Source organism: Siphateles boraxobius, unplaced genomic scaffold, assembly GCF_051911475.1.
Source record: "Siphateles boraxobius isolate OS27281-9 unplaced genomic scaffold, OSU_SipBor_1 66, whole genome shotgun sequence".
Classification (NCBI taxonomy): domain Eukaryota; kingdom Metazoa; phylum Chordata; class Actinopteri; order Cypriniformes; family Leuciscidae; genus Siphateles; species Siphateles boraxobius.
The window spans coordinates 7255553-7543910 of record NW_027509193.1 but is presented as its reverse complement, the minus strand read 5'-3'; the positions used below and the strand labels follow the sequence as shown (position 1 = coordinate 7543910).

General features: G+C 37.9%; 12 protein-coding genes and 4 long non-coding RNA genes across 25 annotated transcripts in view; 12 read left to right on the top strand and 4 right to left on the bottom strand.

Moving 5' to 3' along the window:
* The first annotated feature begins 4408 nt into the window (after positions 1–4408).
* On the top strand, positions 4409–7306 carry LOC143722405 (uncharacterized). The gene is made up of 3 exons (XR_013196880.1): positions 4409–4587; positions 4893–4974; positions 6494–7306. It is a non-coding gene; the product is annotated as an uncharacterized LOC143722405 (long non-coding RNA).
* Positions 7307–25407: 18101 nt separating this feature from the next.
* ntn1b (netrin 1b) lies at positions 25408–94788 on the bottom strand. 3 transcript variants are annotated; one of them, XM_077211912.1, is made up of 7 exons: positions 94577–94788; positions 93361–94410; positions 67575–67763; positions 47159–47308; positions 44701–44754; positions 39074–39148; positions 25408–27799 (listed from the first exon to the last, which is right to left on the bottom strand). In XM_077211912.1, exons 2-7 carry the CDS (start codon positions 94373–94375, stop codon positions 27477–27479), a joined length of 1806 nt encoding a protein of 601 aa, XP_077068027.1. In that variant the 5' UTR covers positions 94376–94410; positions 94577–94788; the 3' UTR covers positions 25408–27476. The 3 variants fall into 3 exon arrangements, with proteins under 3 accessions (XP_077068027.1, XP_077068028.1, XP_077068026.1); XM_077211913.1 differs by having other exon boundaries at positions 93361–94405; XM_077211911.1 differs by having other exon boundaries at positions 93361–94788.
* A 1406-nt stretch (positions 94789–96194) lies between these two features.
* Positions 96195–130079, top strand: pik3r6b (phosphoinositide-3-kinase, regulatory subunit 6b). Of its 4 annotated transcripts, none has more exons than XM_077211905.1 (21): positions 96195–96360; positions 102628–102784; positions 104030–104095; positions 104861–104965; positions 106141–106232; positions 107427–107495; positions 107695–107827; positions 109729–109798; positions 110249–110435; positions 124360–124501; positions 124773–124859; positions 124951–125338; positions 125435–125528; positions 125628–125741; positions 126772–126885; positions 127039–127153; positions 127592–127662; positions 128301–128391; positions 128859–128914; positions 129026–129129; positions 129258–130079. In XM_077211905.1, the coding sequence occupies exons 3-21, from the start codon at positions 104083–104085 to the stop codon at positions 129409–129411; spliced, it is 2199 nt and encodes a 732-aa protein (XP_077068020.1). In that variant the 5' UTR covers positions 96195–96360; positions 102628–102784; positions 104030–104082; the 3' UTR covers positions 129412–130079. The 4 variants fall into 4 exon arrangements, with proteins under 4 accessions (XP_077068020.1, XP_077068021.1, XP_077068019.1 ...); XM_077211906.1 differs by having other exon boundaries at positions 96212–96341; XM_077211904.1 differs by lacking the exon at positions 96195–96360 and adding an exon at positions 101103–101189.
* Positions 130080–130455: 376 nt separating this feature from the next.
* On the top strand, positions 130456–134248 carry mfsd6l (major facilitator superfamily domain containing 6-like). Of its 2 annotated transcripts, none has more exons than XM_077211915.1 (2): positions 130456–130608; positions 131504–134248. In XM_077211915.1, the coding sequence occupies exon 2, from the start codon at positions 131527–131529 to the stop codon at positions 133153–133155; it is 1629 nt and encodes a 542-aa protein (XP_077068030.1). In that variant the 5' UTR covers positions 130456–130608; positions 131504–131526; the 3' UTR covers positions 133156–134248. The 2 variants fall into 2 exon arrangements, with proteins under 2 accessions (XP_077068030.1, XP_077068031.1); XM_077211916.1 differs by having other exon boundaries at positions 130482–130608; positions 131475–133287.
* Positions 134249–140269: 6021 nt separating this feature from the next.
* LOC143721495 (bMERB domain-containing protein 1) lies at positions 140270–159241 on the top strand. Its single transcript, XM_077211923.1, has 6 exons — positions 140270–140496; positions 149577–149700; positions 151105–151178; positions 153158–153272; positions 156120–156190; positions 159065–159241. Exons 1-6 carry the CDS (start codon positions 140418–140420, stop codon positions 159181–159183), a joined length of 582 nt encoding a protein of 193 aa, XP_077068038.1. The 5' UTR covers positions 140270–140417; the 3' UTR covers positions 159184–159241.
* Positions 159242–165984: 6743 nt separating this feature from the next.
* Positions 165985–181247, top strand: tom1 (target of myb1 membrane trafficking protein). 2 transcript variants are annotated; one of them, XM_077211917.1, is made up of 17 exons: positions 165985–166298; positions 166820–166930; positions 168713–168797; positions 169414–169492; positions 170134–170283; positions 171941–172075; positions 172246–172347; positions 173476–173592; positions 173715–173848; positions 175203–175242; positions 175317–175440; positions 175536–175587; positions 177857–177923; positions 178127–178195; positions 178642–178701; positions 179298–179328; positions 180058–181247. In XM_077211917.1, the coding sequence occupies exons 2-17, from the start codon at positions 166879–166881 to the stop codon at positions 180150–180152; spliced, it is 1392 nt and encodes a 463-aa protein (XP_077068032.1). In that variant the 5' UTR covers positions 165985–166298; positions 166820–166878; the 3' UTR covers positions 180153–181247. The 2 variants fall into 2 exon arrangements, with proteins under 2 accessions (XP_077068032.1, XP_077068033.1); XM_077211918.1 differs by lacking the exon at positions 178127–178195 and having other exon boundaries at positions 166014–166298.
* On the bottom strand, positions 181244–193185 carry LOC143721496 (uncharacterized). The gene is made up of 4 exons (XR_013196743.1): positions 192917–193185; positions 191326–191403; positions 190174–190269; positions 181244–183678 (listed from the first exon to the last, which is right to left on the bottom strand). It is a non-coding gene; the product is annotated as an uncharacterized LOC143721496 (long non-coding RNA).
* Positions 193186–194832: 1647 nt separating this feature from the next.
* Positions 194833–199807, bottom strand: LOC143721497 (uncharacterized). The gene is made up of 4 exons (XR_013196744.1): positions 199722–199807; positions 195298–195375; positions 195030–195136; positions 194833–194947 (listed from the first exon to the last, which is right to left on the bottom strand). It is a non-coding gene; the product is annotated as an uncharacterized LOC143721497 (long non-coding RNA).
* Positions 199808–207634: 7827 nt separating this feature from the next.
* Positions 207635–216256, top strand: gcat (glycine C-acetyltransferase). 2 transcript variants are annotated; one of them, XM_077211919.1, is made up of 9 exons: positions 207635–207953; positions 209994–210124; positions 210670–210771; positions 210873–211019; positions 212414–212568; positions 213141–213223; positions 215117–215288; positions 215591–215712; positions 215809–216256. In XM_077211919.1, exons 1-9 carry the CDS (start codon positions 207731–207733, stop codon positions 215958–215960), a joined length of 1287 nt encoding a protein of 428 aa, XP_077068034.1. In that variant the 5' UTR covers positions 207635–207730; the 3' UTR covers positions 215961–216256. The 2 variants fall into 2 exon arrangements, with proteins under 2 accessions (XP_077068034.1, XP_077068035.1); XM_077211920.1 differs by having other exon boundaries at positions 207677–207953; positions 210037–210124.
* A 1466-nt stretch (positions 216257–217722) lies between these two features.
* Positions 217723–228227, top strand: mcm5 (minichromosome maintenance complex component 5). The gene is made up of 16 exons (XM_077211903.1): positions 217723–218091; positions 218544–218670; positions 219021–219149; positions 219303–219475; positions 222565–222720; positions 222806–222975; positions 223056–223227; positions 223329–223440; positions 224278–224421; positions 224512–224577; positions 224689–224865; positions 224961–225073; positions 225443–225571; positions 225755–225897; positions 227580–227707; positions 227800–228227. The coding sequence occupies exons 1-16, from the start codon at positions 217922–217924 to the stop codon at positions 227899–227901; spliced, it is 2211 nt and encodes a 736-aa protein (XP_077068018.1). The 5' UTR covers positions 217723–217921; the 3' UTR covers positions 227902–228227.
* Positions 228228–228258: 31 nt separating this feature from the next.
* hmox1a (heme oxygenase 1a) lies at positions 228259–232977 on the bottom strand. The gene is made up of 7 exons (XM_077211922.1): positions 231980–232977; positions 231859–231901; positions 231560–231671; positions 230342–230557; positions 229966–230238; positions 228845–228893; positions 228259–228753 (listed from the first exon to the last, which is right to left on the bottom strand). The coding sequence occupies exons 2-7, from the start codon at positions 231897–231899 to the stop codon at positions 228629–228631; spliced, it is 816 nt and encodes a 271-aa protein (XP_077068037.1). The 5' UTR covers positions 231900–231901; positions 231980–232977; the 3' UTR covers positions 228259–228628.
* foxred2 (FAD-dependent oxidoreductase domain containing 2) lies at positions 232960–241603 on the top strand. 2 transcript variants are annotated; one of them, XM_077211908.1, is made up of 10 exons: positions 232960–233092; positions 233494–233713; positions 233979–234284; positions 236083–236334; positions 237064–237396; positions 237471–237637; positions 237723–237888; positions 239832–240058; positions 240203–240373; positions 241019–241603. In XM_077211908.1, the coding sequence occupies exons 2-10, from the start codon at positions 233499–233501 to the stop codon at positions 241225–241227; spliced, it is 2046 nt and encodes a 681-aa protein (XP_077068023.1). In that variant the 5' UTR covers positions 232960–233092; positions 233494–233498; the 3' UTR covers positions 241228–241603. The 2 variants fall into 2 exon arrangements, with proteins under 2 accessions (XP_077068023.1, XP_077068024.1); XM_077211909.1 differs by having other exon boundaries at positions 233446–233713.
* A 525-nt stretch (positions 241604–242128) lies between these two features.
* Positions 242129–247634, top strand: ankrd54 (ankyrin repeat domain 54). The gene is made up of 8 exons (XM_077211921.1): positions 242129–242812; positions 243620–243667; positions 243761–243859; positions 244783–244854; positions 244976–245023; positions 245132–245256; positions 246786–246893; positions 247284–247634. The coding sequence occupies exons 1-8, from the start codon at positions 242446–242448 to the stop codon at positions 247356–247358; spliced, it is 942 nt and encodes a 313-aa protein (XP_077068036.1). The 5' UTR covers positions 242129–242445; the 3' UTR covers positions 247359–247634.
* A 122-nt stretch (positions 247635–247756) lies between these two features.
* hmgxb4a (HMG box domain containing 4a) lies at positions 247757–268515 on the top strand. The gene is made up of 13 exons (XM_077211910.1): positions 247757–247903; positions 249909–249989; positions 250071–250210; positions 252948–253026; positions 255823–256455; positions 257433–257645; positions 260085–260260; positions 260350–260431; positions 260519–260583; positions 261991–262093; positions 262209–262384; positions 266100–266222; positions 266384–268515. Exons 2-13 carry the CDS (start codon positions 249947–249949, stop codon positions 266426–266428), a joined length of 1878 nt encoding a protein of 625 aa, XP_077068025.1. The 5' UTR covers positions 247757–247903; positions 249909–249946; the 3' UTR covers positions 266429–268515.
* Positions 268516–269799: 1284 nt separating this feature from the next.
* Positions 269800–275276, top strand: LOC143721482 (GTPase IMAP family member 7). The gene is made up of 4 exons (XM_077211902.1): positions 269800–270039; positions 270299–270401; positions 272074–272228; positions 273380–275276. Exons 2-4 carry the CDS (start codon positions 270308–270310, stop codon positions 274160–274162), a joined length of 1032 nt encoding a protein of 343 aa, XP_077068017.1. The 5' UTR covers positions 269800–270039; positions 270299–270307; the 3' UTR covers positions 274163–275276.
* Positions 275277–287150: 11874 nt separating this feature from the next.
* LOC143722404 (uncharacterized) overlaps positions 287151–288358 on the top strand; it is a 5346-nt gene continuing 4138 nt past the window's right edge. Inside the window, exon 1 of the long non-coding RNA XR_013196879.1 lies at positions 287151–287311. This is a non-coding gene — a long non-coding RNA (uncharacterized LOC143722404). The remainder of the gene's footprint in view (positions 287312–288358) is intronic.

Here is a 288358-nt window from a genome sequence, read left to right as displayed (position 1 = left end):
TATATTAAACAAATGTGTTTAATATAGTTGGCCATATTTTCATTTATGCAGTTTTATTCAGGATGAAGACATTTCATGTTGGCATCTGTCTAATTTGATATTTTGTCTAGTTACAGAATCATTTATTTAAATATTTAGAGTTGAATACTTTGACTGGACTCATGGCCTTTAACGGTAACAATAAAAGATATGGAAAGCTTATCATCCCCTATTTTTTGTCATCCTAGTTATGCACAATTATATGATTAGCTGCATTTTATAATTTTTCTGTTGCATAATTTTAATCAGAATAGATCTGCATCTCATTTTTGTGTTGCGATCCACTATTTGAAATGGAGCTCATGTCATTATATCAAGTCTATAAACAAAAAATAGCCTACATTAGAGATGATCTGTGTTGGGCATAACGCATTACAAGTAACATGCATAACGTAATCAGATTACTTTTTTGATGTAACGATTAAAGTAAAGTAACTATACATTTACACATACATATTTGAGTTACTTTATTAAAAATTAATGCATGTTACTTTTCAGTTTAATTCATTTAAAATTCCATTTGAATTCTCTCTTCTCCATATCGTAATCGCTTAGAGATGCACAATCATGCGTGTGAAGGAACAGACAAAGGGCCCTATCTTGCACCCGGCGCAAATGACTTTGTACACTGACGCATTTGTCATTCCTATTTTGCACCCGCGCAAGGCTGACTTTTCCCTCCACAGACACACGTCGGTTAACTGAAATACACTTGCGCTCCCCTTGGCGGTTCAGCGCAAAGAGGAGGCTTGTTCCGGCGCAAACTTTCCCTCATGCTATTTTGCTGTTCTATAAAACAATTGCGCCACTGACCAGAAAAAAAATAGTCTAAAGTCAATGGCGCGTTGCGCGTACATTCAGATGCTATTTTAAGCGCGCATGCTTGGCCATAATACAGACTGTGAACAACGCGCATACACTGTAGATGATTCTCTCATATACACAGATGTATTTAACTTTTTGCAAATGATACATTATTGTAAGGAAAAATATTAAAACACGAGGGAAATCATTGTTGTGTCCATGACGATGGGGAAAATAGGCATAAAGCTTACACATTTACCCAAATTATTATATGCATGTTTAACCGAAGCTAATTTGGGTGGGTTTGTCCCATCCCCAATGTCACTTCTCTTTCTTTTACGGCCCTGACGAGAACATTGATCTCCTCGGCTGAGAACCGATTCTGAAGCGCGCCTGGTAAATGCGCCGTTATAATAGTATTGTGCCATGGAACAAGCGCACCTCGTTCATCATACTCTTAAAGGGAATGTGATATAAAGCTCTTATTGGTTTGTTTCCCGTTACGCCCAAACCACACCTATGAATAATGAAGCTACTTCAGACCAACCCCTTTTAGATTTGCGGCAGGCGCAAGAGGCATTTATCCCGCCGGGAAAATAGCAACAGCGCCGGGATCCGCCCACAAAGTTACTTGCGCTTTGCGCTTTGACACTTGCGTTTCAGATCGTTAAAATAGGGCCCATAAAGTACAAAAGTAAAAAAACATTTTCAACTTTCAATAAAGAGAGTTTTAGGTAATTTAATTTAAGAGGTATTTTGTATGGCATACAAAGCTCAAGGGGTCAGGAAATATGTTTTACTTTTTAAGAAAATGAAGGTGTATGTTATGTTTGTTGATGAATTACAATACTGTGTTAAACTTGCAAATTACACACACACAAAAAAAAAACACCTGCAAGGAAAGAGAGTAAGCCTCAGCCAGGTGAGAAAAAGTAGCGCAAAAGCAATGCAACACATTTCTTTCCATAAAAAGTAACTATGTAATGAGTAGGCCTACATAGGAGTAACGTGATATTAGCACCTTTCACACATACAGTCTTTACTGGTAAATTACCGGTAATAGATCATGTGTGAACAGGACCGTTTCAAAAATATACTGGTAAATTGGTTCCGGCAATTTACCAGTAAGGGAAGTTGTAACATTACCAGTAAATTATCAGTATATGCTCCGTGTAAACACGAAATGAAGATTACCGGTATTTTGCACGTACGAGGGCAGATCGCACTGACATAAGAAGTGATTTCGGCCAATCAGAAGCCTTTGAAAAAGCAAGAGCTCTGAGCCATTCAAAAATTGTGACGCGGATGACGTGTTTTAATTTAGCATTGTTTACAAATGTCTTCAAATTGCAGTGATACCGAAACTAAAGCGTTTCTCCTCGTCCGGGCGGATGAAGAGATTTGTAAACGAGGTCACCTCCAGTTAATGACATCATCACAGAGTTTACTGGTATTTTGGAACTGATGTGTGAATGGTAAATTACCGGTAAAATGGTATATTACCGGTTGCTTGTGTGAACAGCACATTTTTGAATTTACCGGTAAAGTCGTTTCTCTCAATTTTAGGCTACACTGTAAAAAATATTTTTGCAATTTAGTTGTTTCAACTTATTTTTGTGAGTAGAGATAACTAGATTGTCCATATAACAAGACATTTTAAGTTTTCTTGTCCTCAACTAGGCTGAAAGTTGAATGAACAACCTAAATTGTTATTTTAACTCAAAAATGAATGTTGAAACAACTGCACAAAATTTTCTGCGGGTTTTACTTCAATTATAGCCTACTATAATGCTTTAATAGCAGTAAATTTACTTTGTAAACTAAACTTAGTAAACTAAACTTATTATGTATATTGCTGTCTGGTAGACTGCATTAAAACCTAAACTTCAATTTTATTTTAGTTTGTACATTAAAAACATTAGCCTACTCTTTACAATAATGAGCACATATTAATTAAATAAATGTAATTAAATTACACTAAAAATTTGTCTAGCTGTTTCAGTTTTAATTCATGGTCAGAATTAGATTCAATCCATCATGGGCGGATTAAGCGATTCGTGAAAATGAACCTCTCAATATGATTCGGTGAATAATTTTTTTTCTCTGAGAATTTTCGAGAGGAGCATTCGGCAACCGGATGATTTTCTATGTTGGACCTTACATGCGTCTTCAGAAGAGTAAGTGTGACATTTTATATTGTGAAAGTGGATGCACGTTTTTAGTTCAAGCGTTTTATAGTCTTGTGTTATCGAATATTAAAGATTTGTAAAGCACACAATTAAAAGTTTGTTACAGTCACAGTGTAAATATTGTTCACAAATACGTAATTTCTGATATATATATAAATCATATTAAATTTATAAGTGCAAATGACAACTAGTAAAAGCAGATTTTTAGAATTATAGTAGCCTATCCATTTCGAGTCAAAGTGTTTTTGCACAGAAGATTCGCTGATTTTACTTGCTTGTGTTCAAGGAAGCGCCAGATAGGTACGTTTTCATAACAATCTTTGAATTAATAAAGTAACTGTCAAATTTAACCGATATGGGTGATATAAATATTGCAAGTAATACGTCGGTGGTTTGAAATGTCACGGTTTTCATTACTATTCAGTGTAATATTAAGGCAGGAACACACCAAGCCAGTTTTTGTCCGTCGGCTGACTAAAGCCGCCTTTCCACTGCACACGACATTCGCATACGATTGTCGCATTTCGCCCCCTAGTGTCAGTCGCATGGAACTTTCATTCCTATCGTACGCGGCAACATGGGAGAGAAGTTGATTCTCGCAGTCTCCGAATACCCCATTCTTTATGATATTACTCTTGAATCATACAGAAACGTCAGCAGGAAAAATGAAGCTTGGAAGAGAGTTAGTTTCCTCAGTGTGTTCCGCACCGTCGGCCGAAATTGCACCTCGTCGGCTTTGTTTCGGCCGATTCGACATGTTGAATCGGCGTCGGGCCGTCGGGGAAAGAGGGAACTCTGATTGGCTGTTCAGTTTAGTGAAAGAGTCAGTGCACGAGAATAAAGCAAAACGGCGAGCAAAGTCAAAACGGTACGGATAGAAGGCTGTTCTTATGTTACGTCATGATCGTCATCTTACCTGAGTGTTCCTTGGCGAATATTTTAATATTAACATGAGCGGAGTGGAATAAAGAAAGTGTTTAGCAGGATTGATATTCAAAACGGTAAGCACGCACTGCTTTGTTTACGGTATGTGTATCTGCAGCCGGCAGCATCGGTTTCCTTTTTTGAATGACGAATATTGACTAATATATCTGCAGAAATAGACAGTTGTCTCATTTACACGCAGGCGCAGAACGCGCCTTCTAGCTGACAGTCGGCTGTAGTTCTCTCGGTGTGTTCAAGTGCAGCTTTTTACCCCGACGAGAGGCGACAACACAGTCGGCTTTCGTCGGCGCTAGTTCGTCGGCGTCGGTTTGGTGTGTTCCTGCCTTTAGGCCTATTACTCGTAAGTTAGGCCTCGCGCCATTTCGTTGCGCTTTTGTTCATGTTTTAAGAAATATTTCTAATAGGGTGAATTACTCACGATGTTGTCACGAATGTAATATTATTGAGTGTATTTCAGCACATAGAAGATTCGCTCATTGTACTTCCTCGTGTTGACTCACAGGTTCAGTCAAGTACTTTGACTAAAAGCTTGTTCACCAACCGGACTTTTGTTAACGTTAAGTTACCTCAGCCACTTCAATTCGACTCAGTTGCAGAGCACCGGATATAGGTAAGTTTTGACCACAATCTTTGAATTAAAAAAGTAAATGTCAAATTTAATCGATATGATATAATTAATTGAATTAACGTAATAAGTTACGTCTGTGGTTTGAATGTTTTCATTATTAAGTTACTATTCGGAGTTTGGATGTTGCGCTATGTCGTCGCGCATATGTTCATGTTTTAAGAAATCTTGATAATATGGTGAATTAGTCACGATGTTGTCACGAATTTAAGATTATTGAGTGTATTTCGAATCCGAGTGTTTTGCACATAGAAGATTCGCTCATTGTATTTCCTCCTGTTGACTCACAGGTTCCAAGTTGACTCAAAGCTTGTTCACCAACCGGATTTTTACCTCAGTCACTACATCTCAGTTGCAGAGCACCAGATACAGGTGAGTTTTCGCTGCAATCTTTGGGAATTCTTAAAATTAACTATCAATTTGAATTGATGTGGGTAAAATAAGTAACTTATTGTAGACTATATATGTACTTTTAAATGTGACTGTTTTTATTAATATTGGAAATGGCTGTGATTGACACTGCATGTTTCAGTGATGCGTGTTTTAATATCACTTGTAATTTGAGAACAAATTTCAAGCATCTTCCTAAATTCATCATATGAATCGTTTATAAACCTGTTGTCTGAAGTTTTAGTCATTTGAAATCAAAAATATTAAAGGGTTAGTTCACCCAAAAATTCTGTCATGCATTAATCATTTATTGTAAAATAATTCTGTAATTACTCACCCTCATGTTTTTCGAAACCCCATAAGACTTTCGTTCATCTTCGGAACACAAATTAAGATATTTTTGATTAAATCTGAGAGCTGTCTCACTCTTTCATAGGCTTCTAGGCAATTTCATTCTGCCGGTCCAGAAAAGTTAGTACAAACAATGTTAAAATAGTCCAAGTGACTACAGTGGCTCAAACTTAAGTTTATCAAGCAACAAGAATACTTATTGTGCGCAAAAAACAAACAAAAATAACGACTTTATTATCACTCTTAATTTTCTTCCGTCTGGGCCTCTGAATGTGAGTTCACGAGAGCGCAATGATGCACGTCTCACTGAGAACTGAGAAGATGACGCAGATGGGTCTCAATATAGTGTTTAAAATGGTTCTAAAGTGTGCATTTCCTAGATTTCCGAATCGTGAGAAACCAATGAGAAAACGTAAAAGTGCCTTACCAGTGCTGCAAAATGAATGGCTTACCTTTCACACTTTCCTATCAAATGATTGCAAGCGTCATCTTCTCAGTTCTCGTGGTGCTCTCGTGAACTCATTCAGAGCCCCACACAGAAGAAAATAAATTATTATTTTTTTGCACAAAAAATATTCTCGTCGCTTGATAAACTTAAGGTTGAGCCACTGTAGTGACTTTGACTATTGTCACGATGATTTTACTTTTCTGGGCTGGCAGATATCGATTACCTAGCAGCCTGTGGAGTGATCCAGCTCTCAGATTTCATCAAAAATATCTTAATTTGTGTACCGAAGATGAACGAAAGTCTTACGGGAACAACACATTTAATGCTTTTCAGAGTTACTTTTTGTGAATGTTGTGAACAGGATGTTTCTTTTGTTGGTATGTTGTTGGAGTGGCATTTTAGAGTGTTTAGTTTAATTGATGAATTTGTTGAAGCTTGAGAGCATAAATAATTGGTAACTTAGTTGATAATAAAATGGCATTTAAGCCAATTCATAGGTCTTTAATGTGTTTAACAAAGTTTTAACGGTTTCTTTTGGAACAAAGGGTGTTTCTATATTGAATGCTGTGGGTTGATCTTGTTTTCTGCAATTTCATTGTAGTTTATTGCAAAAAAAATGTGTATTGTATATAACACCGATGTACATGTTATATCATAAGAAGAATAGCATTTACGCTAATGTTAGCCTTTGTTTATTCCAAGGTTTACTGAAGTCAGCCGGATCCGGGCCGTATCCAGATCAGGTGGTGGACCTGCACCGGGACCAATCCACAACACATCCCTGTGCCAGTGTCAGCCTCATCAGCCCTGTGAAGGCCTCATCGACATGACAGCCATAAGCACTGATCCTCAACAAACTCGTCTCCATACCGGCGTTACTCCGACTTCCAATCAGATGGAAATGGATAAATATTCTAAATGTTCTGATCAAATCTGACTTCTGATCTATAATGCTGCCTGAATCATAATCATACACTGTTCGTTCATTGGCCAGAGGAGAACTAGCCCCCAACTGAGCTTGGGTTCTCCCAAGTTTTTTTCTCCATTCTGTCACTGATGGAGTTTTTGTTTCTTGCCACTGTTGCCTTTGCTTTTGGCTTGCTTAGTTGGGAACATTTAATATTTAAAGGGACATTGTGTAGGAATTTCTCCCATCTAGCAGTGAAATTGTATTTTGCATTCAAACGAATTGTGCTCTCCAGCACCTCGCTTTTTCAAATGCGTGTTGCATCTACGGTAGCTTTTATGTACCAAAAAGCTATGACAGGATGTCTTCTAATAGCACTTCGTCGAGTTTTCCTTCGGGTGAACAGGTTTATTTCAAACAAACTGCAACTTGACACAACGAACAAACGAATGTTGCAGTATGAATAATAACAGTGCAATGCAGCCTTTTAAACTTGCCGGGGCAGCGACAAGCGCCTCTCACTGCTCTGCTCCTCCGTTTCTGCTGCTTTCAGTCACGTCACGCTGGCTCTGAACGAAAACGCGTTGTGGAAACGCGTTGGCCTAGTACTTTTTTGTCCCTCTGCTATAATAGTTTTTCAAGATGGCGGAACGACATGGACGCCTCCGTGGATCTACCCGTCACAAGTATATAAAGATAATAAATTCTTTGTTTACGAGGAAAAGTCAGATAATTGGCAGAGGTATTTGTACACCATTGAGGACATACTGTATTTATGAATAAAAATATTGATTTTAGATAATAAAATACCTAAACATCCACATATTGTCGCTTTAACAATATTATTGATCTGCCTAACTTAAGGTGGACGATGGCGCAATTTTCTTCTAGAAACAAACTTTGTTGTATTATTTTCATGTTATCACTGTGAATCTGCTTTGATGCAATCGGTATTGTACAAAGTGCTATATAAATAAAGGTGACTTTACTATTGTAAATTGTATCAGTGATTGTTAATTTTCCATATATATTTTTTTAAATCAAATGTATTTTACAAATTAATATTCTAGTAGTAATTAATTATTAGGTACTGCTGCAGGTTTCAAAACACCACTTTAGTTTGCTGAACTTATTGGATGCAGTTTAGAAAACTTAACTTTAGTTTGCTGAACTTATTGGATGTAGTTTAGAAAACTTAACTGTAGTTGGCTGAACTTAAATTCGAAGTTTACTTAACTAAATTAAATCAGTTCATTGTACTTTAAAAATTGTCAGGTAAACCGTTCTAAATTTGTCAGGTACACTTTTCCAAATAAGTTAGTTAAACTAAAAAAAAAAAACATGCAAAAGATAACAAAAAATAATAAGTTAAGTCAACAAAACATTTTTTACAGTGTAATTTACCGGGATTGCTGTGTGAAAGCGGCTATTGTAACTCATTACTTTTGAAAGTAACTTTCCCCAATACTGGAGATTTAAATAATAAAATTTTAGCATAATAAACTTCCAAGAAAATGCGTTATAAAGAGTATGCGTATATAGTCAGTTCCCTTCTGAGAGTACTCTCTTTAATTCAAAGAATATTGTGTAATTTGCTGGTGTAAAGTGAGCTATTTGTCCATGAAGTGACTGATGGATGAAGTGCTTATGGTAAATCTCAGCAGATCCTGGCCCCGTTCCCGGTCACACCCTCACATCCAACTTTCCTCTAGCTAACATCCCGTTTCCTGTTCTAACACCTCACCAACTCCGTCTTCTCCTTTTTCTCCCACACATTCCCTCACTCTCACTTGTCATTCCTCTTTTTTTCCCCTCTGACTATCTCTCTTGCTTCCCTCAAGGTCAGTCGAGACGCCACAGCAATAACGCAGAGGGTGACACACAGAGCTTTGAAGTGGTTTTTCAGGGACAGAATCACCTGGAGTTGTGAAGTTGTACGTAAGGACTAAGGTATTTTTTCTGTTGCTGCTGTGGTTATGTGTCTCTTGGGTGGCCCCCACGGGCCCTTGAAGATTCCGGAGAGAGGGAGCAAACGGACAGGATTAGGGCCAGGTCCAGCCAGAAGTGGAACTAATGGGTCCATGTGTGCACAGACACTTCTGAAGACCAGATGCTGAGGGGAGAGGGGGGTCTCGTTCTCTCACACCATTGTTCCTCAATAGAGACAGGAAGTGAGAAGGAGAGTAAAAATAGTTTTAAGTAGTGTGTAGTTTAATAATACTATGATGTTTGATATCACATATATATATATATATATATATATATATATATATATATATATCAAAAGTTTGAAATCTTATGATTTTTTTTTAAATGCTTTTGAAAGAACTCTTATGCTACGTAGTAACAGTAGTAAACAGTCCTATTGTGAAATTTTATTACAATTTAAAATAGCACTTTTCTATTTTAATATATTCATTCATTGATTCAATCATTCTCCAAACCGCTTTTATCCTCTGGAGAGTCGCAGGGATGCTGGAGCCTATTATTTTAATATGTTTTAAATTTTATTAGCTGAATTTTGTCAGCATCATTACTCCAGTCTTCAGTGTCACATGATCCTTCAGAAATGATGCTGAAAATGCAGCTTTGACATCACAGGAATAAATTGCATTTTAAAACACATTCAAATAGAAAACAGTTATTTTAAATTGTAATAATATTTCACAATATTGCTGTGTATTTTCGATCAAATAAATGCAGCTTTGGTGAGCAGAAGAGACTTTCAAAAACTTTAAAAAAAAGTTTGCAGTACAAATAGTTTTACCGTTAACTTAGTTATTTCCCTATAGCGGTTAATGCAAGTTTTACAAATTTACGGAAAATAGCTTACTTAACCGTTTAAAAATAAGGTGGATAAAGCTGAAAAGAAAAAAAACTGATTGCAGGATCAAATCCACAGTAGGAGGAACAGTAAACATTCACAAGTAACCTTGCTCTGTGCCTTGATTATTGAAGTGAATTTGTGTATTTTACATTTTAAAATATGATGCCGTATTGATTTAGAACAAATTATGTATCGTATTTTCCTGTGGATGAGTCAGGTCTTGGCTGGGATGGGGATTGGGAGGTGGTGTTTTTTGGCTGAACGGTTCTTCTTTCACTTGGATTAATCTCTCTCTCACCCTTTTCCTCCCTCTAAAAAAAAAGGTCCTGATAATGGTTTCTGACTTAATGGCCTAGAATAAAAAATGTGTGTAATGTGTGTTAAAAAATAAGTGCAGCCCAACAGATTTAACATTTGTAATCTACCAGCTGTTGGAGCGTCTTGAACGTGCAGCTTCAGGCTAACAGAGGGCAGCGTCTTCCTGTGGTAAAAATGCTAAGTGTTAGTCATTCGATAGTCAGTCATAGTCAGAATCCATCTGATTTTTATGCACTTCTATGCGGTCATCATTTTCCCATAATTCTTGTCTTAACACTTTGTTTTAGATCATAGTTCAGGCTTGACATCAAATCCTGAAAATCTGGGAGCTTTTAAGCAGAATTGGGATCAATCAAAAGGTTTCTACATTCTGGCTTGAAATAATCAATGCCTGACTTGAAACACTTTACAAGTGTACAAAACATGCCCGAAATCTTCTCTTAAAGCACTGTAGTAGGTAGTAACAGTTTGATATGTCATTTAAGGCATTTTGCTGGTGATCTTATCCAATATTTAGCTTGCTCTTATTCAGAAAAAATTACAAACATCTTTTAGTGTTTTCATGTTAAATCTGGCATAGAAGGAGAGAGAAACTCTGACACATTTTAGACAGGTGTCATAGGATTATGTTTTCATGCATCTTGGCGCTTAATGTGATTTTAGCAAGTAGAACATGTTCCTGGATCAATGTCCTGGTCCTGGAACAAAGTTTCTCTCAACCACTCAGTTTTTCGGGATAAGTAAGGAGTTAGACCTGGGATTAGGAACTTTAGGAACATTAACAATGTAATTTTTATCAATAGGTCTAGGGAGGGGAATCTTGTTATATTCAGTCCTTTTCAGTTCTTTCATCATCTACAGGTCGATATCATAATTTGATTATGACGCATTCAGGAAAACGCTACTAAATATGCAGTGTTTGTTTCAAAGTATGTCATGCATATCTCAAGCTCTTTGTTTAGGAGGGATGTGAATGGGATGGTGATATTTGTCAGGCATCAAATGGAGATGCGAGCGCTCTGTTCATCGTCAGCTGGCTGAGGACATCGCCTCCCGTGTGTGTTTATCAGAGTCCATCCCCCGTTACGGTGACAGAGAAAAAACTGAGGCAAGGCCAGATGGGAACTATTACTATCCCTCTCAGTGTTTCAGTCTGCTTTATTGGCATTACAAGATACGCTACATGTGTATTGCTTAAGCAGTTGCGGGTTGGCTGCAGACAATAAAAAGCATAAACTAAACAAAGCAAGAAAAAATATTAGTAGTAAATCGAGGTTACAATAAGAAGTCAGAAAAGTAGTCCACAGTACATTCAGAAACATTTTAAATCATTTAGGCACTGTCAGAACGTATTTATTAAAAAAATAGCTCATCCAATAATGTATATTCATCATTTACTCACCTTCAATCCATTCCAAATCTGTTTGACTTTTCGTGTAGCGATCAAAAAAGTATATTTAATAAGTAATAAAATAGAATACAAAATTGTAAACAATTATACAACAATTGTAAAATATGTATAGAAAATGATAAACAATATATAAAAATATAAAATTAAAACAAAATTTTCGTAATTAAATATGTTATGATTTTTTATGATGCTTTTCTATATTGGCAAGTGATTATTTGTCTCTGTCTTTTCCTTTGTGTTCATCACCTGCCACATTAAGGCACATTTTGACAGGATGTAAGGTGGCTCTTAGCCAAGGTCGGTTTACTTGGCGCCATGACCAAGTATTGCGATGTTTGGCTTTAGCATTGGAAGGCAAGCGTAGTATGACCAATAAGTTGCTGCCTGTTCTAGCAAAACATTACACACAGAAGACAATATTCCTCCGCCCAGGCGAGCAACCACCAAGAAAAGGTGCTAACACCAATTCTCGCCCAGGACAACTGGAAGCTGCTAGGGACTGGAAGATGCTGGCTGATCTTGATCAGCGACTTATATTTCCACCTGAGATTGCCACCACTAACCTACGGCCAGATATTGTTTTGTGGTCTGGATCAGCACGCATTGTTCAACTGATAGAGTTAACAGTGCCATGGGAGGATGCTGTAGATGAGGCATATGAGAGGAAGAAATTGCGGTATGCTAATCTGGCCATTGAAGCAGAACAGCGAGGATGGAGAGTCCAGGTTTATCCAGTGGAAGTGGGTTGTCGAGGTTTTGTGGCACACTCTACAACCCAGTTCCTCAGAGACGTCGGATTCAGTGGTCAAGAGTTGCGTCGCACAGTAAAGAACTTATCTGAAGCAGCAGAAAGGAGCAGCAACTGGCTGTGGTTGAGACGGAAAGATTCTAGCTGGCTGTGTACAGGCCTCCACGCTACGGTTTCGTAGAATTCTTGTAAACTTGAAGGGTGTTGGTTTATTTGTATAGGTTGTATAGTATTTACAGTCATTACGTTCCTGTGTATATTGCGTGAATGACGGGTGGTTGGGCAGATATTGTGTTTTGCGGTAGGTGGTATGCCATACGGAACCGTTGCCACTGAAACTGCATATTAACGCACCAGTGGGGCTCGACAGCCTTAGTCAAACGGGTTGGCGCGTATGGTTGGGTTGCGGAGAGATTGTGAGATTGTGGTTAGGTTTCAGCAGCAAGAGGGAAGTAGAGGTCAGTAAGCTGGGCTGAGTTGAGTGGGGGACGGAGGGGGGTGACTCTGGGACGCCAGAGTCACTGTCGAGCCCTCTTGAGGTATCGTGGGCTAGTCGACGAAACACTGAGGACGGAAGGTGCCCACTTGAAGACCCTAGAGATGTTCCCTACTCCGCTCAATCCAGAGGGTTGTTATGGGGGGACCGCACTGTGGTTGCAGCCGTTGTGTGTGCTGACGCGCAAATTCACTATTAACACCAGACAGAAGGAGATTCACGTCACCAGATGGAAAGAAGCGTAAATGGATGGAGAAGCATAGGTTACTGTAAAGCTACGTCTTAGTTGGTGATTATCTTGGCGAAAGCCGAGTACAAATCAGCATGAAGTTTTAACATCTACTCTCGTGTAATGGAAATCATTTTTGTGCTTTTAAATTGATCTGATTGTTATTTTTAATGGGTTTTCATAGTCTTATGATGGCTAGTTCTAATATGATACAATGTTTATATGGGATCATTTTTTCTTAAAACGTCAGGAAAATTGTACAATATCAAAAAATATATAAATTACTAAATTATATATGCTATTTTGAATTGGATAACTCAAATTCAAGTTCATACACTCTTAAAAATAAAGGTTCTTTATTGACATTAATGGTTCCACAAAGAACCTTTAACATCCATGGAATCTTTTCATTGTACAAAAGGTTCTTTACAGTGGTAAAGGTTCTTTAGATTTTTGAAATGTTCTTCACACTAAGAAAAATGGTTCTTTTAAGAAAGGTTCTTTGTGGCGCCAAAAAAGGTTCTAATATGGCATTGCTGTTTTGTTACCTTTATTTTTTTTAAGAGATGACTGAGAGCAAAAAATGTTGACAGGTTTGTGTTGATGCTAACAATTTTGCATGTCCTTCTTCTAAATGCTATATGAAAGAGGTTGATAAGGATGAAAGTTTAAGTAAGTGTTGAATTTCGAATCTAAATTCGTTCCGCAAGTCGTCCAGAGGTCTCTCGTGCTGATTTAGTATTCATCGTTTGAGATGTCAGTCCCGCTGAGAGAATCTAGTGTATGTTCTGATGTGATGGCCAACTTCAGGTGAAAAGAAGCATGATGCAATATGACTCACCCTCAGAATTGACCGAAATGAATTCAACAGCAACAAGCCAGCCTTCATCTAGTGTTACACTCCCTCCATCATCCAGAAGCGCTGGCAGAGAAGCAGAAAGAATGATGTAGGAATGTCGGAGTGAAATCCTTTGGCAGAACTGGGTCTTGTTTGCACAGTAAACCTCACAGTCCTGTGTAGCGCCATGAAGGGGAAATGCCCACATTGTTGAGTTGGGAGACCCTGGTTACGGTGGAGCGAGGGGCCTCCACCAGGCAAGTTTGGAGAAACAACAGGATGAAGGTCAGCTAATATAGCAGTTAATTCCACTTCCCTGTCCCCATGGCTCCCAGCTGGGGTTTATTTGAAGATCCCAGACGTCAAAGTCACCGAGTACTTTGTTCGGCTGGTGAGTGCCACAGGCCAGTGCCAATACTTGGGAATATTAATGTATTCTGATTAAATGGGGGTCAATAGGGATTGCCTGTGAAGGATGGAAAATTCCATACTCTCACCGTACTGTTGTATTTCTGTCCACACTTTTTTGGAGTTGCATTCCCATTGGGCTGTTAATCCAACAGCGCTTGACAGTGGACTTTCCTTTTTTTCGCAGGGAACACGCCGATCTGATATTTTTTAATGTCCGATGAATCAGTGCGTTAAAGTTTTTATCGCCTTGGGGCCTCAGTAATGCGTGGTTTGATTGGTTAACTTTTTTTCAGTGGTTATATTTCTTGAAGATCTTTCAGAGAAGATCTTTTACTTGTACTGTTGTGCTACAGTCATGAATGTCACCTTAAATCTTAAAGGCCTTTTGAGGAAAGAGATCAAACCTTTTTTGCCTCGTGGATGATAAAACGGGAGAAGAAATCCCTTAGACTTACACTTAAGAATTCATTATTTTAATTAACAAATAATATAATGACATTCTGCTTCTGAAGTATATATTTTTATATTTATTGTTATTTGAGGAATGTTTAGACATTTTTACTGAAACCAATTAATTTTGTAATTTTGTTGTGTGATTAAAAAAATATTTTTGAAGTGTAGCATATTGCCAATTTTTTCATGGGCAAGCAGCACTCGTGTTTTTTTTTTTCCAGTCTCAGAGTAAAAAAAAAAAAAGGTAATTGTGACTTTTGTACCTGCGGGTGCAAGTTGATTCTCTTGTTCATGTTCTATGTAAGGAATAATTGACTCAGGGCCGTTGAATTATTGAAAAATAATGCACACCCTCTGGTATGCATTATTTTTCAATAATTCAACGGCCCTGAGTCAATTATTCTGCTTATACTACTGTTACCACACCTTAATATATTCTTCAGATCATGTATTGTAAGACATTTGTTAGGTTTTTGTCCTTAAAACTCTCTTTTTTTTGTATGACTAATTTCTTACGCATCTAAACCAAGCATCCATTGTTAATTCCAAAACGTAATTTTAGAGCTAGTAACGGAGGCTTGAGCCGCTGATATTAGAGAGAGAGTATGTGAATTACTTTGTGTGTCTCTCAACATTGTTTAGCAGCGTCTCTAATAATAGCGAAACTGTAAGTTTATCTTCTTAAGATAAACATCTTTAGCTACTTTAGCTGAGCATTTCCCTGAAAATAATTACACACCTTAGAACGTTCGTCAGCCAATCAGATTCAAGCATTCAACAGCCCTGTTGAATAAATGTGCTGAAGTTACAGTTTTGTCAGCTATGTATAATTACCCTTAATTGTTGTAATATGTCATATTGTAAATTCCAATTCACCATTTTGTAGCAACAGTTGTGGGTTTTCCACTGTTATGAAATTATAAGGCAGCATAAAGATAATGATATGACTGATAACTAGAGTACATCAATAGATACATACAGTATATCAATATGTACATGTTATTTCTCATAACTGTCACATGACATCTCATAATTGTGATTTTTTTTACTGTAATAATTTAATATAGCCATGTCTGCATGCAGGTCAGATCAGTTTTAGCCTACATTCTGGTTGAAAATGGCAATTACTGTATATAGAATTATTTTCGGTAAGTAACTGAGAAATCGCACTACGGGATCTCTAAAAGTCTTAAAGAAGGAATCCAATTAAAAGTGTATGTTGCATCCAACTTGTGCTTTCAATCAGGTGGAAATGACATAAAATTATTAAAATTGTATTATTATTTTTTTCACTCCGAGATAAAACAGTCTTACCTAAATTTGAATTTATAAATTGTATAAGTTGTTTTAATGTTTTTTGTTTTTTTTCAGCACTAACACTTAAGATTGTAAATTATGGCCTGGAACGTGAAGAGCACATCTTAGTTGTTGTCCCAATGGCGAAACAAGAGCATCGAGCTCACACCTGCCTTTGCCCTTTCTTGAAAGCGTGTGAATGAAAATTAAGAGTGCTTGAGCATTAGCCAATTGTCTTTTTCGTTGTTTACTTGCAGCTGGCAAGAGCATAGCTATATCCCAAGGAATGGCTGACATATATAACATACAGGTCCTGAGGGCCAAGTGGCTTAATCCTGTATGGAAATGTTAATGAGATAAAAGCAACCCAACCTCACATTCCTGTGCACGATGAGGAATCCCAGCCACTCTTATGCACATAAGAGGCGGCTTTGTGCCCGTGTCTCGTAAGCCAGAAATTAGTACTGAAAGAGAGGGGGAAATGGAGAGAATGAGTGAAAGGAATAAGGGAAAAGGACAGAGAGAAATGCCAAGGGCGTAGGTGTCAAACACTTGGGCCCCTATTTTGTGTGCATGTGCATGTGTGTGTGTGGCTGGGTGAAGCGCTTGATATTGAGCACCTCTTTGAATCCTGCTCTGATTTGGACTCCATTAAGGCGCCTGGGCATTTGTTTCTCATGGAGCAATTCTCAAGGCTTTGGGCCATTCTGTGACAACGATGTGAGAGAAGAGAGAGCGAGAGACGGGGAGAATTAGAGGGGTGGGAGAAGGAGAACTGGGAAGTGCACATGTTCAATGTGTATTCGCTTTGTTTCCAAACTGGCAACAAGTAAACGCTGAACCCTGATGCTCACGAGACAAGACACCAGAAAAGCATTGCGACTGTTTGGTTTGTTTTTTAAATGAACGTTTGTATGGGGTTTAAAGAGGGTTGATGCCCAGCCAGTGGCGGATCTAGAAAATTTGACATGGGGGGGCAAAGGGGTGGCAAGAGGTCTTGGCAGGGTGGCGGGGCAGACGGTGGGAATCCCTATATGTGAATTGCTTTAACAAAACAAACACAAAAACAAAGTATTATTGTTTAATCATGCCCTTACACACTAAAAAGGTTTTTAATTCACAACAGGAATAAGCCCAGTGCAGTGTTCAAACAAAACAAAACCGTGCATCTTTTAAAAAGTAAAATTATAACAAGCAAAATGAAAAAATAAAAAAACAAAGAACAATAATTGTGTCCAAGGACTTTTAGCCTTAATGGTTAAGCTGCAGCTACTTTCTTCAACTATTCTTGCCTGCAAAAGTCAATATGTGAAAACCTCTGGTTATCCTTGTATTAGGGGTGGAACGGTACACAGAAGTCACGGTTCGGTTCATACCTCGGTTCAGACATCACGGTTCGGTACGATTTCGGTACAATGGAGTGAAAAGCAAAACAAAAATGCAGAAGGCATTTTTATAAATGTCTTAAGCCTTGTATTTTTTAAATAAGTTTTATTAATAAAGGCATAGAACCAGTTTATTTGTAGTGCACTGACAATAGTTTTATATAATTTAATTAGTTTATTAATTAAATTAATAAAAAGGCAAAGACCTTGCGATATGTTTGGTATGCAGTCTGTTCAATATGCTGCGTTCAGACCAAACGCGAATTGAGCGAATTTTATCGCTATTTAGAGTTTTATTTATTTTTATACCGTGTATTCTACGTGTAAATTCGTGCACCGAACCGTGACGCCCGTACCGATTACCGTTCCACCCCTACCTTGTATTACATTACACTGTAGGTCCATGTAGCTAATAATAGCCTATATAACAAATATAAAATCAGAAAGATTTATCACATGCACACACACCAGTTATGTTTAGACTACTAAATATAATAATCCTAATTGTATTTGTTATTTCCCCAGTTGTAACCTGGTTTCATTGCTGTGATATCTGAGAGGAATTGGATTTGCTTAGCTAATCAAATGATCGATCTCCTAACTGGCACTGTATTGTGTGTTGTAACGTAACGGCGACCATCAGTAAACGTTATTGATACAAACAATTTATATTTTTTAGTAAGCTGTGCTTGTCTTTACAAAAATCAAAATTAGGCTAATCAAAAGGAAGAGTGCTCTTACAAATCACGAGGGAGCCGCTGATTTTGGCTAACGTAATAGACTCGCTGTTTTTTCTGATGCTGGATCGTCTTTAGCATACACTGCATTCATTAAAAATGTAACTAAGTTAAACGTGTGTTTAACTACACCTGGGGAAACTCACTTCACCTTCAGAGGCTCTGGGGCAGCTCAGTCTCTCCAGTCGGGTTCAGGCCCACCGCACCGCAGCAGACTCGCTGTGTGTGTGTGTGTGTGTGTGTGAGAGAGCCAGACTGAGCGAACGCCGCTCTGCACGTTTGAATCAGGGACGTACTAAGTATTTGAGGGGGAGGGAGGGGCTTTAATAAAAATTAAATTGTTAAATTTTGATAAATGTATCGTTTAGTTCACTGTTTTGAGAAGCTTGCGAGTTGTTTTTACAAGTACATTATTTGGATCATCAAAGTTAGGGGGGCAGCTGGGGGGGCAAGGCTCTAGAGTGGGGGGGCACCTGCCCCCCCCTTGCCCCCCTGTAGATCTGCCCCTGTGCCCAGCTTCTGCCTTGCATGAGTATATGCTGGGGTGAATTAGGGTAATCTGGAACATAATTGAATAAAAAGTAAATAATAGGTTGAAAGTGCAAAACCTCCCAGCCAGGTAACCTTAATTCCTCTGTAAAAAATTTACCTGAAAAATACTGGCAGCTGTGGTTCCAGTCATTTACCGCAATTTTACGGTTTCAACACCGTTTTTCCATTTAACGGTTTCAACGCCGTTTTTCCATTTTACAGCTTTGCTGTAATTTCAGTAAAATACTGGCAGCTGTGGTTCCAGCCATTTACCGTAATTTTACGGTTTCAACACCACTTTTACATTTTACAGCTTTACTGTAATTTAACAGCAAAATACTGGCAGCTGTGGTTCCAGCCATTTACCGCAATTCTACCATTTCAATACCGTTTTAAATTGTACTAGCAGCAATGGTTACAGCTATAATTCTAGGCATCTACAAATTGGCTGAAACTGACCCAAACTGAATCTCAGCATAAATACAAACAGTAAGTTAAAAAGGAAAATAGCACTTTCTTTAACAAACACGAATCCTTTAAAGAATTTGTCCAAAAATGTAATTCTCATTATTCTTTTACCCTGATGCAATCCCAGATGTGCACAACTGCTTTTCTTCAGCAGAACACAAACATTTTTAGAAAGAAATTTGAGATCTTTAGATGCATACCATGAAAATGAAAGACTGCAATCATTTGGAAAGTCCAAATGTAATGCATGAACCTGATCAATGTAGCAAAACAATAGGTGTAAAAATAAATAAATAAAGATTTAACAAAAAAGCTCTTTCTGTCTGCCCTCAATTCATTGCGTAGCTGTGCAACATAAGTATATTGGCATGTTTATGTGAGTAGAAAACAATGCTTTTATTGCAAACAGAAGAATGAACTTCAACCAATGAGAAAAAAAAATACTTTAGATAAACTTTTTTTGTTGTTTTTACTTCTGAAGTACAGTACAGGCGTGAATTAGCGTTTCCTTTTGCATTTGCACTTCTGGTGTAAAAGGGCCTTTGCATTTGCCAAAACAGAACTTCACTCACTGCTCTTGGCTAAATATCTTTTGTGGCTTTATAAGAATCAATTTACATTCATTTCAAACAGTGAAGTCTATGCAGTGATTTATTTTTTACGTTTGGTTATTTAATTACCAGTATTTCTCGTTGTAGTTAATATTTTTTGGTACTGTTAAATAGACTGTAAAAAGATTAAAGCACTCTTCATTTATTGTGTATATTTCATTTATTGTATTTGTCCTATTGTTTTTAACATTACTCATAATTGTGAAATAAGATTTCGGCCAAATCTTCTATCGCCTTACAATCCATCACGCTCTTTAAGGTCACTAAACTCTGGGCTTTTGATAGTACCTAGAATATTTAAGTCCACTAAAGGAGGGAGAGCGTTTTCGCATTTGGCTCCTAAACTCTGGAATAGCCTTCCTGATAATGTTCGGGGCTCAGACTCACTCTCCAAGTTTAAATGAAGATTAAAGACACATGTCTTTAGACTAGCGTTCATATAATGCATCTCCTAACCTTATACAGCGATATCAGGTCAAATGCACATGATTATCCTTGCTTAATGTTATGAACAGCAGCTATGCTAATTATTTTCTATTTGCTTCTCTGTTTCATCTTGGGATGCCAATCCTGAGGTAACTAGAGAGTTAACACTACCTGGACGGGGCAGAAAAAGGAATCTATCAACGGCTGAGAGATGTAAATGCATTTACCGAATAAATTCTGATGTATAGGCGAACATTAAACCCACGTGACTAATCGGCTGTTTTCTGATGATGGGAATTACGGCTCTTTATAGTCCCTGCTGGATATGATAGTTTTACCTTACACGTTACTTCGTTTGCATGTGTTTCTCATCTCTTCAGTGTGTTTTCTGACCCGATATTAAGGATGCCAAACTGCTCGACCACACGCACTCCATGCAGTGACTGATGTTATATTAAAGGGGCATTCGGCAACCCTAGTTATTCTTTGCTGATTTTCACTTTTGTTGTCGCATGTTTCCTCAACGAGCTCCCCCTACAGCTGTGAGGCGTATATTTCACAACAATGTCGTAAAAAAAACTCACTTGCGGCACCCTCCTCCCCCTTTCTACCGCTGCTCATGTGCATTTGTTATTATCGGAGCCGTCCAACTATATTGTGTGGAGCTGTGTCTACCGAGGTGGGAATACATCATACACATTGAGGGCGTCGTGTGTGTTCATGTCGAAATGCCATAAAGCAGTTTGTGTTTCTCGCTCGTTCTCGCTTCTCACGAGACTTCCTATTTCCAACTTACCGGGACGTTAATCCTCATGTTGCAAGGTTAGTTTTTCGCCTAGGAACTTTGGGGGGAGCGGGGAAAGTCACCATTCTCACCAGAACAGGTTATTAAACCATCCAAATAATTTCTAAACGGTTTTATTAAGCTGAAATAGTTGCTGAATGCCCCTTTAATGTGTAGCCTACTGAGTGTGTGCGACAAATCGAGAGCGGTGGGGTAATGTCATCACATGAGATCGCACGCACATACACATCAAAACAACATTCAGTTAGTGACTTCTTGACGTGTGGCTAAGCAGTGTAGCAAAAGGATAATCATATAATTCTCTCTTGTATTAATATACAAAAAGGGAAAACGACTCTCAAACGGGAACCGACTCACTGTTCACTTAAAGTAGACGGCTCATAGAGCCGACTCGTTCATCAATGACACATCACTAATGTTTGTCATGGCTCCAGTTTGGATCCAGCCTATTATGAAGACTTCAGAAGCCCAACACCTGTGAAGAGACGGTTCCAACCCCCGCAAAGACTTCAGATGACGCAAACTCTGAATCAACATGCACCAATGCTATATTTTCTAAATGTCATAATTATTTGTTAACAAACAAGTATTCATTACTTCAATGAGCTCATTGTATCTGCATTAAATTACTACATTGTTTAAAATTAATAAATCTTAATTAACTGTGATTTTGCTTATGTACATTTCTGAAATACATAACTTAGACAGTTGCCTGATAACAGAACACTCTAAATTGTAATATGGACTCATGCACGTTCTGTAAAGCTGCTTTTAAATTATGTGTATTGTGAAAAGCGCTATACAAATAAACATGAATTGACAAATAAACAATTTAATTACTTATCTTTGAACTTGAGTTCCAGCAGGGTGTCTGTACTTCAGCTAAAGTATTCTGAAATTGTGCCATTTTGGTTGCAGTCTTCATGATGGCTTCATTTGCTAGTATAGCATAATTGCTAGCTTAATCACTTTATTTACTTACCAATGATAAATGATAAAGTTGTTTTGTGTTACATAGCAAGATATACAGTTGTAATTGAAATTATTCAGCCCCATTTTAAATCTTCTGTGGCTTATTTATATGATTTTTAGCACTTTTCTTGTGCTCAAAATCACATAATGTGCCTTTGGCTCAGTATGGTGTAAGTCTTGGAGCTCTGGCATACATTTAGTACGCACTTTACTGTGAAAGCTGAAACCTCAGTAGCTGGGTTTCCATCAAAATGTGAACCAAATATTTTCAAATTTAGCAAAAGAAGAAGAAAAAACTAATGCGAATTATGTGCGTTTCCATTAAGTTGTTCGAGCAGATGACGGAGGTATTGGTAACCTAATAACCAACCGTAAATAAAACAACATGAGCGGAAACCACTGTTCCTTTAACTTCAAACTTCCGAACTATGCTTCCAACAATGTCTCTAGGAACATTTAGTGCCTTTGCTATCTTTTTGTATCCTGTTCCTTATGAAGGGACACTCAAAAATACCTAGCCAGATCATATATTTCATGTGTTCTAGCTCAAGCACACCTGGTGCAACTAATGAAGCCCTTGATAGCTTGAAACAACTGTAGATAACATCTGCATGTCTATACAAAAATATTTGCAAATTAATGGCAAAAAAGGAAACTCAATAAACTTCACGAGAAGTTTGCTGAGGGTTAATACTGCAGATGAAAGTCCAGGAGCCCCTCAGGACTGAAAGAGATCAAAATTGTAGATCGTTTACTGAGAGAGAAAGGGAATCTGAGATTGAAAAAAATAACTAATTAAACATTTCTCCTTGAAATGAAAGCGGAATGAATGTGATCTACAGTAAATGGGCAATGTTGACTAACCTCAAGAAGTTTAATGAGGTTTCTTATGGAGTCATTTCCTTCAGAAGCTGAGGCTGAGAAACCACAAACAGCGTTGATCCGTCCTTCCCGTCACAACAGCACACGGCTGAGGTTCAGCTACCCATCTGATGTTCTGAGAGCAAATACGCTATTTGGTGCTTGCGCTGGTGTAGTCGTGTCATGGGGTGATCTGAATTTGACCTTTCCAGCCCTGCACACACACTTGCAGACATTCCGGAAACCGTTGTTTTAGGAGGTGCCTGATGGCTGTTAACAGAGACACAATGGTGGGAGTGTGTCTAAGATAAATGTTTTGAGAGCAGGTTTTAGCTGGTGCTTCACTTAGAATATCTCCCTAAATTATTGGAAATGCACACTTTCCATTTAGTCATATCTGTTTAAAATGTCTCCTCTGTTGCTATTGGTTGTCCTGACACTGACTGATGTAATTCTTTAGCAGTATGTTCAGTATATACGCATGCATCCCCCATACATCCACTTTAAAAAACATTTTTTTTTTAAATAGTTTACTTCTTTGTTAAAGGGGACATATCATGCTAAATCCACTTTAGCCCGTGTATATTTTGGAGTGTTTATAAGTACAGAAAAGTTGAAATTAGTCTCTTCAGGTGCTTCGTTGACATCTTTATATTCTGTTTTGGTCATATTTTGCAACCTGTTCCGATTTTTCTATTCTCTATGACGTTTTTTGAACAATAAGGTCAGTATTTGCAGCGGAACTGCCAAATAAGGATATCGACTCCCGGCCCAACACGTCGAGCAATCCGCCTTTTTTATTTCTCGCTGTGATTTTGTAGTACAAGCTCAAGGATGCAGAAGTTACAATAGGGTAAGTCAAAATGTTCGGTTTTTGGATGTAGTAACCCACACGCTTCATTAAACCGTCTCCCAGCATCAGAACCTCTTCGAAATGCCTGGTTGAGTTTTATTTTTCATGGAAATGTACCCACATCTGTGGGTAAAGTCATTTTTGTTTGCTCGAAGCACTTCAAGGATAACTACTTCAGCAACCTCCGCCAGTATAAAGAAGGATTTGCCGATAGATGTCGTCTGATTGAGGGGTCAATTCCTTCTATCTTTGGAGACGACGAACAGAGCACTTCGGTAAGCTGTAAATAAAGTTTTTACGTGCAATAATAACGTGCTTTTCTTTAATTGTTTATAATATAACTTATATTTTGTTTTGTGAGTGTTAAATAGTCGTTGTAAAACATGCAGTATTGTAGTAGTGGGCATGGATGGAGAAGTTACTGTAAATACAGTAACATACCATTGCGATACATCCATATGAAGACGTTGTTCTGCAGGTTCGTCGTCTTCATTTTCATCTCGCTCCGGTCCGGGTCTGGCTCGAACATGTAAGGCATGATGGACAAGTCTTCCGTTGTTGACATTTTGTTAATAACGTGTGAATAAAAAGTTTCTGTGCTGCTAGATAATCGTATCTCTGCTATCAAACTACAAAAATGATCGAACAGGGTGGAGTTGAAACGAGTGTCACCTCTGCAACCTGGGGAGGGGGCGGGGTATGAAGTGTCTCATTTGCATTTAAAGAGACCGCACCAAAACGAGTTGTTCTCAGACGCACATCAGAAAAGAGGTAGAAAAGGGGCCTGTGGAGCTATAATAATGAGGAATTCAGACCCAAGCATCGCAGTTCTGCTTAATATAGACCACAAATGTAGGATTTATATGTAAAAAGGAACGATTTAACAGCATGATATGTCCCCTTTAAGAAAAATGCCTTTGTACTTTTATACACCTGTTGTATTGCTCAAAAGGATGTTTAGGATAAAAGGCAACTTCCTCCATGCAGAAGATTTCTGAAAATGGCTTTGTTTTCATTTGAATAAGAACCACCAAGTGCCCAGTCTGTTACCAGTGGTCTGTTTTACGTGTTTGATATATCACTGGGTTAGTTAAAACTGAAATACACGGGCCCTGACATTTACATGTTGAAGCCCTTCTGAAAGGCTCTGGTCTTTATTGAGGTCCAGAAAGCCAAAGTAAATGATGATGCAGCTTATCGCGTCTGCTGCTGGGTTTTGTCGCAAAAACAGAACTGTATTTTACTTCCATTTGACATTTATTGTTCACACTAACTCTTTGCTTCGCATTTAACAGTCTGTGCGGCACTTGACGTACAGTATTTAGTTGTGTTTAACTTGGCTTACTATTCTGGCTTTCGGAATTGTTATAATTATACTTTTGTATTGTTATTTAGTTGGTACCGTTAAATTAGCCTAGAGTGCTCATCTGTGTAGTCTCTTTCTGGCCATGATGGAACAAAATGATATCACTAGGACATTTGAAATTTTATGATGTTCTATTACTACTACTATAGAATAAATAAATAATAATAATAATTATTATTATTATTATATATATATATAAAATGTATGTGTGTGTGTGTATATACATTTTATTTATATAAATACACACACATATATTTTTTATTTATTAATCTATTATATTATTATTAATCATAAGTTATATTATATAATAAATTATATTTAACAATTTTAATATAATTATAATTACTATAGCAAAAATAATAATAATTATTATTATTATGAAATTAAAACAAGTATTATATAATTATAGTTTTTTAACTACGTTCATCCATATGAAAAATGTTGGGGTTTATAAAGTGCATAACCATTTATTTTGCTTCTATTAATGGACTTTTTTTTATTATTGTGCCACAATATAATTGAATATAATTACAATAAGTATACAGTTTGCAGATTTTTTTTTTAAGTTTTCTTTTTTTCTTGCTCATTAGTGGCTGTACTCAAAACAACTGAGATAATATATAAAATATCATATTTGGGACCAAAAATAAACACACAGACATGTGAGTTCATGTATCATTAAATATGTTCATTTATGAGAATCATAATATATTAGTATGCATTACAGGACAATACACAGCTTTTGCAAAGTACACAGTAAAACATCATATACAGGAGGACCATGAACATTGTAAATGTCATCATCAAAAAAAAAAAAGAACTCTGTTCAGAGTCATTTTCCAAAATGTCAAAGTCACTGACTTTCAGTTCGTAGTCGCTGTCAGAGATTCAGAGCTGGACAGTGACTGGATGTTAAAGTGTGTGTGTGTGTGTGTGTGTGTGTGTGTGTGTGTGTGTGTGTGTGTGTGTGTGTGTGTGTGTGTGTGTGTGTGTGTGTGTGTGCGTGCGTGCGTGCGTGCGTGCGTGCGTGCGTGCGTGCGTGCGTGCGTGCGTGTGTGCGTGTGCGTGTGTGTGCATATTTTCATGTCACATAGACATAGTACATCCCTCTCTCTACACTATCAACTCGTGTAAACAAAGAAAATCTAAAATTCCTTTTCTTATTTTCAGTATATTCATAAAATAAAAAATGGTTAATTGCATGTGAATATAATCTACTAAATATTGTACAAAAAAAGAAAACTATACAACTATACAAAAACAGTAGAGCATATCACTGTAGTAAAGAAAGGTACCACACAAGTGATAACACAGAAAATTGTTTGCTTCCCTAAATAACAAGAGTCATTTTATCCGATTTATTTTGGTACGATGTAACCTTACGTTTGCATACACTGGTCAACATAGCCATGAAGACCATTCAGGCTTGTGTTCGTTGTGCGGTTATATCCTTGATCCCTGTATCACTAAACCTTAGCAATGACTTAAAGTATGTCTCAAATTTAGTATCTAGAGCATTAAAATTTCATCAAACTCGAGTCATCTTGACATGCTGAAGGACGTTGAGCTTCTCTGATTCCTCTTAATGATGACAAATCTACTTTTGGGGAATTTTGTGATTATTGCATTATCAATATCTGGAAAATCTCACATTTGTTCTGTATAATATAATAGGAGTCTGCAGTAAAGAGGGAACTTGTTGTTCATAATGAAAAATACACTTTTGTTTTTCAAATTAAAAATCATAAAGTGGTTAAAATAAATCATACTCTATTTGTATATCTAAACTCATACTACAACTAGTTATGGAACAGAAGGTAGACTACACATTTTAATGATCACCACAGTTATCAAAGTATCAAAGGCCAAAAGTATCAGCATAGCTTTTGGCACCAAATAATCCTTATGGTGTCATACAATTTTGAACCAATCACAATTCTTCCAAACAGCAACAGTGAGGTATTGTCAACAGATTTTCTATCTTAGAGGAAGGAATGTAAAGGATGTTATATCTAATTTTAGCATGTATTGGCTCAACAGATCTTTATAGTTCCCTCATAATCACGTGTGCTGCATTCTCATAAAAACTGTACAGTGGGGCCCAAAAGTCTGAGGGAGATGATAAAAGTGCTTTATTTTATTTTATTTGAAAGAAGGGGAATGGGATTGCAACATCATCCCGATGAGTCAAATGTGCACCACATGTCAAATAATATTTAATAATAAATTTGCAGATTCATGAATATTTTGTCATTTCAATTCTTCAATGTTTTACATTTCTACAACTATGTATAATTCCAGGTTTTAAATCCAAATATTCAATGTGCCTTCAGACTTTTGGACCCCACTGTATGCGCTTTTAAATGTCGACCACCAACACCCTTCTTCTGAAGTGAAACGTTCATGTAGATACATTGACTCAGTAGCTTGGTTCTTTTTATATTTGTGGAAAAAGGCAGAAATCATAAAGGATCACACATAAACGACTTTACATATATGTATACTTAGTAGTAGGTGCAAATTCTGCAAAATTGAAGATATGAAAAAATAAAATCTTGATGGGAACAAAAAAAAACAAAAAAACACACTAAACGGCGGAAGGCAAAACTGCACAAGTGGTTGTCCTTCACCACAGTTCTGATCAATCGTCAATCAATCTGCTCCGACTTGTAGGTGCTCGGGTCATTACTTTGTCTTTCCTTCTCTCCTGTTCTTCAATCCCTCTATGTTTCCCTTCTAGCATTTGCCCCTCTTGTCACGCTGCTGGAATTTCCGAAGCCGACGGGCCCACAGGTCCTTCCACGGGATGAGCAGGCTGCCCTTGTCCGCCACCACGCCGCTCTGACCGCGGGAGTCGTCGCTGTCAGAGCCCATGAGCAGGTACTTCCTGCCGGGTTTAATTTTGTGGCACTTGCAGGCCACGTCTTTAGCGCGGACCCACAGGGGCTGGTCTCCTCTGCGAATGCGGTGTCCGCCCTGCTTATAGACGGATATGATGTTGATAGTGAATTTCCACCATTCACCCGCCTTGTCTCCTTTTAGTACGTGAACCTGGACCACTGCGGAGAGAAACAATCAGATTAAAAGATAAGGGAAAAGCAAAATGAGGACACTTTTAATTCAGGACCCCAAAATATGTCTCAGGTCTGTTTTAATTGGTTTATGGACAGCAGGGGAAAAATCTAAACATATGCAGTATACATATATAGTATATATATATATATAGGGCGGAAACCTATGGAAGCTTGTTTCTGCCACGGAATCATACATTGAAAACATTGAAGATAATTGCGAATTTTCCTTAGAGTCGGACATTCTAATGAGGGACAAAACACTGGACAAAGCTATTTGAGCTTGATTTTGGTCAAATATTTATAATAAAATGTCACATGCAAATGACTGACCATGTAGCCACAATATAAACTTTGACAAAACAGTGTTTAATAATGTTTAAGTATTTTTCCATTTCCTGAAAGTATTGGTTTTGGAGATGCAAGGGTTTTGCCCGACAGTGTCCATCCATCCATATATATATATATATATATATATATATATATATATATATATATATACATAACAATTATATGTCAGTATAATGCAACAATATTATAAATAGTCAATTTTTCACACAAAAATCATAATGCATTTTAAAAGATATACGATTATTTACATTATTATTTATAATATTATTTTTATAATTAGTTTTGTTTTGATTATATGAATAACAAATTATGGTTATTATAATTAAATATATATTTAATTGAATAAATATATTTCATTTTGAATTTTCCACACACAAAAAAAAAAGTCAAAAATTCATTATTTGTTGTCCAATATTAAATCTAGGTCCTGAAGCAGACCCAGTTGAGCCACAGTATATTTAAAGTGATGTTTGACCACAATGGAAGTTGCCATAGAAATGCTTTCCTTCCATCTCCTGATACTGATAAAACGGAAAAGATGGAGACCCGCCCATTCCGTTCTCTTCATTATCTTTTGTGTGAAACTTTGAGCTTTTATGTGACTTTAAGACAGGGGTGGGGAACTCATTGGCCGGAATATCACATCCAGCGGGCCGAGAACAGTCAGAACAGCTACAATCTACTGTAATACTGTACATGTAAATAAAGTGTTAAACGTTCCCACCCAAAATGGATTTCTAAAGTAGATAAAACAGCCACAGCTAACACACTACACAGAGGATGAAACTGAGACAAGACTGGACCTGTCATGTCACCACATCAGACTGAAATATTCATTGTAAGGAAAACAGCAGCAGATGCACAATGGAAAAACAATGAGAATCTAAGATTATCAGACAAATGTTGTTGAATGAGTATACATTAATCCCTATATCTGCGAAAAGTGTAATAAGAATGATGTAATCGTAGAAAACCTATATGAAGCTTTACTTGTAAATATGAAGATATGTATTTCTGGCCACCCTTGGAATGGGTCATTCCATTACCTGAGCACTTTTGAATGTTTTAGGATTTTATAACAGTTGTTTTTTAACTTTTCCTTGAATTGTTCAAAATCTTAAAACATTCAAAAATAATGTATCGAAAATTATACCATCATAATAATTTTAGTTTAACTAAAAACAAGTAATATACAATATTATTCCCAGAAAAATCATTCAAATTCCTAATATGTTCTTTATTTACAGCTTTAAATCGAAAAAGAAAAATCTAATTTTAATGTGTTCTCAGTATTTTGGACACTAAGTATCCGCAGCTATGGAGCAAACATAAAAAGACATACTACATCAGATGTTAACATCCAGCCCATGTGGTAACGGCTAACAAACCCAGTCGGCAGAAATCCCCTCGGGTCATGCATTTTAACTATCATCAGACTCGCAGATTGCGAGCTAATCTGTACTTGACATGAAGTGTTTTCACACGGGGAGGACGCCCAGAGGGGGGGAAAGACCTCGATTACGCATTTAGCATGGACCCGGTGTGTAACGGGGAGGCATCGCAGTGCTGCCCTGAAACACTCACACACACCCTGCAGCCAGTAACCCGTGAACCAGTGGCACATCATGTTTAAGAAATATGCCATTACAGCATTGTGTGAAAATGACACAGGAAGTGCTCTTTCTTTCCTAGCACTTTTTCTTTGCGCTCTTGAATGTGAACACTCTCTTTAGAGAGGGAGGCAAGGATCGCCCCGATCGCTGAATGGAATGTCCCAATTGAGCAGCAGGGGGGGAGGCTGCGAGCAAATTGCACCCAATTTGAGAGAACGCACTCCCACAGCCCCTCTATTCATCGCCTGTGTTTCTCTGGGCCGGAGCCCGCTTCGCCATCCAAATAACAAGAGATAAAAAGAAAAGAAGGGTGTGCGGAGGGTAGCGTGGCTGAGAGAGGAGGGGGGCCACTGTTTATCATCCCAGCCACAGAGAACTTGCCAGAAGAATTGCGGATGTGTTTCGACCTCATGAGCTATCTGAGCCCGGCCGGCGGTGCCCGGTCCAAGAGCAGCGTGAGAATCCTGCTCCGGGTCTCGCTCTTGACCTGCTCTCGTTTCTTCACAGCGGGAGACGGCAGCGAGCCGAAACCCGACTCAAAATGTGTTGTTGAGCCTATTTAAAAAGGTTGAAAACAATTGCTTTGACTCATTAGTGGTGTTTGCTAAATTGTGTTCAGCTTGTATTAGAATTGCGAATTTTAGTTTTTTCTGATAAAATTGCCTAAAAAGTTCCATTTTGAAAGTGAAAATCATACCATATACTTAATTGACTCTTTATGCTTGTTCCCAAAAGTACCCACTTATAAACCATCCAGAAACAACTTAGCAGCCGCATAGCAAAATCCTTGCAACCACTTAGAATATGTTAGCAACCACATAGCATTGTCCTTGTGATCACCTCGAACCCAATGTAGGGATAGTTATTTTTAAAAGTAATGCGTTTCAATATTGGATTTCTCCCTAAAAAGTGACTATTTGCGTTTTTTTATTTACTTTTAATGGAAATTCATGCATTACGTTACTTTTGCATTACTTTTTCTCACCTGGGCTGGGCTTGCTGATTTTAAATTTTTTTTAAATTGTATTTTTGGCAAATGTAAAGGCACTTTCACACCAAAAGTGAAATGAATAAGCCTCAGCCTGAAGGAAATGTATTTTTATGCCTGTACAGTAAGAGGACGCAGCTTAAACAAACCTTTCAGCTGTTCTGCCGTTGTGGATCACTGAAGAATAGGAAACAGGAGAAGAAAGTTCAACACTCTTCAGCAAAAAAAAATTCAAATGTGATGTTTTTAATAATTTTTTTAACATTTAATAATTGCAGGTTTTCATAATATTCAGAGTTTGAATTTAACTGTTTTTATTCATTTTGAGAAATACTGAATCTGTTAAGTGAGATGAGTGAATGCCTGCTCATATTTAGTCTGAACCTACACTAACTTACATTAAAAGTAATCTGATTAAGTAACTTGCGTTACTTGAAAAAAAGAATCTGATTACATACTGTAACTCACGTTTCTTGTAATGCGTTATTTTACTGGAAAAAAGTAATCTGATTACATAACTCGCGTTAATTGTAATGCGTTACTTGTTACTTGAAAAACGTAATCTGATTACATAATTTGCGTTACTTGTAATGTGTTACTTTACTTGAAATAAGTAATCTGGTTACATAACTCGCGTTACTTGTAATGCGCTACGTTGCTTGTTACTTGAAAAAAATCTGATTACGTAACTCGCGTTACTTGTAATGCAATACTTGTTACTTATAAAAGTAATTTGATTACATAATTTGATTTACTTGTAATGCATTACTTGTTACTTGGAAAAAGTAATTTGATTACATAACTCAAGTTACTTGTAATGCGTTACCCCCAACACTGCCTAGAACACCTAAGCGACCACATAACAACATCCTGGCATCAACAGAGAATACGTTAAACTGAAGTCACACAGAATATATTAGCAACATACAGTAGCATCATCCTGGCCTCCACATAAAACACCTTAGCACCCACATAGCAACATCATGGCACCAACCTAATATACCTTAGCAACCACATAACAGCATCCTAGAAACCAGACAGAACACCTTAGCCACCATATACTATAGCAACGTCCTGGCAACTAAACAAATATGTAAGCAACCACATAGCAGTGTGTGTATTACATTGCATATATTGTATGACTTTCAAACAAACACGAGGAGAACCAACCTAAATGCTTTGTGCTGAAAATATATTAAAAGTGATGTCATCACTGTTTATTTTACACATACTGAATAAAGTGAGCTTATATTGAGAGTATGTTACTATAATATATCAAATCCTTCTCTCTCTCTGCACGACGCTTTAATGCTGTGATCACTGGCACTGGTTCCATCGTACCCTGCCAAACTGGCACATTTCCTGTCTGAATCCAGTACTGAGTCTCAGATACGCCATGCGGGTGGCAAACGCTTTCCAGATTTGTCCAGGTACTAAAAAAGACTATTTTCTGCGTCAAATGAAAGATTTTGTTCATACATTAGTAGGACAACTTTGTTTCTGACCATGATGCAGCTATTGAGAGAAAATGGGAAAGAGAAAGGAGATATTTTTAGTAGACAGATTCTTCTAGTCAGCAATGAAATTAAAAGGAGAAAAAGAAAGACACCAGTAAACCAAAAATGCGTCTCCTTTAGAGTTTCGGACAATATCTACAGTGTCTAAATATCAGCTCAAACCTTTCTCATCACAATCTTCCAAAGTCCTCTTCATAAATGATACAGATGATGCTATCTAAAAAAAATTATATACATTTTTTTCTCCTAACATATTTTAGGTTTACAAAGTTTATATAAATTAAATGTTTAAACATTGATCAAAATTAAATACGACTTAAATTAAAAATAACAGAGAACTCCAGTAAGTCCTGTGAACTCTGAAAAAGCAATAAATGTGCAGTTTTTAGATGAACTTGAGCAATAAAATTTTCTTTTTCAAAACATTTCATTTCTTGGAATGAATTATTTTGCAACAATTTATATTTGTGAGTCGGTGACAAGAAATGCTTTCACCTGTGGTTTGCAGGACATGCCATAGTCCATCTAACATGACATTTTGAACCACATTTTGTTAATTATTTCATAATTATTAAGCATGTTGCCTTTATGAGCTCATATTAACTGACTGACTACATTGAATATTTGTATTTTTTTTTTAAAAGTAAAAATGTATTTGTCACACTGCAGGACAATAGAAATGTAGGCTACTAGTGATATGAAATGGAAGTTGAAATAGTATTTTACTTCCCTATTGTGACGTAAATCTGAGTAAAAAAAGCTTCTCGAACAAGAATTTTTTTTTGTTAGATAGATGTCATCTGATTTTGTCTGTATGGATGTTTATAGTTTATACGCGCCGGTAAACGCATCATAAGAGAAGTTATTTTGATTAAAGATTGAGGACAAATTAATATAAAAATGAAGATGTGCACAGACAAATGATTTATAATAAACTGCACTATTCCATAAAAGACAAAAATGAAATTTTTATTTCATTGTGACTTGAAGAATAATGAAAAAAAAAATTCAAACAAATTATGGTATATATATATATATATATATATATTAAAAATATAAAAAGAGAAAAATAATTTGAATCTAAATCTTAACGTTAGATTAAAAAGGTTGACCTTTCTATATTCTTTACAAATGTACTTACTATGTGGCATAAAATCCTGACATATCTTGGTGTTAATATAGAATAATTGGCTAAACATATCACAAGCCAAGATGCACAAAAGTGTAAATATGTAGGGCCTGTTTAATCTGGCAAGTTAAACCCTCTTTTGCATGAGGCCACACGGCACAGGCCAGCAAGACAATCCCTCTCCAAAGCTCCATGAGATCGGCTGAATGGGATGAGACCACTTTTATTTCCTTTCACGACAATGCAAAGAGAATGAGAGAAAGAAAAGAGTTAGAAAGTAAGGGATTTCTCTCCTGATTGAGAGAGAGAGAGAAATGAATTTAAAAAGAGGAAGAGGCCCCTAGATTTGCCAGGTGTCCCGCTGGTTTTCTGTGTGTGCAGTCAGTGTGCTGGAACACGACCCGCACGCGGTACACAAGCCGAGCTCTAATCTAATTAGTGCGCCTGATTACCACACTGAAGCTCCTGCGAGTTCCCCGCTGGGACGCCCTACGCCCAGCCGCTTACGCCAGGGTACTGACTGCTGCCTCCGCCGTGTGTGTGTGGCAATGCTAAGCAGCTCCATGCACATACTGACACACACACACACACAGTTCTTTGATTCATTGTCATTCTCCCCCCACCCAAGAGTAGGAGAATGCGACCCTTTCGGACCGCTGTCTCCTTAGCGACGCCGAACAAAAGCGGATCGACGGGGAGTATTTCTTTCTTTCTCGCGTCTCTGTCGGTCTCATCCGCCAGCGCTGGACAGATTTAAAACTTCACCAAGGCCAGGACTGAAATGTCGAGCTGGATGCAGCAGCACTAACCAGTAGTGTAAATGTCCTGTGAGTTCTGGACAATGTGTACCTCTTTGATACAAACATTCACTGCAATTTCACTGAGACTATGTCATTGCACAAGGGGGTCTGGTCTGGTCGCTGGTCTGTCGTATGCTATATGAGCCCAGGTGGAAATTTTTCTAGAAAACCTTTTGTCCAACATCTTATTTGAGGTTGTAGAGTTCCCTCAAAAATTTCCTATGGGTTTTTAGAATGGGGTTTTTCAATTTATGAGTAAAATAAGGTCTGTGATAAACTTGGAAAATTATACTTTTTTCTCCAACATAAACTGCACACAATCACACCCCAAACATTCTTATCTAGTTACTTATTAAAAACACTTTCAAATTTTGCATTTCCGATATGGGTGAAAAAGTTCAATTTTTAAGTACAATCAACTTAGATGTTTAAGTCATTTCAACTTAAATTTCATTAAACTGGCTTTAAAATGAGTTGAATCTTGTATAACATAAAAAAACGTATTTTGGTGAGTTAAAGCAATGTAAAAACATATGTTGTCATAACTTATTGATCATATCATTTCTTACAGTGTAGGCCTACTGTAACGCTAGCCAATGGATGCAAGAAAAAATGGATCCTGTGTTAATAAAACATTTTACATGTTAAATTGACAATATTATACACAGAACGTAACAAGTCTAGGCCAGACTTGCAAATATTGCTTATGTTGTGTTGTGTGAGTTTAGTGTCCAATTCTCACTCTTAACTAACTATTGCATAACTATGACTTTTGCCTAAATAAACTCCTAATTACTGCTTATTAATAGTTAGTAAAGTAGTTGTTGAGTTTAGGTATTGGGGTTGGATTAAGGGACATATAGTCAATCAAAATAAGGCATTAATATGTGCTTTATTAGTACTAATAAATAGCCAACATCTATAAGCAGCTATAGTTGATAGTAAGAACAGGACCCTAAACTAAAGTGTTACCAAAAAAATCATTGGGTCTCTCTCGCACATGGGGGCCGGTTGAACGGGGACACACCATTAGCCCTTCCATACACCCCACCCAATGAGATTTATACTGCAGTCAGGACACTAGGCTTAGCCAATGTTACCTGTCCTATATAACATCAACATGATGAATGACTTCCCTAAGAGAGCAACCTCCGAGTATGAACACTTGTGGCTGAGAGTGAAAAACGAATGAAACTTAATATCACAGCCTGAACGATAGCAGCTACGGAGGACCAGCAATGCCATTAATAGTTTGTTCTCTCTCTTTCTTTGCTTCATTTTATTGTTCAGTTAGTCTTCGTGGTTGCTGATTCAACCTGTGGATATTATCTATATTAACATTATCCTGATTAGCCCCAGGAGATGCCTAAAAATGTTTTGGGAACCATTGTGACAGCAGAGAGGGATTGTAAATGAGTCATTTAAAAGTAATGAGAAGTACAGAGATCTTAATATAGATAAGGTGCTATATTAATGAGGATATTGCACTTTAGATGGCCTGTGCGATTGGGATAATTGGACATGTGTGGTTCTCTCTGTGTGTTTATAACCCTAATTCTGTGTGCAATAGTTTTAGCCGCAAATTCATATTTCAGTATGTGCTACAGTAGATGCTGCATACATGCTAAGGCCTTCATATACACTGGGGTCCAAAACTCTGAAACCACATTGACAATCTGGAATGTTTTTCATTTAAGGAAATAAACAGTTTTGCACATGAAAGTGGCTTCTGTACTATTTCTAGGTAACTAATCAAATAAGCAAATGTGTGACAATGTGCATGCAAACTTCTTTGTGCAGATGTTTTTGCTTCCAGTGAAGCTCAAGATGCTCTTTGGATCATTTTCAAATCATGCTGGAGAACATGATCAGCGAGTTTTGCACCTTAATTCAACTTTAAACTTTCAATTTCAAAGATAAAATGTAATGCTAACCAGTGTTGGGGAAAGTTACTTTTAAAAGTACAATATTGCGTTAGTCATTTATGATGTACAGAAGGATAAAAGAGCCATAGTTTCTTCCGCAATTGCAGTAGTTTCCTTTTTTATTAGATATTTTGCACCAATTTCCCAGGAAGTGATGATTTTACTCTCTTGAACACATGAGATGAAAACGCTAGTTCGGCTTTGGATGGAAACCTAGCTAATGTTTGTTTATAATTTTTCCGGTTTCAGTAAGGACAGAAAAATGACTGCATTGCACCATTTTAGGACGTGTATCTGTCTTGTCTCTCTTCGTTTTAGTTTTTCTTTCTAGCTTGGCAGTGTTTTTTGCAGAGGCAGTGCAGTCCTCACTCTTGGACACCGCAAATCTCAGATGTGTTTCCAGACCTGAGGCCAGTAAGGAATGAGTTTATGATATCACACTGTGAAATCAAACATCTTTTCTTTTTCTCATCTCTGCGAACAGCCAGAGGACATGTGTGCAGTCAAAGACAGATTCTGCCTCTACCAAATATGAATGTAAGAGCCTTTCATATTTGGCCCTGATAAAAGGTGAAGTATAACAAATATAGTTTGTATGTGCATTTATGAATTTAACAGACAATTTTATCCAGAGAAACTTCAAAAAAATGTAAAATAACATTCAAAGTATACATTTTGCCAGTATAACTATATAGTAACTATATCAAAAGTTTGGAGTCAGTATCATTTTTCTTTAAAGGAGCTGTATGTAAGAAATGTATTTCAAATAATCATAAAATGGCCCTGATATGTCACTAGACATTAAGAAATCATGTTCATTTAAAATACTTATATCACTGACAACAGTAGTCCGGCCAGGATATTGTCATTTAAAAAGTGAAGTTGCAACCTCAACAAATGTTGATGTTGTCATGTTGTGTTTTGGATCTGATGCGCCACCCTCAACTTATCTACCAATCACGAAGTCAGTAGTGTTGCGGCATCGGGTTTGCCAGCTCTGTTCTAGTTACCACAGCTGCAGCTACAAACGTGTCGGAATCGGATTAAAAAAAAAGTCTAACGTTGCGAAACCAAAAAAAAACTCGTTATGAATCCGAAATACTTTGTGACAAAGTCCGAAATTAAACAAGGATCTGTATAAGAGATGCCTTTCGAATATGGAGACGACTGAAAACGGAGAAGAATTTGAAGACAGACGCCAACGTTGCTAATTTTCTCCTGGACAGGTAAGATTCATCTATGTTTGGCTAACTTGTACTTGATGTAAATGGACATTTCAAATATTCATGACAGACGAACAAAGTTATGCATGTTCGTGCAAAGTAACGTTACGTTAGCTCATATGGAGGAGGTGGGTCATCGAATTGAAAAGGTAAGGAATTGTTTGGGTAATAAAAATGGCGAGTCGTCATTGCTAACATTAGCAATGCATTATCAGAGCCCGTTGCTCTGTCATAATGCTGAGACGCTGAGGAAAACAACATTAGCACGCCCATTATTGTTTATCATGCAAGTTCTACAGCCAAAAATAATAGAATGACATGTTATCTTTCACATCACATATTTTAGCGTTATGGACGTGCACTGCAGGGTAAGTTAAAAAATACAGCTGGACGCTTTCACTTATAGCGTTAGCTAAATGAATAGCTGTATCTTTGATATCGGTTACACACAGTGACAGGGACTTGTGCTTGTACTTACGTTAATGACAGACACCTACCGTTACAAGTTAGACTAACAGCTACTGTTCTAACAATGTACTGTCACATACGAGCGTACATCTTTACGATTATATTAGCCATTAGTGCATTTTTGCGATACATAATTACTTTGCAAAACATCTCTCATTTGAAGCATAAACATAATTAACAGCAAAAGCTTCTTGTAGCCGCCTACGTTCCTGCTGGATCCTGCAGCCTATCTGGCAACCTCGAGTCAGGGAGGAGGGAGAGGGGATACACCGCTCTACAGTAATTTGAAAGTGATTGCAGTACCAGTTTTGGCCACATTCTTACATACGGCTCCTTTAAGAATGTAATACTTTTATCAAGAAAGCATTTATTAAATCGATCTAAAGTGACAGTAAAGTAATTTATAAATTATGTTACAAAATATTTCTATTTTAAATAAAAGCTGTTCTTTATAACTTTCTATATCAAAGAATCTAAAGGTAATATGATTTTTAAATTTTTACTTCCTATATAATAACAATTCTTGATCATTAAATCTGCATATAAGACTGATTTATGAAGGATGTGACACTGAATGCTGGAATAATGATGCTGGAAATTCAGCTATGATCATAGGAATAAATTACATTTTAAATGGTAATAATATTTCACCATATTCCAGTTTGTACTGTATTTTTTATGAAATAAATGCAGCCTTGGTGAGCAGAAGAGACTTATTTTTAAAACATTACCAAATCTTACCGACCCCTTGTTCAACCAGTTGAGCTATTTTGGTTTAATATAGTTGAATAGAGTTTGAAATTAGAATTTTTTTCTTTGTAATCTGTTTCTCATGTGTGGTACCACAACTTTCTCAAGAAGACGAAAAAAACTTGAATTTACCAGATTTTTAAGAATCTGTTATGCCACTTAAAACCTACAACTACATTCTTGAACTTCTATAAGTCCTTTATTATATTAACTATATTAGTATTTCAACCTGTGAAATCTCTGCTTTGAACAGGAACCAGCTGTCCCCTTTGTCCTCTAGATGCTGCGAGGCAGTTTGAGCGTGTCCATCTGGAGAAACCTGCTGAGTTCACACGCTTTGATGCTATAACATAAACCTTTAGCCTCTGAATAAGCTCTCAGCGCTATGAGGGAGGGGGAACACATATAGTGAGAGAGATAGAATAGACCTAGAAGAGAAAGATGTCTAGTGACGTGAAGTGAAAAGACAGCAGGCGTTTCTAAATAACAGCTACTTACCGAAATCTTTTTTGCAGTATTTTTTCATGGTGACCTTCATCTTACCCTTGGGGCTCTTACAGTGGGAGTCACAGTCTGAGGAAGACAGCAGACATATAACTAGTGAAACACAGGTAAAATATTCTGTCAGAAACAACAAAACTAGGTTTTCAGCTGTGTTTGCAGGAGGAGAAACATCTGCCATTTTCAACATCTTTGGTACTTTCCCCTGTAAAGCCTGACATATGAAATAATAATTTGATGGAAAGAGTTTATTGAACCTTGAGACAAAATCTAAATTAAAAAAAAAGTATGCATATGCATTTTTTTTGTGTTGAGTATCACATTTGGTACATCAGGGTTTTATGGCTCGTTTAGTATGATATATGATAATCTAAAGATCATTGAGGAGGAAAAAAACACCTACATTTAATTCTGAGGCCCAAACTGAGCAAAAGTTTGCAATTCGGTGCAGTTGCTGATATTAATATTACCAAAAAAGTAAGCTGAAATTCTGATGGCTTGTAATGTAAATCAATGAGTTATTTATAACAGTATAAGAGACATAAAATGCATATAAATATCAGTTTATGTTTTACCCTAAATCTCCCAATAATATGTCTTAGTAAGAAGAAGCTAGTTTTTAATTGTGGGGGTAAAACATATTGCAATGCAATACAATGATGATTGAGAGGTGAACAAATAAATGTTCCTCAAAAGCCTGATGTATCATATCATCTTAACATGTTTTTTCTAGAAAATGATGATTTGATAATCAAGTAAACCTATGTTGTTTCAGTCCAGTAAGTGTTCATCTAGAAATATTACAAACAATATACAAAAATATTCTTATATTTACGTGATAAAAATCAATAAAGATTTCACAGCAAAAAGACACATGTACCACAACCTTAAGGGGGAAGTTTTTAGAATTACATTAAAAAATATTTTACTCACTAAAAAACAAGTATAAACTATCAATCAGACGACAGAAGGCATGTAGTAGATTGAGTACAACAGGCTTTCCAGCAAAGTTTTGATAATGTCGATAACGTAGAAGCCTTAGAAATTCGGTTATTAATTATGATACAGTAGGCTTTAGGGTGAAGTTATTGAAAATTGACTTGGCTGTGGCACTAATGTATTAATATCATTGCATTAGATAACAAAATATCAAACCAAGTAGCATTTTTTTTTTTCAAGAGAAGAAATTTGATATGCTATTTCCGTTTTCAATACATGCACTAAAAGTCATCTCGGGACTCATTGGTTAAAAGTTACTACAAGAGCATAATATGTCTGCCAGTTTTGTATTATGCACTTTTAAGTGCGACTCAAGTGTCCAGATGATTTTGTGGCAGCTGTATCATTCATACATTTAAAGAGAGTTACGTTAGACCTAATTAAGACTTAATGGGTATTTAATCATTTATTCTTTTCTTCACTCAACCCAGTCATTTTCTCACCCTAATTATCAAGCGCCTCGCCATATCCCCCCACTTACTCAGCAATGTCAGGGCAGGGGGTTCACAGGTCATTTAAACTTCATTCAGACACAGAACACCCCCGTCACAATGCCCATAATACCGAATCCTCATTTAAACGCAGCTTTCCACATATAAACCTCAGAGACGGCATCAAGCGTGCAATGATTTATAGCTCTAGCGCTCAGCGGATCTATTCGACACCACCATGGAGACCCAAACCCCACATTGAGCCCTCGGCGATGGAGTCGCTTCAAGACCAGGCAACTCTTGGACTGAGACCAGAGTGTTTAAATGGCTCAGTTCTCCTGTTGCAAACCGCAACCCGAGAGTCTCTCGTCACAGCTATTTCACATAGCGTAATAACCTCGAGATTTCTGGTGGACTGGAAGAGATGGGAGTGAGGAGACCTTTCAGCTTTCGCCTGAATATGGACAAACTTCATTATATTCTCCAGCCCTCTGTCCAATCCACCCTTTTCATGTCCCTTTATATTCCGTCTGAATGAGGTTACCTGGGCAACGGCGAAGCAGGAAAGAACCACCAACCCGAATATAAAAAAGTTTGAAGGGGAAAATAAAAGGGGGGAAGGGCTAGAAGAGCGAAATGTCTGGCAGCTTTGGGGGGTGGTGGTAACACAAAAAGGTGGTGCGCAGAATTAGGATGTGAAGGACCGTATGGAGAAAACTGGGAGCAGGGAGTGAGAAAGTGCAAAGAAGGGGGTGGAGTCGCAGAAAGTAAATGATTCTGACGAGTCCATATCAGCCACGCCTGATTTCCATGTTAATGCATGAACGGAGGACGGGGCGGCTTTTGTGTGGCGATGGCCCTTGTCCGCCTCATCCTGCTTCTCTTTGATAAGACTGGGCGTCCATTAGGCAAGCAGCACAATGCCTGACGCTGCCCATTACACCCACGTCCCCCAAATAATGGACGTCCCCTGTGGAGGGACAAATTCTGCTTAATAGAGTCCCTCAAGCCCAACTGTGCTGCTCCACCGGGCAGCCACACCAGAGCATTCTTCACAGTAGAGTACAGCAGGACAGGTAAAGTGAATAATGACTTAAGTGGTTAAACTTACTATTACATTTAGGTTTTGCCCTTTTGCCCTATATAGTATGTATGATTTGATGAAAACACTTTTGAAAACCTATTAATATCCTTTTTTTTCAAGATTTTTTCAAGAATAGAAAGTTGAAATGACAGCATTTATTCGAAATAGGAATCTTTTGTAGCCTAACATTATATATGTCTTTACTGTCATTAACGTATCCTTGCTGAATAAAAGTAGTGAAAATCTTACCGACCCCAACATTTTTAACAGTAGCGTAAAGCATTTATGATATAGTGATTATTCATGCCATTCTCTCATTAATTTCCTTTATATATTTTTTTCTTATTTTTTTCCCTCAGTTCTCTTTAGTGCTTTCAAAAGTAAGTATGACAAAAAACCCAAACATATTAGCTGATATAAAAAGAGAAAAAATAAGTGCTCTGAGTCCACTTACAAGGCCAGTGACAATGTGAATGCAAAGTGAACTGTTCTTTTTCACTCAGTTCACTTATCGGTGTGAGCTTAGTTATTTTTGAGGACGTTCGAGATTTAATGCTTTGTACAATTGTACAGTTTCATGATGAAAAGAATAGCTGGTGATGAACAGAGAATTTTATTTTTTCAATTAGTAATAGTCACACTGACCACCACTACTGTGTCTGTTGCATGTGCGCTAACCGGGGAATTGAAATACTCATACTGAAACATCTCAGAGCCAGAAAGTGTTCAGCAGCTGAGTTTGGCTCCATGGGACGACTTCACGTCACTGGCGTTACTCCCACAGCGCAGACAGTGATCGGGCAGCTTGGGTAATTGAGTATGAATGAAAGTACAAGGGTGTATTTTCCCTCACGGCACAGCGCTGCGAGAGCATGACGGAAAAGCAAACATGTTCAAATGAAGCATGTAATCAGATTAAGGTCCCAGCCAGTTTCGATGGTGACCGAGACAAAGCATGTAGAGAAGGAAAGCATTGGCTTATGTTGATATCACCAGATCATATGTGTGAAAGATCCACCAATACATTTTTATGGTTCTGTTTTGGCAATCCAAGATTTGCAGTACACACACGAGAGGACTTGTATCACCCTGAAAATGTGTATTTGACACAGGTAGCTGATAAACATAAATGGATATGAAATATTGATCTGTTTTGGAGTGAAATGAGAGACAAGCTATAGTAACACAGTTACAGTAGGCTATGTAGAGAATTTGTTGTTGAGACATTCAAATATTTGTACCGAAGATTAATATACTATTAATATACTATTTAATAGAATTAATGTGATTCACGTATTTAAGGTAAGACATTTCCACTCATAATAGTAAGCATGTTATTGTTGCATAAACTTCATATTGTAGCTACTAGTTAAACTGGTGCCAGACTAAAATGTATGTGTGTATATATATATATATATATATATATATATATATATATATATATATATATTTAGACAGAAACATGTTGAAATAGGAACTATAGACAGGCAACGACAACGACACAATGATGTTTTTATGTTCGGTAATAAAACAGCATGATATAAAAGTAGGATAGTATGAGTGTTCACTCTAATATGGTGAATATTATAATGTTTAGACCAGTGTTTACTGTTAAATACTGTGTTTGTGGATATATGCTCAAACGTAGATATGTATAATGTGGCAAAAATAATGTTTCATAGTTTGGAGCGGCTCGATCTCTTCAGTAAATGTTCTCTGCACGCGCTGTGCGTTTGAGTCACTCGCGCTGTGCGTTTGAAAAGCAAAACGCGGCAAACATTAGGCTTCATGTGTTTACTCCAATCTCATTTCAAAACGTCATAAGGAATGGAAACATTTGAAGTAACATATGATAATCCGTATCTTTTTTCTCTAGAGTAGTGTTACTGAAGTGTTCCTTTATAACCATTTATAGGCCGTCTGCTACAGGCTATTGTTATTATTATTTTATGCAGCCCTACAAGTATATGCCTACAAGGCACAACAAACCTGGTGTTTATTATATATATTTTTATTTTTTGGTAAATTTTTGAAATGTTGTAAAAGTGACACAGAGATGGTGTTTTTATTACTCAACAGGTGAGTAAGGTATTTTATTTTAAATTGCCACATGTAGCTCTGTAACAGAGTTCATTGTAAAGCATTATCTATTGTGAAGGGTCAATTTATTGTGGTTGTTGTAGCGCAGTGTATCGTGTCTATGAATGGGTAAAGCTACAGTGACGTCTCTTCAGTGAGTCAGCTTGAGATCCTTTCCATCTAAACTGATTACAGTGCCAAGCATAAATGAACACACCCATGCTAAAGTTGACTAAAAAGAGGAATAAAAAAATAATCTTGTGGAAATTGAACTTAATGCCTTTATTTAAAAAATGAGGAAAAATCCAACCTTTAAGGACACCCATTTTCTTTGTAAATGAATAATGTATTGTAAATAAATAAATGTTCTTCCTTAAAATACAGGGCAAATAATTCAGGACCCACCTATGTTAAATTCCCATAGAGGCAGGCAGATTTTTATTTTTAAAGGCCAGTTATGTCATGGATCCAGGATACTATGCATCCTGATAAAGTTCCCTTGGCCTTTGGAATTAAAAAAGCCCCACATCATCGCATTCCCTTCACCATATCTAGAGATTTGCATCGGGCACTTTCCATAAGATCATCTATCAATGCAAATCAAACCAGCTATTAGCCTAACTGAAATAACACCCTGCCAATTAACTGCTTGAAGCCCAAAAGTTACATAGTGAACCTTTTAATTTAAATAATGTATTTATTATTAATTACATTATTATTAACATTGTATATTCCATTTTATTAATCTTATTAACTATTACGCTTAAACACATTGAAATGATGCTTTTAATATCACTTTTTATTCTTGTAATTTTTATCTATAATTTTGTACTTTATTTCAAATTTTATGGAGAATATATATGAATATATCCCAAATACAAATTTGTTTTGATTTTTTTATGCGTGGATTAAAACATTCTCTGCAATGCTTAAATGAGTACCGCATATGTATATAAACAAAGTTGTATTTGGGATAGTTTACCATATAGAGCTTGATTGCTCAGTAATGGTTTAATTTATTTTGGACTCACCTGTAGGCTCTTCTGAACTGCTGTAGGTGGCTGTGGGTGCAGCAACAGGAATTTCTGTAACAAACAGTCAACAACAAACAATCAAAACTTCATGCCGTACATTTTTTTCCAGGCATTGTTGCTTTCAATATACATTGCACCTGGGTTTGTTTTTCTGGTTTTTTTTTTTGTTGTTGTTGTTTTTTTTTTGGGGGGGGGGGGGGGGGTCATTTGCATTAGTTTTTATTTTAGTAATAATTTTAGTAGACATATCGTGATTTTTAGACATATAACTGGTGACATGAAGACGTGGTGGTGTCTAGTTTAATGAGTTTCCTCTCTGAAGCCCCTTCTTCCTCTTTTAAGCATTCTGCTGTTAGATATACGCCGTTGGGGGATTCGAGGCTTGTTAAAATGTGCAGTTGGCAAAATGTGTGATGTCGCAAAAATTTAATATCAGGCTATTAAAACAAAAGCACGTTATATCACAAAATATATGAGAAACCAAATATTTTCCACTCGATTGTCGGGGCTCCCTCTCTCTCACTCTATCTCTCTCTCTTTCTTTCCAGATTTAACAGCACATTTGTTACTTACCCAGAGAAATTAGGGGAAATCTAGTTTATAAGGGTTTCATTTGTCTACGTGAATCCTTGCCAAGCAAATCTGAATGGCTTCATGTCTATAGTTGCTTTTGTCAGAGGGCCAGATCAATCTTTATTTCGATGTCATCAGTTAGTGCATAATAGAAGCGGTTCATATTAATAGCCACATATTGTATTTCTCTCCCAGTGAGTATCTTATCGAGAAATGCCAGCTGCTGTGTGGGCCTGTCCTTAATCGCCACAGAGACCGTCTGCTGCCTTGTTGATACTGCCAATAAACATATCACCCATCATGCCCCTGGAGCAGGCATGAGATTTATGAGTTGAAAGGCCGTCAGCAAGGTTCAGGGCTGACTAGGTCATGTCAGCCAGGGCTTTATGGTCTGTTTGACTTAGCGGAGGGCAATCAGCGAAATGTCCATCCAAGGAAATAATGGAACAGGGGACCGATACGGAAATGAACTGGGTCGGGGCCATGAAATCATGAATAATAATAGGTGTTTATGCAAAATTTCTTTGGAGTATTATTATTAATGTCTCTGTGGGTGGTAATGGGAAAAAAAACTCATGCTGCACCACCTCATTTAGTCCAAGAATCATTTTTAAGGAAGCTGCATAATAGTAGATTTCTTTCTCTTTAAAAACAACCATTTTGTGTCATTCTGTTATTTATTTGTAGGTCGCACTAATTTTTCAAGAGGTGGAGACAATGAAATTTAAGATAATTCAGAAATGTTTTCCTGAACAGAATACCAGACCAAACAAGTGAACGCGTTTGTAAAATCTTTTCTTTTCCATTTTTCGTGTTCAGTGTTTTTGTTTCCTGCTTGCACCATGGACTTTCCGGCAGTTAAACTCATGTGCCTCGAGCAGGGAGAATGCTCTCTCGAGGAACATTTAGTAAAATTTCTGGATCTTGCCCATCAGACCACCTTCCCTGATAACTGTCTAAGTTATCCGGGGCGGTTCCTCGAGGGAGCTTCGTAACATATGTGGAGTGGGTGCTGGCGTCCTGCGGATCAGCGTTCACCGTCGAGGATGCCGCCAGCCTCACTCCTCATCCAGTGCCCAGCCAGAACCACCCAGACGGCGAGGATCGGCGGCCTGAGCCCACCGCAGGTAGCACGACGGAGACCGCCGCGATGAATGAGCCCGCGCCCACAAGAGCGACCGAGGACCACATCTCCATGGAGCCCGAGCGTGCGCCTGACCAGGTGTGTGAGTCGGCATCCATCGCCGAGGGAGTGCTGGTGGACGTCGAGGGTTCGGAAGTGAGGCACCAAAATGCATAAGTTTTCCATTTTTAGTTGAAAACAGTGTCGTGTAAATGGCCCCTATTTTTAATTTAATATAATAGAACTACTGTACAAACATTCTGAGTCAGCAAGAGTTTTTAATGTTTTTGAAAGAAGTCTCTTATGCTCACCAAAGCTGCATTTATTTGATCAAAAAATTAAGTAAAAAAAGTTATATTGCAAATTATTATTATTACAATTTAAATAACTGATTTCTATTTTAATACATTTCTGTTCTGGCGAAACTGAATTTTCAGAAGCCATTACTCCAGCCTTCAGTGTCACAAGATCATTTAAAAATCATTCTAATATTTATATATTTCTGGAGACAATTTTATCCAGGAAAGTCCAAAAGAACAGCATTTAATTGGAATATATTTTATCGTTCGTAACATTAATGTCTTCGCTTTCACTTTTGCTGAGTAAAAGTATTAATTTCTTAAAGTATATATATCTTGCCGACCCCAAGCTTTTGAATGGGCAGTGTAATTCAAATTGTTGATTTTCGACACTAAAAATATTAAACAATTTTTTTGAAGACACAGTAGGAGAAATAGAAAAACAAGCCAGCTAACTTACTGATGCAAGGGGCGATAGGTGATCTGCTTTGCTGGTATCCTTTAGCGCAGCGGTTGCAGGTGATGCCAGCCACGCCATCTTTGCATGGACACTGTCCAGTCGTCTGGTTACAGGTCTTACCAGCTGCACCGACCGGATGACAATCACAGGCTGAAGAGAAAACATCAAACCAGTGGTTACTGATGCAGCACTTTAATGATCTAGTGACTCATATTTGCCCGATTTTACACTTTTGCAATACTGTACTGTTGCTCTACATACATGTTTACACTGCAAATTATCACACTTTTAAGTGATGCATCACTCAAAAATATAGAGACCTACAGAAAATAATAATAACTTTCAGCTGCGTAAGCATTGGATGTTGATTCAGTTACAGCTCTATTGAAATCAGTCCAGTGAAAGAATTGTCGACTGATTCAAAATGCTGAACTGCTTTTAAGCTATTCATTCTTTTAAAACAAAGTACCATAATTTGTTCGGTAATCAGACTACACGTCATGCTGTATGTTTTTGATTCAGTAAAAAAGAACCGGCTAATAAGGGTCATTTGTTTGGGAATCAAACTACACTAGTAGCACTGTATGTTTTTGATTCCCTTGTGTTCTAATTGATATCATGTTTCATACCTATAGTTCTTCAGGTATTATATACTCTTGTTTAATTTTTTTATGTCTTTGTCTTTATTTTCTTTAAATGCCAGTTTAATGTTTTAAAACAATATCAAAAGCAAGGCTTTATTTTTGTTTTCTAAGAGGCACAAAGTAGATTTCTGTTTTTTCCAGGAAAGTCACTCACCAAAATGCCAAATTTTGGAGGTCCCAGTGGGGCAATGATATTTTTTGTCACATGGGTCAGAACATTGTGCTGGAGTACGGATTATGAGGTACAATTTTAATGGTAACATTTTGGAAACCAGTATTGATCCTTCAGGACACAATCATTTTATATTGATTATTGACAATATCTATGGTTAAAACTCTGTTACAGAAAACTGTGCTTTCTTTAACACACTAGATCAAAAACTTTCATATGCTTTAGGCCAATATCCTTCTGCTTCTCTGATTTTAGGTGGTGATTTTAACATAGCAATGAATGAGATGGGCACCCTCCAAGAAAAACTTAGTTGACATCTGGAGAGAAATGTATCCGGAAGTAATATAGTACACCTGGAGTAACAAAGACCGTTCAAGGCAGTCCAGAATTGATTATTGGTTGATTTCTAAAACATTAAGTAGCAATAATATCTCTATTGATATTAGCAACAGCCCACTGACTGACCATAAAGCCATTTACATTTCAGTTAATTTATCGCAAAATATCGCAATTAATGCCTGCAAACCTTTGCTCTGGAAATTAAATAGCTCTCTCCTTAAATATGAAAAGGCCAAGCAATAGATTATTGAACTAATTAAAATGTACTGGGAAAGGGCTAAATCACAAAAAGCTTATGGATGTAAATGGGAGCTTTTAAAATATTAATTAGGGAAATTATTGTAATATAGGAAGTAATATAGCAAAGCAAAATAGATTAATAGAGGATAAAGTTCTTTCACAACTATCTGCTATATCATTTAAGGAAACATTGACAGATAGTCAAAGCATTGAATATTCCAAACTACAAAGTAAATTAGATGAACTCTATTGTTACGTGTGGGTTTTTGTTGTGTCTTGTATATCACGTGATCCCTTGTTTGTCATGTGATCCTGCCATGTGTCTTGTCTTTTGTTTGTTGTTGCTCAGTGTCCACAGGTGTTCCTCGTCCATGTTTATTAGTCTCCCCAGGTGTTCTTATTAACCACGCCCCCTTGTTATCTTGTTCAGCTTGTTTGTCTGTGTATTTAAACCCCTGTGTTTCAGTTGTTGGCTGTCGGTTGTTGTTTAATGTTACTTCTGTCCTGTTCTGAGTTCCCTGGATGACCTGTTTATGTTATTAAAAAGCTTGTGATTGGATTCACTCTCCGTTTCGTTCCTGACTGGTTGTAACATCTATAGATCCAAAGCTAAAGGAGCCTATATGTTAGATTCAGAAAAAAATGGTTGGAAGATGGAGGGCAAATTTCAGCCAATTTTTTTTAGGTTGGAAAGATCAAATGCTGTGAATGAGTTCTCGAGAATCCTAGGGAAATAGCTTATTTTTGCTCCAAATTCTATAATAACTTGTATACATAAATATTGTGATAATTCAGCCAAATCTTTTTTTGAATCTATTATTCAAAAAAAGTTATTCCTTTAGAAGATAAGAAGCTTGTGATAATGATATATCCCAAATCAGAAATTCTACCAGCTATTAAGAGTTTAAAAAAATAATAAAAGTCCCAGCTGTGATGGTTTAACCTCTGAGTTAAACAAGATGTTTGCAGAGTGCTCATCCCCTTTCTTACTAAAAGTGTTTGAGGAAAGTTTGGAATCGGAAGCACTTCCACCAAGCATGACTCAAGGTGTCATCACTTTGATACCCAAACCCAATAAAGATAAATAATGTTTAGAAAATTGGAGACCGATTACCCTCTTGAATAATGATTACAAAAGTCTAGCTTTAATTTTAGCAAAAATAATTAAAGATGCCCTTAATTGTATTATCGATGAATCGCAATCAGGTTTTATGGAAAACGTCACATTACGAATAATATAAGATTAGTCCTAGATATTTTAGATTACGAGGATCTCGTCCCTAATGATAGTTACTTGCTTTTCCTAGACTTCTACAAAACCTTTGACTCACTTGAGCATAATTTCACATTTCAAGCCCTTACCATTTGGGTTTGGAGATTCGTTTTGTAGAGACATCAGGACATTGTATATAAATAATAATAGTGCTATTAAATTAAAATTTGGAACCTCAGCAAGATTCGATTATTCACATGGAGTGAGACAAGGCTGCCCTATCTATTCTTGCTTGCCTCGCAGTTTTTAGCTCTGCATATTTCCAGTAGTAATTTACAAGGCATTACAATTGACGATAGACAAATTATTATTAGCCAGCTGGTTGATGACACCACTTTGTTTTTGAATGATGCCTCTCAAATCCCTTTAGCTTTAAGATTCATTGATTCCTTTTCCAGAGCTTCGGGTCTGTATCTAAATATTAACAAATGTGAGTTAATGTCAATTAAAAGCTGTAATGTTCCCTCTATATGCAATATCCCTGTGAAAGATCAAGTTACATACATAGGAATCGTAATTAATAAAGACCAAAAAACAATATGTAAACTACATTTCGATCCACTAATTCTGCAAACCCAAACGAAGCTCAATTCTTGGCTGCAGAGAGACTTGTCGATAAGAGGAAGAATTCTGCTCTCTAAAGCTGAAGGATTGTCGAGACTAACATATGCAGCGTTCTCCTTAGAGGATGATAAAGGAACATTAAAAAAGGTCGATACTGATAGCATGTTAAATCATTGTGTTTGGAAAAATAAAACCCACTTCATTAGAAAATCAGCACTGATGAATTCAATAAAATTTTAATTTAGATTTTACTACCTTAAACAACACTTTTAAAATTAATTGGTTTAAAAATTCCCTTAATAATCCCTCTTCACTTTGGAATATTATGCCTAATTAGATTTTCTCAAAAGTAGGTGGCCTGAATTTTCTCATACTTCGTAACTAATGTTACAAAGATCCCCATAAGATCTGCTTATGAAAACTCTCTGATTTTCATAAGCAGATGCTCTTGGCATGGTCCCTAATATACAAACAACTTCTCCCCACACAGATATTACTTATGGAACAATATGGATATTGTATCCATGGCCATGTACTTTTACTCTTTGAACTTAACTGACACAATGATCGGAAATGTATGCTTTTCTTTAGGGCAACAAAAAAGAAATGATCAAATCAGAGCTCTCTTCCAGAAAAAGATAATGACAATTCCTTAAGTAATACCACACTGGAATTTACCGTGGTAAAAAGTATGGTCTTTGTCTCATAATTATATGCTTACTGATAGAGTAAAATAAATAGCATTAATTCACAAATGTTACCCAACCAAAGCCTTTCTTGAAATATAAGTCAGACAATGTCATTCACTTGATTTGGCAATATATCCACACAGAGAAATTTTGGTCAGATTTGTTAATGTTTATCCAATCTAATTTTGTAAGTGACTTTTTATTCTGTTTTAAAGATGTTTTCTTTGGTTTGTTTGACTACTTAAAAGAGAAAACAGGACAATATTACATAATTAATTTGTGTTCCCTTCTAGCTAAATTTCGCATACATGAGCAAAAATGTACTGGCTGTAAACCTCTCTTTTCTCTATTCAAAGATGATCTAGACAAACACATGGAAACTATCCAAAGCTCTGTTAATCCCAAAGCATTGAAAACTGTATCTCTATATTCATCCTTTTTGTCCTCTTAAGGTAAATGCATTGCATTGTTCTTGTTTTAGTTTTGTTACCCTGGCAACTTCTTTGTGTCTGTGTATCTTCTTGTCTTTTTTGTTTTTTCCATGTTTATCTGTATTGCTTTAATGCTTTGTAATGTTTAATACATTTTTGATTCCTAAACAAAGATGGCTTGAGAGTCATTTGTTGGGGAATCAGACTACACTAGTTACGCTTCTATGTTTTTGATTCAGTAAAAAGAATTGGCTCATAATATTAATTTGTTTGTGAATGAGACTAATGGTTGCGCTGTATGTTTTGATTCACTAAAAAGAACTTTCTCATGACTCATTTTGCCTTGAATCGGACTACACTAGCAACGTTATATATTGTTTTCTCCCGCAAGGAAACTTCATATAAAGACATCTCTCACCATTATTTCACAGATCACTGTCTTCAATTACATTGCATTCTATCCAGACTTCAAACACACATCCGTAACTTAGGTAAAATATTATTTCTGTTGCCGTGGCATAGAAGATTTCACAGCGGGGGAGCGCAAGGTTATACCTGGGTTATGCCCCTTTAAATAATATATCAAGTCTGGTACTTTACTTTGCCGTATCACAAACCAGAAACTTCAGTTTGAAATAAATTAGTGGGGTTTTAAGAACAGTTATGGCCCACACCTGTGTCCATGCACTAGGTCTGGATCCTGTCCAGAGTGTGTATGTGGATATGGTGGATACCCGCCGCGTGGAGGAAACAGACCTGCCATCCGTCTGTGTATGCAGTTATACTTTTCACGTTCTGACACAGCGCTGTCATTCCCATAGGCCGAGCACCGTCTGATCAAGTTTCCAATGTAGAGACTCTTGGCAACGAATAACCCTCACAAATAAAGGCTGAATAATGTTCTCATTAATGACGGAACGACGTCTACTTCAAAGGTGCTCTGGCTGTTCTGTTAGTCGAGACGATCACACGTTAAAATGTGAGAATTTCTTTGTGCGCTCACGCTGCCAAACGTTTACCATAAAGCTGCTTGTTTGAAGTCTCAACTTAACTCTTCCCATCAGGCCTTCAGCCGTTTTTATGTAGCCAGGGATTCATTTGGAAATTATATAAAGTGGTCCAGCCGTAGTGAGAGCTAAAACTCTTGGGACTAAAAAAAAAGTGATGAATATTAGAAGTCACTTCTTGAATTAGAAACAAAGGCAATTGTTCGTCTCAGATTTATGTCTGCCCTGGAGAAGTGGTACACAGTCTTAGCAGTGCCAGAACAAAAATGGTTGTTCTGAAGAGACGAGTTATTGCGCCGTTAATCATTTGGCTTTTTTTCTCTGTGAGTTTTATGCAACCTCACAAGTGACTAATCTGAACGCACTAAATACTGTAGACACTTTTCAAGCATGCGTCTGTCTGTCTGACAGGTGGTCGTTCTATCCATTTATCTGTCTCTGTCTGTCTGTCTATCCATCCATCCATCCTTTCTGTCTGTCTGTCTGTCCGTCTATCCATGTCTGTCTGTCTGTCTGTCTGTCTGTCTGTCTGTCTGTCTATCTATCCTGCTCTACCTGTCTGTCTGTCTGTCTGTCTGTCTGTCTGTCTGTCTGTCTGTCTGTCTGTCCATCTATCCTGCTCTATCTGTCTATCTGTCTGTCTGTCTGTCTGTCTAACTATCCTGCTCTATCTGTCTGTCTGTCTGTCTGTCTGTCTGTCTATCTATCCTGCTCTGTCTGTCTGTCTGTCTGTCTGTCTGTCTGTCTGTCTGTCCGTCCATCTATCCTGCTCTATCTGTCTATCTGTCTGTCTGTCTTTCTGTCTGTCTAACTATCCTGCTGAATCTGTCTGTCTGTCAGTCTGTCTGTTTATCTATCCTGCCTTGTCTTTCTGTCTTTCTATCTATCATGTTCTATCTATCTGTCTGTCTGTCTGTCTATCTATCTATCATGTTCTATCTATCTGTCTGTCTGTCTGTCTGTCTGTCTATCTATCCTGCTCTGTCTGTCTGTCTGTCTATCTATCCTGCTCTGTCTGTCTGTCTGTCTATCTATCCTGCTGTCTGTCTGTCTGTCTGTCTATCTATCCTGCTCTATCTGTCTGTCTGTCTGTCTGTCTGTCTGTCTGTCTGTCTATCCTGCTCTATCTGTCTGTCTTTCAGTCTTTCTATCTATCATGTTCTATCTATCTGTCTGTCTGTCTGTCTGTCTGTCTGTCTGTCTCTCTATCTATCCTGCTCTGTCTGTCTGTCTGTCTATCTATCTGTCTGTCTGTCTGTCTGTCTATCTATCCTGCTCTGTCTTATATAAATTATATAAAGTGGTCCAGCCGTAGTGAGAGCTAAAACTCTTGGGACTAAAAAAAAAGTGATGAATATTAGAAGTCACTTCTTGAATTAGAAACAAAGGCAATTGTTCGTCTCAGATTTATGTCTGCCCTGGAGAAGTGGTACACAGTCTTAGCAGTGCCAGAACAAAAATGGTTGTTCTGAAGAGACGAGTTATTGCGCCGTTAATCATTTGGCTTTTTTTCTCTGTGAGTTTTATGCAACCTCACAAGTGACTAATCTGAACGCACTAAATACTGTAGACACTTTTCAAGCATGCGTCTGTCTGTCTGACAGGTGGTCGTTCTATCCATTTATCTGTCTCTGTCTGTCTGTCTATCCATCCATCCATCCTTTCTGTCTGTCTGTCTGTCCGTCTATCCATGTCTGTCTGTCTGTCTGTCTGTCTGTCTGTCTGTCTGTCTGTCTGTCTATCTATCCTGCTCTACCTGTCTGTCTGTCTGTCTGTCTGTCTGTCTGTCTGTCCATCTATCCTGCTCTATCTGTCTATCTGTCTGTCTGTCTGTCTGTCTAACTATCCTGCTCTATCTGTCTGTCTGTCTGTCTGTCTATCTATCCTGCTCTGTCTGTCTGTCTGTCTGTCTGTCTGTCTGTCTGTCTGTCTGTCCGTCCATCTATCCTGCTCTATCTGTCTATCTGTCTGTCTGTCTTTCTGTCTGTCTAACTATCCTGCTGAATCTGTCTGTCTGTCAGTCTGTCTGTTTATCTATCCTGCCTTGTCTTTCTGTCTTTCTATCTATCATGTTCTATCTATCTGTCTGTCTGTCTGTCTGTCTGTCTATCTATCTATCATGTTCTATCTATCTGTCTGTCTGTCTGTCTGTCTGTCTATCTATCCTGCTCTGTCTGTCTGTCTGTCTGTCTGTCTGTCTATCTATCCTGCTCTGTCTGTCTGTCTGTCTATCTATCCTGCTGTCTGTCTGTCTGTCTGTCTATCTATCCTGCTCTATCTGTCTGTCTGTCTGTCTGTCTGTCTGTCTGTCTGTCTATCCTGCTCTATCTGTCTGTCTTTCAGTCTTTCTATCTATCATGTTCTATCTATCTGTCTGTCTGTCTGTCTGTCTGTCTCTCTATCTATCCTGCTCTGTCTGTCTGTCTGTCTGTCTATCTATCTGTCTGTCTGTCTGTCTGTCTATCTATCCTGCTCTGTCTGTCTGTCTGTCTATCTATCCTGCTCTGTCTGTCTGTCTGTCTGTCTATCTATCCTGCTCTATCTGTCTGTCTGTCTGTCTGTCTATCCTGCTCTATCTGTCTGTCTGTCTGTCTGTCTGTCTGTCTGTCTATCCTGCTCTATCTGTCTGTCTGTCTGTCTGTCTATCTATCCTGCTCTATCTATCTGTCTGTCTGTCTGTCTGTCTATCCTGCTCTGTCTGTCTTTCTTTCTATCTATCATGCTATCTATCTGCCTGTCTATCTGTCTGTCTGTCTGTCTGTCTGTCTATCTATCCTGCCTTGTCTTTCTGTCTTTCTATCTATCATGTTCTATCTATCTGTCTGTCTGTCTGTCTGTCTGTCTATCTATCCTGCTCTATCTGTCTGTCTGTCTGTCTGTCTATCCTGCTCTATCTGTCTGTCTGTCTGTCTGTCTGTCTGTCTGTCTATCCTGCTCTATCTGTCTGTCTGTCTGTCTGTCTATCTATCCTGCTCTATCTATCTGTCTGTCTGTCTGTCTGTCTGTCTATCCTGCTCTGTCTGTCTTTCTTTCTATCTATCATGCTATCTATCTGCCTGTCTATCTGTCTGTCTGTCTGTCTGTCTGTCTGTCTATCTATCCTGCCTTGTCTTTCTGTCTTTCTATCTATCATGTTCTATCTATCTGTCTGTCTGTCTGTCTGTCTGTCTGTCTGTCTGTCTGTCTATCTATCATGTTCTATCTATCTGTCTGTCTGTCTGTCTGTCTGTCTGTCTGTCTGTCTATCTATCCTGCTCTGTCTGTCTGTCTGTCTATCTATCTGTCTGTCTGTCTGTCTGTCTGTCTGTCTGTCTATCTATCCTGCTCTGTCTGTCTGTTTGTCTGTCTGTCTATCTATCCTGCTCTATCTGTCTGTCTGTCTGTCTGTCTGTCTGTCTATCCTGCTCTATCTGTCTGTCTTTCAGTCTTTCTATCTATCATGTTCTATCTATCTATCTGTCTGTCTGTCTCTCTATCTATCCTGCTCTGTCTGTCTGTCTGTCTATCTATCTGTCTGTCTGTCTGTCTGTCTGTCTGTCTATCTATCCTGCTCTGTCTGTCTGTCTGTCTGTCTATCTATCCTGCTCTGTCTGTCTGTCTGTCTGTCTGTCTATCTATCCTGCTCTATCTGTCTGTCTGTCTGTCTGTCTGTCTATCCTGCTCTATCTGTCTGTCTGTCTGTCTGTCTGTCTATCCTGCTCTATCTGTCTGTCTGTCTGTCTATCTATCCTGCTCTATCTATCTGTCTGTCTGTCTGTCTGTCTGTCTATCCTGCTCTGTCTGTCTTTCTTTCTATCTATCATGCTATCTATCTGTCTGTCTATCTGTCTGTCTGTCTGTCTGTCTGTCTATCCTGCTCTGTCTGTCTTTATTTCTATCTATCATGCTATATCTATCTGTCTGTCTATCTGTCTGTCTATCTATCTGTCTGTCTGTCTGTCTGTCTGTCTGTCTGTCTATCTATCCTGCTCTGTCTGTCTGTCTGTCTGTCTGTCTATCTATCCTGCTCTGTCTGTCTGTCTGTCTATCTATCTGTCTGTCTGTCTGTCTGTCTGTCTGTCTGTCTATCTATCCTGCTCTGTCTGTCTGTTTGTCTGTCTGTCTATCTATCCTGCTCTATCTGTCTGTCTGTCTGTCTGTCTGTCTGTCTGTCTATCCTGCTCTATCTGTCTGTCTTTCAGTCTTTCTATCTATCATGTTCTATCTATCTATCTGTCTGTCTGTCTGTCTGTCTGTCTCTCTATCTATCCTGCTCTGTCTGTCTGTCTGTCTGTCTATCTATCTGTCTGTCTGTCTGTCTGTCTGTCTGTCTATCTATCCTGCTCTGTCTGTCTGTCTGTCTGTCTATCTATCCTGCTCTGTCTGTCTGTCTGTCTGTCTATCTATCCTGCTCTATCTGTCTGTCTGTCTGTCTGTCTATCCTGCTCTATCTGTCTGTCTGTCTGTCTGTCTATCCTGCTCTATCTGTCTGTCTGTCTGTCTATCTATCCTGCTCTATCTATCTGTCTGTCTGTCTGTCTGTCTGTCTATCCTGCTCTGTCTGTCTTTCTTTCTATCTATCATGCTATCTATCTGTCTGTCTATCTGTCTGTCTGTCTGTCTGTCTGTCTATCCTGCTCTGTCTGTCTTTATTTCTATCTATCATGCTATATCTATCTGTCTGTCTATCTGTCTGTCTGTCTGTCTGTCTGTCTGTCTATCTGTCCTGCTCTGTCTGTCTGTTTTTCTATCTATCCTGCTCTGTCTGTCTGTCTGTCTGTCTGTCTGTCTATCTATCCTGCTCTATCTGTCTGTCTGTCTGTCTGTCTATCTATCCTGCTCTGTCTGTCTGTCTGTCTGTCTATCTATCCTGCTCTGTCTGTCTGTCTGTCTATCTATCCTGCTCTATCTGTCTGTCTGTCTATCTATCCTGCTCTATCTGCTCTATCTGTCTGTCTGTCTGTCGTTCTGTCTATCTATCCTGCTCTATCTGTCTGTCTGTCTGTCTATCTACCCTGCTCTGTCTGTCTGTCTTTCTATCTATCCTGCTCTGTCTGTCTGTCTGTCTGTCTGTCTGTCTGTCTGTCTGTCTGTCTGTCTATCCTGCTCTGTCTATCTGTCTTTCTATCTATCCTGCTCTATCTATCTGTCTGTCTGTCTGTCTGTCTGTCTGTCTATCTATCCTGCTCTGTCTGTCTATCTATCCTGCTCTGTCTGTCTGTCGGACAGTTGTTCTATCCGTCTCTCTGTTGGTTGTTCTGTCTGTCTGTCGTTCTGTCTATTTATCTGATTGAGAAAAATGTCTGTAGAAGAAATTTCAATAATCATTTTAAAATGCAATGTGTGAAATTCAGGTTATGTAGTATTTCAGTAAAGTATTTGCATTCACATTCATATATAGAATACGTCTTGGGCCTTAGCATTTGGCTAAAGAGAAGAGTATGCACTCTGCATATTGTTTTCTGAACAGAAGGCACACATGGAAGAACTGTAGAAATCACTGCAGACACATTTAAGGACAATGTTTTAGCAGTGCATCAGTTTAATCTGGATTGCCCATCACTGATGATTTGGCTGATGTTAATAAATGCTACACAAAGTGGTGGGATGCTTTGAATTTCAATGCCCACTTAACATTCGGTTAAAAGCAGCTAAAATTCTGCTCTTAAGCCACCCACCAACCAGCCCACCGCCTGCTAAATTACGACACCACTCTTACGCCTTCACAGGCGACCCTACAACTCTACAGCACATAATCTAAACCAGAGCTACTAATAATTCAGCAGTAGTAAGAAGAGATGCTGGGGAAATGAGCGTGGGGCAATGCGGCATAGACTGTAAGTTCTCATGGCTGTTGAAAACCCCTCTCCAAGTTAAAGGAACAGTTTCTTTCACCCGAAAACTTTAAATTCTGTCATCATTTGTTCACGTCATTCCAAATATGACACTTTCTTCAGTGGAGCACGAAAGAAAAACGTTTTTTCATTTTTTTCTTTCAGCTCGCTCATGCAATTGCAATTAATGGAGACTTCAAAAAGGATACAAAAGCACGATAAAAGTAGTCCAAATGACTTGTGCATTATATTCTACATCTGAAGTCATAGTTATTCACTAGAAGTCCTGCAGAGGGCAGTTAATCGAATTGAGATCTACTCATTTAGATCTATTTTGTGAACTGAATTAAACGACTCATTGAAAAGAGCCGACTCAAAAGAACACTTAGTTCACAAACCAGATGTTGCTACTTTCTTTAAAGAAATCAGCACAGAGATCTAGGTTGGATTTTTACGATTTAAAAAAAATACATTTCAAGTTTGAATTTACTGTAGAGCTTTAGAATACTTACCGTGATTTTTGCATTGTTTTTGTATTATCTTTTCAATGTAACTGCATAAAAAATTATTTAAATTCCAAATTTCTCCGTGTTTCACAAATGAAAGAAAGTCAAAGATAGGGCTCTATGATTTAGGGGAAAAGCTAATTGAAAATCTTCTGATAAAAATAGTGATTGGGACTTCGGGTGAAAATTTTTTTTAATACAATTTGGCCCAAAATTTTTAGAATTTTTATTAATATGACTATACAATAGTCTAGAAAATTATATGACTATAAACTATTGTTTGGATTTTCTGCCTAAACTCATGCTAAAATAAAGCACATGCAGAAATGAGTTTGTGTGGAGCAGCATTTACTGCAAATCAAGCCATTTCGAGACTCTGGATCATGAGCTGCTTGCATATAAAAGAACAAAAAAAACAAAACAAAGCAGTGTCACGTTGCACTCTGATTATATTTATTCCGTTAAACCCCAGCCTTTACAATTTGATAGTTACACAAAGGCATATAGTGATTTTGGTTTTATTTTGATTAGTCGAGCAGCCCAAGTCAAAGGGGTTAATAATGATATGAGGGTGAGTAAATAAACAGTGACAGATCTTTTTATTTTTGGATGAACTTTTCCTTTAAGCACAAATATGGGACAGAAAGAAAAGTCGTAGTTCTGGAGGGTGACATGGTGTTTATTCTGAACTCAATGAGGGATGAAGTTGTTAATCTGGTATATAAAGCATTAGGTGTTCCAGACTGCCACTGACAATGGATCTGGTGTTTGGTCTGATTTGTCTTGTTAGGTGCTCTGCCGACTTGTTATTTACAAACGATATTCCTTCCTTTTCCAAACGACCCCCTATAGAATTTCCGTACGCGCTGAACACTGCTGGCATGATGTTGCGTTTACCATCCAAAATAAGCACAATGAGATGGTTGGCTGACACGAACAATAAATACAGCAGTCCGCTACACGACGTTACAATGTTGAGGAGTTTGTCACCTGAGACAAGTGAAGCAATCAGCTTGACAATGGTGACTGGAACTCCTCAGCGTTTCCCGGACAAGCTTTGACTCTACCGGCCATATTCTGTATGTTAAGGTCATTACAAGACCTTACAAGCCCGTATCCCTCGCATCTGGCCTCCGAGCATCCCATATATAGCCCGAGTAAATGTTTTGGCTGGCAGGGGAAAGCTGTTTAAAACCATTTGTAACCTCCCCTGAATCAAATGCATTCATCTTGTGATAACACACAGCAAAGTCAATGTAACATGGGCAGTGTTTGCCATCCATCACATCTGCACATTAGAACTTGACAGTCCGCAAAAAAAAATAAGCTACCCCAGCGATTGGGTTAGCAGCCTCTCATATCAATTATGCAGTGGTTTGTTGAAGCTTTCAGTCCGTCAAAAGCTGGGTCCGCTAGAGTCAGATGAGAATACAAGTTATCTTGGCTCGAAGGTGGGAAATATGCAATAGCAAAGAATGTTTTGTGAGTGAATGGACTATGGGAACACGAGGGACTGACATTGTGAAATTCATCTGTGGACCAACCGTGGATAAAATCCATGCATTTAAAACTACAGCCGCCATGGAATGCCTGATTTCGTAAGGCTGTGAACAGATTTCATATTTTATATGAAAAATAATATATATATATATATATATATATATATATATATATATATATATATATTAAATAATATAATATAATAAGTCTTCCAAGAATATCTAAATTTAGGCATGTATTTGCACAACTGTATGCTCATCTTTTTTGTTTCTCATTTCATGTCCACAATCAGGCCCCGTTGCAAAACCTACAGTATTGAGTAGGAAAGTTGCATAAGTGACTGATTTGGAACGTTCTACATGGGCAGCAGACGTGTCATACGAATCATGGTCCTCATGTGAAGTGCATGGGAGATTCCACTCACAGTAAGATTCCAACAGAGTGTGCAACAAGAGCATTAGCATAAGTTTGCCAAGACAATTTCAAAATACTATAATAAACATAGAAATACACACTGGAATATTATTATTAATTTAATTTAGAGTTACTATATATAACTATTTTTATCAATATTTAAAACATTATTTAAAACATTATTTATAAACAACATTTCTCTCATTTATCCATCTTGAATGGTTCTTTTCACTAAGCTTTTCACAATGCATTGCTTTGTTTGCAAAGGATAATCAGTGCTGCATTAGAAATTGGCCAAAATGAAGAATAATCACGCTACTGTACCTTTTGATACTGTATATCAAAAGGCCACGATATACTTCAAACGAAATCGAAGAACGAACTGATGTGACGACATTTCGAACAAAACCAGGCCGAAACGAAGTTTGTTTGGAGTTCATTCTTGGAGTTCGAAACAACTTGCCAAAGCAAACTTTCTGAAAAAGTTTGCTTCGGCTGGTAAAGACCTTCGTACTACCATTGGTCCGTGGTGACTACGTAATAGTTAGGTGTTCGAGAGCTGCTTTATAGTAGAAAATGTAGTAGTACTTCTGATGAAATGAGACACAGTCACTGTTTTTCATGTTTAATACGGTAAAGCTGCTGGATTTGAAGCAATCTATTGCTATAATAAATTGCTTTTGCTATAATATTGCTATAATCTAAGCTATAATATAATTGTGACGTGACTTTACTGGAGTGCCGATTCCAGAGCTTGTGCAAACAAACATATCCACGTTGCTATGATCAAATACTTTTCTTATGCTTTATTAATTTGCTTGCTAATTTTGTGTGTGTTTATTTTGTTATTGAGAGTAAAGCACGCTGCACATATTTACATATTCAACTAAACGTCGCTCTCAGCAGTGTGGGCGGCGTCAGATGTTCGATAACAAAATATCGCTGGTCACGTATTTCGAACTTCGTTTTACCCCTAAACGATGAACGAGAAAGAACTTTTCTCTGAGTATATCGGCGCCTTTAATTAGGTGTTCAAGCACGAAGTGCTGAAAACCTATTGTAATTGCTATTTGAAAAAAAAAAAAAAAACTAAAACGCATCGTGCAGCCCAAACCGTAAGGCCTAGAGACTTGAAACCTGGCCAGGTGGTAGGGCCTCAGTTTGGGGAGAACCTATCAGAGTATGACCCCGATTGGCCCATAGGTGGCGCTACAGCAACCAAAAGTACTAAATTGCTCATAACTCCTAGACCGTTTGACTTGGAATCAAGCTTTTTGCACCACTGTGTTCCTTGGCTCAAGACGGACAAGGTGTATATCTCGGATTCTCGATTTGAGCAAAACAAATTTGTTATGGCCGATTTTGTCCAAATCCTACTTTTGCGAACTAGTCCCTGGTTTTTTGCCTGATCGGAACCAGACCAGTCTAGGACAATTCTCTGGACTCTCTAGATCAATAATTATCAAAAAAAGTTGAACTTTGCCCTTTGGTTCACTGTAACAGGGTCGTTTAGAAAAGGGGGCGTGTCAAAATACACTCAAAAGCCTATAAATCATAAATAAAAACTCAGAACTTCACAAAAACTGATGAGCACATGTGTCATGACATGGTGAAGAAGCATGCAGAGTTTCATGGAGATCGGACCATAGGTGGCGCTATAACTGTCAAAAAGATCGCCTATTATTAGGTGTTCAAGCACGAAGTGCTGAAAACCTATTGTAATTGCTATTTGAAAAAAAAAAAAAACCTAAAACGCATCGTGCAGCCCAAACCGTAAGGCCTAGAGACTTGAAACCTGGCCAGGTGGTAGGGCCTAGGTTTGGGGAGAACCTATCAGAGTATGACCCCGATTGGCCCATAGGTGGCGCTACAGCAACCAAAAGTACTAAATTGCTCATAACTCCTAGACCGTTTGACTTGGAATCAAGCTTTTTGCACCACTGTGTTCCTTGGCTCAAGAAGGACAAGATGTATATCTCGGATTCTCGATTTGAGCAACAAAATATTTGTTATGGCCAATTTTGTCCAAATCCTACTTTTGCAAACTAGTCCCTGGTTTTTTGCCTGATCGGAACCAGACCAGTCTAGGACAATTCTCTGGACTCTCTAGATCAATAATTATCAAAAAAAAAGTTGAACTTTTCCCTTTGGTTCACTGTAACAGGGTCGTTTAGAAAAGGGGGCGTGGCAAAATACACTCAAAAGCCTATAAATCATAAATAAAAACTCAGAACTTCACAAAAACTGATGAGCATATGTGTCATGACATGGTGAAGAAGCATGCAGAGTTTCATGGAGATCGGACCATAGGTGGCGCTATAACTGTCAAAATGCTTATATACCATTAAAAGAGATTTTCACAATAACATATCCCGTGTGTGTGTGTGTGTGTGTGTGTGTGTGTGTGTGTGTGTGTGTGTGTGTGTGTGTGTGTGTGTGTGTGTGTGTGTGTGTGTGTGTGTGTGTGTGTGTGTGTGTGTGTGTGTGTGTGTGTGTGTGTGTGTGTGTGTGTGTGTGTGTGAGTGTGTGTGTGTGTGTGTGTGTGTGTGTGTAAGCATGCATAATATAGTTAACAACTGGTTTGTTTTAGTGCAGAATACTGGTGAAATCAAGTGTGTTCAAAATGAAAGTGAGTCAGTAAGTGGTCTTCTACTGCCCTCTCTACTTATTAATAGTCTTTTCACATGTGCTTTTGCATTCATATGTATAGACAATAATAAATCACTTATACAACAATTACTATTATAACACAATCATATTTTGTCAGAGTTTATCACTTCAATTGTTCTGATGCTTCACATAATGTCTATCAACGTGGTAAATCATGGTAAATAACGCCAGAAACATGGTAAATCATAGTAAATAAGGTAAATCATGCTAGAATCCTGGTAAATCATTCTAGAATGTGCTATATCATGGTAAATCATCCTATAACATGGTAAATCAAGGTAAACTAAGATAAATCATGGTAAACTATGGTAAACCATGTTAGAATCATATTAAATCATACTAGAATGTGTTCAATTCTGGTAAACCATGTTAGAACAGGGTAAATCATGGTCAATCATACTAGAACTTGGTATATCATGGTAAACTATGGTAAATCATACTGGAACATGGTAAATCATACTGGAACATGGTAAATCATACTGGAACATGGTAAATCAAGAAAAATCAAACTGAAATGTGGTATATCATGGTAAATCATGCTAAAACATGGTCTATTCCATCTATGATGTCAGTGGTTAAATGCTTGCTACATAAAACTTAATGTCTTTTGATGCTTTTGTGCTTAACGGCCTTAAAGGCCTTAACTGCTTGAACACCGCTAAATGCTGCTTGCAGCTTTAATTAACATTGGGATTGTGCCCATGATGCTTTAAAATGCTGCCTACATAGGAAGCTCACTATGTTTTTTAACAGAACCTTACAGCCCATCTGACCTCTAAGTGTGAACATAAGGTCTAGAACATGTGCGTAATCTCTGGTGTCTTTACATTTATTTTCTTTAATGGGTGAGTGAATAATTGGCTTGTTTCACTATTATTTTTAATATGCTCTGTTGTCCCAAATTCCATGGCAGTCCTCCTTGTCTGCATGGCCTGTGCTTATTCTATTCAATGGCTTATTCTAATCTCTTTCAGCTCAAATTCATTAGAGTTCTGTATATCATATAGCAATTAAATACAATTTTATATAAAATAACCTGGGGCCTATTTAGTCAATATTTGTTCATATGAAGAACAACGCAATTGTTCCAACCCAATTGAATCAAAAACCCAAATTTAACGTTTTCATTATGTAGTTGATCCTCAAAATAATTTATATTCAGAAATGTATACTTTTTATATTCATTTTATATTTCATTTTATATATTAATTTTATATTCAATTAATTTATTCTTTATTTAATTAAATAAATTCTTCTGGATAAAAACAAAAAACATTTAACTGGCTTAATAATTGTTCTAAGTACTGCTACTTTTATTTGCCCATAAGTGTATCCATGTGAATGCAAAAATGTCTTATTCAATTTAATTCTTACATATGGATTCTTTACATATGGACTATTAATATGAAATGCTCATTTAAGCAAGGCTAATAGTGTTGTGTCTTTTCTCTACTTTCTGCATTTTAGTTTTTGCTTTTGTAACTTAGCAATTGCTAAACTGTGAATAATTTTGAATCTCTATGATAAATTGAGTGTGATGTCCTTTACTTAAAGGTGGGTACCGTATATGATTTGGAAAACGACCGCCAGATTTTGAAAATACACAATTCAAATGGTCCTACCTTCTTTCCTCCAACGCTGGCTCTGACTCCACCCATTCGAAGAACATGGACGCCCAATCATGCCCGAGCGAAAACTCAGATGCGCGAGAGACTGTAATGACGATTTACTACTAATCATTGGACCGGCTTTACTGACGAGATGCGCATGCGTCACGAGCTTTGAGTATGCGCACGAAGGGGGTCACGCGTGCTGGGGGGAGGGGGGTGTGGTACGACCGTTTGATTGATGAACTTACTGTCCAATGATTCCAGGTGGTCTTGGAAATGATTGGCTGGAGTTTTTCAAGTCCTGCCCGTTCCACAGATGATTAAATTGCTTAATTTTCAATACAGTGCATCTAACTAGGTGGGTTAGGAGTAGGATTTAAAGTTATTTTGAAAAAATGGACAAAAAAGAGAATCACATACCCCACCTTTAAGTAGCTTTGGATAAAAGCATCTGATTACATGTAAATACATATTACATAAATACACAGACCTTAATAACAATGATCATCTACAAACCTCATTAAAGTATAACTTTGATGATATTCACCCCGCTTTGTATTGTTACAATGTCAGTAGTACTATATGCTCGTTTCGCCGTGTCACCAGGACTGAGAAATTCAAGTTATTTGTCAGCAACAATTCAGGGCTTTCATAAAAACTACAGAATATACTTCTGCATACTTGTATCCACAGACAGTCGGATTGACAGAACAGTTATTGTAAGGGTATGTTTATCCAACGCTATCTCACGACCAATTCGTACGAATTTGTACGAGTGATTAAAAAGTGGCTAATTCGTATGAATTCGTACGACCTCACTCGTACGAATTTGTAGGATTTGTCTAAACCCACGTGATGGGTAGGTTTAGGGGCGGGGTCAGGGGTAGGTCAATCGTACAAATTCATATGAATTCGGCAACTCGTAAAATATGTATGATTTAGCAAAAATCGTACTAATCGTACGAGTGAGGACTTATGAATTCGTACGAATTAGCCACCTCGGAAAATTCGTATGAATTGCCGTGAGATTGGGTTTATCACTGAAAATTGCATTGTTTATCTACTCTTTAAACAGCATTATGGTAAAAATAGGACCTATGGCAGTAGCTTTTTTACCTGTATTCGCGGCGGTGTTTTTCTTTGAGGGGTTCGGTGGGACTGACAGAACAACAGTTCCCTTTAGAGTTTGATTCTCTCGACATTGTGTCAGTAGCTGACGCTATGGGTAGACAATTTTCTCAGAGAATACTGAAGCCCTATGAAATCTCGCAGACAATGGCGTTGAAGCGCGAAATAGAGGCGGGCTCTTCTGCTCAATAAGGCGCCGCTGAACGTTATTCTCTCAGAATCTTTCTCCTTCAGACAGCAACACTGTCTTCAAGAAGCTACAGCTCGCCGTTGAGGTATGCTCGCCAGAGGACAGTGCCTGGATTGCCGCTCCCCCTGTAGTATTTCCGTGAGTATGACATTATTCTTTCAGATTCCTTCAGGACAGCTTTTTTTTTTTTTTGCCGGGACGATTCCCACTCAGAAGCACTGCTGCTCACCCAACCCTTCAGGAAACAAACCCGGCTTCTCACACTCTCTCTTCTGTGGTGGAGCTGCGAGCTGAGCAAGGAGACTACAGCTAAGGGTTCTCTATTTCCACAGGTCTCTGCCATGTAGCCTACAGAAGAGAAAGCATTTCCCGCCGCTCACTCATTCACACTATATAAGCCTCAAAGCAGTGGTCGGTTGTGTACAAAGCACAAAAAGCTTCCGGCCGCTACGATATTCACCCGATATGGCCTGCCTTGCATAAAGCGTAATGTGTTTCTGCTTAGGGCTGGGCGATATGGCCAAAAAAAATATCACTATACAATTTTTCATGTCAGTCGATTTCGACAAAGATTTTTATCTTTGCCACTTTTGCCTAAATGTCCACCATTCTTTTTTATTCTATATTTTGTTACTTTGTAAGGTTCTGTTTTTTAAATAGGGACATAAGTTTGCCTGTACTGCTCAGTCACTTGCAAAATAGTAAAACCAAAATGAAAAAGAATCGTGATAAAATCATGAATCGTGATTTTCCTGAAAAAAAATCTTGATATGATATAGTTGCCATATCGCCCACCCCTATTTATGGGTGTTTTAAGTCTTCCTACCTATTGAGCAAAAGGGAAGACAACAGCTTTTTTTCTCAGTTTTCTCAGGTCAGGTACCATCGATTTAAAAAGAAAAACAGCCTTTCCTACTGTATAGGCATGCAGCCAAGTTTTATCGAAAGCCCATTTTGCCAGCCCTTTAAGTGCAGATGATCTCTTGACATCACTATACAACAACAGTAGTCAGACAGCAAAGCAACAATCCCATTACTTTAAGTTACCACATCATTTATTCATGCTGTTGCTGTGAACTCTCAAAATGCTCAATCAACAGCATTGGAATGTTTTGTTCTCTTTTAGGCTTTTTTAGGCTAGCTTGGACAAAATTTTGAGGAATATTAACATGTTTTTTAATTTTTTTATCTAGATTTTAAGCACATTATTTGCAGTGATTGCTTACCTTTGCAGGCTCGTCTGTGTGAGATGGCCTTAGTCATGTCTCTGTAGTAGCCCTCTTTACAGTAGTGGCAGTGCCGTCCGGCTGTGTTATGTCTGCAGTTGAGACACACTCCTCCACTCCTGCGGCCCGATAGCTTATACAGCTCCATGTTGAAGCGGCAGCGGCGGGCATGAAGATTACAGTGACAGACTTTGGAAGAGATGGAAATTGGGAAGATAAAAAAAAAACAAGAGATATATTTAGTGGCAGTTGTTCAATTCTCACAAATACATTACCTTGTCTGTTTCTGTTTAAAAATATTTTTTTACACGTTCCTTTTGAGAGCTTTAACTGACAGGAAATTGCGAAGGGGAAATTGACTGCAAGATCACATTCCAACATTTTTACAAATGCTTATCTGTAAAATACCCATGAAGTACGTTTCTCACACATCATATATTTTAGTGAACAATCATACAATTGCTTTATTGGTGTTGAAGGGTGTCCCACTTCTGGTAAAGTGGAGTCTGAATCTGATGTGATGTGAAATGATTTTCTGTCCCCTGGTGATCATAGAAGACCCTTAACATAGTGAGCGAGAGAGTACATGCCAGATTCATCATATGACTAGTATCCTGAGAGAGCTTTTTTATTTTAATGACATCTCTGGGCTTCCGTCCATTTACAACGTTTCATTAAGAGACAATGGCTTTATAAAACTACTCGCTGCAGATCCGGCACACACACACACCTGCCCATGGCTTTGACCTCTAACCCTTACTGGCAAATGGTGTTCAAGCTTCATCTATTTCTACAGGGGTTGGACAATGAAACTGAAGCACTGGCCAATATAGTGTTGGAGGTTTCATGTCTGTATATTCGAGGCCTGATGGCCAATCTTCACTGATTGCACATTCCATCAGTAAGAGCAAAGTGAAGGTTGAATTAGCAGAGCAATAGCACAGCTGTACATAAAATATTGCAATCCACACTACATAACGGGAGACTAATCAGAGTTAAAAAAAAGGCATATTGTTGGTGCGCGTCTCACTGACTCATCTATCTATCTATCTGTCTATCTGATCTGATTGATACAAGTGGGCCGCACAAGTCCTGAAAAGTGAAGCCAAAACTTCTTGATCACCCCCAGGTGGCTGGATGCAGTATAGGTCAAAATCCCTGCCCTCTTCATATAATCGAATGGGACGTAACACAAACTAAACCCTCAAATTACACTTCAAATTAATTTTTTCCAAAGGTGTTTTCTGTCATTTTCAGTAGTTTTTAATCATGCTGATGTAACTTCAAGTGTTTTAGTTAGTTATTTAATGCTATAAAAACGGGGGTGTGACGTCATGATTGACAGCTGAGATTGACAGCTTCTCTGAGGGAATTAGTCCCTGAGGCACCAACGGACTTTTTTCTGGATTTTCGTGAGGAGATTGGAGCTTTAACTTTCATTTCGACATTTCCATTACTGTTTATTTCACTCCAACATAATGAGTTGTTTGAAGAAAACTGTACTAACTGATTCTGCGGGAGTGTGGGCGGGTACTTGATAACGTGGCTTTACTTTTCTATAATGGAAGAGAGTGAAGCTGCGTAGTCCATTTTATTTTACAGTCTATGGATCGATATAGAACAGAGATGGGCAACTACATTCCTGATATACAGTATATTGAAATAACCACAAAAGAGAAGCCACATTCGTACTGCTACACAGAGACTGCAGGCACCATCAAACCTGCAGTGTGACTAAATAGGGACATGTCACACAGAAAAGAAGAGCTAAGCAGCTGTCATGTTTTATCCTGCCGACACCTAGAACACTTCAACCACTCATCATAGTGATAACAAAGCCTTGACTATCTCTCTCTCTTTTACACACGATCTTCCATGCTACGTCTGATAGCGACAGAAATTTAAAGAATAAGTGTGCTCATACTTTGTCAAGTCAGTTCTGAAATGAGGCCTCCATGTTGATATCATTTTTTGTGATATTATTTTTTCAGCTGGAAAAACACAACACAAATTGATATAGTAACAGTAAAAGAGAATTTAAATTAATTGCTCTCCTTGCACCAGCACCAGGGCACTTTCTTCTTCTTTTTTCTCTGAAAAGAATGAACATGTTTTTCCATTATCAAACCCTAATTCATTATGATTTTATTTGCGCCGACATTTTTTCCTCATACTCAGCAGATCTGTGCATGTGTAATGTTTGTCAAAACATTGTTTGCACATTAAATCTCCAGCTTGTTTTTACTCCGTTATCTTCTGATAGGATCACAATATTATAACAAATATGTCAAAATGTCAGTTAATCGGACATTGAGGAGATGATTTATTATTGATTGCCTAAACTAGCTGGAAATGGAAAAAGTCTGTTACATTTGTCATTCATCCAGGCACGCCAAGCTTGCATGTGAAAAGACATTCAGCCAAGCATGGCTCCATTATTCACAACAGAGACCAGCTCCTCTCGCTACGAAAGCCTTGCAGGGTTTTTTGGGTGAGTGACTGGTAATCCTCAGTGAACTGATAATCTAAAGCAAGAGGTGTAGAAATGGGGCAAATGATCAGGCTAAACTCAGATGCTATAAACATGGTTAAATGAACTAAATCCTGCCATTATTGTTACCACTGAGTGATTCCAAATGGTGCATGTGGACCAAAGAGGGCAGATGCATTGTAAAAAAAAAAAAAGACGACCCATCAGTGTTTGCACATCTTTTGTGCCCCCAAAAAAAGATGTAATATATATATATTAGGGATGTGCATCTCCATAACTGAGGCCGATGCGATACACATCTCGATGCATAGCCAACGATACGATACATTAAAGATACATATATATGCAGCTACCGATGCGATGCAATATGATTCACTAGGCTACTACGATGCAATCCGATTTCGATTCGATTCAATGCGATGCTATTCAATGTAATACATACAATGCAATGGAGAAAAATATCATGCTATGCAATTCAATATGGTATAGGTAGTTAACTTTTATTTCTTTTGTTCAGACATACAGCGAATCATAAAATAGCTTAAGTGCCATCTGACTTTTAACTAAGTATGACTCTTTCACAAACAAAATATTTGGTTTTCACAAAACTAAAAGATTAAATAAAAACAGACATTCTTTTTCTGTCCTGTCTCCAGTTATACTTTTAACAGCTCACACATTTAATAGTGAAAAAAATGTAAGATGAATGCTCAGGGATAAACAATGAATAAATGTTCCATAACTTGCCAGCAGGCTAATGTGATTTCAGCAGGTAGGCTAAATCTGTGAGCAGAAAGCAGGTGCTGTTTCAACATAAACAATAATAAATACATTTTTTTTTTAAATCACAAACATGTCTTTCATAACTGTATGAAAAAAATACTGTATGAAATGTAATATATGTATATACATTTATGAAAAACATTTAAATGTATTAATTCAGACATCCCAAGTCTCCCGGAAATTCCGGGAATCTCCCGCATAGCGGCTCCCTGATGCACGCAAATTAGTTCAAATCTCCCGGAATCTAGAGCGAGCGAGCGAGCAAGAGCGCGCATGCGAGACAGAACAGACAGTGAGACAGTGCTCCAAACCGTGTAGCGCGCGCACGGCGGAGAGGGAGAGAGGGAGGAGAGACCTTGCGTGTGTGCCTCATGAAGCGCATGTAAGACAGAGAGCATCCTGACTGGCCTGTTTCGGCAAGTCAACCAATCAACCAACAATTTATAATTATTTGGTGGAAGACAGAGACCTGCCATGTTGATCTGTTCTAGGTAGGTGACTCTCAGGACACGCCTCGGTCTCCGAATAAATCGTTTTATTAAAATAAATCGTTTTTTACCGATGCAGATATGTTAAAACCGATGCATCGCGATACAAATGCCAACTTGTATCCGATGCACACTTATTTAAATCGATGCCTTTATGCCATCGTTAGCTTTTATGCCGATGCGAATCGGTGAATCTTACCATCCCTAATATATAGCTGCTAAATAGCCCTTATTGCACATTTTACTACACCAGCTTCTTTAAGAGTTTAACTGCAGGTCCTTTTTTTCAAAGTAGCAAAGGTTCCAGGAAAATTACTGTACAATAATGAATCATATTTATCTATCTGGAATGCTTTTGGAATGGCCTTAGATAAATGTAAGCTCATAGGAAAAAAGAGTTACTCATCTGTCACTAATATGATCATTGATATCATAAATTGCCATGTGAGTTTTTAAGTATTTATATGGAAAGAAGTTGATATACAGTATTAGGGTTGACAATTTAGCAACTTTTACACTAGATTAATGACCTTTGAACTTTTCACACACCTGTAGCGAGCGACTTCATTAAATATGTAAATGCGAACAGCTTTATTGGACATTCGGCTATATTAATATTAAAATACAGTAAGCCTATGTGCGCACGGATTAGGGGAGACAGACCGTTTGCACGACTTTTTGAGCAGGTTTTAGCACATTGTTAATAGACTCTTGCTTTTTTTCATTCCGTCAGAAATAAGAGTTAATATATCTGGTCGATGTAGGTCTAAAAACACATGATTTTAGTTGCTACCAGCTATTTGAGTAGCTTTGGAGCTTTGGGGTAAAATTAACAAGTCAAGCCCCTTTCACACAGAGATCCCGGAAAATACACGGATAAAGTGACCTGGGATTTGACCCGGGTTCGCTTTTACTTTGGTTCATTCACACTGCAAGTGATTTCCCGGAATCAGAGATTGCGTTCACACTAGGGCTGGGCGATATATCGATATAAAAAATATATCGATATATTTTTAGATGCGATATGGAATTAGACCATATCGCATATATCGCGATATAGTTCAAATTTGCGCTGTGATCATTGCTCTCTGCACTGCTTCCCGCACACCCGCCACTGCTCCTCCTCTTTCGAGGGGGGAGGGGCAGGAACAGACGCTCAGCCACTCTTCAACAAACATGGAGGAAGCAACAACGTCTGCGGAGCGTGCGGAGGAATTGGTTAGTAAAAGACGAAGAAGCAGCAGTAGCACCAAAAGCTAAGACACTGGCAAGCTTCTTCAAGCAGCGCACAGCCGCCACCACCACTGTACCAACCAAGAGGGGGGCTATTGAAAATGAACTGTCAAGTTACTTGCAGTCAGCAAGTGTGGATAGTGACACTGATCCCCTAAAGTGGTGGAAGGATCAAGAAGTTGACTTTCCAGCTCTGTGCCAACTGGCAAAAAAGTGTCTCTTGGTACCAGCTACCAGTTCACCCTCCGAAAGGGTTTTCAGCTGCAGTGGCAATATCGTGACCTGCCACAGAGCATCTCTGAAGCCGGATGCCGTTGACAGGCTGGTGTTTCTCGCACAAAATCTTTAAATGAAGGAGGACACACTTGTCTTTCTTCAAATGTCTACCTCAAGACAGCATTACTGTTTATCAAAGTAAAAAAAGAGGGGGGAAATGTTTGAGTTGATAGTCTGTTTCTGCAACTGGTTGAGACTGTTCAGATAAGAAATTGAGTTAACAAAAAGGAAAAGGTTATCTCAAGCTGATGTTTTAAAAAAAATCTTAAACTGAGCACTTTATTTTGTTCTTTCTTTATATATAAATGCTGCTCATACTAGGGTTTGTCATATTTTATTATTTTGTAATGTTCGTTCGTTATTTGCATCTGTGGATTTGTTAGAAAGGAGAAGACAATCTGTAATTTGATTTTAATAAGTCATTTATAGTTGTCAATCTAAGAAATGTTTGATATTGTACTTTTCTCATAAAAATATATTTTTTCAGAAAAAGATTGGCCTATTTTATTTTATAGGCTATTTTTATTTAAGATGTTTTGTTATTTAAATGTGCACCTTATGGAGCTTTGATTTAAAAAAAAGGTACTCCTGTTGTTATACAGTATACTGTTTATGTTTACATTTTATTGTTATTTGAACAAAGCATTTAATTGTGAACCAGGTGAAGGAACCCGTTTATTATTTATTCATTTGATTTTGCAACTGTTCACCGAAATAGCCAGTTTCAATAAAACTACTTGTGACATGTCATATTTGGCTTTGACTTTGACTGAACATTTGCTCTCACTTTGCGGAAAAAAATATCGGGATATATATCGTATATCGATATTCAGCCTAAATATATCGGGATATGACTTTTGGTCCATATCGCCCAGCCCTAGTTCACACACAACCCGTAAAAATCCCGTAAAGACACGTGACATCGATGTGACATGTAATGTCTCAGCAGCGTCTATAGTTTGCTTATGAGCTGCGATTTCTGTCTCGAGCATTTTTTTCTCTGATTCGATCATAAACTAGCGTATTACGCACCGTTTCACTAGCCTGTTTTCTCTTAGTGAATCGATTAATCTTAAACGAATCTCTCTCTCTCTCTCTCTCATACTTTGCGCTGTGTGATTCATTCTGAATCGATTAATCTTAAACGAATCTCTCTCTCTCTCATACTTTGCGCTGTGTGATTCATTCTGAATCGATTAATCTTAAACGAATCTCTCTAGCCATGTTTCCATCCTCTTGTCAACCGAATTATCTGAAGTTCGGTAAAAAAAACTCATGCGAATAAAGCTGGTGAAAGTGTGTTTCCATCCAACGGCTTTAAAGCGAATAAAAACCTGTACGTAATGACGTCACATGCTGTTTTGCGATCAAATTGGTATATCGAATTGATTTGAGACATTTTAAGGTGTTTCCATTCATTTTCGCACTGAATCGAACAACATTCAAGCAAACTTTTGCGAACAAAGTTTTGCTAGACAAAACGGAGCCTAATAGTGCTTATGTGCCAGCTGATAGCGACATATGTAAGGGAATGTATATGCCAGGCGGTTGTTAGCCTGAAGGGGTTGTATTCGCTAACAACCGCCTCGCTGTACATTATCCTGCTTATTACATGGCTACCTACGAAATAAATCAATAATTTGACACAAAATATTAACTTAAAAAGGAGTTTATTGATTTAAAACGAGTAGTGCTTCTGCTAAAGAAAATAGTCTGTTCCGTCTCTGAACTGCGTCCATGGCAACGGTGTGTTATACTTAGCAGCTCCGCAGTCTGTTAACTAGAAATAACACACCGCATTCTACATTAGAATTCAACCAAGCCACGTAATAACAAGCAAACCTAACATAAGAAAACAACGACTCTATAAACACATTGCTATGATGATGCAGATGCACGTAAATGCCCGACGACAACGGAGGCAGCCTGTGGTGTGGGGACGACAGCGCTCCATCAGTTCTGGGAGATCGTGGTTCAGAGACACTTCACGGAAACCCTTTGGTTGAAGCATTTTTTTGCTTTGTCCACTTACATCTGTCTTTGTTGACATCCGCCATGTGTGCGCAAACAGAGCGGGAATACTGGCCGGAAATGAACTCGTCTTCTTCTATGTTTTGTGGCGTGATGCAACCATAAAAGGGCCTAAAACTTAATCGCAATTCATTATTTATTCGGCAAATAACGTTTCCATCAGCTATTATCGCATTTGCCGTATATCGATCAAGATAAAATCCGATGAGACCGAACGTATTTCATTTGAGTCGATATTCATGAAATTTAATCGTATTTTACTGTTTCCATAAGGCATTTTTCATTCGATATCACTTAATTCGGATAAAAAGGTGTGGATGGAAACATGGCTTCTTTCTCATACTTTGCACTGTCTGATTCATTCTGTTGTGATTCGATTAATCCTAAACAATACTCTCTTTCTCTCATACCCAGCAGTGAAAAGTCCAATTAAGTTAAGTGAATCAGTTTATTCGGCTAGTTCAGGTAATGTAAATAAATAAATAAATAAATTCTCATGATTCAAGTCTCTGTACTAGGTATTGTATATTTTCGGGGGAAATTAGGGTGTATTTGAGTTAGCAAAAAATCAGCTCTGATTAAATTATGAAATATATATTCTTGTGTTTTTTATTTAGGCGTATAAAAACATATCGCCCTCTTGAGTAATCTTTTTTTTTTTTTGAAATTGGAAAAGGTTTCAGAGGTCACTGTTATAATTTCACTATTTGTAATGATTAAAGAACTGTTTAAAAAAAGATGCAAATGCTCTCACAAACAAAACGCTCTTCTTCAAATAGGTTTGCTGCTTCTCATTTTTAAAAATCTGTCCTCTCCCGCGTGGCCATCTGGAAGAGCCTCTGTCCGCCTGAGTGTGCTGTGATGTAATGACGGGTGAGAATTAAGGGGGAGTTTCCGTTATGGGCCTCTGTAATCGTTTGCCAGCACCAATTAGCACGGCAATCGGACCTCCCTGCTTTTTGTTTGTGTAACTGCTTGCCACAGTTGCCTAGTGAAAGTGATATACAATGTCTCAACAAATACGATCTGACCAAATAAAGCCACAGCGTGTGCTTAACTAGCAAAAGACAACAAAGAGCTTATTCTGCCACTGTCACAAATCGGTATGATTTTGCACGTTTAAAGCAAAATTGTATGTGACCTTTGAATGGCCTCATCATTTAACCTGCTTAAGTATTATTGGATTACAACATAGATTGTTAGTCAGCCTACTACTTCATGTGATGTTTAATAATTCACTACCCTTTTGTTATGTTCGTGGCTGAAAACAGGCACTACTTTAAACTGCTGTAAAAATGTATCAGATAAATATTTTTTTCAAATTGTTTTGCATAAATCTATTAATCAACCTCAGTCCTGATCAAAACTACTAAATGTTGGGGGAAAAAATCACGATTTTAACTCTTTAATTGCCAAATTCATAAATTATGACACTGATTTGGGGGGGAAAACGCACAAAATGATTATGTTCAGTATAAAATGTGGTTGTGAACACAAACACACACACACACACACACACACACACACACACACACACACACACACACACACACACACACACACATTAATATGCTATTATACTAATCAGAAACTAAGCTTTTTTAGCACAGCCCTATCTAAAGGGTTAATGGTGCCACCTGGTTATCAACAGTAAAAATGACAAATTTTACCTCTTCCCAACAGGGAAAACCACCAACAATCAAAAGTGCATGATTATATGGTGTCATGGCTTTGCAATCAAAAAATGTGATTATAATGGAAGTCAATGGGGCAAAACCAGCCACGAACAGTAAATGAGGGAGAAAAAGTTAAAATCTGATGCTGCACAAAAACTAACAATGCATCAAAACCAATGTTGTTTCTAATCTTTGACATGTCCAAGACTGTGATAAAAGGTAAAAAAAGATCCATTCCACAATCACATTTTATATTGAAAATAAGTCATTTTGTTCCCCCCCCCCCAAATCAGTGACATAATTTATGAATTTGGCAATTAAAGAGTTAAAATCCTGAATTTTTTAAAAACATTTAGTAGTTTTGATCAGGACTGAGGTTGATTAATTATATTTATCTATTCTATATGTATGACTGGTTTTCAGGACCCCCCCGGAAAACCCCACCCCATGCCATGGGCCAAACCAAGTAAAAAAAAATAATAATGTATGACTTAGGGAACGTTTACACGACAACTATGTGCTTAAAACAGAGACGTTTTTCCTTTAAGTTTTCTGCGTACAGACGAAAACATTGTCAAAACGATGATGTGAACATTGTCACACGGATCTGCGAAAACGACCAAAAACCCTATATTCTGCTGTTCGGCCATTAGATGTCGATGAAACGCTATAGACTGAACACGTACAAACGCATGTGCATGACATCATCGTTTTCAGAGATTCGCGTTTTTGCTGTTTACATATTGTTGTGATGTAAATGTGCCCTTAGAAAAGGCCACTTATCTAGTCTGAGACCAAAAGGGAAGGTGCTTGAGCACTACTTTGGGTCTATCTGTTCACATGGCTGAGGTCCAGGTCTACATTTCTTTCATGAATAAATCTCGCTAGTGCATTGTGCCAATGATAACAACATGAAATGGATAATAATACATAATAGCCAGAATATCTCTGGCCATTTCTCCTGTTTATAGTGCTGGAATTGGCCCAGGTTATCCCGTAAGGAATCCGGCTGGTACCATTACTACGCTCAACTCTCAGAGGGAAGCGGTCCAACTGTTCTCCGAATCGTAACTTGTTTCTTATGGCCTGTGTATCTTCATGTCACACTCTATTGACTCCTCGTAGAACCCCTGTGCTGTGTTATTAAACCTCTCTGAGGCTTATTGAATCAGAATGGCATTGAGTATACGAGACCTTACAGTAAGAGTGACTTGACTGCTTGGGCGGGCAGGCACTGGAAAACATTGGTCCATAAAAATTTCCAATTAAATCACTGGCTGACACATTAGTCGTGCTAATATTTCAGGGCTTCTGAGCAGTTTGTGAAAATAAACAAAATAGGTGGATGTGTCGGCATGTTCTGTTGAGGAGAGTATGTTTCGTTTTGGAATATAATCACAGGAGAAATGTGCCAGGGTGAAACTCATCGCAACCGCGCTGACTTATTGCATCAGCGAATCATTGCGCGGCTTGTTAGTCATTTGATTTATCTCCGAGTTTTGCCTGTTTGTTTTCATAAATGCAACACACCCATTGAGTAATTGGTGATTAATTTGCAGCACTTTAAGTTTTCTTTACATGTACAGTGTTAAGAGTTTGAGAGCAGCTGCAAAACTCAGGGAACAGTCAACCTGCCAACGGAGCTGTTGCGCTATAACTTTGCAGCAAGAGTGGCTTTGGAAACTTCAGATGCTTTTCCAGTTCAAATGAAAACATCCTGTCCAATTAAGACGTCTAACATCAAGGAATATAGAAATCTTGCAGGATCCATACCCAAGATTTAGCATGTCTAATTGGACTTTTACTGATTTTCCTGTAGCTTAACTAGTATAGCATGACGCACAAGCCAAGGTTACGGGGTTTCTTTCACAGGGAGTGCTCGAGCAGGGTTGTGCCCCATTCAGAATTTAACTGAGAATATTTTGAGGTAGCCAAAGGGACGAGGAATTGACCTATGGCTAAGCCACGCCCCCTCCACTCACTCGGACAAACAGTCAACATTGGGACACTTTAACAGAGCAGTGCAACATGAAGGTAACATTTGCAAACATCTTTTTTCTTTTTTTTTTCTTTCTTTTTGAAACATCATAAGACATGTGCTATCGGGCCTATACTGTTGTAGGCTATTCCAGGGTACACCATACATCGATGGAGTCGCCCCTGCCGAAGCCAGCAACATATCATTTTATGATTATGCAAAGCGACTTATAAATTCGTTTTTTTAATGCAATTGAAGACGAAAAGTAAAGTCACGAACACAGTTTTTTCTTCCTTTTTTCTTTACAGCAAGATGATGTTTAGGTGATCATTAAATAAAGTACAGAATTGTTTATTTTTGGTGTTTTGTCTATTCTGATTTGTTTTGCTTCGCATTCAAAATATCAAAAAACAGATTTTGTAATGTTGGCATGGTAATGTTAATTAGACCATTATAGGTTGAACTGAAAGAAAAATTGGAATTTGAATAAAAAAAATATAAAAAAAACATTGTAGCAATATAATATCACATACTATTTTTCAGAAGATAGTTCAATCTGTAATTGTATCCCTTCCATCGCAATGAGTTTTTTTGGCACATGCATTAAGCAGGGAACGCAAATATTTATTAGATCATTTATTTGGAGACCGTAATATTGCATCCTATTGTTTTTAATTGCATTAGGATAAAGGCCTCATTATGCTTCTGCGTCAACTCCACGGCGTAGCTACGCCATCACTCCTACGGCGTCGTTGCCGTTTTATGGTTCTGCGTCAGGTTGAGTTGCATTGCGGTGCATCTGACCAATCACAGCCCTTGTGGTCTGCGTCGCCTCGATGCGTAGTTAAAATTTTTTGGAGGTGCACGTCGAGCTACGGCGGAGGGGTTCGCGGCGACGCAGAGGGGTCTGCGGGGGTACGCCGTCGATTCGACGCAGAAGCATAAAACAGGCTTAAGCGTGCGCTGTAGGCTACTCTGTGTGCGGGTGTTATACGATCTTTCGAACAGCAGGAGGCGCTGTGTTCGAAAAACGAGGGGTCTGAGAATGCGGGACTCTCGGTGGGGGACTGTAGATGCAGGCTCCGAGTCTGCAGCTTCATAATATTGCGCTATATTTAGTTATGTTGAAGAGGAGTGAAAAGGCTACATGTTTTGCTATAAAAAAAAAACACAAAGTTCCCCAGTTGTTTTGGTAGAAAGTTGTCTAAAATGTTGTGCTTTAATATGTAATTAATGGTTCATGATCAAATTAAATATGTATAGGTCTAAGTTGCATACGTTTCCAGGACAAGCCTTTTTACTAAGAGTAAGTTACCTCTCCGTTAGTTTGGTGCTACAGTATTTACATTTCAGTACAACACTGCTAATATTTGTTATCTCGGTTATTTACAGATACTTTAATGAAGCTAACTGACATGATGTACAACGCAGCTAGAAGCTAACGTTAAAGTTTTCAAATGTTAGGGTAACGTATAACATTCAAATACTGTACGTTGTTGACTTAACGTTACCTTAGAACAGATGTAGACATCCTTGTTTAATTTATCCACGTTTAGTTGGCGTTGTGGTCTACCGCATAACTTAATCCAGAGCAGACACTTATCTCCGTAGTGTTGAGATGTGGCTTAATTTGGAAAGGGTAAAAAATACACACCGTCGCCCAGCCTCTCAGGATAGGCTACCTAGTGTCGGGGTTCCATGCACACCATTTGAAAATATTAAAATTAAAATGACAAGAAAAAACATATAAAAACGAATGAAAACTGACTAACTACAATGCATTTCAATGGACGTGGAATCAGAGAATGTCCGAGTGTATTGGGAGCTATGCGCACTGTGATTGGCTCATCGCGTTTGGGGGCGTGGCTTAGCCATTGGTCAATTGTAATTAGAATATGACTAATAATTCAAAGAAATTCTGGAATTAAAAAAACTGCCATTTGTAATTAAAAGGAAACTTAGAATGCTGGCTTGACAAAGCCTTGTTTGAAAGTTTTGAAAAAGTTCTAAAAAGAAGCTTAAAATCATCAAATTTGTATGCAGATTGAGGTGTTGGTTTGAAGTATAATTCAACAAATTCCTCTTCATTTCAATCCATTTAGCAGAATTCATTCTGGTACTGAGAAATTCTGGAACTTTGCATGAAATTGCATTTGTTGCATTAACAACAGTCGTGAAATACAACTACTTGAATTGGAAATCGAAATTTCTGATTGGCAAGTACAATGTATTCTCCCAGTTTATGCATTTGTCAGATTGGCTTTTATTTCAAGACACATATTTTATCTTGATACTGTGTACTTCCAGGGAAATCAACCCATGGCGTTGTTGGAACCATATTATATTAAGTTGAGCAACAGGAAAAACTTATGATCCAGCATAAACATTATCCTAGTTTTTTTTTTTTACAGTTAACATAAGTTTTGCTCGGATTTCTCACTTTGTTCTTCTTTGTATTTACTGTATTACCCTGAGTAAATGTTCCTTCAGTCATTCAGTAAACTTCAATAAAATATCTCATGTTGTCTCAGAGTTGAAAGCTGAAGACAAGTGCAACTGGTGGAATGGAAAAAATTCTAGATTGGAGCTAAGTGCAAAAGATAAAGACATTTGTAGCAGCACTGGACACCAGACGCTGAAGAATTTGGCAAGACTGAATAGGCTTCCCCATGGAACATAAATCAGTTTGAAAGAGGGGGACCGCAATGTGAGCGCTTCCCATCTTTTTGGCATTCCTTCTGTTTTTCGAGCCTATGTAAATCATCCTCACGACAGGCCCGGGCTGCAGATGTGTGGCCAATCGGTTCCACCACAGCTGGAGACTGGGGTCCAACTCCCAAATGATCCGTAAATAGGAATCTCCCTCGGACCACGCTGTGATGTGGCACGGGACGGAGGGATTGTGCTTTTCCACCGCAGGTGTCGTCACTCTGGTCTCATTGTCTCTCACCAGCTGAAATTTACAGCCCTTGAACGGCACTACGAAGCCTCATTGACACTGCATTACTGGAATGCAGCCCCACGCTGAGGAAAGGCCTCCATGATGAGCTTTACAAGGTGTGCAGTTGATGTGGATGATTGAAAGGCAATGAATGACTACAGTGTGCTTAACTTAGTGGTATCAGTGGCAAGTTTCAGTGAATTCAGAAGGGATGGAGGCCTATCAAGATATTTATTCACTTAGAATGGATATTTAATTGTGGATGCTCATTTCGCTAACTATTTTAATTTCAACTATTCAACCATTTTATCAGCTTCATCTCAAAATCAGGTCTAACAGTCATATTTCATACTGTACATGATAATATTGTGATGGATAAATTCACTTAATTATTCACCTAATAACATTGGTTCGACATTGACAAAAAATATTAATTTGAGTTTTTTAGAGTGTTTTCTTAAGGAGATTGATGTTGAATTGCAATTGAGTAAAATCCTCAGAATATTTATTCTGGTAATGAGAAAACATAGCACTTGGATGCAATTTGCTTCTGTTTGGATAAAAGTGACTGCCAAATGCATAAAGGATTTTGCAGGTATACTAATAATTACAGAAATCTATATAGATGCATTAAAAAACAGTAGCTCACAGTTCTACCTAAAAGTCACACATTAGGGGCAACATGCAATTTATTGAAACATTGGCATTTTGACGGATACTTCCATAAAATTGCATTTTGTTAATTTGAGTGTTTTTTCACAATAATTTTTATTTGTTCCATTTATTGGTTATCATCCATTGAATATGCTTTCACTTATGCTTTAAATTCGACTAAATCCATTGCACCGATTTTCCTCCAAAATCTGCACAGAATTTGCAGGGAAAGGCCCTTTAATGTCTCAGTGCCCAAGAATGTCTTTAAGGGGTCATATCATGTGGAATCAAATTTTCCTTGATCTGTTAAGATTTTTTTTTAAAGAGAGTTTAATGGACTTTGAAACATAATGTAATTTCAGAACTCAAAACATCAGTGGAAAAAGTCTTTTATTGAGGCTATAAGCTACAAAAAAAAGGCTTGTTCCAAACATAAGTGGAATTCTTAATGAAAAAAAGACATATGACCCCTTTAAGATCTTAGACATTTGTATTTCAGCATGCTGGTGATCTATTTTTAACATTTAAGTCTATTACAATAAAGAGCTAGAGAAAAAAGGACAATGCTAGGAAATGTAGCTCCGTAAGCCAAACCTAACAAGGGTGAGTCTAGTGCTATTAATTAAAAGTTTGCCTGAGGAACAGAGAGCAATAGCCTGCTATCAGTCAGACTCAATTATAGAAGCACCAAGAAAATGAGATGAATCTCTGGAAGCTGGAGGTGTATTTTCAGTAGACGCCACAGCGGGCTGAACCTCAACCAATCTGCCACACACTCTAGCTGTAGTTACCCCACCGCGGACAAGAAGCCGAGTAGCAGAGCTGTAAATTACAAACTCCAGGAGGCCATTCATCCTAACTGTGCTTTGACTGTTTTGTTGCAGGCCTGTCGTACATAACACTACAAACTCCTCCTGACATATGTTGAATTGTGTGAGTTATATAGCCTCTACACGCAGTACCGACACTTCTATATTTTAATCTGAATAAATATTTAATAGATATGCACCAATATAAAAAACATGGCCGATACCGATAACCGATAAATCTTTATATTTGAAAGCCGATAACTGATATTTTGGCCGATAAATCTAAACCCACATTTTTATATAATTTTTAAGAGCCTGATTACAAAAACAAAAGTCTCACCATTAAAATCCATGTCTCAAGGACACAATTATAATGTTTTCGGGAACACTTTACAATAAAGTTCACTAGTTAACAATAGGTAACCACATGAACTTAGAATGAACAATACTTCTACGGCATTTATTAATCTTAGTTCATATTAATTTCAACATTTAATAATACATTATTAAATCAAATGTTGTATTTGTTAACATTAATGTACACATGAACAAACAGTGAACTGAAATGGCAACTGTGTAAAGAAAGCCAAGCCGCACTGTGCCACATACAGTACACTTTATAATGAGACACACTTGTAGCTAGGTGGCTTCCAGCAACAGGGTGGGAAAGGAAGAGGGAAAGAGCTTCCTGCTGTGAGCCAGAAGTGTGTAGTCCCAGGAAACACACTATAGCCAATTACATCCTGAGCAAGAGAGCACACTCAATGATCTGACCTGCGCAACTGTTTGTCTGGTAACCCTGGGAAACACCAACATGCAATATGTCATCATCGCTCTCGGACCGGCTTTCTGCGTCTGTCAACACAATGTGGTGCATCAGCTCCACGGAATATTTGAAGTGTTTGGAACACGAAATGAGTTGTAGATTCGACAATTTGCACTGCATGTGTAAGTGGCACATCATTACTTCAGCATGCCTATTAACAAGGTGCAGTATTCACACTGGAAGTAGTCGACTTTTAAGTTGTATGTGTGTTTGTGGGCTGTACATGCATTCAAGTTTTGGGTATTTATAGTGTATAAGAGTGTGGTAAGGAAATGGCGAGTGTTTTAGCTGGAGCAGCTGTTGAGTGATCTTGACGTTTGTGTTTTGTTTTGTCGCACACAGGACACAGAATTCACTCCGTTTCCCATTAGAGAGTTTAGAGGGCAAATAGCATATCTCAACAGAGATATCCTGCGGAAATAGAGCTTGCTATCTGGACAAATATACCAGTAATAGGGCGCGAGCCTTTGGCGTGATTTGAAATGTCTCCAGCTAAACGCTTTGCTTACACAGGAAGGATTCACCAGTTTCCAAAAAGTATGTTTTTCTGTATTAATTTACTGAACAGAAAAATTATGTTCCTCTCTGAAAGTGAAATGCTGACGTGAAGTGATGAAAGTTATGATCCAGTGGGATGTAGTGAGGTTTTTATCAGTATGGGTGGAATACCAGTAAAATATGAGGTAACACTTTTTTTCAATAGTTCACTGTAGACATTCTAACTACAAGTTTCTTTGCAACTACATGTCAACTAACTCTCATTAGAGTATTAATAGACTGTCTGCTTAATATCTGCTAACACTTTATTTTGATGCTCACAAACAGACATTCTACTGAACTTTGCAACTACGTCAACTTTATTCTACTGACCTGAACCCTAACAACTAACCCTAACCTAACAGTCTACTAATATACTTGTTTTACAGACAGAAAGCTGATCTTCTAAGATGGTGTAATATGCAGAAAAGCAATTGTGGCTTGAAATCCCTTAAGAAAAAGAAGTATACTTCAAGTTCATTTTATGAAGTATACTTAAGTAATGTTCAAGTATATTTGTAAGTATAATTATGTAGTAAGTATACTAATGTCAATATGTACTAGTAGTAAACTTGTAAGTATACTATTTTAATACCGCTTTGGACTAAATTGGCCCACTTTTAGTATATAAAATTATATGTTTAAGTGTACTATACGTGTAACACTAGTAAACTTTAAGTGCACAACTAGTTCATAATTACGTTTATCATTTGTACTGCAAGTGAACTTATGGGTATACTAGTAGTTTACTATTTTAATACTTGTAGCAAATTTTTAGTTTATGAAAGTACTCTTTGAAGTATACTCTCAGTAAACTACTAGTTTAGTAGTTTTATACAAGTTTTCTTTAAGTGAACTTAACATTATACTTATAGTTTACTATTTGTATATAATTTTTGCACTTGCCGTAGGCCTATACTACTATGTTCAAATGTTATTTTGTATACTTGAAAAATACCTTTAACTGTGCATTAATTTTAAAAACATTTTATTATCTTCATGCATCCTTTTTTTATCAACACTTGAATATTGGTAAGTTTCATAAAGAAAGGCAACTTTTTAAACAAAAAATTTTGCTTTCTCTTCATGTGTAACGCTTCATTTCATTTGGAAACATTAAGCAGTTTTGATTTACAGGCTGTTTAATGTTTGATGATCATGTTATTTTACATTTGATTGAGCAATCTTCTATCACTTGTTTCAGCTTCTTCTTCTTCTTCTGCTTTGATCCGGAGATTCTGTACTAGAAGATGTGTCATAGCGCCCCCTACCGTATAACAGTGAAAACATGGATAGCTGGAAAATTCAGTCAATGGTGAGGAAAGAGTTAAAGTAGAACTAAAATTCATATTTGCAGAATTGGAAACATATCTGTTTTCTATCAATATTTTCAAACAATGTAAGTTTCATAAGACTGTATATGAAAAACTATGTAAAAAAAGTATATTTAATAGGCTTCTCGATCAAAAGAGTTAACACAACTACAAGCCAAGTGTACTTTGAATACTTAAATATACTTTTAAGTATATCTCGATCAAAAGATTGAGTACAAGTATTGGCCAAATATACTTGGACTTTTCTCTAAGTCAAGTATTCTGAAGTGTAATTTTAAGTATATTTCTGAGAAGTACATAAAGTATATTTCTGAGAAGTATATAAAATGTAGACTGAAAGTATGCTTTCTTATGTTTAGTTGAAAAGAAGTATACTAATAGAACACCTGAATAAACGTATTTTTCGTAAGGGATTGCCTCTACTTTCTGACAGTATTAAAGTAGGCCTGAATCATCTCTCAACAGCCAATGACAGAAGACCTTCATCCATCATTTCCTCCTCATTGGCAGCCATTGCGCAGATGTAGTCATGATTGGAATGCATTCATTTCTGCGTTTACTGCAAATGCAGCCTTTGATGTTGCTTGTAGTGACTGTAACAGCAGTGTTGGGAAGGCTGGTTTGAAACTGTTAGCCAGGCTACAGCACAAGCTACTCATCATTTAAAGTAAGTCAACTACAGTCAAGCTAAATGTCAGCTTTCCTATCAGATTGATCTGAAAGGATTTTGGGGTAATTGGCTAGAAAAAAAAGGTGTGTATTAGTAAAGGATTCTGATTATCTGTGTGTTTCTAACCCTGGCTTGGTCATGTGGCGGCACAAAATGTTTTTTGGCGGCGTGTCCATTGTGTTAAGTCTTGAAGCATGAAATGAATTCTGTTGGTGTGTGCCAGTGTGTGTAATCCAAAAAAGTGTGTGCGTATGTGCGTGTGTGCGTGTGTGTGTGTGTGTGTGTGTGTGTGTGTGTGTGTGTGTGTGTGTGTGTGTGTGTGTGTGTGTGTGTGTGTGTGTGTGTGTGTGTGTGTGTGTGTGTGTGTGTGTGTGAGTGAGAGAGAGAGAGAGAGAGAGAGAGCAGAAAATGTGTCCATCTACTCTAGGATTCATTATTCCACCTTTTCTCTCTCTAGCTCAGGGTGGTCCTGCCTTTAGCCAGGGCGCTATCGCAAATGCAGGCCATAAAGATTCAAACCTGCACAGCAAAACCAATAGAAACATACATCTCACCATACACAAGCAGATTTTGACTTTCTCAAACATACACAACTATGCAAGACCCTTTAACCTCACATTACATGTTTACTTCTGAGCTGCTGCTGTTGTTGTTGCCCACTGAAACAATGTGAGCTCGGTCAACATACTGCGTCATCGGTCATTGGCGGAGTTTGGGCTGGCTGGGGTGGGGACAGCAAGAGTCCCCCAGGCCAGAGCCAATGATTTTGTGTTGAATGAGTAAAGCTGTTTGTTGTTAGGAGGACAAAAAGTAGAAAAAGTTACATTTTTAGGTAATCTACCTCAGCAGTCTAACAGCACTCATCAATGTCAAAATGATCAAGACGGCCAATCAAATCAAAGAAGGCGGGTCTTACTATCTTATTGTCACTTATTTTCACGGGAGTCATCTCCTTACATTTCTGAATCCTTGCCGAGTCTAACGATACCATTCTAGGTTTTGCCTTATGGTTAGCTCAATGTTGTAAATTAGCGCTTAAAAAACATTTGCCAATATCTTCGAAACCTTTAGACCAATCGAGACGAAACTACCGTAGGAAGTTTGGAAAGAGGATGTTGGTAATACGGTAATGCTCAAATTTCCAAATTTTGATAGTAAGTGGCAAAAAAATCTAATCAAAGTCACCCATGGGTCATTTTTTATTTTTTATCTCATATATATAAATGTTTATAACTATTAAACAAAATGAGATATTTTTCCCAAATTTGACATACATATATGGGCTCACTCTGAGAACAGTAAAAAATGCGGTGGAACTGCGCCACCTGGTGGCGCTATAATAGATCAAAACAAGGACATTGCCATTGATTACAATATAATATCATGATATAAAATGCAACAGTTTACGAATGCATTGGTATACCATTACAAAACTTGGTATGTGTCTTAATAGTCCATTAAATCATACTTTTAGTGGATTTTAGTATGGATTAAACCAAAAAAAGACTTGTTTAAGATAATATTTAATCAAATTTACATTTTTTTTTGTGTGTTTTTTTATGTTTATTTTGTTGTTCATTAGCCTATGGTTATTGGCCTCTCAAAACACAAAAATTGCTCAAATATGGGCTGTTTTATTTCCCTGGCCTATACAGTAAATCCATGTCATTCATTCAGTATCATAGTAAATATCAAAGCGACGTGGTATTACCATTTGATATCCATACTGTACTAGGGTGCAATGGTGCCACAGAACCATTTTATTCAATTACAGCATTTCACAGATGATGTTTAATTTTCCCAAAACAAGTGTATTTCAAAAGTGACATCATCACAGGACCTGAAAACTGCCGGAAAGCTTTGGCAAGAGTTTCAACCCCTGGGAAGAAACACCGGCACAGACATCCAAAAAGAGATTCAAATAATACCCAAAAGGCTGATCGCAAATATACACTGACTGACAGGGGATTCAAAACATAAATATTAGGGGGGAAACAAGCAGAAGGCCAAAGCAAGCAGACCCTTCCACCAGAAAATGGACCACCTCTCCTAACCACCCTCTAAACCCAGGATATATCGTGTTTTCTCTGAACTCCCATAAAGCCAAACAAAGCCTTTTGGCTCATAAGTCAAGTGTGTTTTGAATTATGAGCTCAACAAATCAAAATCCCTAAAACATGGAGCTCTTTGCCCAAAGGACTGCAGATACACTCGGGTTTGGATTTTGAAATCCCAAAATGCATCCCTTTTGTGTTTTCTTTGTCTTGTTCTATTTTGTTTTGGGGTTTTTTTCTTCACCGCAAGAGTACAAGCCTGCGATCCTACAGTTTTGGTTTTTCAAACAATGCTTGTGGTTTAGAGGATGTTTTTAAAATGGCTATAAATAAACGAAATGTTACATTAAAGGCTTATTATGTAGAAGACAAAAATAGCATAACAACGCTAAAGCACGTAAGGGCCTGAATATTATAGAGCCATTGTTTTTTGTTTGTTTTTTACTTGTGAGCAAAACCATATCTCTAAGTGTTAAACTACAGTGCATAACTTGTGTTGAGGACAGATGTGGCACAACTAACTAGGTGGATAAAGCAGGCAAAGAATCCCATAGACTTACACTGAAGGAGGGTCCTACTTTGGAGTAGTGCGCCTGTAAACCTTAGCAACCACATAACAACAAGATAATAAGCATTTAGAACACTTTGCAACCACATAGCAACACCTTGGAAACCATCAACAACAGCCTAGCATTACGGTGGCTAATTTTTCTTGTGAAATCGAGTTGTCTTTTCAAGAAGTAGCAATGGCAAATCATAATACACTAAAGTTTATTTCTGTTTTCTGTTCCAACAATCATCTTGAGAATTGAATGGTTTAACCTGAGGAAGTCATCGAGTCACCTGACTACAGGGTCCCGCTGGGGTATATCAGGAGATGTGTGAGTTTACATGTATCAGGGTCAGAAGCAGCTCTAAAGTACTGACCAGCAGCCCACCTGCTTCTGATTAGCAGCTCTTTCTCCTTTTTTTCCTATCTCTGCATGTTTTCATTTTTGTTGCTTAATTTTCTTTTCATTTAGGAAAAAGGATCACACAGAGGTAGTTTTATGAGATTTGAACAATTTCATTTCCTGTTTTTAACAAATAACTTTTGATTTTCTTGAGGCACATTGGTAACACAAGGTCATAACCAATCTTTCCCTCCACAAATTGCTGCGTGGCAAGAAAAATTCAGTCCCAATCAGAGGATATGATTGTAGTTACGTGTAGAAGGATTTTGGATGTCACAAAATGGTGGGGCTGTACTCTTTTACATTTATGCATTTAGCAGACCCTTTTATCCAAAGCGACTTACACTGCATTTAAGGTGTACATTTAAACACTTACACATACTGTCTGAGTAGGTACTACGTTTGTAAACTGTAGTTTACTATTGGTACTTCGCGGCCGTTAAAAAAATATGTTTTATAGGCTATATGGGTAGTATGAATAAAATCCAGACGTACTACATCCGCCATGTTATCATTATCACGTGACCTACCAGCGTCAGTTCACTGTCATTCACAAATCCTCTCCCGTGGCCATATAAAGTGTTCATCAAATGCACTTCAGAATCTCACCGGAAGTAGTAGGCTCACCTACTGTTTTTCAAATGCTATGTATTCAGACATACTACTCTGTTGGCGTACTGCTTTTCGCATACTATATAGTAGGGAAATATTTGATTTCAGACACATTATTAGTGCTATCCCTGGGGATCAAACCCATGACCTTGGTGTTTTTAGCGCCATGCTCTATTGTCTGAGCTATTGTCTGTCCTTTTTACTGAGTGTGATGCTGCAGCAATGGAAAACTAGTAACTGATCAACAAAGCTGGGAAATTTTTCAAACAAAAAATGTGTTAAAAAAAATGTGTTCCTGAAGCCTCATTTAAAACACACATGAGGAACTGAAAATCATTGTTTTCTGTAGGGGGACCCGAGAGGTTTTATGACATCACCCTTTTGCACAATTCTTTCATCAGACTTGAGGTCCGGCAACACCACTGAGAAACCCACAGATGGTCCACAGACCTCGAGCAGCTCTTCATGGTAGCCCAGAAATCTGCTCACGGTTCCTGTTAGTCTGCTCACATGACAGCAGGCCAAAAACTCTACAACTCGGAGGACCAGAGTGGAACAATGCAGAGAGATCCAACGGCAAGATAATTCCAGCCGTCTGCTGTGTGTCAAGTGCTGCGATGCACGTCTGGCTCAATCAGCTTCCACCCGCGGGTCAACTTGCTTATGTCTACATTTCTTCAACTCCTGTATAGTATACTGAGATCACTTAACATTTTATTTTATTAACATTTTTCTTAACAGTTTATAAAAGGTAAAATGCATCAAAATGCTTTTTATGCACTTCATTTTTGAGGTGCCAGTGTCAAAAAAAATATTTTACCACAAGCCTTTTTTTAAACTATTTTGTGTGACACAATTTTCCATCCGAAACAAAGAATCTTTATTAGACTGGCCAAATGTACACATGCTAATAAAGTATTTCTGTCACAGCATGTCAGAGATTTATTAATAATTGCATTTTACAAAAATGCATGCCAAGCATGTTTAAAAGATGCATTTAAAATGAATGCACACGTTTGAATGATGGATCTGATTGTGAAATCCAAAAACAAATTTTAAACACTTTTTGCGTGACGATGATTTTGCGTCATTGACAGCTGAGATGTTTGACAAGTATTTCCTATCAAATCATTTATAGAGTTTATTGACAATATCAGTGACATTAATTTTAACCACACCCTTTGAGGATAGACTTCCTGACTCATTGCCATCATGTGTGGCCATGAAACTAAATGAAGACATTCTATTCTGTATTCTTAAAATACTGTGGTGATAATTAATGCATTTTCAAACAGCAAGACTTGTTTTAGTGTTTGCTAATGAACTAAGGTGAGATCTTTAAAGTTGTATCTATCAAGTTACATTATCATCATCATGCACAATGTAATATATAATTATAAAATAAATACATTTATCTGTTCAACATGACATATATTAACAATGTTTTTTTTCCTCTCTGTCTGATATGTGGTGATAATGGCTTTTTGCTCTGTGTGTTTTGCAAGTTTGGCAAGAATTGTACAGAACATACATCAATGCTGGAAGTATATATCTAGATAACATTCCTATCATCCTGTGAATGCTACACCTAATTTCCCTCAAATACCTGACTTGCCCACCTCATTCCCCCGAGAAGAATGGGAAGAATCCGCACAGAGAGACTTAATCTTAATTATGAATAATTGAATCAAAGCAAATAAATTCATACCAGATTATAACAATCTCTTTGAAACTGTTTGAGACAAAACTTTTTCTCTTTTTTTTTTGGGATTCTGTCACAGATCTCATGCAGCTTCATCATCAAGCCTTCCTGTTCAGCTCTACATTGTCGCGTGCAAAAGCACACTGTGAGAAAACAGCTTCTGTCAGTCATCTCTCATATCATGATGGTGCCCTCATTCTCCATTCATGGGAACAAACTTGTATTTATAACCACAAGCCTACTGACACACATTAATTTGCTGCACAACAATGTTCGCATATGCGTGACGGCCATCTGTCAGGAGTGTTTCATATCTATTCACACATTTTTAATTTACTTTTTGACTTTGCCAAGTGACAACAACCTCATCAAATAGAGCCTTTGCTGACAGCATAATGCTTTTGTTATGGAGTGGTGCTTAACACGGCATGGACGGAATAGAGAAAATCTTTTTATGGCAGTAAACGTGACAGACCAAAAGAACAGCAACTTATCATGAAATTTAAAATCACAGATGTTGATAAAACACCTGCAGAAGCCCATTTTAAAATTGAGAAAGTGAGAAGAATCATTCAGTCAGCCCAAGTTCTTTCGCAATAACATCTTAATGCTCATAGATATTATTTTCTTCTAACTTTTCATCTGGAAACAAGCAGTTTACTTCTAACTTACCAAAACAAACAACAAAACTGATGCAATCTTTCCTTCAATCTGATAATGACACCTGCCTTGCAATAACACGACAAGCCTTTTCTCTCCCTCCACAATGTTTCCTTCCACAGAATGGATGTTGAAAGGCACTTCCAAACTCAGTTACACCCACTCACCCATTGAACTGAATAGAACTATGGACACTGTAAAAAATATTAATTTCATGATTTGTTACCACAACTTTTTTTTCTTTTGTCAAGTCAACTTAGATTATTTATGTGGTTCAGATAACATAATTTTTTGAGTTTATGTTGATTAAACCAGTCTCCTTCATTGTATTAATTCAATTTTGCATTATTACTTTTTGAACTTAAGTTGATTAATACATCAAGAAAAAAGAATGAAAGCCAAAAAATGACAATTCATTTAAACAAACCTTCATACTTTAATTAGATTAAATTATTAGCATGCATAATAGGATATTGGCTCTTTATTAGTACCTATAAACCACATATTATTTGCCTTATTAATTACCATATTCTACATCCCTAATCCTACCCAATACTGAAACTTAACAAATAACTTATTAACTAATAATAAGCAGTAATTAGGAGTTTATTGAGGCAAAAGTCATAGTTAATAGCTATTTAATAATGAGAATTGGACCCGAAACTAAAAGTGTGACCCATATTTTTTATTAAACTCTTCTTCCAATCTTTTAAACATTTCGGAAATGTCTACCTCTGGGTGAGGTATCCAAAAATCTGAGGCCACTAATGAAATGGTGTTTATTTTTCTTTTGTCTTATTTAATACGCAATGTTTTTCATCACAAACTACACTAATTTAATTGACAATTGCTTTCAATATCCAAGAAACCCGTTCATTTCCAGGTTTGAATTAATTATATGTGTGGTCTCTCAGACTTTTGGACCGGGGAAACACTTAACAAAGATTTAAAAAATTAAAATAAGATATTTGATTCATATATTTTCATACTGTATTTGAATATGCCATCATTAAAACATTTATCAACGAAACCTATTATGAAGTGTTTCCTTTCAAAGAACCATCAGCACTTGACTCACCGACACATTCGTTCGCCTCTCTGGCCGTCGCGCGCTGCCACGGCCGGTCGTAGTGGAACGGCTTACACCTGTCACACTCCGGTCCCGCCGTGTTGTGCTTGCACTCACACACTAGGTTCCCTTCCCGGTCCTTTACGCACTTCGACGCGTGACCGTTACACTTGCAGCGACCGCCGACCTGCAGGTCAGACACCGCGTAAAAATACGAGTCCCTGGCGAGCTCCGAGTCATCCTCATTCTCATCCCCGAACGTGTGCAGCCGGTTGAAGGTCACTTTGATATCGGTGGCCGTGACCCAGTCCTGCAGGACGGGAGAGTTGTCGAAGTCATGCGCGGAAGGTCTGCCATCCAGCGTGCTGAATGCGATGAGCCCACCTGTTAACGGCTGCATGTCCGTGTGAGAGTCCGTGCAGATCGCTTCCTGCTCGTTCTGCTTGGTGATCGCAGCTTTGCTCGGCTTGTTGTACATTTTCTTGCACTGGGTTGAGTAGAACTGAAAAGGCACCCAGGTTTTCCCATAATCCATGGACTTGAGGATGGCCATGGATTCAGGACGAGGAGAGCAGAACTGGAGGCTCACATATGTCACCTCGAACTTCTTCCCCAGGGACAGCGTCAAAGTCACATTTTGGGGGTATTGCACGTAGTTCTCCGATTGCCAACAGGTGAGGTTGTGAGGGTTGTTGAGGTCTGTGAGATACGCAGGTGGATGGGTCTTCTTGGGGTCCGTGGCGTCGCAGATGTTGCAGTCCCTCGATCTTTCCTCGCCCTTCTCGGTCACCACGCAGTACCGCGACGCCGGGGTGCCGCAGGTGCTGGAGACGCGCACGTCCTTTCCGAACGCGGAGTTCACAAAGTCGGGGATGCAGCGTCTGGGGTTGCCGTTCTCGTCGTAACACGGGTCCGGAGGAGAGGATTGAGCCGCGAACATACTCATTCCGTATCCACCACGACCACCAGCCACCATCGCGGTGATGGACACCATGGAGACACAAGTTACCAAAATCCTTAACATTGCAACCCCTGGTCCTCAGTGTCCCTGAAACTGCACTGAACAGAAAAGAATCGTTTTTTGCATGTAAAAAAGGACTAGTTTTGCAATGCAATATGCAATCTAGCATGGAGTTTCCTACATCCTATGTTGAAAGTGTGTGAAAGATTTGTGCGTAATTATAGGCGACTTTTCTTAAAGACAAATCCACAAAGTGCACTATACCTCAGAGAGACTGCTTTATTCGGGTGGAGAAGTATGTCAAACCCCTCTAAAAAAGAAATTATAGGGTTCTCTCCCTTTCTTTTCTCTCTCCCGGATATGTTGTAATCTCTTTCTCACTTTCAACCAAAATGAAACAGAAAACCTGCTATTACTTTCCAAGTCTCCCTTTCTTCCTCTACCTAACTCACTCACACCTCTGCCTCTCTGTGACTGAGTGTCGCAGCTCAGCCCTTCTCTCTTTCTGCTGCTCTGCCTGTATTCAATAGGAAGGGGGTTCAGTCATTCACCATTCTTTCTGTGCGCCTGCATGAGTAAAGCGCTTTATTGCCCTGTGTGCAAGCACAATGGAATTCTGGTCTAGTTGCTGTCTAGTTGCATTTTGAGTTATTGGTAATTATAGGGTAACGTTCGACTACTTTCAGTCTTGAACATTTCCAACTTAAACCGTTTTATTTATGCGCGATGACACCAGTTTTGTGGAGAGCATTTTTAGGAATGCAATTTGAAAGCACGCAGACCAAATTATTGAACAAAAATGTATATTTTTTTAAGTTCTTGTGAAAAGGTGCAAAGTAGAATTTCCCCTTAATAACACTTTTTTTGTCAATTTGTAGATGGGGATTAAAAAGTCAGTGTTGGGGACAACAAGCGCGAAATAGAGAAATTCTGCCAAATGTCAACATCTGAAATTCTGAAAAAAGAATTAAAGTGACACAATAAAACGTCTTGATCTGTGTTCTTTTCCTTACAACTAAATGAAAAAGTAATTAACGTTATTTTTTATTTAATACCGTATAGAACAACATTTCCCATAAATAAGAACCAAAACAGCAGCCAATATATACTGCAACAAATCCTAAGGTAAAAAAAAATTTAAAGGATGGATGGATGGACATACAGATTGACAGATGTTCTTGACAAACTTTTACATTGCATGCAAAATAGAACTTTTCAGCTACACAATTGCAAAGTTATATAGCCTACATTGAGTTATAAACCCTAACCCTTTTTACAGAATGTTCCGTTTAATCTTTGAAAACGGAAAAAAATAGCATATGCACATCATACATGTACATTAAATTCCAGACGCAGTTCTGATTACGCAACTCTTGACCACCCACCGTGCCCAGTTGTTCATTCACGGTTCCTCACAATAAAGAAACAACGACACCGTGTGGTAGAGTGGAGAAAAGTCCGATCAACAGCTAATCACTAGACTAGAGGTCTCTTCACTTACCTTTATACGAGAATAAAGTAGCCTAGTCTACTTACTTTACTTACTTTTACAAATTTTCTAATAGCTAGCTTGTAAAATTAATCTACTCTGGATAACATTTAATATTCGGCTTCTCCCAACTTTTTACTTGTTTTACTTGTTTTACTTGTTTTAAATGCCCGGTGGGCCAACGTGCTTTTTGGGCCGATACAGATCATTCTTTAAAAAAAATCTAAAAAATTTTGTGCCGGTGTAATGCACTGGACAAAAAACGTCAGCGTAGGTTTTTTTTTTAACAGACCGACCCATGAAACACGTAGATCAGCGGCCCATTGGTTCTTTTCTTGATTGGCACTAGGCTGGTCCAATCACATCTTTAAACTCCTCCCTCTTTGTGCTCTCAGCGCGCGTGCAGTGTCAGTGTGTATCTGTCAAAATTGTCAGACATGGAGAAGAAACGCAAGGAATGTGCAGAGAAATAGCGTGAAAAAATGAAACGGGCCCTTCAAGTGTCTGATGATGATATTGAGGAGGATCAGGAGAGAATGAGTGAGTGTAGAGAACTGTGGTAAGCAGAACTAGGCAACTTTCAGAACACTGGGGCGATGAGTGAGGAACCCATTACCCAGTTACGCATTATTTACACATCGGCATAGTTGAAGATTACGCATTTTACTAGAATTGTAATGAGACGCGTTTGTAAACCATGTTTTCCGCCAAAACAAAAGATCATGTGTTTATCTCTTTCAGGCATAGAAATTAGAAGGCTACAAAACTAAGTATGAAAGTCGCTTTTATTTTTCAGTGCATTTGTTTTACAATAAATGGCTATTACTGTCATGGGATTAATATTATAACTAGTATTATGTAGTAGTGTAATGCAGACAGACACTATATCACAGCTAAAAGAGTTTTGAGTTTTTCTTTGTTCAATTTGAACACTGCTAATGGGTTGGAGCTCTTAATTTTTTTTTAACTCTCAAAGTGCACCAGATTGATGAGTTTAACATTAAAAAGCAAACATTTTTCTTAGGGGGGGCTCCCCCGAACCCCCCTAAAGGGACAGAGGTCCACCCACCACAGATTAACCAAAAATCCTGTGTCAAACACTGGTATTGCTATGCCAATGCAGCTTATAGCTTGTTTTAGGATTCATCATTGTGGAGTAGTTTGATTGTATTTTACTATTAGTAATAATTTAATCTATTAACTCTTACTGATTCCTACTCACTCATTACATGGCATTAGTGGTTTTAATAGGAGTACATATTCAGGGGCGTGAAAAGATCGCTTGTGTTTATGATTATATGTAGTGTGCCAGTCTGGGTCAAAATGCCCAGGCCCGGCGGGCCGATTTTTAGTCCCAGTCCAGCCCTGATTATTGGCGTCATTATGTGTTCAAGTACAGCTCCACTGAAAGCCACAAGACCACAGGCAACCTTAAAGTCACCATGAAATCAAAGTTGACACTTCTTATTATTTTTATATTTATGTGTCTTCGTAATGTTTAATCCCACTCTTTTAACAACATCTGTTCTCTGATGATGTGTTTACTGACACGAGGGCGGGACAACCTGTCACTAAGGCTACATCACAGAAATAGCAAACCACAACCATCCAATCAATTCCTTGTGGACAAAATCAAGCCCCGCCCTATATTTGTTCTTGTCCAAGACGCTGTTTCACTCAGATATAGGCCTACGTCACAATAGGGAAGTAAAGGCCATCACAACTTCCGTTTTTATGCCTACTTTAAAAAAGCAACAAATTCATAAGCAGAGAATCTTCTAAAAGCACTAAATTGGATCACATGTGTTCTTTGTGTTTCCTGGCAACAGATGAATGTATTTATTTATTTATTTTATCCTGCATGTAATTTTTTCTTGCCACTGTCCTTGGTGCTGAAGTCACGGACAAACTGGAATAATATCATCATCACAGATCTCAGAGAAATAGCAGGTTTTCCATCATTACCAAAGATTTGTCTTAATATTCAAATAGGCTACTAAGACTGAGGTTCACTGAAACTGCGGCCCTCTTACACGTCATTATACAGACTCTATTTTAGTACTGATGTGTCGTGGGTTGCTTCCCACTTGTGTGTTATAAGACGACTTCAGTTTTTTCCATCAGTACTGGGCTTCATTCGATTCACGTAGGCACAATGGATTTTTATGACAACTGGCCTATATGACTCACACATGTGAAGAGCATGAATACAGAATACAGGTCATTTTAAAACCACTGAAATAAGGAAATGCATGTGCATGCAAGGCAGTGTCCGGTTTCTCATGTCCTCTTTTACATCAGAAAAGGTTAATGTGGCAAATTTACTTCTTATTTTACCTCTTTGGTGGTAATGTCATAACTCTGCCTACTTCAGGTGGAAGTTATTTGTTACTTAGTGCAAATAGTGTTTAGTTCCCATGTGCTATGAATGGATTTTTAAGAGCAGGAGCTGGTATTGTGGTTGTCATTGTAAAAAAAAAAAAAAAATGCACGATATGGTTATCCATCAAGCAGCTTATCATCTTGGTTTGGGGTGAAATGAGAATTAAAAGCTACATGTGAGGTGTTCTCTAAGTGCAAAGCAGGGTTGTGGTATAGAATAGGAAGTACACTGTTTCCTCACATACAAAGAGAGCTGTGTGTGCAAATATAACTGTGTACAAAATGTTTTCCCTTTTATGTACATCTGACTCGTGTATAGGGGGGTTTGCCGAGTCTGTAATCTTAGAAAGCAGATATGCATATTGGATTGGTTATCCAAAAATTATATTTTATTATTATTTTTTAGATATTTATTTAAACATTAGCCTATATGTGGCATTTTTTCATTGAAATTTATTGTTATTTTTTATTTTATTGATTTATATTATTCATTTGAGAAAAGTTATTTATCTAGTTTAGCCTATTTATTTACTTAGGCTGTTTTTATTTATTTGAGTAGAGTTCCTCATTTAGTTTATTTATTTATTTGAAAAGAGTTCCTTATGTACGTCATTTCTCAAAATGTTATCAGTCGATCAAATGATTTCAAAGACGTTATTTATTTGCTTTGTTAATTGTAATGGGAGTGCTCTAATGGGAAGTGACGTGATCGATGTGGGCGGGGCTATACAAACGCTGAGCTCATCGAGATGGTCCTCACTGCAGAACACGAGTTTCCAGGGGGCGGGGTTGGATCCAGATCTAACTCCTCCCACTATATGTACTTCGGTGAGTTGCAGCCCGTGGTCACCAACGTTTGCTCTTAGGAATGTACGTCTACATTTGATTAAAGTCGAGAAAGATTCATAATTTAGTGTCCGCCTGTAATTAATGATCACAGTTAAATATGGGTTAAAGTTATGACAGTGATACCTTTTGATAACGCCAAGACATGTCCGCTAACCATTAACATTAAAAGGTAACGTTAGTGCGAAGGTGTATAACTCTGCAGAGGTGGCCTATCTAGTTAGCTAAATTAATGAGCTTTAGAAAATACGCCTGGTGTTTTCATAGTTCTGCCAAATCTGTGCTGAGGATGAATGAGTAATTTTGAATGTCCTGTGGTTTCCCTCTAATGTTGGTGTTATGCTGTGTGTGCTTATGATGTCTTCCTAATGTGGTTTTCCGTAGGTTTTGCCTTCAAAGTTTCCCTACTGTCTTCAAAATGTCTGTTTTACCTTGTGTGTTTATAAACTTTTTTTGCGCTGGTATGCATTTTGCATGCATTTATGTAAGTGAGATGCTCTTATGTTATGTAGGCTAAATTAGATGCACCGATTACAATTTTCTAAGCCGATTCCGATTTCCGATTTTTCATGAGTTTGACCTGCCGATACCGATTTTAGCCGATTCCGATTTCATTTTTTCTAACCACTTTACAGCAAACACAAATATGTATTTTCTATCTTTTCTTTAAAAGAACATTTTACATAGAACATAGAACATTTTTTGAACAAATTAAATAAAATAAAACTATATAAATTATTACTCCTGGTGTGGGAAATTCACACATATCTAAATGCAGAGTTATGGTATGGAAGAACCATTTTCATTTCCATATATTCAGCTAAAAAAAAGTGATATATTTACTTATTTACGAAACTAAACTTCTGTATGAAAACAGGTAATGGCAATAAAATAATATATAAATAGCAAATAAAAATAAAATAAATATTGCCTTGCGGTATAAAGATGTTTCTCAAACACACACACACACACACACACACACACACACACACACAGCCTATTGCAATCACTTGTACATCAATGGCAAGTTTTATTTCGCAAACAGTTCTTCTCTCATCTGCCACATTTCCAGCCAGGCTAAACAATCACTTTAATTGAGCGCGAGCAGCGCAGCAAAAATAGACTGCACCGAAACCCCGCTTCACTGCTGCTCACGCGACGCTCCTGCTCGACGCTCACGCGCTGCTCCTGCTCTCGGTGTGAATGCACTCATTGATAAACATGCACGCCGGGGGAAAAAACCCCCTGCGCTGCTCATGGTTGCCGTGTGAAACGGCCATAATTCAAGAGGTTTCCTACATGTGCGTTCTATGTGCACGTGTGATGCTGATTTTGCGCGATGTTAATCATGTGGCGCCCGAGTGCATTTGACCGGCAAAAAAAAAAATCGGCATAATGTCAGACTGACCGATCATGGCCGATCACGTGAAAATCGGCCGATTCCGATCACCAGCCGATCAATCGGTGTATCTCTATAAATTAAGTCAGATGCCCTTGTGAAATCATTTATAAGTATAAAATTAGTGCCGCTATAATTTAGTCACTTACAGTTGCATAATCAGTGGAAAAAACACACATATTTTCTATTTGATTTTGAACTTGATTTAATATTACTCAAATAAAAGTAGAAGTGCCTGCTTATTAATATATCTAAGTATTTGAAGTCAAAGTGCATGTGGACTAGGCTACTGATAGGGTCAAAGGATCAGCCAATCAAAGAATACACTTTTTAAAGATATATTTCTTGCATGTAACAAGGAATCACAGGCTTTTCAGGGAAGATGAAATGTAAGAATTTTTTATAATTGTTTTGTTTATGTTTTGGAGTAACATTAAATGTTTCTCCAAATGAAAAAAAAAATAGATTAAAATACTTGGCTATTGCCCACCACTATACGTAATTAAAGGTGCACAATGTACAAACTACAGTGTCTTTAACTTTTTAAAACGTTATTAAATAGTCAAAAGAACAACTATCTCTAGTTACGACTCAATGCGGAAACGATTGAGCAACAGCACGAGGGTTGGGAGTCTGACGACCAATCAAAATGCAGTGGAAGGAGATCCAGCTCCGCCCCCTGGTCTTGTGTACTGCAGTGAGGTGCGCTCATCTGTCATCCGTAAAGTGTGAATGAACTAAAGCGAAGACAAGCACGAGGGGTAGGTCGATTGAAAATGTTCTGTGAATTTTCATAACTAGCTTTTTGTGAATCTCATGGCAAAAAAATCTGCTTCCTATGAACTTCGGTTATGTTGTCACGGTTATTATAACTTTCATTCTTATGTGTTGTGTATAGTATGAAACTTTTAAGATCCAAAGTATGAGAAGAGTTAAAATAATAACGATGCAAATGTATTTATTTATTTTTGTTTGTTTTTTTGCCTCAGTCAAGATGCTTTACATGGTGTCAACGTAATAGATCTAAACAATCTTGCTGATTATTGTTGACATTTTAATATAGTGATTCAAAATATATGCTATTAGGCCTATAACACTTACGCTTAAAGTATATTTATATAGCCTATTTATGTAAAAGAACAAGTGTTGCTCACAATCATTTTTGAATCTCTCGTTCAGAGAAAATTAAGAAAGAAGTATAACAAATACATTACACAAGATTTTTAAAAAGAAGTCTAATTAATATATAGACATGACTGATTAAGTGTGGTAACTGACACAATGTGGTATAACTTTATTTTTGTATTGTTGTTACATATGTTACTTGTAGTTGCTATAGTAATAAATTATGCATAATTACATGCAACTAACCCTAATCCAAATGCAGATCCTAACCCTATAGTAAAAGTGTAACCCAAAATGTTAAATATAAACAACTCCAAATCAAAACTGGACCAAGTTTATGAACCTTAAACACAGTCATCGTGTAGGGTCATTTAGGTTGGTCAAGGTGTAGGAGACATTTTTAACATTGTCGTTAATAAGTAAGGAAAGATGAAATTTAAATATTATATGACTTTCCGACTGAAACTACAGTAGGTTCAGATGTTTGAAAACCCCGTGTGGGTAATTCTTTAAACCACGGTTGTCATCATTCTGTTTCTGTAAAGATTTAATTGGCCAGTAATGTAAAACCAGAATGACCACATCCTTTTTTGATGAATGTCTGAATGTGCTGAAAGTTATTTATTAGTTTGTTTGTTTTTTCCAGAAACTCGTTGTCAGGGGTCATCTACATAAGTTGGGCCAGTAAACCATCAGTATTGGTTATGAATGCTATCATACAGTCAGATCACACTCTGGATCAGTATATCTCATGTTACTGATTGTTCCCTTTTCTTTGCAAGATCAAACAGGGGTGAAGCTCAGGTTTTGGTCTCTGTAAAATAGTGTTTTATTTGCACAATAAAGGAGATAAAAACACAGTATGTGTGACGAGCATGAGGTTTTGAGTGAAGTGGGCCTGTCTGGACAAAAGGCAAAAATAAAATGACAGTGCTAAAAATATATCCGCTTAGCTTCATTTAGCCACACATTGGTGTGGCAGGAAACCAGCTGAGTCTAGTCTTCAATGTGAGAGAGAAAGACAGCATTTGAATATCTTGGCAGTGAAGAGCCTGTTTCTTCCTTTTATCACAGGCAGGCGTTCACACAGATGATCAGACTGAGGAAAAGAGACTTCCTTATGAGCAAGATTGTTGTCAAGATTATTCAAATACCTTCTGCTCTCCCTCGAGGACTGGGATTATCACATTTTCACTGTTCCTTATAGGAACAGCAGTTTTATGCATGGCAGGTAGGCTTGTGTAATGTAAATTTACTGTGTATTTCTGTTTTGCTCATAATTGTTTGTGTGGATAATACAATAATAAGCAAAGAATCATTTATTAAAATGTACAGTTTTTAGGGATAGGATGAAAGCAGCAGCATTTGTTTCAGTCTTATTATAAAAAATAAAATAAAAAAAAAGTTTGTTTAGTGCAGTTGTTCTTAGTTAGCTAACGTTATGGCAATGTTATGAACAAACATTCTTCCAGTAACATTAATAGAATGTTTCGTTCAAAGTTATCTGGTCTTTAATGGTGTTCTCAAAACATTAGCACTAAAACTTTATCTATGCATCATTCATAAAGCGTTGTTTTTTTTCTTTTCTGAATCGTTTCAGTTAGATGTTTGTCTAATGTATTTTAAAAGTTACTACTTGTTTTGGAACGTTCAGAGAACTTTCAAAAGTAACGTTCCCATAATGTTTGAAGATTTATAAAATAGAAGAATGTTCCCTTAACATGTGCAAGAGGGGGAAAAAAAGTTTTTAGAGAACGTTCAGAGAACATTCAGAATATTTTTTTCCCAAAACTTACTCTAAGAACATATTTTTGTTAGCTGAAGTGGCAACCCAACACAAGGCCAAAATTGTTTAGTATAGAAAAGTAACGTTTAAATCACAAGTTTATTAATTTTACGATATTACGATGTGCTAGCCCAACACATGGAACAAACACTTGGTTAAGTATTGTATCAGCATTATTCATATTTTCAAATGTTGAATTAATTTGTGGAAACGGGCAACACATCCTTTGACGTGAATTACTAAAGATACTGGAGGTGTTTTCTTCTTACTTTTAAAAGTTGCCTATTTATTTTGCCATCCTATGTAAGATTATACGATTAATTGCATTTTATTATTGTATTTGACATTGTCTTTTCCCTGCTGTCCTATAAGAACAAATCTGCGGCCTGTTTCTGAGTTGCGACTCACCAGTCGAGAACCGCTGGTTTACTGCATGTTAAGCACATTCATTTGTAAAACACAAATATGAGATTATGTCTAACACATGATTTATGAGAAGTAACAACATTTCTCTCGCAGCATTTTCACCCCTTTGAAATCTGCTTCCTGTGCCGAGAACTGTGGGGTCTTTTCTGCATCCGTGTTGTGCTCTCTAAATATACAAACTGTAACCTCAATCCAGGAAATGCAATATATTTATGTGTGTATGCGCTCACACGAAAGTGTGTTCTCTTTATTTTGTGCTTGCAGACATGAAGAACCCTCAATGACATGTGGATATTATCTGAGCTGTGAACCCCACCATGGAAGAAACATGTACTAAAACACTCTTTTCTAACACTTGCTTTTCTGTTATAAACTCACTTCCATTTTATACATTACGTTAGTTTTATTATTGCACGCAAACATCTGAAGGCTTGATTTGATTTCAGTTGTATTTTATAGTTTTAATTTCAATTATTTTAACATAGTACAATATTTATTTAGTGGTGTGTATGCAATAGTACTACCACATATTACTGTAGTACTTAACTATAATGTATTATTCAAGTTTGCTTATATATCACATAAATTCTTTAGAACTTTCTATTCATCAAAAGAATCCTTACTAAATCTATCACCACGGTTTCCAAATATGAAGCAGCACAACTGTTTTAAACATTGATAATAATAAGAAATGTTTCATGAGCATCAAATCATCATATTAGAATGATTTCTGAAGGATCATGTGACACTAAGGACTGAAGAAATGATGCTGCAAATTCAGCTTTGAATCACAGAAATAAATTAAATTTTAAAATATAGTCAAATAGATAACGGCTTAGTTTAAATTGAAATAATATCTCACAATATTACTGTTTTTACTATATTTTTAATTGAATAAATGCAGCCTTGGTGAGCATGAGAGACTTCTTTCAAAAACATTCAGAAATCTTACCGACCACAAACTTTTGAAGGGTAGTGTACTGTATATATTTACACGTTTCATTTCTTATTAGTCTAAATCTGCTAATGGATGACTGAAGTGTTCAAACATCTGTATTGTTGATGTTTCATGAGGTTGTGCGAACTGTTTTGCAGTCGGTGGCGTCTCCTCAGTCGTGGAGTCTAGTCTCTACCACAATGTCCATTCAATCCTCAGAGAACTGGACTGTGAACCTCAAGCTGGATCAGCCTGCAACAAAGGTACCGACGCTGTTCTAACAATCTAAACTAATAGGTAATACAAATCTATGCATGTTAAATCCCCAAAATGTGCCTTGAGATTAGGGCTGCACGATATTGAAGAAAAGTGCGATCTGCGATAATTCATTAAATAATGCAATATTCGATATGCGATACGATAATGCTTAAAGTGTGTAAAATAAACTGAAATTATCTTTAAAATATATTTTAAAATTACGTTTTTCACATTCACAGTAGCATAAGAAGGCTTATTTTAACATCAGTGTAAACCAAGGGGTTTAGGGTTTCAGGAAGGCCTACATTAGGTATAATGTAATCAATAAATTAATTTATTGATTAATAATCAAATAATAATAATCAAATTGATTATTAATAATCAATTTGTAAAAATACAATGTAATTTTTGAATTTATACAAAAATACAATAATCAAATGTAATAATACTATGTATTAATCAATACAAATAATCAAATGTAAAAATAAAGCACTGCTTAGTTTTCACTGTATGAATGAAATCTATACTGATTCTTATTAAAGCTACAAAAATGATTCAGCCAAGACCAGTGAGTGATTTTCTCTTTGTCTTTTATTCATGACCCCAGTTATTACAAGCTGTTGCGATATGCATATTGCGTTATATACATTTGCGATATTTCGATAATTTCGATATATTGTGCAGCCCCAATTGAGATATCATGCGTTTCACCCTGAATGATCCATGCTATTTCCTTGTCCAAGATGTGAAGATTAACCCTCTGCATTTTACCTCAAAACTATAATATATAATAATTTCTAATGTTTTTATTCCATCCAAATAGTGTATTCTGGGTTTGGGTTTCCTTTTGGTTATTTCGGAACCGAATCATAACATTTGTGGAACCTTCTTTTGACGTAGTATTTTTATAACCAAAAATACACAATGTTTATATACAATTCACAATCAAATAAAAACAGGACATACACATAGAATTATGGGAAAGGTTCATTGGTAATTGCCTATGATGACTTTTCGCAGTGGACATCATCATGCTTCAGAGGTTTAATGAAAACTGTTCCAAACCTAAGCATTTTTGAAGACTTTTCTCGCAGCTCAATATTATAGTTGATGCTAATCACATCTGAAAAGGCCAAAAAAGTATACGATTTAAGTGTATATGTTATGTTGTTTTGAATAGGTATGTTGAGATGGACTCTCCATAACAGGGTGGACAGAAACCCATCTATCAGTGTCCCTCTAGTGAGGGTTCTGATAAAAGAGCTCGAAAAGGTTTGTTTCTTTAAAGTTAAATATTCAATTCAATTCAATTCAAATTTATTTGTATAGTGCTTTTCACAATAGACATTGTCTCAAAGCAGCTTTACAGAAAGTGCATTTCGGAAATGTACATAGAAAAATACAGTCAGTTAATCATGTATTAATTTAGGGCATAACATATCGCCGGCGTTGAGTCGTCTCTTCACAGGCGTCGAGTCGTCTCATCTCAGGTGTTGGGGCATCTGACTAGCGTCCCGAGATAACAGCAGAAAGGCAGATGGGAAATAATTAGCATAGCTGATGTTCATAATGTTAATGCTTTCGAACTGATTCAGCAGTAGTATTAAAGGTAAGCATTAAGTGAATGCTTGGTTAAAGAGATGCGTCTTTAATCTAGTTTTAGACTGGGACAGCGAGTCTGAGTCTCGAACAATATCAGGAAGGCTATTCCAGAGTTTAGGAGCTAAATGTGAGAACGCCCTCCCTCCTTTAGTGGACTTAGATATCCTAGGAATGACCAGAAGCCTCGAATTTAATGATCTTAAAGAGCGCGATGGATTGTATGGCGATAGAAGGTCTGTTAAATACACAGGAGCTAAACCATTTAGGGCTTTATAGGTCAGTAGGAATACTTTGTAATTTATACGTAACTTAATAGGTAACCAGTGTAGAGATGATAAAATTGGTGTTATATGATCATATTTTCTTGACCTAGTAAGAACTCTAGCGGCTGCATTTTGCACTAACTGTAGCTTGTTTATTGAGGATGCAGGACAACCAGCTAATAAAGCATTACAGTAATCTATTCTCGATGTCATGAATGCATGAATTAGCTTTTCTGCATCAGAAACAGATAGCATGTTATGTAGCTTAGCAATGTTTCTAAGGTGGAAAAAGGCTGTTCTTGTAATATATGAAATATGATTTTCGAAAGTCAAATTGTGGTCTAGTATAACACCCAGGTCTTTTACTGTAGTGGATAAAGTAACAGGACATCCTTCTAAATTAAAGTTGTATTGTAAGGGATTTTGTATGTACTTTTTTGGACGAATAAGTAATACCTCCGTTTTATCTGAATTTAATAGCAGGAAATTACACGTCATCCAGCATTTTATATCATTTAGACACTCTGTCAATTTAGTCGTGCAATTTTCACTGTGAATGATGATCTGATTATTTCTCTCCTTTTTATATGATTTCTTCCAGGCGGAGAGAATCGATTCCAAGATTCGCATCATTCCTTTACTTCACACACTTGCCTACACAGTCCTACAGGTCAGATTTCTGTGAATGCTTTTGTTTGTTATGTTATTGTTTCCAGTCAGTGATGTGGAATGCATCTGCAAGCAGGTTCCTGGCAGATGTGTTATTGTAGGAACAGTTCCTTGTTGCTTAACTGGAAATCAACATGGTTGGATTGTTTTTTAGCCATGTGCGATGCATGTTGCTCATCAGATTCTCTGCTTTATTTCAGTCTGTATTTATTCCAGAAGACCTCTACCAAAGGATGTACATTTGCCTGAAAAGTTTAGTTACATTACCTGTACCTTACTGTGCAGTTGCACTCAACTATGCAAGACAGATGAAAATGGAACAAATTGCACCAGGTAGTTACATTAAGGCATGGGATGCTGTCTATGTATCGAACTAATTGTTAAACTGAGGTTTTGGAGTGTTTTTCAGTTTCATTTTTGGTAACATTGTTACTAGCATACACTCATTCAACCCCGTTTGGTTTGCATGGGTATTTCTTACTTAACCACCATTGGTGCAACTGTAACTCATGCGAGGAGATGGCAAGTTTGGATGTAGTTAATCTAAATCATATTTACGGCATTTAAAAGATGTACCAAAAAGAAAATATGGACTCAGATACAGTTGTGGTCAGAATTAATGGCACCCCTGGTAAATAGGATCAAAAATGTCTGTAAAAAATAAACCTGCATTGTTTATTCTTTTGATCATTCATTCAAAAAAAGTGCAAAAATCGAACCTTTCATTGAAGTAAAATCATTTAAACTTGGGGGGGAAACCACATTATGAAATAAATGTTTTTCTCCAAAACACGTTGGCCATAATTTTTGTCACCCTTTTATTCAATACTTTTTGCAACCTCCTTTTTCCAAGATAACAGCTCTGAGTCTTCTCCTATAATGCCAGATGATTTTGGAGAACACCTGACCAGAGATCAGAGACCATTCCTCCATACAGAATCTCTCCAGATCCTGCAGATTCCCAGATATATGTTGGCGCTTCTTCTCTTCAGTTCACTCCACTCATCAGGTCAAGGAACTGGGACGGTCATAGCAGAAGCTTCATTTTGTGTTCCGTAACACATTTTTGTGTTGATTTTGATGTTTGTTTTGGATCGTTGTCCTGATGGAAGATCCAAACACGGCCCATTATACGATTTCTAGCAGAAGCCTTTAGGTTTTGATTTTTTATCTGTTGATATTTGATAGAATCCACGTTGCCATGTATCTGAACAAGAAGTACAGGACCTCCAGCAAAAAATATGCCTACAACAATAAAGATCCATCGGTATATTAAATTGTACACATGGGGTACTCCTTATCCTTGTGTGCACCAAACCCATCTAACGTGTTCGCTGGCAAAAATATATATTTTTTTGTTTCATCTGACCACAGAACCCTGTGTCGTTTAAAGTTCCAGTCATTTTGACAACTGAATTTGCTGGAGTTTGTTTTTGGAGGAGCGAGGAGGCTTTTTCTTTTTTTTTTTCTTTTTTTTTGGGGGGTAGGCTTCTGACCCCCAAGACTCAACTAATCTCTGCAATTCTCCATCTATGATGGAGAGTATTTGGCCACTCAAACGTTCCTCCTCACCGTGCATTAAGACATTACAGACACACGTCCTCTTCCTGGCAGATTCGTAACATCTTTAGTTGATTGGAACTTCTTAATTATTGCCCAGATGGTCAAAATGGGGATTTTCAATTCTTTAGCTATTTTCTCACAGCCACTTTCTATTTTGTGATGCTCAACAATCTTTTGCTGCACATCAGAACTATATTCTTTGGTTTTACTCATTGTGATGATGATTAAGGGAAATTTGGCCTTTGTGTTTCCTCATATTTAAATTCCTGTGAAACAAGAAGTCATAGCCTATTCACCCTGGTGTGCTAAAAAAAGATAAATATTAATGGGAAAATACTTCAGAAATTCTAGGGGTGGCAATAATTGTGGTCAACATGTTTTGGTGAAAAACATTTATTTCATAATGTGATTTACCCCCCCCCCCCCCCCCCCTCCCCTCTTTCAATTATTTTTCTTCAATGAAAGGTTTGAAATTTTTTGAATGAAAGATCAAATGGATAAACAATGTAGATTTATTTTTTACAGCCATTTTTGATCATATTTACCAGGGGTGCCATTAATTCTGACCACAACTGTATTTGCTTTCCGATAGCTACTTCATATGTGTATTTCTTTCTGTGGAAATCCCATCCTGCAGCAGCTTTCAAAGTGCTGTTTTCAATCTGTTCCAGGAATACTGTTTCAGAGAAGAGTCATTGCTGAACACAGCCTACGTAATGATCTTTATCCACTTCATGAGAAGTAAGATGATGCCTGTATATTAATATTCCTGTACTTTTTTATACACTACCGTTCAAAAGTTTGGGGTCGGTACGATTTTTTATTTTGAATGAATTAATACCTTTATTCAGAAACGATGCATTTAATGGGTCAAAAGTGACAGTGAAGACTTTGAATTTAACTCTGATGAATAGCTATTTAAATCCTACCCATGTGATCTGCCCACATTGGTTAGTAAGTCATACCATCGTGACTCATTTATGATTTTGTCACACTTTTTTACATTACATTCTAAGAAATGCCACCTCATTTGTAGTATGCATTCCTCTTTTTATTTCAGGCATATGAAATTAAAGTGTTTCAGTGCCTTTTTACAAGAGGGAAGTTTTAGTGATTAATTGTTTTTATTTGTAAATGCACTTTATGGTCTTAATATTCACTGTGTGTAACTCTCTGTGTTTCTTTGATCAGGGTGTTTGTGTTCATAGATCCCGCTGTTTTTCCTCTGTCTCTGCTGAATGCACTCAAGGTGGACGTGGAGTCTGTGAACACTGATGGTGGAGACCCGTTGATCTGCAAACGCAGGGTTTTACTGCACACAGTGATAGCTGGATTAGGAAAGCAGTGCCATGTTGACCGGCTCGCACATGCTCTAGAGGTTTGTGTGCGATTAAAAACATCTGTAGAGCATCACTATATATTTACAACACATCCCATGGGATTTCAAATGATTACATTTATATATACTGTACTGTTCAAAACTTTAGAGTCTGTAATATTTTTTGAAAGACGTCTCTTATGCTCACCAAGGCTGCATTTATATGATCAATAATACAGTAAAAAAGTATTTTCAGCATCATTCCTACAGTCTTCAGTGTCACATGATCCTTCAAAAATCATTCTAAAATGCTGATTTGATGCTCAAGAAACATTTCTAATAATTATGTTGAAGTTGTAGAAACCATGACACATTTTTTAGGATTCTTTTATGATTATAGTTAAAAATAACAGCATTTATTTTTAATAGATTTTTGTAACAATGTAGAAGTCTTTACTGTCACTTTTGACCAATTACATGCTTGCAAATGAAAAGTTTATTTAAATAGAAAAACTCATTGGTTCCAAACCTTTGGGATAATAACAACAATATCTATTGGGATGGGTGCTTATATATATACAGTGTACAGGCCGCCATGCTATGGTTTCGTAGGATTCTTGAAAACGTGAAGAGTCTGTTGGTTTATTTGTATAGGTTGTATAGTATTTACAGTCATTACGTTCCTGTGTATATTGCGTGAATGACGGGTGGTTGGGCAGATATTGTGTTTTGCGGTAGGTGGTATGCCATACGGAACCGTTGCCACTGAAACTGCATATTAACGCACCAGTGGGGCTCGACAGCCTTAGTCAAACGGGTTGGTACGTATGGTTGGGTTGCGGAGAGATTGTTAGATTGTGCTTAGGTCTCAGCAGCAGGAGGGAGGTAAAGGTCAGTAAGCTGGGCTGAGTTGAGTGGGGGACGGAGGGGGGTGACTCTGGGACGCCAGAGTCACTGTCGATCCCTCTTGAGGTGTCGTGGGCTAGTCGACGAAACACTGAGGACGGAAGGTGCCCACTTGAAGACCCTAGAGATGTTCCCTACTCCGCTCAATCCAGAGGGTTGTTATGGGGGGACCGCACTGTGGTTGCAGCCGTTGTGTGTGCTGACGCGCAAATACACTGCAGCTATTAACACCAGACAGAAGGAAATTCACGTCACCAGATGGAAAGAAGCGCAAATTGATGGAGAAGCATAGGTTACTGTAAAGCTACGTCTTAGTTGGTGATTATCTTGGCGAAAGCCGTGTACAAATCAGCATGAAGTTTTAACATCTACTCTCGTGTAATGGAAATCATATATATATATATATATAATCAGGTTTAAACCTTTTTATCCTCTGAGACGTACATAAAGTATTTAATGAAAAACTATACTCTAAAGCAGGGGTTATTAATCTATTAAATTATAATTAAATTAGATTAAAATAAACAAATAAAATGTTTGAATAATAAAAATAAATACAAATTTGATCAAAGTTTGGCATTTAACAGTATATTACTAGTGACTATACAAAATATACAATAATGTAGCTTAATAGAAACTAATTTTAGATTTATAATATAAAATTTTCGGTGTATAAGTGTTTATAAAAGATAGATACCTTTCAGGATGGGGGTCCCTCACACGAGGATGCTCATATTTGAGGGCCCTTGGCATCTAAAAGATTGAAATATCCTGCTCTAAAGAACACTATGGCCCAGATTTTAGTGTTAAAAACAGGATTTAATCAGGATTTACTAAAGACATGCAGTGAAAAATAAGCGCTGATAGGCATGGTCAGGGTTATTTTTGCAGATGAAATTATTGCATATGCATTTGTAGTTTTTTGAGTTTCACTTTCAGACTAAATTTATGGGAGGAGAGTCTTTAAAGGTGACATATAATGCCCCTTTCCACAATATGTAAATGGATGTCCCCTATCATACATGTAAATGTATGATGTAAATGTATGGTGTCTGTGAAGTTTCTGCTCAAAATACCCCACAGATCATGTATTATAGCTTGTCAAATTTGCCCCTTTTTGAGTGTGAGCAAAAACGCGCCTTTTTGTGTTTGGCCCTTTAATTGCAAATGAGCTGCTGCTCCGCCACCTCCGTTCAGAAGACGGCCGATCCTTTACACAAGCTTCAGATACTCTGGCAATAACGAAATACCCGAATAATCTCTCTCATCCAAAATCTCAGAAATAACCAGTAGTGGACTACAGCCTTAGGAGAGACTCAAGAAGAGGTTGCTACTTTTAGACACACCTGGACGTTTCTGAATGGTTATTGGATACATTTATGTAGTTGTTGTGGAGTTACATTGATTCATCTCATTGACTTGCATGTACAGTCATGTTTATCTTTTACACAAGTTGACACAGTTCCCTTAGGTCTTTATAAGACAGCTGTGGCATTTTTGGTCTAATCGAGCACTGTGCAGCCAACGACAGAACAGTTTACATGCTTTGCACGAACTTTTGCCATTGAGTTAGAACTGGTTACACTGTTGTTGCTTGCGTAAACCAAATGGCGGCGCCGTGGGTGTAAACGTGCAGATTAAGGGGCGGTAATATTATAATAACAGGGTTTGTAAATCCTTGAAAATGCTTGAATTTTGATGTTGTGTCAAGGTTTGAAAAGTGCTTAAATTTAGAATAAAATGCTTGAAATTGTAACTGTATTTCTTTCACAACAAATACATATCTGACTGAATAGTTTGTTTATTAAATGGAGAAGTAAAATGTAGCCCTTAACAGAGCAATTTGCGCTACCTGGCCAGAGCAAAAGTAGGCAGAGTTTTCATTTTGATTTCCGCGCTTGTTTGGATGCTCCGTTTTTATAGAGATTGCAAATGTGACGTCATCGTGACGTATTACCAGTGGTGAACGCAAAGCATTTTGGGAATCCGCGGCACAAACAGAAGGTGCCAGACTTGATTGCATGAAGTGAAGAACGCAGTGTTCAAGATGCCGTCTACCTGCTGTGTTATAAACTGCAATAGTCCTTCTTGCACAGTTTTGAAAACGAACGTTAGAGGTTGTTTTAAAGACATGTTTGTGTTTGCTCGTAGACAGCCACTCTGAAGCGGTCAGAGGCGATTCTAAAAGATTCAAAAAGTCGAGACAGGACCTATCGTCAAAATTCTACCCACCGCTCTAACTTAGTTCATCCAAAACAAACTAGAAAATAGACTCAACGTGCTAAATACCTGATTTATCCTTTAAGAATGGATCAATAAATTTGTTTTCCTTAATTAACCCTAACTTTATTCATGCTTTTATCCAAAGCGACATACAATTGCTATATTTCAGAGGTCGCACGCCTCTGGAACAACTAGGGGTTAAGTGTCTTGCTCAGGGACACATTGGTGTCTCGCAGTGGATTCGAAACCGGGTCTCTCACACCAAAGGCATGTGTAATATCCACTGCGTAACCCACAGACTGTTTTGAAATGGGGTTGGTGACAGTTGTAGGTTACAGCTTGACAAGAGTTTAGAGTGTGAAAAAAGCACAATGTTGTGTTTTATTGCGACTGTAAGTTACACAAATATAAGTAAACACTTTGCAGTTTGAATGATAATCTCTATGAACAAAATTACAGAGTATGTTTTTATGTTTCCACTGTTCGATCGCGCCCGCCTCTCTCTCTCTCTCTCTCTCTCACACACACACACACACACACACACACACACACACACACACACACTTCGATCGCGCCCGCGGCTCTCTCTCTCGCGGGTGCACACACACACATACACACACTCCAGCATTGCAATCTTGACATGAATTCTGACTGCATGCAGATAGATGAGAGAGAGCGAGGAGTGTGGTGCTTAAAACATTAGCATACTTTTGAACGGACGACAGTTTTCTGGTATGGTCCGACAATGTTTTCTTAGCCGGCTGCATTTTGTAGGATTATATTCTGTATCTGTTTTTCACGCTATTTTTTTTTCATGCCCGAACACTAGCCTGCTATGCCAGCCCATGTAAATGGGCCAAACGTACCCATAATTCTTCGCGTTCTGATGACGTTGCCACCCAGTTGGTCACATGTCTTAGCGATCTCTGATGACCCCGCAGGTAATCGTCACAGAGCGCTGCGGCAAAAGTTGAATTATTTTTAACTTTGACCGCGGCGTGCGCTCGAGCTCGCCAATGCTGCATGCAACAGTGACTCGGCAACAAAACGTCCTCATGCGGCGCAAGCCATTGAAATAAATGGGTTCCATAGACCAGCGCATTCCGCGTCCTGTCTGAAAGGGTCATTAGTAACTGAAAGTACTTGGTGTGATAATGTAATGTTAGTATTGCATGTCCGTTATGGAACGTTCATTTGTGGAATATGCAGTGAACATAGCCAAAGTTACAGCACAGTAAAGGCTGATTTATACGTCTGTGTCGGACCTACGCCGGAGCCTCTACAGCTACACTATAGACTACGGTTTTCTACGGCTACACTATAGAGTATAGGAATGGTGTGGTGATGGCGCAGTGGATAAGACACATGCCTTTGGTGTGAGAGACCCAGGTTCGAATCCACTGTGAGACACCAATGTGTCCCTGAGCAAGACACTTAACTCCTAATTACACCAGAGGCGTGCGACCTCTGAAATATAGCAATTGTAAGTCGCTTTGGATAAAAGCGTCAGGTGAATGTAAATGTACGCATTGGTTTTCATTAATACTTCTGCGTCGTTGTCCGCGTTGACGCGCAATTACACATGCAGAGGGAGCATGTGAAACCCGAGGGAGCGGTTCTAGCAGACAATTCACAGCGCTTGCGTCCGCATAGAATTGACGCGTTGTTACATTTTTGGGGAGGTGCACATCAAACTGTAACGTTAACTACCCGCAAATTAAAACCTGCAGATGCACCGCGATGCAACTCAACCTGAAGCAGAACCATAAAACGGACACGATGCCATAGGAGTGACGGCGTAGCTACGCCGTGGAGTTGACGCAGAAGCATAATGAGGCCTTTAGCCCAGTGCATAACAACAATCGCTGATTGCTAAACAGAAATCGTGTCAGACAAGTAGCCTGTAAGGTTGAGGATCGGCTTATGCAATATTTACACTGCTCTATTCCAGTGGATAAATGTATATGTGTTGGCAATGAAATATTTTTTTTCAATTAATATGGTTTATTTATCAGGCAGGTGCCTGTACACTGTCAGAGTCTTCTGGGTTAAAATGGAATTACAGGTTGTTGTTGCACTATCTCAGATATTGTTCAAACCTTGTCTATATCAAGAATGTGTCCCAAAACCAAGGCCTGTAAAATATTTCTGTTCTGTTCCTGTGTCTTCCCAGCAAGCAATTTTGCGTTTAAAAGACGTCTAATAGCCCTCTAAACACAGCCCTGACGTCTAGTCTAAAACAAGGCTAATTTTGGGCTGTCAGTGAAAATTTAATAGACGTCTAAACGTAGCCCAAGAATAGACTAGACGTCAATTAGACCGCTATTGAACGACTACATATATACGTCTAATTGATGTCTAAAAATAGCTCAAGAAAAGACTAGACGTCATTTAGACTGCTATTGTCACAGTGTCTGGTTGTGTTCCCTTGTTTATCACTAGAGGTCCTCGTTTTCACGGTGTCCTTCACATTTGACTTCAATTCCCAGCATTCTGTCTGTCACTGTCACTCATCAGTTCATTGCACTCAGCTGTTCCCCGTAATTATTGTTCCCAGCTGTTCTGTGTTAGTCTTGTTAGATATGTGTATATATTCCCTGTCTGTGTTAGTATGTGTACGGAGTCGTTGTTAATGTCTCACACTTCTTGGTTTGTTCCTGCCTGTTCCTTGTGTTCGTAGTTATTGTTCGTTGTGGTATTTGACCCTTGCCTGGACTGGATTACGTTTCACGGATTACCCAATAAATATCTCACTGCACTTGGATCTACTTTCTCTCTCGTGTGTGGCGTGACAGAACAACTCCGTCCCGATGAATAGATCCAGCAGTTCGGGATTCCATAACCCTTCTCCTGTGTATGGGGAAGGAAGGGGACCACAGAGAGGAGGTCCGCAGGTCGGGGAGGAAGCGCCTTGACTAAACATTTTTCAATGATTTGGCTAATGGCCCCAGCAGACTGAGGAAGCAGCGGCGGCTAAGGCTTCAGCGAACTCGTCCATCAGAGATGGTGAGTCGTTTCTGGGGACTCGTCTGGCCAAGTTCTCCGGAATTCGGGGAGGTTGCAGGGGTGGAGGTGGTCGACAAATTCCACGACACCGTCCTCCGCCTCGCCATTCTTCTGATCCGGTGCCGCCGGACTGGTCCAGTACAAGATCCTCGCCGCTGGTTCCTCCCTGCACAAAGTCATCATCGCGGGGCTCATCTAGCACAAGGTCCTCACCACTGGTTCCGTCCAACACAAGATCCTCACCGCTGGACCCGCCCAGCACAAGATCTTCGCCGCTGGACCCGTCCATCATAAAGCCCTCGCCACTGGTTTCGTCCAGCCCAAGGTCCTCACCACTGGTCCTGTCCAGTCCAAAGTCCTCGCCGCTGGTCCCGTCTAGTACTGAGGCTGCACCTCACCATCAAGGACGGAGGAGGAGGAGAAGGGCCTCTTATCTGCCCAACACCCCAGTGGTCGTCCCTGTGCAGCATGCGGTCATTTCAGAGGCCGTCCCTGTGCAGCGTGCGGTCGTTTTGGAGGCCGTCCCTGTGCAGCATGCGGTTATTTCAGAGGCCATCCCTGTACAGCATGCGGTCATTTTGGAGGGCATCCCAGTGCAGCCCGCTGTAGTACCGGTGGTCCAGAGTCCGGTGGTCCCGAGTCCGGTGGTCCCAGTGCCGGTGGTCCCGAGTCCAGTGGTCCCGAGTAAAGTGTCTGCTGTTCCAGAGCCGGAGCCAGTGTCTGCTGTTCCAGAGCCGGAGCCAGTGTCTGCTGTTCCAGAGCCGGAGCCAGTGTCTGCTGTTCCAGAGCCGGAGCCAGTGTCTGCTGTTCCAGAGCCGGAGCCAGTGTCTGCTGTTCCAGAGCCGGAGCCAGTGTCTGCTGTTCCAGAGCCGGAGCCAGTGTCTGCTGTTCCAGAGCCGGAGCCAGTGTCTGCTGTTCCAGAGCCGGAGCCAGCGCCTGTTCCTGAACCAGTGTTTGTGTCTGTTCTTGTGGCTGTTACAGTTTTGGTGTCTGTTCATGAGCCGGTTTCTGTTCCTGAGCCGGTGTCTGTTCCTGAGCTAATGCCTGTCCCAGAGCCGAAGCCAGTGCCTGCTGTTCCAGAGTCGGTGTCTGCTGTTCCTGAGCCGGAGCCAGTGCCAGTGTGTGTTCCAGAGCTGGAGCCAGTGGCTGTTCTAGAGCCGGAGCCGGTGCCGTCTGTTCCAGAGCTGGTGTCTGCTGTTCCAGAGCCGGTGTCTGCTATTCCTGAGCCGGAGCCAGTGCCAGTGTCTGTTCCAGAGCCTCTGCCATGGTCGTCCGAGTGGTCTTCATCACCCTGGCCCCCGAGGGGTCTTCACCGCCCTGGCCGCCCGAAGGGTCTTCACCGCCCTGGCCGCCCGAGGGGTCTTCACCGCCCTGTCCTCCCGAATGGTCTTCACCGCCCTGGCCTCCCGAATTGTCTTCACCGCCCTGGCCTCCCGAAGGTTCTTCACCTCCCTGGCCGCCCGAGGGGTCTTCACCGCCCTGGCCGCCCGAGGGGTCTTCACCGCCCTGGCCGCCCGAGGGGTCTTCACCGCCCTGGCCGCCCGAGGGGTCTTCACCGCCCTGGCCGCCCGAGGGGTCTTCACCGCCCTGGCCGCCCGAGGGGTCTTCACCGCCCTGGCCGCCCGAGGGGTCTTCACCGCCCTGGCCGCCCGAGGGGTCTTCACCGCCCTTGCCGCCCGAGGGGTCTTCACCGCCCTTGCCGCCCGAGGGGTCTTCACCGCCCTGGCCGCCCGAGGGGTCTTCACCGCCCTGGCCGCCCGAGGGGTCTTCACCGCCCTGGCAGCCCGAGGGGTCTTCACCGCCCTGGCAGCCCGAGGGGTCTTCACCGCCCTGGCAGCCCGAGGGGTCTTCACCGCCCTGGCAGCCCGAGGGGTCTTCACCGCCCTGGCAGCCCGAGGGGTCTTCACCGCCCTGGCAGCCCGAGGGGTCTTCACCGCCCTGGCCGCCCGATGGACTCTCTGTCTTGCCCTGGCCGCCCGATGGACTCTGTGATTCGCCCTGGACGCCCGATGGAGTCTGTGTTTCGCCCTGGATGCCCGATGGACTCTCTGTTTTGCCCTGGTCCCCGGTTAAGCCCTCACCCCTTGTTCCTGTCTCCCTTCACGTACCTGGCCCACCATCCCTCCCCCTGATCCTCCACCGTTCCACCTCCCTCCTGAACTCTTGTGTCATGTTTTAGTGTTGTTGTGGAGCGTCTGGTAGCCGCTCCGTAGAGGGGGGGTTATGTCACAGTGTCTGGTTGTGTTCCCTTGTTTATCACTAGAGGTCCTCGTTTTCACCGTGTCCTTCACATTTGACTTCAATTCCCAGCATTCTGTCTGTCACTGTCACTCATCAGTTCATTGCACTCAGCTGTTCCCCGTAATTATTGTTCCCAGCTGTTCTGTGTTAGTCTTGTTAGATATGTGTATATATTCCCTGTCTGTGTTAGTATGTGTACGGAGTCGTTGTTAATGTCTCACACTTCTTGGTTTGTTCCTGCCTGTTCCTTGTGTTCGTTGTTCTTGTTCGTTGTGGTATTTGACCCTTGCCTGGACTGGATTACGTTTCACGGATTACCCAATAAATATCTCACTGCACTTGGATCTACTGTCTCTCTCGTGTGTGGTGTGACAGCTATTGAATGACTACATATTAACTGTCTATTAGACATATATATGAGTCTAGGCTAAAACAAGGCTAAATTTGGGCTGTCAGTGAAAATTTAACAGACGTCTAAACGTAGCCCAAGAATAGACTAGTCATCAAATAGACAGCAATGAATGACTTCATATAATAGACAACAAAATACACTTATGATTTATTTTATACTCACACATACATGACAATCCATCCAAAACTTTTATTAAGAACAATATAAAAATTAACACTTAAGATAATAAATGTAAAAATATACAATTATGACACTTATTAACTATACAATTGCAATTCTGAAAATAAAATATAAATACAATAACTATATATAAAGATTATATAAAAAAAAACATTGGAAATCAATTTAAGATAAATAAAGAAAGACAAAATAAAATATTTTAAACAACAAGTAGGCCTATAGCTAGGTATAAACTTACATAACTGTAAAGTTTGGGTTATTTATTCTCTTAACTCTTCAACAGTGAATAAATGATTAATTGGTTTAATTTCTATACCCCCCACCCCCTGCTCTCCCAGGTGCTTGTTTGAAATGCTCCCCAATTACATTTCTCAAGTCAAACTCTTTTGCTGCCGGGAAATTGAAGTTGATCATCACAACCACATGAACGACTTAAGTATTGACAAAACTAAACAGAGAAGTATTCAGTTTTTATGCACCATATATCTGGAACCAACTACAAGAACACTTTAAGTTAAGGCTAAATACTTCTAGTTTTGTTTGCCACTACCTTTTGTTAATTGGACAAATTATTATTATTTTAAAGTGTTTAATTGTTTTCTTATATTGTATTTTTATATTGCCTTGCTGTTGAAATGTGCTTTACAAATAAACTTGCTCAGTTAAAAAGTCCTATTTTCATATCATAATGATCTTGTAAGACTGGAAAAACTTGAAGGACTTTAAGAGAGGGCCACTCTCTGAGAAAACAAAGGAAATTAACATTTGAACTCCCCCTCATGCACTATTGAGACGAAGGTCTCACCTCCCTCATCCTAATCTACATTTCTCTCCCCCATTCTTCATCCTGGCAGAGGTCTCCCAAACTCACACAAGAATCTAAATGGTTTAATGTGAATGATTATCATCTAGTTTTATACATATTTGGTATTATTTGAAATGTCTCGGTACGACTGGTACAAATGTCTCATTCCCAAAGAAGTAAACCCAAAAGTTAATAAAGTTCTTAGGAAGTTTAGAAATATCTTCCACACCCTCCAATACTGGAGGGTGTGTCTTTGAGTTAACACCTTCGACCATTTGACTGAATGCTAATTTTCCACTGCTAGCAAATGGTGACTTACAGGTAAATTTCCACTGTGAATGATGTTTAAATTTGAATTGAGGTCTGGGTATATAATGAAACGCAGCGAGAGCTCAGGGCCTTTTTTATATCTGAGATCGGCCCGTGAGGCTGAGAGTTGCGAGTCTCTCTGCCTCACGCATTTCTTGTCGGGTAAACTTTTTCCTCTTTGTTCTAGAGCATTTGATGTTTTGCATTGATTATCCTTGAATTGATTCTGAAATTATAATGATACATTTACCTGACATATTAAATTGTGACATTTGATTATTCTAATTGACTTTGACATTATTTGCATTCAAGAGTTTAAAAGAATAGTAAAACATTCGCTCACATTTAATGATGCACAGATATCATTGAAAAACCTTTTCATTTTATGGAGTCAGATGAAACGAGTTAATACATAAGATAAAAATGTATTGCATTTAACCAAAAATACTTTGCCACGACAAAAGACTGTAACACGCAAAGACCTTCACCGCTAATTCAAATACCGCCATTGGATCGAGTTAGACGGCCTTACAATCTATAGAAAAGAGTAAAATATATTTGTGGCTTTCATAACACATTATAATAGGTTGCACATGGGGTTACAATACACCTGCATGTACCATGTTAATATGCACAGGCTTACTCTAGTCTTCACTGTTACCCGCTAAAATGTCACAATTCCAACAACACATGATAACAAATAATTTGGTTAAAAAATGAGAACGTCAAAACGAAAACACAGATACTTACAAGACAAAAGTAGGACTTTATTTTACCTCTTCTCTGCATTCTGTCTCATTTAAAATGTTTCAAAATGGTGGAAATGTTTATCGACCGATCGCGAGAACAGTGATCTCTACTATCCAAGGGGGTAACCCATCAGCCGGAAACTGAAGCCTCCCAGGAGCCCTAATTGTAGCAGACTGTCACCTGCTGTTATCATTCCATTGACTCCCTTTCATTTTGGCGTCACTTTGACAGAGAATAACTTTACATCTGAGGCGTCTAAAGACTTAATTTGTCCATTATTTATTTCTAAAGAAACACGACAATGTATAAAATGCTCCATTACTTTGTATCTTACGTTATGGCCCCCTGGTTTTTTGTAAAAATAGGCTAACGATTGTGTCATAACTACGCGACTTTCTGTTTAGACAGAAATTACCGTGTAGACAGGAGTAGAAGCTGGCAGGCAATCTTTTACTGTCTATGAGGCAATCGGGGGGACATAGAGGCATAAAGTGAAGGGAGAAGCCCATAGATAGAGAGTCCATAAAATCAACAGGACAAAATATTTCAACAATGTTTTTGAGGAATTAGGCGATTCAGATTTGTCTTGGCACAGCTACTAGAAGATTTACAACTGTCAGACTGTCGTCAAGCTCAGTTTGAGCCTGCGCAGTCGCTCAGCCATCAGGAAGTGAGTGCTCTAATCGGGCTTCAGTTTTCTCTGTTGAAATCAAGGGGGTCGCTGTGTCCATTTCTTTTACTGGCTATGCTACCAACTACTAAGTCTTATTCTTCTTGTTGCTATTTTACGGCGGTTGGCATCCAGCTTATTGGTGCATTTCCGCCACCTTCTGCTCCGGAGTAACTATCAAGTCTCACGGTGCCAGTAGTTATGTCTCAGTAGGCCTGTTGCCATCTAGCGGTTGAGAAATGTAATTGCATTTTTATTTCATTTAAAATTAAAGACAGTCAAATAATATCGAATATTGTGTATAAATGTTATGTGTGACAGCAAACATGAAGCTGCGTGTGCGAAAAACATGTAAACAATTATTAGACTATTTTGGATACTAATTGCTGGTCTAAATCAGGGCTGTAGCCAACCCGTTAAACGTAGACCACTGATTGCCTTGATTTCGCCGGGTGGACTAAAAGCAGACTGCACATAGCCCATCCAATTCAGAGCTAAATCGTCAATACGTTCGACCATTTAATGAAATAACCCTTGCACCTTGTAGATATGATCAGTGTTGTGCCTGAACGCGTTCATTACATGATACGTATATATTTTGGGTGAACGTGAACTGAACATACTGTATTACTGCCTGATCAACGTTACTGTGAACTCGTTCATTCTGGTGTCTGTGAATGGCAGCACTCTCCGTTTAACTTCGTTTAATAGGGTGCAAGATTTCTATAGAGCCTTCCAGGCGAAAACACGACTAAAACACACCATAAACAGCCCTTAATATGTAGACCTTAATATGTAAAACACCCAATCTGGCAACACCCGCAACCAGTGTCGCAAAGCCGCATCCGTAATCAAAACAACAAGCAGCAAGGAAGGAGGTGTCGTATGATCATTTAAACAAGTTTTATGACAAGGTCGGTGAGGATGGGAAAAATCGTACATTTCTGTGCAAACTTTGCCCGCCGATAAAATAACTGCTGGTTCTGTATGGGCTGTGGCAATAATTTTGAAAAATAATAGCTCGCAGCAACATATGGAAAAAAAGAACTATGAACTAGTTCAAAATTTTAAAGTATGAACTATGAACTGAAGTAGTTCATGTAGAAAGTGAACTCTCCCAACACTGGATATGATTACCAATGAGAAACATGATGGGATATCAACCATCTCATGCGCTGCCTGGCCACTAAACTACAATTAATCAGTTTTGACTATATTTGGGCTACAAATAGCCGGTTTGACTACGAGCTAAATAGTGGGTACTCACATAAGAACGTCAAAGAAATGAAACCAAACACCTTATAATCACAGTTGACTTTGCTTATATGATGGAATATCACACATCTTGCAAGTTATTTTGGAAAAAATTACATGTAACCAGATTCAATGTTATTTTGGCTAGAAGTGGGTTACTCATAGCCGGACTATATCGGGTCTATAGTTAAAGGAACACGCCGACTTTTTGGGACTTTAGCTTATTCACCGTATCCCCCAGAGTTAGATAAGTCCATACATACCCTTTTCATCACCGTGCGTCCCGTAACTCTGTCTGACGCACCCACCGCTAGCCTAGCTTAGCACAAAGACTGGAAGTAAATGGCTTCAGCTAGCATACTGCTCCCAATAAATGACAGAATAATCCCAACATTCACTGCTACTTGGGGCGAAGTGATTTGCTCGCAGCACCTGAGAAGCTCGGTGGATAGGAGCAGAGAGTTCGCTCAGAGAGTTGCGTTAATCACTCCACCCAAGTAGTGCTTCGCCTTCTGAGAATATAGTTCCCAGTATGTATACGGTTAAAAGATGCCTGTGTCTCATATGACCTTGTTATTTGTACACACTGTGACTATACAAATCACAACATATAAATAGGAAAATGTTGGTGTTATTTTGTCACTTATTGGGAGCAGTATGCTAGCTGAAGCCATTTACTTCCAGTCTATGTGTTAAGCCTAGGCTAGCGGTGGGTTCGTCAGACAGAGTTTTTGGGACTATGTATGCAATTTACGGTTGTGTAAGGTGCTTGAAAAAGCTTTAAAATGGACCTTGAAAGTGCTTGAAAAGGGCTTGAATTTGACCTTGGAAAAGTTGTACGATACCCTTAATTTAGATCCCCTTCCTACATCAGAAGGGGAGCGAAATCTGACCGTCTTATTTTTGACATGCTTGCATTGAAAGGCTTACCAAAGCAAAGTTACTAGACTGTCACTTTTCACATTTTCTGGGTTGGTAGATGCACCAGGGACCCGATTATAGCACTTAAACACAGAAAAAGTCAAAAAAAATTTGTGCTTGTCAATTTACTGGTTTTTGCAGCATTATTTGCCTCCCAAAAAAAGCACGTCTTAAACCGATTTTAAGACGTAAACCTAACCTTAAACCTAATTTGCGCTGCTCTTTGTAGACGCTTTTATGGGATTGCTCTCTCACACTAATTTGCCCTGTTTAGTAAATCTGGCCCTAAGTCTTTAGTTTATTTCAGCATTTAGGCGAAGACCTGGAGCTGCACTTCCAGAATGTTGTCACCATCCTAGAGCAGAGAACAGAAGATGGAGCTTCTGATGATAACCAGTACAAAACAAGATTACAAAAGATCTACCAAGACATCCTGACTGCTGCAAAAGGTAGAAATGTACTCACCACAATCCAATAAGACACTATTTATAGACACAAATCAACAGACTCAAACATATAGGCCCAGTTTCACAGACAGGGCTTAAATTAAGCCAGGATTAGGCCTTAGTTCAATTAGGACATTTAAGTAGCTTTTAAAAACGTACCTTAGAAAAAAAACATTACTGGTGTGCATCTTAACACAAAACAATGGCACTGACATATTTTAAGATGGGGGGGGGGGGGGTAGTCTTTTAATATTCACACTTTTGGTGTGTTCAGATCCATCATGTCCAGCCTCGAAAGTGGAAACTCAGCTGCCCTGTCCTGAGGTCAGCTTCCATGTCTGGACCAAAGAGGAAGAGATATGTGAGCTCAACTGCTGTTATTTACATAACTAATGCCTGTACAAATCTGACATTGGACGTAGTTTGATTGTTTTATTTTTTCTTTTAAACAGGGAATGAGCTGGTTAACTTTGCACTGATGGTTCCTGCAGACGGAAACTCTGCTTATATGGACGAGGATGACCTGAAACGTAACTCTGTCATGTCCACCGTGTCCACAGACAGTGGCATCGAGGGAGACATGCCCATCAGTGAGTTCTCCTCTATAATGATAGAGTCTCAGGGCGGCCCAGAGGAACAGAGCAGCTCCCAGTCCTTCTACAGGAGGCCGTGTGTGCGATGGCCTAAAGCTGGGAACAGAATGACACTCATGATGGAGGCCATTAAGGGAAATGGAGGATACGTCCTCAATAAAGAGGAAAGGAACCTCACGGCTCGTATTGTTGTTATGGGTGACGACAGAACGCTAGGGCGTCTAGCCAAGACTCTCCACACTATACGGTAAGATGTCTGCATGGATTCTTTTACACGTTTCATTTGCATTTGAAAAAGTAAAAGTCTGGTTTAATGATTTCGTCTTGCTGTGTTTGTGCTCAGGAAAAGGGAGGCACGACATCTGCTGCTGACAAAGAGAGTGAATCTGGAGATGTATTACATTCCAGTTACTGACCAGTCGTCGCCTTCTATTCAGGTAATAGATTTTGTGTTTCTAAATGCTTCGGTGTTCCTTTAAAAATACACTAGCAATAACATGTCAACAGTATTTCATTGTAATGCATGTCTTTACCAGGGGGGTCTTCCTGAAGACATGCTGACACTTGCAGGGTACTTGGGAAGCGTGGATATGTGGTATGACTGTAACATCACCGGTTTGGGGGCCATGATTCTTAAACTGGCCCAAATGGTAAGTAATATTGTATTCCGGTTCCAATTCCTCTTATGTATTCCGGTTTCTTAGTGGTTCCATTAACAATCTTTAAACGCTTTTATGGGGTAAATATATGGAAAAATATAATACTCGCAGTTAGTTGTACATGTGATTCACTTCAAATAATCGGCTCATAAAAGTAATTCATTCAGGAGTTGGACTGGGAGTTTAAATCACTAAAAGCAACCATCTCATAAGAGTCATTCACTCGGAAGTTAAAGTATGAATTTCTCTCTTCTGGTGAACACAAAAGAAGATATTTTGAAGAATGTTGGTAACCAAACAGTGGATGGACCCCATTGACTTCCATAGTATTTTTTTTTCCTACTATGGAAGTCAATGGGGTCCATCCACTGTCTGGTTACCAACATTCTTCAAAATATCTTCTTTTGTGTTCGACTTGATGGTGAGTAAATGATGATTGAATTTTAATTTTGAAGTGAACTAATCCTTTAAACTTCACTAGTTGTGCTGTATTTTTGATTCACTAAAAAGAATTGTTACATTTTTTCTGTAATCAAACCGGTTCTCGATTCCGTCACTTCCGATCCTCCAAGCCACAGTCATAAATCATCCTCTGTCTTTTCTATACCGTTACTTTCATAACGGTACATTTGCATAATTATATAACTTAAAGTGAGAGCATAAATTGACAGCTCTAAAGCATCTGTGCAGCAATATAGAGAAAGGAGGCTTACTGTACTGCCTTGGTGCTTGAAGAATAAAGTTTTTCTATTTTCAACTCTAGCTTTTTCAGTTTCAATATGTTGACATTCATTATCTGTGAATTGGATTTACATTAACAACATTTGGAAGGAAAATACATATGTAAATGTGCTGGCCCTGAGAGTTGATTACTTTATTAAAATATTGAGTTGAAACTCGGAACACACTTTTTCACTTGCTTGCCTGAAATTGTTTTGATGCATATATAAATATAACATATTCAAGAGCAGTTTGAATACGGGTTTTTTTTTTACATTCTTCTTAATTGTTTTCATTGTAGCAGAGCATCAGTCAGAGCGAATCTTCAGACCCCAACACCTTCCTGCTAGATATCATCTCTTACTACACGCGTGTCAGCCAGCATCCGGTGCACCTTCCCATCTACTCTGTCAAGGTTACATTCAATCATGCAAACCAATTAATGAATACTTGTGTGAAAAGGACATTGCCCTTGTTCTTACCAAAAGTTTGTCAATATTGTATAAATTGTGGGTTGTATATTGTCATCAATGATAAAAGTTGAATATCTGTATATTGTCACATCTAGATCTGCTTCTCTGGCCTCAGAAGCCACACAGTGGAGGAAGTCTTTGTGGCTCAGCTCGCGATGGACTTCCCCGAGATCAAACGCTACAGAGCTACATTTAAAGACACAATTAAAGGTGCTCATGCCATTGAAATGTTTTTAAGTCCCCGTGTAGTCAATAATTTTATCCATTAAAAACTCATCTTTGATCAGCAAAATGACATATTTAAACGCTTTTTCCTTAAAAAAATTCTTGATGCCTTAAAATAGCTTGAATGTAACTGTACACCCTTGCTTCATTTAGTATATACGCGGTTCTATGAATATGCAAATGAGCCCCGCCTCCATTCACTCACACCAGCTAAGAGATCCACTCGTGGACGATCAAGTTGACATGATTGGTTACAAGGCAGTTTGTGATGAATTTGCACGTAATTTGTCTTAGAGCATTTTAAAAACACCACATAGACATATGAAACCATTAAAAACTTATTTTTTACTACACAATATATCTACTGTAGGTGCTGTTTCATCTGCTTGTACTAAATGTTTGTCATTACATTTTGCCTTGAAGGTTCAGTGCGTTACAAAAAATACAACCTACAAGAATTTCATGGTGCAGTTGTGTCAATAAATTATATAAAGGTGAGTTTCCTCTCAAACTATTGACTCTTAATAAGGGAAACTAACTAGCTAACATTGTTTTGGAAACATAAAAGTATGTAAAGATTTAATACAATGTTTTATTATTATAAACACTTCCAATCAAAAGTTTGGGGTCAATATGATTATTATTATTATTTTTAAAGCAATGTTTAGTAAGGATGAATTAAATTGATCAAAAGTGAGAGCAAAGACTTTTTTATTATATTTGAAATAAATTCTGTTCTTTTTAATTTTCTGTTCATCTAAGAGTCATGAACAAAATGTAGAACAGTTTACAACATTGATAATAATAAGAAATATTTCTTGAGCATCAAATCATATTAGAATGATTTCTGAAGGATCATGTGACACTGAAGACTGAAGTAAAGATACTGAAAATTCAACTTTGCCATCACAGGAATAAATTACATTTTACAATATATTACAATAGCAAAGAGTTATTTGAAATTGTAATTATATTTTATGATATTACCAATTTTAAAGCATTTTTGATTCAATAAATGTAGCGCTGGTGAGCATAAGAGACTTCTTTCAAAAACATTAAATCATCTTACTGACCCTAAACTTTTGAATAGAAATCTATGTAATAAAATATTTGTTGTTAACATTTCTCTTAGGCCTCAATAAGTGACCGAGAAGTTGAGAAGGGAATGTCTTTGTCAACAAGTGGCATGTTGATGAGGGTCACACCTTCCTGCAGAGTCAGAAGTACGTCACAAATTTGAAAATACAACATTCTTCTTTTCGGTTTATTCATGGGCAAACTCTTAGAATTAACATGATGTCAGTTAGATTTTATTTTATTTTATTTTAGTATGATTAATATACTTTTCTAGTAGCCTATATTATTATTCATATTTTTTATGTTCTATGTTTTTTTTTCTGTTTCATTCTGTTTTTCTTTTTGTTTTGTTTTTTTTATCTCAGTTTTAATTGTAGTTATTTTAGTACTTAATTTCTAAATTCAAATTTTTAGAATTTGTATATACATATATATATATAAAGTATAAGGTTTTAGTTAACAATAACAACATTGGGTCATGGCTGACAGTATTTATTAAAGACGTTTCAAATGTACTTTCTTCAATAATAAGGTACTGATACATATTTTAGATGAGGAAAAGAAATAATGATGTTAGTTTCCTTGTTTGTAATGTGGCGCTTTGGTTCTACAGGTCTACATAGTGTCAGCATGAGTTTCAAAGATACGAATCCCACAAGGCCTAGCATGGTGAGTGAACGTTTGGACGGCGCTTATAAAATAGTGATTTCTCTGTTACATTCTAGATGTTGTATTTAGTCATCTTGAGTGAAATAAGTGAAAACTGTATTTTCTCTCTAGCCTTCTCTCAGAGCTGTCAGTGCCAATATCAGGGTTCTGGAGGACAGAACATTCAGAGTGTGTTTGGATAATGACTCACATAAAACATTCAAGAATGTCCAGAGGTGAACAGTCAGATTATGCCTTTCTATACATAAACTATTAACATGTTTACCTTAATGTCAAGCATTACCTATTAGGTAAACCATATATATTCCAGACAGAGCCATTATGTGTGATCTTATGCCCACAGCATTAAAGTTTCTCCATGCTTGGACCCGGGATATTGCCATCAGCCGAGTACCAAGTCCAAGTACAGTCTTGGAGAGGGAGGCAAATCACTGAGCAAATATCTGAATAAAAACCTCACGCTACCAATCAACACCTTCTATGGCAATGAGCAATGACCTAATGACTCCAGTTCATGATATGAGCCCTTGAGTCAGGAGACGAAGTGAAACCTTATACCTCTCTGAGGCTTTTAGTGTTTGTACATGTGCATTTCCTCTTTGTAACCTCAAGAGGCCATGACTTCCTGCTAAACTGTGAACACATGATGTTTATATAGACTGTCTGAATGAGTTTGACTGAGTTATGTTAAAATAGTGTCTGAGGATTCATCTTGATCTAAAATGCATGATTTTTGTTAAACGTCCTGCGGTCTGCACATTTTAATATGTCATGTTTACACTACTTTTATACTTTCATGCATGACAATAATGTGTTTGTATATTACTTTGGACATGTAATTTAACACTTTGGAGGCACTTGCCAATAATTAACGTGATAGAAAAAACGCTTGGATTATTTTGTTGTGGGAATTTTGGATCAGAATAGCATGCTACCTCAGTTTTTCTGCAGTATAGGCTGAAACACTTTGTGCAGTATGCAAGTTTGGAAACCTGTTACGTTTGCCAAAATGCGCAGTATCATATGTGGGATGTTGAATTTCACAAAAATGTTCTCGATTTTTATTTACTATAAGACAAATGAACCTGAGCTAATAGAATTTTGTTTAACATTTTCTTCTTGACTCATGATTTGATCGGATGCCCAATAAAAAATAAAAATAAAATAATATATATATATATATATATATATATACTAAAGAAAACATAAAGTTTATATAAAATAGGCACCATAGAACTTTATAATATTTTACAATAGCTGTGGCGTTTACATTTTTCACACCCTTAAGTGAGTTACAGAAATCCTAATACAAAGACGGGGGATTTTGACATTGGACATTTATGAATAAAGAACTTGTAATTCAGAACTTCATGCTCGAAATACAGATTTTTTTTTTCTTCAACTGCACTGTTATCTTTAAATGAGATTAAAAAGCACTCGTGTGACCGTGCCATTCCTTAATTTTAAACTGTGAGTTCTTCCTCTCACCAACAGAGAGCGCTGCAATCTCAAAAAATAGAATTTGCTCAGTTTGCTGCTGCAGATCGGAGGTCGGCCATTGGTTGTTTGTCAAAGAGAAGGAACACTTTTTACACCTCAACTGCATACGGTATGGACATGAAAAGTGAAAGAAAACTTTAATCGACGATATTTTTCCAAGCAAACCATGCTTTTACGGATACGACAGATCTCAGGTAAATAGTAGCTAAACGCACAGCAACATCATGACGTGTTATTACAACAGGTGCACGATTACGATTAACCTGTTACTGAGAGTATGTCGTGTACTAGATACTGAAAAGTGAAGTTTTTTTCTTTAAACCAACACACGCGATTTAAAATGTTGTACAGACTTATTAGAAAACATCGGCTTAAACTCTGTTATAATTCTTAAGTTTCATTTTATGAAATTGCGATACTGACTGCACATTCTCTTCCGTATCTTTTTTTAATAGATAACGTTAGCCTACTTTTTATTTGTTTTGCTCTCGTTTGATATGATATGTTTCGTTTCTATAAATGTCCTGTTTAAAGAAATCATGTTGACAGGATGTGTACATATGACTAAAAGGCAGTTTACTGGACTAAAGAAATCAGTCTTGTTCCATATGGAATTTATTAACCCATTATGTTACTTGACGATATCATATAATGGAATTCTATGAAGCGCCTCGAAGTACCATTTAAATGGTATGAAGCCTACATTGTTGTCTTTTGTGACAATTCATGTGACCCATTAAAAGAGAAAATATAAAATGAAGTAGCCTGTAATAATTTAAACTAAGAAAAAGTACCATTATGATATTACTATAACATTTTTATAGCACCACGTTTTTGGAACATAATAAATAATATATCATCAATTTAAAAATATGCAGTTACATAATATTTGTAGCAAAAATTCGAAACATTCCACAAGTAGGCTGCCAAACTATTACCATAATAACATACTGTGTTGTTTTTTTGTTTTAAATACCTGGGAGCACTTTGGTATGTGAATTCAGTGAATGTGTCAATCATTCAGTTAGCCTGTGAAGTTGCCAATATCTTTTAATTTCAGGGTTTTTTACTTTTCTTTAAACCATACAGAGCGCTAACTCGAGTCGACAAACATGAAAAAGGGAGCAGTGCAGAAGAGCAAGCAGTGGAACGTGAAGGGAGCCTTGCGGATGGCTGGCATCTTTCACTTCCTCCATTCCTGTGGCTCCGGTTGCCTCCTTCCCTTCCTGACGCTCTACTTCCGGCACCTGGGTCTCAACGCCGCCATGATCGGAATCATCATGGCGTCCAAGCACCTGCTCGCCCTGGTGTGGCGGCCGTTCTCCAGTGTCCTCGCCAGGCAGTACGACAAACGGCGGACGGTCATAGTGGGCTCATTACTCAGCTCGGCACTGGTGGTTTTGACTCTTCTGCTCTTCCCGTCCACAGGAATCCAAGCTGAAAGTGGACGGTGTAACGCTAGTCAACCCGATGCTGATCCTACACCGCTACTAGCCACACTAGAGCAGATCACGGTCTCATCGCAATCAAACGCTACTGTTTATTCAGTGAACCAAACTTCTTTAAGTACCGAACAACCTGTCGAAGTTAACACATTTGTAAGTCAGAACTGGTCAGCAAGAGGATTGAGATCTTTGAAAAAGGAAGAAGGTCTTCATACTGAGTTCCTGGGGAGCCTGAAAGCTATGGATGCCCAACACCAGATGTTCTTTCTGGTTCTCATAGTGATGGTTTTGTGGGAGTGCACGGCCGCCCCGTTGGAATGGACGGCCGATGATGGACTGTATGAATACTTGGATTTCGTAGATGCCACCGACCGCTATAGTGGCGTGAAGGTCTGGAAGCAACTTGGGGCCGCTTTTGGCAACTGTTTAGTTGCTGTTCTAGTAACCAGCCTGTTTTGTCTTACAGGAACTTCAGTGGAGTTTTATTCCTACACCATACTCATGATCCTAACCATACCTACTGCCGCCCTACTTCCAATCTACCTCCGAAAGCGTGAGCGCCTCACTAGTGGTGGCTTTAAGGCACTGCAATTGGTGCATGGGAACTCACAGGCGATACTTTGTGCCATCACTGTCGTTTTGATTGGCATGGTGAGCTCAGCTGTGTCGGATTTCCTCCTCTGGCAGATGCAGGACTGCGGTGCAACGGAAATCCACATGGGAATCTCTTTAGCCCTGGTGCACCTAAGCCAGACTGCCTTTGCGCCACTTTCTGGGAATCTCTCCAGGGTTCTTAAGTACCACGGTTGGTTACTAGTACTCGCCGTCGTCATTTTAGCCCTGCAATGCCTTTATTATTCCTTCTTGTGGAGCCCGTGGGCCGTAATACCCGCTCAACTGATGGCGGGATTCAGCACCGGCGCCCTCTGGTGGTCCGTAACATCACAAAGCGAAGACATCGCCACTCCTGGCACCGAAAAGACCATTTTAAGGCTGTTTGAGGCACTTTCTCTGGAGCTGGGAGCTGCATTTGGCAGTCTGACGGCCGGGTTCGTCGTGCAAAATTTTGGGGTCATGTTGCTTTTCCAAGGCGCTGGGGTCATTTTGGCTTTGTGGAGTAGCGCTCTTGCTGTACTCAAGTGGAAAATTCCTCGGCAGCGGCGGATAAACTACTCACGGCTGCTGGCCGCCGACACCGAGATCAGTGAGTCCGAGTCGGATCAGGAGAAAGATTGGCTGGAAACGGCAATGGAAGATGACAGAGGGAAAACAAGTGGACAATGGAAAGTAAAGTGACTTGTTAACATCTGCAGAGAGCAATTTAAAAGAACAGATTAAAATTACACTAAAATTGTTCATTAAACTGTAAAAAAAAAAAAAAAAATCTTACTCAGTATTTTTTGTCTTGTTTTCCATATATCAAAATATTCTTAAATCAAGATAAGTTTACTTGAGAAGGAAAATGACTTAAAATATTAAGACTTGTTTCTGGAAAACTGATCAAATTTAAGTATGTTTTTGTTTAAAACAAGACAAAAAAATGTAAATGGGCTGAGAAATATAAACTTAATTGAAAGGGAAAACAAGATTATTTTTCTAACCACATTGACACCCCATTTAATTTTAGAGTAATATCTTAAGTCATTTTCTTTCTCAAGGAAATGTATCTTGACTTAAGGATGTCTTGATATTTGTAATGGAAAACGAGACAAAAATACCAAGTAAGAAAATAATATTTTGCATTGCAAGACTTTGAGAGTGTTATGAAGATGAATCATCATAAAGTCCATCAGTACTCTTTCAAGCCAGCTAAATCTCTTTCTGGGATCATTTAAGGCTTTGAGAGCAGCATTACAGCTCCGATACCATTATAACACTTGAACATCCTAAAATGTACATCATCATTCTTTTGTGAAGATTTATGATTTTATATATGCCAGCTCTTTGGTAAACTGATGGACTATGACTGGAGACGAGCTGATCTGGTTTGTTTGCTTACAGTAAGCATTTCATCTCTGCCAAACGGCAATAATCACGTGAGCAAATAGTGCCTATTGTTTAACATCTTCACACCCTTTCTTTCCCAATAAATTCTTATGTTTTGAAAAGATTTGTGTTCTGAAGGTAAGCCTCAGGTACCTGTTATGCAGAGGCTTTTTTGTATTTATTGTGCATGAGGCACTCATGTTTTGCACTATTAGGTGTCACTAAAAGGGGAGAGGTTTATAGAAGATAATCATAATAAAAGTGTAATATTTTCAAAGAGATGCTTGGCTTAGATGTGAGGTTTGCCAAACTTGTATTGGGGTGGAGGGAAGCTTCCCAAACTTGTTCTTGAGTAAATTTTCCTGTAGAGCTGGTCTGACTGCAGAGTGGTCTAGTCAACTCTCTTTTTTTTAAAAGAAAATGTGTGGAAGGATTGGAATAAATATTCTTTACATTCATATATTTGATATCAAGAACATCTATTAAATGATTATTTCCACTTTCAACTAATACATAGTCAAGTCTTGTTGTGTTTTTTTTGTTGTTGTTTTTTTTAAAATGTCTTAAGCCCTGCATTGTAAAAAGTGGTGTACTTTGATCCTGTTTGTGCAGCATTAACCATTTTATGACATTATTATGTAATGGAATCAATAACCTTGAATTTGCCGTGTTGACATTTCATGGCATAGCATTGTGTCAGTGTTGATGTAATTTCCTTTGGATCAGAACTGATGCTGCTTAAATATAACAGCAAGCATTGACAATAGTGTCAGACCACATAGCTAAAAGTGTTTTTTTTCCTCATTTGCTGCTTCAAAAGCGTAATCTATCAATGCAACCAGGTTGTTAATGGTTCAGCAATAGATGCCTTCATACCGTAAAACATTCTTTAGCTGAATCCCAACATTTTCTGTAGGCCTCATTCATTCCCAGTGCAAAATGTTTAACTTTTATGCCCTGACTGTTAAACCACTTAATTTGCAATTCAAATTGATTTAAACGCACGCTCATATTATCACATATAGAGGAAAGCCTGTATCATGTGGATGATAGATTTATGTTAGTTTGCTCTTATAAAACTTTCTAAGAATTTGTGGATCATGGATCATTTGTTTACAGACAGGGACAGTGTTAAAACTGTATAGCCAGTCTTACTGCTTTTGTAATGAAACTGTAGATGTGTTAATGTTACAGTACTTGTCTTTTTCATTTTGCTTCTCAAGTCATACTGTTGGGTATTGGTAATTACAGGGATTTTAAAAATAGTTTAACTGGCATTTTAAGTCATGCACCATATAATACATATACCAAGAATTTTATTTTATTTGGGAGAAAACCCACAATGCACTGTGAATTCCCACGTCTGACCAGAAGATGGCGCCCGCAGCTTAATCATCCATCCATCCATCCATCCATTTCCCAAACCGCTGGTCCAATGTGGTTACAGTGTAATATCATGCAGGTATACATTTTTTTTTATTGATTTTTAAATAATTGAAACGAGGTTAAGTTTCCATGACAGAGTTCAAGATGAATCTTTGTATTACTACTGGAGCTGCTAGTTTGATAAGATTTAAATAATTATTAGACACCAAGCAATTGCAATAGCACCGTGAGTGTCCGAATTCGCTCACTCATTTTCATTCACTCAAAATATATAACATTGGCCTAGTGGTTTTTGGATATTTTACTGCAAAAATCCTTATAATTGTAATTGGTTTCTGATAATTGTAAATAATAATTATTATTATAAATATTATAATAAATAACACACCCTTGCCACAAACAATAATAATACAAACAAATATTATATTTAAAAAATAATTTGGCGGAGAAGTGGTAGGCGGAGTTTCCTTTGCAGCCTACTCATTTAACGGTTCTAGTACGCACTACGCAGCAGTTCGCGCGAGTCTCTTCAAACGAGCAGCAAGTAACGTTTAAGCCAATACAGAAAATTAAATTTATCCTACTATCACCATGCTATTCTAAAAGTTGCTGCAGCATGCGAGTTATTCTTAACTACAATAAAAGTATAACTCGATTTCAGAATGCATTCTGAGTGACTATGTCATTCGTTTTTATCCAAGGAATAAAAATGCAAGGGGAAATACATCTAGCAGTTAAATTAAATCTTAAGTCCATGTCCAACTCTAAATTGTAAGGAACTTATATCTTTGATTTCATAGTAACGCTTTACAATAAGGTTCATTTGTTCATTACTCATGTATGAACTAACCATGAGCAACACATTTATTATTGTATAGGCCTAGTTAATACTACAACTGTTAATTGTTTATTCATGTTATGTCACAGTCAGTGCATTAACTAATGATAACAATACAACTTTTGATTTTAATGTTTTAGTAAATGCTGAAATTAATATTAACTAAGAATAATAAATGCTGTGCAGTTCATATAGCTAATTTTAACTAATGAAACCTTATTGTAAAGTGTTACTGATTCATGATAGCTAACACTGTCTTTCATACATATAATAGGCCTACATACATTAAATTTACAACATCAACAAAACTAAAAATTAATTTTCCATAATTAACTTCTTGATTCTCACTGTTTTGTTTGGTAAAGTAAATAATATTTAGTAATATTATCATAATTTTCAATTTTTCAATTTTCAAATGATGGTCGTTGTAATCATAGGGCTTCTATATTCATTGATTTGTGAATCCTACTTCTTGTCACGGTGGGTTGTGGAGAAATGGAGAAGAGGACTCAAATGCGGAGTGAAATGAAGAATTTAATAAAGATAAAACATAAAATAAACAAACCAACAAAAGAATTCCAATGTTTATAAACTAAATCCAACACAGCCCAGACAGGACAGGCACAGAACTCCACACGACTAAACCACGTAACAATGACAACGAACGAGCACCGGACAGCAAACACAGGAAGACTAAATAGGGAGGCAAACAAGGAGGGTAACGAGACAGACAGGTGGAGCAAATAAACCAATAATCAGATAACAAGAGGGAGGGTTCAACAAAGACGAGAGCACATGGCTCAACATAAACACCCATGTGCAACACAAGACCGGACAGACATGTGACATAACCCCATCCTTACGGAGCGGCTACGAGACGCTCCATCAGGCCAAGGCGGGACAGTAAGGAAACATCAGGGCGGGACGGGAGGGACAGACCAAGGGGGAAACGGGAGGGACAGACCAAGGGGGAAACGGGAGGGACAGACCAAGGGGGAAACGGGAGGGACAGAACAGGGAGAAACAGAGTAAATCGGACGGCCAGGGCGAAACAGAGTTCATCGGGCGGCCAGGGCGAAACAGAGTTCATCGGGAGGCCAGGGCGGCGAAGACCCCTCGGGCGGCCAGGGCGGCGAAGACCCCTCGGGCGGCCAGGGCGGCGAAGACCCCTCGGGCGGCCAGGGCGGCGAAGACCCCTCGGGCGGCCAGGGCAGCGGACACCGGCTCAGGAACAGCGGACACCGGCTCAGGAACAGCGGACACCGGCTCAGGAACAGCAGACACCGGCTCAGGAACAGCGGACACCGGCTCAGGAACAGCGGACACCGGGACAGACAGGTGGAGCAAATAAACCAATAATCAGATAACAAGAGGGAGGGGTCAACAAAGACGAGAGCACATGGCTCAACATAAACACCCATGTGCAACACAAGACCGGACAGACATGTGACATAACCCCATCCTTACGGAGCGGCTACGAGACGCTCCATCAGGCCAAGGCGGGACAGTAAGGAAACATCAGGGCGGGACGGGAGGGACAGACCAAGGGGGAAACGGGAGGGACAGACCAAGGGGGAAACGGGAGGGACAGACCAAGGGGGAAACGGGAGGGACAGACCAAGGGGGAAACGGGAGGGACAGAACAGGGAGAAACAGAGTAAATCGGACGGCCAGGGCGAAACAGAGTTCATCGGGAGGCCAGGGCGGCGAAGACCCCTCGGGCGGCCAGGGCGGCGAAGACCCCTCGGGCGGCCAGGGCGGCGAAGACCCCTCGGGCGGCCAGGGCGGCGAAGACCCCTCGGGCGGCCAGGGCGGCGAAGACCCCTCGGGCGGCCAGGGCAGCGGACACCGGCTCAGGAACAGCGGACACCGGCTCAGGAACAGCGGACACCGGCTCAGGAACAGCGGACACCGGCTCAGGAACAGCGGACACCGGCTCCGGAACAGCGGACACCGGCTCCGGAACAGCGGACACCGGCTCCGGAACAGCGGACACCGGCTCCGGCCCTGGAACAGCGGACACCGGCTCCGGCCCTGGAACAGCGGAAACCGGCTCCGGCCCTGGAACAGCGGACACCGGCTCCGGCCCTGGAACAGCGGACACCGGCTCCGGCCCTGGAACAGCCGACACCGGCTCCGGCCCTGGAACAGCCGACACCGGCTCCGGCTCTGGAACAGCCGACACCGGCTCCGGCTCTGGAACAGCGGACACTGGCTCCGGCTCTGGAACAGCGGACACTGGCTCCGGCTCTGACTGGGCAGACTGGACGTGCTCAGTCTCTGACTGGGCAGACAGAGCGTGTACTGTCTCTCGCTGGGCAGACGTGACGTGAACAGTCTCTCGCTGGGCAGACGTGACGTGAACAGTCTCTCGCTGGGCAGACGTGACGTGAACAGTCTCTCGCTGGGCAGACGTGACGTGAATAGTCTCTGGCTGGGCAGACGTGACGTGAACAGTCTCTCGCTGGGCAGACGTGACGTGAAGACTGGACGTGCTCAGTCTCTGACTGGGCAGACAGAGCGTGTACTGTCTCTCGCTGGGCAGACGTGACGTGAACAGTCTCTCGCTGGGCAGACGTGACGTGAACAGTCTCTCGCTGGGCAGACGTGACGTGAACAGTCTCTCTCTGGGCAGACGTGACGTGAACAGTCTCTCGCTGGGCAGACGGGACGTGAACAGTCTCTCGCTGGGCAGACGGGACGTGAACAGTCTCTCGCTGGGCAGACGGGACGTGAACAGTCTCTCGCTGGGCAGACGGGACGTGAACAGTCTCTCGCTGGGCAGACGGGACGTGAACAGTCTCTGGCTGGGCAGACGGGACGTGAACAGTCTCTGACTGGGCAGACGGGACGTGAACAGTCTCTGGCTGGGCAGGCGCAGGTCTCCTTCTCCTCCTCCGTCCTTTCTGACGGATGTGTGCAAACTCGAGGCTGGCTAAAACCATCGATGAAGTCCCCACGCTTGACGGATCCAGTGATGATGACTCTGCTGCCCTCCTTTCCTCATTCCTTTGAACGCACATGGATAAATATTTAAACAAAGAAATCCCATTCTCCTTCTCCGCAGGAGAAAGTTCGCTCCGCTGAATCCACATTGGCTCGTTCGTTCTGTCACGGTGGGTTGTGGAGAAATGGAGAAGAGGACTCAAATGCGGAGTGAAATGAAGAATTTAATAAAGATAAAACATAAAATAAACAAACCAACAAAAGAATTCCAATGTTTCAAATCTAAATCCAACACAGCCCAGACAGGACAGGCACAGAACTCCACACGACTAAACCACGTAACAATGACAACGAACGAGCACAGGACAGCAAACACAGGAAGACTAAATAGGGAGGCAAACAAGGAGGGTAACGAGACAGACAGGTGGAGCAAATAAACCAATAATCAGATAACAAGAGGGAGGGGTCAACAAAGACAAGAGCTCATGGCTCAACATAACAAACACCCATGTGCAACACAAGACCGGACAGACATGTGACGCTTCTATGATTGTGAGGAGAACTTGAACGTGGTCATCTCATGTTACATATTCTCAGCCAAAAACAAAAAAGTCTCTTTGGTCAATCATTGTGGAGAAATGATTCTCTCTCACAAGCACAAGTACGTTCCTGCCGCAGCGCTTATAGGTCAGAATTGTTTCAAGCTGAGGTCGATAGTTAAAGTAAAGCAATAAAGTAATTTGCAGGTCATGTCAAAAAGTTGTCTAAATAGCTGTATTCTGTAGTCTACGTTTGGCTTGTGTACGACAATAGTCTTTCAAATAAGATAACTATGAGCTTCTGGTAGCCTATGATATTTGGACATTTCCAAACTAGCAACACTGTTTCAAAGCTAGCTTGCTATTGCTAGCCGCTCCGAAATCGCCTACCCTACCTTAAAGGTTATGTGAAATAAAAAATAGGATAAGTTTTCCATATCATATTTTCAGTGGAGACATATTCATTTTATAATATGCAAATTAATGAGATGAGATGTTGTTAGCATATTTTTAACACTTCGACGGGTGAAGTAGGCTAACAAAACGCTTAAGCAAGCCTATATTTGATCTCAATTAATGAACATTTAACTTAACGTCACTTGTCTCGTTATTCACAGGGTGGCGCATTCAGGTAATGGGAGAATAATCGTGTTGAGCATCTCTAAAATGTGTCACACTCACACACTGACTCACAGCAGCATCGATCGGCAGCAGGTGCGAGCGCGCGCATCACTCTACATAACCGATGACATGGAGTTAAAAACCTCCATCAGTCAAACTGCGCTTTAATTCACCGGCCGAGGAGCGAAGCAGCGACATTCTGCTCCAGCTCGAACTTCAAGTGTGTTGTGGAGCTTCACAGAATGGAGAAAGGGCGAAGCACCAACAAACAGTACGGATCTCTGGATCAAACAGAGCTCTGCGAAGAAACAGGAAAACAAGGTGAGAAGAATGTTATGATTAAATTCATCCGTCTCTGCGTTTATGAATGTGTTTGAGTTTGACGTAGGCTAACTGTATGCACGAAAAAATAGTTTTAACATTGTCAACTTGCTTAGAAATGAAGTTATTTATAGTGCCACTATAGTTACAGAAAGCTACATTCAATGCAACGCAAAGACACTATTTAAATTAAATATTTTGAGAGTGCAATTGACTCATTTATATTAGAAAAAAACAACAGGATACAATTTTTCTAACTGTTTTATTATGAATTATGAAAAATGCACTTGCTGCTTTTTCACAATTTCGATTCCATACAAAATCTTCAGTGAATATTATTTGGATCTTAATGTTAGAAAGACTGCTCAATTACTTATTGTACTGAAGGGTACTGAAGGGTACCCTCATTTCTTAGGACTATGGGCATGGTTTGTCCCTCATTTAAAAGTAGATTACATTTTAAAGTTATTTTTCTTGTCAGGTCCCAGTATCAATTTCACCCCAGGAATGCTATTTGCATGCTATTTTTTTTTTTAAATGATCCAACAAAGGAAATGCAATAACGTTTTCATCATTATAGATAAATAGTGACAACAGGGTGGAAATAGCGAGACTGCTTTATGCTGTCGTGACTGAACCTGACTAAAGAAATCCCAACAAACAGACCTTGTGGGAACTGAATGCTCACCAATGGAGATTGATTATCAATAAATACTTGTTTGTGATGCCCGTTCAGCAGCTATTCATTAAAATATATTCCTTCTCACTTTAGTTGTAATGGAGACAACAGACTCGTTCTGTGATCTTTTAGTTCTTTAAAGGATTACTGGTCGTTTACACTTAAGCATAATGTGTTTTTTACTCAGGGTGTGTTCAGTTTATTTAACTAAAGGCCATTAGATTTGAAGTGACAAATAGTGATGGAAGATTAAAGCAATTGTACAGTCCACATCACAGATTCATTCCAAATCCAAATGACTTTCTTACCTTCTTTGAAACAAAATCGGTAATATTTTGAAGACGTGTCGTCTCTCTTGTTCAGATTGAGGAAACTTAAAAAAAGACACTAGCATACTATAAATGTGATAGAACCACCTGTAGCTTTGTGTGAAGAACAAAGCAAAATGAAGCCATTATTTACTGATAATCTTCTCCAGTGGGATGTCAGTGAGTTCAACTTTAAAACAGTCTGATTTGTAAACTAGATCAACTGCATGATTCGTTGGAAGGATTTGAGATGATTGTGTATCATATAATGAGAAAGTCGTAAAACAGATGGGGTCCCTACAGTATAATGTGATGATGCCAACACCATTCTGTTAAAATCCCATCATTATATTTTTAATCATGAGGCACAATATGGCAAGACGTTAAATCTGGATCATGCAATTAAAACTGTTAGGGAAACATTCAACTTCATTGACTGAAAGAATTCAGTTCTCCGCATGACAATATGGCTCAGCAAACAGCCGTGGGAAAAGTTTAAATAATGCGCTGCACTAGAGATTTTTATGCAAAGTGACCAAGCAAATTGGAAACTGTCTTTGTGATTCAGCTTTTCTACATGACATAACTGAATATCTGAGTAAATTGAATAAGAGATGTCAGAGGAGGCTCATCGCAGATGTACGAGTCTGTTAAAGGCTTTCCGTTTAATCTAATGTGGTCTGTGGAGTCTCAACTGTTAGCCAAACCGTCATGCACAGCTTAAGTAAGGCGCTCCATTGTGATTCTGACAAAAACAAACACAAAACCCATGGTTTAACACATTTTCATTTATGCATTTGGCAGATGCTTTTATCCAAAGCAACTTAAATTGCTTTTCAAGGTGAACATTTACATTCTTATCAGTTTTTGCTTTCCCTGGGAATTGAACTCATGACCTTGGCGTTGCAAGCGTTATTATATATAATGTTTTATTATATAACACATCTGTAGTTTAAGTCCACTTCATTGTTTTTTCGTCATGTCTTTTTAAATTTGAAGGGGTGATAAACTGCATTTTGTTTATAATGTTCACTGAGGTCCACTTATAATGTTATTTATAATGTAACATAATTCTTTACATAAAAAACAATATAGAAGTAATAGGCTATTTTCTATCCTGTTTCTGACCCTCTCTTTAAAACACTCCTTTTTGATGGGCGTGCCACATTCAAGTAAATGTCCACTGCGATGATTGGGTAACAGTTTTGCGTATTAAATAATTTTCATATTATAATTTTGCATATTAAAAAACTTTCGATGTTGAAAAATGGCAACCAGTGAAATTCTAGTATGATCCCGAATCAGGAGACATATGCTTTATAAGTCTTGGTTGTGGCAAATAAAGTTTAAGTACCTGTAGTTACCACAGTTATACACTGTAAGAAATGATATCGTCAATAAGGTATGACAACATATGTTTTTACATTGCTCATCAAACTCATCGAAATAAGTTAAGCAAGATTTAACTCATTTTTAAGTCAGTTTAATGTAATTTAAGTTGAATCACTTAAACAACCAACTTGATTGTAATTTAAGGCAGCAAACTTTTTTTTACAGTGTTGTTGACAAATGACAACTTGTGTTTCGTGTAAACGTATTACGAGTGAGTCGTTTGTCGCACTGATGTTCTTACATTCATCGTTATAAAAATAAAAATGTAAAGGAACTTTCAGTTAAGTAAGTAGTATAAATCGAACGATCTGTAACAGACTAAACAATAGTGAAAACATTGTAACCTCTTGTGCAATGGAAATATTCCATGGATGGAATCCATGGAACCATCGACGCCAAGAAATAACCTTTATTTTTCAGAGTGTAGAGTGTAATTCTGATGAAGGAGCTGTATCATTGCAGTCTCAGAGTGAGATAAAACACCAGGGCTGACTTCGCTACAAGCAAACGCTCTTCGCTCCAGGCAGAATCATGCAAATCCACTTCCACTCCAATACTTTGGCATGTGTCAGCTACAAAAGAGCTCTGACTTCCAGAAAAATACAGCCGGAAAGATAAAAATTTTAAATGTGTTTTTTAGACAAGCCTCTGAGGGATTCAGAGTGCAGCGTTAACTTTAACCCATATCAAGAATCTGTGGTAAGATCCGAAGACCGCCGTTCAGATGAAATCTGACAGATCTTGACAGAATCTGCATAGAAAAGAGTAAGAAGCTCCTCCAATCCTTGGGCACCATAATACTTTAAATCTGACTCATTATTTAGATGCAATGACATTAACAGTTAGGGTTCACCTTTCAGTAGACATACTAAATACAAATAATGAGATTAAAGTGCTGTTTTCCTCACATCTCTTGGGTTTAGCTGGATAACAAGGCCAGAGTGCATGTTTCGTAGTACTTTGATGCTGTTTGCGCAGCGGGTGTGCGTGTGCGGGCGGAAAATACATGTGGTTTTAAATGATCTAAATGCTGAGGGTTGGTTTCAATGATCCGGTGACCAGCTGAGGAGGATTAAACAGGAGTGACAGGGAAACTGTGAGATAGAGAAGTAAATTATGCTTTAAATCTCTAAAAAAAACAAAATCTCACCAACTGCATAAATAATAAAACTAACAGGTTTCCTGTTTACTCCCCTCCTTTCACCATTGGTCGAACAAACAGGTGTATAGTGTTTTAGAGCAAATTTTGATGCCTTATTTCTTGTGATAAAATGCGTGTGTGTGTGTGTGTATGTGTGTGCGTGTGTGTGTGTGTTGTTAGACCGCATAAGCTGGTGTAGGAGTGTCTCCAGGCATTGTGACTGAAACTGTGAAGATTGATTGACACTGTGAGTTAGTGTGAGATCCCAACGCCTCCACTGTTCCAACGGGGATTGACGTAGATTTACAAACTCCAGGTTTAAGGGATTCTCGAGCGTAGGAGATGTGCCAGCCTCATCTGTTGTTGATCCACCTACTATCATCACTTACAATGTATTATTGTGTATTTAAGAACAGTTATTTTTAATTTGCTATAGTTCAGACACTGCTGATAAGACCAGCTTAGACCCGTATGAATTTCCTTGTTGGTTCACTGGTTGAATTTTTTTGGAAATAATCGGTCTATTTAGGCCAAAATAGTATTTCCTGGACTCTTAAAGCCCCGCTGAAGTTCCTTAGAACTCGCAGCTTTGTATGATGCGTTGACGTAATTTCCACTGAAACCGGAAGCTAAGGCGGAAGCTTAGCTTTAGAAGCTAAAGCTACTATTGTAAGGCTCCTCCCCCTTTTCAAATAGCCAATAGCGTTTAGTTTACCTCACAGACTGCAATCATACTTGACAGCACCGAAGCAAATCACAATAGGTGTGAATAAATTCTATTTATTATTCTATTTATAAATTCTATTTCATTGCATTCTTAACCAACGTACAGTTGGAAAACGGAATAAAACTCAAGCGTTTGAGCAACCGAACACACATCTCCAACTCATATTGCTCTGTGATGTGTCAACGGACGCTTTGGCCAGGTGGTATTTATAGCATGGGGGCGGAGCTTTAGATTCTAGAGAACATTTGATTGGACAGAAAATATGATGATAAGCTTAGCTGAAGTCCGCGGTGATGTCATAAAAATGATCCATTTTAGCGGAAGTGAGAGACTGTACGTTTTGAATGCTTATATCTCCTAAATGCGAATTTTGTCATTGTTTTGGAACACACCAGCTTATTCATATTTATACTAAAAGCTAAAAAAAAAAAAAAATTGTTTTCAGGGAGCCTTTAAGCACAATTGTTCCCGGAAAAAAAACATATTTGTATATACTGAGAATTGAAAGGAGAAAGGAGATTTAAAAGTGCTAGTTGTGGTGAAAATAATTTTACGGTGCAAAAAGAATTATATGAATGGTCCTCCTTATCAAGTTCGTCCACAGTCTTGCACGTTAGCCTCGTGTGGATGCAGCATTTCTTCCATCTCCACCTGAATCCTCTCTGACACCTTACCTGTTCCCTGTCAGAGTATCACTGTTGTTTTTATTCATGAAGCTGTGGAATCGTGTCTGTGCCCTGAGTGAGACAGAGCAGATCTGTGGTGAACTGACACATGAGAATAAAACTGTCAGGGCTGATCTGAAACATTTGGGTGCAGGGCAGCGATGACTGTCAGCACACTGACCAATCCACATTAGGATATCCCATAATCCTTCTCTTGATTTAGTAGCCCTGTTTTCCAAACCTGTTGTTTTCCCCTGGTGGGTGAGGATGTGGTTTGTTTAGACGTCTTTTCTCCCTGACTGTCAGGCAATTAAAAGCCAATATCTGCCCCGCGCTGAGGTGAGTCATAGCTTGTAGTGTTTCCGAGGGCAGAGAGAGAGAGAGTAGCCAAAGCATTGGAGCGATAAAAGATATACTTTATATTGGAACAATCTCTTTCGCTCTCTTAGAAAGGTGTCAGTGTCAGCTGCGGGTAAACACACAGATAAAACCTTCTGGAAGCCATGAGGGACATCTGTTAACCGCTGGATATAATGTTTAACACCTTAAAGATCACTGCCGATTTTTGTTTTGTTTTAAAGTAACTGTTTTTTAAAAAAAATGACATTAAAGACATTTATAATGTCACAAAAGATTTCAATTTCACTTTTTAACTTTACAAACTTCAAAGAATTCTGAAAACATTCCACAAAAATATGGGGTTTTCAACATTGATAATAATAATAAATGTTTCTTGAACATTGAGGATCATGAATTTCTGAAGGATCATGTGACACTGAAGGCTGGAGTAATGAAATATGTTACAATAGAAAACAGTTATTTTAAATTGCAATAATAATTCACAATATTAGTTTTAAAATTTGATCCGTAAATGCAGCTTTGGTGAGCATAAGATAAAAACGTTAAAAACCAACCCCAAACTTTTGAAAGGTAGTGTATACAAACCCATTTATTCTGTGTGAAAAATATTATAAAGACAACATAATGGCTTCTATGTTATTAAAACCAAAACCAATTCAAATATCATCTGGAAATTATTTGCTATGAAGTTAATCTTTTTTTTTTTAGAATATTGTAATATAATATTTAGAAATAAATTAATAAGCATCTCCTTGTTGCCCGAGGACCCTAGTTTGAAAATCCCTAATCTAAATCAGCTTTATTTTGGCTCTCGTTGAGTCCGTAAGGCAGACTAATATCGCACTAACCTTTTGGTAAGTAAATCTGTTCAAGATCAAACATAATTCAGGTTTGTCCATTATATCAGAGAGACATTGTTCACAGGGGACTCTTAAATCATGATAACCTGATAAGTATTGAGTATTATAACAGCAGACTCTCTAAATAAAGATGCAATATTTTACCCGAAGGAAATGAACCAGATGCTTACACATGCCTTTTTGAAGCTTACATGTGCAAAAAAAAATCATAATAACAGTAATGTTCCTCTAACTCATTTTATGCTTTTTGCATTTTTGAGAAGGACAGCAATGAAAAATATTGAACAAAACCAACAACCCATATATGATTTTGGTTAATATAGGCTATCTGAAAACTACTATATGTAGTTCATATTCATTTTAGTTTTGTTTACTTGACCATGCAAAGGTTTGTAATAAGAGAAATGGTTGTTGTCATGGTGTGTGTTTTCTGCACCAGGGATGCCATGGTGTGTGTTTTCTGCATCTGTCGATCTGCACCAGGGATCACAGTGGCTTAAACCAGGACGCCACTGGGTTTGGGGGTCACTCCCATTTTGAAATCCAATAACTGTGTAAAACTGAAGGCCTGGGTTGTTTCCATAGAGACAGAACTTTATTTTATGAGGCATTGCAGTTGTTGAACGCATCATAGGATAAGCCAAATGAGTCATCGGAGGATACGGACTGCCTTGCTTTTTTAGGGTGCAAAAAATACTTGGCCTTTTCTGCTGTTCTTCTCAAGGCTAAAAGACCTTGAAATGTTAAAAAAGTATGAGCAATGCCTGTTCACAGAAAATGCAAATTCAATTATTCACCAAAAAAATAAAAAATAAATTTATCAACTGAAACAAACTAATTAAAACAGTTTCTAAAATGTACAGTTTTTAATGTATAAAATGGAATTCAAGGTCAGAATTGACTCGTAAATTCTTTTAGGCCTAGATGTTCTTTGTTTTATTAGTGTCTGATTTATCAGATTCATCCTATACTGTTTTGTATACACACAATTAAGTGACAAATCATGCAGACTTACTGTAAATAAAGAGAGCACTGATCCTCTGAATAAATGCTGCTTGCGATGAAACGAAGATGTTGGACTGTGAACAGAAAATTCTCACCCACCCTCGGATTCATGCAGAGTTCAGTGATAACACGAGCCCAATTAGCACAGTGTGTCGAGCGTCATATACACAACACATGCTGCACGACTAACCAACTCATTGCTTTCTGCCTGGTTGGAAATGTGGCAGGGGTGCTTGTTAGCTGATTCCAGATAAGAGAAGCCCTGCTTCTGAAGATATGTGTGATGATGCTTTTCATTTTTGTCTTCAAGGGCACACAATTGGAAAAACAGTATAACAATATTACAGTATCTATCTAATGCAAAGTGTTTGCTGTCAGTTTATCTGGAATATCATCATGCATGTCCTGAAATGCAAATTTATTATATTATATTATATTATATTATATTATATTATATTATATTATATTATATTATATTATATTATACAGGTGAAACTCGAAAAATTAGAATATCGTGCATGTAAAAGTTCATGTATTTCAGTAATTCAAATTAAAAGGTGAAACTAATACATTTAGTATATATAACTATATACATTATGCATCATCATACTTTTCAGAGGGCCGACATTTCTGTATTTAAAATTCTTTTTTATTATTGATTTCATTGAATATTCTAATTTTCTGAGATTTTGAATTTGGGTTTTTCATAAGCTGTAAGCCATAATCATCAAAATTATAACTTTTGCACGATATTCAAATTTTTCGAGTTTCACCTGTATTATATTATATTAATTATGTTATTCATTTGTTTTTACATGCATTTTCTTTTTATTTCACAAAATGACAAACTTAATTTCTTGTTGTTACAAATATGCAATTCACATAGCCTACATTTTTTATTCTATTTTAATACTTCATGATTTCAGTTCAATTATGCTTAAATTCAAACCGGGAATTCCATGATTTTTTAAAGTTGGAAAGTTTACATGGGAATTATGGGAATAAATGGGAATAAACTGGAAATTTGCAAAATTGCAGGTTAGCCTGTAACAGGGAACTTAAATGTTGTTGAAAAAAATTATAAGGTTTATATAAATTACCTATATTTCCAATTAATCCCCATAAATTCCCATTAATTTGCGAACTCGGAATATTTCAAAAAGTCCCCAGCTTCCCATGGAAACTTTCCACCCCTTTGTAACCTTAATTAAGACCCCCTGTGGTGAAAATCAAGTTTTTTATATCTCTATGTGGTGTTTTTAATATGCTTTAAGACAAACCTGGTGCAAATTCAAAAAAACAACACCATTGGTGAGTGGTTTCTCCTTAAAACTGAAGTGAACCAAAGACCCGTCTCCAAAAACACGGTTTGAAACCGTCCCTCTCTCCTACCATCAAAAACATGTAACCAATCCCGTCAACGGACAGGGCGGTTCTTTTCCTATAAAATATTTCTAAGTATGCTGATTGTTAGAAGGCACCTGTCTGACTCTGATATGGCGAGCGGGACATTAGCAACACATTATTAGCTGTCTAAAACATAGCCAAGCAAAAGGCTAATCATATGAATTACCGTTATTTGTCCGACGATGTAGAGAGAGATACATAAAACGCATTACCATTCAGATACATCGCCTGTATAATTCACTCTTCGTCTTCATTTTCTGAATCAGTTTTTGGTTCAAAAATATATGGCTGAATTAAACACATGCCATTGTGCAACGTTTACTACAGTAAAGTTGACCGAGTGGATCAGGTACTCTGAGCTTGTGTGAATGAGTGGAGGCGTGGCTAATTTTAACAAAAAAATGGGATTTAAATTAGAGAATTGTATCTAGTAGATCGTAACAGCGAAAAAATAAATTTCTTCTTCAGATGGGCGTAATGTAATGTGCTCGATGTGAGCCATACATCACTCATAGTTCATGTGTTGTTCCTCACAGCTGAAGAGGATGTGGTGTCCATGGCTGATTCCACCATCACTGTGGAGGACATCGAGGGGGAGCTGTTCAAAATCGAGCGGATAAAGGATGCGCTGGTCCGGAAAGAGTCTGAGCTCAGATATATGTGAGTGAGGTTTTTTACTATGCTAGAACCTGATGTACCTCCTTTATATAGGAGATCAAAAGTACAATGATGTTCAATATCATACAATATGTCAGCTTGCACTGCATCATGTGATATCATGTATGCTTTACTGTGTTGCACTGCATAATTTCATGCATCAATAGAAAAGATAAGTAAATGTTCTATAATTCAAATGTAACACAATTAGGTCTACATATTATCACATAATGCAGTGTAAGCTGACATAACCCAATAAAACATACTATACCATATGCATTATTTTCATGATTTATCTTTTTTTTCTTTTGTCAAATCAATTTAGATAATTTATGTGGTTCAGATAACATACTATTTTGAGTTTCTGTTGATTAATCCAATCTCCTTCATTGTATTAACTAATTGTTTTCATTTCAATGAACTTACAATTTTAAGGCAACCAGCTTACTTGCTTTTTTAAGTTAAACCAACAATTTTTTACAGTGGTGAATATCATCAAGTAATTATGGGGTAACTGACATACATTTTCTCTCAACAATTACAAATCTCAATGAGGTATTTTCTTAGATACAGAACTAAAGGATAGGCTTGAATCTGGGTAATGAAAATAGCATGAATAACATTTCTGAAACAGTGAAACAATATTCCTGCCATTGAAAAGTATTTCCACAGATGTACCATTATTATTAGCAGACTGAGACCATGGAGCAAGAAGTACATTATGGCACATTTTACCCACAATGCACATTAATTCTACAAAACTAGCTATACAGTGGAAGTGAAACAGCTTTGTTTTTGGGTGAGATATGCCTTGAAGCAAAATTAGAGAAAGTGTCACAATGACTGTTATACCACAATGTTTGAACAAAAATAAATGTAGCAAAGATCCGTACAGATCAGGAGTGTGAGAGAAAATGAAAGACATAGATGAAATGAAAGCAGAAGAACTTGTTGAGGACGTTTATTGATAAAGGGATTCACTGCACTTATTTACAACAATAGCTTCTGATGGGAGTCTGTCGCAAGCCATGAAAGTGAGATTTGTGTGTTATGGCAGTAATATATTTCTGCCGGAGTTAGACAACAACTGCAAATGTATGTGTCTGTGTTGTTATATGTGTGCGTATGTATGATAGCAATGTGAATACTACCAAGCAAAACATATTATCTGTTATTTCATTGCTGAACAGAGACTATACTTTGGCATCAACCAGTGAAATTTGTTTTGATAAAATATGGTATTCACACTTGCCTGGAAAATGTTTTGCGAAATGACGTACTTTGGATCTAAGAGCATGGACAGGCTTTTGAGTTCATTTTTGCATTTATTTTCCATATAAAGAAATTTTGACTGGTGCTTTAAAGAAAAATCTCGGGTTTTTCTTCATTTTGTTCCTCATTCCTCAGGATGGATGACATCCAGTTGTGTAAGGAGATCACAAGGCTCAAAAAAGATCTCCAGAAATTGGTTTCCATCCCAGGTATGTTTTTAAAAAGATGCTGTACCAAAATATTATATATAAAAATAAATATATTGCTGGAAGATGACATAGATCTCATTCTCAGTGGTGCAAAGCAAATCCTAAAGGCCCTTATGTGACCCATGAGCATCATATCGTCATATTAGAATGATTTCTGACGGATCATGTGACACTGAAGACTGGAGTAATGATGCTGAAAATTCAGCTTTGCCATAACAGGAATAAAGTACATATTAAAATATATTCAAATAGAAATCAGTTATTTTAAATTATAAAAATATTTCACAATATTTCAGTTTTTACTGTATTTTTGATCAAATAAATGCAGCCTTGGTGAGCATAAGAGAGTTCCTTCTTATCAATCTCAAACTTTTGAACAGTTAGTGTATAAAAAATTGATTCAGCTAATCCGAGAAACCAAAAAAATAAGATTAAAAAGTAAATTGCCTCCCCTATGTATTATGTCACTACTTTTTAATTTCTGCATGCTCTTCTGGTTCTCTTTAATGGCATCGTTTATAGTTCCTTCTTTCATGTCAGCCTCTTTTCAGCACATGCTTGTGATACATACTACACTATAGGTCTCCTGTTTCCAAGGAGATGCACGAATGAAGCGTACACCACGTTTTGTTTACTGCTGAAACCTCATTTCACAAGTGCATACAAAGCTTGCACTCACAGAAGAGGTTATTTATCCAAACCGGCAGATAATATTGTCTTATACTGTTCCATCAAAGCGGGAAACAAATCACATTCCAGTACTAGTGATGTCCATTTATTCTGAGACCTTCCGGTTCTTTCTGGTTCATCTGTGTCCACCCCTGAGTCATCTGAGTCAGGATTTTGATATACTTTGGTATTAACTCATATCTGTCATCATTTATTCATGTTAATCCAAAACAGGATGATTTCCTTTCTTCAGTGTAACAACAAAAACTGATATTTTGAAGAATGTTCTTGTTTTCCATATAGCAGACATTGATACTGAAAATATTCACAAAGCACAAAAAAGCTAATCTCTGAAATTTGTCTTTGTTTTTTTTGAAAAAGTCTCACAGAGGCTGCATATATTTAATTAAAAATACAGTAAAAACAGCAATATTTTGAAATACATTTACATTTATGCATTTGGCAGACGCTTTTATCCAAAGCGACTTACATTGCATTTTAAGGTACACATTTACATTCTCATCAGTTCTTATTGTAATAAGAATCTAAATCTAAATTCTAATCTAATTATTATTACAATTTAAAATAAAATAAAATAAATTAAAATAAAATTTTCTATTTGAATATATTTTAAAAAGTAATTTTATTCCTGTGATCAAAGCTGAATTTTCAGCATCATTACTCCAGTCTTCAGTGTCACATGATCCTTCAGAAATCATTATAACATGATGATTTGATGCTCATGAAACATTTCTGATTATCAACATTAAAAATAGTTGCGCTGCTTAATATTTTTGTGGAAACTGAAACATTTTTTATTCTTTGATGAATGGAAAGTTCAAAACTTATTTTTATCAACTGTAACTTTTGATTAATTGAATGCATTCTTAATGAATAAAAGTATTAATTTCTTAAAGGGGTTGTTGTTTATGATTTCACTTTTTTAACTGCAGATGTTGTTTATGCTCAAACGGGAACATTACACACTAACTACAAAGTTACGACGCTCAAAGTTCAAAGCAAAGGGAGATATTTTCTTTTACAGAAATCGCTTTTTAAGGACAACAACAAACGCCTGGTAGTGACTACAAGCTTCTTCACGAGTTAGTGACATCACAAACCCTAAAATTATATAAACTCCGCACCCGGTAATAGTTAACTCCACATCAGCAACATACATTCATCAACTTACCATTCAGAAATGTCCTGTTGCATTATTACAGTGGTTCTCAAACTTTTTTCGTCGCACCCCCGTTTAAAAAAATCTGATTATGGGTTAACCTTTCCACACACGTGTCTCCTTTCTGCAGACAAAGAAAAGTCTAATGAGGACAGACAGCGTGAGGAGGAACTACTTCAACAGATCCAGAAGCTGGTGGAGACGCGGGACTTTCTAGTGGATGACATGGAGTTTGAGAGGCTCAGGTCAGTTTTAAAGAGCCGCCAGCCTTCAGGGACAGGAACGTGGGCCACAACCCTTTAGATTGCCAGCTAGAATACGTGACTATCTGCCCCAAGAATGTGTTTTGTCCCTCTTGTGGCTGTTCCCTCATCTATGAAGACACTGCAATCCAATTACCCTCCTCTTGAAGCCAATAATCCACCCTTACCTCACCACGGCCGTCACTCACTCACACACACACACACTGACACACACACCTCACATCACACTCACAGATGGTCCCAGTGGCTCTGATTCTGAGAAACGAGAGATTGATTTGCAGGCAAGAAAGAAATGGAAAGAAGAAAAGAGATGTTTTTTTTCGATGTGTTGGGCTGATTGTCATCTGCCGAGATCTCACGATCTGTGTGTGTGTGTGTGTGTGTGTGTGTGTGTGTGTGTGTGTGTGTGTGTGTGTGTGTGTGTGTGTGTGTGTGTGTAATCGTGAGTGGAGTGACGCACGCATCTGAACCCAACACGAATGAAGTCCTCACAGTTTATTCATGGGATGGGATAAATAAGTCACTGTCAGCCACATGACAAGCAGCTATTACACGGGTGGATGGTGGAGCGAGAGAGAGAGAGAGAGACCGCGAAAAACTGTCAAACACTCTTAGTCTGCACACTAAACCCATGTGCCAAGAGAATAATTGATTGTTTGGAGTTTGGGTGTGAATGCTTTTGGTGACTTGTGAATGTTTTGTTTGTGTGTGTGTCTAGTTTGACATTGCAGACTGGAAAAATAGTAAATCCTGCTGCAATTTGGGGAACAAACAACAACTGAACAAGAAAAATGGCTTAATAAACATACTAAATAATATCTTAATGAAAATATAAAAATGCATAAAGCTTAGTGTAATGGTTAGGTTTTAAATTAGGGCATATATACTATATATATGTGTGTGATCCAGATGTGCTAGCAGTATGTTTTGCTATACTTGTATTGGCACATCCATTTTAATGTAGTGGATGTGCCAATAAAATAACTGTATATAGGATAATTTGCAATGATTTTATATCCATAGCTTCAAGAATGAGTGTTAATTTAAATATTTTAGATCAGCATTATAATAAAATAAGAAGAGATTCAGTAATACGATTCTGTTTTATTCACAAATCCTGTATTATAATGTCTTTTTTTTTATAATATTGTAATGGAACTGGGTTGACACATCTACCTTATTCCTAAATGTGGATGTCTCGCCCGACTCATGGCGGTACTATCCTTTACATTTCTGGTGTTTCTATTCAAATTAGCATAATTCCGAGCTTATAATATAACGAGTGAGTGAGTAGATGACTTGAAGCTGCCTGATGTTAGACATTTGAAAACAGATGCTGAAGGGTGCTCCTATCCTACACTCAGATCCTGATCGGGTGAAGTTCGGGGCAGTTTGTCCTCAAAATGATAACAGCGCACATATAGACTACCTTTTATGAGGACTATTTTAACAGAGTATTTAAATTGTCGTTTCTCTTGTATACCATTCAAATGTTTGTGGTCGGTAAGATATTTTTTATTTGAAAAAAAGTAATACTTTTTTATTAAGCAAGAAAAGAGAGAGTAAAGTCATTTATAATGTTAAAAAAAATATTTTAAAAAAGTTGTTCTTTTGAGGCTCTTTGAGTCTTAGGGCCCTTTCACACCTACCTTGTTTGGTCCGGACTTTCCAGTTTGGTCCGAATCAAAATTACAGGTGTGAAACTTAGCCCGGACCATGGTCCGGACCAAACAGAGTAAATTTGGTCCGACGAAAAGAGCTAGTCTCGGTCCGGATCAAACTGAAAAAAGGTTTGTTTCGTTTCTAGTGTGAAAGCATTTCTGTATGGTTCGGACTTTCAGACCTTTTACAGGAAGTTCCGGTGGTTCCCGCATAGCCGAGAAAAAAGAAGGTGGCAGGAAAAATGAGCCATGGTAGCACATGGGGCGAGGAGGAGACGAGGTTTTTAATTAAAGTATCATGGTCTGATGACACATTCCTTTCCTGCCGGCGACGATAAAATGTTCGCAAGACTAGGACGTTCAGTTGGCGAATTTGAACTAGCCTTGTGTATAGTTGGTGCTGCAGGTAATTGTGCCATAAAAATAACAATACAGTTGCAACGATATGCGTCTGTTCATTCATGTTGTCAAAGTTTTTTTTTTTTTCCCCATGTTGTCAAAGTTACCCACCGCATTGACAACACGCTGACGTCAGACGCACGTCCATTTACAAACCAATCAATGTCAAGATGTAGCCAACATAGATGATGACGACAGGACGCAAGTATGTCACGTAAAGTTCTTTAGTGCGCTCGCATAATTGCAATGTGAAACCAGACCAAAACTTTCTGAAAGTATAAAATGTATCAAAACGTGAACTTTGGTTCGGACCTTGGTGCGGACTTTCAGGTGTGAAAACGCCCTTAAGTTCTATGCATCAATGAAAGAAAAATGTATTGCGGTTTCCACAAAAATAATAAGTAGCAAAAACTAAAAATGATTAATCATTTAGCACTAATAATAAATGAGCAGCAAATCGTCATATCAGAATAAATTTCTGATGGATCATGTGACACTGAAGACTGGAGTAATGATGCTGAAAATTCAGCTTTGACGTCACAGGAATAAATTACATTTAAAATATATTAAAACAGAAAATAGTTATTGTAATAATATTTTACAATATCACTGTTTTACTGTTTTTTTAATCCAATAAATATAGTTAGCTTTAGAAACTTTTTCCAAAACCGATCTCAAACTTCTGAACAGTTGTGTACACTTGACATTGAATCCTGACTTATGTATGTTTGTGCTTTTGCCTCGCTGATACATGCTATTCTTCACGCAGAGAGCGAGAGGAAGACAACGAGATGGCTGACTTCCTACAGACAAAATTCCCCAACAGGTGCCGCATGAAAAGTATGTGTGTGTGTGTGTGTGTGTGTGTGTGTGTGTGTGTGTGTGTGTGTGTGTGTGTGTGTGTGTGTGTGTGTGTGTGTGTGTGTGTGTGTGTGTGTGTGTGTGTGTGTGTCTCTTAAACCTCTACATGAATTAACTAATACATTCTTTGAGCATCTCCATAATTGTTTTACTCAGTGCCTGTTCAAGTTTAATAAAAATGGAAAACTAGAGAACTTAATAAGGAAGCTGTGTGAATGTTAATTCTGTTCTCAGGGTGTTAATAAGCTGTCTTCATTTGTTTTCTTTTAGTTCACAACTAACGAGCTAATTCAGAACTGGAATAAATAGTGCAAAAGTACATGAATGTCAATAGAATTGGGAATGTTTGACTAAATTAGAAAGAACAGTCAAATACATATTAGTGTTATGGTGAGCTAATTTGAAACTTCTCACAAAAATAATCATAATCTTTAGTGCTGCTTTATAAAAGTGTACAAACTGAGCTTTCCACCCAAATAAACATATTATAGATTTATGTATGCAGGTAAAGTAGGACTGTTCATAATATCATTGGGTGATAATATTGTTTACATTTTTCAATAAAATATCAAGCTGTTGAAATTTTCTATCATTCTTAAAAATAAAGGTTCTTTAGCATTGCTCCATAAAATAACTAGTTGTGTTACTTTATTGAAAAATAAAAAGTTTTTTTCTTTTGCGTTACTTTCTCACCTGGGCTGAGCTTGCTTGTTTGTTCTTTCATAACAAAATATATATATATATATTTGGCAAATGTAAAGGCACTTCACACCAAAAGTGAAATGAATAAGCCTCAGTCTGAAGGAAATGTAGTTTTATGCCTGTACAGTAGAGGGCGCAGCTTAAACAAACCTTTCCATTCTGGATCACTGAAGAATAGGAAACAAGAGAAGAAAGTTCAACACTCTTCAGCAATAAATAAAAATTAAACACAAATATGCTTTTTATCTTTAGTCATTTTTGCTTATTGAATTGGATCATTGAATTGGATCATCATTATTGGTTGAATTGGATCATCGAAGGTCAACAGCAAAGACATTGGTTTATAAAGTGAGATTAAATACATAAAGTATACTTTACGTGTAATTTAACTCTGCACTCACGATTTCTCTCAACATTGGGACAGGAGACGTGTCAGTCAATAAATGGGAAAACAAAGTAACTTGCGTTACTTATTTGAAAAAGGAACTCATATTTTTGTTTCCCAACTGCTTGATTGAACTTCACTGATTCAGTTCAGTTCAAATCAGACTGTTCCTCTGGGGCCGTATTCACAACACATTTTAAGGCTAAAAGTAGCTCCTAACTGGCGAATTTAGGAGCAACTCCTAAAAATAATGGGCGTGTCACTCGTAACTTTAGGACTCCTAATTTTTTTGACTAAGAGTAATTCACGAAGCATTTTAGCCCTAAAAGTAGCACCTAAGTCTGGGACAGCTTAAAAGAAGTCGAGAGGACTCCTAACTCACTAAGACCTATTCACAAACCGCTTTTTGTGGCATTTCACGTTGCGATGTTTTGAAATGCGTATGCGGCGGCTACAGGAGCTTCCAATCACGAGGGAACAATTTTGCATTGTAGGCATAACTAGGGATGCAACAACGCCACCAACAACAACCAAAACTACTCACTGCATGTAAACTAATTGTAACATTTCATTGTGAATCAAATTAAAATGTTCTTCTCTTTGCAAACGTAGGCAGAGGCATATAGTGACAGATTAATTCAATAATGTTGCAAAGATATTGCATCAATCCATATGTTTCATTAGGCTACTAGGCTATTTGTTTTTCCTTACTCTTTATTCATTTAGGCTATTTATTCAGTTATTCATCATCTTCCGTCCTTCGCACTACTTGTGTAGCGCACGCATTCTCAGACCTGTCACCTGTCACTCATCATCATAGGGGAGGTGTTTGGAATCATTCCCGCGTTACAATCATCAGCCAATCAAGGTGGTCACTTCAGTCAAGCTCGTGCATGAGTAATGACGTCATCCATAGCAACGAAGACTCACTCTTAGTTTAGGAGTTGTCATTTTTCTTTACTAAGAGTAGGTCTGAAAGGCATTGTGAATAACTTTTAAGAGAAAACTCCTAGCTAAAATATTTTAGTGCGATTTAGGAGCACTCCTAGTGGTAAGATAAAATGCTTTGTGAATACGGCCCCTGAACTATGTTCCTTAAATCAGTTCAGTTCAACTCAAATTAACTGAACTCAAATCATCTTAAAAGTGTGGTGAGCGATTTCTGAAAAATGCTGTTATTTGAATCACCAAAAACAAACACAAAAGGATGTGGTCCCTAAAGGATCACGCCCCTATCTTGATAGCCCCGCCCCCAAACGCACAAAGATGCTCTGCAACACAAGCACCTCCCCCCTAATGAGTATATATGCACCTTACTGCTGATTGGCTACAAAGTGTGTTGTGCTGCTCAGTCCGATCCACTTTCAGCAGCGTTTCTCATAAATCGCTTGCTGCACCTTTAACTGTACTCCTCAAACCAGTCCAGTTCAATTCAACTCTGTTCTACTGACTTCTAAATTCAATTTAGTCACTTCAGTTTTACAAAAGTTAACTTGACTCAACTCAACTCTGTTCCTCAGTTAAATTCAGTTGTATTTGTGTAGCACTTTTAACTATACACAGATGATTGGAACACAGCTAATTATTTTTTTTAATTCATATCTAAAAAAAAAACTGGATGATGGATTTCAGCACAATACAGTATATTTGCAAATGTTCTGCATCACTCAGCAAACACCTCAGCGCTCGTGCTGGATGTTATTCAGAGATGCTGAGAATGATTCAGAGAAGGTCACTGCATTTCTCTCTCTCTCTCTGTTTTTCAGGCCAAACCAAGGACAAGAGAATGATGTCCAGAGCCCAGCAGACCTCGTCTCCTTATGTGACAAAGACAGGCGTCACCCTGCTGAAAGAGTGCTGCGGTTTCACCTGCTCCGTCATGTAGATACGCCGGTGTAAATCAGGAGAGAGAGTAGCGCAGCAGAGTGACAAGTAAACAAGCCCTCAGAGTCTGACAATTAATGTGAAAGAGTGTTTGAAAATATTGTGCTGAATCACGGGTCTGAGGCTCAGACCCGTGATTCAGCACAATATTTTCAAACGCTCTTTCACATTCATTTCATAACAGACGGCAGTACATAGGTGCTGATGTGCATATTATGCAGAATTAATTGTTGCATTAACCTAATGGAGAAGATATCCAAAATGAGGAGTGTGATTAGATGGTACGGTTCCTCATTTCCACAATTAACACTGAGCTGTCTAAAAGCACAAGACTAACGCCAGACTCAAGTGCTGGATTCCCATGTGTAGTTGTTAAATTGGAACTCTTTCTCTTGCTAGCACATTATTTTCTCCCTTCCTTCTTGCAAAAGAGCAAATTATCTGTTGTGGGGTTGCTCCACCTGCCAACCACAATGTGTGTCACCAAAAACACTGACATGGTCCTTGGGTTTTTAAGGAATAGTTCACCCAAAAAGGTTTTCAGTGTTTGATGAGAAGGACGGTGATAAGCAGATTTTGGATGGTAAATCACCAGTTAAGCTTTGATAATTGATAAACAAAAACATTTTAGGTACTTAACATAAAAAATAAATGTTAAATTAAATAATCTATAAAAAACCTAAACATAGTTAATATTTATTTAAACCAAGGTGACTTTCTCATTTTCATTAAACACATTTCTTTCACACTAAACTTAATTACTAAAACTTTAACTAAGATTAAATGAAAATGGAAAAATAATTACTAATTCAAAATATTAACTCTGTCCTCGCCATTTATGGATTTTCGTCAATTATAATTAAAATCGCATACTCTCTTGAGTAGGTCTTTACTTTGAATAAGTTAATTACGATGTCTAGATAGAAATATACTTTGATTATATATAGGATGTTCTATATAGTATGCATGTTTCCATGCTGTCATTATCGTGTGACCTACCAGCGTCCGTTGCTTCACAGTCAGAGAACATAACTTTAGACCACTCAGCAGCAGTCCAGTCCTTTTTGTCTTTAGCCCAGGCGAGACACTTCTGACGCTGTGTCTTGTTCGAGAGTGGCTTGACACAAGGAATGGGACAGCTGAAGCCCATGTCTTGCATACGTCTGTGTGTGATGGTTCTTGAAGCACTGACTCCAGCTGCAGTCCTCTCTTTGTGAATCTCCCCCACAATTTTGAATGGGTTTTGTTTCACAATCCTCTCCAGGGTGCGGTTATCCCTATTGCTTGTACACTTTTTTCTACCACATCTTTTCCTTCCCTTCGCCTCTCTATTAATGTGCTTGCACACAGAGCTCTGTGAACAGCCAGCCTCTTTAGCAATGACCTTTTGTGTCAAGCTGTCAAGTCAGCAGTCTTCCCCATGATTGTGTAGCCTACAGAACTAGACTGAGAGACCATTTAAAGGCCTTTGCAGGTGTTTTGAGTTAATTATCTGATTAGCGTGTGGCACCAGGTGTCTTGAATATTGAACCTTTTCAGAATATTCTTATTTTCTGAGATGCAGATTTTGGGGTTTTCATTAGTTGTCAGTTATAATCATCATCAAATTAAAAGGAATGAACACTTGAAATATATCAGCCTGTGTGTAATAAATGAATATAATATCCAAATTTCACTTTTTGAATGGAATTACTGAAATAAATCAACTTTTTGATGATATTCTAATTATATAACCAGCACCTGTATTGGAGAAGTTTTTCCAGCAATCCCAGGTTTCACTGTTAAACGGTAGAAGGCGCTGTTATGCATCGTCTGAAGTAATACAGCAAGTGACTGGAGATATAAACCTTCCCAAATGTTTCATAAATTTAGATCTACTGAAGAGTGTTAGCAAAATGATGCCATACAATTGAACAACAGAGATAGCCAGAAGATCTGCGTACTAATGCACCATTGCTTCTGATGTATACTTTCACATTTTACATCTGCATTTTTAACTACAATGTTGATGAAAGCTGTATAGTTTTGTGGTGCCCAGCTTGACACAATATAAATTCAGTTTGAAAGTTAAAGTAGATATATTTATATGTCAGTTTTAGTTTGTTTATCTTTCCCCACTGTAAAGTGCTTTAGCATATTATTTATGTATAAATCATGAAGACTGCTGTTTAAAGGTTTGGGGTCAGTAAGATGTTTTCAGGAATTAATACTTTAATACAACAAGAAGCACTGAATTGATCTAAAGTGACAGTATAAACTTTTATAATATTACAAAAGAAATTTCAAATAAATGCTGCATGGTCTTTTTAACTTTCCATTCATTAAAGATTCCTTGATAAAAATGTATCACAGTTTCCAAAAAAATATGAAGCAGCAGAACTGTTTTCAACACTGATAATAATCAGAAATGTTTCTTGAGCATCAAATCATCGTATCAGAATGATTAACTGAAGACTGAGTAATGATGCTTAAAATTCAACTTTGCCATCACAGGAATAAAGTACATATTAAAATGTATTCAAATAGAAAACAGTTATTTCAAATTGTTATATTATTCCACAATATTACTGCTTTCGCTGTATTTTTGATCAGATTAATGCAGTCTTGTTGAAGAGACTATTTTATAAAACATAAAAAAAATTACCGATCCTAAACTTTTAAATGGTAGTGTATTTGTGCTGCATCGTTTTAACTAAATAGTGTTTATGCAAAATAAAATTATGAAAGTATTTTATCTTTACAAAAGAAATCAAATAGTGAAACTGAGAAATGTGTATTAATATAATGCTTACATACACTTGACATGTGTTATCCTGCTTAGTTGTGCAGGATTTTAAAATTCTATTGTTATGTTCATGCCTCTAAATGATATTTTTCCAATAATGAATAAAAAGGAAATCTGATGAATGAACCAATGCTTCATTGCCTTTTAGATTATACAGACTCGTAAAATCATCTTATATACAATACAAATAACAAAATTATGAAACACAAGGTTGCAATCTTAATATATAAAACTTAATGAATAAAACAATAAAACATCTTGTAGAATAATTTGCACTTTACGTTTGATTATGCAAATGTATATATTGACCATTTGTTGAAAAAAAAACTGATTTTATGTTGATTTCACATTACGAAGTCTCCATATCCCAGAAAAAGTGCCAACTAATCATACCTTGGGCACCAGCTTTAATAAGCCAAGGTCATTGAGTGTGTGGCTTTATTGACAGGTTCCTTATTACAGTAGGCAGGAAGGAACCGAGGAATTAAATGGGTGATGAAATAAAATCTGCTGGTATTTTGAATGTCCAGACTCTGGCTCTGGACAGTATAATCAGGATTTTGTTTAGATGCTGATTCTTCTTCATCATCATGCTCTGGCAGAGGATGCAGCGTCCGTGACATTTGTGTTGATTGGCTGAAGACTGTCCACAGCTGTAGGGAAATCCAGCTCATTTCCTGCGTGTGTGTGTGTGTGTGTGTGTGTGTGTGTGTGTGTGTGTGTGTGTGTGTGTGTGTGTGTGTGTGTGTGTGTGTGTGTGTGTGTGTGTGTGTGTGTGTGTGTGTGTGTGTGTGTGTGTGTGTGTGTGTTTGTGTTTGTGTAATATCTCTTAATTGGCCTTGACAGTATGGCATATTAAGTTGATTATTGGCATTCAGCTGAAAATGTGAATGTTAAGCCATCATTCTAATGCATTATCAGCACTATGAAATGCTCTCAAAGCGCATTTATTTTTCTTACAAGAGTACTTTCTTTGCCTTGTGTTGGACTGGGAAGCTTGTGGGCTGCTGACAAGACAGTTTTTCACTGTGTTTTATGTCCATTATCTGCAGGTTATTGACTGGATTCATGGAGGATTTTATTTTCTTTGACTTGTATTTTCTTTGGAGCTCTTAAAACTGTCTGTTTTTTTTTTTACTGTTTTTTTCGATTGCTAACAGTGAGCACAACTGGAGCTACATGTGCAAAACTCTAACTACAGTCTGCACTACCAACAGTCACCTGAGCTAAACAGTTCACTTCACCTGCAAAACTCATTCCAAGCAACACAACTCTTAACACATGCTCAAAACAGGCTCAGTGAGCCAAACACTATGCACAACCCTCACTGAGATAACACACACTGTCACTCAGAACACACTGAGAGTAAAAACACTGGCAGCAAACACCAATACAGAAAATAAAAACTTTTCATCTTTACAGTTTGAACAATTTCAGTGACTGCATACAAAGTAATATTTTCTTCAAAGAAAAGAGTGACATGATTTATTAAAATTTTTAGAATTTAAGGTAAATGAAAATTAGCAGTTTGCTTCAATAGTTTGTAGTAATTTACGGAATTACAGTAATAAAATTATGTGTGTGTGTGTGTGTGTGTGTGTGTGTGTGTGTGTGTGTGTGTGTGTGTGTGTGTGTGTGTGTGTGTGTGTGTGTGTGTGTGTGTGTGTGTGTGTGTGTGTGTGTGTGTGTGTGTGTGTGTGTTTTCACTAACAAGTCTAAAACAAGACACCTGCTTAGCCTTTCAGCTGAAATTGCAGTCTTCAGTGTCACATGATCCTTCAGAAATAATTCTAATATGATGATTTGATGCTCAATAATTTTTTTTGATTATTATCAATTTTGAAAACATTTGTTGCTTTATATATTTTTTTGGAAACCGATATATTTTTCAGGATAGAATAGAAAGTTTAAATGAAATTTGAAATAGAATTTTTTTTTTAAACATTTTAAATGTCTCACGTTACCAGTTTAATGCATCCTTAATGAATAAAAGTATTAATTTCTTTCAACAAAAAAAACAGATTCCACATTTTCCTCTGTTGATCTGCATCTCACACAGAGAAATGAGCTGTGAGTCATTACTGACTCATTCGTGACCAATTTAATTACAGGAGGAGTTCTGACTCCAATAAAAAACTGCGAAAAGCTTTGAGATAGGTGTATACGTGCCGAAAAAAAAAACTATTGCAGTTCAGCTGTCATTTTCTTGCCACTGTAATTATCTGAAATGACATGCAAAGCAATATATTCAATGAAAATTAAGACCATGAAATGAACAAATGACAATGTAATGAAGAATCCGTCATTTTTATATAGTATCTGATGTGTTATGTGAATTTCTGACCATTACAACCGCAGTATTTTAAACGCCAATACCATAGGTGTTGGTTTGCATGCTTTGCCTTAAATGTTCAGTAGACAATTACACAGAGACATACGCCACCATGTGGTTGCTCATGAAAGTTAACCAGTTCACAGAAGGAGGTTTCACCACAACCAGTGTAAGAGATGTTGTTTATTACTGGTCGAGCTGTCTTCTGCCCAACAAGGCTGCATTTAATTGATCAAAAATACAGTAAAAAACTGTTGTATTGTGAAGTGTTACAATTTAAAATAGTTTGCATTATAAATGTCTTTACTGTTACTTTTGATCAAATTAATGCATCATGCTGAATATTTTTATTTTATTTTACCCCAAATGGTGGTTAATCATGGTTTCCACAAAATATAAAGCAGCACAACTGTTTTAAACACTGATAATTTTTTTTTTTTTTAAAGGCCAAGAAATGTTTCTTAAAGGGATTCACCCAAAAATGAAAATTCTGTCAGTATTTACTCACCCTCATGTTGTTCGGAACAAGAATTAAGATATTTTTGATGAAATCTGAGAGCTGGATCACGCCTAGAGGCCTCTAGTCAGTTAACGTAGTGTAATAGCGTAGAGCTACGTCACATGTAGGCTCACTATTGGCCGACGCTGGTCATGTGTGTGATGCGTGTGACGTAACAACAGAAGCTTGCGCTGTTACACTAGTGAACTGACTCGAGGCCCACAGAGAAGGAAATGGATAGTTGAAATAAAGTCGTTATTTTTGTGTTTTTTGCGCACAAAAAGTATTCTCGTCGTTTGATAAACTTAGGATTGAGCCACTGTAGTCACTTGGACTATTTTAACGATGTCTTTAATAACTTTTCGTGGCCTGCAAGTTCAATCCCTGAAGAAGCCTATGGAGGAGTGATCCAGCTCTCAGATTTCATCAAAAATATCTTAATTGGTGTTCCGAAGATGAACGAAGGTCTTACGGGGTTGGAACAACATGAGGGTGAGTAAATACTGACACAATTTTCATTTTTGAGTGAACTATCCCTTTAAGCATCAAATCATCATATTGGAATGATTTCTGAAGGATCATGTGACACTGAAGACTGGAGTAATGATGCTGAAAATTCAACTTTGCATCACAGGAATAAATTACAATTTAAAACTCAAATGGAATATTTAAAATTGTATGATATTTTAAATTGAAAAGTTTTTCAATTCAGTCTTGGTGAGGATAAGAGACTCCGTAAAACATTCTTCTAAATATCGATGATTTCTTACCTTTACAAACATTTACTAGTAGCCCCATTTCCCAAAACTAATATAGAAAAATCTCTTACATCTGTCCTTGTTGAAACTGGAAGGCCTGGCGTGGACTGGGATTAGTTTTGTGGCCTGTTTAATAGGCTGTGTTTACAACATGACCTTTAGAGACAAAAAAACGAATATTACTGGAGGCAGTATTTCAGATATGATAAAGTCTGACATGTATCAAAATTAGCTTGACCTCCTGCGACAATTTTTACAATAGATCCTATAAATCATTTGATTAGACCAAAAACTGCAGCTCATACGCCAAGGAATCAATGTTTTCTGTGGTGTACAGCACACACACACACACACACACAAACACACACACCCACACCCACACCCTGACAGGTCACCAGACTGCTTGACTACTCTTGCACTGTCAAATCAAATCATGTGGGCAACACATACAGGGCAGGGACTGTATTTTAGTTGGTTGGAAGAGCACCACACCTTATCATTATGCAGTTTCAAATGATAAAATTCCTGGTTGTTTGTCCATGGCTATAATCAGAATAGTATCCAGCCATGCTAATCATACTACAGTATGCAATATAAAGTATTTATAGGTGCACAATGTTTGAATTTTTTTGTATGCATTGAATATCTGGATGACAACATATTTAAAGAGCTTAAATCATGGAATACTGCATCCCACAATGCAATGCCTGACGTGCACGTCTTTCCATTTCCAGTGTGATCGGTGAGTAATATCAGTGGAATTTTAATTTTTAATTATTAAATTAGATTAAAACAATACAAAACTGAGTTAACATCCAATTTAAAAGGATAGTTCACCCAAAAATGACAATCCTGTCATCATTTACTCACAATCAAGTATCCAAACAAGTTCTTTTTTCTGTTTAACATTTCATAACCAAACAGTATATCTTATTTTATCTTTAGCATAAGAATGAAATGCATACACGGATGCAATAATTTGAGGCTGAGTAAATGATGACTAAAATTAATTGATACATTTTCATTTTTAGCTGAACTGTCCCTTTAAGAAAGATAAGAACGTGCCTACCTGAACTAAACATGAAAAATGATGCTTGTTGTAAACTTTTTAAGACGGTTTAAACGTTATTGTTTCATGACGCATTCTGTTTTGCATACAAATGAAAACAGTACGGATAATACAGTGAATACCTGGTAAAGCCGCGTATTGTCATAGTGCTACTGTCACTTTAAGAGATGATGTAATCGGTTAAGTTTGTTTAGCTCTCCAGCTGGTCAGCCCGAAGCCGAAACACTGAGCAGCAGACAGAGACACTCTGAGGATGGAGTTTTTCATAGGAAACCCTTTTTCTTCACCCGTGGGACAACTTATAGGTGAGTAACACGCTGGATGAGGACGCAAATAACTCGCAGTACGTTTAAGCTAGCGTCAGTTTAACACAGATTAGCAAGTGTAGGTTACTTTATTTAACTGTATGTTTACATCAAATATATCTTAATATTCGCTCCTGGTTTTCTTGCAAGACACTAACAGAACACGTATACATCGTTTAATTACGGATGACAGCAAATTATACGATTATACTGAGATTGACATCATTCGTGCAAACCAGAATCGGAGGCCCCCCTATCAACGCGTTCGTGATTGGCGGAGCTGCGTGTCAATCAAACGCCATCTGCAAATAGGGACAAAGAGGCTTGTTGGAAGCGAAGTTGCTTGCAGCCTTGCACGTCTCAGCGCATCATAGTAATAACGTTTTGACCCATTTCTTTGCCGCAAGGGCAAAATAACTATTTACATACGATAATTAAAACGGTTGTGTATTCACCTAATCCCGATTTCAATGCTGTTTTTACCAGAATTACAATGTCTACTTTTCATTCATCTTAAGGGGTGGCCTCTTGTTCTGCTGTGCGCTTGATAGTGTCGTTGCAGCTAGACTAGTCTCGTCTCAGCACAGAGCAATTAGTTGGGGAGGAACTGTTTGTTCCTGCCAAACGCCATAATTATGCATTAGCATCAAAATTATCTTTGCAATGTTCTACTCATCCCAGATGTATCCTTAGAATTTTCAGATTGCCTAAATATTAACTCAATGGTGTTCTTTTTTTCTGTGGAACAATTTTAAGAATTGTAATCCACGTCATAATCTCCTATAGCGTTAAGTAAGTCAGCATGTCGTATAATGGAAGTTGCGAAAATCTTTTCTTCCCTATTGTGACGTAAATTTGAATACAACGGCTTAGTAGGGCGGGACTTGATTTTGTCCAGCGGGAATTGATTGGATGGTTGTGGTTTGCTATTTCTGTGATGTCATGTGAATGACAGGTGGCCCCGCCTTCTAGTCAGTGAACAGATCATCAGATAAGAGATGCCATTACAAGAGGGAGGTTATTTTGATTAAAGGCAATGAGGGCTCATGAATTTAAGTATGATAAACCTTTGGATATCCATGGATAAATCATTTATAATAAATACTGCAATATATCATTAAAAAAAAAAGAATGGTCAGTTTTGATTTCATGGTGACTTTAAAGATGGGTAGTCACCTTATGGAATGACAAAAGGAGTGTAAGGAGGGAGCTTTTGATGGAACTTGCCCTTTCAAACTGTTGAAAAGCCTGTTTTCCCGGCCCAGGTGCAGAACTTTAAGCATTGTAAACAATACGGCAATGCCATGTTAAACTTGCTTGTTAGTTACTAAACTAACTAGTTAGGGTGGGATTTCACTAATCCAGTATGAGTGGAGTGTAAATATGAGACCTCTTTTACTTTGTAAAGTTAGTCCGGGCTCTTCATGACAATAAGGAGCTATTATGTCAACACAAGTTCAGTGCTTGTAACTTTGATCATGTTGCTGTGAATCATAAAACACTCGGCTGATGAGTAAGATAACAATAATGTCCTGGTGACATTCAGAAGACGGTTCATTGATTTTATCCTGAAGTTTTTTTTGTGCTGTGGACTACTAGTTAGCTTGCAAACATTGACATAATTGCTTTTAGGTCATCTGCATTTTGTTCAGTTGTGCTTTAAAAAAAAAAAAAAGGAACGACAAGTATGAGATCAAAGTATGCAAACTACAGCATGTTGTATCCAGTTATTTTAGGTGAACCCTTTATGATTGTTTGTCCGTTTCTTGGTCTCTTTCTCAGAACATGCCACCAGTTCTTCTCTCCAGTCAGAAGACTGGGGCCTCAACATGGAGATCTGTGACATTGTCAATGAAACCGATGAAGGGTGTGTATGTTGTCAGAGATGATTTATTTCTGTTTATATACTGTAGTCATGACAATGGATTCCCCCCCCCCCCCCCCCCCCCAAAAATGTAGTCTTCCCCAAATGTATTTGGACACCTAAACTACACTTAAAACATCTGAAGGTGGTATTAGACCAAGGATTCCCAAAATTGTCTGTCAGCCAAATCCCTTCGACATTAAAATATTTACCTGAGATTTTCAGGTTGACATTTCAATAATTTAACAACACATGCACATATGCATGGTTCTGTGATGTCGTTAATGCTCACATGACATGCAGGTAAAACAAAATAAAATATTTCATTTTGATTGAACTAGCAGCATACTATACTCTGATCCATTATAAATCAGTGGACATATAACAAGTAACAATAACAAAGTAATGTTTCCCAACAACAAATACAGTTTGTCTTTATTTTGAGCTGTATAGCTATTGTTTTAACATTTAAAATCTCTCATTTTGCTTAAGTCATTATTTGCATAAAATAATAGTGTCCAAATCTGAATAGTCCATTCAACTGTATGGTGCTTTGAGTTTCTAGATTGTATAACATACATTGTTTAACATATTTTTTGTTATGCTGCTCGGTTTGCAGACCTAAAGATGCAGTCAGGGCAATAAAGAAGAGAATTCTGGGAAATAGGAATTTCAAAGAGATCATGCTGGCTTTGAGTGTAAGTGTCATACATATTGTCAATACCATCAAAGCCTCTTCCTCATCTTTACACATTAATAATTCACATGACGTTTTGAATTGACCGTTCGCAAAGACCCGCCTCCTTTAGTTACTGTTGCTATGTCCGACAAGCCACGCCGCTCTCACGCCACACACCATGTTCTCACACAGTGAAAATACAACGCAGTGCAGAGGACACTGACAACGCGCTGACAGACAGGACAGACCAGGTTACTTTTGATATGAAACAAAGTCTCAACTTTCAAAATTTTGTCATTTTTTTAAAAGAAATTTAAACAATAAATACTTTTTTGTGGCTCTTTAATGTGTCGTGACAGATCGCTGTAGAACCTCGGTTAAAGCTGCTCGTGAACTGATCATCTCGTCCTTCTAGTTAATTTATAGCATCAAATAAACATTAATGAACAAGAAGGAATGTTATTTTAACCGCGGAAAGACGTCAGTACACTTAGTTTTTTAAGTTAAAATCCTTCAACGTTAATCTACTAACTCTGCTGACTGACTTGTCGAACAAAAATGGCGGATGGCGGATCGTGATTGGTCAGATCGCCTGTCAATCAAACTCCTTGCGAAAGGTCAATTGTGCATTCTTCAGTATCCGCTTTGATTTTGCTGCAGGTGTTGGAGGCCTGTGTGAAGAACTGCGGGCACAAGTTCCACATCTACGTGTCCACCAGAGACTTTGTGGAGAACGTTTTGGTCCAAACGATCCTGCCTAAAAACAACGCACCAGTGGTTCTTCAGGACAGAGTCTTGAGCATGATACAGGTGCAAATAAACCCTTTGTCAACTCAGATAGTGCTCAGAGTAAATAGTGTCACATGATCCTTCAGAAACCATTCTAAAATGCTAATTTGCTGCTTAAGAAACATTTCTTCTTATTGTTAAAAACAGCAGCTTAACTTTTTTTTGTGGAAACTGATATATTTTTTTCAGGATTCTTATATCAATAGAAAGTTAAAAAAACGAACAAATACAAAGACTGTTTCGGCAATCCTATAAGATCATTAGAAATCACACTGTACGACATGGATGTAATAAACGTCATGTATGTAGACTGTACAATGATGATACCTATTTAATCATAGGCTGTGATGCAAGTTAGTATAGATAGGGTGACCATACATCCTCTTTTTCCCTGAAATGTCCTCTTTTTGGACCTAAAAAAATGGATTTCTAGATCGCCAAAAATGTTCGGGATTCGGCTTTTGCTTTCTACAGTCGCAATTCATTGTGTGCATTTTTATATTGCTTTAGGTCCCGCTTTCTCGCATGCCACCATTGATCGGTCATGTACGTAACGCAAACATTGGTCAAACTGCATCTCAGTCATTACCCTCAGCACACGGCAACGGCCACGAGACAGAGCAGCGCTTGTTTGTCAACAGTGGCACAGGGCTCCTGAACAGCATAAAAAAAGCCCAAATGTGAATTCAGATGATTTACAGAGAAAATTCCTGTGTTTTGGTCTCGGTCGGGATCCGTGTGAAGCAGAATGCATGACCTGCAATGCTGGCATAAATGTGCTAGCGACTTAGAAGCCTACATAAGGAGAGTATACAAGAGAACATCAGGAGGACTGAAATTATTTTTTTACTGAAATAGTGGGGGGTTTTTTTTATGGCAACTGATTTTTAGTTTTATTTTAACCTATGGCCATGAAAAGAAACCGTATCGTCATGTAAAAGGTTTTAAAAGCTAAACTAATTTTTTATTTTCTTGTTATTATACTATTGTTGCAGGCCAGAAGTTGAATGGAAAGGATGTATTACTTTATGTATTAAAGTTCATTAGCAATAGTTGCAAAAGGTTGTGAATGTATTTGTTGATGCATTTGTCATCAGCATGCGCTAGTGGTAAACGAATAGAACAAGATGAATCGACACCGTCAGAAAATGATCGCAGGCTATCTTTTGTCGCAAGACCGTAACAGCGACAACGTAGAACCACCGTTTAGGAGCCACGACCTCAGAAATCGCCACGATTGGTCATCTTTTGTCTGGGTCAGCCCAAAATTGTACATTGTGTACCGGGCATTACTTACTCAAAGCAAAGTGTCTGTGTATGTATTGGTAGTAGCAAGTCCCGTACCTGAAGCAATAACCAACGGTTCCAAAAACCAAACATATCCATTACCATGCCAAACACTCTGAGAGTTTTCATGACAGAACAGCATTTATTTGCAACATAATTGTTTGTAACATTACAAAGTCACTTTTGATCAATTTAATGCATCCTTGCTGAATAAAAGTATTAATTTCTTTCAAAGAAAACTTCCACTGGCATTGAAAAGTTTGGCTCAGTATGTGGCTCTGTGCTGCAGTGTGAAGTATTCAGACAGAGGTGTGTGTGTGTGTGTGTGTGTGTGTGTGTGTGTGTGTGTGTGTGTGTGTGTGTGTGTGTGTGTGTTTTTCTCTCACACTAGGCGTGGTCCGATGCCTTCCGCAGCTCTCCAGATTTGACTGGTGTTGTAACAGTGTATGAAGATCTCAGGAGAAAAGGCCTGGAGTTTCCCATGACTGAACTGAATGGGTATTCCCCTATTCACACTCCCAACAGGGTATAACTGCTGCATTTTCAAATACTTGTTGAGGCAGCTTTTTATAAACAATTATAAATCCATAAAATAAATGTGGAATGCACAACTGTTAAAAAAACCTGCAGTAGATCAGTAGAAACAGTAGATCCTCTTGCTTTATTTTTTTATTCATTAATTCTTGATGCCAACAGACTGTTGAGTCCGTGCCTTCGGTAACAGCGCGTACAGAAAGTCACTTCCAATCCTCACAGCCACAGAATACAGAGACGCCCGTCACGCTGTCACCTCAGCAGGTAACACACACACACACACACACAGCAAAGCTAACTAGCATGTCAAGCTTAAAGGAATAGTTCACTTCAAAATTAAAATGTTCATCATTTACTCAATCTCAAGCTGTTTCAAACCTGTATGAATTTCTTTCTTCTGTTGAACACAAAAGGAAGATATTTTGAAGAATGTCTGTAACCACATGGTTGATGGACCCCATTGACTTCCATAGTATGGAAAAAAATACTATGGAAGTCAATGGGGTCCATCCACTGTTGGTTACAGACATTTTTCAAAATAATTTCTTTTGTGTTCAGCAGAAGAAAGAAATTCATACAGGTTAGAAATTGAAATTCATACAGGTAGACTGAGGCCATGTCCACACGGACACGGGTATTTTTATAACCGGAGTTTTTCCTACAGCGTTTTTTAAAAAAATCCTGTCCACACATGCTCGGTCTCCGTCTACATGAAAACGTAAAAACACGCAATCAAGCGCGGTCAAGAGCATGCCACGCCAGCAGGCGGTGATATAAACATTAACCCTAAAGCCACGTTGGCCAATCAGAAGCGCAAATCTGATGTCAAACACAGCTGATAACGGCGCACACTCTGACGTCGCAAGGCAAAAACCCCGGTTTCACTGTCTACACGACAACACTGTAACCGGCGTTTCTGAAAATCCTCACCCTGGCAGGGGTTTTCAAAAATGTTCGGTTTCAGTGCGTTTTTGTGTGGACGAACGGCCGAACCGCGTAAAAAAAGTCACGGTTATAAAAATACCCGTGTCCGTGTGGACAGGGCCTGAGACTGACAAGGTAATGAGACCCAGGTGGATGCAATCAGGGATTATGAGACCAGGCAGTGAGTTGTGGGAAATGTAGTTTATGAGGGAATGACAATAGTCTGATATGGAGTGCCCTCTGGTGGCTCTCAATGGCACTCCACCTGGTGACCGTTACAGTACTATTGCTCTTTGTAATTCTTGTTTGTTCTAACTAATGTTAATTATACAACTTGAAATGTTAACAAATCTATTAGTATATATAGAAATGAACGTCAACCAAGATAAGTATGTGAATGCTGTAAAATTGTTGTTTTTATTTCTATAATATTGAATGCCGCTGGTTTCAAGTGTGTTCGTGTTTCAGATGAAGACATTGAAGGCTGAACTGGAGGTGGTGCGTAATAATATGTCTGTGATGTCAGACATGATGAGTCAGATGGAGCCTGGAAGTCTCGAGCCGACGGACACAGAGCTACTACAGGTTGGAATCAGAAACGGACACAAACACACACCCTTACTTTCTCCTGCGTGTACACACTCATCCTCCAGTGTATAAATGTGAAGGGCTGTTGCTGTTTCTCTACTCTCTCTGGCGGCCAGTAGCAGCTGTACTCCATGAGCAAGGACATGCAGGGCCGGATGGTGGAGCTCATACCCCGACTGACAGAGGAGAAGCTCATAGAGCAGTTACTCACTGCCAATGATGACATTAACACCACGTTTGCACAATATTACAGGTAAGAGGCATGATGTTTGAGGACGTGCCATGAATATGAACAAGGAGACCTGCAAGGTTTAAAAACACATTATTATTTAAAAAATAGTTCAAATACACATCAGTTGTTTAGGTTAACAATTCCATCATGAAGTTGTTTTTTTCTTTGCATGTCTGACAGAATCTCACACACTATTAACACGAATTCCAAATAGCATACTACTTTGTCTTAGTTAGAAATAGTAAGAATAGTATGCTATAAACAACCAAAAACTGTGTGTGCTCATCCCCGATTACTAAGACACTTGACCTCCTGACCTCAGGCATTGTATTTATCTGCCAGTGTACTGCCATCCAGTGGACAACAAAAATCATTGCATGATAAACACAACAAATGCATTGGCCCGGGATGTTATGCGAATTAAAATTGTAACACTTTACATACAGTGAGGTCTCATTTGTGCAATAATGCATTGACTAACAGTGAACAGTATATTTTTACAGCCTTTGTTAATGTTAGATAATAAAAATGTTCACGTTTAACTTTTGATCTTAAATTGTATCAGTTAGTAATTAGAGTAATATTAATAAATGCTGTAGAAGTATTGTTCATTCTTTGTTCATTTTCACTAATGTAGTTAACTAATGTTAACAAATGAAACCTTATTGTAAAGTGTAAACAATTAAAACTATTAAAAGCAGGTTTTTTTATCGTAGCTATTTTGTTCACTGAAATAAATTTGATAAAATAAAATATAAATGTTAGATGGAAAAAAAGTTGACTCGGCAACCAACTGAAATAAGTTTAACAAGTTGAATCACTAAAAATACTAACTGGAAATGAATACAAACTGTTATAAAAATAAATTAAACCTAAATAGTAAAAACTATATTTTTAAAAAATGACAAAAGCGCATAACAAAATGTATAAAATAAATAAATTAAGAGCTGAAAACATACAAATGAAAGTTAATTCAAATTAACGTTCCTAAAATGTTCCAATTGTCCTATATGATCCTAATTAATATTGGCAATTAAGGGATTTTTGGAATGTCATATATATATATGACAGGGTTCTCACGATCATGGAAAACCTAGGCATATCATAGAATTGAAAAAAAATAAAATTAGGAAATAATTAATTATTAAAATCCTAAACATAGTGTTGATTTATAGTAAATATACATTTCTGTAAATATATTTTAAAAATCCTTTTTAAAAATGTAAAAATCATATTTAAAAATCCATGAAAACTACGCATGACCGACTGTGGAACTCATGAAATTTCATTCGCTGAAAGGCGTGTAACCCACATCAAATTAGTTTAATTAAATAACTTGTCTCATCAGTGTTACCCAAAGTCTTCTTTTTTTCAGATTTGAAAGACATCTCAACCGACAGAGCACTGCACAGTCTGTAAGAATTTATAAATTTAACATGAAATATTGCTGGTTTCATCTATAGACAGATGATTTATTGTTATATTTCAGAATCCAGCTAATGCAAACCTCATTGACTTGGGTACTTCCAACCAATCAAAGGCAGCAAATGGTGCTCACAATGCAGTCAGCCAATCAACAGTGACCACACTATCCAATCAGATGGCAGGATTGAGTAAGTGCCAATTTTGCTTATATTTGTATTTTGTTCACATGTTATTCTCAATCTTCAGTTAATAATGCATAATGTTGTTGCATGATTTGCTACAGGCACAAAAGCAGATGCGCTAAAACTAAATAAAAGCAACTCATTACAAAAAAGGTAAGAATTAAAGCAGTTTATATGTATAATTTAAGTCTCATTTTATAAAACGCCATTAAAACTAGAGCTGTGAGCAAATGTTTGTGATATTTTTAGGAAGTGAAGTTATTGGCAATAAAGTGAACTTGATTGTTTAAATTGATTGCCCCTATTATGCTATTTTAGGTCTCCTACAATAGATTTACATTTATCCAAGGTCAAAAAACACTTTAATTTGCTCATATTGCCCCATTGCAGCATCACCTCTTTTCTCACAATGTCTGAAACGATTGGAAAAAGGATTTGATCTCTCTCTAAACCCCTCCTCTCCGAGAGGCACTCTGCTCTGATTGGTCAGATCTGTTGTGATTGGTCTACTCTGCTCTGATTGGTCAGATATGTTGTGATTGGTCTACTCTGCTCTGATTGGTCAGATCTGTTGTGATTGGTCTACTCTACTCTGATTGGTCAGACGGCCCAGTCTGTTGTGATTTGGTCTATCTTACAGCGCATGTCGGAAACCAAATGGCCATTTCCATATTTTAATTTCATCTCTGGAGGCTTCCTCAGCACTGGATACACAGTGATTATAGTATATGTTTATTAGAAATAAAGTATATGTTTGTAGAATAGCCTGGAAATAATATGAGCAAAACCAGGAAACATTAGCCAAGTTGTATATCCCTGTTTGACACATAAAAATAGACTAGTTGGTAGTGTGTCACCATTAAACCGAAAGTGACTGTGAAAAGATAAATGTGGCAAGAGTTTTAAGATTAGCCAAAAAGAACGGGAGGAAAGCACTTGTGAATATGAGCCAAAAAATAAAAGGGAGGAGAGAACACCTGGGAATGAGATCATTGGTTATGAACGGTTTAAAAGTAGAAGCTGCGACCGGGATTGTTAGATGTTCTGCAGGGACCTCGTCTTGACCCATACGTTTTGGCATCTGGAACTTCCTGACTTGAGGGATTTTTTTTAAAAGAGAGAAGACTTTCTACAAAATCACATGAAAGGTAATGATGGCGTCTGTATTCCTCGTCCTTTGGAAATGTGTGCAAAGTGGATTTCCTTTCACTGCGCAGAAAACGGCCTCTTCTCGACACGTCGACAACACAAACCAAACTCTTCCAGGCCTCAGCATGCGCTAGGGTTGGGTATCGTTTCAATTTTAACGAGTACGATTTCGATTCTGCTCATCGATTCCGATTCTTATCGATTCCTAATCGCAAAAAAACAACCTTAGATATCATTCACATTTAGTCTTATTGCAAAACATTTAATTGTAGCTGAATACCATGAACAAAAATCACCAGGCTAAAAGAACCCTTACACAAGGAACGTTTGCCTGCGGTTTGAAAATACCATAGAAAACAACTAGCCTAACTAATATAAATGTAAAGCATTATTTAAGACAATAAACACAGTAATTAAAAAAGAACAAATAAAAAATGAACAATCGCAAAACAAATTGATACAAATGAACGAAGATACGTTTTTTTTTAATTTTATTTTTTAGGTGTTCAGAAACTAATCAAATGTAAAATAACAGTGCACTTAATAAATAAAATACATTACAAATATAGTTACAAAAGTTATTCAGTCAAGAACGAGTGAATTTTCTTTTGTTGTTTGATTTAGTGTTATTAAAGAGACGGCAGCCAATATAGTTACACATGCCTGCAGCACAGAAAACAACGCACCAGTCGCCTCCCAATTGAATGTTTTAAAATCACATTTTCTGTGAGCGCGCTTTGGGTGTTAAAGAAACCTTGAAAAAGTCATATAAAAGTCAAAAAAAGCTTGACAAGTCATATTGAAATGCTCACAAAGGAATCGATAAGAGGAATCCAAATTTAAATTTTATAACAAGTAGCCTATCCGATTCCCGACCTCAAGTATTCGATTCCCAACCCTACATGCAGCCAATGAAGACCATAGACTGGCATTATGCAGATTAGTTAGAAACCTACGTAAGTTCATGCAGGAAGTGAGACTACTGGTAAATTACTGACGACTCATTTCAGGCAGTTCCAAATCGCTCCTTTCTTTTGGGGGACAATAACTTTATTTGACATGCACTTTGATATTTTGTAACTTTGCAGACCTTTTACGTTCACAAACAGCTATATTACACACTACATGAAAGGTAAAATCCATAAAAGCATAATAAGGGGCGCTTTAAATAAAGAGTGTGTTGTATAGAAAGTTGCTGTAGCTCATTTTGCATGATTTGAGGTATTGTTTTTTGTTACGTCCAAAGCAATTTACAATTGTGATTTATTGATAGTCCAGAAAGCTGTGCAGCTCTCGAGGGACTGGCAGCCACACAAAGAGAGCGACACGACACTGGAGCGGTAAGTGTCTTTAAATTATTTAATCCTACAGAAAGGATATCATGTTTGAAATGGTGTTTAAATAGCACCTCTATGTATTATGAGAGAGCAGCATTCATGAATGTATTTTAGAGCAGTCGGGATGTTCCTGTGGTTGTTTTCACCTGCCATTGGATGCCACGATATGTGTCCATCACTTAAAACGGTTGTCTGTCTATGTTAAGGATGAAAGCCTAGACTCCACCTCCCTCGGCAGCTCACCTCAGTTTCAATGGATGCTTGACAAGGGAATGGTGGGTCTGATCGGCTGATGAGACGGACAGTCACTGCAGTGTGTGACGTGCTGTTGGTTGAGCTTGTTGTTGTTGTTGTTTTCAGCATGTCAAAGTGTTTTTCTCCTTCGGTGAACGATGAGTGTCTGCTGTCTTGCTTTTGTGTCGCCTGCATGTTTTGAGCTTCATTATCTTTATTTGCTGAAGGTTCTGTGGGACATTTTGGTGTTTAGTTCATTCTGTCCTTCAGGCCGGGATCCTGACAGATTTATATACCTGTTCAGTGACTCTTTTTTGGTGTTCCCATTTCGAACCAACTTATTTCCTATTCTCAGGACTGAAACATACCGATTTTTCTTTTATACTTTAAAGTAGCATAAAGCTTGTTTGAGATGGGTGTGGTTTGGAACTGATAGTTGTACCTTATTATGCTAAAGTGAATAAATTCATATTTTTTCTTCTGTCAGATCCCTGTCAGTCAGAGTGAAGTGATGGATGATATTGAACAATGGCTTAACGTGGATGATGTGAGTAAAAACGTTCTTAAAACCTCTTAGAATGGGAATTGAAAGAAATATAGTTGTAATTCCGGTTCCACTTAACAATTGTGTGTGTGTGTGTGTGTATAAATATATATATATATGTATATATGTGTGTGTGTGTGTGCGTATGTATGTATGTATGTATGTATGTACAGTATATATAGTAATGTTTAAAAACAACATTTGAAATATTAAAATTCTCTTATAAACCTGATCAAAAGTTTGGCGTCAGTAAGACTTTTTTTATTTTGAAAGAAATTAATACTTTTATTGGGCAATATGCATTAAATTGATCAAAAATTACAGTAAAGACATTTATAATGTTACAAAATATTTCTATTTCGAATAAATGCTGTTCTTTTGAATATGCTATTAATCAAAAACTTGAATCCTGTTTACATTTTTATTTTAAGTTATAATTAAAAGATTTGTGAATGTCATGAAATGTTGCAGTGAAACTTGCAATAAAACATATTTTAGAGATATTTATGAAGAGATAGAGATATTTATGAAGAAAGTGAAACCTTAAAACACTGATTATTGTTTACTGTATTGAAATCTAGTATATTTTTGTGTTGCAGGAAGATGACTCGGAGGGAGTGACTAGTGAAGGTACTCTTCTTTATGTATGCTTATGAAATAATATGGCTAATATGATAATGCTTTCAGCTAATAAGACTAGTACTATTATGAGATCAATATCCCGTATACTATAAGCAGCAAGTAATGCATTTTGCCACATTTAAATCAACGCAGATTTAAATGAACAGAGAAAATGTGTAAAAAAAAAAATAAACTTCAGTCCATCTGGGCCATATGCCAAGATTATATTTGCATGTTCTTTTCTTCTGCATGCTTGGTTAGCCTATATCAGTGGCCAACTTTAATGTTTTTTTTCCCCCAGCCCCATTCTGTCTTGTATGATCCAGTCTTCCTCTTGTTAGTTTCGGTCTATGTTGCTCATGTGTGACCTGCCGAACATCTTTTAGTCACCTACACCTACACATACAGACACTCGTGATCTTTACTTCCTATTTAACGGAAGTCTGTGGTATTGTTGTTTCTGCTTGTGGTGTTATTACATTCTCTATACACCATCTTCTGTCAACTTCTTAGCTTTTTCTGGTAATCTGAAAACGTTTTTCCATTTTTGGTACTTTCCAACCCCAGCTTATAGGCTATTAGACTTCATAAATGCATTTCTTCAATGGCAATTGCTGTGTGTCTATATATGCCATTTCCTATTGTCTCAAGTTCCGTTTAAATCTAGGCAAGCAGGATTTCTCACAACAGATGTTTGAAAGGCATGATTTCAGTGTCTCATCTCTTTCTCACCCTCAGAGTTCGATAAGTTTCTAGCGGAGAGAGCGAAAGCAGCCGAACGTCTTCCTTCAGTAAAAGCGTCACCCCACGACCCCGGCCGTTCACAGCTGTAGCTCTGGATTGGATTTACATCTCTACATAAGCATTTGTGTTTCAGTTAATAACCTTGTGCTTACTTTTTGGTTTATTTCTAACCATGTTAGGAACCTAACTTTAGGTGCGGGTCATGTGGGTGTTTCATATTACACTAATTTTGATTTTGCAGATGCCATCTTATGAAATATTTTTTATAATTAGACACTAATTCCTTCAGTACAGTCATTTTCTTTCATCTTTTAATGGAGAAAGCCTCCACGGTGGCACATGAAGAACTTTATAATAAAGATCTTGATCGTTGAGGTTAAAGCCGTTGTGTGTATAGACTAAAATGTATTACATTTGAATGTTTTGAAGGAAGTGGCTCTTACAGAGAGAAAAATGGAAGCTTGAAAGTTACATTTCTTTCTTAAATATAATTGTGGTTTCCGTCTGCCGGCTGTGTGTCTCTAGAGAAGGGGTGGTGAACGTCCTGGTGAGTTTTGCTCGAACCCTGATAAAACTCACATGCCTTTAGCTTTCTACTATCTTCAGACGTTGAGCTTGTTCAGGTGTGTTAGATTAGGGTTGAACAAAACTCTGCAGGACTGTGGCTCTCCAAGACATACGTTCGCCACCCTTGCTTTAGTATATTAGCTATTAGTGTTTGTGATCTATGTACAACCTTAAACAGCTCATTTTAGGGGTTATGTTAAAATATATTTAATAAAATTAATGTTATTTTGAAATGTGTTTATAATAATATATATGCACACAGCATGTTTTCTTTATATGGAGAGTACTGGTACACATACAAGTCACCTTTATCTTTTTGTGTGTATACAGTAATTATTTTATCAAAACATACTTGAATAGTGATCAAGAATGTTCTGTTAATGACATCTAATCTATTAGTGAAACAATGCAGCAATGATATTGTGTCTCTTCAGCAATTGTCCGATGAGTCTTGATGGTTTGCACAGTACCTACCACCTGTGTATTTGTGTAAGTACACTAACACAGTGCAGAATAACTCCAAATGAACACGTGTTTTTCAAACATAACCTGAGGCACGCCTGGCTTGTGCTGCTTAACCTCTAGTAATACAATATAAATAAAAGCCGCAAAATTGATTCGGATCATTTTACTTTATTGTTCAAAACATGTAAAATATTCAGGCTCCAAAATCCACGTTGTAGACAAATAATAAAATATAAATACCATACAATACATTAAAGCCAACTTCATGCCAGCATATCACAGTATTTCATTCATGCATTTCTTTTTGATAAAGTGATATTGACCTAAATAATTAGCAACTTCATAATAGAAGACTTATTGTAAAAAAAAGTGCTTTAACTAGTGGTCATGTTAGTTTTGTCTAAATAAATATTAGCAAAAGAAGCCACAATGAAGCTTAAGTTAGAGTGTATGTAAAGGATAAGTGCCAATAGATCTAAACCAATAGATCTAAACTCGATGACAGAGTTCAGTCAGCCACTATTCATACTGTAAAGTTTCACAACATTAATCTGCTTGTCACATTTTGAAGCTGAATCCAACAAAACCAGTTTAGTTAAGAAACCCCCATATATTAAAATATTTTAAACTCATTACCCGTCTTCACTGTTGCTCATTTGCTGTGTAGACAGCTTTGTTACTAACTTCCAGTGAAGGCACTTTGTGAGAAATCAAAACACTTCATGTCATGTCAGGACAGACACTAAACCCGCATGCCTTTAAATACTCGGGTAACGTGAGCAAGTGATTGTTGCAACACCCTTGAAGAAATTACATGCCTCTAGGAACTTCAGGTGTTTAGGGATTCACCTAAAATCCTACTGGAGGCATTATTTTAGATCTCAAGTTTCAGAAGACAGATATTTCCACATATTATAAATTATATTTATAATCCTGAGACAGAATGTGAACCGTCATGCTTTGAGTGACCACCCTCTGCTTAAAGGGACAGTTATGTCTCATACTCACCTGCATGTCATTACAAACCAGTATGACTTTTTGTATTAAAATAAAAGATATTTTATTACATTAGATTTGAGAAACAGATTAACTCTTCCATTAAAGTCTTATCCATAAATTCTCTCTCTCCCTTGCATTATCATACACAGTGAATTACACAAAAACACTCGTTATGACTAACAGTAAACCGGTTTCTGTGTATGGCTCACTCAGGGCGGGTCTATGCTAATACGGCAGTGTCAGTCAACAGCCGCGGGAGGAGCTTGTGAAAAAGTAACTCACATTGCCCAGAATCTGAAAACAGCTTGTTCTGATACAGTGCTTATGATTTATATGGATTTAAAAAAAGGCCCTTGGTGGATTGTCATTATAGGTTGTGTACACACACTGCCAACAGATTTATGTTCAAACATTTTGCATTATAGGTGCCCTTTAATACCAGGTATAAACAGGGACTAGAGGTGAATTCTCACTTGAGAGCACACAGAGCAAGATATCGGAGTGATTTCATCTGGTGCAAATGTTTTCTAATTTTACCAAAAAAAAACTTGTGGATGAATCATGATTTCTGTGTGAAAACATTCAGGCAGTTTTTCTATTCACCAATATGTGCATAAGCTCATCCAATTGGTTTCACCAACCACTCAAAACCCAAATAAATAGTGTTCAATCACCGACAGGGGGTGGGTGTTGTGAGGTTTTGTGCTCGTGCACGGCTGCACCTGAAGTCGGAGCTGAAGAAGAAGCTGCAGCGTCTATCAACGAACAAGAGAAGTTGAACATGCCCGAGTCAATCCACAAGAGGAGGAGGAGGATTAGGGCGAGCCGGCGAGGGAATACCATTGTGTTTATTTCAAGACACGAATAGTTATAGGGAAGGCTTCTGAAAGGTGGAGACATTTTTTACATCGGACACCAAGGTTGCACTGTTTCTTCTGGACAGGTAAGTACTTGGATGTGAACTGTGTATGAAAATATCCTTCTTGAAAAAAATAATAAGTGAAGCTCGACTAAACTTGGGTAGCTCTAGCTAACGTAGGCGAAACGGGAGGGAGGGGCGAGCTAACTTGGTTTGTTTGGGATCTCGCTTCAAACACAAACAGAAGTGACAATCATTGATACAACCTTTAAGGACACTTCGCTGGTACAGTGCTTCGTTCTCTTCAAGTTGAGCGGCTGTTGATCTAATGCCAGCTTGCATTGACCTGAACCAATTTAGGTCTGTTTTGTGCACTAGATGAAACTCCCACTTGTTTCATACAAGTGTTCTGGAAATTCAAGGTTATCCAAACATGTACACGGCCTTTGTCAGTTTGGCAAAAGTGAAGATCGCGCTGTCCAGAGGATCGAAGCGAAAGGTCAGGCACTGAAAAGCTTGTGCATGGTGTGTTCTCCTGAGAGCACAGTAGTAATGAAGTTCCTTGACCAGAACACATCACATTCTGTCAGTGTGTCGGTGGGACGGACATGTTGAGCAGATTTGAGGGGAAGTATATCCATCTTCTGAGTCTTTAAACTTGGCTTCAAATGTTCGTCCAAGAAATCTGCAGTTTTACTGGTCATCAATTCATCAAAAATGATCATCTATATAGAAAAGAGGTGAAGAGATCATGAGCAATCAGAACTTCGGCATTAAGATCCATTCAATCCAAGAAAGATACCCGTAACATTTTACAATAAGGTCTCATTTGTTAATGCATTAACTAACATGAACAATATATTTTTACAGCATTTATTAACAGTGCATTAAATACTGTAAACAGATACAAATTTTGATCTTAAAAATGTATTTGTAAATGTTGAGATTAACATTAGCGAAGATTAATAAATGATGTGGAGTATTGTTCATGTTAACAACTGAAACCTTATTGTAAAGTGTTACAAAAGATTAATATATTAGCGTCCACGCCAACAAACAATAACATTCTGTTTATTATAAGCACGCTGTCTCATGAGCCAGCTGTACACACTTGTACATCTGCGTTATTGAGATAAACCTTGCAGCTGAAGATCTAACAGCTTTTCTTACTCTTTAACTGTATATAATACAATGCATTTAAGATTAAATTTTATTTAGCCTAATCATTTTATATATGGATTATATACCCTAATACAATTAATGCAACATACTTCAATATAATTATAGTCATGTTAGGACGAAATATAACTTCTTAACTATTATAAGGCCATAAGTACAGAGTAAGTGCTTTTTGCGTACGTGTGGTTTCAGTTGCTCTTATATTTTCCCCTAAATTTAAAATAAATTTTATTAAGGCATTTTTGGTGAATCGTGATTTGTTCTTAAAATCGTTCGAAAGCACATTTCACGCACAAATTTGTGCGTATACTATACATGCCCTATATCTTTATAGCTATCATCCTTGGTGTGAATGAACCTTTAGTTACATTATTAATAGTTTATTAATGGATTATTTATAAATTACTACAATACTGTATTTGTTTGGAGGTTTGGCCTGTTGTATTTGCACTGAATAATAGCAAATTAAACTTGCCAACAAGATTTTTGGCAATAATGTTAATTGAAGATGTTTGGATTTCGTCTACAATACAACAAAGACAAAAATTACATAACTAAAATATCTGAATTCAAACACTCTTGATAAATTCTAAAACCCCCACATTATTGATAATGCACTAAAATGTTTTTACTTTAATTAGTAATCTCAAGTATGATGTTAATCATAGAAACATCCTACATTAGTTTAATCTACTATGGCCATGTATAGGCCTAACCAAGACCAGAAATCAAAGAGGACTGGTAGGGCCAAATGATTTCCGCAATGCGGAAATCGCGGACAGAATCGCGGAATTGGCAAATTAACGCGGAATCTACTGTTAATGCGGAATTTTGCATATTTGGAATGAAATTCTGTTTTTGTGTGGGAGAAGAACGCATGTCTGGGGAAAATGCAGACCGGGGGAAGCAATTATGGGCGACACAACCTCTCCCGTCATTTCAGCTGCCTCTCCCCCTTCAAAACAAACGAAAGCATGGCGAAGGGGCTCTCCACGAGTTAAGGAAACTTGACGCGTTAGTACCGAGCCGAGCAGTTCCCACGTGACTTTTATGCAGTGGTTCCCACACATAGACTAATTCGTGGTGGTGCGCCACAGAATCAACACCGGCCGCCACATATTGCATTTCGTTATTAATTTATTTAACGCTATTAAAAAAAAAACGCAGCGTATTCTTTCAGTTGCATTTCCTTTCCCTGCTCTCCCTCCGTCTTTGTCACTCACACGTCTCTCTCACATACACACTGCGCGGGTGAGACCGAGTGCGCGAGAGAGACTGAGTGTGACATCCGGTGACTATTTCTTCCGGTGGCCCTCTGATCTAGGGATTAACCTTTGCCTATGTTAGCGATCGATCAAGTTGACACATCGTTTTGACCTATTGACCCCGGGTATGAAATGTCATTTTGACAGCTAGTTTTGCCCTATTGACCTGGGGTGATAACTCCGGAAGATTTGGTGAAAGGCGAGGTCACAGAATTTAATTTAAACAATCTGTTCATGTAAAATCTGACGCAAATTGAAAAAGCCATGCTGTTCCTTTAAAAGTGTATATATGAAATGGTGGTAAAAATATCTTTTCAAAAACAAAAATAAAAATCATCTGACATGTTTTAGAGAGATGAAAAAAGTTACTATTTGTTGCTCTGTTTTGACTTCTATGTACTCTTATTCATTCAACATAATACCTTCTCAATTAAATGTAGGAATGAATGTATATGTGACACAAAAAGGCTGTTTATTATTTTGGCCGGTAAAAAATATGCTTGGCTGGTGGATTTTCTCATCTACCAGTCCCCGTGGCAGGTGAGCCAAAAAGTTAATTAGGCACCACTAAAAACGGTTTTGTTAGGTGCACACGATCACTGACTGAATTCTCCACTCTCGCAAATTCTCGTCATAAACAAATTGCCGATTTTGCAGTGTAGACAGCTTCAGTGATTAGAACGGGAGTTTTCGAGAGAGTGCACAACTTCACTTATGGTGAACCTTCTTTACTCACATTCTATATATAATTTATTCTCAGTTTGAATAACCGTTTTGTTTTTCAAGCTACTAAATCAATCCATGCAGGGCTTGACGCCAACTTTTCTCAGAAGGAGCATATGTGCTTCTAAGTTGAAAATTTAGGAGGACAATAACATCTTTAGGGGTGCAATGGAAATATACCAAAAAAAAATGTGTTTTTCCGTTATAAAAGATACGAAGTAGGGCTGCAACAACTAATTGATAAAATCGATTATAATCGATTATGAAAATCGTTGTCAACGAACGTCATTATCGATTAGTTGGTCTGCTTACGTCACCGGGAGCATTTACTGATGACGTCACTTTCATGACACCACAGTCACACGCAAAATGGCAGAGAGTACCTACAGATCAATCGGCGGCAGAAAAAAGTGTGCGCCCCAAGTCGGGGCTGTTTACACCTGGCCACTTCATGCGTTTTTCTCAGATCGGATTGCTATCTGATTTATCAAAACGATTCCATTTACACCTGGTCACATAAATGTGTTTTCACTCTTCAATTCCCGCACTATATGCAGATTTAATGGAGTTCACGTCACCGAAAGCAACAGATATGAGTTGCATTTGATTGATCATCAGCTAAATTCAAAATCAAAGACCACAATAAGAGAGACCGGCAGCAGCACTGGTAAGATCATTTCGTTTCTTGACTTTTAATGATGATGATTGTGTGTTAAGCGTCTGCGATTTACTTTCACTTTGATTTACGATAGTTTGTTCGTTGGCTTGATGAATATATACTCAGCTGCGGTAATGCGTGTTGCAGTAGCGCCTTCATATCTGGCTATAACATTACATAAAGCCTATAACACGCTCACATGTTTATTTTTAGCATTTTTGGGAGGAGTAAAATTTACATAGCTGCTTTCAACAACCAGATGCATTTACACTTGTCCAGTTTCGTTTGGAATGAATCTCAGATCTCCTGAAGTGGTTTGAGCGATCGGGTTCAAATCCGTCTCGAATGCATTTCGAAGGGCATTTACACCTGGTCTTTTCACGATCCGATAGAAAACAATGCTACTGTGTAAACAGCTTTGTTTACTAACTTCGGGAAAGTCACACTAGATCTATTTTGTCTTGAGCATCAGGTTGCGCAATCAGTTCGCTCGCAACATAAGTGATGGATTAAAATAGCGCTACCGCAGAAATAGGTTAAATTAAAACGGTGTTTACAAAGTGAAGCACTAAATATAAAGGCAATTAATAACAGCAGCAGTAAAATATTGTTTTTTTAGTCACTGTAGTCAGTGGTTTTCAGCGAATGCTTGTGCACTAATGCATCATTTTTCCTGTCCTTTTAATCAAGCCTTTTAGCGTAGGCTACCTCCATTCCATTTTTATAGCATTTGTCTACTATTAAGTTTTAATTGTTTTTCAAACGCGATCTACTGCGGCTCTACTACGTTCACATGTTTGTTTTCAGTCTTTCTATATTTAAATTATCAATATATTAAGGTTTAAAATGTCAAAAATAAAGATTATATGAGTAAAACTCAATGTGTGGCTTTTGCACTTTTTAAAAGTACACTTTTACACATAAATACCCTGATTTAGGGTTTTATTTAGTTATAATAAACAAAAAATCAAATAAATTTGTTAAACTTTTTATCCGATTAATCGAAAAAATAACCGTCCGATTAATCGATTATCAAAATAATCGTTAGTTGCAGCCCTAATACGAAGACACATTTATAAGCCAAATTATGTAATTCATTTTAATGCAAAAAGCACATTTGTTGTTTTTTTCTGCCGTAAAACAGTATTTAAACAGTAGTTCACGCAAAAATGACTAATCTGTAATTTATTACTCTCCCTCATATCTTCCAAATCCATAAGACCTTCATTCATCTTTTGAACACAAATGAAGATCTTTTTGATGAAATCTGCAAGCTTTCTGTCCCTTCATTGACAGTTACGCAACTACCACCTTGGTGCTTCAAAAAGTTCATGAAGGCTAATCCATATTAATTGAGCGATTTAGTCCAAATTTTCTGAAGAGACTTAATCTCGTTATATGATGAAAAGATTTAATTAGGCTTCTAATCACATAAACATTCATCAACTCACATCAGTTATGGTAAACGCACGCTCAAGCAGGTTCGCTTAACATGAGAGAACCAATGAGGTTTTGGCACTTTTGAGCTTCTGCAAGAGGTTTGTTCTCGCGTGTCAAGCAGGTTCGATTGAGCTTTTGTTTATGTTCGCTGACCAATGTTTATATGTGAATACAAGCCTATATTCAATCTGTTCATCATATAAAGCGATCGTGTCTCTTTAGACAATTTGGATTAAATTTCTCAATTCAAATCGATTAGTTTTACCATCTCTTCATGAACTTTTTAAAGCATCAAAGAGTCAGTTATGTAGGCTGTCATTGGAGGGAAAGAAATCCAAAGATGAATAAAAGTTTTATGGGTTTGGAACAACATGAGGGAGAGAAATAAATGACAGAATTCTCCTTTTTGGGTGAACTATCCCTTTTATAATTATATAATTATTTTTTTCCCAAATGTATAAAAAGTATAAACACCTCAATAAAGTATAAACTACAAAAAAAAATTAAAAATGCCTGCTTGCTTCTACCCTTTGCAGTACATTAAAGTCCCTAAAGGCAATTTAAAAAAAAAAATTCTAAACGCATAAAAGTTAGAAGTGTATTGCTAAAACACATTACAAAGACTGTGAACTGTGAAGTACTGAATTGTGGAGTTTACACAACCGTTTTTCACCATTGCTGTGTTCAGGATTTTTGGGGCGGGTCTAAAACAGGGGCCCCTAATGTCGATGCCGCAATGGAGCCCCTGAGCTCCTGGGCCCGCCCCTAATGTCGATGCCGCACTGGAGCCACTGAGCTCCTGGCCCCGCCCCTAATGTCGATGCCGCAATGGAGCCCCTGAGCTCCTGGCCCCGCCCCTAATGTCGATGCCGCACTGGAGCCCCTGAGCTCCTGGCCCCGCCCCTAATGTCGATGCCGCAATGGAGCCCCTGAGCTCCTGGCCCCGCCCCTAATGTCGATGCCGCACTGGAGCCACTGAGGCTGGCCCCTCCCCTAACAATATTATAGAGCATATTCGCATCAGTTCGCCGCTCAATCGCGAGTTACTTTCAGTACTATTAGTAAATACAGCCAACAGTTTGGTAGCTCGCTACGCCTTCATCACGGAAATGCTTATTACCTGGATGCCATCACTTACAAAACGGATCTGTGTCCTTATTAAAATTTTTCCCAAAAATGTATAATATCAAGAAGAGGTGGATTAATTATGTGAAGAGCCACCTTGATGGACGACAGCTGAGGATCACCACCAACACCCGCCTCTGTAGTGATCATTTTACACTGGATAGTTTTATAAACTTTCATCTGAGACAACTGGGATTCACTGATAATCCGCTGTTACTGGTGAATGGGGCCGAACCAACTTTCTCCCTCCTCGGCCTTCATCCTCCCGTGGTATAAAAAATGTCAATAATATAAAAAAGGCCAATTTCATATCATTTAAATCCTAGTTGACTCGGCCGGACTCGACTCGGATGTTAAGGACTCGGCCCCCTTTGGACTCGGACTCGGCAAAAGTGGACTCGGACCCAACACAATTTATTTTGTTATGGTAGTTTAACTAAAAGATTAATTGACTGATCAGAAAATAATTCGATTAATCGTAAAAATAATCAATAGATTAATTGATCATTCAAATACTAGTTACAGCCCTTCAGTGATTCTCAAACCTCTGCTGGGAATCCCTACCACTGCGTAAGATTGGGTGTGTCAGTGTCTGATGAAGGAGACAGGAAAAAGTGCAGTCACACCCAGTCTTACCTAATAAGACTGCTTAGCACTTTTTCCACTGCTATAGCGTTGATGACTTGAATCAGGTGTGTTTGATGAGGAAGACCTCTGGTAGGGGGTTCCCAGGACAGGACTGAGAAGCACTGTGACTGTTCTAACAGATACATTACCACAATACTGCATGCAAATGAAAGCAAGGGTAGGTCACAATAAATTTGTCTCACCTCAGTGAAGAAAACAACTTCAGCATCTTCACCATGGACAGACGGAGCTTTGGCCATTGAATAATGGTGACGTTTCTTCCACTGAAAGTTTTATTTCTGGTAAAACATTACATATCAATTACTTTTTGCCACAGTTTTTCATGGTGTTTAGAATGAATAAGGGTCACACTGTATTTTAGGCCTCTTTAACTACTATACACTTGCATACATTTTTTTTGGAACATGTGTTTATTGTGTTCATGTTGTTTTGCAAAACGCTGCAAGGCTAGTGAGCGGGTAAGGTTAGTGACAGGTTTGGTGGTCTGGTTAGGTTTAAGGAGGAAGGGAAGGTCGACAGTGTAATTAAAGATGTAATTCGAGAAATTAAGTTACAGCTTTAATTACATGCAGGTATATTTTTTTTAAATATAAGTACAATGTAAAACAAAAGTGTTCGTTTATTTGGATCCCCATTTACCACTACGCTTCCTGTGGGTCCGACAAGTAATAATACAAAACTACATTAATCAACAACAATAAAAGCCAATAAAACATAGAACGTTTTAAACCCCCAAATTATAAAAATCAACAATTTACTATATATCGTGCCATTAAATATTCCTTTAAAGATCGAGATTTACTTGTTACATTTTTTTTTATATCCGATGGCAAATCATTCCATATTTTCACTCCTCTATACATGCTTTGCATTGTTTTTTTTTAAACAGGAAGTTAAAAACATCCTTTTAATGCATGCTGGGTATTAAAATGATGACTAATTCTACTATACAAAAGCTGACAGTACAGGACATTAGGAACTCTAGACAGTGAAATATTTCTTATAAAAAAACAGCAGGGACATAATCATCCTATCCTTCCCTAGTGGCCAGCACAGAGCTTACACAAAAAGTGCGTTGTATCACATGATTAATTGAACTGTTAGTACATAGTAGTTAAAGACAATTATAAAGTGGGATATTAACATAACACTTTATACCATACCACACATTAAATAGTAACATAATATTCAAATTATTACATACGTTCATGTATTAATATTTTTCTGTTATTCTCATTCATGAACTGCTGATCTATTCAGCATTAGGCTATGTAATATTAGTTAAAGACTTAGTTGTTTCCTAATGATACTGTAACAATCCTTTAGATACACACCAGACTCCTCGGGTCCTATGCAGCACAGGAGTCTCCAGACTCTTCGCAGAGGCCTCCAGACACACTCAAACACGCCACCTGCGATACGACAAGATAATAATTCTATCGGAGCACTGACCACTGTTTGTTACTAAACATCTCTAAAATAGATTAAAACATAGACTAGACTTAAACTAGGTTATAATAACTTCTATTTAACGGAATCCATCACGAAAGCGTCGTCGTGTTTTGGCACAGACAACTCGAGTTTGTTCGCTAATGTCCACAAGTCCCTTCTATTTCGATGTTTATGTTGCTTTTAATAGTATGAAATCGCAACAAAATAGTTATAGAGGACGTTAATTTGATCTAAGCAATATCGGTACGAAAAAGCAGGTTGGAAGATGAGCGCGCGCGCCGGTGTCCATCAAGTCCAAGAGCGCTAGAGTAAAACAACGCATTTCTCACCTCTGGTGCTGGTTTCCATACTATTAATATGTGGGTAGCGGTCGTTGTGTTAATATGTCCTTTATAAACTTAAATTTACAAAGGCGACAGGTCCAAGCAAACTTATCCCGGCAGTGTGCGGGAAGCTCGATCGCGCGTCAAATTTGAATGGGAGGGATAAACTGTGGCACTGACGAAGTATCATCTCTCTTTTCCTCTTAGGTTGCCATGCCCTCACTTTTTATTACATTGAGTTACGCCCTGCAAAGTGTCATTATTATTCGGCATGGCTGTTTTTCCTCCCTCCCTGTGTTTCGGTCTTTGCCAGGCTCGACCCCCTGCCGCACTAATACGTCTGTGCTCGCAGTTTTCCCATTTCCAGGTGCGTGCGCTGTTTGGGGAATTTAAATGTACATGGCCACCACCAGCATCACCAGTTAAAAAAAAAACTCGTGCACGAGTGTTAGTAGTGACACACACCACGAAAGATAAAGGCTTCGTTCTGAATAGAATCCTACTACTACCATTTCTAACATATAAAGATATAACAGAAATAGCGCCCTATACCGAATCAAGCCAAACATTTCCCATTGACCAATCGGAGACGACTTTACATAAAATCAATCAAACGGCTCTTAACTTATGTCATCAAAAATCTAAAATGCATTTTATGCAAAAATGTTTTCATTGGCCTGAATAACGTTCGTTACCACGGCAAATATTTACGTAAAATCATATATTTGGGGGGTGGGGGGGGGATATTTTGCTGTAAATTGCAGTTTAGAGTTAGCTAATCCTTATTTATATTTTTTATTTTGGAAAAATGCTTACATTGCACGTGTTTCTTCAAGTTGCCTGTTTCTCTTCTGAGATCTAACGAATATCCGCTTCCGCAACATTTATTCTTAATGTAACAATCAACGTCCAAAAAGTTACATAGCTTGCCCATACAAGTCTCATTGAGAAACACTATGATTTATTAAGATATTTACATTTTTAACGAGGGCATTGTTAAAAATATTTTTTTAAATCACAAAAAAGTGATGACCTAAGTTAAATTTCTGCTAAACTTCAAGTTCAACAAGTGCTCACAGTGTCTGTATGTCTTTTTAATTGTATAAATACAATAATGGAAAAAACTTAATTGTGTTAAAGAAATGCTTACCTTTTTAATTCCCCCTTCTCGGGTCAATTTTGCCAGATGTTGCAATAAGGAAATCAATGAACTCCACTCATTTCCCAAATATCGGCAGTATCAACAGAATTAAATGGCCTTACTCGGCATCTTCTTTTCTTCGGTGTTTTTACCAAAAGCTCCATTATAATGGTTAAATTTCGTTGTTTTAATAAGTCCTGAAGAGAGTGATGACCACGTTGCCTGTGGCTGAGAAACGTTTTTTCCCGCGCATGTTTGGGCGTCGCTCTTCTTCGGCTGCTTTTTAGTTGAGAGGGAATGTGGAGCATCGCGCCCCCTGGTGATGATGTTTAAACTTCAAAGTTTTTCAAAAGAATAAAAACAAAGCATGTAGAGGAAGTATGCTGAATGACATTTTCAGTTCAGTATAAAATAAACGGACATAAATAAAAATGTTAAACGACCTTAAATTAATGCATGAATCTGTAGGAAAACAGCATGTGAATACAATTACACAATCCATAATCTGCAAAGGTTTTTACGAGCTTCATATCTTATAAGTAGGCTAATCTTTTCCTCAGCAGATCATAAAGATCGTAAAATATGGCGTTTCAATCTGTTATGAATATTAAATGGACCTATAGTGGATGTAACATGTCAGAATTGCACCAGTTTCTAACATCACTATTGCAGACTGCACTGACAATAACAACAAAACCACAAAGGATGAATGAAATGTACTGAGAGCTCCTGAGTAAATGTAATTATGTAATTTAATAATGAGAAAAAATAATAATGAGTCATGTGACAGTAGGTTTTTGGGAAGTGCTGTACAGTATGTATTTGCAAAATAAAATCCAATGACAACATGCAGGATATTTGAAATTTCCCTTGAATTATCAATGAAATACATCCTTTGACAATCAAAAGAAGAGATTCCCCTGTATTAAGGCTTCCACAATATTTCAAATGTGCTCCTGGAAGTTTTGATGACTTTAGAGTTAAATTAGTATGAGATGAAAAAAGAAACGTCTTTCATTTCATTTTTATTCAAACGGAAGTTCTTTGCAGTTTCAACCACAATTCAACAAATGAAGGAAAAAGTTGCTGAACCAACTAAAACACTGTGTGGGTGTTTCGTTAACCACATTGAGCTTGAAAATCAACCACAATTCCCCATTTTCTTTATAATCATGATCTTGCAAGCTATTCTAACTCAAACTTTCAGGGGAAAAGTTTTTGAAATGAAAACTGAAAGAGTCGTGAAGTCATGTGACCGTGCTGTAGTTTGTTTATTTACCTTTTTACTTCTGTCTGTATTTAGGCTTCAGAATCATACACTTTTTTTCTACAATAATCCAAAAGCCAATGGAAAAAATCCTTTAGATATTGCTAACTTCTGTGTTGTGCTACAAAAATATGTCATCCCTGCAACACAAGACCTTAACTCTAAACTGGAGTGGTAACCAGTAAAGAGGAGACAGTGTAGATGAAATGGTTCCTCTTAATAGTGCCATGGCAATACCCTGACATAAAGTGTCAGAGTAAATAAAACAAAAAGACATAAGAGCATGTATGCAATTCTCCACACCAGTACCTGAGATTTCATTGTGCTAACAAGTTACTCACACACAACAGCATTAATCTTCTAGTCTGAACCAAAGGTGATACCCAGATTTTTTAAATGCACATCGTTGGGGCCTTAACAAATACAGTAGGGCTAAAAATGACAATATGTGTTCTCATGCAATTGTAAAAAAGTTTAGACATTAATTGCAATTTAAAAAAAAAAGCTCCTTAAGTTTGAATACTCATGAAATTACAGCTAAGAATTATCAGAATAACAGTACCATGTTTTTTCTTTCTTTCATTCTTTCTCTTAAATTGAGCCAGAGGAACTCGTCGTATATAAAGAAAATCTGTATCCCATAATGCAATACTTTAAAGACTCAATTTTCCTTTTCCAGTGAAATGAATGAACCGGAGGTATGGATCTTTGGGCAAGGTCTTTTCCAGGAGAGCTGTTCCAGAAAGCGAAAACAGGTGCTCCTAATGCATGCACTGGGGACAGACGGGTTCCCATGAGCAACGACCCAAGGAACCATAATATTCTATGTAGAAAAAGAAATAATCGTGTATTTACCCAAAACTGCATTATCTTCTCCTCAATTCAAAACCAAGGATGGGCAGAGCTAGGAACATCAGTGATGATGGGCATTAGTTCTGTTTCTTCCTCTGATAGTTTTATTTCTAGTAAGACATCACATACAGAATTCATTTTCTTGGTGTTTATTAAAGCTTTAGAGTAATATGAACAAACATTGCAAGTTAACTGATCTGTAAAGCATTAGCCTATATATATAATTTAGAATGTAATACTGAAATGATATTTTGCAAACCCATATACATACCAGAGTCACCAGTCTCATGGCAGCACAGGAGTCTCCAGACTCTTATTAGAGGCCTCCAGAGACATTTAAGTATGGTACCTGTGGTAAGAATGGTTTTAATATCCTTTAGGTGCCTCCAAAATTAGCAAAACAAAGCATAAAGAGGGTCGCACACAGGACAAGAAACTCCACGTGTTTAATATTTGAATAGTTTGATATCAGCGTGCTTCATGAGGCTATGCAGAGTTGTAGACAGTCTATGGCATTGGCAAGCCGTTTATAGACAGTCACCGAGCTTCGCAAACAAACAGCACCCCTTTTCCACCAACAAGAACCAGGTGCTGGTTCAGAGTCAGAGCTAGTGCTAGTGCCGGTTCGGAGTTGGTTCGACTGATGATCTTTCAAAGAACCGGTTTGCCTTTCCACAGGCTAGAGAGCCATCGCAGAGCCAGATCTTACGTCATCTCATGTTGCCCAGCAACGCTAGCGCGGCAGCGCCAAACACACCGGTCGAGTGGCAGGCGCATATAACGCAATCCCTGCCACGCAAAGATTTTACCCCTACAGCAGACCGATCGGCGCAAGACATCGAAGCACTGAGAGAGCGATCCAAAAGCAGAAGGAGTCGTATGCTCTCCAAACACTCCCGCAGCTCCGATCAGTCCATGCCGCTCCGATGCTTCTCGAACAAGCCTTCCATCAACAATGGCAGTCGTTGCGTTACTTTTTATGCTCATGGCTTTGCAAACCTACATCGGTGTCCAAACTGTTCTTACTTGGCTCTGTTCTACCCCTTTTCCACCAAGGCAGAGCTGGTGCTGGTTCGGAGCCAGAGCCTAGTTTCAATTCGGTTCTTTGGTTTTCCACACGCAACGCACCAGCTCCGAACCAGGAAAGTGGTTCTTAAGTAGCAGCAAATCATTGCTGGTCTAGAATACCCCTTTTCCACCAAGGCAGAGCTGGTGCTGGTTCGGAGCCAGAGCCTAGTTTCAATTCGGTTCTTTGGTTTTCCACACGCAAAGCACCAGCTCCGAACCAGGAAAAGTGGTTCTTAAGTAGCACCAAATCATTGCTGGTCTAGAACAGAGCCAAGTAAGAACCACTTGCGTCAGGGGCTGGGGGCGGGGTTACCGTGACCAACAAGACGAATAGAAACTTGTGACCGCCATTTTTAAATAGCAGCTAGTCGAGCTAATAGCGGCTCGATTATAAATATCCGTCTATGTAAGTTACGGCGAGCTGCACAAACGCGTTGGACTCCGATGTATTTTGTAAACCCATGAGCATCCATAGTATTGCAACGTCCGTTATTGTTGATGGCTTGTTCGAGATGCATCGGAGCGGCGCGGACCGATCGGAGCTGCGGGATTGTTTGGAGAACATACGACTCCTTGTGCTTTTAGATCGCTATCGCAGTGCTTTGATGTCATGCGGAGATCGATCTGCGAGAAGCCGATGCATCTCGAACAAGCCTGGCGTACTGTTTGGCGCTAACGCACTAGCGTTGCTGGGCAACATGAGACGTATACAGTGACGTAAGATCTGGCTCTGTTGTGGCTCTCTAGCCGGTGGAAAGGCAAATCGGTTCTTATTAAGCTCGTCAGTCGAACCCACTCTGAACCAGCTTTGGCTCTGGCTCTGAACCAGCACCCGGTTCTTGTTGGTGGAAAAGGGGTAGAACAGAGCCAAGTAAGAACCACTTGCGTCAGGGGCTGGGGCGGGGTTACCGTGACCAACAAGACGAATAGAAACTTGTGACCGCCATTTTTAAATAGCAGCTAGTCGAGCTAATAGCAGCTCGATTATAAATATCCGTCTATGTAAGTTACGGCGAGCTGCACAAACGCGTTGGACTCCGATGTATTTTGTAAACCCATTCGCATCCATAGTATTGCAACGTCCGTTATTGTTGATGGCTTGTTCGAGATGCATCGGAGCGGCGCGGACCGATCGGAGCTGCGGGAGTGTTTGGAGAACATACGACTCCTTGTGCTTTTAGATCGCTATCGCAGTGCTTTGATGTCATGCGGAGATCGATCTGCGAGAAGCCGATGCATCTCGAACAAGCCTGGCGTACTGTTTGGCGCTACCGCACTAGCGTTGCTGGGCAACATGAGACGTATACAGTGACGTAAGATCTGGCTATGTTGTGGCTCTCTAGCCGGTGGAAAGGCAAATCGGTTCTTATTAAGCTCGTCAGTCGAACCCACTCTGAACCAGCTTTGGCTCTGGCTCTGAACCAGCACCCGGTTCTTGTTGGTGGAAAAGGGGTATTCTAGACCAGCAATGATTTGGTGCTACTTAAGAACCACTTTTCCTGGTTCGGAGCTGGTGCTTTGCGTGTGGAAAACCAAAGAACCGAATTGAAACTAGGCTCTGGCTCCGAACCAGCACCAGCTCTGCCTTGGTGGAAAAGGGGTATTACTGGTTCGGAGCTGGTGCTTTGGTGGTCAAAAACAAAGAACCGATTTGAAACTAGGCTCTGGCTCCGAACCAACCCCAGCTCTGCCTTGGTGGAAAAGGGAACTCCTGAACTGTTCACGTCCTCAGACTCGGATTTATGCATTTCTGTCAACGGCGAAATTAATCTGCAGCTCTGTAAATTATGAAACGCTTCATTAACGCACGGATCTCTGAAGCACTGCCAGCGGGACATTAAACAGGAAGTGTCCGTCCGAGCTCACAACAGGTTTTGCGTGGGAACGCAAATATCTTTGAGAGGGAACGCAAAAGTTTTGCGAGGGAACGCAAAAGATTTGAAAAGAGAGAGAGAGAGAGAGAGAGAGAGAGAGAGAGAGAGAGAGAGAGAGAGAGAGAGAGAGAGAGAGAGAGATGAAATGTAGTGGGGGGTCACACATTTTGAATAAATAAACAATATCAAGTCTGACTGCAAAACTCGTCAAAACGCGTGTCGGTGAGAAGTTGAACACTTATTTGAACAGCATAGAAACACCCGAACTTGACTGTACGTCACATTTTTGGCATTATTGATAAGCTACTGCTTTCAATCCTAATGCAACAAACCGGTCTACAGGACATAAATTAAGCCCTTAAATAAAAGGGTTATTGGGCTGTTTACACGGTCATGTAGCCTACACTAATAGCCTGCACAGCAACAGGAAATAGAAATGAACACAAAAAGCTTGCCTAGAGCCTACCTTACACAACACTGACTTTTTTTGCGGCTGCTGACGAATTCTTTATACACACACACACACAATGTGACGGCACACTCATGCGCATACGTTTTAAAAACATAATTTCACATTAGTCCTAACACTTTTTAAATAGCCCACTTAAAAGTGTTTATTACACATAAATTACTAAATGCTTATAATGAATAAATGTAAATGAACAATTATTTGCGTTACATTTTCAATCCATTCTGTGAAAACAGGAAAACACCCTCACTTCCAGTAGCCCTGGCAACGCTGAGAGAGAGAGAGAGAGAGAGAGAGAGAGAGAGAGAGAGAGAGAGAGAGGCAGACAGAGAGAGGCAGAGAGGCAGACAGAGAGAGAGAGAGAGAGGCAGACAGAGAGAGAGAGAGAGAGGCAGAAAGAGAGAGAGAGGCAGACAGAGAGAGAGAGAGAGAGAGGCAGACAGAGAGAGAGAGAGAGGCAGACAGAGAGAGAGAGAGAGAGAGAGAGAGAGAGAGAGGCAGACAGAGAGAAAGAGAGAGAGACAGGGAGAGAGAGAGAGGCAGAGAGAGAGAGAGAGAGGCAGAGAGAGAGAGAGAGAGAGGCAGACAGAGAGAGAGAGGCAGACAGAAACAGAGAGAGAGAGAGGCAGACAGAAACAGAGAGAGAGAGAGGCAGAGAGAGAGAGAGAGAGAGAGGCAGACAGAGAGAGAGAGAGAGGCAGACAGAGAGAGAGAGAGAGAGAGAGAGAGAGAGAGAGAGAGAGAGAGAGAGCTAAGGTGATTTATTAGGGATCTAGCCTATTCACCCCGACCCCTACACCAAACCTAACCCTCACACTCACAGAAACCAGTGCAAGTCACTATTTAAATAGAAACGTGATTTAGGCAATTTATCGGCCATTGAGGACAAGTAAAATGTCCTCACCTCCTGTCATGATATCTATATGAGTGAGGACATTTAGTGAGGACATTTAGCCCTCACAAGTAGCCTATACTGTAGCTATAAGGCTTTTTTATACAAGCAAACAGATGCAGCTTGATCTAATCAAAACTATCTCGAAAACATCGCAACTGAACGCAAAAAGTTTATCGGTATCGTCCATTTCAGTTGCAGCTGTAGACCCATTTGGCATTTAAGCAACTCCAAAATCGTTAGTTTATTTAATATCAATTATATATATATCATAAATAAGTTAGGGAATGTAAAGCAGAAAATGTCAAGTGCCCTCATGCTAACGTGCCAATATGACAAGAGTTTAAAAAGATGCTGCAGTTAAAAGTAGGCTATAGCTACAAAATGCTCACCCCCGTTATTGCTTTCCATGTCAGTCATTGTTGAGTGAATAACGAATTTTAAATGGCACATGCGACTGCGATGCGATTGCTGTGCCTTGTAGAATTAAAATGAAGGAGGGATAAAAGGAGGAGCTGGCGTGTGAAAAGTTCTGCTGTTGGTGGAAATTATGTCGATTGTGTGTGAACCAATGAAGACTTGAAAGGGGTTGTCTGTTTTGACTTACTGAATTGAGTCAGTCAGAGGGCTCACTTACTTAGTTTGGGTTGGAAAAGTGAATTGCCGGTTGAGTGAGTAAGAGGCTGTTGCCTGGGTTCGTGGTTGGGTTTGCAAGGCTATATTAACAGTAAGAAAATAGGGGGAGGGGGAAGCATACGGAAATCGTCACAAGAGGTTATAAGATTAAACAAATCAATACAATATAACTTTTTGTCATCATTAAATATTAAAGGTTCCTTACACCAGATGATATTTCGCCTTTGAGTTCAAAGGGTTTGACATTTTCTTAAAGAAAATAAAAAGGGACTTTACAGGCTATCCCATTAGAAATGTCTAAAATTTGATTAGGCTACACTGACTGATTCTGGTTTTATGAAGATTAATCAAGAATCAAGATTAAAATCATTAGAATGAAAATCGGACCAAAAAATATAAGCTAGTCTGTAATTTGTCAATTTATGCTCAGTGAAGGCGGAAGTTCACCGACGTGAATCTGGTGAAACCTTTCTTTTACTGTCTATGGGTGAAACCATAGACTGAAAAAGCGCGCGTTTAGGTAAACCTGTTCCTGTCCTGACCTCAGACTTCCTGAGGAGTGTTGTTTTACACAAGACCCTAAAGAATCATACCAACTTGTGGAAAATAGGCACCCAATGACCCCTTTTAAATTGCATGGAACTGCGAAGCAAATCCAGGGAAAACAATGGCATCAAAAAAGACTGCAATCAAACTAATTTTACTAATAAACAAGAGAAAAATATTTTTAGGCAAGCTAAATAATCTGCACACACCAGCTATGGAAGAAAAGAAATGCCGGGAAAACTGTTTGTAATGATTATATACAGTGCTGGTCAGAATTATTTGCCTCCTTGGTAAATATGATCAAAGATGGCTGTAAAAAAAATCTGCATTGTTGATCCTTTTGATATTTTATTAAAAAAATAGCAAAAATCTAACCAAAAATAATTGAAAGTGTGGGCAAAATCACATTATGAAATAAATGTTTTTCTTCAAAACGCATTGTGAGCAATTATTTGCCCCTTTTATTAAATACTTTTTGCAACCTCCTTTTTTCCAAGATAACAGTTAGCAGCTGGATAATCATTTCTGAGTGTGTGGACAGATGAAACAAACAGTTTTTTAGTCAAGAGCAGTGAGCAATTTTCTGTTCCCATTGTTCTTTGATTTACTGACCGAAAGCTTAATTAAGCCTCAATTTAGTCCTGGAGTAGCTCTAGCCTCCAGGAAATCATCTTATTAAACTCTGTACTAAACTAAATCTGGGACTATTTAAAGCAATGACAGAGAAAGCAGATTTCTGTTAATCTGGTTTAAAGGGCCATTTAAGTCTAGGACTAGGTCTAATCTCTGTCCGGGAAACCACCCCTCAGAGTTTAAATCTCAGTTGCGCAGAGGGTATGTAGTAACATGTGCCCCTATTTTCTTACAACTATGCTATTCTATTCTATACTATACTTTTATTAATTCTATTGAGAAACCATGAGAAATGGTTAATAAAGACTGAGAGTCATAGTTCAGAAATTATTTATTATTATGTTTTTAATATGCTGAAGCCTATAGCTGTGTTTTGCTTTGTTTGTTGTCAAACTCAAAAATTAGTGTAATCAGTAAAATAAATGCAAAAAATGACATTATTTTATATGAAAAAGTTACTAATTGTATTTTATTGACAAAATATATTTAGTTTGTCTTTGATTAGATCAGATAGTATTTTAAGCTTTCATATGGTCATGTTGCAACATGCCCCACCTATTTCACTTGCATTATTTTGGGGTAAATCAAGAAAAAAGTACACTTTATTAACGAAACAAAACCACATACTTGTACTAGACATGTGGGAAATTAATGTGGGAATAAATAAATACTCTGAACCCCAAGTGGATTTACACAAACTGAGAAGGTCAAAAAGTGTTAGTTTGTGCCCCGCTCTACCATATGCGTGAAACAGGTGTAAAGCTTGTTTCCGCCATGGAATAAAACAATTAAAAGATAATTCCGACTTTTATCTCACAATTCTGACTTTTTTTCCTCACAATTGCAATTCTGACATTATGATGCCCTGTTCATGTTGCTGAAGATGCCCGGCAACAAACCTAGCATCGTGGTCGTTGATTAGGAGTAAACATCTATGTGACATTTATAGAATCCAGTTGAGTCGTATATACCACCCCATATCACCTTGAGGTGAAAGATTCCAGATAAGAAAGGGAAGTGACTACAATTTCTTAAGCAACTTTTGTTTGCATATAACACCACGGTCCATCAGTCATCAACAGCACTCCCGTTATATGAACTCATGTTTGGTCAGAAATGTTTTGGTCCGATTGATTTTCTGTATGGCTGGGAAAATGTTAGAAGGAGGAAGTGTAAGCGACTGGATTCTCCAACATCAAAAGCATTTATTCTTATTTCAAGTCAAGTCACCTTTATTTATATAGTGCTTTTTACAATACAGATTGTTTCAAAACAGCTTTACATTGATAACCGGAAAATAATACACTGTAAAAAATGATTGTGATTTTAGCGGTAAAAGACTGTAAAAATGCTACAGTGCAAAACTGTTCATTGGTAAACAGAAAGTTTCCTTACTAGATCTAATGGTACATTTAATGTAATTTTACTGTAAAATACCGTAAAATTCACAGTTTTTGAAAGTGAAAAAGAAAACTCATTGTATAATTTACTGTGAAAAAACGTAAATTGACATTCCCATAATTCCCTGCGTGACACTTCACCTTTGAAGTATTTTTGTTGAAATAACTGTTAATCATAGTTTTCCTCTTCGTTTTTTTTCTAATCAGTTATGTACATTAGGGTTTTATGTTACATGTAATGTTGTTAAATTAATGTTTATTGCATTTTTAAAATGTCATGTGTGTTACCATGATGGTGTTTAATGTTTGTGCGAATGACACTGTGCAGCTTCTATAAAATAGTATTAACTTTCTTGTGGAAGATTGCTTGTGATGAGTTTTGATTTATCATGTGACTCTCAACACTGCTGTGTTGATTGTTGGTTGTCAGTGTATTACAATGTTACAAAACAGAAAAATTAATACTTCAATAGGTCCATAAATTAACTCTATATCAGATAATAAAATAGTATTTATTACTATAAATTTTAAGTTAAGTCTGTAAAACCAATAACGTTGCTACCGTATTTTTGACGGTAAAGTTCTGGCAACCACAGCTGCCGTTTTTTACCGTAAAAATTATGTTTTATTTTTTTACAGTGTACAACAAAGTTTGTTTCGGCTGTAAAGCAGATGTAGAAGAAAGCAGGATGCTTTGGCTTCTTTAGATTTTCTTTTTTCTATTTTCTTTGGAAGAGCAGAAATGTACTTACTAACCAGCTTTAAATACTATCTTGTTGAATTTTGGTATTAAAAGAAATATCACATTCGCAGTTTGTATTGAATACCAGCCCTGATACAGTGAAGAGTGAATGAATGATTGATTCATTTGTCTACTCTACAGAAATTGAATTTTTCACTGTTGGCAAAATTAAATTTTAGGCCCAACGGCTTGGTAGGACTCCCTATCACCATCAAATAGACAAGATTATGCTCTATTGATGCCTTGCATGGACCAAACCAAACGCAACGTAGGTCCACATGAGGCGAGAGCGCCAGTAACTCTCCCCTACGTCTTGACATCGGCTCCTCTCACGAATTTGTGACTTAAGGGTCTGGGACAGCGATGATGGGGGCCAATCCTCCATCTCTGAAGTGCTAAACTTATAAAGTTGTTTCTTCATCTTGATCCAAGTATTCTGTGTGGAATGAATGGAGTGGCCATTAGCATTGTACAGTGGAACACTTCAACGTGATGTCATCAATTTGCATCACTCAAAATGTATGAATTCAGATGCAATTAATTTCACTTTAATAAAAGCCTGTCCATTCAGTGAATGAAAGCGTCTCACCTAAACCATTCTTGTAGTAATAATACCTCCATCTTCACTGTAATTCCATGGTCGTACAGTGCTCGAACCAAGAGGTGGCGCTGTTTCTTCAACTGAGAGCGGAATCTCTGTTTATGTATTGGATAAGAACATTGGCTGACTTCACAATGCTTTCAATGCGTTTATACATTTTTTAAATGTATTCAAAAATAGTTACCAGAGTTATCATGTCCACCGCAGCCCAGGAATGTCAAGGCTCTTCTTAGAACCCTCCATAGGCATTCAATTATGGTAGGTCTATCTGTGGTAACAAATACTTAAATTAGGATCATTGTCAGAAAGCGACATATTTTGTGTAATCAAATATAGCTCTGATCTATATATACATGGTTATACTCGCTTCAATCAACATATATCTATAAATTACAGGAACGTCTGTCTGTCTGTGTGTGCTTCTGTTAATCGCATATCTCTCGAACCGTTAGTCCGATGGATCTCAAACTTGACAGATGTCTTGCTATGGGCACGAGTAAGTGCAGTGCTGAGTGTGACGTTTTTTGGATTAAAAATGCAAAAAATATGTCAAATATATCGGTAAAAGAAGCACACATTGAAGTTGTGGTTTAAAAATAAACATTCTGACACTATGAGGGTTGTGGTTTAAAAATTGTGGTTTAAAAATAAACATTCTGTCAGCTAAACATTAAGTCAGCTACTGTTTAATTCTGAATATTGTAGTTATTCAGAAGTAGTTGTCAGTAATTAGTTATATCATCCACAAATAAAAATGTCACTGAACTTTTGCTGTGTAATTGTAACAATGATCACTCAAACACACCAAACCAACAATTACTAAAAACACACACAAAAACTGATCTTGCACATACTGTTAAATCGATTAATTGCGATTAAAAAATATACAGTACACACACGTATAATATACAGTATGTATAATAATATATATATATATATATATATATATATATATATATATATAATATAGCCTATACACAGACATCTATCTTTAAATTACATGAAACATCTGTCTTTGTGTCTGTTATTCGCATATCTCTGTAAAAGAAGCACACATTGAAGATGTTTAGAAGGTTGTGGTTTAGAAATAAACATTCTGACATTAGAGGGTTGTGTTTTAAAAATATCTGAATATTATATTTTATTCACGGCCATCATTTGTAGTAGCCTATTCACCAGAGCTGATCCGGACCTCACTGGGGCCCTAAGCTAAATTCTGTTAAGGGGCCCTCGTACCTGACCCATGAGCCATGTAAACCATTTCCCACTGCCACACAGTCACACCTGACACCCAGTGCTCCCACTCCTAGTACTAATTAAAATATAATTCCTGATATCAGAAATAGACATTGTTACTAGAAAAAGTACATTCTTAATATCAAGAATTCACATTTTAAATAGTACAAACCTAATTATTGATATAAAAAAATGCATCCTGTGAATGAATAAAAGATAAAATGGCTTGTCATAGCATGCCACAGTGTTTTAAATGATAAAACTTGATGGTTATTATTTACTAAGAGATGTGCATCCATATTGACCAGTAGGCTATGTCCAGCCAATCAACATTTTAAATGCAATATAGCCTATAAATCAAAAGTCAATGTCAATACATTGCTTTCCATCTTGCTTTATTGCAGAGTTAACTAAACTGACTTGTAGAATAGATAATCATTGTCTTGTTTTAAAAGTATGTGCGCCTATAATGAGGAATGCCAACACGCCCATATTGTACTGGTCCCCACAGATGTTTTGCTGGAAAGTTAGCGTTTCATTTCGTGGACGCGCGTATGAACGCATGTTAACGCGCGACGCGGTCATCTTTTCCGAGCTGCAGTTTATAAACAAACACCGTTGCCCATTGTTGTTTATCAAACGTAATAAATATTTGTATTTCACTCTCACTTTTCTGGTCAGCCACAAAGTCACAGAACACAGCCCTCAAAGTGGCCCGGTGTTTTAAGCAAGAAAGACCAAAATATGCACTTGCCAGCTGGGTTGCCAAGACAGACATACTAGAGATAGATACACACCAACTTAACTTTACTGTTCTTTGCTGACATCAAACTTGGAGAGGATAGAACACAAGTATACCTGATTGCTGTCCCCGCAATTCACTCTCATGGTGTTTTTTACCTCTCTTTTTATGACCAGAAGGGTATAGTTCCGCTTAATCTTCACATCGATATTGTAAACTTTGATTGACGCGGTTTGGCACGAGGGGGAAGCGGGGCCTTGAGTATAATTTGCGGGGCTGATCGGCTCTGCTATTCACAAACTGTTTGCTCAAGCGTAGCGTTTTCTCAGAGTTCACTGTATCTGTAAATCAGCTAGCCTACACTGTTTAATTCTGACTATAATATTTCATTCTGCGCTTAACGTTATCGTTTTCTCAGAGTTTAGGCTCCTGTGTAATAGTATTCAGCAACTTAAACATACCAAACCAACAATTACTAAAAACACACAAAAACACGGGCATTTTGCACGGGCATTACACTAGTTCGTTAAAATGTAACGTTAGGCTATTATATTGTCATAGCTAGCGCTCACTATAAGTAACTTCGCCGATGTCTAATAATCCAAAACACTATTGTAACGTTACCATTTGCGCGTTTTGTGTTGCATAAAAACGCTTTAAATTGCGATAAATAAGTTACGATGAATAATGCCGTCCATTTTGCTAAATACAGTACTGACAGGAAGTAAACAGTCCGGGTAATCAAAGCCATTATAGTTTGAGAATGCAAATGTGGATGAAACAGAATAATTCTGACCTGTGTTACTGGTTTCCATATAGAATTCCATTCGCATTTGTTATCTAAAGTTCCGGTTTATTTTCTTTGAACGCAACACAAGATTTTTGTATTTCCCGCGGATCGGGAACGCCCCACACTATGACGTTTCAGATTATGACGAGGAATTTGATTTGCGTGAAGTGGGAGCGCTTCATGGAATTATAAACAAACAAAAAAAATGGATTCATTTGTGCATTGTTTGAGTCAATTTACACTGCAAAACGAACATGTGTGCTGGCTGAATTCCCGGGATATTAAACATCATATCTTTCACGTCATCAGTCTAACCGATGTAAATTTGTACATGATACAAGTACAAGTACATGATTTTTTTTTAATAAAGATAAAATATAATATTTTCATTAGAATTACTTACCCTTTAAAGTTTTTACCACTCACTCCACTGCAGACCGTCGTATAAAGCCTTTAAAAAACTGAACAAAGGTCCATACTGAATAAACTGAAAAAGTTCCTTGACAGTCTTAAAAAGAAAGGTGTTCCTGCCAATATTTCCATAACACGAACTTTTTTTTCTCTCTCTCTACTGTATAGAGCTGACTGACTAACTGGCTGGCTGACTTGCCGGGAAATGGGAGATATATTCCCGCGTATATGACATGTTGCACATACAGTAGTGGCCAAAGGGGAAGTCAGTCCGCCTCTTTCCCGCGTATTCGTTTTATCTATTTAATTCTGCTATTACTTTTAGCACATTGCCGCATTCGCATTTTTTTCTTAACCTTTTCAAATCAGATGCATAATAGACTTTGCAACAGTAGTTCCCGATAATAACCATATATTTTTACATTATAGTTTGGACCTGTAGACTAGTTACACAATATATGTCAGTCAGTCTGTTTCTTTAAAAATGCAGAGTCAGCTGCTCTTCCATTGGATCAAGAGCGTGTCGCCCTCTTACGCAAATGCGTCTGATTGGTTGATGTTTCAACGCCCATGTGAATTACATATATCCGCCGTCAACGTCACGTTTTTTGAGTCCATGTACTTTTATTGTACTACTTGCTGTGCCTGTGATACTGTGTGAGAAATGTCACTTCGCACAGCTGTTCGTTGCCTCAGGGCTCCGTTGAGGAGTGTTTTCCAGCCCTGCGCTGCTGCTAACGCGAGCAGACCGTACTCGGCTGCGGCTCAAGCGCTGCGTGTCCTGGAGAGCGAGCTGGACTCTATCCGCGCTGCGGGCACATGGAAGGGGGAGCGAGTCATCACCTCCAAACAGGGGCCTCATATAAACGTGGACGGCAGCACAGGCGGTGAGCAGGAGGTGTTTTGCAACCCTGGGTGACCGAGCCAAAATACTTATATTTCAGGGCAGAATGTTATGATTAGGTTGTACGTACCTGTATGTTGTCATCTATCTATCTATCTATCTATCTATCTATCTATCTATCTATCTATCTATCTATCTATCTATCTATCTATCTATCTATCTATCTCTTGCATATTAAAACTCACTTGATTAATGTTTGTGCTTACATTAACTGTAGCCTAAATAGTGTGGACTGTTATATTTAGTAATCTCAATTAGTTATTTGAAATTAAAACTATAAAAACATTTGGAGCCTATTTTATTTCAGTTAGTTGGCACTTGGCAAGGAAATATTTAGCATTTTCATTTAGTTTATCTACCTAGTTTTTTAGTTATTTATGTACTAAATAACTAAACCTGAAATAAAAATTAATAAAAAAAATAATAAAGACATATTTTTAAAAAGATAATAAAAATTGCAAAAAAATGACAAAAAGAAACTATAAAATGGAAAATGTCTAAATAAAAACTAATTGTAACACTTTACAATAAGGTCTCATTTTGTTAACATTAGTTAATGTATTACAGTTTTTCTTAGTCGCTTTGGTCCATTTCTCAGATCAGAAATGAAATTCTCAATCTCCACATCGTCACTTGTGCACATCATAAAAGCAGTTTCTAATTCTTTCGTACAAGTTGTGATTGCTTTGGTACATTGACTATGCATTGACACGCAATTGACTATGCACAATTGTTTCCTTCATTATCAGTTGCTAATGCCATGTTGCTCAAAATGTATTAAATAGTTCTCTGTGCAATAGTCTTATACCCCTCAAAACATCTAGTCATTAGTTCATCGTATAAGTCATTAAATGCAAAATGGTTGATCTAGTTGTCATAAACTGTCAAGCATATTTTCTACACATTTCTATTAGACTTTTTGTAAATGTGCCATGAGTTGATGAATTGTGCAGGTGAATCTTGACTTTCACTAATGAAGAGAATGTAGATCAAAAAATGAGGAACCAGTTCTCTGAAATAACTCAAAGCTGCATCTGCAAAGTGCTGCATGCAAAAGCAAAGTTCTGCCTAAGGGGTCTTGACTGTGTTTGCCTTTCTAATGTTGCATTTTCGCCTTTGTGCCCCTATTTCTTTTTCTTTTCTATATCACAATAATATTGCAAATTTTTTTTTTTTTGGTCAGACCACTAGTAAAAGTGTAACTGTGAATCCTATCCAGTCTCTTTCAAGCAATAACTTATGTACAGTAGTGTGTAAATTTGTACTTTTGAAATGGATATATGGCATACAGAAGAAGCACAGCTTTGTACATTTCAATATAGTCATCCAAACTGTTTCCGTAGTTTACATCAGGTAATACTAACAGAGGGCAGTGTTTCATTGACAACATGACTAAGCATTTTGACGATCTTGTTCGTGAACAATGACGCAAGGACTTTTTTATTCTGATGGCACTGATATGTTCATTTACATAAATACTTACTTTTGAGAGATGAACTAAAGATTTTGAGTAAGTTACAGGCTATTGCAGGTAATCCAATGTGTGCTGCTGTTTGTACGAATTGTTTTGAGAATGCACATACTTTGCAAATATTAAGGATGATTTGAGAAATGCACCAAAGCGACTGATAAAAACTGTAACTAACTGATCAATACATTTGTTACAATATTTATTATTCTTTGTTAACATTGGATATCAAAAATCCAACGGTTCATTGTTTGTTCATGTTAATTAACATTGCATTAACTAATGTTAACAAATACAACTTTTGATTTTAATAATGTTTTACCAAACTAATTTAAATATTAATACAAACTGTGTTAGTACCTCAATACTAATATAATACTAAGATGAACATACACTTTTTATTTAATTGTAATTTTTGTAAATGTTTCGGACTGGATAGTTAAGGAAAACATCCAGCAAGTGTCCAGCATATCCACATATCTGTGAATAAAGAGGATTTGATCTTTTGCTCCTCTTCAAGTTCTGATGGCCCACGCCTCCCTATTTCTTTTGTAGACATATTGAATTTCTGTGCAAATAACTACCTGGGTTTATCCAGTCATCCGGAGGTGGTGAAGGCTGGAATAGATGCCCTGCAGAAGTATGGCGCTGGCCTTAGTTCAGTTCGCTTCATCTGCGGCACCCAGGTAAGGGAATATAATGTATTTGAACACATTGATTGCTTATTGATGCCTTAAAGGTTGTATCAGTGATTTCAGGCCCAAAAATAAATGTCTAATCTTTCCTAACGATCCGCTAGCTGCCCGCCCCATAAGCATGCCGTCCAAAAACCGCGTCTCTGTAGGCAGCCTAGGCTCTGAGATCTGCACACAAAAACAAATGTGTACAACCACCACTCAAAACCAAAATAAAGTGTTCCAACCAATCACTGACAGGGGCGGGTGTTTTGAGGTTTTGCGCTCGTGCACGGCTGGACGCGAAATCGGAGCAACACCCGCCCCTGTCAGTGATTGGTTGGAACACTGTTTATTTTGGTTTTGAGTGGTGGTTGTACCCATTTGTTTTTGTGTGCAGATCTCAGAGCCTAGGCTGCCTTCAGAGACGCGGTTTTTGGACGGCATGCTTATGGGGCGGGGAGCTAGCGGATCGTTAGGAAAGATTAGACATTTATTTTTGGGCCAGAAATCACTGATACAACCTTTAATGTTTGTTTTTAATCTCTGTTCTCTAGAGCCTCCACAAGAACTTGGAAGAGAAGCTAGCCCAGTTTCATGAAAGAGAAGATTGCATTCTGTATGCAAGCTGCTTTGATGCCAATGCTGGTCTGTTTGAGGTGACTTAACCAATCGTCATATTATATACTTAAGTAAACATGTTACAGTTACACTGCTAATGCACTGTAACAAATCAATACATTGGTGCTCTTAACTTTAGGTCCTGTTGGGTCCTGATGATGCCGTGTTGTCTGATGAACTAAACCATGCCTCTATTATCGACGGTATTCGATTGTGCCGTGCCAAGAGGTTCCGCTACAAGCACATGGACCTAAATGACCTGGAAGAAAAGCTGAAAGAATCACAGGTATCACTGAATTTTTCTCATGACTTAAAGGGATAGTTCACCCAAAAATGAAAATTCTGTCAGTATTTACTCTCTCTCATGTTGTTCCAACCCCGTAAGACCTTCGTTCATCTTCGGAACACGAATTAAGATATTTTTGATAAAATCTGAGAGCTGGATCACTCCTCCATAGGCTTCTTCAGGGATTGACACTTGCCAGCCCCGAAAAGTTATTAAAGACATCGTTAAAATAGTCCAAGTGACTACAGTGGCTCAATCTTAAGTTTATCAAGCGACGAGAATACTTTTTGTGCGCAAAAACAAACAAAAAAAACGACTTTATTTCAACTATTCATTTCCTTCTCTGTGGGCCTCTAGTCAGTTAACGTAGTGTGATAGCGTAGAGCTACGTCACCAGTAGGCTCACTATTGGCCGATGCTGGTCGTGTGTGTGATGCGTGTGACGTACAACAACAGAAGCTTGCGCTGTTACACTAGTGAACTAACTCGAGGCCCACAGAGAAGGAAATGGATAGTTGAAATAAAGTCGTAATTTTTGTTTTTTTTGCGCACAAAAAGTATTCTCGTCGTTTGATAAACTTAGGATTGAGCCACTGTAGTCACTTGGACTATTTTAACGATGTCTTTAATAACTTTTCGGGGCTGGCAAGTGTCAATCCCTGAAGAAGCCTATGGAGGAGTGATCCAGCTCTCAGATTTCATCAAAAATATCTTAATTCGTGTTCCGAAGATGAACGAAGGTCTTACGGGGTTGGAACAACATGAGGGTGAGTAAATACTGACAGAATTTTCATTTTTGGGTGAACTATTGACTATTGGGTGACTGTAGGGATAGTTCACCCAAGAATGAAAATTCTGTCCTCATTTATTCACCCTCAAGTTGTTCCAAGCCAAGTTGTTGAAGACAAAAGAATATATTTTGAAGAATATGGGTAACCAGACAGTTGATGGACCCCATTGGCTTCCATAGCAGGGAAAAAGATATTATGGAAGTCAATGGGTGTCGTCAACTGTCTGATTACCAACATTCTTCAAAATATATTCTTTTGTGTTCGGCAGAAGAAAGAAACACAGGTTTGGAACAACTTGAGGGTGAGTAAATGAGGAAAACATTTTTGGGTGAACTATCCCTTTAATCTCTTTCATGCAAATCAGAAGTCGCACCGCAAGCGGTTTATGTGCATGGTGATATGAAAAGAAAGTTTGTAATAAAATTACTGTGTGGCAGCTTGAAATGTTTAGTCAACTTTTGTCAACAATTACACTGCATGGTGTAATTGTTATTAAAAATTGCATAACTTTTTTGTTTTGCAATTCATTTATGTTGAAAACACCTATAGGAGCTAGATAATTTTTGGAGAATTTAGTATTGATTCGCTCACTTTGCCCCACAGTCCTCTCGTCTGAGGTTGGTGGTCACAGACGGTGTGTTCTCCATGGATGGGGATGTGGCTCCTCTGAAGGGTATCTGTCATCTGGCTGAGCAGTACGGAGCTTTGGTTTTCATTGATGAGTGTCATGCCACTGGATTCATGGGTGCTCGCGGCCGGTGAGTAGACAGAAGAAACACTTGGTAGCACTTACAAAAATAGAGTGCAACAGTCTGATTCCTGAAGGAAACATCCCATTCACTTCTCCATAGGGGAATTGATTTTTACCGATAACGTATAAACCTTTAAAAATGGGCCGACTTCAAGCTACGAGGTTGTTAATTGATGGTATAGGTTTTGCATGAAGCCAACATTTTTGACTTCAAGCCCCTAACCACCCCCCCCCCCCCCCCCCCCCCCCCCCCCCCCCCCCCCCCCATTCACAATTTCTACCCAACAAAATATTTTAGAGACTAGACAGATATATTCATTATAAAACTAACCAAATACTAAGAAAATCTTTTTAGCTTATTTTAATTTTGTTTTGTCTAATTTTAAATAATTACATCATTCAATTACATTGGAAGTTTGTTGAGGCCCCCTGGTTTAGTACCACTGGTTTAAAAGGATCTTCCTCCTAAAATATTGAGGCAGTAATATGTTTTTATGTTTAAATACTCATTAAACAGTTTGAGAAAGTATCATGTCATAATATCTTACAAGTGGACATCTGTGCATTTATTTCCCACAGAGGAACTGATGAGCTGCTCGGTGTGATGGACAAAGTGCACATCGTCAATTCCACTCTGGGAAAAGCACTGGGAGGTGCTGCTGGTGCGTATGTCTTGCATTTCTAGATCTTAAACATCAGCTAAACAGTTTACATCAGGTGTGCCCAACCCTGCTCCTGCCGATTGACTGTCCTGCACAGTTTATCTCCAACCCTAATTAAACACGCCTGCCTTTAATTTTCAAGTGATCCTGAAGACCTTAATCGGTTGCTTCAGATCCTGAAGACCTTAATTGGTTGCTTCAGGTGTGTTTGATTAGGGTTGGAGATGAACTGTGCAAGACAGTCGATCGGCAGGAGCAGGGTTGGGCACACCTGGGGCCTGTACCATGATGGTAGTTGAACAAACTCAGGGTTACAGGATTAGTTTAGAGTTGACAAAGCCAAACCAATCCAACCAGGCTTTGTTGGTACCATGATGCTGATCATCAACTTTCTCTGTCAACTCAGGCTTTGATCCTGAGTTTAGGAGTTTAAGTGTGACATCAGTAGCGAACAGCCAATCACATGTTGAGAAAGAGTGAAACTGAGATTAATTTCTTGCGAGAGAAGCAGCGCAATTCACTTCTTAAATAAAAGTATTAAAATAATGAGAATTTAAACAAATTTACACAGCAAGAACAAAAAAACAGCGGTCTATGAAAGAGGACAACTAAAAGAAAAAGTCTTGCTACTGTATATCAGTGCAAGTAAAAGTTGTGAAGTTATTTTATACAGCTGATAAAGGTATAGAGAGAATTGAACATTTAAGCTCACATGTAGTCATTTTATAGCTTCATCTATTGATGCTAAAGTGTATTTATATTTATTTATTTAAACTGCGTAATAATAATTGATGAACTAAAATTGTACATGTGTGATTGATAAAGGGTATAATAATTACATAAATAATATCTAAATCATACAAATGTATTATTCTAAATAAGCATCACTAAAAACCCGACCATTTTGTCTTTAAAAATCATTTGCTATGTAGTGACCTTTAATTTGGAGTAGAAACAGGTGGAGTGACTTTATCGCATCAGGCATGTGTCACTTTGCTCACAGCTGATTGGTCCAAGTTCAGTTTGCAACCTCTTACCTAGAACATAACCTGCCCCGGACCAGGTTAGCCGTGAAGCGTAAGTTACTATTGGCGATGAACACTGCTAAAACCCAAACCACTTTCATGGTCCCTAAAACCCAGGGTTGACGCAAACTAAACTGAAACATAGCTGGCTAGCCACCTAAACCGGCTTCATGGTATAGGCCCCTGGTTTACATAGTCAAGCTACAATAGCTATGTTTCCATCCAAAGTTGTGAATTTAACTTGTGCACAAAATTGGACTATCGCATGAAACATTTGCGAATAAAGCACTATGATTTCAGGGGAACAAAATCATCACTTCCTGGGAATTTTTATCTTTAATGAAAATGGAAGTTGCTACATCCACTGTAGCTCTCTTTTCCTCCATCATAAATGACTTGCGTCTAAGCGCGCAGACGAAACGCAATAAACGCTGTCATTTTATCTTGTGTTCGGATGCTGGTGTTTGTGAACGCAATCATGCAAGACACTTCTGGGAGGGAATTAAACCAAATCATTTTCATGACAGACTTTGGCTCAGGCATTTCAGAACGATCAAACCAACATTTGCGATGCTGTTCAATGAAACTGATCCGCTGATCCAATCACAGCCACTGTTGAGGCAAAGTCGCGCAAGTTTTTTTTGTTACGCATTGAGGAGTTTATTTGTTAAATGTGCATCTATTCGCATCTTGCTGTTTCCATCCAGCATTTTTTTTTATGCGATATTGCAAAATTCACATAAAAATAGGTGGATGGAAACATAGCTTATGTTGGGTAAAATCACAAATTTAATAGCAAAGTTCCTTTGCTAAGAAGGCTGAAGCAATTTCAGTCCTTTCAAACATAAATTTTCTTATTTTCTGTCAGGTGGTTACACCGTCGGCCCCAAGGCTTTAATTGAGCTTCTGAGACAGCGTTCTCGTCCATATCTCTTCTCCAACTCCCTCCCCCCTCCTGTGGTGGGCTGTGCCGCCCGTGCTGTGGAGCTGCTGCTGGCATCCAATGAAATCGCTCAGTCCATGGCAGCTAAAACCATGAGGTAGGACTGGAGGTGGGAGTTGGCGTTCTGCGATGTTTGTACTGTAGATTCGATTACACCCTTTAGCTTGCATCTAATGTTTGCGGAAAGGAGATAAGCAGGGTTAAAACTAACAGAATATGCTTTTCAAAGCAGCAGTCAGCCTTGCAGTCAAAACAAAATGAGCTGACTTTTGCTGGTTCAGTATTCCAGTTTTCCAGTATGAATGCTTTTAAGAAGAAAGGATTTTTAGAGTTCATTGAGCTAATGATGGCAGTTCTCAACACAATGGTCTATTGTGCATCTTTTCTTCCGTCCCAAAGGTTTAGAAACAACATGACCCAGGCAGGGTTCACCATTTCTGGCACAGCTCATCCCATCTGTCCTGTGATGCTAGGAGATGCGCGGCTGGCTTCGCTCATGGCTGACGACATGCTAAAACTGGGTGAGAATTCTGGTGTATATGTCTTGTCCAATTAAATGAATACATCTAATAGTCCAGCAGCCCAGTTTAAAAGTGTTTTTCTCTCCTTGTCATCAGGAGTGTATGTGATCGGTTTCTCCTACCCAGTTGTTCCCAAAGGAAAAGCCCGTATTCGAGTCCAGATCTCTGCGGCTCACACTGATGAGGACATTGATCGTGCCGTAGAGGCCTTCATACAGACAGGCAGGAAGCACGGGGTCGTTTCCTAATGTCAGAAACAGAATGGACAAAGTGGCTGACTGTTAAAGTGAGGCTAAAGTTACATATCATAGAAAAAATTCTTCTAATGCTACAGAGATCAGTGAAGGTCAGGGGGTACTTGTATATTTTCTGTATTGGCAGAATATATTTTTTTTCTATGATTATTAGTTGCTACTTTTACAGCAGTCTTGTACAGCAGGGGTCTCGACTTTTTCAGTTGAGACATTATTTGCAAAATCATGTACAGATCATGCTTATGCTGCAATTGTCCATAGATGGTTAAAAAAATAAAAAGATGATGCCATTTTTTGTCTCCTCTTTTGCACACAACATTTAGTTATTTCTTATTGAATTATGACCTTTTAATGGACTGCTCACAAAACCTGTAAGTTACAAGTCCTGAGACATACTCTGTCCCTTATACAGTTTTATAAAATGAAACCTAATTCTTGATGTTTAATAAACAAAAAGCCCAGTTTATTACCATTTACAACATTTCTTCAAGCAATAGCCTAATAGTGGGGCATGTTGTCACAATGGCGTCTGTCATTATTCACACAACAGCTTATGACAGGCTTTTTAATTATGTAAATAGTAAAGCAATTAAGGAACACTGAACAGTTCATGAAACCACAAAAATGTAAAATGTAACAATCAAAACAATGTTTTGGCTAATAAATACTATAATTATTACATGTACTTGTATGTAACATCATCTATGCCTAATACCGTTTCAGCTAAAATCTGTCTTCATGATATAGTTGACTCTTGTCTGAATGTATGTCATTGTGTTTTTTTTTAGCCCGGTCTCCATGTGACGTAATGACGCAAAGACATGCTCGAATTTCCCGCGGAAATCCACCAGTACCACTGGAATTAAAAACATTATTACAAGCTTACCGTTTTGAATCAAGCTACGGCAAGCAGATAGTTTTGAACACTGGCTGGATATGTACTTGCTCAAATTTATTTTGGATAATTTTTAACCCAAAAAAAGCTACAGACTGCAGCTTTAATAATAGGCAGTTTGTAATGAGGCAACCACTGGAGCCAGAAATAAAAACCACATACTTGGTTGCCAAGCTGGCAGCTTTGAAGAGGTTATGTTGAGTCCTGGTTAGTGTGTGGGTGTGGGTGTGGGTGTGGGTGTGTGTGTGGTAGTAAAGAGAGAGAATGGGAGAAGGAAGTGTGTGTGAGGTGGACCTGGTCACCTCAGACCCAAATCTTCTCAGCTGTTGCTTCTGTCATATGCTGCCCTGTTTCTTCATGCGGCACATTATGTTTGTCACATTGTATGGGTCACTATATATCATAACAAGGTAATACAATGTGTAATCAAGTGATGACTGATTAACAGTAATGTCAATGCTAAATGTTCTAATACCTGTTGATACTACAACAATGCAAAGTATATGCTCTTAACCTTGCAGTTTTTCACATATCATGTAATACTCAATTTCTCCATTTCTTTGTTCATAACTCTCCAGAAAGTGCCATTTAATGGTTTATTTTTCAAAAACAATTACAGGGGGGGGGGGGGGGACTATCGCATGAAAAAAAACATTTATTTTCATATAAATAAGGTTTTGTTAACCGTAAACTGACAAGTCTTCAACCATGCTGATATTCCGCGCCATGCAGAACAACTAGTTCCGGTGTCCCTGCACTTTGCGTTGTGTTTTTCCCGCCAGTGCTCCGCTTTGCTAGCGCCTTTTTCGTGACGTAAATCGTCATAACTGCTTATGGACCAATGAACGGGACGGAAAAGTCACTGAGGGCGGAGTCTAGCTTCAGGACAAGGAGGTGCTATTGGTTTTGCCGCGAAAGTCAGCGCGCGTTTGTCATTGGAACACATTGTTGATTCTGACCGACACAGAATACTAGCAATACTTCAGATTTTACAGCACTTTTTGAAGTGATATCTTATTAATCGTTTATTACAAGGAGTCCACTCTAGACTATTTGCAAAATGTCGGGATTTGATGATCCAGGAGTCTATTATAGTGACAGTTTCGGTGGAGGCGAAGGCATTGGCGATGAGGGGGTCCTGAAACGCAGCCAGATCAAAAAGAAGTTCCGTGAGTTCTTGAGACAATTTAGAGTCGGCACCGATCGCACTGGGTTCACCTATAAATACAGGTATTGTGATATCAAATGTGTTGTGTTCCTGAAGATGCGCCCTTTTTCACAAAACGTTTTGCACAATGTGTAACTACAGTTTCCCTGTGCTAATCGTTGCACAATATATATTTTTATCGTCATTATATCCACTTTTTCCTTAATCTGTACTCAATTTGTAATTTTGTTGTTAGATTTATCTTGGAGTTATGTGCGATATGCATCGTTCTGAGTGACTCGGTAGAACAAGCTTTGTTTGACGGAATCGTTTTTGAGTCGGTTCAGTGATCAGAACTGTTCGAAAGAATTAAATCGATTAAAAGGAATGATTCCCTAACGCTACTTTGCATTTCCACTAATAAAGTGACGTGTGTGCATAAAACGTACCTTTTTGAACTAGGGTTATCATCTTCATCTGCTATTTCTATCATTCTAATGCTTCGCTCCATTGTAAAATGTATTTTTTTCCTCAGAGATGAGCTCAAGAGGCACTATACTTTGGGAGAGTACTGGATTGAGGTGGAGATGGAGGATTTGGCTAGTTTTGATGAAGATCTGTCAGACTGTCTTTACAAACTTCCCACTGACAATTTGCCTTTGGTGAGGACAGAATAACTTATAATTCATATAAATATTGAAAAAGTTGCAAGATGTCAGTTGGATTTTTGTTTTTTAGCATACGAGTTAATTATTTAATTACATTTTTTATTCAATATTTTATAGGAAGTTTAAACTACAGTAATACATTAATAATCAGCTATTTACACACATAATGTATTTTCAGATGATAACTGAGTTTTTATTTATAAAATAACAATTAAAACTTAATTTATTATTGTGATTATGACCTTCCGGGGTGTGGTGTTATATTTATGAAATGCAAAAAGTCCTATTTGAACATTGTTGTTCATTATGTTTTCCCTTTAATGATGTTGCTCTGTGATTGACAGTTGGAGGAGGCGGCGCAGGAAGTGGCTGATGAGGTCACACGTCCACGGCCATTAGGAGAAGAGACCGTACAGGACATACAGGTTATGCTGAAGAGTGACGCCCACCCGTCCTCCATCCGCAACCTGAAAGTGAGAAAATAATCTGTTAACCTGACAATTAAAAATGAAAACCGATGGATAGCATTTGTGCCTTAGTGCGCCACATCCATACATCTACTGTGAAAACAACTGACATTTTAGGTAAAGTGTTTATTTTCTACTTGTCTCCATTATCTTTTGCAGTCGGAGCAGGTGTCACGTCTCGTGAAGATTCCCGGTATAATCATATCCTCTGCGGCTGTGAGGGCCAAAGCCACCAAAGTGTGTCTTCAGTGCCGCGGATGCAGAGCGGTCATCAGTAACATCCCTCTGCCACCGGGACTGCAGGGTTACGCTCTGCCCCGCAAGTGCAACTCGTGAGTATCTTGCCAAATACTCAGTTAATTCTGTTAAGAAATATCCTTGCACTAACTTGTCTGCAAAACATAACATTTTTGGTCTACATATAATTTTGAATATCATTAGACTAATTATTATCAGTACAAAGATGGTCTTCTAAAATGATTTGGTTATACTTTATTGTAGGGTTTCATTTTTACAGTGCAATTATACATTTAAGTGTACATGTGCGTGCTATAGGTTTAGGATTATGTTTAGTGTTAGTTGCATGTAAAATGCTAAATGTATAGTTATTGCTGGTACCAGTTATGTTTTACAACAAGTACTTTTAAAGACTCTCTCATAGATGTGTTATTAGAGCTGCAGGATTAATTGTTACAAGATCTCGATCTCGATTCAAACACCCATGTGATTTTACTCCTAAATGACAAGGATTCGTGTTTATTAAGCCTTTGCCGAGAATGATCACAGCGAACATTTAAATCTGCATTGGCGCTACTGCTGATCCAGAGAGAGGAGCTGTCATACATGGGTATGAGCCCGCTTCACAAAGTCGTTTCAACACACAGTATCATTATTTGTGTGTTACAATAATTGAAATGATCACAGAGGTACTGGGATAAACATGTATAGTTTGAATATAAACTGGGGTGCACATACGTTTTTCTGTCTGGTTCTCATGAGAGCACCTGGAGATTCGGTTTGGTGCTCACATTGCACATAGTGTGACCCATTAAAGTGCCCCTATTATGCTATTTTAAAGTTTCCTAATGTTTCTTTGGGGGGGGGGGGGGGGGTTTACATGCATCAAAGGTAAAAAAATTTTTTCATTTTCTCATAAAATACATTTGCACATCATCATATTCTCAATGATTCTCAAACGACTCATCAGATGAATCAATCTCTAAATCCCTCCTTTCCGCGAGCTACTCTGCTCTGATTGGCCTGACAGCTCAGTCTGATGTGATCGTACAGTGTCGTAAAATGTCATGTTGAAAAAACGCCTATTGCCATAACAACGTCAGCTCTGTTTGTCCTGAGGCTTCCTACACCATAAACTAAGCATAGTAACGAATTAAGACATCGATTTTACCATATCAATCCGAGTGCGAGTCCAATGATGAAACACTGGAAGAACTATTCATTCAACCCGAACCTCCATCGCAAGGTCGACTCGAGTAGAACGTCTCTCAATGATACACTACTCAGTTTGAGGTACATTATGAGATGTTTCAACTGTAATTCCTCACCATCGGCATTAACAAGTTCATGTCCATCAACTAACCGATTATTTTACTTGTTCTTATTCATTTACCGAGTATTTTTCTTACGAGCTCTAGCGTGAATGACTGATGTAACATAAACGTGGGTAAAGCAAATCTTGCTCCGTGCTTAATCTTTCCTCAAAGTAGTGAGAACGACAGACAATCTGCATTAATAGACACCGTTTTAGGTAAGTGGCCAACAACTGATTAGCAGAAGTATTTCAGTAAGACAGTAATAATGTGAGTTAACCAGTTAGCAGGAGACCTTTTACCTTTACATTGTACAGCACAGCGTCTTCTGGACATGATGCTATCCAGTATCCACAGGAATCAGCTGCAGTGTTTGAGGTTCAAGTTTTCTCAGGTGTCTGCGCACGCAATAAGTGGGCAGGCAATATGTTAATGTTTCGTCTTGGCGTCATAAACGAAACGGCTTATGACTCGTTTGAAAAACGATTCATTTCATTGTCTCAGAGTCGACTCTTTACTTATGAAAGACAATAACTTTATATACGGTGCACTTTCAGATTTAAAACTTTGCAGTATGTTTTCATTCAAATAGAGCTATGGTACACACTACATGAAAGGTCATTTTCAAAAATCCATAATCCAAAATTACTAAAATCAAATAATTAATACTAGTATTACTGTAATTTATAAAATAAACAAAATAATAAAGTGTGATATACTATTGTAGTATTAAATAAAAATATATATTTTATTGTACACTTAAATACAATGCTAATATTTACATTTTATATATATATATATATATATATATACATACATTTTTTTTAGAATTCCCACAATTTTCAAACCTAAAATCAGCAAGCTTTAATTTTGGCAGGTTGCCAGGAAGTAAGTACTTTAGTGCTGGTTTTAGCCATGGTTTTAGCACTGCCGAGTGAAGCGAATCAGTGAATTTCACGTTTTGCTCTGAAATCTGTAGATTTATGCATTTATTTCAAATGGAAATCTTATACAGTCATACAGTGTTGATCTAAAACGGTGTTTGTTCATTAACAGCTGACAACAATTTTTTTTTACGCAAATGAGCGGTCTGAACTTATTTTCCCAGCTCAGTTTTTATTTTGGTCGCGCATGTGCACCACTTCCATAGACATCAGTGTTTATATCCAGGGATCAAAATAGAGTAGTGACTTGATGCTTCAAATAAAGATTGTATAAATTACATCGTGACACCAGTAAGTGGCAACAAGTGTCTGTTAAAAAATTATTTGTCACGGACAACAAAGTTGTCAAAACAATCCTGCTCACACAAATCTGCGTAAACCACTAAAAACGTTGTATTATGCATTCCAGGCCAGTAGGTGACGTCACTTTGTTAAGAAACACTACGTGCCTATAGACTGAACACATGGTACACATTCGCATGACATCACCATTTTCACAAATTCGCATTTTTACATTTACACGGAGACGATAATGCTATCGTTTAAGAATGTGCACTTTATTTTCAAAAGTTTGCGTTTTCAGGCCCCAAAAACGCTGTTGTCGTGTAAATGAACGGCCAAAGCGCATAAAAAGCTTTCCGTTTGTAGTTGCTGTCGTGTAAACAGCCCCTTAAATTAAACACGCATTTAAATTGCACTGCCGCTTGAAATTAGGCGGCTATAGCGATCCGTCACATTAAAGAGCTTCGAAATGGTATTTGTTTGACTTTTGTGATATAACTGACAGATTGGATGGGAGGGGCACGACAAATAATGTGTAACGCATCAATTAAACTCAATAAATTAATGTTATCAACCTAGCCCTACTAGATACAGAGAATGGACATGTTTTTTATACCAATTTCCTATCTTTTTTCTGTCCCGCAGCGAGCAGGCGGGCCGTGTCAAGTGCCCTGTGGATCCGTATTTCATCATTCCGGACCGGTGCGTGTGTGTGGATTTCCAGACTCAGCGTCTGCAGGAAGCACCTGATGCCGTTCCCCACGGAGAGATGCCACGACACATGCAGCTCTACTGTGACAGGTGGATACACACGCCCACAGCGTCATGTTGTCATCATGCTTGTTTTGTCTGCAGTGTCTCTAATCCATGACTTTTACCTCCCCAGGTACTTGTGTGACCGTGTAGTGCCAGGCAACAGAGTAACCGTCATGGGCATTTACTCTATCAAAAAGGTGGCTCAAGCCAAATCCAAAGGTCGTGATAAGGGCGCAGGTGTGGGCATCCGAGCAGCGTACCTGCGTGTGGTCGGCATTGAAGTGGATACTGAAGGAGCAGGTGAGCATGTGCAAAACATTTGTTTTGGGCTGAAACATCATCTATTTAGACATTCTCATGACCTTCTCACCGTCTTTCAGGCCGTGGAACCACTGGTTCAGTCTCACCTCAGGAGGAAGAGGAGTTGAGGGCTCTGGCTTCCTCTCCCTCCGTCTACGACTCCATCGCTCGCTCTCTCGCTCCGTCCATTTACGGGAGCGATGACCTGAAGAAGGCCATAGCGTGTCTTCTGTTTGGGGGCTCCAGGAAGAGGTGAGACAACATAGAAACTGCCTCATCTTCACATTGAGTGGAAAAAACAACTTTTTTTTTTTTTGCCACCTTTCTAATTTGCTCAAAATGGCTTTTGTCAGGTTGCCTGATGGTCTGACACGCAGAGGTGATATTAACTTGTTGATGTTGGGAGATCCAGGCACAGCCAAGTCTCAGTTGCTGAAGTTTGTGGAGAGATGTTCTCCCATTGGGGTAAGATTATGATAAAGTGGACTGTCATTTATTTGCCCTCAAGGAATTATTTATTATTTTTATTACATTAATGTATTCCTATTTAAAGATATCTGATATGTGCAGAAGTATAAAAAAAATATATATATAATGTGAATGTTTAAAAATTGACTTTAAATAGATTTTATATACATTTAGATTTTATTTTAATGTTTATTTAATGATTTTTATAATATATTATTATTCTATATTATTGTTTTATTTTGACATTTTAATAGTTCATTTATTTAATAATATTTGACATGCTGTATGTTATAAAAATATATCAATTCTTAAATATTATGTTCATATTTTCTTATACTACATGGCATACATTAATATATATGACATGTATAATTATATATATATATATATTACAATATTATTATATTCAAGTATATTTAACAACATGTAATATATTGTATTACAATTTTAAATGTATTAATACATTTTTTATTTAATTATAAATAATGAAAAATAATTTATGTATGTGCAGTTAATCAGTATTCATTGCTCTTTTAGTCACATAATTGTTTCCATTACTGGAGAATTATGACAGTATATTTTATAATCTATTGTAAGCGATTTATATTTAATAATGTTATATAGAAGCATTTAATATGGAATGAACTATATATTATTTTACAATGTTAATTGGAATTAATCAATTAGTCTTCATTTTCCTTTCAGATACATAGATCTTTTTTATGCTTTGTTCCTCTCTTGTAAGTCTCTGAATAAAAGCGTCTGCTAAATGCATGAATGAAAATGTTTCCTGTAAATGAGAATCAGATTAAAACGTCTGTCTCTGTCGGTTAGGTCTACACCTCTGGTAAAGGCAGCAGTGCCGCTGGTTTGACAGCCTCGGTTCTCCGAGACCCCATCACTCGTGGTTTCATCATGGAGGGAGGTGCCATGGTGCTGGCGGATGGCGGAGTGGTCTGCATCGATGAGTTTGACAAGGTTGGACTTCCTCTAAGCAGTTTGGATTTCCTGAAATTAAATGTTCATGCAGTCTAATGAAATGCTTATGAAAGTTTTTCTTTTCAAAAGATGAGGGAGGATGACAGAGTCGCCATCCATGAGGCCATGGAGCAGCAGACCATCTCTATCGCAAAGGTACCAGACATTTATCACTGCATTGTACTCACCAATAAGCATCCACTATTTCTTCAGCTTACGGTCTCTTCAAACAGACAGACTCATCAATTCTTTTGTTTTCACCCAAAGGCTGGCATCACCACCACTCTGAACTCCCGTTGCTCGGTATTGGCCGCCGCCAACTCTGTGTTCGGCCGCTGGGATGACACGAAGGGAGAGGACAACATTGACTTCATGCCCACCATTCTGTCTCGATTCGACATGATCTTCATCATCAAAGACCATCACGACCAACAGCGAGACATGGTGCTGCTTATAGACTACTAAAGTTCATTGAAGAGTTTTACATGTTTAAATGATTTCATGTGAGCTTATGCACATGTCTGTGTGTTTTTATGTAGACTTTGGCCCGGCATGTGATGAACGTTCACCTGAGCGCTCAGACGCAGACGGAGGGAGTCGAGGGAGAGATTCCTCTGGCCACGCTGAAGAAATACGTCGCCTACTCGAGAGTGTAAGTCCATAAACGCAATGTGAAACCTCATTCATCAGCAGTTTCCATCCACTTTTTTTAATGGGAATTTAAGGATATCACATTAAAAGAAAACGCTGGATGCAAACGCAAAGATACACATAAATTCTAAAAATGTGCATAAAAAACGTGCGCAGATAATTTAAGACATGGATATAAACTATGATGGAAAAAGAGCTCCAGTGGCTTCCCCCGAGCGCAGCAAGTTCTGTTTTTATTACGGATGTTTTGAGCCAATTTACCTGTTTTATGCAATATTCCAATTTTATGAATAAGTTAAATTCGCAGCTTTGGATGGAAACACAGCTAGTGTTGTCATCAGAATTAAATGCGTTGTAAACTCTTAAACAGGAAATGTGGACCCCGCCTGTCTGCGGCCGCCGCAGAGAAACTGAAGAACAGATACGTGTTGATGAGGTGCGGAGCGAAGGAACATGAGAGAGAGATTGACAGACGTGCGTCCATCCCCATCACTGTCAGGTAACAACTGAATTCAGGAATAAAGAACCAGTTTTTACTCATTTTGTTCCTCAAAATGTTTATTTATATACATGAGCCCGGTGGCATATTCACTAGTCTGTTTGCAGTACCATTGCTTATTTCAAACATAGCACTTGTCTGGCTATGTTAGTATAAAGTGGTTGATCATTTGTCGTCCTGCAGGCAGCTGGAGGCCGTGGTGCGCATTGCGGAGTCTCTGGCTAAGATGAAGCTGCAGCCCATCGCTGGAGAGGAAGAGGTGGACGAGGCTCTGAGACTCTTCCAGGTGTCCACGCTAGACGCGGCTCTGTCCGGCAGTCTCTCCGGTAAGTGTGTTGGTTTCCTTTTCTAGGGAAAGATTTACTAAATAACGCAGATTTTTTTCTGTAATTAATCGCAATTAAAAACATTGTAGTTTTTAATTTTGTAATAATTTCAGTTACCCTTCAAAAGAATGTAGAAACAACATAAAGACAGGATACTTTAAATATTTCTTGTAATGGCATCTTTTTTATGAATGAAGGCCAGTATCGTTGATACTAATAAGGCTACTGATATCTGTATGAAATTGATTTTTTTAAACATTAATTACAGCCATTCATCATTACAGAATTTTACTTTTATTAGGCTTTAAAAAAACTTTTAATTTAAGTGAACTTAAAACAATCTTCACATAAACCCTTCCTATCTGTCTAACAGGGAGGAAATATACAGAAATTGAATAAACATTTTACAGTCTTAATTGCATAAATTATAAATGAAATGTAGACTAATACTTATTAAAGCTACTATTTTCTGTTACCTTTGTTCTTTGATTAACTTTAATGACTGACAGCATTAGTGGCCACTGTCACTTTAAGACCTGCTGCCGCACATGATGCGAAACTGACGGGCATCTAATTTTCTCACAACTCTTGAGTTAATTTAAGACGTTATTTAACTCATTTAAGACTGCTTTTATGAGAATACTTGACAAATGTCATTTTGGCTTAATTCTGTGTGATAATGTTCGTGAAAGCGCGAAAGAGAACTCTATACTGGCGCGTATTTTTGTGCGCACGAGTCTTGTGTGTCACACAGACCGGAGATTCACAGATTCACTTGTCGCGCTTGAATGGTTTTAAAGCATTTGCATGAATAAGAGCGTGATCATATAATGTAACGCTAGCCAAATTATGACGATAAAATGGATGCTACGTTAATTGCGTAAAATATTTTTAACACATTAAACAAAAAAATTATCGCATGTTAAGGCGTTGATTTTGACAGCCCTACATATCACAGTAGATCCTTATGGAGGGTTAGGACTGCCCCTGAATATAAATGAAGTAATCAATTTAATAATTGAAAAATCATATACATTATAAATGAATATTAATATATAAATCACTTTTCGATTTGAGACAAACTATTTTGTAGTAGTTAAATTTAACAAATAATAAATAGGTTTTTAATATTGCCAAAATTGACTTGCAAATTTGTCGCAAATAAAATTATTTATAAATTTGCTTTACTTAAGACAATAATCGCACAACCTATTCGATATTCTATGATAAAATCAACTAATCGAATATTTGAAAATCGTGACTCATCCCTAAAATAAATGTGTGTGTTTGTATTTATATATAATATTTATTTTTTCATTAATAGCTAGAAATACAGCTGTACGACAGCTATAAATTTCGAATTTATAGCATTTATAATTATATTTATAGCAGTATATTCTGCTATAAATAAAGTATGTTTGTTGATGAACAGTGGTATGTTTATTTAGGGCCATTTTCAGCCTGTTGTATCCGATACGCCTAAAACGCGCATCCTCTCAGTTGACCAAACCTCAACTGTGTTGGCCAGATAAATGATCATGAGCCATGTTTACAACAATAGAATTTGTACCAAAAATGTTCAGTAAAAACCAGCCGGATCACTGTTATCGAGCCCCTGCCCTTTCTAGCCTCTATAAATGAAGCTGGGGAGTCTGATGAATGCTGTGTGTCTGTAACGTTAGGTGTGGAAGGATTCACCACTCAGGAGGATCAGGAGATGATCTCTCGCATAGAAAAACAGATGAAGAGACGCTTCGCCATCGGCTCCCAGGTGTCTGAACACAGCATAATACAGGATTTCACCAAACAGGTGAGTTGAAGCTCAACTTCTCACATCACTGTTCTTCACTGTCGATGTGCAATTACAGCGTCAGTTAAATTCTCCTCCTCTTCCCTGAACAGAAATACCCAGAACACGCCATTCACAAGGTCCTTCATCTGATGATGAGGAGGGGTGAGCTGCAGCACCGCATGCAGAGGAAGGTTCTTTACAGGGTCAAGTAGAGAGATGATGTTGTGTGTTTGCTTCACACATAATCCTGAGCTAAACACAGATGTGCAGGCTGAAGCCTCCGCAGAAAGGATATACAATTCCGATGTATTGTACATATTTGTGTTGGACACTCTATTGCTGGAGAAATGTTCTTACTGTCTCATCTTGCTCGGTTAAAGCTTGCTATGATTTCAAATGCTACCATAGCAACACTATGCTTTACTGTCTTAATGTGGTTTTTCAGTGAAAACAAATGGTTCTCCACAAATCTAATGTCACTTGTCAAACTAAAAATATGACTTTTGTATGGAAACAATAAAGCAATTTAAGAAATGAATATTCTGGTCTCTTTCAGCAGAAAACACAAATCAGTATTGAAGTTCAATTTTATTGCGTTTTTCACCAGTACATACATTTTTTTTAAAAATCACATTGATGGACTGATAAAATCATTGAATGAACTAAATTTTTGGATGAAAGCATCTGCCAAATGTATAAATGTAAATTTACATTTTAAAATGTTAAATATTTTAAAGGAAAATTGTGCTGACATAACATAACCTCAAATCATTTGGGGAAAAAATTACTACAGTATTTGGATCACTTAAATGTACTTGATCTATTACATAGTGCATGTTTTATAATCTCCATGATTAGTGTTGGTTAAAGATCTTGGTTAGGTTTGACCTCGTCGTGGTATTAAGATGTTACACACAGACAAGTATAAAATGTCCTGAATCAAAAAGCATAAACTCCCATTCCAACAGTTGCCAGAGTGATTCCCACACCTAATGCAAACTGGAGCATCGGAGAGTTGGAGAAGGTTGTTGGACGTTTGGATGCTGCGTCATTTCCTTTTTCACCTAAACAAACAAAAAGCAAGATTGTATCAAAAACATTACCGTATACATGTGCTATTTCTACCTAATTTTTGACTTCTTTTTTGATACTCACTTGAAGCTTCCTCTGTGATGCTCAGCATTTTCTGAAGATCATCAAAAACCTGTTTGAAATGACAAATAAAAACATTGCATTAACTTTTAAAGTCGCGCCTCTTCTTTTTTCAACCTTATTTTCTCGGAAGAATGCCTAGACTTTTGAATTACTTTTGACTTTTGAATTACTTTTGGATCTATCTATTGTTCTATATCAATAATTATATCTATTGTTCTATCTCCATCTATCTATCCCTCGTTCTATCCATCTATCTATAATCCATCCATCGATTATTGTTCTACATCTATCGATTATCGTTCTATATCCATCCATCCATAGTAATATTTTTTAATGTTTTTCAAAAAAGTTAAATATTCTCACCAAGGCTGCATTAATTTGATCAAAAATACAATAAAAACTAATATTGTGAAATATTACATTTTAAAATAACTGTTTTCTAATTTAAAGGGGCATTCGGCAACTATTTCAGCTTAATAAAACCGTTTAGAAATCATTGGTTGGTTTAATAACCTGTTCTGGTGAGAATGGTGACTTTCCCTGCTCCCCCCAGCATTCCTAGTTGAAAAACCAACCTTGCAACATGAGGATTAACGTCCCGGTAAATTGGGAATAGGAAGTCTCGTGAGAAGCGAGAACGAGCGAGAAACACAAACTGCTTTATGGCATTTCGACATAAACACACTCAACGCCCTCAATGTGTATGATGTATTCCCACCTCGGTAGACACAGCTCCACACGATAAAGTTGACCAGCTCAGATAATAACAAATGCACATGAGCAGCGGTAGAAAGGGGGAGGAGGGTGCCGCAAGTGAGTTTCTTTCCACATTGTTGTGAAATATACGCCTCACAGCTGTAGGGGGAGCTCGTTGAGAAAACATGCGACAAAAGTGAAAATCAGCAAAGAAATAACTAGAGTTGCCGAATGCCCCTTTAATATATTTTTAAACGTAATTTATTCTTGTGACGGCAAAGCTAAATTTTCAGCTATAACAAATATCTTGCTTTTGATCAATCTAATGCATCCTTGCTGAATAAAAGTATTTATGTATTTTTTTAAATTTAACTGACCCCAAACTATATGCATATATAAATATAAAAGAAGATATCAGTGCTGACCTCAATGTTGAACTCGAAAGCTCTGGTGGCCTCATCCAGCACTTCCCGTCTCTGCTGTTCTGTTAACTCAATGCTGTTCATTCTGCTCCTGTACAGCTGCTTGAACCTGTTGGGGCTCGTCACTCCAGGAAACGAGAAGAATACAATTCCCTTGATGCCACTCAGTCCCAAGGATTTCTGGGTAATTTTGCCCAGCACTTGGCCTCCTGACAGGTCGCCGAGATAGCGTGTATAGGCATGTGCCACCAGAAGCTCCGGACTGTTCTTGCCAATCTAAAGGGAACAGAGAGTGCTGAGTTAGAATGAGAATCACTGGAAATGTGTAAAATTTCACATCCTCATGCATTCCACTTAAAGAGATGATTGACAGACTCGCCTCTCTCAGTCTCTGTGTGTATCTGTGTGTGGCGGCAGGCACTGTTATTCTCTTCCTCCAGTGGGGACCAAAGAAGTGCTCCAGGTCCAGCTCCAGAGACTCCAGTCTGGCCAGCTCCTGAGGGAAGTAGATGGGCTGAACGGATGGATGGTCCGCGTTCCTGTCCAGCTCTTCCTCTAGCGCTTGGTAGATCTCATACAGAGAACACAGCAGAAGCTGGAAACACATGGAGAGTAACTTGAAATTATTACACAGGACACAGATGAAGTTTGCTGTTAGTACACTCTTATAAGAAAAGGTTCTACAGAACCTTAAAGGGTTCTATCAGGCACTTCCTATATAGAACCTTTTAGAGGTTCTCATCATCGGATCATTTTATGGATTTAGTTTTAATTCATTTTTAATTGAAATTAAATTTACAAATTAAACCGCTCGTAAAAATACTATATTACTAAGAAAAATGTTAAACATGAAAGTATTGAGACTTTCATAAAAGTCTTAATGACTTTTTTATGACTTTTTGTCATAAAGCGTTCTTTAAAATTAAGTCAAGAACCATAGTGTTCTATAAAACCCCACTTAACCTTACGAAAAATGTACTGACTTCTTGTTGAAGTTTCTTAGACTTCTTGACACTATTTATTATTATTACTGATAATGTGATCTGATGATATCTGTTTGATAACTTTTTGCAAACAATATGTAGCATAATTCATACATTTGCACATTATCTGTAAATTAACATGCGGCTAAGTGGGGTTTTTTTCCCAGTAAAGTAGCCTATAGGAAGTAAAAATGACATTTTTGACTGATAAATCAATTATCAAAATAGTTGTTAGTTACAGTAGGCACAGCAGATTGTATTACCATGTTACTTTGATATAAACCATAGAGTTGAATGATTACTAAATTCATGTTCCGTGGAATTTATATAGTAATCTAAAGTATTTACTGTTTTATTATGGTACATGTCTGAAAAAACATACTGCTATGTTGCATGCCCCCTGAAACCTCAGCACTTTTGGTTGGTTATAATGTAAGCTTTTAGAATGTTTTGAAATACAATTCCTCATATTTTCCTAAAAAACATTTATTTTAAACCCCTTTATTTTTTCAATTTATAATAGGCAAGTTCATCTATTTGTTTACATTTTATAGTCCCCATTGTTTGTTTGCATCCTGATTGGAAATATATGATATTTGTGCAGCTATATTTACCTTGTACTGTGTTTGCGTGATCTGTCCTCTCTGGTAGTTGAGCATCAGTTGTGTGTTCTCAGCTCGGACGTGACTGTCTTTGGTGGCAGCTTTTATCTGCTCAGACAGATCACTGCAAATAACACATGGCACACTCACTCACTGATTTACACTTATGCTTTAAAGAATCACTGACTGTAACAATATCCATTACATCTGCAATTTCTGTAGCTTCAAATTTTGGTATGATTTACTTAAGGCTTAAATGCTGGTCTCATTAATAATCACTTTGAAATTAATGTGGTTAGACATTTTTTTACCTGTCAGTGCCATTTCTCGGTTTGCTTTTCATGGAATCCATACCTAAAAAACAACATATATTTGTTATCAAATGTCCCAATGTCCACTGTAACATATTTACATAAAGTTGTGCCATCTTACTTGCGATGTCGATGTCCCTTGTGTGTTTGTTGCTGTGTCTCTCGTTCTTCACAGTCAGTGTTCATAGAGGCTATGATCTCCCTAACTGCGCCACTTCATTTTTATACGATTTCCTTTCGATCTGAGTCACTAGATTTAATGAAAAGGGAAGTGAAAATGTCGAGGTAGTTCCCCATGCTTTCACTAACCATGACTGGAGTGTTTTTTCGACTGAGAAATCTCAATGGTTTCTCATGACAAAGTCACATGAGGCCAATAAGTTGTTTCAGCAAAAAATGTTTATATGGGTTATAAAGTTAGAAAGTGTGTTGCAAAGTTTGTTATTAAGAGTAATAAATTTTTTTAAAAATATATTATGGGGCATTTTATAGCTGACGATGATTTCCTGACTGAACCGTTTCTTTGTTGGCGTGTTTCTAAACATGACACAGCAAAATCTCAGAACCATGACAGTGTAGTTTAATGCAATAATTTACTTAATTTTTTTTAAACGATTTCAAAATAAATCTTGATTTCAGTTGATTAAATATACATATTTTAGTAAAAAAATCATAATTTAAAATATTTAAGGTTGCCCTAATTTAATTTTCTCTCTTTTATACTCTCACTTGTTCGTTTAATTTATCTGCCAACAATGTCCAACAACACATGCATGCAATCTTTGCTAAGCAAATACACGCAATTAAATAATAAAGAAATTCTAGGTCTGAGAAAAGGGTAAAACAATAAAAGCGAAACATCTGGAAAGCATTTGAAAATAGAAAAAATAAAGGATGAATGCATAATAACAGTTTGGATGTAACTTTCAAAAAAAGATAGTCAACTTTTTTTTAGTTTTAATTAAAAATCGCAGGAAATAAAAACAAAACACTTTTATGCCATAAGAATTGACAGAACCAGCTTTTAAGTGTGCATGAACTTTAGTCACGCCCCTCTGGTCTCTCATTGGTTAGACGTCCATCCATTTCGTGACGTCTAATGCACGCTCTGTCTTCTGTCTGTGGAAGATGTTATGAAATCCGTGCAATCGCAAAGATGTAATTTACGAAATTCCTGCCTTTTATTTCCATAATTTCTGTTACTAAAGGATCACAGGAGCAGCTAGATTTGACGGTACGTTGATTTAATGCCAAAATATTTACACTATACTGTGTTTTTCGCTTTTACATGTGTTGGATGTTGCCGCCGCATCCCCAGTATTGGATCAGTAAAGATGTACCTATTTAAAAAAAAGTATTATATAATGTCTATTATTTTATAGTTTGTATTTCTATTCTCAATTACTGTGTTTACCTTTATTCTTAGTTATGTATTTATTGTGTATGCTTTATTAAATGATGTAGTTATAGTTAAAAGCTTATGATTCTCGGCATGTATCCATCTGCAGTTAATTTTAGTTTTAATAAAATAGAACAAATGCATGATTAATTATCAGTAATAATTTAAAGTTGAACCTTTAATTACAGGTAGAGCGCCTGGCTCTAATAAACAGCTGTTTTTATGTCCATCCCAAGGCCTCATGAGTGTGATTCAGCATCTCTCCAGGCTCCTGTGTGTCCTGTCCTTGGCCACTTCTGGTTCTGCTCTTCATGGCCCTAACAACACCGTGAGCCATGAGTACTGTGTGCTGGGAGCTGGTCCTGCAGGGCTCCAGATGGGCTACTTTCTGTCCCGGAGCCAGAGAGATTACATCATTCTAGAGAGAAACACAGGACCTGGAAGCTTCTTTAACATGTACGTGAAAATCTGAATGACAAAGGATGTTTTCTTAAACTGGGCTACAGCAATTTTAACTAGGAATGTAAATTAAATTATCGCAAAATACTGCAGTAAAAAGGGAACATAATTGAGTAAAACATATACATTTATGGTGGTTTTAATTATATCTAATGTAATAATGCAATATAACTCATTTGCCTTCAGAATCTTAACATTTAGGTTGAAAACTTTCTTTCTTGAATCTGAACCATTGTTTTTTTTTTTTCTGTATTCCTTTCAGATATCCTCGGCACAGAAAGCTCATCAGCATTAATAAAATATACACTGGGAGGCGGAACAAGGAATTCAACTTGCGTCATGATTGGAACTCCCTGTTGAGTGACAGGCCCGACCTCCTGTTTCAACGAATAAGCCGGGAGCTTTACCCCAATGCTGATGACTTCCCACGTTACCTCTCAATGTTTGAGAAAGAGCTGGGGCTGAAAGTTAAATATGGAGCTGATATAGGGAAAATTAAAGCATCAGAATTTAACGGAAACCGAGGCTACATCCTGTCCGATCAGAATGGTGTCAATTATCAGTGCAGGTATCGTAACTACATTAATCACAAATTTAATACCTGCCAGATTTTTAAAAGATGCTGCAGAATATATTTCTCCATATCTCACTCTCAATCACGTCAGGTAGAGTTCCAAAAGATCTGAAGCTTGCTAGGGTTGTGCCGCTTTATAAAAAAGGGAGCAAATTAGAAGAGGGCAATTGTAGACCAGTTTCGATTTTGTATCAAAAGTTGTATCAAAAGTCTTTGAGAAAATAATTCAAGAGCAAATAAAAATTCACTTTAGTAATTCTGATTTGTTTTATGAATTGCAATCTGGTTTTAGAACATCTTATTCTACGGATTCCTGTTTATCATATATGACAGACTATTTAAGAAGAGAGATCGATTTGGGTAAACTCTGTGTCTTGGTATTGTTAGACATCCAGAAAGCATTTGACACCGTTGAACATCAGATTTTGCTGATTAAACTAAAAGCACTAGGTTTTAACAGTATGGCATGTGAATGGATTAGATCAAACTTGACTGAGAGGCATCAAAGAGTTGATATTAACAGCACTCTGTCTGAGGCTAGAGTAATAACATGTGGTGTGCCACAGGGTAGCGTCCTGGGTCCATTGTTGTTTCTCTTGTATATAAATGATATGAAATCTGTTTGCAACTGTAAACTCTTTCTCTACGCGGATGTTTCAGCCTTGGTGTTCTCTCATAAGGACATAAAAGTTATTGAGAACCATTTGAGTGATGAGTTAAAGAACATAAGAAATGGCTGATAGAGAACAAACTGTCTTTGCATCTAGGGAAAACCGAATCTATTCTATTTGGTTCAAAAATAAGGATGAGTAGGACTCCTGAGCTCAGAATTTATGTGGGTGATACCCAGATCGAAGTTAAAAACTGTGTTAAATATTTAGGTTGTGATTTAGATAGTTCTTTGAGTGGAGAAAGTATGGGTCAAAAGGTTATCACTAAAGTGAACCAAAGAATTAAATTTCTGGCACGAAAGGCACATTTTTTAAAATAAAGAAACTCTAAAAATGTTAGCAAATGCTTTAATTCAGCCACACTTTGATTATGCCTGTACTACATGGTACAGTAGCACCCCCAAGAGGATAAAAGTTCAACTTCAAACAGCACAGAATAAATTAGTTAGGTTGATTTTACATCTTAATTAAAGGAACCATGTCGGCTTCTCTGAACTTAGGAATTTAAAATGGCTGACAGTCGAAAATAGGGTGAGACAGTTGAAACTGAGGTTCACACGAAAGATTTTGAATAGGAATGAGCCAAGGTATTTTAAAGTTTATTTTAAGCTTATTAGGAACTCTCATAGCTACTCAACTAGAGGCAGTGCCACAGACATAGTACCTTGTAGGTTTAAGAGCTGTTCTGGGAAAAACACCTTTTTGTACTTGGCAGCAATAGAATGGAATAAACTCTACTAATTTGATTTAGTTTTTATGTAGTCTTACTCTTAAGGAATATTTATTATTGTAGTGTATGTATTTGTTTTGTATTTGGATGTGGTTGAGTATACAAGGTACTTTTTAGTCATCTGTAGCTTGTCTGGCCATCTTTAGCAGACTACAACGGGGACCACAACGGAAATAAGTTTGTAACTTTCTTGTGATATCCTCGACAGTTCTGATAAATGTATAATGTTACTGTGATGCCATCTTGGTATGCATTTATTTTTGTTACTGTCTAATAAATTCAAATTAAATCAAATCAAATTAATTTATTTTTATTTAATAATATTTTCAAGTTCTCTCTGTAATGCTTTCAGAAAATATTATATCATTTAATATTTTTTTGGTCTCTATAGTGTCCTGTTGGTGTCTACAGGCCTTTGGGTTCCTCAGCAGGTGGATTTTCTTGGCTCTGACCTGGTGGAGGGTTATGAGTCTATTCCCACTGATCCCGAGGAGTTTAAAGAACAAGCTGTGTTAATCCTCGGCAAAGGAAACTCCGCCTTTGAGACAGCCCAAAGCATCTTGGGAAGAGCGAGCCGGATTCACTTGTATAGTCCCAGCCCAGTACGTCTCGCATGGCAGACACACTACGTTGGGGACCTCAGGTATTTAATCCGCTCTGTCCAACTTTTTGCAAAATGCATTAAATGAATGTTTTCAAGTCTGCAACCACAAATTCACAAGTGATTTATCCAGGTAGGATTAATGTTTCCATCCTATTCTTCTCAACCAATCACAGCACTTAACCTATCCGTGACTCTTCCACTAAAATCAGAGGGCACTGATTGGATGATTACAATCAGTTTTGCCAAGTCCCGTGGAATTGGGCTACTTATAAGTTGCTTCCGTGGTTTTTTTTTTTTTTTTTTACTCGTTGGTTAATCCCCCCACTCCACCCCACCCCGGACATACAAAAATGGCTGAGAATTCAGCCCCTAATGATTTTTGCTATTTTTTGATTGGCCACAAACCTGCCAACCCTGATTACAATGTTGTTCCAGGATCAACAAAAGATGTTAATCCAGGAACATGCCATACTTGGCTCATGTTTAGCCAACATGTCTTTTCTCCCCTCATGAATGTGTGTTCATAGGACAATTACGACTTTATTCCTATTTGCTTCTAAATCAAAATGTTCTCTCACCTTGCCACATCGAGTTACATGGAAAACACAAACAAATGCAAAATCTGAGGTGAAATTAGATGATTTTGTTTTCTGCTCCAGATATACACTTTTCAAAACAATGTTTTATTTTTAAAATGTAACATTCACATGACAGTAATTTGAACATAGTCTTTGTAAAACTTGTGACTTTAACATTTCTGTTTTTTAGGGCAGTAAATAACGAGCTATTAGACACGTACCAGTTGAAATCTCTTGATGGTCTAGTAGAGGGAAGACTGGAGGATATCGCCATTGTCCGTCGAGGAAAAGATGGTGGGAAAAGAAGAACAGCAAAGAAAAGAAGTCGAACATCGGTGGTGGGAAAGGAGCCGCTGTATTTAACTCTTACTGAACTGCTTGATGACCAGAATGGCAAGAACACTTCAGAGGTCACCGGTCAAAATCTGCCTGGTTACCACACTGACAACTTCTCCCTCAGACAGCCATACGACCGAGTGATCCGCTGCCTGGGCTTCCGTTTTAACTTCTCCATTTTTGATGGGTAAGATTTGAACAATTACGTTAATGAATGTGAATTATTTTCAGATTGACAAAGTATTTTCATGATTTATCCAGATCTGCGCGGCCGCCCCAAAGCAGCGGTGCCCGAGGCCGCTTGCCAGGAGTAACAGCGTGGTATGAAGGCAGAGGGACGCCCAACATGTTTGTCCTGGGTACGGCAGCCCACTCCAGAGATTATCGATCGTCCGCTGGTGGATTTGTTCATGGGTTCCGCTACACTGGTAAGCATTACACCTCACTTAAGCATAACATTTCACGTGATGAGAAAGTAGGTCATATTAAAGTTTCTCGGTTTTGCTACTACAGTGCGTGCTGTTCATAAAATCCTGGAGCAACGTTACCATAACATTGCCTGGCCTGCTACAACATTACCCATCAGTCAGCTGCAGTCTTGGATTCTTAAGAGGGTGAATGAAGCCTCTGGTCCATACCAAATGTTTGCGGTTCTTGGGGACATTATTTTACTGCGAGGGTAAGAGATGTTTCAAGAGACAATATGTCGTATCTGGGTGTCAATCATTCAGCGGATGAAATACTCAATAAACACTTGTTGAAAATGTTTTAATTGTTTTGGATTTTAGATTTTTTTTTAAATGTTTTTAACAAGGCTGCATTTATTTGATCAAAAATATCAGTAATATTGTGAAATATTATTACAATTTAAAATAGCTGTTTTCTATGGTAATATATTTTAAAATGTAATTTATTCCTGTGATGTAAAAGCTGAATTTTCAGCAACATTACTCCAGTCTTCAGTGTCACATGATCCTTCAGAAATCATTCCATGATCAATGTTGAAAAACAGTTGTGCTGCTTCATTTTTTTTTGGGAAACCATGATAAAAAAAAATGTCAGGAATATTTAATAAATAGACATTTCTGTCACTTTTGATCAATTTAATGCGTCTTCCTGAATAAAAGTATTATTTTCCAAACCCAAACTTTGAACAGTAGTTTAAGTCTTTCTAAACGTCCAGTGGACACAAAACTCAAGGATTGTCAAAACTATCCTTGATTACATATTGAAGGGACTGTAATTGTATATCAAACGAAATATGGCTCCTCTGAATCCTCCTTCCCTCTTGCCAAGAGGAGTCCCTCTTGACTCTCAACGAAGGCGGTCGCATTTTCTCTCCCTCTCCCTCCCCTTACCTCTTCTGCTTTGCTTCTCTCGTCACGTCTAGTCTACTGTCTAGTACTTTGAGAGACTCTCGCCGCACTGCTCTTCAAAACCAAGAAATTATGGATTTGATCAACTGGTCTCTCAACGCGATTGACACCATCTTCTCGACGAGAAGCTTGGGTTCGGGGGAACCTGACATACCTGCCGGGACGTTCGCAGCTGGCTACAGGATGGACGCGTGGGAGAAGTGGCGGGTCGTGTGTCTGGCGGCTCTTTCCGTGGAGGACGTTGAAGATATCTACCTATTCGGAACCATGATAACAGGTCTTCTGCTGATTGGATTAGGCATTGCCCTGGTTTATCGAGGAATTAAGAAGATGGTGACAGCTGTCCAAAGCCCCACAAGGCTGCCCGTCATGATTGAAGCGGTGGGCAGAGCTGTCAGCACTCAGACTGTGACTATGAACCACTATATGGATAACATCATGGAGAAGCTCACAGCTTTGCAAAGGCAAATGGATCGTTTCAGAGATGAAAATGGACCAGGAGAATAGCCTGTGTAAATTGAATGCGGCTACTCTCCCGAAGACCAAACAATCCCAATCTTATCTGTTTCGGCACCCCCCTACCAGCACTGGCCTTGGACAAGGCCGCTGTTGGAACAACAACTCTCCCGGATGAGCACTGCAGTGAGACACTCTTGCGTTCCTTCCCTGACTCCCCAGACACCTGGTGATTGTTGACTTTGTATGGACCTGATCAAGGTTGTCTCCATGGCGACTTGCTGTGTATCGCTATGACAATCCTGCGGACTGAGGCATCTAGATTATGGTGCTGGCTTAGCGACTCTCTCCAGGTCTACACACACATGAACTTACATATACACAAATATGCAATCCTCCCCACATCCCATCCCCCGCCTTCGCCGCTGCTTCGTACCCCCAGTCTGACAGGCGGGTCTGTGACCAGCGCCATAATGGCTGCAGGACCGGACGACTGCTTGCCTGGGCTGGACTAACTCCATCCCCCACTCCCCAAACGTGTTGCAATGTCTTGTTCATGTTGTAGATTGTACTGTTTATGTGCGAATGTTGCTGAGGTGTTTTTAAATGTTCCCAGAGCATAGTATGGGGGTCGCCTTTTTTTCTCCTGACCTCTCCTCATGTCATGCTGTATTTTTCTCAAAATTGGCGCTGATTATAGCAGCCATGGTAGCATCTTGTTACCGAAGCACATTCCTTGTGTGTGAAAGCACTACTTGGCAAGTGATTCTGATTCTGATTCCTTCCACAGGTCTTACTGTGAATATCTGGAGGAGTTTCCCCTGCAGGCTCTGCCCCAGCTGTCTGCTCTATCTGGTCGGCCTCTCTCAGATCATGGTCTTCTGGTCTTGGTCATGCAGTATGGACTGAACCGGACTGATACGCTAGGGCCCGGTCGGGCTGAGTCAGAATGGACCAAAGCCTGGAGGTCCAACTTCCTCCATCCCGTCCTGTACTACTACAAAACACTACCTACAGGTGAAGAGCTTCTATAACATGTTTTGTTGATCTCTCACATTGTATGAGATTGTAGTGTTTTTGAGAATATATTTTGGACTTTCTGTTGATGTCCCTAAACCATGTACTGGAATATTAAAAGAAGTGTGCTTTATGTTTCTATAGAGAAAGATATGAGACAGCGTCCAGTTGGTTGGCCACTACCGCGACCTGGGGCCGTTCATCACATGGTCGAGGACTTCCTGACTGAATGGGACCAGCCCATATCACACAGTCAACCTCTCAGACGCTTCCTCGAGCACTGCCTCCAAACTGACCTCAGGGCCTTTTATGCTGGTCAGTACGTACTGTACACAAATGTCAGACATTTGAGTGCCAATAAAATTCATTGAATGTACACATTCTGGATATTTTACAATACAAAAGTTTGTATTTGCTTGTTCAAAGAATGTTATATTCTGAGTAAAAAATAAGGTTAAGAGAAAGCTGTACTAACATTACCATAACCTCTAATCACGACAAGAAAACTGGACATTTTAACGTTTTAGGAACATTGCAACTCACTGTTCCCGTGACGTTTTTAGAACACGCATCTGTTAGCTGGTCTTACATCACTGTTCAAAAGTTTGGGGTCAGTAAAGTTTTTTTTTTTTTTTTTAAAGAAATACATGTTTTTATTCGGCATGTGACTGAAGTCTGGAGTAATGGCTGCTGAAAATTCAAGTTAACATCACAGGAATAAATTAATATAAATTAATAAATTAGAAAACAGTTATTTTAAATTGTAATATTATTTCACAATATTACAGTTTTTACTGTATTTTTTGATCAAATAAATGCAGCCTTGCACTTTCAGAACATTAAAAAATAACTTACCCCAAATTTTCGAATAGAAGTGTATATGCCAGTAAAAAAACATTTGCAACTGTTCTTGCAAGACTTAATCATTTATTATGTGCTTCTATGTGTCTTTTCCCTCAGAATCCTGTTTCCTTCTGTCCCTCACCAGTCGTACCCCACCCCTCTTTTGTCGCCAAGGTTACTTAAGAAAGCAGGGCATTGTGGGAAACAGCCACCTATGGAAACATGCCCGTGAGGCTGGACTCATGGCAGATCATCAGGGAGATGTTCCTGAAAACCTGAAACATGCTGCCGCTGCAGTCGTTTCAACAATGAACTTTGACCTTTGAGGGGCATTAATGGTACCAAAGACTGAATCTGTTCTGCTTTTAAAATCTGTTCATCTACCTCCCACTTCTCATGGAATCTACTTACATTTTCATAAAAATAAAAAAAACACACTTCCAGCGTGCTCTGACTATAATCAAACATACGGTTAAATGACAATAAAATAATGAGTATTACCTTGCCGTAGTTTTTATAAGCCAAAGTTTAGCTTTATTTACTGTTTAATGGTGTTGGGTTTGGTGTTGCAGTATGATGTATAACTTAATTTTTTATACTACTGTTAGAGTTTTATAAAGTATTTTCATGTGTTGACATGCATGTACTTATATATTTATAACTACAATAAAGACATCCCATCTAAATAATTAATTTCAGAAAGGTGTGAGTTTGTGCTTACCTTAGTATTACAGCTAAATTATAGAATATATAATAAAAATAAACATTGCATTGTATAATAAAAAATAAAACAAGTTTAGAAAAGCGTTATTGTAGTCATTTTTTTTCTTAAAAAGACTATTAGAAAATTAATTTTCAAAATATAAAACATTGGTTCTGAAATAAAACCTAATATTAGTAAATATGTAATAAGAAAAAAATCCCACATTTTCTGCCGATTGTTCCATGAATGTAGGATGCTGTTAGATTAGAGCTAAGCATGTAAAATTCCTGATTTTGCTCCAGTTTAAATATTTTACGTTCAACATTTAATTATTTAAATATGTATTACTTATTATTTTAAGGCATTTGAGGCTATTGAATTCAAAACCCTATTCTTTGTTTTTATAAAATATAATAAGTGGGAAATCACCTTTTATGGAAATCAAGTCCGTATTCATTACGCTACCACCATACGTTCTCTGAACAGACGAGTTCCTTAACAACATCGATGCTGATTGGCTATCTAGGTCACGATAAACAGACTAAGCAATGCGGGCGTGTTTTACTAAAAAAACAAACGCAAAACATTGAAACTGCGCCATTTTGGCTCAATTGGGCTCATAGTTCACTGCTTTTTAGAACACGGAACGATTCATATTCGACTACAATATTGAATCGCAATGAACGCAAAAGTAGCTCTGTTTCTTTATTTAAAAACCTCGCTTGAAATGCAGTCTTGAAGAATAGCGCTTGTGCGACAATGTTGCGTTAGATTTGTGCAACAGATACAGTTACATTCTGTTGGTACATGCTGACATTAGTCGAGTAAAGGCCTTTTTGATATGGACGTGTCGAGCCCACTTGTTGCCGTTGCCTCGGACGGCGAGCGGTCCAGTTCGGAGGGCGAGCACACGGTAGCGAACGGGCCTGCGGTGAGAGACCCCGAGAGAAGCGAGGGTGAGACGCCGATGGAGGCTGCTGCAGGTGCGGTCGGGTTCAGTATCTCGCGTCTGGACACGCTGAGCGCACTGAGATTCAACCGAACCCGACCGTCCGCGGACACGGAGCTCCGGTATCTGCACCTGCTATGGAAGCCCGGTGAACTGCTACAGGCGGGACGGAGTTCACCGGGCAAGATCACATCGAACCGAGTGAGGCGGCTTGGAAGAGCCCGGAGGAACATGGGGCCCATTGGAAAAGACCTGTATGGTGTGTGTGCATGAACGGAAATGTCACAAAAACACATTACAATTGTTACATCTTATCTGCTAATAAAGATATATTTTTTTCTTGGTGCTTTATATGTATAGCCTACTATGTAAATGTTGGTTAATTATGAGACAATTTGTTTTTTTGTACCACAAATAGGTAACAGGAAGGAACAGGAATGCTCATCAAGGCTGCATTAAAAAATACAGAAAAACTTCAGAATATTGTGAAATATTTGTTACTATTTAAAATGATGGTTTTCTGTTTTAATATACTTTAAAATATAATTCAATTCTGTGATGCAAAGCTGAATTTTCAGAATCCGTACTCCAGTTTATTCTAATATGCCGATTTGATTCTCAATGTTGGAAACCGTTTTAGCTGCTTAATATATATTTTTTATAACCTGCAATTACTTTTTTTCATGATTCTTTGATGAATAAAAACTTAAAAAAGAACAGAATTTATTTTAAAAAGAAATACAGACTTGGTGAGCATAAGAAACCTCTTTTAAAAACATTAAAAATAGTAATGCTTCCAAACGTTTGACCGGTACTGTATGTGTGTGTGTGTGTATATATATATAAAAAAAAAATATATATAAGCCGTTTTATTTTCTGTGATGTTTGTATTTTTCCATGTGTAATTAGCTAATTATATATGTTAACTCTATTATAATTCAGTGTTTAAAATCCTCATTTGTGTGATTTTTGTGAACGTCTTAACAGATCGTTTTTATTATTATATTCAGTTGTCTTAACCACGATCTGTTCTGTTAACCAATTCTGTATCGTTTTCCCCTTCAAGCTGCGAAGAGGCTCAGAGAAGCTGCCAACTCCAATGATATTGACACGGGTGAGAATAATCAGCGTGACAGTAGTGGACACACTTGATGCTAAGATTTGATCTACAGTGAAATTAAAGTATGTTCCCTTTTTTCCCTTCTAGTTCGCAGATTGCTGGAAGATGATACTGATCCTTGTGCTGCTGATGACAAGGGCAGGACGGCCTTACACTTCTCTTCCTGCAATGGCAACGAGAGTATTGGTAAGATCAGACAAAACTGATTGATATTAAAGGGATAGTTCACCCAAAAATTAAAATTATGTCATCTTTACTCACCTGGCCTCATGTCGTTCCAAACCCGTAAGACTTTCCGTCATCTTCGAAACACAAATGAAGATCTTTTTGATGAAATCTGAGAGTTTTCTGTCTCTCCATAGAGAAGCTAGCCTCCCTTGGTATATTAACCAATTCTCGCAGAGACGTAAATTACCTGATATTAGTTTAAACTGGTAATGTACCAAATACCTTGATTATGGAGAGTAGAGATAATGAATATTTGATCGCAAACAAATTTACCAGGATAACGTTCGAACAGCAGTTACAAATTAAAACATTTAGGTTTGTCCTTCAAGTAATAAGCTAGGTGAGTAAAATTATATTTATATTGTCTTGTTGTATGTGTCATTTTCTTTAAATGCTCGGTCTAAAAGTGAACAAAAAAGCCATTTTAAAGCAGTTAAGCAAAAAAAAAGAAAAAGAAAAAAAAAGCGCTGCAAAGCACAAGGTCCGTTTCAAAAGGAGTCATTCTTTATATTTGTAACTGTTTATGAACTCCCTGAAACGGCTCGATTGCAGTCTTGATTTTTCTTCCGGGAACGAACATGTCACAATATTCCTCATTTAAGTAATTCCCAAGGTGTAAACCAAGGCATAGGCTCACTGTAATGGTGAGGGGTGTGGCATTTCTGAAAGACGCTCAAAGCAGTTGACCTATCACAACACTCTGGTCCAGCTGACCAATCAGAGCACATTGGAAAGAGAGGTGACGTATAGAATGTGGATGGAAGCTGAAAACCTATTCTAATGGACCCCTAAAACAAATTTAAGACTTTGTAAAAGATCATAATTGGTCCTCTTTAAACATTTTCCATTTTCTCTTTCCATCTCCACTTTTAACAATGTAGTTCAGTTGTTGCTGAGTAATGGTGCTGACCCAAACCAGAGAGACAGCCTGGGAAACACACCACTGCATCTAGGTAAGAATGTGCATTTGCAAATTTGTTTGGTCACACATTTATTTGCATCATTATGTATAATTAAATCTATATTCAAAGCTGTAAGATATAAGGTTACTGTGACTTAAATTGCCTTTTACAGCTGCCTGCACCAACCATGTGCCTGTCATCACTACCTTACTGCGAGGAGGTACGATTATTACGGAAAAACAAATGGATCTAAATCGTATTCATTCGAGATCTTTCTGATGTCTCTTAACAAGTTCTTAATAAATTTACATTATGAACGTTCCCTCAGGTGCCCGTGTTGATGCTCTGGACCGTGCTGGAAGGACTCCTCTTCATCTTGCCCGTTCAAAGCTCAACATCTTACAAGAGGGAGACTCCCGTAGTCTAGAAACCCTCAGAGGAGAGGTCACACAGGTCTGATATACTTAATGCTAGGGCTGGGTATTGACACAAATGTTACGATTCAGTGCGATTTCAATTCACAAGCTTGCGATTCGATTTATTTAAATATACATCGGGAACATTACATGGCAAATCTTCTCTCAACTAATGCGGTAAACTACACAGTCAGTTGGCACATTTATAATTTTAAAAGTTAAAATTATTATTGTTTACAAACCTGTAAATTACACATTTTTATAATAACATTTAAAATGACAAAATGTTTGTAAAAAAGTGTTATAATAATAATTCTTATTATTACTAAAAACAAAAGTTCAATCAAAATATAATAAGAAATATTACTATTGTAATATTTCACTGAAATATTAAAAAAACATGTATCTAATGAAAATAATCTAGTTTTATTTTACATCACAACTGTAACGTTTCAAAACTAATATTCATGGCTGTGTTAAATTTGTTAATTTTGAAGCATTTACGGGGAACCGAACCGCTCTGAGACACTGAAAACACTCAGAAACACTCAGCCCTAGTGCCGCTCCTACACCTCTGTCGAAATCATTTTCCAAATGCATGATTCAATAACTAAACTAAAGAATGATAAATATAGTTGACCCAAAAAGGCTTATGTAAACTTACGTAATTACATAGATAATTATCTAATTGTACTAACTTTAGACTAATGGCCATTGCTTTTAAAGCGCTTGACAGAACTCACAGGACAGCTTGCATGATTGAACAGGAATGTGTTTTTCTTAGACATTAAACGACGCACAATAACTTTTTGATTATAGATGTATACTGACACAAACTGAAAATTACATTTCATCATGGGGTGTTTCTAACGAAACACAGTTGACTAATATTGAACCTGGAGATCTGGATTTGAGCGTTGTTGTTTTATGAATGTATTGGTTTGTCAAGGCTAATATGCATTTTTGTGACATTTTAAATTCTTACGTTACCTTACCTTCATTCTTGGCACATTTTCTTTCTTTTTTTCTGCACCAAGACGCATGTCATTTATATGTAAAACAATTATTAATTTAATATAAATCATTAAGTATTAGAAAAAAGAAATTTCCACTTGACTTCGCCGCATTTATATTTGCATGTTATAAAAAAATCTTTACATTATAAAGTGATATGCATCTTAAAGAATCTTTGAGAGCAAGGGGCCCCCTGGTGGTTCGGGGGCCCGACGCACCTTGCATAATTTGCTACACAGCACATATATTTAAAACAAAATCACATTTGATTATGGTACTAAGCCAAATTGCGATTTCGGTTTAATTTTGATTCTTCTTGAAGTCTTACGGTCTACTATGATTGTCGCTTTGGGTAGCTTCTGCTGAATGCATAAATGTAATTGTAATGACTACATGGCAAACATAATGTTAATTAATATTAATGAGCCAGACTAAGGTTTCTAATTTGTACATAATATAATTGTATATTATATACTAGGCTCCTTTTGTGCTGTACATGCTTGTATATGTGCTGTATTGAAAGATGAACCAATGATCTCTGAATATGTCTAGATCATTCAAATGCTGCGTGAATATCTGAATATAATGGGACAGAGTGAGGAGAGAGAGAAACTAGAGCACATCTCAAACCAACTGCAGAACACCCGCACCAGAAAGCAGGTACAGCTCACACACATCTAAGATCAAGCTGTAGAGCGCATGCAAGTCAGCGGCTCAATTCTGAGGGTTCTAATTCAGGGAAACGGATTAAATAATAAATATGAACCCTTATAAAGGAACGCATTGATAATTACATTCTGGTCTATATCGATATGTCGAGCCTGATCATTATTTTCATGTTCTGGCCGATAACCGACAAATTGGTGATCTAATTTGTAAAAAAGGGGGAAAAAATAATAATATTGTTATGAAACATTACATTTAAAAAAAAATCAAAAACCAATAAGGTGCTGATATATTGTGCATCTGCTGAATCCTTTTAAGTACCATTCTCTGTCTTTGATATCATTGTATTTTTGGGACGTTGTAATTCTTTCATGTGATCCACAGGTGGACGAGGTGACGGACCTACTGGCCAGCTTCACGTCTCTCAGTATTCAGATGCAGAATATAGGAGACAGGTAGAGATGGATGGAAGAAAAGATATTAGAGGATGAGACAACTGTGGCTTTTGTTTAGAAAATAGGAGAAACTATTTATATATGATGACATGCCTACATGTATAACACAACTGTGTAATTCCAGTTATTTAAATTCAATTATGACTGAGAACATGATGAATTGCCTTTTATTTTTGTTCCTGGAACAATTCCTTTCTGATATGCCTTTATGGTAGCTTATTGTGTCACTGTTTACTGTATATCTATTTGAAAGACAGCCAAATAAATTACATAATGTTAAGAGTGTATGTGGACTCTGTCTTTGATGCAATGATGTAACAATATGAACACTAAAGTATAAGCTGTGAATTTGCACATCGCTTTCATATAGTAAATATCGCTATTTCTTACTTTTATTGTCAGTTTTTTTGGTTTGTAAAAAAAGAGGGCTTTCATTGTTGTGATACACTCTCTGGTCTCAAAGTCCCTCCTCCTCATCTTTGGCTGCTTTGTTGTTGACTCCCATCAAAGATGGCGTCGCGCTCCAACTAAACCCACATCCAACCCGAGGTAATATTTCACTGATTTTTATACAAAACTTCTGATTTCTGCATAAAACTTGCATGCATTCCGTGCCATTTTTGCAGTACTGAAAAAAACAATAAAATTGCATGGTGAGAGCGCTCCGTTAATCGAGTTGTAACCCGATACCGGCCTATGTGCACCGCAGCCGCGGGTCTGCGCGCGCTGGGCGATCCGTCAGAGACGCGCGACACGTCCGCAGCTTCCCGAATACACTTCAGCTGAAACAGGGAAGCGCTGGATCCTGATGAAGCGAGGGAAGGGGGTGTGTGAGTGTGCATTTCTTCAAAAGTAGGCGGGAAATGTGCAATAATGAGTGTTGAGGGAGGCAGATCTTCTCGTTCGTGTTGTTGGGATTCCGGCGAATGTCACTGGAAGCTTGACTAAAGTTGTGGCTGGAGGAAAGCTGATGTGTGTTGCTGAGCCTGATCTGTCACTAATGAGTGTGTGTGCTTTCAGTAGCACATCTTCAGAGTTTTTTTTAACACTTCGTATGCAACATTATTATATTAGAAGAAACCCTTTATCGTAATCAGAAGACGAAGAACTGTTTTTTTAACGAGTTTTGTTTTTTCCATAGTTTTTCCAGTATTAGTTCCTTGCATTTATTTGGTTTTACATCTTAATATTTTAAGCGTCATATTATTGAATTCAGTTTTATTTGTATAGTAATTGCAAACTTTTGTGGCTTTTAGTCTAGTCAAACGATCTCGGTCTCTGTTATAGTGTAATTATACATGATTTAATTACTGAGCAATATTCATTAACTACATGTTCTTACTATAGGGTTTGGTTTAGGGTTAGTTACATTAGGAAATTATGCACAATTTTTAGCTATTACCATAGTAACTACATGTGTAACAATATCAAAATAAACTGTTTACGATCTTTTAGCATATAATCAGGGCTGCCAATTTTTTAGTTCAGTTTGCAGTGAGAATTAGGGACTTGACTGAATTACAGTTCATGGATAATGAATGACTTTTCTGAGGTAAATGTAACTTATGCGACATTGTTTTATCCGCGGTTGAAACACTGATTGTGTGATGACATGATACATTCAGTAAGTTGTAGGCCTGCTGGATTTTTCAAAATACCCTCTGATGTTTATTCATGTTTATTTTGTGCTGTAAATAGTAGTAAGATGGATGGTTCACGTGCCATTTGAACAGCAGGTCTGTCTATCTGTCACGCCACATTAAAGGGACAGTTCACCGGAAAATGACAATTCTGTCATCATTTATTCACCCTCAAGTTGTTGCAAACCTGTATGAATTTCATTCTACTGCTGCTGAACACAAAATAAGATATTATGAATAATGTTTGTAACCAAACAGTTTTGGGGCACCATTGACTTACTATGGAAGTCAATGGTGCCCATCATCTGTTTGGTTACCCATATTCTTCATAATATCTTCTTTTGGTTTCAACAGAAGAAAGAAATTCATACAGGTTTGGAACAACTTGAGGGTGAGTAAATGATGACAGCATTTTCATTTTTGGGTGAACTGTCCCTTTAAGAGCGCCAAAATTGCATTTTTTGTTTGAATTTCATAATAAAATTTACAAAATTTGAAAGCTGACAATTTGTTTCATATCAAAATGTTACCTGTTCTGTCTTTTGTCTGTCAGCGGCAAAAGTGAATATATTGTTTAATACACTTTTATTGGTAAAAAACTTAGATATTTCTAAAAGTGGTAGATAAGAATACAAGTATTATATTAAACCTGAAGACATCCGAAAAATGTATTGAAAAATACAATATTTATAATCAAATTTCGTGCAAAACAATTCTATAGTTTGACATTTAGGCTGCAACAAAGTAGTGCAGATAACTAGTAGATACCGAAGCGCAAGTTTAATGGAAACAGAATTATTAGTTATATAAGCTGGAAAGATATTTGAAGATAGTTTGTTTTTTAAATACTTTGTTCTAGTGAAGAGTGTTTTTTGGACAGAGCTTGATGATTTTAATCTGTTTTTGTGCATTAGAGTCACAAGACTGACCAGTCCCACCTGAAGAACCAAGAATGACTATGGCCTTTGAGGAGATAAAGAAGAAAGGAATGATGGGTAATGATTGTCAGACAAAAGCATGTTAATACACTCAAACATGTCCATTGAAAACCTACTGGGAAACTGCATTTCTTGTAGATATTTCGGGGATGGAAGGAGAGGTCGGTCTTGTTGCTGGTCGCAGCCAAAGAGAGAAGAGGCGCTCGTATAAAGATCTGTTGAGAGAGGAAGAAGAAATCGCAGCGCAGGTGCTCAAAACCTCCAAGAAACACCACAAGGTAACAGCAGGGAGTTACTGTAACATCCAACATCAAGTTGCATCGTATTAACAAGAGGTTGACAAGAATTATTGGCGTCCATTGATTTTACCAGTATATATCTGTAACTGTGTTGCCTGTTGGTATTCTAATGATATTAATAAAACATGCAACTTGATGTTATGTTACCTAAGTAGATATGACATCTGGTCTGAGAAGGATTTGGACCTGGGTTTTTCCCTCTCAGGGTACTTGTCATTGACTTTTGTTTAGGGATGTTGCGATCACTCGGCTGATACTCACTTCCTATGACTCGCAACTTCTCTGATCACATAAACTGACAAAAAGCCTTCTATTTTCTATTTCTATTAAGTGATGCCCTCAGCATCACTTCCTGTCATCACCTGCGTGATAGTATTTAAAGATCTGTTGAGAAAAGATGAAAAATGTATGTGCTGCCTCAGTCTTCCTCAAGTGTAAGTAAAATAATAATAATATTGGTTACAAAGCGGGATACAATTCACAGATCTATATTAAAATAACTTCAATAACTGTAGCATCTGTTTCCCCTTATTATAGGGGTTAGTTCACCCAAAATTAAAAATGATGTCATTAATTACTCACCATCATGTCGTTCCAAACCTGTAAGACATTCGTTCATCTTCAGAACACAAATAAAGGTATTTTTAATGAAATCTAAAAATGTTTTGTAAGGGGAAAGACCCAGAACCAGATATGAAGAATGAAGACCCAGAGTCAGAATTATAAAAAATGAAAGAAAATATTTACTGAAGATAGTTTGCAGTTTCATCAGCAGAAGTCAGCTTCAGTACTCGCACAGGAGTTCGTAGGCCGCCCCGCTTACAGTTACAAAGATCACAGCAGTTATACCATTTCCAAGGTCTAAGCTACGTCATTGCTTACAGGTTGAATGATTCTCATTGGCTAAGAAACATTAAGAGCCTAAACAATTTAACACATGTGAGGAGATAGGGGTGCCTATCGCCATTAGTCAAGATAGTTGTCGTCCACTCATTAGATTTAGGTCTGTGGTGGCCTCGCAGGTTAGAGAAGGGCGCCGGGGTGTCTGGTCCGAACGTCCAGAACCTAGATAGAATGTCATACGCACACACACACACACATAACAGACACTAGCAAATAACAGCTCCCATCAAGGCTGAAGAGAGTCTGAGCTCCTTATTATCAGTTAAGTATACCAAAACATAATGCTAAAACATTCACTCATTTGGGAGAAAAACAGATCACTGGCATTTACTCCGAAGGAAGGAAATATACTGGAAAGAATACATTTTAATACAACAATTAAAGTTCGATATAGTAACGCTCAATATAGCTTGACCATATGTCCAGCGAAGAATCATATGTGTCCACGCTGCCTTTAGGACCCTCTACTGATACCAGAGAAAGAGACAAACGGCCTTGTGGGTCACGTGGCCTTCGTGTCCTGCGTGTACTGCGTGCAATCTCAAAGTAAGATTGGAATGCACCTAAAAGAAACTGGTTACTTACATCACATGCATTTAAGACAATATAATTTCACAAGCACAAAGAATATAAAAATTATTATGTGATAATGAATATATTTGATTATTGATTTTTATAAAGGAAGTATATACATTCAAAAGGATATGATTATAGATGTATTTGAAGAGGCAAGGGATTTTGACCAACCCTTCAGTTTGCACCAAAAAACATGATTTATCGTTTTATTTTCAAAATTCTAGTCTCCAACACGCATTCACGCAACAACACGCATGCATCATGTTGCTCTCATGAACGTGCGCTGGAGATATTTTTATGATGCCTTTACTACCTTTCTGGGGCTTGAAAGTGGTAGTTGCGTAATGTATTTTAATATAGATCATATTTTTGTGTAAGCCTACTTGTTTTTATTTAGCCTCTTAAAAATGTCTTTTTTTCCAAATGTATATTTTTATTTCATTAAAATTACACTATATAACTTTTTTGTTCAAAATTAACAACATTTAAATAATGAGTCAATACATCATCAATCCTTATTCCGAAACGAGTTTTGTCTTAACCTGATTCACTATGTCAAGTCTATTATAAGTTTATATTTTAGAGTAGGCTGGATGGTTTTCGCTGGAAGTTGCTCCGGTTACTTTGGCGTGTGTATGGTGTGTGAGTGGAAAGGTTAGTTGTCACAACGAGCGAGAAAGGTGAATATGGAGTCAGCTAGCAAAAAGAGAACGTGACAGGGCTTGTAATAAAACAAGAATCAACATGGGCTTTTCAGAGATGGAGAGAACTGAGGGATTTGAAATGCTGTAAATGTGAAGATGGTGTTTTTATTACTCAACAGGTAAGGCATTTTATTGAACAGATAAATTGCTATATGTAGCTCTTTAACAGAGTTTATTATAAAGCATTATCTATTGTGAAGGATCACAATCATCCTCACAGTCACGCAGAGCCGAACCACAACCGAAACAATACTCTTCTGCAAAATGCATGCAGTTTTGTCTTTTAACCTCTATTGGCACAAAAATTACATAGTGTACCTTTCAATAATTGGGAATCCGTATGCCGATTTAGATAACAATCAGCAATTGTATCGTCTGTAAAACCCTAATCAGAGCATCCCTACTCAGAGCATTCCCATTGTAGCTGTAGTATTAGATCAGTATGATCAGACCATATGTGGATTGTTTCCTCACTAACATTATCTTTGTGGTACATATCATGCCTGTTTCAACATGCACTGTTGTCTTTTTAGGATTCTGACCTTTTCCTATTAGGAGGAGATTCTCACAAGAAAAAAAAGAAGCACTTGAGTGATGACTATTATCACAGAGGTGAGGAGTTTTGTCTTGTTTTTTAGGCAGCATTAGCTCTGTTCCAACATATCCAAAATTAAAAGTGTTCCAGATGTTGGTAGGATGTTACTTTCTAAGGGAGCATTCTAAATGAAATGAAGCCGCTAAAGCTACAGAAACATCATTAAAACATTCTTCATTGGCTGCTGCTCAGTTAATGGCTTCTCATGTGTACTATGCAAATAGTGCAATACGTTGGATGTTGTTCATTGATTCCAGTAGTCTTACGTTAGCATGTTTTCTAAGCACAAAAACAAAATTGGGTGAAATAGTCAATTTTATTCCTTTTTATTTTATATTGTTAAAATGGTTTATTTTTGTTTCTACATTATTATGTTTTTATATTTAGCTGCTTTTTACAAGTTAAAATATATGAATAATATATAATATTAATATTATATATATATTGTTTGTTGTTAAATCATTTTTAAATTACATAAAAAATATGAAAAATTATTGTTGTATATAATAACTATGTATATGTAAAATTAACAAAAATTTTACTATTATCACTGCTATATGGTGCAGATTTCTGTTTTCGTATTAATACTTGTTGAATACTTTTACATACTTGATGAAAACTTGCGTACCGAGGTACTTGATGAATTAATCTCTCGTGAGTAGAAACCCATAGACTGCAAATACATTACCAACCAAGCAAAAACACATATTCTTTCCAAGAGTCGCTCTCTCGCTGATATACCTGATGATTTTGGAGTTGATTACTTTGAATTAAATTTATCATTGTGCAAATCAGAGAGATCCCGAATCTCAATCTATGTTTTGATTGGTTAAAATGAATGAAGAATATCTTGTGTTTTTCTGTGGGTGCTCGATCGGCGCCTATGATCACTGTTAGTGCTTTTTCTAACTCAAATACTTAAAGCTCCAGTGCTGAACTTTTGCCTCTCTATCGACATCTCTGTTTGAAACATAAAATTGCAAATTAAATGTGGAGTTATTATTACTATTATTTTAGTTTTTTGTTTTTTACGTGGGTTGTGCTTCGGCACTGCTCCTCTGCGCAGGTGAATCTGTGACCTCACATCAGAGCGGATCTGTCGTTGTATATGGATATGACAATAAGAAGTATGTCCTAGTATGCATACATCTGGAAAAAAAAGTAATCTGAACAAGAAACATATCTGCCGCTTTTGTTCTGACCAAATGAAAACGTAAATGTTTTAAAACAAATCACATACTGAGGTTTAGGTCTAACGATTGCTCAATCGGATCAGATCACACATTGCAAATTAGCTACTGTAGCTAGCCACTGACCCACTCTGCGTCAGTCTTAAGTCCCTTCAGATCTCCGAGTTGTCTCCACCTCTAAGCCATGCCAGTATTTCCTCACGTTTTAGCATGGGATCTGTCGCTTTCCCTTTTTGACTGCAGGCTCTCTGCAGTTCAAGGTTTGTTGTTTTGACAACAGGTGATTCCCCGATGATTGCCATTTAGTCCTTTCTAGATTAAATTCTAAGCAACTGCATCCTCTCTCAGCACACGCCATATAGTAATAGGGTTGGGTATCATTTGAATTTTAACGATTACGATTCTTATCGATTCCTAATATCGATTTCAATTAGAAAAAAAAAAATTCAGGTACAGAAACTGTAATCAAATGTAAAATATCACTGTACTTTATAAATAAAATATACATTACAATTATAGTTAAAGTTATTCAGTCAAGAAAAGTTTTGTCTTTTGTTGTTTGATTAATGTTATTGTAAAGACGGCAGCAGGAATATTAGGCAGCTGTCACTTTAAGATCTGCACAGATCCTTACACATGCGTTTTCTTTGTCAGCTGTTTGTTCACTTAAGACATAACTGACTTTGTTTACGAGGATATTTTGACGTATTTTTTGTGTGAAAAAGAAGCGGAAGAGAACTCAGTTCAGTATCAAAAGGATTCAGTAATACAGGCGGCTTTCTGTGCAGGCAGCACAGAAAACAGCGCGCAGGCCTTCTTGCACTTGAATGGTTTAAAGTCATATTAAAATGCGCACACAGGAATCGATAAGCGAAATCTAAATGCACGTGTCTTATAGCTCAAATTCTAAATCATATTTAGAAGCTTACGTTACGAATTGGGGTAAGCTAAGAAGACTCTAGCCGCGCTTCCATTACCCTTCAAATTGAAAATACGCCCAATGGAAACATGTCAATTTCGTCAAAACTCCCATGTATCGCAAAAAAAAATTTACGCTCACATGAGGTGGTTTTAAATAATATTTAAATATTTCACAAAACTGCAATGGAAACATCATTTACAGTCACCTGACATAGATGACGCGGTATGTTTGGACAGAAGACGAGACTGAGTTCTTTATTAAATTCATAAAAGACAAAAGAATTACAGGAATACTGGATTCTAAACCTCAAAGAAATGCCACAATCAAGACCTCGAAGCAGATATGAGGGAGAAACACCCAGAAACAACTCATATGTGCCGCTCTAAAGTATAAGGGTCTTTCCTTGCCATTAATGATTGGATAACACACGTCTCCCTTGATTATTAATAATGGCCAGTGCAGTGGCTGAGATATAGGCTACATAAACCCACCAACGTCCGTTGCCATGATTTCTGGAATGACTTATTGCGAGAGGACAAAATGAAGTTTTAGTCCCATAACATCGGTTAATGGAAACGCCGTCATTTCGCATTAGTTTTTTGTCGACATTTAGAAAAAAACGCAAATCTACTGATGTCTTATGAACTTACTCAATAACAATATAATGCAGCTTTAAAATAGTTTCTAAACTCTCCCCACAGACCATCACAGCTCTGGTCAGCCGCCCCACAAGAAGAAGCGCAAGTCTTCAGATCACTCGCCCTCCCTGTCCTCCTCGTCCTCCTCTCACCCGTCCCACTCCACAGACACAGCCATGGGCCTCCTGGAGGCCATTACCTCCCCGCTGGCCACGGGCACCGACCCCACCCCGCACTTCTACAAAAAACCCTCCTACCCTCCCCACGCCTCCTCGCACTCCTCCAAAGACCGCAAGCCGGACAGCGGCTCTAAGAGCAGCCACTCCTTCTCGCACTCGCGTCCGCCTGGCTCGTCCTCGTCTAAAAAGCATTCCTCCTCCTCAAAGTCACTGCTGTTCCACGGAGGAGCTGGAAAAGGAGAACCACTGACGCTCTGTGAAGCTGAAGGACTGAAGATGAAGCTCATCCTTTCTTCAAAAGAGAAAAACGAAGGTGTCGGGGGGAACGAGGGATTCTCCTTCCCTGTTCATTCTTCTTCCTCTTCGGGTGTGGTAGGCCATCATTCGTCCTCAAGCTCGAAGAAAGGAGGGATGAAGAAGGAGAAAGACAAAGACAAAATGATGCTGAAGCCACCCAAGAAAAAGCAGCACAGCCAAGAGCCGTTGCCTGTAGTGGGGAAAGAGGTGGAGGTCATGGGTGAGTGGGGAATCTGTTCTTTAATATCGGGATTACTGATACATGACATTGGTGGATCTTTAAAGCAAAGCAGCCAATAACTGTATTCGCATGTATAGTAACTTATTCAATGTATTGTTTCATTACATAAAATTGTATTTAGTAATATAATAATAATAAATGAATAATAACCATTTATTTTTAAGTGAGAAATGTGTAGACAAAACAAATCAAAACAAAGATTTTGGGTCAGTAAGATTTGTCTTTGAAAAAAGAAGCATTCTTTTATACAGCAAGATTGCATTAAATTGATCAGAAGTGACAGTAAAAACATATTTTGAACTTTCTATTAATCAAAGAATCTTGAAAAAATATTATCACTCTTTTTAACATTGATTATAATAATAATAAATGTTTATTGAGCACCAACTCATCATATTAGATTGATTTCTGAAGGATCATGTGACACTGAAGGCTGGAGTAATGATGCTGAAAATTCAGCTTTGCTCACAGGAGTAAATTACATTTTAAAATATATTCAAATAGTCAACCGATATTTTAAATTGTAACAATATTTCACAATATTAGTGTTTTTGCTGTATGGTTGATCAAATAAATGCAGCCTTGGTTTAGATTTAGATGAATAACAACTTATAAATATAATGGCCTAAATATCAACAATAGTAGTAATTTGTATTTAAAGAAAATAAAAAAAATAGATTTTATTATTGTAAATATTTTTAAATATTTTTTATTCTGATTATATATTTATTATTGCGTCAAACAAAACAAAAAAACCTGTTATGCGTAAAAACCTAAACAATTTTTTTTTAACTGAAACATAATCTTTGTCGGGATCAGTCATGAAAAGTCAATACTGGTCAATCTTTACTTATGGTGTCTGTATAATGACAAACTTTCAACATCCAATTGTCCAAAAGCTCTAAAAAACAAAAACACAGACACGAACCAATAATTTTTCTGTTTGTATTCATCAGGTCATTACGGAGGCATGGGAGGAGACAGCTCATCTTCAGGAGGAGAACTAGAGGCCGGCGAGCTGGTGATTGACGACTCATACACACATCTTGCAAAAAAGAAGAAAAAGAGCAAGAAGAGCAAAAAGAAAAAGGATAGAGAGCGAGACAGAGAGAAAGGATCCAGGGAGAAGAAACACAGCAAAGGAAGTGGAGGGAAGAAAAGCTGCCCAGGTGAGACACATTTTACTTTCTTTCAGGTAAGACACCCTAGGTGAATTGGGTAAAACATTTAACTAATATACATGGGCGTCGGAACCATTGTATATGGGTGGGACAAGACCCACCCACTTTTTAAGACCAATAATATCAGCCCCACTTACTTCTACCGTCTCTAATTCAGCGCATATGTCTGTTCACTTTTCAGAGCGCCGTCAGTCAAATCCATTCCACTTGAGAAAAACCATAATAAATTTAACTCCATTCCGCGTTTTAGCTACAGCGTTGATTTCCACGCTGCTGCTCAAATCCATTCCACCTGATTCATTCAGAGTCCCACCAAACCCTTACTTTTCAGGCCAGACGAGCCAATGCGCATGTGCTGTCCCAAGTTCCTATGAGAACCGGAGCTTCTAACAGTTAGAATACAGATCATACGTAGTTTAAAACGTTTAAATAGACATATCAAGTAGTAATTAATTAATGTATATGAATCTTAGTTGATTATTGGCTATTAGAGCTGGTTTGGTTGCTGAGACAGAGACGCGCAGAGAGACGGTAATTAACGCGCTGTTTGATTTGTGACCGTGCTGTGCTTATTCCATTCATTCGAGTAGCCTATCATATTGTACAAGGCTTAAATCATTTAAAATATACATAAAATAATATACAATATCATATCGTAGAACATGTAGTAGCCTATTTGAGTTGATATTACTCTTCCCAAGCTCTGATTTCTTGGAGATGCACGCATAGACAGATTTGCGCTCGTTTAATTTTTACTCTCTCTCATTCACTTCACTCATTATTGCATAGAGATTTTAGAAAAGGTATTTGGCTTCGGGAACACCCCTAATCTACTCCAGAAAAAAGATTCTGGAGGATGACCCACGCACATTTTTTTTTTGCTTCCGACGCCCATGCTAATATATTTGGTTGATTAGACCGATCATTGATTACATTAGGAACTGCAACCATTTTTTGTATTACAAGTTTTCTGAAAAATTGTGTTTAAGGGTGTGTTCACACCTGGCATGTTTGGTTGGATTAAAACCAACTGGTGCGATTGCTCTGTTAGTGTGGTTTATTTGAATAAGTGTGAATGCCGTCACCTGAACCCTGGTGCGCAAACAAACGGACCGAGACCTGAAAAGATGCGTCTCGGTCTGCTTTCAAACGACTCTAATGCGGTTCGAATAAAATATTAACAAAACACGGACCAAAGACAACTAAACAAACCAAAAACAGGACGTGATGTCACAAGATGTGTCCCTAAAAAGGACAGAATGCTCAAGCATTCCTGTTGTTTCTTGTCATCGTCACGATGTTTCCCATCAGAGTTCAGTACAGGCATCAGAACCACGTCTCCTCGCTGCAGATCTTCATTTGTGTGTGTGACCAAGGGATTCCTGCCGCTGTTTTGACTCCTTTACACATTTTATGAGCTGTTCATGAGTTATAAGCCGGACTAAAAGTACCAATCGTTAATGCGTTAATTGCATAAATGTCCCGAACAGAAATCTGAACACTGGATAAAGCCAGGTTCAAACTTCTTGTTTCATTTTGTTGACATATTAAAGTCAAAAGGTTTCACAACTGGGACTTTGGATACATCTTTTTATCACTCCATACATCAGAAAATACTGTCAACAGCCAAAATTGATTTTAAAAAATTCCACAATGGTTTTAACAAACCCACTGTGGAAACCTTAAAAACATTTTTTTTTAATATAAATATGTAAATGCTGGAGATTTCTGGCTCGGTGCATGAGAAAAAACTCATTTTGAGAAAATGGCCTTTAAAAGATGTGTATTGTAATTAAAATCCTCAGATGCAAATAGATAACGTGTAGTAAAATATACACTTAAAACTGTATTATTGATATTTTGAAGTCTGAAATATGTTATGATAGCCCAAAATCTAAAAATGTAACAGTACATGAAAAACAATTGCTGTGTCAGAAATCACATACTTCCCTACTACCGGTATATAGTATGCGAAAAGCAGTACGCCAATAGAGAAGAGAAGTATATCCAAATACATAATATTCGGATAACAGTTGGCGAAAAGTCCCCGGATGACCTACTACTTCCAGAGAGATTCTGAAGTGTGCATACGATGGACACTTTATTATCCCATGAGGCCATGGGAGAAGATTTATGAATGACAGTGAAGTGACGCAAATGACGCGACGTGACAGTAACTACATGACAGATGTAGTGCGTCCAAGTTTCATTCATAATACCCATATTCATACTATACAGAACAGACTTTTTTAACGGTTGCGAAGTAAATTCAAATGTAGTACCTACTCAGACAGGTGTGATTTCGGATGCAGTGAATGTTTTTGTGTCTAAAAGCTAAAACCAATTGATTTGTTGTTTTTCATTTTACTTGTAGTTACACTGAATCTGATTTTACTGAATTTTAACTTGTCTCTCTCTGCTCATCAGTTGATCAGTCTAGAAGCCACTCCCATTCTCACAGCTCATCCAATCACAGCTCTGCTGGTGGCATGTACGCTATGGCTCCACCCACCCCATCCCATCACCATCAAAGCATTGAACTAATGGGTGAGAAGAAGAAGAAGAAGGAGGAAAAGGAGAAAGAGAAACATGACAAGGACAAGGTAAATTAAATCTCTTTCTTACACCAGTAAAACCACCTTGAAGTTTGCTTTTGGCAGTCATTTTAATGTTCTGTCCTCCATCCTGTCAGCCGAAGAAGAAGAACATGACAGCCTATCAGGTGTTCTGTAAAGAGTACAGGGTCAATATCAACGCAGAGCAGCCTGGGTTAGGTGAGTGCTGTTGTTCTCTGCACCTGATCTGTCAATCATCTGTGCTGTTTCGTGATTGGTTGAATATTTGTTCTTTTTCCACCTCAGTCTTCGGGGAGCTGAGTAAGAAACTCGCAGAGGTGTGGAAACAGCTGCCTGAAAAAGACAAACTGGTCAGCACCTTTACCTTTACTTTATAGTTTTCAAATTTAAAAAAAATGACTGTGCATTGTGTGTATTATTGTGTCTTTAGAATCTTTTATCAAAATGTAACTTGCTCCATTTCTCAAATGACTTTCCTTTTCCACTGGTTAATGTTAACTAATGGTCATTTAGTCATTGTTTTAGACTATTGTAATGGATAATGTATAATTTGTCAGTAAAAAAAAAAATTATTATGTAATGCTGGTTAATGCTCATAAAGAGGCCAGAGTAATTTTATTATTATTTATATGCTATTAATAGTATATTCATATTTTGAATTAGCTTATTTTTAGATTTTTAGTTGAAATTTCTTTTATTTTAAGTTTTAGTAATTGTATGTGCTTTTGTCATTTTTTATTATTTATATTTATCTTTAACTTATTTTATTTTATTTTAATTAATTTTAGTACATCAGCTTAAACTTATTTATTTCAGTTAGTTGTCCAGGCAGCATTTCTAAACATTTTTCAAAACAGGCAATATTTTTCATCTAATATTTATATTTTAGTTCGGCTTTATTTCAATTACTGAAAACCATTTGGAATACTTTTAGTTAACAATAAACCCAAAACTGAAAGTAGCAAGTAATTTGTCACATCTTGACACGATCTGAAGGAAATAACAAGTAAAATGGGTTGTTTTATGTTGGCTTTAAAGGGTAAGTTCGGTATTTTACACTTAAAGCCCTGTTTTAAGATCGTTTCTGATGAAATAGAACGGTTAAGATTGAAATTTGGACACATGCTGCTGTCCCGAGAATTTTCGGTTTATGTGTTAGCACCCCCCCACCTCCACAATGGTTTCATAGGGGCACTGGAACAATCATTCATAAAACACATTAAACTTTAGTTTACAAAGATGTGGAACCCACCAAATGGTCTGGGGTGTTCACTGATATGCTCACGCAAAAATCGCTGCAAAAGTTGCTTTCCAACAGGTTTTATCGTAGTTTTTGTCCAACTCCATTGACTTAAGTCAGGACAAAAACTATGATAAAACTTGTTTGGAAAGCATCTTTTGAAGAGATTTTTGCGTGAGCAGTTTTGGGGGAACACCCCAGACCATTTGGTGGGTTTCACATCTTTGTAAACTAAAGTTTAATGTGTTTTATGAATGATTGTTCCAGTGCCCCTATGAAACCATTGTGGAGGTGGGGGGGTGCTAACACATAAACCGAAAATTCTCGGGACAGCAGCATTTGTCCAAATTTCAATCTTAACCGTTCTATTTCATCAGAAACGATCTTATAAACAGGGCTTTAAGTGTAAAATACCGAACTTGTCCTTTAAACACTTAATGGCAGCGTTTCGTAATTTCAGTCAAATGTGGGACAGTGTTGCATATCCTCTCTTTCTGTCCTCTTTCTGACACTGAAGGTTTGGAGACAGAAAGCTCAATATCTCCAGCACAAGCAGAATAAAGCTGAAGCTATGACGGTCAAGCGGAAAACCTTATCAACCTCAGACAGTAAAAGTAAAGGTGAGACCAAAGCTTTTTCTCAGTTAACTATCTTACACTTTTCCTTTTTTTCTCATGTATTGACATTATTTCTTGAGCCCTTTCTATAGTATCCCTGTGTGTCTGCTTGTCTCAGGCTCCAGTAAAGGTGTCAGTTTAGGAGCAGGATTGGCCCCTCAGGGCCGCTCGTCTCTGGGTATGTCGTTGTCTCCGGTGCGGGTGCCTGATGTGGACCCCATAGATGCAGCAGCTCACCTGCAACTGTTGGGCGAGTCGCTGTCTCTGATTGGACACCGACTACAGGAAACGGAGGTTTGTGTCACAAAAATGTCCTTTTTAGAGGGCTTTCCACATATACACTGATGAGCCAAAACATTATGAGCAGTCACAGGTGAAGTGAATATTGTTGATCATCTCCTAAAAAGGACACATATTAAGATCTGGTTAGATTAGATAGAAAGCAAACAATCAGTTCTCGTAATCAACGTGATGGGTGAAGGAGAAATGTGCCGGAATAAAGATCAGAGCGACTTTGACACGGGCCAGATTGTTATGGCAAGGCGTCTGGGTCAACGGTGAGGCTTGTGTGTCGCTCTCGGTCAGCAGTGATGAGGATTTATCAGCAGTGTTCGAGGAGGGACAAACACAAACCAGAGACAGGGTGTTGGACGGCCAAGACTCATCAGTGCATGAGGGCAATGAACGCTGTCCCGTCTGGTCTGAGCCAACAGAAGGTGTACAGTGGCACACAACATTTTTATGATGGTCATGGGAGGAATGTGTCACAACACACAGTACGTCACACTCTGCTGCATATGGGGCTGCGTAGACACAGACCAATCAGAGAGATGATGACAACTGTTACGGAAGTAAAATCATGACAAATGTTTTTGAAACAAAAAAGCTTGTTGAATTGCACTACTTGAAGAAAAAATATGCATTTCATTAACGCTGCGTGCATTTTAATGCGTTGTATTTTTAGGGCTTGCATTTTTATGGGCTGAAATTCAACTTGGTTGCATATTTAAGATGTGAATATTTCAATTCAAAACATTTCAATAATCCATATTTATCTTTCAGATTTCACTTCCAAAATATTCTTTCTGTTTAAAAATACAACCTGTAATATTCGACTGGCAATTTTCGGTCCATTTTATTTCGCTTTACAAATTCGCTTCCACAAATTCAGTGGTTCAAATTCGACAGAAAATTCAACATTTGACATCCGGGAACGGCAGGAATATCAGTAGATTGTAGATTGACAATCTCCATAGCCGTTGGTCGACCTCACCAGCAGGGGGTGCAAGAGCGTGTTGACTAAGAAGATAGCATCGGGTGAGAGAGTCATTCATTCATAAAAACAGATTTACAGAAGTGGAGCAAGTGGTAAGTATTTGTGATGATTATCAGGACCAGTTTATATATGTAAAGCTGATAAAGACACAAAAGCTGTGTTTACATTTAAGTCTTCACAGTTAGTATTATAATCCCATGAACGAGATTATAATGTTATTCCCCGATGCTGATGTAAAGATAAAACGTTAAATCTGAGGTAGTAGACATATATTTATCTCGGTTGTTTAGTTTTCTTAACTTTGTATTGCGGTGTTGTGCTGCAAAACCAAGCGGCAACATTCTAATCTGAAAAATGAAGCCTACCCGGAAATGTGAAAAACTGCAATACATCGAAAATCCGCTAGGGGCCGGTCCCAAAAGGGAGCAAATGTCCATAGACCCCCATGTTAAAATGTCCGTTTTCACAGCATAAATTCATGTTTTTACAGGCTGGTCCCATGGACTTTTATTGTATTTTTCGATAGGTTCCGAGTGCCTGACAACTGTGAGGGGGGTGAATTTTTTTCTAACTCGTTGGTTTAGATCGTATATAGATATAAAATGTATGACAAATAAGGACGTGGTTAACTGTGATTGACAGCTGATAACGGAATGGAATTCCTGAAATTTGACGTCTCGGCCATGATCTGACACAACACATCATAACACCTCTGTATCCTTTCTGAAAAGATTTTCCGAGATGGCGCCGCCCCTACCCCCTATAAACGGCTTCAAAACCGTTCTTCAGAAAGTCTATGGGTGACGTCACAGACGCTTTGTCCATATTTTTTACAGTCTATGTGCAAAACCCTGGGATTCCCTCAATACATCATTCTCCAGGATTCCCTTCCGCTCAGGACACTTAAAGGGATAGTTCACCCAAAAAATGTAAATTCTGTCAGTATTTACTCACCCTCATGTTGTTCCAACCCCATAAGACTTTCGTTCATCTTTGGAACACGAATTAAGATATTTTTGATGAAATCTGAGAGCTGGATCACTCCTCCATAGGTTTCTATGTAATTGAAACTTGCCAGCCCAGAAAGTTACTAAAGACATCGTTAAAATAGTCCAAGTGACTACAGTGGCTCAATCTTAAGTTTATCAAGCGATGAGAATACTTTTTGTAAAATGTGTAAAATCAAACATGCAGTGTCATGCTAACTTTGTGCCAGTATTTCACAATCGCTTAGCGTGAAACTTTGCGTGTTACGTTCATATTCTCAGTCCGCTTGCCTGTTTCTATATCTAGTATAGCCATCAACCCCAATAAGGTGCGAGTTTGGTATTTTATATCACTGTATTAGTCCATTAAGCATTAAGTGTCCTGACCGCAAGGCAATCCTGGAGAATGACGTATTGAGGGAATCCCCAGTTTTGCAGCACAACGCTGCAGTATAAGAAAACTAAACAACCGAGAGAAATATATGTCTACTACCTCAGATTTAACATTTTATCTGTACATCAGCATCGGGGAATAACATTATAATCTCATTCACGGTAGAGAAAGCTGCTTACATGTGCAAAACTAACTGTGAAGACTTAAATGTAAACACAGCTTTTTCTCTTTATCAGCTTTACATATATAAACTGGTCCTGATAATCATCACAAATACTTACCACTTGCTCCATTTCTGTAAATCTGTTTTTATGAATGAATGACTCTCTCACCCGATGCTATCTTCTTAGTCAACACGCCCTTGCACCCCCTGCTGGTGAGGTCGACCAACGGCTATGGAGATTGTCAATCTACAATCTACTGATATTCCTGCCGTTCCCGGATGTCAAATGTTGAATTTTCTGTTGAATTTGAACCACTGAATTCGTGGAAGCGCATTTGTTAAGCGAAATAAAATGGAATGAAAATTGCCTGTCGAATATTATAGGTTTTTGAACAGAATGAATATTTTGGAAGTGAAATCTGAAAGGCGAATATGGGTTATTGAATTTTTAATAATGGCAACGTGTGTAAAATGTTTTGAATTGAAATATTCTCAGCGTAAATATACAACCATGTTGAATTTCAGCACATAAAAATGCAGGCCCTAAAAGTACAATGCATTAAAATGCACGCAGGGTTAATGCAATGCATATTTTTTCAAGTAGTGCAATTCAACAAGCTTTTTTTGGTTCAAAAACATTTGTCATTATTTTACTTCCATACCTGTCCACCAGCGGAAAGTGCCTACAATGGGCACGCAAGTGTCTGAACTGGACCTTAGACCTTTCTTTTACATCACGTGGACGGCTGTGATGGGGAAGTGATGCCCTGTGGGACGACGACAAGCCGGTGGAAAAAGTGATGCTCTGGGAATTGTTCTGCTGGAAAATCCTGAGTCCGACCATTCACGTGGACGTAAATTTGACACATGTCACCTATACCTAAACATTGTAGCAGACCAGGTACACCCCTTCATGACACTGGTGTTCCCTGGTGGAAGTGGCACTTTCAGCAGGATAATCTGTGAGATGTGCTGGACCAAACAGTTTGATCCTCCTCACAACCTACAGGACTTGAAGGACCTGCTGCTAAGGTCTTGGTGTCAAATACCACAGGACACCTTCAGCCCTCTGCGGGCCGTTGCTTTTTTGGCAACACAAGGAGGACTAACAGGCATATTAGGCATGTGTTCATAATGTTTCGTCTCATCAGTGTAGATCATTTTCATAAATGCCTCTGTTCGTCCTGCAGGGGATGGTGGCGGTGTCTGGCAGTCTTTCGGTTCTGTTGGACTCTATTTTATGTGCTCTTGGTCCATTAACCTGCCTGACAGCACAAGTTCCCCAGCTCAACGGCTGTCCACGCAACATCCTGGTGAGACACACTTTCACAAATTGCAGTTTTTTATTAATGGGGTCCCCAACAATTCACTTGTTTTCTACAAAATGTTTACAAAAGCTTCTTTCTTGCGATTCAAATGCACAGCTTATGATTTCAGCTCTTCTCCTGACACTCACCTACTTTTTTTTTTGCAGTCAAACACTTTGGACAACATCGCTTACATAATGCCTGGACTATGAATCTCTTAAAAGGCACTTACAAGAGACTGGGTTACATTTGGACATATTCCTAGAAGCACCAAACAGAGGACCAGAGTTGTTGTTTTTTTTACTTTTTCTGATCAATGGACATTCTTAATCTCTGACATGTTTTTAAAAATTGTATTTAAAATGTTAGTCATTTTTTTATTGTTAGAAAAAAAAAATCCTATTTTAGAGGACACTTTTGAAGTTTCCCCTTTTTTGTTTGTGTTGGCGTCTCAAAATGTCAAGGTCTGTTTAAAGATGTGTTTGTGAGGATATATGATCACATTCACATGCTTTTTATGTTTTATACAAATATATGCTGTTTAGTTTTATGGCCCAATGTTGTTGTTTTTCTAATTTAACATCGACTTAATTTATATCAACTGCAGTTTAACTGCGCTATCATCATTTCATGTCTTACATATTGTATTTTTGTAATGTAAATGTTGTAATAATATACTAGGGTTGGACAATGAAAGTGAAACACCTGGTTTTAGACCACAACAATTATTATTGTGTTTCAGGGCCTCCTTTTGCAGCTAATACAGCATCAGTTCATCTTAGGAATGGCAGACACAAGTCCTTCACAGTGCCCAGATGGGATTTTGAGCCATTCCTTCCATAACAGTGGCCAGGTCACTATGTGATGAAAAACGTTTTCTAACTTTCCCCTCCAAAATTCCCCAAAGTGGCTCAAAATATTTAGATCTGGTGATTGTGCAGGCCATTGGAGATGTTCAACTGTACTTTCATGTTCATCAAACCATTCTGTCACAAGTCTTGCTGTGTGTATTGGTACATTTTCAGGGTACAGTGTTTGAAGCATTAGGTGCACACGGTCCTCCAGAATGTTCCGCCAGTCTTTGGCAGTGATGTGTCCATCAAGTACAGTAGGGAATGCCATGATATCGCAGCCCAAACCTCACTGACCCTGATCCACCCCGTTCTTCACTCTGGGCAGCAACAGTCCGGGTGTTAAGCTTCTCCACAGCGTAACTCTCAAGGACTCATCAGAGAACAATACATGTTTCACATTGTCCACAGACCAAGATTTCCTCTACCTGCACCAATGCAGACTTCTGTGAAACCGTTTTAGTGGAAACAGGAGAGTCGAGGTGCACATTTAATTTTGCAGTGAGTCGGGCAGCTGTGGTTTTATGTTTTTTTGGATGCAATCTGGGTTGTACCTGGATATCCCTTTCAGACAGCTTCCTCTTACGTCGACAGTTACTCCTGTTGGATGTACCCTGGATCCCACAGCTCTCGTTTCACCACAAAGACTTTGCTGTCCTGGTCACAGATGAGGGAGCAAGACGCACACCAACAATCTGCCTCTTTTGAACTCTGATTAGTCTCCCGTTACGTTTTGTGTATTGCAATCATTTTATGTATAGCTGTGCTATTGCTCTGCTAATTCAACCTTCACTTTGCTCTTACTGATGGAATGTGCAATCAGTGAAGATTGGCCATCAGGCCTCGAATATACAGACATGAAACCTCCAACACTATATTGGCCAGTGCTTTAGTTTCATTGTCCAACCCCTTTAGTTTTCAAGTTTTGGCACGTTTACAGGACAAGCATGTATAAAATCATTTTAAAGGTGCACTAAGTTTTTTTAATTTTTTTTTATGTTTTATACCTTAAGAAACCATAGCTCATTTCACAAATATTTTTATAATAATGTACACTTACATGACATGAAGACCCCAGTCATATCAGTGGGTCTCACCACAGGGTAGCCTTCGTTTTGAAATCACATGATCAGATGAATACTTATCACATCTTGCTATCTTCCAGTTTTAGCTCACTTTCGGTTGCTGAATAACTATCAAATATGCCTGTGAATATTTTACAGTGGCATCAACATAAGTGTTGCTTGATGCGGTGTCCAAATTGATGGGTATCAGTAGCCATAAAATAATTACTTGCTGCACCAACAATTTAGTTCACCTTTAAAGTGATAATTTTAAACAAGTGATTGTTGGTAGTTTTAGAAGATGGAAAAATAAGTAAAATATATTTGCATTGATATATGTGCATTTTGCATTGACTTATTTCCATTAAATCTCAAAAATCTAAAGTGGGTTTGTTGTTATAAAATATTTTAAAATTTTTATAAATTTTCCTGATGTGCACATGCGGTGGCCTCCAAAAAATATTTAAGAAACATTAAATTTTTTTTTATGTTTTTGAAAGTAGTCTCTTAATCTCACCAAGGCTGCATTTATTTGATCAAAAATACTGTTAAAAAAACAACAACTGAAAATTCAGCTTTGTCATCACAGGAATAAATTACATTTTAAAATATATTACAACAGAAACGAGTTTTTACAGTATTTTTGATCAAATGCAGCCTCCGTGGGATTAAGAGACTATTTCAAAAACATTAATGCTTCCAGACTTCTGAATTTCAGTGTATTAGATTGTATCAGAGTTTAAACTTCAAGAGTAACTACATTTGGGTAGTTCATCAAATTAACTATGATCATTTTCCATTCAAGGGATAGTTCACCAAAAAATGAAAATTCTGTCATCATTTAATCATCCCCATGTCATGTCAAACCTCTATGAGATTCCTTCTTATGCAGAACATAGAAGATATTTTAAAGAATGCTGGTTACCAAACTGTCTCAGTTCCCATTGACTTCAAATATATGGACAAAAATTACAATGGAAATCAATAGGAACTGAAACCGCTTAGTTACCATAATTCTACAAAATATTGTTTATGTTCTGCAGAACAAAGAAAGTCATAGGGTGAGTAAATTATGACAGATTTTTCGTTTTTGAGTGAACTATCCCCCACTTCATAACTATATCTTGTCTTCATTTTGAAACAGTATATCCACTGTTTTATCGTTTTAACCCTGAATGACAAGTGAGCTTGTGCTATTTTTCTTCAAAATAAATGCAACTTATTTTGATATTGTTCAATAATGTAAATACAGTCATGCATGTGACTTAGGCTACTTGTCCAAATAAATGCTGGGGTCCATTTAAAAAAAAAAACAAGTTCTGTTAGTTGGAACATTTCTTAGTTCTTTGGCAGTTTATTACAATGTAAATATAACACATTATTGTATGTATGCACATACGTTGCATGTATACTAGAACACAAATGGAGTTATTGTTACTTGACACGTTCATATTTAGCCTTTTCAACCCAGAAATTCCTGTCCTGCCATTTCCCAAGAACCATTTATTTTCTTGATTTAATAACCCTGTGAAATGACACGACGGAAGCTAAACAGGGAAAACATTGAGCATGCACATGTTTGAAGTATTAAGTAAGTGAACTGAGGAAGAGTGCTCAACTTCCTGTGGTTTCAGACCATACAAATGCTGCAAAACTAGCCATTTATCCACCCTGTTCATGAAAACAGCATTCATGGACACACCTTTAACAAGGTCTCTGTCTGCAAAAGAGGTGTGTTTCATAGACAGAGAGGAGGAGGAGGAAGCATCACATGTTCGGGCAGAGCCACACTACCAGCAGTGTTTTGGCTGAACAGCAGGAGGAGAAACAGGAAGTGCAGAGGAACACAGAGCAGGCCAGCTCATAAGCTCACGCTACACACACAATAGATCAATTTCTCAGTTGAAGGTAAGCTTTTCAAGCTTGTTTCATTCCTCAGCTTTCACATAATCAAAAGCAGACACCACACTTTTAGTGGAAGCTGAACACTTTCGTTTCAGGCTGTTTTTAAGCTGTCAGTTGAAGTGAGGCAGTTTGAAAAGTGCTTTACTGCAGCTGACATCTCTGCTGAGTCATGGGAATGGAATGATGTCCTCCATTTTCACATTAGATGACAATTCATAGTCTATACTGCACAATCCATTATGTTCTGTTGTGCCCTTTCAAGGTGCAGACTATGGAGGGAACTACAACACAAGATGAAATTCACCAGGAGGAGAAAGAAACACCAGAAAGCAGTGAAGGAGGGTGGACAGATCCAAAGGAACGAGGTTTGGCATAATGTTTTTATCTGATTTACTAAAAAATATCACCAAGGTTTTTGTGGACATGATACCAGCCTAAAACCTTGCTTTTGGGCATGTGCATACCATGGTGTTTTTGAAGTTCTTTGGAGTATCACTGTAAAGTGACTAATGTGGCCCTTTTAGATTGCCACTTACGTAAATTATATTTTTGGCTTGAAACAAAACAAGGTTACAAAATTTAGGTTGCATTTTTATTTTGCAGTGCGGGCAAATACCATAGTAAATGCATCAAGCAAACTGATACTGAAAGTGTTTTCAAGTTGTGCCACACTTAATATGCCATGACATCATCATTTTGTCCTTTTAATTGTTTCTTACTTACATGCTTGAAACTGAGACAAACATATTTTTTTCTCTTGCTAATAGCATCTTACAGTATGTTCACCATCCCCCAAAGTAAAAATGAAACATTTTTTTAGAAGATACTTTTCAGAAAACAGTCTTTCTAAAAAATAAAAAGCACACTTATATTCTGACTGGCATGAAAAGAACAACAGAGCTTCATTTGTGATTTGAAACGGGTGTAACCCTAACACTGCCACAACGTTTAATTTGCGCAACCTTTAGCAAATTAAATTTTGCGGTTTAAAGTGAGAGTTCACCCAACAATGAAAATTCTGTCATTCCCCTAATGTTTTTCCCAACCTGTAGGACATTTGGCGGTAGCCACTGACTTCCATAGTATTTTTTTCCTATATGGAAGTCAATGGCTACCGTCAAATGTCTGGTTACCAACATTCTTCAAAATATCTTCTTTTGTGTTCAATAGAAGAAAGAAACTCATACATGTTTGTTACAACACGCGGGTGAGCAAATGATGAGAGAATGTTCATTTTTGGTTGAACTATCCCTTTAAGTTGCATTACGGATGTTTCGTGTCATGAAAGGTGTTATGTATCAGTTCAGTCTTTAGGTGGCGGTATTGCATCAAAATTATGTGATGCTAACAAAATTGGCTTTCACATTATTATATATAAACAGTTCTTGCTTGTTGCTTTGCTAAAACCAGATTTGTAATAATTTTTCACACCACTAGCTGACCTTGATAAAAAAAAAAATTTCAAGCACAAATCAGTATATACGGACACATCATTTTTTGCCAGTCATAGTTTTGTGCACGTTTATTGCTTTAAAGTAACTTTAAATAACTGACTATGTTGTTCCTATTTTCTGCATGTTTTTTATACATTACAAATTACATATGCATAGCTGGTATTATAGTGTGAAGATACATCCTGTATATGTATTCAGGCATAATATTCTAATATTGAATAAGAAGATTTTAAAATCAATCTCAAAATCCTGTAAATAGCAAATGTGGACTTAAAAAAGTGTAAAAATGAATAAGGCATGCAATGATAAATTGCAAACGATTTAATGTGCCAATACTGGGGTGGAATTTTCAGTAATTAAATGTATACATTTTATAGATGAGATATTGCATTAACACTCATAAAACCACTAACACGACAGGGGATCATGGTCCCATTTCCCTCGCATTATTTAAAGATGAACTAAAATCTAAATAAGTCAACTGAAACATTTCATAGGATTATTGTAAGTTATTATTTAGAGGACAGTGGTTTCTTTGTAACTCATGTCTGTCTATAATAACTCTCTCTGTCTGTGGTTCTAGAGTTGAGACTGGTGCTGCTGGGCTCAGCGGGTGCGGGGAAAAGCACTGCGGTCGATGCCATCCTGGGCGGCCCGACATCTGAGTCCGACTGTCCTGGCCCTGAGACTCCAGCCACTGCCTGTCAGAAGAGACGCGGGACGCTGGCAGGACGACAGGTGGGTTCATGTAGCTCTTAAAACTCTACGAGAGGCCACCTGATTATTCAGTCCTGCACATGTAGTTTTTAAAAAATGTCATAGAAATAAAGTTGCATCAAGGCAAGTATTTGATTTCCTATTATGTGACTAGGCATATCAAAAACATTTCATAACATGATGTCTATGTGTAATATTTTTGTTTGTTCACATTTATATATGCACATCATAAACCATAACAGTTATCATACAAATTTGACAAATAGCAAACTTTAACTGCCTTTTGTTTGTTTGTTTGTTTTAGAAAAGTGCAATTATAAAACCAATACAGTTTTAAAAATTGAGATGCCACCTGGGAAATTGAATTACATTTAGCTAATTTTTGTTTAGTAAATAAATTCATATGTTAGCACAATTTATATTTGTCTACAAATATAAAACCTTTGGTTCAAAAAGATCATGAGAAACGAATAAAAAAATTAAAATGTACACTTACATTATTATACATTAGTTAACATGAACTAACATGTATTAATCTAATTTCGACATTTACTAATACATTAAAAGTTGTTTGTTTATTATTTGATGGACCTGAGCTAACATGAACTAACAATGAACAGTTGCATTTTTATTAACTAATGTTAAAAAATACTGCAACAAATATATTGCTAATTTGTATTAATGTTAGTTAATGCATTAATGTTAACTAATGGCAGCTTATTGCAAAGTGTTACCAAATATATTATAAATAAAATGTAAATTAAAAATTTAAATATTAAAAGAATTAAAATATTTAAAGTCTATCAAATATTTTATGCAAGCGAAGGTAAAACCACCGTAAAGGCCCGTTCACACCAATAACAATATCTATAAAGATAACTATATTAGCGTCCACATCTGCAGCTGACGATATTGTTCTGTTTGCTATAAGCACACACTGCAGTTTTATTGTCTGCCGCTTTAAATGCTTAAACTTTTTCAAGCAGGATTGATCTGTCAATGTTTTTATCATTTATCAGCTGGAAAAAATGGTTCTGAAAGTGATTCCAACGATATTGTTTCTTGATGTCGTTATCGTTATAGTTGTGGTGCGGAGTCTGCTGTTCTTTTTCGACCATATCCACATAGTGTTCTTTTATGTTTATTGAAAGGTCCTGTTTTCTTCCTTGCAGGTGGCTGTCGTGGACACACCTGACTGCCTGTGCATCGAGCGTCCCGCCGAGGACGTCCGCCGCCAGTTTTCCCTCTGCGCGGCTTTATCGGCCCCGGGGCCCCACGCTTTCCTGCTCTGTGTGCCTGTTCACCGGCCCAGCAACCTGGAGCTCCAGATTTTGGAGACCATCGAGAAGGTGTTTGGTCCTGAAGCAGTTAGCAAACACGCAATGGTGCTCTTCACTCGCATGGACCGCCTGCCTGAGGACGTTTCACTGGATGAGTATCTCAGCACAGAACGGGTTGACTTACTGGAGCTCGTACAGAAGTGCGGGGATCGACATCACCCGCTGCGGGCAGGAGCGAACGCAGGAGAGAAGGAGCTGCTGATAAAGGTGGAGCAGATGGCCAAAGAAAGCGGGACACAATTCTACACCTGCCCTCTCTTGAAGGAGGCAGAGAGGAGAGTGAAAGAGAAGGAGGAGGAGATCTTGAGAAGCGCAAGTGAAAGAGTGGAAGGCGATTTGGAGGGAATAAGGGCCGAAGCAGAGAGAAGTGTGGACGATCTGGTGGTTGACGGAATCGCAGACCTCTGCGTCTCCACGCCTGACTCCTCATTCTTACGCTGGTTGTGGGACAGCGTGGTCGGGTGGCTTCTGTGGCTCCCGAATATGGTGAGGGGCAGTGCTTTACTGGGGTCGTTCGTGGGGTTGTTCGTCGGGGGGCCCTTAGGAGGGGCCATGGGAGCAACGGTGGGCTCTGTGGCAACGGAGATGGGTAGACGGAAACGAAAAACCAATTGAGCACTTGAATTTGGTAACAGCTTATTGTATTTTCATTACAATGAAACGTCAAAAAACAGGTCAGTTGTTCTTATAGCCTACATTCCAATGTAAATATATAATCGGGTAATGAACACTATGAAATGCTTTGCAAATGCAATGCAAAAAAAAATTCCACAACTTAACAATTTGAGTGAAAAGTTAAATTGAAAAATGATCATGAAGTTCAAAGTCTTAGGGTCACACTAATTTCTGATGCAGAATATTATTTTTACCGTATAACGTTTTCATTTTCAAAATCCTTAAATGTTCATTTTAGACCGATTTACAGATTTTCAGTCTATATAAAATACATTAATTGTGTATCTGTAGGATTTTTTTGATAAAAATCCAATGAATATATAAATGCATAAAATCCAATATATAAATTGTAATATAAGCATAAATGAAAAAAATCTAATACAAAATACGGCAATACACAAGGAATTCTAGCTATAATATATATATATGTAATAACATTTGTTAATGTTATTCATGAAAAATATTATAAAGTGTTACCAAACATTTGAGTGATTAAAGAGTCCAAAAGCAGGACTATTTTTAATGGTGAACGAAGAGAAGGGTTTAGATGTGTCTTTGAGATTCATTTCTCTTATTGTGTGCACCCTTCGTTTTGCACTAAAGCTTTTTTGCCTTAAAAGCTGGATGAGTTTAATAAGCATCTGTTTCGCAGCTCTGTCGAGTAATGGAGTGAAGATTACTGTCTTAACACTGTCACGTGTTTTCCACACCATCACAAGTTAAACTCACTGTATCACTACTGATCCTGAAGTGTTTTCTTTGAAGTGAGGACTGAACTCGAAGCACACTATAAAGTCCGAATTTGTTTACAGACTTGAAACATCTCTGGATCTAGGTGCATAAGTGTTTTTATTAGGTCACTGCTGCACTAATCAGCTGCAATGGAACAAATGCAGGCTACACACTTTGAGACAGATCGCATGATCATAAATTAATAACACTCCTCATATAAGCGGTTTTAATGTGCAATTTTGTCACTTAATTGGTTTACAGTTCAAATATTTCTGCAGCTGTTCTGGAGTATGAAAATAAAACGGCATAATGGAAACAATCAGTGATGGTGTGACTAATTTGGGTGTTTTATTTATACGCACATTTAGAGTCTCCAATTACAGGTTTCAGTCATTCGTTTGGAGTTAAGAAATAATATTTCACATGCGCACACATTGCCAATATGTGTATTTTGTATGTTTATATCCAATATTTATTAGTGATTACACCATGGTCTGTCTGAATACTAGATTCTGATTGGCTGGAAGGTGAGCAATAAAGCTGTTTAATGCACAGGTAGTTCCAGTCAGTTTAATCACCGTAATAAGTAATCAGGGGGTAACTTCACTGTTTTTTAAACTATTAAACTCACAGCTTTGTTGTTGATCGAGAGAGATGCTGAAAAGATGCAGATAATACACAAGCATCTCCCTCTCTCTCGAAAATGAATTTAAATAAATGCTATTATTCATTAATTCAAATGTAATGTTACGCACTACTTTATCTATGTGTCTGATTCAAAGCGGGCAGAATGCTAGATCTAACAAGCTGTAACTGATGAAAATAACCGTAAATTTTAGCCATCCGGTCAAATATGGCGTTCCAAACAGCAATAACCGCTTTAAGTTTTCCATGCTGGAAAATTACCGTGGTATAAGCGGGATAATCCACACAGCGGGTGGTTTTTTGCCTTCATGTCGTGCTTTAAAGTCGTTTAATTTACAGTTTCGCTGTGGATTATACCTTACTTAATTAAATTGGCAATTTATATATATATTCATAATAGTTAAAAACGTATTTTCTTGATATTTTAAAATATATATGATTAACTATATTAAATATACTGTAAATATACATTTAAAAGTATTTATTATATTAAAATAGCCAATTAAATAAGTAGTAAATAAGTTTTATTATTTAGGCCTATATAACCTTACAGACTTTGTTATATTAAATGTTTTGACTAAAAATGTGCTTGTGCTATATGATTCTTCAAAATAAATGTAGTTTAATGTCATGTTTTGATATGAAGATATTCATACACATCTATAGTGTTGCTTATGTGTCCCAGAACTATTTAGGTGGTACCGTATCATATATCCATGATTGTATCACACATCTATTGTCTCCCACATGTCATCTGTATGGGATTTATCTGTTTAAACAGAAAGGTTGTGTCTCTTTACAAAAAAAAAAGACCTACGAGAAACCCAATCAGTCCATAGACTTAGTCTTTTAACAACTTCAGAAGCCACGCGCAGACAAGAATATTGTAAAAAGGCTTTCATGCCACTGCAGAAAGACGTCAGACCGACAGATGCAAAGACATCTCTCTCTCTCGCCCTCTTTTGTGAGAGCAGCTTTATGTTTTTGACATTGACATAAGTGATAGTCTGCTAAACCCATCCATCAAAAAAACCCATCCCTGTATTTCTGCCTTCAGTACAGCGAGGCGTTTCCTTATGTGGGTGGTCCGCCCAGGGAGAGAGAGAGAGACACAAGCCTGCTCTCATGTTTCTAAGCAGAGAGAGAGAGAGAGCGAGAGAGCTTGCTGTGGGACGCACATCTGTCTTCCAGATGTGGCGTTTTGCAGTTGTTTGAAAAAGGAAAAAAGAACGTTTAAAAAATAAAGGAAAATTGGTGCTAAACAGATTTTTAGTGTCAGGGATTACGGATGTAGTGCTCTATAGATTACAGTATAGCATGCTGTGTATGACTCAGCCTGTACTGTATATTTGACCTCAGATCCATCTTCTTAAAGAGACGGCGCAGGAATTAGGCTATGTAGTGCGGTCCCCTGCGTACTTGGACTTGTGTAATGTGTTTAAAAATGACCACCTGTCCAAATATTATTCTGTCCTGTTGGACATGCGTCTGGGTGAGGACAGGAAGAGAGAAAGATGAGAAAATGAGGAAGAAATGTGTAAAAGAAAGCAATGGAAAGAATGAAAAGGAGGGGACTGTGGATTAATATGAAGAAGTAAAAAACACTTGAAATATGGAGGGAAAACAATATAAACATAGCATACCAAAACTAGTTTGTTCCCTCACATAATAAATAATAATTTAAAAAACACCACAACGCGTGTGAACGCTCTTTTCATGAAGGCTGTGGTGATATGGTTAGCTCTCAACGGACCCGATGCCCTTGAGAACTGACACACCGTGATGATTTGTGCCGGTATGCGTAACACTGACCAAAGTCTCGCGGAGTCACAACTGGCCCATCATTAATACAGTAAGGATGAGTTATGCAGCCGCCTCGCCCCTCAGCGGAGATATTGTTGATAAAGGGCCTTGTGGTGCACTCCATGAGGAGCAGAAGCAAACTGCAGGCGCCTCGACATTGGTCTCTGATGATCGCGGCCTGTGGGCTGAGAAAGACGAAAGCCGAAGCGAATGAAACCGAATGACACTTTGTTTTATCACAGAGCCGCGCAAGTCATCTTTTTTAGTCGTTAGCTCGCGCAGCCGTTTTTTCAAATCACAGACTGTGATGACTGATGATGACGCGTTTTAAAGGTCATTAGCATCGTAAATCCTGCAAAGCTTATTATATTTTCATTTTTTAAATGTATGTTGGCTTACAGTTATAACACTATACTACCATTATATTACCATTGCAACAAATTACAAGAAACTAGCTAGTTAACGCTGCTGTGAAGTGAAGGTGTTTCTAATACAGCGGCTGAGGGAGTGATGGTGAAGTTGACATCTTTCTTCTCCGACTGCCTCAATCTCTCTCTATTTTTCCCCCTCTTTTTGAAAGTTATGAAAACATTATTGTGGAGTTTTTCTTTTGCTATTTGAGCAAATTGCAAAAGAAAAAATATAGATTTAAAGGGATAGTTCAACCAAAAATGAAAATTCTGTCAGTATTTACTCACCCTCATGTTGTTCCAACCCCGTAAGACCTTCGTTCATCTTCGGAACATGAATTAAGATATTTTTGATGAAATTTGAGAGCTGATCATTCCTCCATAGCTGCTGAGTTACTCCATAGGCTTCAAAAGGATTGAAACTTGCTGGCCTCGAAAAGTTATTAAAGACATCGTTAAAATAGTCCAAGTGACTACAGTGGCTCAAGAATAGTAAGTGGCTTAAGTTTATCAAGCGACGAGAATACTTTTTGTGCGCAAAAACAAACAAAAATAAAAACTTTATTTCAACTATTCATTTCCTTCTCTGTTGGCCTCTAGTCAGTTAACGTAGTGTAATAGCGTAGAGCTACGTCACACGTAGGCTCACTATTGGCCGACGCTGGTCATGTGTGTGATGCGTGTGACGTACAACAACAGAAGCTTGCGCTGTTACACTAGTGAACTGACTCGAGGCCCACAGAGAAGGAAATGAATAGTTGAAATAAAGTCGTTGTTTTGGTTTTTTTGCTCACAAAAGGTATTCTCGTCGTTTGATAAACTTGTAGTCACTTTGACTATTTTAACGATGTATTTAATAACTTTTCGGGGCCTGCAAGTTCAATCCCTCAAGAAGCCTATGGAGGAGTGATCCAGCTCTCAGATTTCATCAAAAATATCTTAATTCGTGTTCCGAAGATGAACGAAGGTCTTACGGGGTTGGAACAACATGAGGATGAGTAAATACTGACAGAATTTTCATTTTTGGGTGAACTAACCCTTTAATGTAGTCATTCATTGATATAAGTTTACCCAACTATGACGACTTCCGCTTCTGAGAAACCCTGAAATGTGAAAATGGTTTACTTGCAAAGGACTGACGCTGCGGGATCGATTATAAATGTAGCCATAGGTTTTCATCCTTACTATTTTTAAATTAATAAGGTAACACATACAGTAACAAGATTACAATTTTACCCTAGAAATACCGTTTCCATGTTTAAAAAAACAACAACGAATCTACTTAACTGTCACCGTTGGGACGTTTGCCATTAGGCCTATACATTTAAAACAATATCTTAATCTAAACCTAAATATTGACAAACTATAAATCATTTGAAAGCTTACAACCTGTAGTTTTCATATTTGGTGTCTTATTCTCAATGCATATAACAATTTAGTAATTTGCAACAAGTATCCTTATTTTCAGACTCATAATGCGTGCTTAGGCCTTTATTTTGAAATAACAATTCAAGAAAGAGTTCAAAAGCATACATTCTATTTTTTTAAGAAAAAAAGTTCTGAAAATGTTTTAAATGAAGAAAAAATGATAGATTCTCTATTTGTGATGCAGTGGTGAGCTATAGGCAAATATTTTTTTTAAAATCATATACTGCCAAACTGCCCACATTATTTCTGAATAGGATGTCTACTTCATAAATAGTATGAAAAGTATGAAAATATATGGTTCACATCACTCAAACCATATTGAAATGGAAGAATATGGTCCCCAAAGGAGTCTGGTTGGGAAAGTTTAGTACTGCGCCCAAACACTGAAATTTCACTGAAAGCTAATTTTTTTAGATATAAACTTCAAATTTGGAACACAACTTGTTCAGATTTATGGCTTGAATTTTCTTGAAGTTTTAGAGTAAAACTTTTTTTTAAACATAGCCTATATTTTATATAAAATAAAAAGATTTTTATATGTAAATTTTACATTTTCATAAACTTAAACTTCTATAACTTTTTTTTCGCTTTCATATATATATATATATATATATATATATATATATATATATATATATATATATATATATATATATATATTACTTCTACAATAATCTGCCAAGTGTTTCCTTTAAAAAGAGACCAAACTTAATTCAAGATTTATAATTTTTTTGAGATTTATGGGACTGAGGGTTAAGGGCTTAAGAAAAATGTAATCAGAATTTTTTTAAACGTCCCCTCGCACTCGTATATAATGGCAGTGAATAGTGACAGCATCAAGCGTGTGTTATGAAGTAGGGTTCGGTTGGGTGAAAAACCAGTCTAAATGTAATATTATTTAACAAAAATCCTGACCTTTGCCATTGTTGTTCTTCTGAATGGTAAATGATGGCTTCAGTTTCTTTTTAGGGTGAACTTTCCCTTTAACATAAATCACACAGACGGTTGTTAAGATGCCATCATGTGTGCTATCAAACATTTTAGTTAATGTTTGTAAAATGGTAACATTTAACTTACCATGAATGTACCAAGTATGTACCAAATATGTAGCAGTCATGTCAAAAAAAGCTGTGCTGAAAACAAAAATCGAGAAAGACTTAGAACAGGAAAAACCTTTATGGGGATGCTAGTGTAGCCTATTAGAATTACTAATAATTTGTTTAACCCAAAACAGGTTTTAGATGGGATTATTTTTCATGTATCAAAATTGTTAAAATGCTTCATTTAAAAAAAGAAAAAAAAAACAGCCTTAAAAAACATAAAACATGTGTAACATACTATAAATCAAAGAGATGCTGGAGTCGAACTACACGCTGCTTAGCCACAGCACACGTCTGCTGATTGACTGTAAACAGCGTGAATCTTCTGAAGAACACTAATGTCCTGCGCCCAGCCCTGGAGGAGAGAGGGAGCGCTCCACTGCAGTCCCCTCATCTTTTTCCTATTAGTGCTGTTTTCGTGTGTGTGTGTGTGTGTGCATAGCAGTGATTGTTTAGAGTCAGTATGTAACAGTGTGTGTGGCTTTCAGGCAACCCATAAAGCATTGATAATAACCCTGGCCAAATTATAAAATAAAAATGGACCAACAAAAGTTTGCTTTCATAATGGCATGTCGAGTGCTTATTTTTTTAAACGCACACAATCAAACTTTTAATGTTTATGGGGCACTGGCAACATTTCAGTGCGTAAAATGCTGGTGTTTATTTATTACATTTGTGAACAACTGAAGTCTATAGCTATGAGGTATTGCTCTCAAAAGCACTTTACTTTTAAAGGTTTACTTTGCAGTGTCTACATTCAGCTGGACTGCAAAGTAAATTGAAGTCTTTTGAAATCTTACATTTTTTTTTGGCTGCACAAGTACTACAAATAGAAATAAAATCAATCTATCTATAAGGCTCCTAATACAATCATATGTAGATATTCTCAGAGTATTGCATTGATACCTTATATATTTGTTTTTGTTTTTTCATTTATTTGTGTGTGCATTCATATTATTTCAGTCAAAGGGAAGAACCAATGAGGTTTGTTCACACGCGTCACCAGGTTTGGTTTAGGTTCTGTTTATGTTTGCTGATCAGTGTTTATATGAATAAAAGCCTAAATTAAATCTGTTCATCACATAAAGTGATCGTGTGTCTCTTCAGAAAATTTGGACTAAAGCGCTCAATTCATATGGATTAGTTTTTGATCTCTTTATTGACTTTTTGGAGCATCAAAGTGGTAGTTGCGTAGCTGTCAATGAAGGTACAGAAAGCTCTCAGATTTCATCTAAAAGATCTTCATTTGTTTTCCGAAGATGAAAGAAAGTCTTACGAGTTTGAAACGAATTGAGGGAAAGTAATTGATGACAGAATTTTCATATTTGGGTGAACTATCCATAGAATCAGGTCATGATGTTGCATCCAATAAAACTATACATTCAAAATATTTATTGCAATGTGCATCATATTGTGAAGTATAGTTGGTGATATGAATTGATTTGAATGACTTTGGTATCTGATTGTGGTTTTATTTAATGGTAGTTTGAAGAATTTTTTTTCTTCATATACTGTTAACAATACCATTGAAAGGTTTGGGGTCAGTAAGATTTTTGAATGTTTTTGAAAGAAGTCTTATATGCTCACCAACGCTGCATTTATTTGATTAAAAAAACCACACCTGTAATATTGTGTAATATTATTACCAACACTTCTTTACAAGAAACATGAGCATCGTTTATGTGACTTTTCTCCAAGGTGTCCACTTTATCATTTTACTGAATCAAATTCACTGAATCATGGTTCGCTGAATGAGTCATCAAAAAGATTCAGTCAGTAAGTGACACATAAGACTGATTCAAACCAATTACTTGGATCAAGACTGTTTTATGAGCCTTTCTGGACGATTCATGTGAAAAAAAAGTGAACGTGAATTAATTCAGAAACACTATTCAGAAATAATGTAGATCATTAAGAACCTCTAACAGCCTAATGCCATGAAAACCAATGCTTTACCGCACATACCTCATCTGAATGCAGACTTGAGTGATCTTAAAGTGACTCAAGAGTGAGTACTAATGATCCTTCCCTCAAATCACAGCAGGACGGGGGCCTCGCTGCGCTCCGCACAGGCCCTTAATTGATTAATTGTGCGGGCCTCACTAACTGACATGCTGCTGGTGAGTGGGTACGGCCCACGTTTGAAGTGCAGGCCTGCGGGATGTGTTTGAACATAGCATAGAGAACTCACTGCTCTTTGTAATGGACACCACTCTGCGGTCTGATCGCGGCTCGGGGTCAAGCCAAAGCAAGCATACTGTTCCTCCCATTACCAGACACAGCGAGAGATCTGGATTGCTTCAAGGATGAATTAATACAATACAGATCTGACCAGGATTGCTCCTGTCCAACACAGTGGATCATGGCCTTAACCCTGGCCCGACCGCACACTTGCGTAATGGAAGAGTCGGGTCTGTTAAGAGACCATCATGTAATTCGTAAACCCAATGTCAATCTGACAACCAGAGAGACTAAAATGCTAATGGAGCAATTACATCATCATGCAGGGCTGTCTTTGTTTTTTAATGTACATGTTTGATCGAGAGGCTGATGTTAGTGTTACAGGACTTGTTGACCCGTACCCTAAGGAATAAACCTAAAAAAAAGGGTTCGAAGTGACAAGAAAAATAAAGCCTGTAAAACACATTTTCTTTGATGCTCTGGCTATTAGATACTTTAGAAATTGTGTTCAGAAGTACTATCCAGTTGTGTTACTTCAAATGCAAAACATGCACACGCGAGACCTTGAGCTAAAGAGTACTGTGAAACAGCGATCATCTGGTGTCAAAGCAGAGAGAAACACTGCAATTGTGTGTGTGTGTGTGTGTGTGTGTGTGTGTGTGTGTGTGTGTGTGTGTGTGTGTGTGTGTGTGTGTGTGTGTGTGTGTGTTTGACAGACCTTGTTGAACACAAAATAGCTTTGTAATATTCTTTAACCATCTCCCTTTGTGCTCCAGAAAGAAATAACAGCAAAGGGGTTTGGAACGACATGAGGGTGAGTAAATAATTACTGAATTTTAATTTTTGCGTGAACTAATCATATAAGAACCCCAAGTTTTTCATCACCCAATAAAAGAAGGACAGAAAATGATGAGAGGGAGGCAGAGAGAAAGAGAGAAAATTACGTCCTTCATCTGAGATCTCAAATGAAAGGCAGTGAGTCGGGCCTAAAGGCCAGACCTCTGATTTTTTACTGTGGTCCTTTTGAAAGCATGCATCCAGCAGAAGACTGGGAGGAGGGAGAAATAGAAAACAGGGATGGCTACAATTTGCCTGGGGGAATAATTCACAGGATAATTTCATCAGTACTGTTCCTCATTTATGAAAGAAAGCTTGAACCCAGCTAAAAAAGGACTTTTCTTAAAGTTCGGCATGAAATGAAAATTCACTGTTCTTTTTTCTAAATGCATGTTATTGGTCTTATTGTGACTGATTCATAAGGGTGTTGAAATTTTTTTTTATTTTTTTTTTTTTTATCAAAATGTCATTACTCGATCTTCCAGTGAAAAGACAGACTTCACTCTAGCTAAGTGATTGACTGATCCAATAATTGAATCTGCTTAAACCCCGCCCCTTTTTAAATATTTTTTGTATTAATCTTTTCACTCTGATGTATGATTTGTCTCTCTGGTTCATCACAACTTTAATGCACATTATTCAGTGAACAATTAGCTATATTTTATTCGTAAGAAAATTTGTAATGTTTAAAGAAATTTCTCTCTGAAATTACAAATTTAACTTTGGAAATTGTTGTTTCTAATATAGATTATGATTTTTACCATTTCATATTGACTTTAATCCTGTTTCATATTGACTGATAGAAAATTATATGTATTTATTGGCTTGATTTTACAACATTATTTATTTATTATAAATACATCATTTTTTAATAATATTTTATGTGTATTTTTTTACAATTTTTTTATTCATTTAATTTAATCTAAAATATATTATATAACTATTTTACATTATTTTATTTATGATATAGTTTGTGTTCTTTTTCATACATTTTTCAAATTTGCATCCAGAGGTGGCCTTCCGGCCTTATGTATCTGGACTTCATAGTCTGTTTTTATTTCACCTGTTATCAAAGTGTCCTGTGATTGTGCAGAAATGGGGCAAAATGGGCATGTTTGTGGGTGCATGTGTCATGAAAGGCAGAAAAAGCAGACGTGCTGCGGCCTCTTTGATGCACTTTGAGTCGGGAATAGACTGGGAATAGACACGAAGAGAGTTTGGGAATGTGCACACAACCTTCAATCTCCACTGATTTGAAGTCATTAATGTGTGCAAACTATCGGGCTGTGTGTCATGGCCAATGAAACTGGAAAAGATAGCTTCAAAAGAGCATGAAAAAAAACAAAACCCTGTCCTGAACTTCCTGAGTGATGCAGCCCTTCTCAGAGGGAAACAAAACACTCTCCGCCACATCTGAATCTCTGTTTCAATTCTTCCCTTTCCAGAGAGAGGTGAAAAAAGCAGAAAAAAGGAGCGGGGGATATAGCATTGTGACCAATATGCTCCCCATATGTCTGACTGCAGCCGCTGTCTTTCAACCCGGCTCATGTTTTTATTTTTAATGGAATTTAGGTTTTTTCCACACATCTATTTATCTAACTTTTATCCTCCTGGGATTTATATGTGTGTACTCAGTGAGCGTGTACACGCTGCCGGGCCATCCGTTCACAGCTCAGGATATTGATAGGTTGCGTAGCTGCGTGTGTGAGACGAGACTGAATAATGCACAACGCAAAGCCTCCTTGACAGATGTCTAATGCCAGCCAAGATATGAGGCACATCATCACCACTGTATAGATCATCTGTACAACGGTTAAAATTGCTATCAGACGCTTCTATTCAGCATCGAGATGGCAGACAAACCAAAGTTGGCACTTCATTTCATACCAGCTGGACTGATACAGTGATATAGCCTATTCCTAACATCTGGCAATCTGCTTTATGACTTAAGCATCCATGTTTGAGTGAGAATTTTAGCATGATGACGTCCATCTGCCACTATAAAGGCCTGGTCGTTAGATCATAATAGTGACTGTGCGCTCCAGATTTTCCAAACTGATTGGAGAAACTTTATGAGGGTGTGTGTGTGTGCGAAAGCAGGGTGGTCCGACTGTGAGTAGCTTTGTGCGACCATCACGACGGAACGATTCTCGACACACTCCGACCGCTGTGAGATGCTAGATAACAAAGACACCATTGATGCTTGACCTTTTGCTCCATGTTAAAAAAAACCTGACCTCTGACTTAACAAAAACACTCGGAGATACACACACCATCCTGCGCTTTCAAACACACACGTAGACTCCCTTGCCCCCCGTCCCTCTCCCGTGTTGCAGTTGTGTGGAATGCATCTCAGGTGCAGGGCCTGCCCTGGTTCCAATTAGCCGAGTATAAATTAGTGTGACTTTCCCCTCTTCTATCCAAACATTCTCTTTCTCCCAACATGTGCTATCTAACCCCCCTTTCCCTTCCCTCATCTCCTCTCCTCTCCTCTCCTTCCATACCTCTCTTTCTAACCACCTCCTCGTTCACTCATTCCCTGACCACCCTCCCATTCATCAACACATAAATTTCCTCTCTTTACATCTAATGTGTACACTATACCGACACTCGTGTCTGTGGTCCAGCAGCTAGGCCATATCTATGTTGCTCTTTCTATGGGATATGTAAGTTGGCTATATATAAATAATATATATATTAATACATTCAACAATATATATACATATATATATATATATATATATATATATATATATATATATATATATAAACAATATTAATAAAATAAATATTTTCTTTAACATTTTAATCAGTTTTCTCGTATCCTTTTCATATATGGTGAAAGAAAAACAGTTGTAGGCTAATTAAAAAAAGATCCTCTATCTCATTCCCTTCCTCATTAGGCTACCAATAATGTTTGCAATTGATCATTAAATGAGTCAATTTGCGAAATCTGTAATCGTGGTTGAGTTCGTAGGCTAGGCTACATTGAAACGCTACCACGGTGGGTTTTTTGTTTGTTTGTTTTTTTTCTCACGAAAGCTTTGCTTTTTGTAAATTAGGTATTTTCCAGGTGTTTTATATCGAGCAGCATCATTGCATAATGAGGTGGAATAAAGAGGAACTATAGGCTACTTTCAAAGGGTAAATTGAATTTTAAATGTTGCCTGCTAAAGTAACCCCAGACCTAATTTTAAAACCATTTAAAATGGCCACTAAATGGCGAGTTTTTGCAGAGCCACCATATACCTCGAGGTCACCAGAGATCTACTGCTATGGACTAAACCATTATTTTATTTGGAATGATTTTGCAGGCATTTACTCAAAACCCAGGTCCATTTTACAGAAGAAAAAAACTGTATTGGTCTACATATTTATACATTCTCTTTAGTTCCTTTGTGAACCGCTGGTTTAAGAAAAGGGTCCGAAAGGATTTTTTCAGATTTAGCTAAATCTTCTGTGAACAATTTCAATTTTGTTGTCGAAAGTCGAAGCTAGAACAGAAACATACACTTCATCTTACGTTTGCTTTCTATTTCCGCGCGCTCGACACCTGTCATGCCCGTATTTACGTGTGCGCGCACACGTTCTTTACCAGTGTGAACCGCAGCTTTAACAGGGAAAATAAGGAAATTTACGAAGCATGTCCTCACAGGTTCACAGGAGTCAAATACTCCGAAGGCCGCGCAAGTATTTATATTTTCTTTCCACAGCCACTGTTTCATTTTAACTGCGCGCGAGACCTCCGCGTCCCCACAGCGCGAGCCTTTCACGCGCCGCAACTCATCCAGAGGCGCGCAGAGAAAACACGAGCCTGGCCGCTTTATAGTTCTCAGGAGACCGATAAGCTCGACCTGACCCCCTTAAATAAGAGAGAAGCGTGGTTCAGGTCTGGGTTTTTACCTCCCCAAGGGGGGTTAAAAGGGAGGAAAGGACTGAAAGAAAGAGAAGAGGTGAGCCATGAAGGAATTGGGGTTTTCTGTGATTTGTAAACGCGAGACATTTGTGAGGATATATTTTCTGCCCCTGAGAAATAAATTCAGTGACGCAAACTTTGAAAAAAAATTGTAAAATGTAATACAAATATGCGAATGTATTTTTTTTCAATTAACGATGTAGATAGATAGATAGATAGATAGATAGATAGATAGATAGATAGATAGCTTACTAGCTGAAACCAAAACAATCCACCCTTTTATTATGTCCATTTGAAAATAAGAATTTGTATGAGATGAGTTGAAAACGGCCAAGTTAGGTTGTACAAAAACCTGTAAAAGTCATATCTTTTCGTAAAAAGCAATTTGTGCAATATCATACAATTTCACCATCTCATGCGAATTATTACGAGTTTTCATGTGCCATTGTTGGTTTGTCTAAAACCCAAAGTATATTATAGTAATAATAGTTACAGGTGTAACTATTTTGCAGCATGTGTGTGCCTTCTACGCTACTGTCCAGTTAGGATATTTCTAACAACTCACTAGAAGACACAGCAAATTCTGTAGTTTATAATGGCACCCCATACACATACGCTTAATGCATATTTCACCTTTCCTTGGTCTTCACTCCTCCACTCAACCTCTCCGGTAAACCTAATAGTCAGATAAGGAGGTCAAACATTCACCTTTATTACATGGAGGCCCCCCTCTCTCGCTCTCTTTCACGATTTTTGGAATGCTGAATTCCATCCATCTCAATCCAGGAGGAACAACTTCGGTTTGATTTGGCATGTGATAGATGTATCCCACACAACACCTGCGGCGTCCTCCAGGGCTTCCATCCATCAAAAGAGCTTCATTGTGTGACTAGAACTGCCCCCAATGTAGAACAAAACTGCTTTATGTGTAAAGACGATATATAAAAGGTATTGGTTCTTCAAACTTTCTGCTGTGGCCAACGAGTTTCTGAATGTGATATAACTTTCCCGTGGAATTTCCCACCAGAAACAGATGTTTGGACTGAGGGTGTGAATGCAAGTTGCTATTATTTTGGCAGTGCAG

Coding starts and splice junctions, on each gene's coding strand:
- LOC143721495 (XM_077211923.1), top strand. CDS start 140,418: ATGGAGAAAGGGCGAAGCACCAACAAACAGTACGGATCTCTGGATCAA. Junction 149,701..151,104: donor GAGTCTGAGCTCAGATATAT/GTGAGTGAGGTT, acceptor CTCATTCCTCAG/GATGGATGACATCCAGTTGT. Junction 156,191..159,064: donor CAACAGGTGCCGCATGAAAA/GTATGTGTGTGT, acceptor TCTGTTTTTCAG/GCCAAACCAAGGACAAGAGA.
- hmox1a (XM_077211922.1), bottom strand. CDS start 231,899: ATGGATTCCATGAAAAGCAAACCGAGAAATGGCACTGACAG. Junction 230,558..231,559: donor TCACGCAAACACAGTACAAG/GTAAATATAGCT, acceptor ATGTGTTTCCAG/CTTCTGCTGTGTTCTCTGTA. Junction 228,894..229,965: donor CTTTCGAGTTCAACATTGAG/GTCAGCACTGAT, acceptor CATTTCAAACAG/GTTTTTGATGATCTTCAGAA.
- mcm5 (XM_077211903.1), top strand. CDS start 217,922: ATGTCGGGATTTGATGATCCAGGAGTCTATTATAGTGACAGTTTCGGT. Junction 219,150..219,302: donor CCTCCATCCGCAACCTGAAA/GTGAGAAAATAA, acceptor TATCTTTTGCAG/TCGGAGCAGGTGTCACGTCT. Junction 225,572..225,754: donor TCCATCCCCATCACTGTCAG/GTAACAACTGAA, acceptor GTCGTCCTGCAG/GCAGCTGGAGGCCGTGGTGC.
- tom1 (XM_077211917.1), top strand. CDS start 166,879: ATGGAGTTTTTCATAGGAAACCCTTTTTCTTCACCCGTGGGACAACTT. Junction 166,931..168,712: donor ACCCGTGGGACAACTTATAG/GTGAGTAACACG, acceptor TCTCTTTCTCAG/AACATGCCACCAGTTCTTCT. Junction 178,196..178,641: donor GGATGCTTGACAAGGGAATG/GTGGGTCTGATC, acceptor TTCTTCTGTCAG/ATCCCTGTCAGTCAGAGTGA.
- ankrd54 (XM_077211921.1), top strand. CDS start 242,446: ATGGACGTGTCGAGCCCACTTGTTGCCGTTGCCTCGGACGGCGAGCGG. Junction 242,813..243,619: donor CATTGGAAAAGACCTGTATG/GTGTGTGTGCAT, acceptor TTCCCCTTCAAG/CTGCGAAGAGGCTCAGAGAA. Junction 243,668..243,760: donor CTCCAATGATATTGACACGG/GTGAGAATAATC, acceptor TTTCCCTTCTAG/TTCGCAGATTGCTGGAAGAT.
- ntn1b (XM_077211911.1), bottom strand. CDS start 94,375: ATGTTAAGGATTTTGGTAACTTGTGTCTCCATGGTGTCCATCACCGCG. Junction 44,755..47,158: donor ACCTATCGCCCCTTGCATCA/GTAAGTTAGCTG, acceptor TGTTTGTTACAG/AAATTCCTGTTGCTGCACCC. Junction 39,149..44,700: donor CAGTTCAGAAGAGCCTACAG/GTGAGTCCAAAA, acceptor TGTCTTCCTCAG/ACTGTGACTCCCACTGTAAG.
- mfsd6l (XM_077211915.1), top strand. CDS start 131,527: ATGAAAAAGGGAGCAGTGCAGAAGAGCAAGCAGTGGAACGTGAAGGGA.
- foxred2 (XM_077211908.1), top strand. CDS start 233,499: ATGAGTGTGATTCAGCATCTCTCCAGGCTCCTGTGTGTCCTGTCCTTG. Junction 234,285..236,082: donor GGTGTCAATTATCAGTGCAG/GTATCGTAACTA, acceptor TGGTCTCTATAG/TGTCCTGTTGGTGTCTACAG. Junction 236,335..237,063: donor CACTACGTTGGGGACCTCAG/GTATTTAATCCG, acceptor TCTGTTTTTTAG/GGCAGTAAATAACGAGCTAT.
- hmgxb4a (XM_077211910.1), top strand. CDS start 249,947: ATGACTATGGCCTTTGAGGAGATAAAGAAGAAAGGAATGATGG. Junction 249,990..250,070: donor AAAGAAGAAAGGAATGATGG/GTAATGATTGTC, acceptor CATTTCTTGTAG/ATATTTCGGGGATGGAAGGA. Junction 262,385..266,099: donor ACCGACTACAGGAAACGGAG/GTTTGTGTCACA, acceptor TTCGTCCTGCAG/GGGATGGTGGCGGTGTCTGG.
- pik3r6b (XM_077211905.1), top strand. Junction 109,799..110,248: donor CTTTATCCACTTCATGAGAA/GTAAGATGATGC, acceptor TTCTTTGATCAG/GGTGTTTGTGTTCATAGATC. Junction 126,886..127,038: donor TTCCCATCTACTCTGTCAAG/GTTACATTCAAT, acceptor TGTCACATCTAG/ATCTGCTTCTCTGGCCTCAG.
- gcat (XM_077211919.1), top strand. CDS start 207,731: ATGTCACTTCGCACAGCTGTTCGTTGCCTCAGGGCTCCGTTGAGGAGT. Junction 211,020..212,413: donor AAAAGCTGAAAGAATCACAG/GTATCACTGAAT, acceptor TTTGCCCCACAG/TCCTCTCGTCTGAGGTTGGT. Junction 213,224..215,116: donor AGCACTGGGAGGTGCTGCTG/GTGCGTATGTCT, acceptor ATTTTCTGTCAG/GTGGTTACACCGTCGGCCCC.
- LOC143721482 (XM_077211902.1), top strand. CDS start 270,308: ATGGAGGGAACTACAACACAAGATGAAATTCACCAGGAGGAGAAAGAA. Junction 270,402..272,073: donor GACAGATCCAAAGGAACGAG/GTTTGGCATAAT, acceptor CTGTGGTTCTAG/AGTTGAGACTGGTGCTGCTG. Junction 272,229..273,379: donor GGACGCTGGCAGGACGACAG/GTGGGTTCATGT, acceptor TCTTCCTTGCAG/GTGGCTGTCGTGGACACACC.